The sequence below is a fragment of the Muntiacus reevesi genome, chromosome 1, assembly GCF_963930625.1.
Source record: "Muntiacus reevesi chromosome 1, mMunRee1.1, whole genome shotgun sequence".
NCBI lineage: Eukaryota > Metazoa > Chordata > Mammalia > Artiodactyla > Cervidae > Muntiacus > Muntiacus reevesi.
In genome coordinates this window covers 178,397,202-178,673,570 of record NC_089249.1, presented here as the reverse complement: position 1 = coordinate 178,673,570, position 276,369 = coordinate 178,397,202, and the positions used below count along the sequence as shown (strand labels likewise).

General features: G+C 58.0%; 11 protein-coding genes across 22 annotated transcripts; 4 read left to right on the top strand and 7 right to left on the bottom strand.

Annotated features, from left to right (window-relative positions):
- The first annotated feature begins 38,188 nt into the window (after positions 1 to 38,188).
- FAM240C (family with sequence similarity 240 member C) lies at positions 38,189 to 49,687 on the top strand. 3 transcript variants are annotated; one of them, XM_065931149.1, is made up of 4 exons: positions 38,189 to 38,235; positions 43,914 to 44,000; positions 47,275 to 47,423; positions 49,458 to 49,687. In XM_065931149.1, the coding sequence occupies exons 3-4, from the start codon at positions 47,278 to 47,280 to the stop codon at positions 49,585 to 49,587; spliced, it is 276 nt and encodes a 91-aa protein (XP_065787221.1). In that variant the 5' UTR covers positions 38,189 to 38,235; positions 43,914 to 44,000; positions 47,275 to 47,277; the 3' UTR covers positions 49,588 to 49,687. The 3 variants fall into 3 exon arrangements, with proteins under 3 accessions (XP_065787221.1, XP_065787234.1, XP_065787225.1); XM_065931162.1 differs by having other exon boundaries at positions 43,856 to 44,000; XM_065931153.1 differs by having other exon boundaries at positions 38,190 to 38,246; positions 43,802 to 44,000.
- A 21,104-nt stretch (positions 49,688 to 70,791) lies between these two features.
- RTP5 (receptor transporter protein 5 (putative)) lies at positions 70,792 to 74,099 on the bottom strand. Its single transcript, XM_065917352.1, has 2 exons — positions 73,948 to 74,099; positions 70,792 to 72,280 (listed from the first exon to the last, which is right to left on the bottom strand). Exons 1-2 carry the CDS (start codon positions 74,097 to 74,099, stop codon positions 70,792 to 70,794), a joined length of 1,641 nt encoding a protein of 546 aa, XP_065773424.1.
- Positions 74,100 to 81,584: 7,485 nt separating this feature from the next.
- PDCD1 (programmed cell death 1) lies at positions 81,585 to 90,514 on the top strand. The gene is made up of 5 exons (XM_065931138.1): positions 81,585 to 81,720; positions 88,020 to 88,379; positions 88,565 to 88,726; positions 89,317 to 89,351; positions 89,526 to 90,514. Exons 1-5 carry the CDS (start codon positions 81,645 to 81,647, stop codon positions 89,739 to 89,741), a joined length of 849 nt encoding a protein of 282 aa, XP_065787210.1. The 5' UTR covers positions 81,585 to 81,644; the 3' UTR covers positions 89,742 to 90,514.
- Positions 90,515 to 97,782: 7,268 nt separating this feature from the next.
- NEU4 (neuraminidase 4) lies at positions 97,783 to 101,155 on the bottom strand. Its single transcript, XM_065917290.1, has 4 exons — positions 100,955 to 101,155; positions 100,622 to 100,877; positions 98,806 to 99,722; positions 97,783 to 97,869 (listed from the first exon to the last, which is right to left on the bottom strand). The coding sequence occupies exons 1-4, from the start codon at positions 101,153 to 101,155 to the stop codon at positions 97,783 to 97,785; spliced, it is 1,461 nt and encodes a 486-aa protein (XP_065773362.1).
- A 6,242-nt stretch (positions 101,156 to 107,397) lies between these two features.
- On the bottom strand, positions 107,398 to 125,399 carry GAL3ST2 (galactose-3-O-sulfotransferase 2). Its single transcript, XM_065931177.1, has 4 exons — positions 125,310 to 125,399; positions 110,339 to 110,425; positions 108,963 to 109,227; positions 107,398 to 108,293 (listed from the first exon to the last, which is right to left on the bottom strand). The coding sequence occupies exons 1-4, from the start codon at positions 125,336 to 125,338 to the stop codon at positions 107,475 to 107,477; spliced, it is 1,200 nt and encodes a 399-aa protein (XP_065787249.1). The 5' UTR covers positions 125,339 to 125,399; the 3' UTR covers positions 107,398 to 107,474.
- Positions 125,400 to 132,161: 6,762 nt separating this feature from the next.
- D2HGDH (D-2-hydroxyglutarate dehydrogenase) lies at positions 132,162 to 159,536 on the bottom strand. Of its 2 annotated transcripts, none has more exons than XM_065917235.1 (10): positions 159,494 to 159,536; positions 157,618 to 157,988; positions 152,233 to 152,290; positions 150,847 to 150,986; positions 149,962 to 150,155; positions 148,421 to 148,589; positions 146,455 to 146,598; positions 145,295 to 145,437; positions 142,183 to 142,348; positions 132,162 to 133,292 (listed from the first exon to the last, which is right to left on the bottom strand). In XM_065917235.1, exons 2-10 carry the CDS (start codon positions 157,976 to 157,978, stop codon positions 133,033 to 133,035), a joined length of 1,635 nt encoding a protein of 544 aa, XP_065773307.1. In that variant the 5' UTR covers positions 157,979 to 157,988; positions 159,494 to 159,536; the 3' UTR covers positions 132,162 to 133,032. The 2 variants fall into 2 exon arrangements, with proteins under 2 accessions (XP_065773307.1, XP_065773309.1); XM_065917237.1 differs by lacking the exon at positions 159,494 to 159,536 and adding an exon at positions 158,968 to 159,487.
- A 2,072-nt stretch (positions 159,537 to 161,608) lies between these two features.
- Positions 161,609 to 179,016, bottom strand: ING5 (inhibitor of growth family member 5). Its single transcript, XM_065917234.1, has 8 exons — positions 178,923 to 179,016; positions 176,735 to 176,806; positions 171,474 to 171,640; positions 170,299 to 170,410; positions 170,041 to 170,134; positions 167,017 to 167,152; positions 166,824 to 166,885; positions 161,609 to 164,686 (listed from the first exon to the last, which is right to left on the bottom strand). Exons 1-8 carry the CDS (start codon positions 178,957 to 178,959, stop codon positions 164,644 to 164,646), a joined length of 723 nt encoding a protein of 240 aa, XP_065773306.1. The 5' UTR covers positions 178,960 to 179,016; the 3' UTR covers positions 161,609 to 164,643.
- A 7,208-nt stretch (positions 179,017 to 186,224) lies between these two features.
- On the top strand, positions 186,225 to 194,926 carry DTYMK (deoxythymidylate kinase). Of its 2 annotated transcripts, none has more exons than XM_065917233.1 (5): positions 186,225 to 186,385; positions 187,383 to 187,491; positions 190,870 to 190,960; positions 192,387 to 192,512; positions 194,666 to 194,926. In XM_065917233.1, exons 1-5 carry the CDS (start codon positions 186,256 to 186,258, stop codon positions 194,774 to 194,776), a joined length of 567 nt encoding a protein of 188 aa, XP_065773305.1. In that variant the 5' UTR covers positions 186,225 to 186,255; the 3' UTR covers positions 194,777 to 194,926. The 2 variants fall into 2 exon arrangements, with proteins under 2 accessions (XP_065773305.1, XP_065773304.1); XM_065917232.1 differs by having other exon boundaries at positions 192,315 to 192,512.
- A 125-nt stretch (positions 194,927 to 195,051) lies between these two features.
- ATG4B (autophagy related 4B cysteine peptidase) lies at positions 195,052 to 215,291 on the bottom strand. 4 transcript variants are annotated; one of them, XM_065917231.1, is made up of 13 exons: positions 215,151 to 215,291; positions 206,841 to 206,942; positions 206,640 to 206,711; positions 205,351 to 205,449; positions 204,875 to 204,976; positions 204,331 to 204,403; positions 203,728 to 203,807; positions 200,911 to 201,104; positions 200,519 to 200,597; positions 200,221 to 200,366; positions 199,230 to 199,286; positions 198,886 to 198,979; positions 195,052 to 198,222 (listed from the first exon to the last, which is right to left on the bottom strand). In XM_065917231.1, exons 4-13 carry the CDS (start codon positions 205,409 to 205,411, stop codon positions 198,149 to 198,151), a joined length of 960 nt encoding a protein of 319 aa, XP_065773303.1. In that variant the 5' UTR covers positions 205,412 to 205,449; positions 206,640 to 206,711; positions 206,841 to 206,942; positions 215,151 to 215,291; the 3' UTR covers positions 195,052 to 198,148. The 4 variants fall into 4 exon arrangements, with proteins under 4 accessions (XP_065773303.1, XP_065773300.1, XP_065773302.1 ...); XM_065917228.1 differs by lacking the exon at positions 215,151 to 215,291 and adding an exon at positions 214,614 to 214,929; XM_065917230.1 differs by lacking the exon at positions 215,151 to 215,291 and adding an exon at positions 214,601 to 214,635.
- On the top strand, positions 215,062 to 248,305 carry THAP4 (THAP domain containing 4). 5 transcript variants are annotated; one of them, XM_065917223.1, is made up of 6 exons: positions 215,062 to 215,371; positions 217,249 to 218,426; positions 234,602 to 234,761; positions 235,784 to 235,893; positions 236,515 to 236,618; positions 248,066 to 248,305. In XM_065917223.1, exons 1-6 carry the CDS (start codon positions 215,295 to 215,297, stop codon positions 248,183 to 248,185), a joined length of 1,749 nt encoding a protein of 582 aa, XP_065773295.1. In that variant the 5' UTR covers positions 215,062 to 215,294; the 3' UTR covers positions 248,186 to 248,305. The 5 variants fall into 5 exon arrangements, with proteins under 5 accessions (XP_065773295.1, XP_065773298.1, XP_065773296.1 ...); XM_065917226.1 differs by lacking the exon at positions 215,062 to 215,371 and adding an exon at positions 215,433 to 215,506; XM_065917224.1 differs by lacking the exon at positions 215,062 to 215,371 and adding an exon at positions 215,555 to 216,070.
- Positions 248,306 to 256,092: 7,787 nt separating this feature from the next.
- Positions 256,093 to 268,364, bottom strand: BOK (BCL2 family apoptosis regulator BOK). Its single transcript, XM_065917222.1, has 5 exons — positions 268,117 to 268,364; positions 267,337 to 267,588; positions 264,648 to 264,776; positions 257,548 to 257,711; positions 256,093 to 256,789 (listed from the first exon to the last, which is right to left on the bottom strand). The coding sequence occupies exons 2-5, from the start codon at positions 267,557 to 267,559 to the stop codon at positions 256,664 to 256,666; spliced, it is 642 nt and encodes a 213-aa protein (XP_065773294.1). The 5' UTR covers positions 267,560 to 267,588; positions 268,117 to 268,364; the 3' UTR covers positions 256,093 to 256,663.
- Between the last annotated feature and the right edge of the window lie 8,005 nt (positions 268,365 to 276,369).

Below are 276,369 nucleotides of genomic sequence, written 5' to 3'. Positions count from 1 at the left end.
GTTTTTTAAGTTTCAAGACTCATTTTCCACCAGGTTATCGTGTGCCTTCTGTTTTGCTCCAAGAGAGAATTCCTTTGTTTGTATGTGGTTGATTTTGCCAAATCCTGACTATGTTCTAGGTGGTCCAATCTAAGTGGAGGCTGGAGGATCCAGAAGTCAGGGGCTAGGGGGCCTGCCAGGAAGCATCCCGAAGGTGAACTCATCACAGAGAAGGCGTCTGCTCCAGACCACAGAGCCAGGCTGCGAGCCTGGGAGCAGGAGGTTGAGCCCTGGGGAGAGGGCTCTGCCCAGCTCAGGGGGTCTGCAGGTGCTATTCATCCCAACGCTGGAGGCCTGGGCACTGGAGGGGCCACCCCCAGGAGGGACTCCCCAGGGTGCCCAATCCTCGCCCGACACTGACCCCACCCCTCCCCCTCTGCATTCTGGTCCCTGCTATTAGGGTGGGTGGTCCCAGGCCCCGGAGCTGCATCCCACCTGCACACGTCCTCCCCAGGTGCCCAAGCTTCCCCACCTCGAGGTCAGGCCCCTCCTCTGCCCAGCACCATGGGCTCAGCTGGGAGGGCCACTGCGCATGGTCATCCCAGATGCTCAGGGCCACTCCTGACCTGTTCCTCAGTGAGGAGTGACCGATGGAGCCACTGCCCCTCCAGCTCTCTGCACCACCTGGTCACGGGCCGTCAGTCCCCCCACCACCACCACCGAGCCGAATCTCAGACACCTTTGGAGATACGGGGTGGCTCCTGACTCGCCCAAACAGAACGTGCCCCCAAGTTTAAAACCAAAGCGATGAGAACTAGCATCACTCAGCCCAGCCCTCCCTCCCAGGGAGCATCTTAGAATTATCCCTGCAAGGCTGGCCCCCCGCCCTCTGATCACTGAGGACCACCCTTTCTCGTGTCCTCTGCAGCCCCCAAACACGAGAACATTTCCTCCCCTCCCTCAGTGTGTCTCCCTGTGCCCCGGGGAGCCCCTCACCATGGCTGCTCTTCTCTGGGTGGGCTTACGGCCTGCCTCCCCTCCCCACCACCCCCAACAAAACAGGCCCAGCTGGTGGGGGTCTGGGGTTGAAGTGATAGCAAGTGACTCTGCTGCTGTCGTCCTTTGTCATATCTCATCTATCAAGTCAGTGATCACTCAGCTGCTATAATTTAACCCGCGTCCTTGTAAAGCGTTGCTCATCAGAAACAGGGTGAGTCAGGAAGCCTAGCCCTGAGTCACAGCCCACCTGTGACTGCAAGCCACCCCGCAGCACTCCAGGTACCAGAGACCAACAGCTCTGTGGGTCCAGACACAGATGCTGACCTTAAATGTAGAAGGAAAGGAACTCATGCTTTTAAGTGCCAAACAAGCATAAACTAAGCCAACTAACAGGGTGATTATCATTAAAATATTCATAATATGGGTACTTTAATATGAATCTAGAAGTTGCAGCTCCAGCAATTTAGACATGCTGGATACAATAAGCACATCAAGAAGTCTCTGAGAAAGAATTAGATAGGCACACCCTCTGCACATCCAACCACCTTCTTCTCTTTACCTACCCCCCACCCATCTGCCCACCTACCCACCCACCCAGTCAGCCCTCCATCTGCCCACCCACCCATCTGCTCACCTGCACATCTGCTTGCCCACCCACCCACCCACCCATCCCCTTACCTGGATTCCTACCCACCTGAAAGCACCAGGTGCATAAGAGTGATGACTCAAATGCAATAAAATGATAATATTTGGGGAATCTGGGTGGAGGTTTACTATTACTTCTACTATTTTGCAAACATTTTTTGTAACTGATTATTTTAAAGTCGAACAATTTTTAACAAGCCCTAGAAGCTCACAGCCTCAAGCAGAAGGAGGGCTCTGGCCCACGCCGCCCCCAGCCCCTGTCTGGATGCCACAGTCTGGACAGGGGGCAGTGGAGGGGGCGGTCCAGAAGAGTCACCGTGGCCACCGCAGCCAGCACACCAGTCATCACCAGAACTTCCGCCCAGAGTGCGGCCTGCAGCTACTCCGCCGCCCAGTGCCCAGGACTGCAGGGGACGGTCAGGGAGGGGCCATGTGGACCCCTAGTGCTGAGGCCTCTCCTCTCAGAGCAGCTGTCAGAGGGCCCCCTTCCAGCGGAGGTGCCCCCTTGGCCCCCAGTCCCCGAGCTCAGGGGGCTGCACCCTCCACCTCGGGCAGGCCTGGCTAGACCCCACCCGCTCCCTGCTTCTTGACCTTGGCCTTCGACCTTTCTGCTTCCCTGGTGCCTCTCTGCCTGTGTCACTGCTGGTCCTGAGCACCTCACATGCCCCTCCCCCCATCACACACATGTTTGCTGCATAAAACATTTTCTTGGAAAAATAATAACATGTCAACTTCCAATCCTCCCAGAAAAGACCCTGAGCTGAGGGCACAGTGCCTGGGCCGGGCAGGTTGTCCTAGAGAGATGCACAGACGGCCGCTGTGATGCTCCCGGGGCTCCAGGGGCCCTGCGCATGGCTCCCACAGACCATCCGTCCCTAGGACACGAGCACACCATCCCAGAGAGCTGGCCGCACGAGGCACAGAAAACAGAACAAGGGAGTCTTCCCACAGACGCGGGGCGGTGGGAGCCTGATCCGCCAACCACAAATGCAGGGCCTCCTCCTCCCGCGGGACTCTCGCTGCCCCTCCACTCCCGGAATGATCCGGCACCCCTGGAACAAGGATTCCCAAACAACAGCTCAATGTCAGGTCAACCACCTTGCTCATCGAGAATTTCAGAGTTGCCCGCAGCAAGGGAGCGGGAGCAGGGGGAGACGGGCGCCCTCTGCGGCATCTGAAGGGCAGAGTCGGCTTCCATGTGTTGCAATTTGATGTTTGAATCTCAGCTTTTCAAGACATGTTACCTGCACAGGACTGCAATCCACAGAATTCAATATGCAGTTTCACAAGGTTAAGCCTGGAGCCCCCCCCGTAACAGTTCTCTGATCTCTCTTAGAGAGTGTTTCTGCTAATTCGAGTCCTTTTGCAGTAACTATTGTTATTTCTCCCAGGGTTTGTTTTTCTTGTTGCCTGTGACTCCAAGAGCTTCATCTTTTCTATTAACTTCTGTGTCTCCCCAAAGCTTTATTTCTATACATCATTTCTTTTTCTGTTAAAAGCTAGCCATATTGTAAGTGATACATCTCATGCTCCGACGTGACCCAACCTCAGTGCTGTCTCAGGGCAGCTGCTCTGTCTCAGGGACACTTAGGGAGATCCAAGGGCCTCCTGGGGGGCCGGGCTGTGGTCCCTGAGGGTCTTCAGCCAGCATCTCGGACCCCCCAACGCCCCTGCCTCTCGCTGTCCCCCACCAGCCCGGCTCCTCAGCAGCCCCTGTGTTGATCTGACTGGAACCAATTCTCCTGGGAGGTGGTGAACCTACGGCCCTGGGACTCTGCAGGGAATACATGGGGCCCTTCTGGAGCTGAGAGACGTGTGTGTGTGTGTGTGTGTGTGTGTGTGTGTGTGTGTGTGTGTGTGCGTGTGTGTGTGTGCACATGTTCACTGCAGTAGGCAGGCACTTAAACAAAGGTTGGCCTCCCGCAGCTGTGAAAGCTGCCGAACCGGACAAGAGGAGGAGAAAAGGGGGCACCCTTTCAGAGAGCCCTGTGGACACACCTGGGGGGCTCTGCTCTGACAGAGCAGACGGTGGGCAGGCCCCCAGCAAGCACCGCCCACAGCAGCCAGTGGAGTCCCCAAACCGACAGTTAGACAGACAGCTACAGATCCTTAAATCCCGCTAAAGCAAGGCCGAGCCCTTGACTGCCTCTACTCCAATTAAGGCTTTTTCAGAAAAGTGTTTTCATTACCAGCAGTTTCTCCCCACACGCAGGGCTGTGGGGCTGCGGGTCCCTGCTTGGAACTTCAAGGGAGACTCGAAGCCCGGAGCTCAACTGTCTGCCTGTCCATCCAAGCTTCTGGAACAGCCTCAGCTTCAACCTGGTGACACCAAACCCCTCACGACCAGGAGGTGGAAAGTGCCGTCAGAGTGAATGTTCTAGAACCCCAGGGTCCAGTTGGCTGTTTCCCAGGTTTTCTGTCCTGAAATTCATTTGTTTCTATTATTTCAATAAAGCAGTTCACCATTGTCATAAATCCCCGAATCTAATATTGCAGAAATATTGTTCAATATAAAAGACAAAATCTAATACCCTCCATTACTATCTGGTCCATAGTTTCAAAGAAATCAGATACCTTATTGTAAAGTAATCTAAACCGGCATCTCAGTTATGACTTTGCTGGCATTGGGACTTAACCTAGGGAAATACCCAAAAACTGTAATAAAATGTGATTTTGCCCTGATTGAAAGTGAATAGAGTTTGAAATCTTACAACCAAAACACCATGCATGGCCTCACAGGCATTTAGGCTCGGTTCTTTACATGCCAGATCAGAGAGGGAAAATTATTAAATCAAAGAATAAATAATGCCCCTCAGATTTGCTGCAGGTTTAATTATATTGATCTGCATGATGCTTCCTGCTGAAACAACTTCAGGTTAATAAACCAACAATGAATGGGACTGGGCTGATCCTATGGGCAACGTCCCCCTTCTGGGGTGACCAGCAGGTGACTGCCCGCACCTCCCGCCTTGCATGGCGGTGTTTGGACACCAGCCCGTCTTTCCAGCCTCTGTGGCTCCAGGGCTGCTGTTCAACAATGCTTAAAAGGTTCCTGGCTGTGTCACAGATTTGCACAACAACTTCCTTCTGGAGCTTCTGTCATCTCTCTAAGAGTCTCCCCTCAGGAGCCAATCCGCTGGTCTCTTTCTGTTAAATCCCCGGGAGCTCTTTCCCCTCGGACGCTGTCACTGAGCCTGGACCTGCCTCGGGCTTCCCGCTCCGGCAGCAGCTCAAGTGAGTGCATCCAGCCACAGCCGTGGGGACGCTGCGCCAGGGAGGCACGGGCTGCAAGCTCAGAACACACGTGGCTTTTGTCTCCTCTGCACTCATGCCATGCCAGCCGCAAGTCAGCACGTGAGTTCTGTTTCAGCCATTTAATGAGTGTGCCGTGGTGTCACGGCTGGGGTTTTATGCCATTCTCCCTAGTGAGTAACACGTTAGCCCTTTTTGCTGTTTGCATGCTGTCTGGATGGTTTTCTGAAGGGCCTGTGTAAACACCTTATTTGCTGCGCATGTCTTTGAGAGATGTTTAGTTCTTCGTTGGATGAGATGCTTTGACACGTATATGTATATAGAGAGAAACAGATACAGACAAAGCCTCCTGTTCTGTGACCTGCATTTTCACTTTCTTCACTGTGTCTGTTGACGAGCAGATGTTCTTAATCGCAACATCGCACAAGCAGCAAGCCTGTTCCTCATGTTTATCGAGTGCGTGCTTCCTGCTTAAGATGCCTTCACCTCCCGAAAGAGGAAGACATTCTCCTTGTTTTCTCCTTAAATCTTGATTGCTTCGTCATCCACGTGTGGACCTACAGTACCCCTGGAATGTGAATCTGTTTTTACATAAAATGTGGAAAGGGTCAAAAATTCACTCTCCCCCACACTGAACCAATGAGCACACACATTTTATTTTTAAAAGCCCTTGCCCGCAGTGAGGAGCCATCTTGTCACGGGTCAGGGGCAGTTTCTGCGTGTCTGTTTGCTCCTCTGCTCACTTGTCTGCTTTTACACCAGCATCATGGGTGCGTGTGTGTGAGTCGCTCAGTCCTGTCCCGCTCTTTGCAACCCTGTGGACTGTAGCCCACCAGGCTCCTCTGTCCGTGGGATTCTCCAGGCAAGAATACTGGAGTGGGTTGCCATGCCCTCCTGCAGGGGATCTTCCCCATCCAGGGATCGAACCCATGCCTCCTGTGGCTCCTGCATGGCAGGCTGACTCTTTACTGCTGAGCCACCAGGAAAGCTCACATCAGCGTCACGCCGTCTCAATTGCTGTTGCTTTGCAGGACGTCCTCCAGCTTTGTTCTCACACGTGCTCTGGCTATTCCGGGCACTTTGCATTTCTGTGTTATATTACTTATTTATTATTTGAGAAACAAACCACCCAAAACTCATCAGTGTAAACACCCTCACTTATTATCTCTGAGCGTAAATCAGGAATCCAGGAGCAGCTTCCTTGAGTGAAGGTAACCTCAGCGCTTGGACCCACCTTCAGAAGTGACATTGTGTCCTCGCTGGAGAGGGTCCCTGGGCCAGCCCGCCTTGGCGAGTGTGGTGGGGATGGCTATGGGGGGAGTTGGGGTCCCTGGGTTGTCTCAGAGGCTGATGACCACACACATTGAGTTCAAAGTAAGCTTGTTGATTTCCAGAAAAGGAATCAGCTAGAATATTGACAAGAATCTCACTGAATTTATAGTCAATTTGAGGAAGATTGACATTTAAAAACCCGTGTGGCCTCTCACCCCACTCACCTTTCATTTCCTTCAGCTGAGATTGGCTCTCAGAGCTCATGACATCCACATACCACTGGGTACCGTTTGCATGACTGAAAGGGTTGTTATCTGATTCTGTTGTCTATTTGTTGCTGGTATTGAGATGTACAAGTGATTTTTTAATATTGATCTGTATCCATATTAATTTGGGGAGTTTTTAAATGTGTTCTTTTTTTCTCTATACACAATCACACTATGAATTTTATTTCTTCTTTTCAAATCCTCAGAAATGTTTTTCTCGCCTAGGGAGCTATTGAACAGACATGGTGGCAGCGTTATGAACTCACGAGTGCTGTTTCTGGCTGGACAGTTATCTACTCTGTTTATTGGACTGAGGAGGATCCCTTTGGTTCCTAGTGTTGGTTAAAAGATTCCACAAAGAATGGAGTTTGCATTTTATCAATACTTTTCCTGCATCCATTGAGATGGGGTTTTCTCTTTCATCTGATAAAGTGTTGAATTACATTGACTTTTTAGCTTTAAATCACCCTTATATTCCTGGAATAAACCCACTGCATCAAGGCATATTACCATTTGTATATAATTTGGCCAGTTTTTGTTTAGGATTTTTTTGTTTGCTATCGTGAGAGAGACATTTCCATAATTTCCTTATTTAAAGTCTTTGTCAGTTTTTGACATCAAGGGTAATGAGGTGCCTCAAGTTTCACCTCCCCATATAAGACTTGAAGCACAATTTTTCAAAAGCTCAACACTCAATTCTGGTTTCTCAGTATTTCTTAATATCTCCCATATGTTCCAAACAGCTGCTTTTCCAATAAGCAGCTTCCCATTTTTAAAAATGGTCACATGACATGCACTGCCTAAGAGAATTTAAAGAATGAACTTAAACCTAACAACAATACAAAAAGATCTTAATGACCCAGGTAACCATGACGGTGTGATCACTCACTTAGAGCCAGACATCTTGGAATGCAAACTCAAGTGGGCCTTAGGAAGCATCTCTATGAAGAAAGCTAGTGGAGGTGATGGAATTCCAGTTGAGTAATTTCAAACCCTAAAAGATGATGCTGTTAAAGTGCTGCCCTCAATATGCCACCAAATTTAGAAAACTCAGCAGTGGCGTAAGGACTGGAAAAGGTCAGTTTTCATTCCAATCCCAAAAAAGGCAGTGCCAAAGAATGTTCAGACTACCATATAACTGCACTCATCTCACTTGCTAGCAAAGCAATGCTCAAAATTCTCAAAGCTAGGCTTCAACAATACATGAACCAAGAACACCTAGATGTTCAAGCTGGATTTAGGAAATGCAGAGAAACCAGAGATCAAATTGCCAATATTCGTTGGGTCATAGAAAAAGCAAAAGCACTCCAGAAAAATATCTACTGCTGCTTCATCAACTACACTAAAGCCTTTGACTATGTGGATCACAACAAACTGTGGAAAATTCTTAGAGATGGAAACACCAGACCACCTTACTTGCTTCCTGAAAAACCTGTATGCAGGTCAAGAAGCAATAGTTAGAACTGGACATGGAAAAACAAACTGGTTCCAAATTGGAAAGGAGTACATCAAGGCTGTATATTGTCACCCTGCTTATTTAACGTATTTAACCAGAGTACATTATGTGAAATGCCGGGCTGGATGAAGCACAAGCTGAAATCAAGATTGTCAGGAGAAGTATCAATAACCTCAGATATGCAGGCTGACACCACCCTTATGGCAGAAAGTGAAGAGGAACTAAAGAGCCTCTTGATGAAAGTGAAAAAGTTGGCTTAAAACTCAACATTCAGAAAACTAAGATCATGGCATCTAGTCCCATCACTTCATGGCAAATAGACAGGGAAACAATGGAAACAGTGACAGACTTTATTTGGGGGACTTCAAAAATCACTGCAGATGGTGACTGCAGCCATGAAATTAAAAGACACTTGTTCCTTGAAAGAAAATCTGTGACAAACCTAAGCAGCATATTAAAAAGCAGAGACATTGTTTTGCTAACAAAGGTCCGTCTAATCAAAGCTATGATTTTCACAGTAGTTATGTATGGATGTGAGAGTTGGACTAGCAAGAAAGCTGAGCACCAAAGTATTGATGCTTTTGAACTGTGGTGTTGGAGAAGACTCTTGAGAGGCCCTTGGACAGCAAGGAGATCAAACCAGTCAATTCTAAAGGAAATCAGTCCTGAATATTCACTGGAGGGACTGATGCTGAAGCTGAAACTCCATGCAGGCAGACTCCGTGTAGGGAGACAAGCCCTCCACCCTGTGCAGCTGGTAACACCTCATGCGCAGTAAGTTGGGGACAGACAGTGACGCAGAGTCCCCACATTGCAGAGGGGCTCCCCAACCCATCCGTGGGTCCACCATGGGGGACACGAACAGACAGTCCAGGGGCAGGATGAATTGTCATGTGGTCTCCCCTCCCCTCCGGATGCTGACGGAGCCAGTCAGGCCAGTTTCCAACCACCAGGCCCCACACCTAAGAGACAGATCTTAGAATGATTTGGCCAAGCTAACAGAACAGCTGAGTGAACTAAACTAAATCCAGGACATCTCCACGGGCCGAGATGCTTACAGGATGGGTGTGGGGGTTTGTGGGAACATTGTCAAAATGTTACTGACATGGGCACCTGAGCATGAAGAAGGGCGGGTGTTGCACAAATATGAGAAAGCATGAATAAGACATATTTTATTACCCAGCTTCTTTTGGAACTAAACACTATTTGCCAAATATTCTCCCAGGAGGGGGAGAAATGAATCACTGTTTCCAAACTATTGGGCTATTTTTGAAGTACATTTGACTTACAGGACTGTATCAGTTTCAAGTGTACAAGATAGTGGTTTGACCCTTGTGGACATTATCAAAAGACTAATGCGATAAGTCGAGTTGCCGTCTGTCTTCACACGAGCTTGTTATGATGCTGGTGCCTGCACGAGACTTAGATACTTTACACCTGGAGGTCTGAGCCTCTGAACTGTCACCCATGTCACTCGTTGCCCCACCTTCTCCCCTCTGGCGACCACCTGTACATTCTCTGAATCTGTGACTGTTTCCATTTCTGCTTGTTTGCTGTGTTTCTTAGATTCCACATGTAAGTGAAATCATAGACTATTTGTCTTTCTCTGTTTAACACTTCACTTAGCGTAAAACGCTCCAGGTCCATCCACGTTGTCACAGATGGCAAGATTTATTCTTTTCGTGGGTTAGTAATATTCTACTGTATACATGTACCACAGCTTCCTTATCTGTTCATCTATCAGTGGGCACGTAGGTCACTTCCTTATCTTGACTGTTGTAAATAGTGTTACAATGAACGTAAGAGTGCATGTGTCTTTTCAAATTACTGCTTTTGTTTTCTTCAGAAAAACACCCAGAAGTGAAGCTGCTAGATCCTAAGGTTGTCCTAGTTTTAATATTTTGAGGGACCTCCATAATTTCTTTCATAGTGACTACATCAATTTACATTTCCATCAACACACACTATTTAACATTTAAATTTAGGATGTCTTTATTTTTACAACATAAAAGTGTTTCTTTCATGTAACCTACAGTGGAAATAGTTCTTGATATACCTTGTATCAGTCATGTCCAACTCTTTGGGACCCCAGGGACTAGACAGTCCATGGAATTCTCCAGGCCAGAATACTGGAGGGGGTAGCCTTTACCTTCTACAGGGGGCCTTCCCAACCCAGGGATCAAACCCAGGTCTCCCGCATTGCAGGTGGATTCTTTACCAGCTGAGCCACAGGAAAGCCCAAGAATACTGGAGTGGGTAACCATTCCCTTCTCCAGAGGATCTTCCCCACCCAGGGATCAACCCGGGGTCTCCTGCATTGCAGGTGGATTCTTTAGTAACTGATGGGAGGAACTGTGTCACCCGGTGAGTTGTGTGGGACGCGGGCAGAGGAAGGAGAGCCCCCCGGAGGACTGTGAGGGACGCGGGCGGAGGAAGGAGAGCCCCCCCGGAGGACTGTGAGGGACGCGGGCAGAGGAAGGAGAGCCCCCCGGAGGACTGTGAGGGACGCGGGCAGAGGAAGGAGAGCCCCACCGGAGGACCGTGAGGGACGCGGGCGGAGAAAGGAGGGTCCCCCCAGAGGACCGTGTGGGACGCGGGCAGAGGAAGGAGAGCCCCCCGGAGGACCGAGTGGGACGCGGGCAGAGGAAGGAGGGCCCCCCGGAGGACTGTGAGGGACGCGGGCAGAGGAAAGAGAGCCCCCCCGGAGGACTGTGAGGGACGCGGGCAGAGGAAGGAGAGCCCCCCGGAGGACTGTGAGGGACGCGGGCAGAGGAAGGAGAGCCCCCCCAGAGGACCGTGTGGGACGCGGGCAGAGGAAGGAGAGCCCCACCGGAGGACCGAGTGGGACGCGGGCAGAGAAAGGAGGGCCCCCCCAGAGGACCGTGTGGGACGCGGGCAGAGGAAGGAGAGCCCCCCCGGAGAACCGCCAGGGAAGAGCCTGTCAGTGCATCACCCCTCAGTGTGCTGGCTGGGGCACTGCCCTCAAATCTGGAGAGTGAGGGGCATTGGATCCACCCGTGTTCCTCACTCATCCTTTGCTTGAATGAGGCCTGGGTCCAGGGGTCGACACCCATGCCTCAGGGTCCCATGCAGGGAGCCAGGGTTACTATAAAAACCAGAAGGCACTGACATCAGCCTTCACCGTGTGCTTCAGAGGTTCCATGAACAAGAGCTGCGAATCCCAGAACAAGCCTTGTGCCATCCCCAAAGGAGAACCTCTTGGGCCCTCGAGGTGCATGCTACAGGCACTTTCAGGGGCACCAGGCCACACAGAGAAGTGATTGAAATGTTTGGCCATGCAGATGAATAAAGCATTAAACTGGAACAACTTCTGCCACTTAAACTTTTAAATCATTCATTGTTAGAAAGTTGGATGCAAAGCCATACTGTTAATAAAATAATGAGACTAAAAATATGTCATAACAAAATATATTATTCATAAAATATGTGACCATTTCAAATGCTCAGTACTTTAAATACCTGCCTCTTAATGTCCACTTTGCAGGGACTTGGCAGAGAATGAAAACCTAAGGTTCAGTCTGGGGAGTCTGGGAGAACCACAGTGAACAACAAAATAAAACTCAGATTTATGGATTGTTGCAGTGCCAGCATGCGATCTGGTAAAACCTGTATGTTTGTCTCCAGGCCTTCTGACTCAGCACAACGTTAATGAAGCTCCCGTTCAAAGTCTGAGTTAAGCATTAACGCAAGGCTGTCGTCCATGTCCTGGACAGCAGGCACCCTCGCTGGGCACACGGGACTGGGGGCGCCACGGGGAGAATCCCATGAGCTGCATGACCTCCTGCCTGTCAGGGCTCTGCTGGGGTCCTCACGGAGCTGAGGCCACTCACAGGCCAGAGCTGCCCGGGCCTTCCCTGGAAGACGTCATCCCAATGGTCCACACGTCTGGGGCAGAAATCCCCTACGATGGCTGAGGCACATCGCCTGGATGACCTCACAGGAGAGGCTGCCAGAGGCTGAAGGCTGAGGCCATCCTGCTGTGTCTGGCAGGAGTGAGAACAGGAGAGGAGGCTGGGAAACTCCTGGATCCATAATTCCGGAATATTCCAAATGGCTGACTTTCAGAGCCGATAAACATCAGGTTCTATAGTAAGGTCATAAAATACAGGAAATGAGTCCGGAGCTCCTGGCCATCAGGGTCTGCACAGGAGGGGATTGTCGCCAGGTTCACACCACATCTGGGACTCAGAGCATCTCCCACACTTAGCAGAGACTCTTGAACACCTGACTTTCTTCAGTAATCAGGTACCGACCTCCATGGTTCCAAAATGGTCACCCTCCCAACCTCGTGGACAAGGTTGCCCCAGGGCACAATGAGGTGGGGAGCAGCCCTGCCCTCTGGGACACCTGGTCAACCCCGGCCAAGGACATTCCCCTGGCAAAATCACATACAGATCTGTGTCCCAACGCTTCCCTCCCCAACTAGGTACCTGGCCCCTGGAAAGGGAAGGGGCATAAAGCAACTGCCAGTCAGTGTGGCATCGCCCACGGTGCCCAGTAGGATCCCAAGGACACAGCGAGGCATCAGGATTCCTGCTCTAACAGAAGCTCCGAGGTCAGAGGACTGGCCTTCAGAAGCCAGCTCCTGAAGTTTGTTCATCCTCGGATTTTTATCAGCATCTCACAACTCTCCTAAGATGGGCTTCAGGGATTAGAGTGTATAAAATGCACATGCAACCAGAGCAGAAGGAAGCAAGGGAGCTCACTGGACCTGGCCCCTTTTCCTCCCTGTCCGGGTAGACAGACGGGGTCACTGGTCCCGGCCTGTCTGTCTCTGTGAGAGGACTTGTGCACACACCCTTGGTCATGTGATATGGCTGTGCTCCCCCAGCCCCATGATTCCAATGTGTTTTCTGCCCCATCGATGAGATTTCCATCAGCCAATCAAATGTTGTCAGATGTCCCAAGAACAGATGCATTAACACATGTGCATGTGGCTTTGTCTCTTATACTCCATCACACAGGAGGAGCAAGGCCAGGTGGCCAATGGGCAAGGAGGGTGAGACACACATGATAAATTCATTGCAGGAGCGTGAGAATAAGTGCCTCTTGTGAACCAGAGTGTCCGGGCAGCTTGTCACATGGTGTTGCCTCCTGAGCATTGACTGATACACCTGCCTAATACCACCTGTAAACAATGGCTCAATCAGCTGACAGGCATCCATGGAACCCCAGATGCTCCCTCAGTCCTGTGAGAGCATCTGAGATGCTGGGGCATAACGTTCACTCTCAGAGCTTCCGTCCTAACCTGGGAGGACCTGGGCATGATGGACCCACCTGGAGAGGCACTAAGATTGAAGTCCATGGCCCAGATCATAAGGCCAGTAAAGGCTTAGCCAAGTATAAGAGAGGCTTCACACAGCATCCAAAGGCCATGTCAATAGGTAGGGCAGGTGGCTCTCAGCTGCCCTTATGGACGCTGGGTCCACCAGGCCAGTAACGGGCAGGAGGATGGGCCTCCACTCACCGCTCCCCTCTCCCCGTCAAGCCACCGAGGCCCCCAGACACTGGCTGCTCCCCCACTCTCATGAGCAGACGGCTTCCCATCATTCAGCCTGTCTCCCACTGGGCAGGGACCAGCCCAAGACAACTCAGAAATTTCTATATCCAGAATGTCTAAGGTGAGCGAGCAACAAGCAAGCTCTCCAAGAATCTCATTGCACCTTGGAGGTCAGGGTTCATTCTGTTTCCCCACCACCCAACCCAATGTTTGTTTAGCAGCAAACAGTTCCTGAGAAGGTCTTTGTCCTTGAAAACACAGCCATTGGTTGTTCCTTGTTCTCCAAAAATTGACTGACTTCACCTAAGATTTTTAGGCTAAAAATCCGGAGAGGAAGGGAATGAAATCTAGACACAGGAAGGCATACACTGCACAAAGTGGATCCATTTATTCAGTCAAGGATAATTACCAGTCACTGTTCTGTAAAAGGTGACACTGATAGGCTATTATTTTGCGAAATGGTTAGAAGATGGTGGACTAAGTTTTATATTCAATCACAGTGAAGCGAATTCTGTTTTCCGCTGACATCCATGGAAGTCAGAGTGGCTTCTGATAGAGACAGAGCCCACAGTGAACTTTACCCAGAAGACCAAAGCCCAGAATCTAAATCACGATCCTGAAGGGGCAACAGTTTAGCCAGTTCAGCCACTTGGCTGAGATCTTAGCACCAAGTAATAGACACAAGCTTAAAAAGCCTACGTCACCACCACAAATGTTAAGGGTCCAGCAGAACCAAGCTCCTGCCCACATCGCCCAAGCCTTCCACTTAGCCAAGAGGCCTGTGTCTTCCCCAGGTCCACACCCCTCCCCACCCCTGAAAAGTGGCTGCAGCCCCTCAGGGCCCAGGAATGGCCCCCCAAGGGAGGAAGGACCAGCCTCCAGGAGCCCGCAGTCCTGGCGGGAAGAAGCTGTCCTTTCCGGCTCGTTACCTGGTCCGTGAGGTCGAACCAGCAATCCGCAGGTAACCGGCGTGCTGTTCTTTGTTTTCTCCACAGATGCCCTCAGTGTTGTGCGCTTGTTTCACTGGATGTTGCCCTGTTTATGGGCTTCTGGTCGGCCGATAGGCCCACTCCACGTCCCAATCCCTGAACCTGTGGATGTGTCCCCTCTCACGGCCAAAGGACCCTGGGCAAGAGACTAAGACCAGAGACCCCAGGTTGGGACTGTGTCCCAGATGGTCCAGAGGGTCTGACCTAGGACACAGACCCCAGCAGACAAGGAGGCGTGTCTCCTCTGCAGAAAGGGGTCAGAGAGGCTGGATGGTGAGAAGGACTCTGCCCACCATCACTGGTTTGAAGGGACAGAGACTGGACAGCGAGGAAGCAACCTCAGCCCTGTGATGGCAAGGAGCTGAGCTGTGCCCATGCTGGGGGAGCCTCAGACAGAGGGGACTTGCCCCAGAACTCGGATGTGAGCCCACGCCTCCCTGTCACCCATGCAAGGCCCTGGCCAGAGGGCCCGGCCGCCCTTGACCTGTGACTCACAGGAAGAGCTCACAGATGTGGGCCTTGACTACTTCGTGCAGGGGACCTGTTACAGCAGCCTCCAAAAATTGTGCAGGGACATTGGCACGTTTGACTCAGAAAAGTGCTGCCCACGGCCACCCCTGCCCACGGGGTCAAAGAGCAGATGCCCCAGACAGCACATTGCCGCCACTCACTGGCCCTCCTGGTCCACTCCTGGAACCAAGGTAACAAACAGAAAATGAGGGAAACAGCCAGCTTTCCAAAAGAACAAGATAAGCCAGAGAGAGTGGACAGAAAGATCTTTAAAAAAAAAAATGAGGGCATAGTGGCACAAAAGTCTGAAACTTGAAATGAACATGTGTAAGAAAGAAAAAGAAAAGAAAGTGAAGTTACTCAGTCATGTCCAACTGTTTGCAACCCCATGGACTGTATGTAGCCTACCAGGCTCCTGCTCCATGGGATTCTCCAGGCAAGAATACTGGAGTGGGTTGCCATTTCCTTCTCCAGGAGATCTTCCAAACCCAGGGATTTAACATGGGTCTCCTGAATTGCAGGCAGATGCTTTACCCTTTGAGCCACCAGGGAAGCTTGTGTTAGGAATTCCCAAAAGGGGAGCCACGGGCCCCAAGACACCATCCAGTCTGCCTCCTTGAGCCACAGGCCTCCCGAGAACCTCCGAGTCTACCGCTTTTAGCCACATCCGGGTGACCTTCGGGGAGGACTGGGTAGGGTCTGGGATGAGGCCGGCTGGGGTCCCACACAGAGATCAGCGTGGAGCAGACAGCATGGTTCACCCGCCCGCCTAGGAGGGAGCAGACCGAGGGGAAGTGGGGTGCTGACTGTGGCCCTGGGCCCACGGTGAAGAGCCCCTTCCCTCCTGGTTTCTCCCTGTTGCTCCAGATGACCAACCGGCCCAGACCCCTCCTCCCCAAGGCCTCCCTGCCCGTCCTCCAGCGTCCACTCTCAGACGCACCCTGCCGCTCGCCCCCCTCCCCTGCCCCGGGCTCAGTGGGCACTCCCGTCTGAGCAGCGAAGGGCCCTGACTCGGCTTCTCCAGCCCCAGCCCGGCAGCCCCCAATCACACTGACCAAAGCACGGGCTGAAGCCCCCAGAGAGCAGCTCAGACGCAGGACAGGCCCCAACCTGGTGTGGGGGGCAAGTTGGGCACAGGATCATGTGAAGAAGGGTCGGGCGCCACACCCCGCATGTCCATACGGCCCAGAGACCCCCAGACACAGCTCAGCGGCTACAGCTGCTCGGGCCTGGAGGAGGCTGGAGCCGGGGCCACGGGAGGAGGGCCCACATCATGCCAGGTTGGCTTCCGACTTGAGCTTCGTGTGGCCGCTCGGGAAGCACTGGCCACACAGCTCTGGGCTGGACGCCACGAGGAGCTGGTGCTCGGGTCCAGGGCCGTGCAGATGACCACGGAGAGGCCACAGAGGGCTGGGGCACAGCCAGAAATGATGGGAAATCACCGTGAGATGGCCGGCTGCCCTCCAGGAAGGCGCTCAAAGCTAGGACCCAGAGCAGCAGGCCTCGCTCCATCCCCAGCCCCACTTTGTTTTGTTGCAGTGATAGCAGGGTCATCCTGATCACGTCTTTGCTTTGAGCTCATAAACTAGGTGTGGGCACCGCAGGATGACAAGGGTAATGAGTCAGCTCGGTCACGGGTGCTCGTAATTCAGCCCCAAGTCCCAGGCAGGCAGCGAGCTTGTGAGAGCTCCAAGTTCAGGGGCTGACTTACACCAGCTCCACCAGCCTCTCTCTGTCCTCTGCTTGTCACATCTGACATGGGAAATGCAAGTTTTAATGATTGAGAGACAATTTATTGGGGACTCTTAAAGAAAACAATTTAACAGCTTTATGGAAGACAGATTAAGGAACAGTTATGGTAGCATCAGACCAGCAGGAAGAGAAATTAGCAGCTCTTGCCGAGGACTCGGTGAAGGCGGACAGTGTCCATCACTGCCCCAAAGAGCATTTATGCTCCTTGAACTCTCTGATGCCATGAGGTGAGGCCTTTGAGCAGAGTTCATGTTCCTCCAGAAACAGAAACTTACCTTCATCTCGGAAACTCCTGGAAGTCTCTTCTCTTCCAAACCCTTCTGTCATCCTGGGTTCACCCTTCCATGTGCCAATGTTGAAACTTCACATGTTCCAAGTGGCACTAGTGGCAAAGAACCCACCTGCAAATGAAAGAGATGTGAGAGATGCAGGCTTGACCCCTGGGCTGGGAAGACCCCCTTGAGGAGGGCACGGCCTCCCCCTCCAGTGTTCATGCCTGGAGAATCCCATGGACAGAGGAGCCTGGTGGGCTGCCATCCACGGGGTCCCAAAGAGTCAGACACGACTGAGTGACTTAGCACACACATGTTTGTACCTGAAACATTCCTACCACGTGATGGAAACACCTCTTACATCCCTCAGGGGAAGATGAGATTTCTGTATATCTCATGTCCGCCCACAAATAATGAGTAATACCAGCCCAATGTCAACCAAAATAGGTTTCCAGAATCGTGATTCGTGACGCCTTCCTCTTTGATAAGAGTCTTCAGGATGTAGTCCCGTGTTTGTGCTAGGTTGGCGTGGCATGAGATGTTAACATGCTACCATGACGTGCTAAGTCCTGTCAACAGGAGGGTCTGACTGTTTAAGGGCCACGTCAGGGAGCAGGTGATCTGTCTCTGCCCCTGGCTGCAGGGGGACAAGACCAGCACAGGATAGGAAACCAGCCCGTGTCCGTCTGACGGGGGCCCGGGCCCTGCCACCAAGTTCACGTCGCCCAGAAAACCTTGGGGAACAACCGAGAAAAAGCCAGCACACCTGCTTCAGTGAGGGCACCCAGGCAGGAAGCAGACTCGGGACCATGGGGAAGAGCATGTTGGCCCCACACCACGCTGACAAGCTGATGCATCTGGTTCACGAGTCAAGGACATCCGTTGCTCACGCAGAGCAAGCAACCCCGCAGGCTTTCACTGGCCATTCAGCTTTGGCACTTTTACCTGTGATTCGGTTGTGAAACATCACCTCTCGGTTCCTGAAGAAGGGGCTGCAGCCGTCATCCCTATGGTGGACAGCTCTCCACGGGCTCTGGAGCCATCTGCCCTCTCCACGTGTCAACTGCCCAAAGCCGAGGCGCTGACTTATTTTTCTGTGTCAGTTATCTTCACACTCCAACTGTCTCTGTGGCCTTTGAGACAAGGGGGATTTATTCGACCTCATGCTAATGTTTTGTCTGTTTCTGTTTCTATGCAAGGAAACGTTTATCTGTCAAGAGCACATTCTTAGGACACTTGAACTGATAAGGAAACACATAATCCCAGCCTGCAGTGTTTGTGTTTGCACACCTGATTCCATCCAGGAGCTTGTATAAGAACAAAGGCATCAAAACAGAAAAAGAGACACAGATGTACAGAACAGACTTTTGGACTCTGTGGGAGAAGGTGAGGGTGGGATGTTTTGAGAGAACAGCATCGAAACATGTATATTATCTATGGTGAAACGATCACCAACCCAGGTTGAATGCATGAGACAAGTGCTCGGGCCTGGTGCACTGGGAAGACCCAGAGGGATCGGGTAGAGAGGGAGGTGGGAGAGGGGATCGGGATGGGGAACACATGTAAATCCATGGCTGATTCATGTCAATGTATGGCAAAAACCACTACAATATTGTAAAGTAATTAGCCTCCAACTAATAAAAATAAATGGAAAAAAAAAAAGAACAAAGGCATCATGATGCTACATAAGTAAAATACATTCTAAGGTGGTGAGCACTTTGAAAACACCACTAACTTCCATATTAAGAAGGTGAAACTGTTGCTTAATTTCACAGACTAAGCACTCTGTGAAATAAATTGCTGGCTTATTTTTTCTCATTATAAATTTTTAAAGGCATTCAAAAAGTGAATAGGAACTTCCACTTTTAGCTAAGATGCCTTAGTAAGAGTGAGGCTTAATTTCTCACTACAGACAATGATAAAACCAAAGAAACTATGTGGGGAGGTGCTCCCCAGCGCTGAGCGGCCCTAGGCACGGTGTGCAGCCCCTCGGGAAGGGGACATGCACAGAGCCCCCAAACCTCACAGCTCAGACACTTCCCCACAGAACCCGCGAGGAGGCAGAGATCGGGGCCCGCAGCAGACAGGCGTGGCCGGAGGTTCAGGGGAAGAAGCCAGATGTTTACAGCATAGAGAGAAAATGGCTGCCAATCTACCCATCGACAATAAGACGAGGACTTCCCTGGTGGTCCAGTGGTTAAGAATTCACCTGCCAGGGCGGGGACACAGGGCTTCATCCCTGGTCCTGAAAGATCCACAGAGCAGCAAAGCCCATCACCACAGCTACTGAGCCTGAGCTCTCGAGCCCGGGGCACAGCTACTGAAGCCCACATGCCTGAGAGCCGTGTTCTGAGACAAGGGAGGCCAGTGCAACAAGAAGCCCACCACGAATGCCGAGTGCAGCCAAAACAACATAAATGGTTTTTCATTTTTTTTTAAATCAGATGAAATATTAAATTCTCAGAGCAACAAAAAGAAAACAAAACCATCACCAGCATATTCTCATTACAAAAAAGAAAGTTGAAAGTCACTCTTCCAGCAAAAGGAAAAGCACACCAGATGGAAGTTTGGAACTCGTCCTAAAAAAAAATTGAGAATCGTGTAACTGTTAATCAGGGAAAGCTAATCCCTTGCTCACAGCTTAGTAAATGACAAAGTGGCACCTGAATTCAGTGCAAGAAGAGCAAGAGGTTTTGGAGAAATGACACTGAGAAGCCTGGCCGGCCATTGAAGCAAAATCAGACCAGGACCACCCTCAGACCTCACAGTAAAGCGGCCAGTGTGCCTGTGGCGTAAGTGTCCAGACAAAACCGTAAGGTCCCAGAAGAAAAGGCAAGGAGCCGGGGTTGCTCCTGGGAGGAGAAGGGCTCCTCCAACTGTGGTCAGACTCGGTGGGTGCTCCGGGGAAGGTGGAAGCATCCGACCACGTGAAACCGTAAGAGCCTGGATGACAAACCATGGGCTCCAGAGAGACTGAGGGGGACACACGGGGGAGACAAGCCACAGAGGCCACAAGAGAGCCTCTCCAGCCGGGCTGGGCCCCAGGCGGAAAGGGCGTGGGCAGGTCAGGATGGGGCACAGGGGACAGCAGCCTCCTGGGACACCCCCGCACATCCACCCTCAGTCCTGAAGATCAGGGGCTGCACGGGGACCCTGAGAATGTGGGTCTGCCTGCCTGGGGCCCCTCCTCTCTCCCACTCTGCACGCCTGCCTACGGCCAGGACCCAGAGGACCCAGCAGGCACAGCCCAGAGGCTGGGGGGCAGTTCTCAGCCGGGTCGTGGGCCACATGGGCCACTGGCCTGCCAAGGGCACAGCAGGCTTCTAGGGAGGGTTGGGTCCTCTGAGGACTCCTCAGGAACAGCCACCCCAGAGGGAGGTTCAGACTGACGATGTGGACACCTGGACACTTCATTTATCTTTGGATGTCATCACTGGAGAGTCGCCTGCACAGCTGGGGCATAAGGGTCCCAGCCCGAAGTTACCAGAAGCTCCCACCATGAAGGACCACATTTCCTGGGAGAGTCCGGGATCTTCCTGCTGCGGGATCATTTCACTCCAGGCTGGCCCGCCCACTCAGTGCATGTTACAGTGTGAGCCTTCTTGTATATGTCTCAGCTTATGGCAGCTTTTTAAAAAGCACCAACATTGCTACTGGACTGGTAATGAGAAATCTTCCCAACTTCCTGTGGATTTTTATGTGCTTCACAGTTTCCTGCAGCAAGAAATAAAAAAGAAAAAATATATATAAGCTTGGAAATTCCAGACTGCCTTTGATCTTGGTTTTTGTAATTCTTTTACTTTTTTGCTTCTGTTGCTTCACTTTGCTCATCCTAGACTATAGAGTGCTTTCATTCATGACTAATAAGATGGAAAAGCCAAGGACACATTCTGAGAACAGGAATATGTGTAAAAGGCAGCTTCAGTTGCTGTTCATCACAGTAATGGAAGCTCTCTTGAAAGCACTATCTCCAGCCATACAGAGACCCCTTTTCCTCACCGAGAGGCACCACCCTTGAGAGCTGGGCTTTGAACAGAGATGAACACGGCCTCGGCACTCATGGAGGCTCAGCTGCAAGTCCACCATGCCATGAACGGGACTGGTCCCAGGGCAGGGGCCGGCCTGGGCACTAACTGGCCAGAACTTCATAGAAATGCAGTGGTGAGACTAAATGGACACAAACTTGAGCAAACTTCAGGAGACAGTGAAGGACAGAGGAGCCTGGCCTGCATGCTGCTGTTCATGGGGTCACAAAGAGTCAGACGTGACTCACTGACTGAACAACAGAGCCGCATCCCAGGCTCAAGTCTACTGTGAGACACGTGGAGATTCGTATGCCTGCGTATTTCTTTTTACATGTGATATTGCTTTTGAATACCTTTTTTAGTTCTTTTTGATGAGGGCAGTGTATGAACACAAGTGCTTAATTTTAATGCAGTGCATTTGTCAATACTTTCCATAGTGGTTTGTACTCCCTAAAGTAAAAATACAAATCACCTTGGAAAATTAAAAAAAAAAAAGAAATGCGGGGGGGCGGGGGAGAAGCTGCAGCCTCCCCCAGAAGGAGGTATTTTCCACTCTAATCACATTTTCCACCTCATCTGTGCATTACTCCATGCTTCCACTGGCACTCGGAAGGGGGTATAATTTCCCCCCAAATTAGCACATTTGTCTGTTATCTTTGGCCAAACTGCTGAGGTGATTTTGTTTTTAAGAACTTTCCAATATCTGCTCTTTGAAGGGAGTTATCCATAGTAAGCATGTTAGATCAATCATCCGTTCTTATCACCCAGTACTTAACCAGGAAAGTCAGTCACTTATGACCAAAAAGGGCATGTAAATAATCATAATTGCTAGATGGAGAGATGGATGGATCCACAAATGGGATGATGGATGGATGGACAGAAGGAAGAATGGATGGATGGACAGATAGATGAAGGAAGGAAGGAAGGATGGATGGATAGACAGATGGATGGAAGGATGGACAGATAGATGGAAGGATAGATGGGTGGATGGATGGGTGGAGAGATGGATGGAAGGATGGACAGATAGATGGAAGGATAGATGGGTGGATGGATGGGTGGAGAGATGGATGGAAGGATGGACAGATGGAAGAATGGATGGATGGGTAGGTAGAAGGAAGGAAGGGAGAATGGACAGAAGGAAGAATAGATAGATGGATAGACAGATGGATGGATGGAAGGATGGATAGGTGGAAGGATGGATGGGTGGAAAGATAGATGGGTGGATGGATGGGTGGAGAGATGGAGCGATGGAGAGACGGATGGATGGAAGGATGGACAGAAGGAAGAGTGGATGGATGGATGGATGGATGGATTTACAGATAGGTGGAAGGATAGATGAGTAGAAGGATAGATGGGTGGAAGGATAGATGGGTGGAGAGATGGATGGATAGACAGATGGATGGAAGGACAGATGGAAGGATGGGTGGAAGATGGCAGCACCTATGGGAGGGGCCTGGGAGCAGCACCTAAGGGAGGGGAAGATTCTGAAGGTGGCCTTTGTGCTAACAACAAGCTACCATCATCTGAGGAAGGTAAATTAGGCCAATGACATGCAGGTCCTTCAGGACAGAGTAATTGCAGAAAACCTTCACGTCTGTCTGTGGCAGCACGAGAAACTTCCTACAGTGGTAGCTGAGTCTAGTTTCCATCGTGCCCTTCAGAGACACTGCAGTCCCCCAGGGCCCCCTCCTCACAGCAAGTTTGGGAGGATGGAGTCAAGATGGTGATACAGAAGGACGTGAGGTCACTGCCTCCGTGAAAGCACCAAAATCACAACTAACTGCTGAACAGCCTTTGACAAAAATCACTGAAACCTACCAGAAAAGATACCTCACAGCCAAAGACAAAGAAGCCACAAGAAGAAGGCAGGAAGTTTGCAATTAGGATGAAATTAACAAGTCCTGCCTTAGTTATTCCACCCCAAGTGCCTCCACTTGTGTGACTTTTTCAAACAACCAGCCTTCGTGCTCATTGATTTTTTTAACTTCTTTGTCTATTTCTGATTTTACCGTTTACTTGTTTTCTAAACATAATCAATATATTGGCTTTATTATTTTCTTCCTTCTACTCAGTTCAAGATAAATTTACTCGATTTTTCCAGCCTCTTCTCGTTGAGATGGCTTCATTGATTCTGATTTTTCTCTTTTCAGACATCATGTGGTACAGAAATTTTCTTCTAAAACTACTTTAACTTCATCCCATACTTGTTGAAATGCTGCATTTCATTTCTATTCACTTCACTTTGTTTTCTAATTTTCTTGTGATTTCTCCTTTGAACCAGTGGATTATTCAGAAAGTCAGACACCTCACGCAGATGTGACAATGACTGAGATTTTTTTCTTTCTTTTGAAACTGGAAGCATGGACCACAGCTGTTCAGACCATGCCACCCACAGGAGACCCATAGGCAGGATACTGGGAGGAGCTGAGTGGGGCTGCTGGCGGCCGTCAAAGCCCATGGGGGGCTTGTAATCAGAGTCTGAGGCTGTCAGAGTGCCTCCCTCCCAGGACGGCCACCCCACTCGTCCAGGGGCTGCAGTGGAGCACATGGAGGTGGAGTTAAACTGCCTGCATGACACCTGACACCACATCCCCTGGCCTCACCTGGGTGCTGCTGCCCCAGAAGGACCTGGCGGGACCGCCTGTGCTGTCACACACACACATGGACACACGGGAGAGGACCTGGAGGAACCGCCTGTGCTGTCACACACACACATGTACACATGATCGAGGACCTGGAGGGACCGCCTGTGCTGTCACACACACACATGGACACACGGGCGAGGACCTGGAGGGACCACCTGTGCTGTCACACACACACATGGACACATGATCGAGGACCTGGAGGAACCGCCTGTGCTGTCACACACACACATGGACACACAGGAAAGGACCTGGAGGGACCGCCTGTGTTGTCACACACACACATGTACACACAGGTGAGGACTGGGAGGGACTGCCTGTGCTGTCACACACACACATGTACACATGAGCAAGGACCTGGAGGGACCGCCTGTGCTGTCACACACACACATGTACACATAGGCGAGGACCTGGAAGGACTGCCTATATTGTCACACACACACATGTACACACAGGCAAGGACCTGGAGGGACACACACACATGTACACAGGCGAGGACCTGGAGGGACCCCCTGTGTTGTCACACACAGACATGTACACACAGGCGAGGACCTAGAAGGACTGCCTGTGCTATCACACACACATGTACACACTGGTGAGGACCTGGTGGGACCGCTTATGTTGTCATACCCACACATGTACACACAGGCGAAGACCGGGAAGGACCACATGTGTTGTCACACACAGACATGTACACACGGGGGTGGGTGTCGTATTGTGTCACATACACTGTTGTGTGTGATGAAACGTTTCACTCTCACGTGAGACTCGGGAACCATGATACTGGGTCTCACTCAAGTCATCATTTCCTGGTTCTAAACAAGTTGAAAACTTGCAGCCAAACTGTTCTCTCAACTGTGCTCTCACTCCCTCGGCTATAGGCCGCCTCCCTACACCATGAAAAGGAAGTCACCAGCCCTCCTGTGGGAGGAGGGATACAAGGGGCTTTCTCTGTGCACCTCCCCGTCCCTAGGTGCACATTCGGGGTCTGAACTGGTCTGGGGGCAGGACCACCAGACCCCGGCTGCAGGTGGCGGGAGCGAGGCCAAAGGACGTCCAGGGCATGCTCACATCATGTGCCTGCACACGCATGCAGCTCCCAGAGCCCGCACCAGCACCAGTCCACGCTGCCTTGGCCCTCCTTCTCCCGGCCCATGGGAGATGTGGGGCCCTGAGGGTCCAGATGGGCTCTCCTCTCCATAGGCTCCCAGGGGCCGGACCAGGTCAGCCCCTGGGGCTCGCCCCTCGGCAAGCAGCCGGAGCGCTGCACCCCAGGGCCCGGCCGTGCAGGGCCGTCAGCCTGTGGAGGCGTCTGTGGGGCGAGGGAAGCACCTAGGCACACTTGAGAGATTTTCCGTTGCTTTCCCTCATTTGGACTTTTGCTCTGAGTCTAGTCAGTAGCATAAACACATGCACGCTCACACACAGACACACACACACCCGCAGTTCAATCAAGACCCAGGGGGTCTAATCCACCAAGGCACCTGCCTCAGCCTTGTTCTGGTGCCCTGAAGGCAGACCCTGGAGGAGCCACTGGGCTGGGGACCCCTTGGGCTTCCCGATTGCCTCGACTTTACAGTCTGACACAATAACTGGAGACCAAGGGAACCTCCCACCTTCTAGACCGGGAATGTGGCAAGGGTGCTGAGAGTCCCTCCAGAGAGTGTCCCTCGGCCGCTGAGTCTGGTGTGGGGCTGTCTTTCTCATCCCGCTAGAGAGTCTGAAGCCACCTTGGGGCTGAGGACCACAGGCCTGGTTCTCATTTCGGGCCCAGAGCCCCTGATGGTACCAGCTCCTCTCCAAAGAAATATGCATCCAGTCTGGAAATCCAGACACTGCTTACTCAGTACTCAGCTGCACTGGAAGAAACAAGCTCATGTCCCTGAGGGGGGCCAAGTGGGAAGTCTGCAGATTCCGGGTGTGGGGGCTGGGCAGCAGGCACCACGCTCACGGGAGGCCCTGGAGGAGTTGCCTCTCCTTGGAGACAAGCTGAGAATCTCATTAACCAAAATAGCTTCCAGCATCACTAGAAAAATTACAGTGTTTCAGGGACAACAAGACAGTTCAAGTAGACATGTTACTCGTTCAGTTCACTGTGTTCTTTTGAGCAGAAAAGAAATAAAAACCTAAAATAAACAGCATTTTGTTAATGTCTGTGGCATTCCCTCTCTGCTCGCATATAATGGTTGTCAGCATAAATTCTAAAAATAACATGAATGCATTTTTTGAAGTACACATCTGTGGTTTCAGCACTCACTTGGGAACGTTTCCATGAGCCGTGTTTTCCTCAGAACGTCCCTCGGTGTGGGTGGCTGTCTGCAGCATGACTTCAAGATGAATTTCTCTGCCTCACTCTGAGCTTCCAAAAACATATTTGCTTCTGTCATTAAACCAGGCACTGGGTGAGAAAAAGCCAGCTAATCACAGCATCTCACACGGTGGCCAGGGCCCTACCCCGTGCCTGGGCACAGGCATGGGGCCGACCATCCCCTTGGCGGGGTGGAGGCTGAATGTCCCACAGCGGCCGGAACCATCCACCTGCTGGAGCCAGAGGCCGTGGGATGCGCCCTCCTCAAACACACCCTGGAGTCAGCAGCTCCCCAGACTGGGCAGCCTGTGCCACCCTGTCCCCCACCGCGGGCAAGTGTGGCCATCCTGAGTCACAGAGTGGCCTGCGCGTGACTCCAGACATTCCCGGATGAAGCCAGCTGGCCCAGCCAAGGCGCAGCCCTCACAGGGGACCTGTCAGAGCAGAGGCCACCCGGCCACCAGGCTGAGAGCCTAACGTGGCCGCTGCTGCCGAGGGGGCCACCGTACTCCCGACTGGGACTCCTGGTTACCGCTGCTGCCGGGGGCCTGCCATGCTCCCGAGTGTGATGCCTGGTCCACCGTCGATGGGGCCCACCTCCAGAGCCTGGGGTTTTCTGAGAGACCTCCACTTTGGATGCCAAAACCAGGGGACCCGGGGCCTCGCTCAGCTCAGGATCCAGGGAGGGTGGAGCTAGACAGGCTCTGAGAGCTCCCAGCACACTCCGCCCATGGCTGTGGGCATCCAGAAGGGTCAGGAGTCCCCCAGACCCTCTCCCTGGCCCCAGCAGTCTGACCCCTCCCATGGAGGCCACGGCGTCAGCCCAGGAGCAGCTGGGAGGTGACGACAGACTGCTCCCGCCCGCCCGCCCTGCTGAACTGCACGGGAAACATCAGACCAGGGTGCACGGGAGGCCGAGCAGGGCCAGCACTGACCTGGCATCTGGCCCAGACGACTGCAGGTCGTGGCCAGGCATCCAGAGCCAGGAGTTCAGTGACAGCCCACCCGGGGCCTGCAGGCAGCCACATCCCCAGGAGCCCACCGCGGGCCGGGACCCCGAGGGCAGCCACCTGGGGCCGGGCTGCAGCATGCGGACGCAGAGGCGGTGGGCACCATGGCCAGGGCCAGCCCCTTGCCTCCCGCCAGTGAGAACGAGGGGCCTGGGTCCCCACAGAGCGGAGCCTGCAGGCCCTGTTTCCTGCTCCCTCCCCCACTCGGGACCCCTGCAGTGGCAGTCTGAGCCCCAGCCTCTGAGGTTAACTGTATGTCTGGGGAGGTTCTGGGAGTCCTCTCCCGGTAGCCTGGCGTCCTATGGCCCCTCACCCAGGTCTGCGCCCTGAGGCCCATGGTGTCGGTGATCAGAGGCCCCCAGTGTGCACTGGTCAGGCCACTTCTGTAAGGAAGCATCTTCCTCACCCACGTGAGGTCAACCCGCACAGCCAGGATGTGGGGGGCGGGGGCGAGAGCCCCCTCCCGACCAGCCCTCAGCGGGAGATCTGACACTGCCCAAGAAATGGGAAGTGAGATCGGAGAACTGCTTCCCGGGAGAAGCGGGGCCCAGGCCGCAGGGTGAGGGGTCGGGGGGCCCAGGAACCCAAGGTGAGCTTCTGAAGGGAAACTTGGCTCCCAGAAAGCACCGCAGATGGCACACCTGCTACTTGTCAGGTTGAAAAGCAAGGCGGGCAGCCGGGCAAGGGCGATGGGGCGCCTCCTTCACACCTTGCAGACACGGGGTCTCTGCTGTCACCCCGGCATGGGGCCTCAGTGTGGGCAGCAGGTCAGAGCCAAGCCTGTGAGGCCAGCGACAAGAGGTCACCGCACACCATCTGTCTGTCCACCCGCAGTCACGGTACCCATGGCAGGGTGGCGTGGACGGGCACTGCATGGCACAAGATCGGCATCTTGGGAGCCAAGACCCGGCCTGCTGCCATCCCGGCAGAAATGGGGTGTGCCAGCCCACAGCCACCTCGTGGTCTGTGGCCAGATGGTAGGTGGGGACAGCTGGGCCCGGGTCCCTTCCCCAAGCCCACGAGAGCACCATGCTTTCCCCTCCTGCATGGCCAGGCTGGGAGCAGATCCCGGCGCCCAGTGGAGGAGCGCACGGCAGCCCACTCCAGTGCTCTTGCCTGAGAACCCCGTGGACAGAGGAGCCTGGCGGGCCACAGTCCAAAGGGTGGCAAAGAGTCCAACATGACTGAGCGACTAAACACACACACACACCAGACGCCCGTGGCCTCCAGGCAACCACGTCTTGGCCCCAGCAGTGCTCCCTGGAGGGGCGGGAGGTGGGGGAGGACTCACCCGGGACACCTGGGCTGCTCCCACCTGACCCTCCGCTCACGGGAAGGGCCCCTTTTCCAGTCCCCTCGCCCTCCTGCCGGGACTCGCCGGCTTCTGCTGGGAGTCAGGACCTGGACAGAAGCCCAGTGTGTTCACTTGTGTGTGCATGCATGCCAAGTCACTCAGTCGTGTCCAACTCTTGGCGACTCCATGGACTGCAGCACGCCAGGCTCCCCTGACCTTCACCATCTCCTGGAGTTTGCTCAAAAGCATGTCCATTGAGTCGGTGATGCCATCCAACCAGCTCATCCTCTGTCATCCCCTTCTCCTGCCTTCGATCTTTCCCAGCATCACTTATACTTTTGCTTAAACACAAACAAAAGCAAAAATATCCCAGCTTACCTCAGCCCCAGGGAAGCCAGTTTGCACATGAGGAGAACCTACATGGCCCCAAACCCAGGTCAGTACATTAGAATATTCCAGGGACTGGGTCTGAGATAAACCAACTCTCAGTTGAGAGCTGAGCAAACACGGGACGCACTGGGTCTGAATCACAGCCCGAGTCGGGGGTGTGGGGGTGCTGCCCTGCTCTTGCCTCACACTCACACAAAATCACACAGTCACACATCACAAATGCACACTCAATCTACAGAAAATAAAATCAATCCACCAAGCCATCAAGGAGGGTTCCACACAAACAAGACATCCTGTCTGTGTTTGTGTCATTCAAGGATTGTGCCCATTTCATCCAAGCTGTAGAATCTCCATTGATCATAACATTTCTTTACTATCTGTAGAGGCTAGAGTGATGTATCTCTCTGATACTCTCCTCTTTTCTCTGTTTAGTCTCAGCAGATGTTTATCAACTGCATTGATCTCAAAGAATCTGATTTTCATTAATTTTTCTATTGTTTTCTATTTTCTACTTCATTGATTTTCCCCTTTGGTCTTTGTTATTCCTTTTTTCTGCTTACTTTGTATTTAACCTGCTTTTCTTCTTCTAAGATGGAAGGCAAGGTCATTGATTTGAGAGTTTCCTTAGTTCCCAAACAAATGTTTAGTTCTGTAAATCCTCCTAAGTACTGCATTAGTGGCATTCCACAGAGTTTCATGTGTTGGTTTTCAATTTTGTTTAACTCAAAATACTTTCTAGTTTTCCTTATGATTTTTCCTTGGACCCAGATGTTGTTATAAATGTGTTATTGATCTCCAAGTAATTTGGGAATTTTTCCAATAAGTCTGTGTTATTGATTTGTAATTCAGTTTGTGATCATAGAATTTGTAATTTGTAGAATTTGTGATTTGTAATTCATAGAATTACATAGAATAGAATTTGTAATTCATCGTGGTCATAGAACATTGTGTGATTTGATCTTTTTTCTACTTATTTAGACTTGTTTTAATAATCAAGAAAGAATTTGCCTTTGTAAATGTCACATGTGCACTTGCAAATGATGAGCTTTCTGCTGTTGATAGGTGAGTATTCGGTGACTGTCAATGGTCTCTACTGTAGAGTCTGATGTCAACATAACAAGTCCAAGTTTTGTTTGATTAGTGTCAGCCCAGTGTATCTTTTCCCATGTTTTTCTTTTCACCCACTCGTGTCTTCATTCGTAGTTTCTCATAAGCTGGTGATTCTTTATCCAATGTGATCCTGGCCAGTGACAGGGAGAAACACGCTCAGGCCAGGCGAGTCTAAGGCCAGGCGAGCCTCAGGTGCGTGAGTCTCAGATGGTTGAGCCTCAGGCCAGGCGAGTCTCCGAGTTGTTTGCCCTCATCCTTCTGATGCTTCTTTCCTCACCTTCATGTGGCAGTCAACATTCCACTAGAGACTCCAGAGGAACCATCTGCAGGTGTCTGAGCATCTCTGCCCCCAAGGTGAGCATTAGTACCCCCTCCCCCAGGGCCTGCAATCTCTTGGGGGGAGGAGGGGAGCCGTGCCAACTGTAGGTCTCACCTCATTTGCTCTCCATCTCCCAGAGGCCACTGCCCTTCATTACTTGGTGTCCAGTATATAAAACCAGTATCATGTTTTTCCCTTATCTGTGGTTGTTTTCAGTGCGAGAGTGAACTGGTTGCTTTCACTCCATCTTGGAAGGAAGCACAAGGCCTCAAATGTCCTTCACTCTTTCCCTAAGTCAGGACGCAGCCAATGCAGGAGGCAATCTCGGGGGTCTTATTGCACTTGAAAGGCTCATGGGATGCACCAGCTAATTCAGGTGATCGGGACGGCCAGACCAGGCATCAGCTGGTGCTGACGACTGTGCTTGCCATGACTGGACACTGGCCGGTCAGCTCCCAGGGCCGCCTGTTTCTCCCCCTTGGGGAAAACAATGGCGAGTGTGAACCCTACTTACGCAAGAGAGTGGAGGGGGGCAGTGTCAGCCTCTGACTTTTTCATGTTCCTTTAAAGTAAAGCCAGGCACTGAGGCTCATCACCCAGTGCACCCCTAAGCAGGGACTGACCCCACTCCCTCCCAGGGGGACAGAGGGCAGACGGACCCCAGACCCAGCCTCCTGCTGGTCCTCTCCAGCCCCCATGAGGCAGCAGAGGGTCCAAGCCCCCTCAGATCAGAAGACACCCCAACAGCAAAGGACACACTGGTCTCCCCCGAGGAATGGGGCCAGCCCTTCTGGTCCAAAGGAAACAACCATCTTGAGCCCGGCCCCACGTTTGAACCTGTGCTCCTATAACTAACCTGTCGGCCCCTCCCCAGCACTCAAGGCCGCACCGACCTGAAACCAGTGCACGTCCATGGTCGGCTTGCTGGGCGCCCGAGGACGGGCACGAGCCGCCCAGTGATGAAAGAGAGGCGCTGACAGGTGGCAGCCTGTGGTGGCCAGGCTGCGAAGGACTTAGCGGTGAACAGGCTGTGTGCTCGTAAGAAGCAGAGGGGTCTGGGCCAGGGTGGGACCAGGAGGCCAGCTGGGCACCTGGCCCAGGAACATCGCACCCAGGGATGCCCCCCGCACAGGGCCGTGGGCCCTGCCTTTTCCAGATTGAAAGGATGATGTCCGATCGAAACAGGACACTGATTGCTAACTATGAGCCGAGAGCTCAGCAGAAGGGCCGACAGCCAGACCCACGTGGGTTCAGAACCAAAACCCAGCAGCCTCCCCGTCTCCCCGCCCCTTTAAATGAGGCAAACCATGTGTTTATTTACTCTACTATTCTAATCGTCAGGTGGGTGGAAGACGGCAACCAACATCTCCACAGTTTACCCCAAAGTCCACGATTCTCTCCTCTCAGCTGCTTGGTTTCAGCCTCGTTCCTGCCATGGCTGCACCAAGACCCCAGCTCTCCTTCCCTGGTGGTGTCTGCTGGGGCCTCTCCTGGGGCGTCTGGCCCCAAAACATCCTCATCCCCACAAGGCGAAGTCCATCTGAGGTACTCTACCAGAAACTAAAATAGCTGGAAGGCAAGAGGAGAGTGGAGGACACATCCTTGCAGGTTATAATGAGGGGCGGAAGACTGAAATCACCCAAATGTCCAACAAAGCCAAGTAAATTCTGAAGCAGGAACTCATCAAACACCATGTGGGTTTTAGCACGTCTAAGAGCTTGGAACAGCATGGGAGGACATGCTCTGTCACGTGGGGACAGAAAGGGGCAGAACGATTGATTTTTCCTCCTCAGCGAGACAGGATGAAGAAAAAAGACAGGGAAAAAGAGACCACAGCAGAAGGAGGAAACACAGGTCACCTGCCAAGGTCACACTTCACGGCGTCTTCCAAGACATTTATAGTATATCCCAGAGTGCGGGATTCTGTTCTAAAATTCCCACTTCTTAGGTAATTTTTAATCTCAGGAAAATACCACATATGCCTATTCGAGCAATTTTGCTACCAAAAGTTTATGATGAGAAGTGACTCACCCCTCCTCTATCTCTGAGGCCCACACCGAGAGGTGACTGCCCTCCACAAGGTCTGCAGGGTCGTCCTGGGCCAGGAAGGATGCAGCTGACTGCTTGCTTCTGAGAGCACAGCTAACGCCTGGAGGCTCACCCAGTGACGCCTGTGACGTGGGAAGCCGCCCCCCGCCCCCTACTCCTCCGAGTCAGCACTCACGAGCCTCCTTTTCTCTCATCAGGAGGGACATTCTGGAAGGGAGATGTGTGTGTTGTGTGTGTGAGACCTGGGGTGGGGAGCAGAGCTAAACACCGAGAACCACCCACGATCACCTGGTTGAATCTTCGATCTCTTTTTGGACAAAATCCAGATCGCTTAGAAATGCATGTGACAAGCTCTGAAAATCCACCTGTTCCAGTACCCATGTCACAAATCTGACAAAATTAAACCTTAAATCTGCTTCAGCCACCCCAGCAGGGCAGAGTCCTAGGGATCAGAGGCAAAAGCACTGTTGGAAATCACAGCAGAAAACCACTCCCAGAAACCAGATCAGTCTGGTCCCAACACAGCTCAGCCTCAAAGGAAACTCAAAGGACAAGAGACTGAGAAGGAGCAAATGGGGGGATTGAGCTGCTTGGGGCAACACCAGCTGCGGGCTCAGGGGTCCAGGTGGAGGAAGTGGGGAAGGAAGTTGGGAGGTGGCCCTGTCTGCAAGCCTGCAGGAAGTGGGGAGTGGTTGTTACACAGCAGTAGCTGACTGATGTGTGCCTGGTGAACACGTGGAGAAGAGCCACAGTGGAACTCCAGCAGGAGCTTTGCTGTCATCGACAAGTTCATCTGAGCGGACAGGGGCTGGACGTCCACCTGGACGAGTGCCCCACTTCCTACGTCCACCTGGATGAGTGCCCCACTTCCTGCTCAGCTTCCTGACCTTGGTGATTTGTCCCCCGCCGGGTGCCAAATGACTGGCACCCAGCACCTGGGCTGTCCTCCCAGCTGTCACCCCCGTTACTCATCAGGGATGTAAGCAGCATGCGCTCACTCCAGGATGGCCTGAGAAGGGGCCTTCTGGCCCAGAGAAGGCAGCATTCCCCATAAACACACCGGGTGAGAACTGCTAAGACAGGTGGGTCAGGAAGAAATCAGCGTTATGGGTCTTAGAGCAGTAAGCATGACAGCAGAGCCTCCTTGGAGCCGGCGTCTTCACCCTTCAGCCCAGGATCTGGGGCACCCCGCTCAGCTGACTGCCCCACGAGTAGAATGTATCCATTGGTAAAATGATCAAGTTATTAAAAACGGTAAATAGCACTGATGATAAGGAGAGAGATTGAATGATGACTTGTGTATCTGAAATCATAATATCCAGGCAGACACAATAAGACTTAAAGAAGCCAGACACACTGGTGACTAAATTCAACATCAGAATTTAGTTTCAGCAGAACATCATCCATGCCTTTAAATTAGGGCTGTTAGTCTGAAATGGGTTGATTTTGAGGGTCTGACCAGCACTGGTTTCCGTCGTTCAGCAGAAAGGAGGTGATGGGAGTGTCTGTTCCCATCTAGTTTGTCTGTACTCAGTGTTCAGTTCAGCTCAGTTCAGTCACTCAGTCATGTTTGACTTCCAATGAACACCCAGGACCGATCTCCTTTAGGATGGACTTGTGGGATCTCCTTGCTCTCCAAGGGACTCTCAAGAGCCTTGTCCAATAGCACAGTTCAAAAGCATCAATTCTTCAGCGCTCAGCTTTCTCTGAGCGGTCCAACTCTCACATCCATACATGACCACTGGAAAAACCATAGATTTGATTATATGGACCTTTGTTGGAAAGTAATGTCTCTGCTTTTCAATACGCTGTCTAGGTTTGTCATAACTTTTCTTCCAAGGAGGAAGCACCTTTTAATTTCATGGTTGCAGTCACCATCTGCAGTGATTTTGAAGCCCAAGAAAATAAAGTCTGTCACTGTTTCCATTGCTTCACCATCTATTTGCCATGAAGTGATGGGACCAGATGCCATGATCTTAGCTTTTTAGAATGTTGAGTTTTAAGCCAACTTTTTCACTCTTTCACTTTCATCAAGAGGCTCTTTAGTTCCTCTTCACTTTCTACCATAAGGATGGTGTCATCTTCATATCTGAGGTTATACATATTTCTCCCGGCAGTCTTGATTCCAGCTTGTGCTTCATCCAGTCTGGCATTTCACATGATGTACTCTGCATATAAGTTAAATAAGTAGGGGGACAATATACAGCCTTGATGTCCATGTCTTGGCTATTGTAAATAGTCCTGCAGTGAACATTGGGGTGCATGTATCTTTTTGAATTATGGTTTTGTCTGGGTATGTGCCCAGGAGTGGGTCATATGGCAGCCCTACTTTTAGTTTTTTGAGGAAGCTCCATACTGCTTCCATAGTGACCACACCAGTTTAGAAGCTCTGTTAGCTGAATGACTAAATGTTATCCTCTCTCCCTGATTTGTATTCAGTGGACCTGAAAACAGACACAGACACAGGCACAGGTGTGCACTTGAAAGGGGCCCCTCACCACAGGCTTTCAGACTAGAAGGGCTGTAGGACCAGAGGACGCTCACTCACCAAGGTTTGACGAGCCTCCTTACCACGTGGAACTGGTTTGGGCCTGAGGGTCTGCACTTCTGAGGCTCTGGGGGTGCTGCTGCTGGGGTCACAGTTTGATAGTGGGGACTGTAACTGACACCCCACCCCCGTATGAGCTTTCACAAAGGCCGGGTGCTCGTGGGCAAGGGGCTCTCGTGAGGAATCACGGGCTCCTGCATTTACCCGGGCAGAGGTGGGCAGGCGGGGCAGCCCACCCTGAGGGGCTGGAGTCAATCCAGGTCCCTTGCTTCTGTGGTAGAACCACCGGCATGGGCAGTAGGGGTCGGCCACCATCCAGCCCCCTGCCCCAGATGGCCTCTGTGATGAGGGAGCTCTCCCACTTCTCAAGCTCAGGGTCCTGCCAGCAAAATTGTCATAGTGCTTTAACCCAAGACCACGGTCTGAATGTCTGTGGCCCCCAGATTCCTGTGTTGGAACCCTTACCCCAAGGGCAACAGTGTCAGGAGGTGGGGCCTCCAGGAGGAGGTGGGCTCTTGGGTGGAGCCTCATTGGGATTGGGGCCCCATAGCAGAGACCCTCCCAGGGAGCTCCCTCCTCTCCCCCATGTGAGGAAACAACGGAAGTTGACGGTCCTCAACCAGGAGGTGGGCTGGCACCTCGATCTTTCACTATTACAGCTCCCAAGGACCAGGACCCTGAGTGGCACACGGGCAGCCTCTGCAAATGGCGAGGATCAACAGGCTCTTTATCGTGTTGCTACACTGAGTACTGGGCTCCAAAATCACTGCAGATGGTGACTGCAGCCATGAAATTAGAAGATACTTACTCCTTGAAAGAAAAGTTATGACCAACCTAGGCAGCATATTAAAAAGCAGAGACATTACTTTGCCAACAAAGGTCCATCTAGTCAAGGCTATGGTTTTCTCAGTAGTCATTTATGGATGTGAGAGTTAGACTATACAGAAACTTGAGTGCCAAAGATTGGATGCTTTTGAACTGTGGTGTTGGTGAAGACTCTTGAGAGTCCCTTGGACTGCAAGGAGATCCAATCAGTCCATCCTAAAGGAAATCAGCCCTGAGTATTCATTGGAAGGACTGATGTTGAAGCTGAAGCTCCAATACTTTGGCCACCTGATGTGAAGAACTGCCTCATTGGAAAAGACCTTGATGCTGGGAAAGTTTGAGGACAAGAGGAGAAGGGGATGACCGTGGATGAGCTTGTTGGATGGTATCACCGACCCAACGGACATGGGTTTGGGTGGACTCCGGGAGTTAGTGATGGACAGGAAGGCCTGGCGTCCTGCAGTTCATGGGGTTGCAAAGAGTTGGACACGACTGAGCAACTGAACTGAACTGAACTGATATGTGTGGAATCTAAAATATGACACAAATGAACTGATCTATGAAACAGAAAGGGAATGTTGGACATAAAGAATAGATTAGTGTTTGCCAATGGGTGGTGGTGGGGAGGGATGGTGTGGGAATTTGGAATTAGTAGATGCAATTATATATATAATAGAATGAATTAACAACAAGGTCCTACTGTATAGCACAGGGAATTATATTCAACATCCTGTGATTAAACCATAACGGAAAAGAATACAAAAAAAAATGTTTATATGTATAACTGAGTCACTGCCGTACAGCAGAAATTAATACAACATTGTAAATCAAGTATACTTCAATAAAGCACATTTTAAAAAATGAAACTTCACCTAAAAAAGAAAACTAATGCAGCTCCGAGTGGCTGGTGATAAACAAGGCCAGGTGTGCACCCCCCACTCCCCACCGCCCACTCCCCACCCCCACACCATCCCCCAATTAACCGGCTCCTGGGGAAACCATGCAGTTTAACTGCCTCGGAAAGGCAGTGGGCTCACCTGCTTTAACAGATGAAATGCAGATTCATGGTGAAGTGGTTCCTGGCTTCCTTCCTGTTCGCTGATGAGCCTTGTGAACTGGCAGGAAAGCACCTGCCTCCCCAGTTTGCCACTGGAAGTCACCCCAGTGACCCCCAGCCATGAGGACGTTTGCTGGACGTCACCAGCGTCCAGCGAGCTGAGTCGGGGGCAGGCCCTGTGCTGGGACCTGGAGCAGTGGTACCCCATGGTCTGGGCTCTGCCTGTGCTCGAATAGCAACCCCGGTGAGTGGAGACCCGGCCCCCTGCCTGGGGGCACTCAGCAGGTAAGCTCTGCCCCCAGCCCCTCTCCCGTCAGCCTGTGACCCAGGCCCTGTCTTTGCCTCCGGCTTGTAGGCCAGGCTGGGAGACTGAGGTCCCTGCCCTGGGGTCAGACCGTCGGGGTGCTTGCTCCAGCGTGGACACAGCTACTCAGGGAGGCTGGCTCAGGACACGGTAGTTGTAGTCCAGGCATCTCTGGAGAAGCCAGAACCAGGCGCTAGGCACCCACGGTGGACCCACAAACCCCGGGGTGCCCAGAGCCCGCCCGCCCTCTCGTAAGCGCGGGACGTGGCCAGCTTACAGAAAGGACTCCCGTCTGAACACAGTCCTGCCTCAAGTTTGATTCAGCCGGAGAGTTGGGGTTTCCCAACTTGCTTTGAGCAAGTGTCCATTTAGGTTCTCTGCCCTTTTTTTGTGGGTTGTTCGGTTTTTCGATGTTGCACTTGCCTGAGCTGCTTGTATGCTTTGGAGACTAATCCCTTTTCAGCCACATCATTTGCAAATCTTTTCTTCCATCCTACTGTTTTAAGTTTATGGTTTCCTTTGCTGTGCAGAAGCTTTTAAGTATAATTGGTCCCATTTATTTGTTTTTGTTTTTATTTTCATTACTCTAGAAGGTGGATCCAAAGAGAATGAAATCATGCCATTTGCAGCAACATCGATGGACTTAAAGATTATCATCTTAAATGAAGGAAGTCAAATAGAGAAAGACAAACATGGTATCACTTATATGTGGAATCTTTTAAAATGATACAAATGAATTTATTTACAAAACAGACTCACAGGCACAGAAAACAAACTTATAGTTATCAAAGGGGAAAGCTGGGGGGAGGGAGAATAAATTAGAAATTGTGGATTAGCAGATACACTCTGTTAGATGAAACCTACTGAGAGCACAGGGAACTCTACACAATGTTCTGTTATAACCCACATGGGAAAAAATAAGAAAGAAGAGATGTATGTATGCATATAACTGGATCACTTTGCTATACAGCAAAAACTATAAATATCATAACTATAAATCAACTATATTCCAATATAAAATAAAAGTGTTTAAAAAAAGAAAAATGCTACTTACGCTTGGCTGCTTTACTAAGAGCTAACCCTGTACCAATTGGAGACCTTCGCTCACACGTCTTAGGATAAAGGGGGTTTAATGACAGCTGTTTTCTTAAAACCTCAGCCTCCCAGGGGTCCCAGGAGCAGGCCACCGGAGGAGAAAGCAGTGCTAAGGCGATCCCGGCAGAAACCAGCGCGCGGGCACGGTCTCCGCTGCCCTCGGGGCCCATCGCGTCTCCAGGGGCCACCGGTCGGAAGGCAGCTCGTCTTTCCCAGAGCTGAGCTGGCGCCAGGCCCCAGGTCACCGAGCCGGTATAAAAGGGAGGGGCAGACTCAGCCCGGCGCTGGGGACACGGGAGGACGCCCGCCCGCAGGAGCAGCCCGAGCAGCCACGGAGGACCGCAGAGTAAGCCCCAGGTGATGCGGGTGAGCCCGCCGTGGGCCCGCGTGGGAGCCGGGCCGCTCGCGCGTCTTCTGGGGGTCTATTTACGTTTGCCCGCAGCCTTTCCCACTCAGAATTCCGGAGACCCCATCCGTGGCCTCTCTGTCCCTGCTTCCCACCCCAGGGTCAACTACAGTTGGTCTCTGTCCACCACCCGCTGCTTTCTGGTGACCTCTTTTGTCCGTCTGTCTGTCTGTCTGTCTGCTTGCATTCCTGCTCTGTGAGGACTTGGAAGGCTGCCCTGAAGAGCTGGGCTTCCTGGAGCGAGAGCTCTGAGACTCCGTGTCTCTGGGAAGCTCCACAGAAAGGAGCAGCCGAGCTCCCCTTAAAGTGCCAGGTTTCCCCGGGTCTGAATGAGCCCAGCGCCCACCCCGCTCCTCCTGGAGGAGAGGCCCACCGTGGAGTGGATGCCCCGCACACAGTCAGCAACCCCATCCCCTCCCATGCCGTCAGCCCAAGTTTTTGCCCATTTAATCACTGGCTTCTCTGACTCTGGAGGACTTGGCCTTTGGGGACAAACTGCTGCATCTCTAAGCCTCTCTGGTCTACAGAGCCCCCCACAAAGTGGTCACCCTCCCGCCCCTCGGATCCCACCCCATGGCCCTCACAGGCTGGCCTTGCCCCTGTCTCCAGAGCTGGAGGTCACAGCAGCAGCAACACCCTCATGATGTCACAAGAAGCACTTGGAAGATGCCCCTGGTCCCTGTCCTTGGCTGCCTGGGCCAGGTTCCGGAACCTTCCGGAGCCCCCAGCAGGGTGATGCATCTTGGACGCGGGCTGGGCAAAGGTTCACATATTAAACTTCAAGGGCGGAGGGCTGTCTCGGGAGGAGAAAAGGCCCCCTTGTTTGCTCCCTGAGCCCTGGGATGGCCAGGGTTCCCAGGGCAGCACAGGGCTCGGGCAGCTGCACGCCAGGCATGCCCGCATCCAGAGACCAAGGGCCTTCACAGTGGAAGGTGGCCTCCTCCTCCTACAGCCTCCTGGACCCCAGGCCGGCCTCCACGGGGAGCGGTTCCTCCACCAAGCCCACTCCCTCTGGACTCAGGTCAGCAGCCCAGTGACAGGAAAAGGCCAGGTGGATGAAGTGGCCCTGCGTCCAGGCAGGCTGGGCTCTGCTTCCCCCGGACGTGACCATGCGGGAGTCACTGCCGCAGAGGCCCAGGGCCACACTCGTGTGTTCCAGAGACAGAGGCCTAGGGCCACACGCGTGTGAGCAGCTGGGCTGCGACCAGGAGAGAGACTGAGGCCCCAGGTTGGCGGTGGGCAGGCTGGCCATGGCCCATGCTCTCCTCGGGGTCCTCACCATTGGCAGAGGGGATATTGACCCATTTCTTTCTGGAGGGGTCTTTTCTTTTTAGTATCAGGGTGATGCTGACCTCATCATATTATGAATTAAGAAGCATTCCTGCCTCTTTAAATTTTTGGACTAGTTTGAGACGGATAGGTGTCAGCTCTTCTTTAAATGTTTTGTAGAATTTATCTGTAAAGTCGTCTGGCCCTGGACTTTTGTTTGTCAGGAGTTCTTGTGGTTGGTTTGTTTGTTATCACTACTGATTCCATTTCATTACTGGTAATTAGCCTGATCTAATTCTTCCTGATTCAGTCTTGGGAGATTGTATGTTATTAATACTAGGAATTTACCCATTTCTTCTAGGCTATCCATTTTATTGGTGCATAGCTATTCATAGTAATCTCCTCTGATCACTTTTATCTCTATGGTGTCAGTTATAACTTCTCTTTTTTCATTTTTGATTTTATTTCTTTGAGTCTTCTCTCTTTTTCTTGATGAATCTGGATAAAGGTTTATCAATTTTGTTTATCTTTTCAAAAAACCAACTCATAGCTTCATTGCTTCTTTTTCTACTGTGTCTTTTGGGCAGTCTCTTTTCATTGACTTCCACTCTCTCTGATTGTTCCGATTTCTTTCCTTCTAATAATCCTGGGTTCTCTTTGCTCTTCTTTCTGTAGTTCTGTAGGCATGAGGCTAGGATGGCTGCTCGAGGCTGTCCTCGTTTCCTGAGGCAGACTTGTGTCACTGTAACCACACTGATTATGGATTGCTGTGCTTCCATTTTTATTTGTCTCCAGGTATTGTTTTTATTTCCTTTCTATTTCTTCTGTGATACATTGGTTGTTTTGGAGCATGTTGTTCAGACTTTATATGTTTGTTGGTTTTGCAGTATTTTTTAATTGATTTCTAGTCTCATAATGTTATAGTCTGAAAAGATGTTTGATATGATTTCAACCTTCTTAAAATTATTGAGATTTCTTTTATGGCTTGGAGAATGCTCCATGTGCACTTGAAAAGAATGTGTATTCTGCTGCTTTCAGATAAAAAATATGTGTATGCATGTGTAAATATATACCTAAGTTATGGTTTTTCCAGTGGTCGTGTATGGATGTGAGAGTTGAACTGTAAATAAAGCTGAGCCCTGAAGGATTGATGCTTTTGAACTGTGGTGTTGGAGAAGACTCTCACGAGTCCCCTGGACTGCAAGGAGAGCCAACCAGTCCATCCGAAAGGAAATCAGTCCTGAATAGTAATTGAAAGGATTGATGCTGAAGCTGAAGCTCCAATACTTTGGCTACCTGATGTGAAGAGCTGACTCATCAGAAAATACCCTGATGCAGGGAAAGACTAAAGGCAGGAGGAGAAGGGGATGACAGGGGATAAAATGGTTGGATGGCATCACCGACTCAATGGACATGAGTCTGAGCAAGCTCTGGGTGATACTGAAGGACAGGGAAGCCTGGCGTGCCACAGTCCATGGGGTCACAAAGAGTTGGACATGACTGGGCAACTGAACAACAACATGCATGCATGTATCTATTAAGTCTATCTGGTTTAATGGATAGTTTAAGGCCAGTGTTTTCTTATTGATTTTCTGTCTAGATGATCCATCCCTTTGATATGTTAGGTGTTCAAGTCTTCACTATTATTGTGTTACTATCAATCAATTTCTCCCTTTATGGTTAATATTTACTTTATGTATTTAGGTGCTTCTATGTTGGGTGCAAACATATCTACAATTGTTATAACTTCTTACTGGACTGACCACTTCAGCATGTAATACTCTTTTTTATATCTTGTTGCAATTTTTATTTTAAAGTCTATTTTGTCTGATATAAGTAGATTTCCTTTCATTTCCATCTGCATGGAATACCTTTTCCCATCCCCTCACCTTAAGTCTGTGAGTGTCTTTATAGCGGAAGTGAGCATCTGGTAGGCAGCATACATGGGTCTTATTTTTCCACCCATTCAGCCACTCTATGTCTGGAGCATTTAGTTCATTGACATTTAAAGTGATTATTGATAGGTATGTGCTTATTGCCATCTTGTTAATTGTTTTCCAATAGCTTTTGCAGTTCTTTTTACTTCTTCTTCTTTTGCTTCCTTCCCTTGTGACCTGATGGCTATTTAATGTCATGTTTGAATTCCTTTCTCTTTGTGTGTTTCTGTTACAGGCTTTTGATTTGTGGTTATCATGAGGTTCATATAAAACAACCTATAGAAATACATGATTATTTAATTTGATGACCTCAAGTTCAAATGCATTCTAACAACCCTACGTTATTACCCCCCACACACATGTTTAGTTTGCTGAAGTCACATATTACAGCTTCACCACTTATTATGGACGTAGATGATTTTAATGCTTTTGTCTTTAAACCTTCCTACTAGATTTATAACTTGCTGTTCTATTACTTTTACTCGATGTTTGCCTTTATCAGTGAGACTTTTCTCTCTCTCTCTCGTAGTTTTTATGGAGAAGTCCCTTTATCGTTTCTTGTAAGGCCAGTTTAGTGGTGCTGAACTCTTTTGGCTTTTGTTCGTCTGTAAAGATTTTCTCTCCCCTTCAAATCTGAACGATGGCCTTGCTGGTTAGAGTAGTCTTGGTTGTAGGCTCCCTTTCATCACTTAGGATATATAGCACCACTTCCTTCTGGCAAAGTTTCTGCTGAAAGGCCAGCTAATGGTCTTATGGGCAATTCCTTGTGGGTAACTAGCTGCTTTTCTCTTGCTGCTTTTAAGATTCTATCTTTATCTTTAGATTGGCCACTTTAATTATAATGTGTTGATGCCAACCTCTTTGGGTTGTCCTTGTTTAGGGCTCTCTGTGCTTCCTGGACCTGGCTGTCCTTTTCCTTTCCCAAGTCAGGAAAGTTTTCAGCAACTATTTCTTCAAAGAAGTTATCTGCTCCTTTTCCCCTCTTTTCTCATTCTGGGACCCCTAGATGTGAGGTTGTTATAGAAGTCTCTTAAACTAGCCTCATTTTTTACTCCTTTTTTCTTTTTTCTGTTCATCTCCAATGATTTCACCACTCCGTCTTCCAGATCATAGACCCCTTCCTCTGCATGATCTAATCTACTGTTGATTCCTTCTAGTGTTGGTGCTTTTTTTCAGCAACTGTTTTCTTCAGCTCTGTTTGTTTCCCCTTTACATTATCTCTCTGTTGAAATTCCCACTGTGTTTATACTTACTCTGAGCCCATGAGCATCTTTCTCAGTGTAACCATGAACTCCTTATGAGGTAGGTGGCTGATCCTCACTGTGTTTATCCTTAGTCTGAGCCCATGAACATCTTTCTCGGTGTAACCATGAACTCCTTATGAGGTAGGTGGCTGATCCTCACTGTGTTTATCCTTACTCTGAGCCCATGAGCATCTTTCTCGGTGTAACCATGAACTCCTTATGAGGTAGGTGGCTGATCCTCACTGTGTTTATCCTTACTCTGAGCCCATGAGCATCTTTCTCGGTGTAACCATGAACTCCTTATGAGGTAGGTGGCTGATCCTCACTGTGTTTAGTTCTTTTCCTGAGGTCCTCTGCGTCCTGCCTTCGCCTAACTCTGTGTGTTCGTTTCTCTGTGTTGGGATATTTGGTTACTCTTCCCAGTCTTGGATGAGTGGCCTTAGGTGAGAGATGTCCTTGGGGGCCCACGGCATGCCCCCTCCAGTTTCCAGAGCTCCATGCTGCAGGAGGGCCCCTCTGTGGGCCACGTGGACCCTTCTGTCATGGGGGGCTGACTGCGGCAGACCCCCTGAATGGCAGGGCAGGCCTCCTGAGCAGTGAGCTGTGTGACCCTGTGGGGCAGGACAGCGGCCAGCCCACTGGAAGCCAGGGCCAGCCCCCACGTGGCTGACTTCCAACCTGCAGGCACTCAGGGTGGATCAAGAGCAGCCGAGTGTGGGGCTGGGGGGAGCCCCCGGGCTGACGCTGGCCCCCTGGTGGCTGGGGCTGGACCCTGGTCTTGCTTGCAGGCAGGGCTAGGTCCCCATGCGCGTGGTGCCCAGCCAGTGGTGGGCGGGAGAGGACCGGTGCTCACAGCTCGTGCTGGCTAAGCCGCTGGCATCAGAGGCTAGGACGAGGGCTCCAACGCAGTGCCGGCCAGCGCCGGTGTCCACGTGGCAGAATAAGCCTCCCACGGGGGCTGCTGCCAGCACCTGTGCCCCAGGGCTCTTCGCGGGGCCCCCGCCTCCCCGGAGGCACCCCAGGATCAGCAGGGGCATCTGATCCCGGCTCCTGCAGACTGCCACCCCGCCCTGGGTCTCCCCAGCCTGGACAAGCAGTCTGTTCCCGCAGCCCTCCGGCTCTCCTGAAAGGAAGCCAGACATTCTGGGAGCTCGTCTTCCTGGTGCAGGAACCCCAAGCTGAGGAGCTCGACGTGGGGCTCGGACCAACCTGCTCCTTGGGGGAAGCCTCTGCGATTGTGAAGTCCATCCCGCTGGTGAGTGCAGGCCACAGGGTGCGGGTCTCCACATACTGTGTCCCCACCGCTGCTGCCTGTCTGGCTGTGGGTCCTCCGTTATGTCTTTAGTCCTGGGGGCCCCTTTCTGCTGGTCTTCTGGCTGTTCTCACTGATGTCGCTCTGAAGTGGTTGTCACTCTGAGTGTCTGTGGGAGGAGGTAAGTTCAGGGTCCTCCTTCTCCACCATCTGCCCCCCAACACGGCTAGTGTCAGAGCTGTTGCTGCCGCCTCCCACGGAGCTCACGCACTGCCTCACTTGTTCTGTGAGTACACACGCATGGCCTCCAGCATCCTGCAGGGACACGGGGGCCCCAGGGCCCTGCCAGGCGGTCAGGAGGGGTGGGGTCCTCACAGTGCAGACCTGACGGCGGAGCAGGGCTCATCCCTGGGGACTCAGAAGGGGCCGCCCCCAGGCCGAGGAGGATGGCCGCTTGGAGTCCATGAGTGAGGAGGGGTCTTCCCTGGGGCCCAGGGCATCCTGCACTGTCACAGTGGAGCCTGGTCCCGGCTGGGCTGCTCTTGCCCACCAAATCTAGCCTGTCCCCCACCACCTCCCCAGTGTGTCAGGATGGCCGCCCTCCCGGCCCTGCCGGCTCCACCCCCTGCCCTTCTCGCCTGCGAATGTCTCCCTGCTCCTCCATCACACCCCGGCAGGTGCAGGCTTGGGCTCGGCATGCTGGGGTTAGTCACACGACCTCACAAACCCTGATCCAGCAAGCCGGCAGCTCCAGAGACTTAAAGCTGTTTCTAACGGATCTACTGCCAGGCTGCGGCTTCTCCTTTAGTTTTCACAAGCCCCCTGTGCCCAAGCGTGGAGGGCTGGTCTCCCGAGTGCCCTTGGACCCCAAAGCAGGCAGCGGGTCGTTTCCCTCTCTTCTGGTTCCCATGCCAGCACCCCCGCTCCTGCCCTGCGCCCTGGCCCCCACATCACAGGGAACTCGGGCCCTACCTGCTTCCACAGGAAAATCTGCAGGCCTTGAGCTGGCCTCCCCTGGCTCCTGTTGTGCACCACGTGGGCCTGGGCTGGTCTTCCTCCAGGGCTCGTGGCCTTCAGATTCCCAGCTCCGGCTGCAGCTGCTCACAGCTGTGCCCACGGCCAGCCCTGTGTCCCAAGGGTCAGCCAGTGTCCAGGCCCCAGCGGTGGCTCCCCGGCGCTCACGCCCACATACCACATGCAGCGTGCAACACACACGGGAGCTCCTTTCACACCCCAGGCTGCCAGGGCGTGGTGCTGAAACCCGACCCTGTGCTCTGAGACCCCTGGGGGCTCAGGAGGCCCTTCTGCACAGGGGCTTCAGTGGTCTCCACGTCCGTGGCCTCGGTCCCACACGTGGCCCAGCCCTTGGCCTCGAGGCCCCGGACACTTACAAAGCTTGGCTCAGCCAGCCCCCCGCCCAGACGAAGAGGCATGACCTACCGGCCCAGAGGACCAGATGCCAGGCATCCTGTGCCCACAGCTTCTAACAAAGGTCCCAGATTGTGCATCTCACCATCTTCCTGCCAAACACAGCTTCAGGCTTTCTCTAAGCAAAGTCGCCTCTCCATCCCTTCAGACAAGAGCATCTGGCTTGTGGGTCTAAGCCCCGTGTGAGGGTTTCCTTCTGGCCTCTGAGAAACCCCGTGACAAATGGCAGCAGGCTCAGCGGGGTCAAGGTCCTGCTGGGGGGTGGATTCTCCCAGCCACGCTAACCACGGGCACCACACGACCCACACCACCGTCGCCAGCTTAGGACAAACACCTGTGCCTGAGGCTGAATTCTCAAAGTCGAGTCTGACCAGCTAAGGGGGTTGAAAGCCCAAATGTGGCCTAAGAGTTGAGCTGTAGAGGCAGGCCTCACTGGGCCCCTTCACAATGCGGTTAGAAGCCGTGTGGACGGAGTAGCAGAGAAGCCACCATTGTGGGGGGGGGGGGGGGCGCTTCATCCACTGCTGCCCCCGACCTGCTCTGCTGGGAGGGAGCTGGTTGGTCCTGCAGTTCCCACGGTCGGAGGTTTTAACAACAGCCAATTCCAGATGAAAAACCTTGCATTCTGTCCCCGGAATCTTACCTTGATCTCAGTTCCTAAATATGCCAGGGGTGCCTTTGGAATGACCTCGGCTGGTCTCAGGGGTCCACGGGGAGGTCTGGAATCCCCTATGAGGCTTCTCTTGGACCAGTGTCCACCTTGCATCCTGAAATGAGGGGTCTTAATACAAAACACGTGAGGCAGTAAGGCCACTAGATGAGGCTGTGACTGCATTGGACAGTCTGTCCCTCACGGTCCCCAGGGGAGGGTGGCAGGGTCAGAGGGAGCCGTGGTTTCTGTGGGAAGGCCCAGGGGAGGCAGGCGGAGGATGCGCAGGCCTGTGGGATTCCAGGGGTCCCGAGGCACAGGGCCGTCCCTGGCTGTCTGGCACCCCACCCTGGGTGCAGAGGGCAGCTGGATCTTGGCCCAGAGAGTGGGCTCCCCCACAGAGGGGGTGAGGGTCCTGGATTGCTTCGTGGATCTGCACCAGGAGGCCCAGACCCAGCACTAGGGCGTCAGAACAAGGCATGTGGGGGCGGGTGTGCAGGGCGGACACCAGGACCTCAAGTTCCCAGACGCTGGAGACGCGGTGAGCACAGTGACAGCTGGGAGGCACCACACGCTGGCAACAGAAGGTGACATTTGCCGTCCTGGAGGCGGGACTCGGGACACAGGTGTGGGCAGGGCGGCTTCCCTTGAGGCCTCGCCCGTTGGCAGGTCCCGGGTCCTCGCGGGGTGTCCCGCTGTGGCCTGTGTCCTGACCACCTCTCCTGTCAGGACACCGGTCCTACGGGTCAGGCCCCTGGTGACCTCATTTAGCCTCAGTCACTTCCGTCGCGGTCCGTCGTCCTGGGGCCGGACGCACAGCTCAGCCCAGAGCTCGGGGCTCAGGCAGGGCGGCCGCTGTGTGAGCACCACACACCCGCCAGCCAGCTCCGCCTGGGATCAGCCACACAAGAAGCAGAGAAGAGCCGCTGTCACTTAAGTTTCCAAACGCCCAAGGGCCCCAAATGGGATTTACCACCTGCTGCTACATCCCCTAATCCAGGAAACCGGTCCAGAAGGCGGCAAGGCCACTGGTCGTGAATGCGCTGTGAGCGGCTGACAGTCTGACCCCCCAGGAAGGTGCAAGGGGGCAAGGGAAACGTCTGGGGCGGAGCCGCCTTCTCATCAGTAAGGGGCTGCTTTCATGAGCTCTCAAGCCAGCAAAGCACAGCATGACAGGTCTGCACATTCTCCTTTATCCAGAACATGAGCAAAAGCTACACCATGAGGTACCATGGAAGGGTAACCTACGATGCCAACGTGCTAAAGATGTTTTGGGAGAAAAAAATCGAGCTTCACACGGAACTACTGCAGAAGGAGGACATGAGGATCCGCAGGAGCGCCCTGGACAGGTGAGCTCGGTGCCAGCAACCTGAGGGCAGAGAAACAGCTGTGCCGGGGCCACCAGCCTTCAGGATGCAGGTGTGCACAGATCCTGCCACCCGCTTCCTACGCCGGAGCAGTGTCAGCTGAGGGGTGCGCACGAGGCACTGAGCATCAGCCATGCTGGCTCAACGTCAGAAATACATCACCGAGGCCCCAGTGGGAGAGAGGACCACCCCCTCCCTCCATCTCCCCATCCCTCCGTCGCCTCATCCCTCCGTCACCTCATCCCTCCGTCGCCCCATCCCTCCATCCCCCCATCCCTCCGTTGCCTCATCCCTCCATCTCCCCATCTCTCCGTCACCTCATCCCTCCGTCGCCTCATCCCTCCGTCACCTCATCCCTCCGTCGCCCCATCCCTCCATCCCCCCATCCCTCCGTCGCCTCATCCCTCCATCTCCCCATCTCTCCGTCACCTCATCCCTCCGTCGCCTCATCCCTCCGTCACCTCATCCCTCCGTCGCCCCATCCCTCCATCCCCCCATCCCTCCGTCGCCTCATCCCTCCATCTCCCCATCTCTCCGTCACCTCATCCCTCCATCGCCTCATCCCTCCATCTCCCCATCTCTCCGTCACCTCATCCCTCCATCGCCTCAGCCCTCCATCACCCCATCCCTCCATTGCCCCCTCCTCCATCTCCCCATCCCTCCATCACCCCATCCCTCCATCGCCCCATCCCTCCATCCCCCCATCCCTTCATCCCCACTCTCCTGAGGGTCCTGTGAGAAGTTGCTCTGCAGGGTTCATCTGATTTCATCTGTTTTTCTGACAGCTGCTCCCACTGGGTGCAGGATCAATCAGCAAGTCCATCCTGCTCCTTGTCACACATGTGCTTGATTTACAGACTCAAAGCCGACTCCACTTTCTTTCTGAGTGGATGCCAGGGGCCTGTGGGTGCTGAGGGGTGTGTCCTAGGTGACCCTGAGCAGTGGATAGTTAAGAAGGAATGTTAGCACATAATTTGCACCAAGACAAAGACTCAGATGGCCAGAAACTTCCAAAGTGGCCCCAACCTTAGTCCCCAAATAGCACCAGCAGCTGCTGCCCTGGGAGCTGGGCTGGAAAGGCGGATTCTTGGCGACTGCAGAGGGCTCAGCCTTGGTGCTGACCTTGCCAGTGGCCAGAGGTCTGGTTGCCATGCTGCTCACCACCCCCCCCCCCCCACTTCATCCAGCGCTTCTGGCCACTCAGCATAGGTATGGGGCTGTGGCAACTCCTGTCCACACCGTGTGGCCCCCCAGAGCTGGTCACTGTGCTCACCTGGCCTCCTGGGGCGGAGGTCCTGGCATAGAACCTCATCTGAAGGGCTCCTGGCCCAGGATCCCCGCTGGGTCTCCGTGGCCTCCTCCCTGTCCTTCGGGTACCATCAGGCCCTGGACATGCGGGGCTGACAGCCTCACCTCTCCGAGGAGATGTGTTGGTGAAGGGGCCTCAGCCCGCCCCAGCCCCGCCCCTGGGCGGTGGCAGCTCCGCCCTCGCCCCCAGGCCGTCTGGGCTGTCCTGGCCTCTCCGCCAGCCTGGGGAGGCGCCCTCCTCCCTGGGCCCCGGCCGGGACAGCGCCTGTGTGGGCGCTTCCCACCAACTCGCCCTGCAGCCCCGGAGGTCGGTCCCGGCCAGGTTCCCATCCCACCCGCTCCCTCCAACCCAAACCCCGTGCGCACATGGGGCCCAAGCGCATGTCCAGTCTAGGGGGCCTGACCCCTGGGCCGGGCCTGTCTCCCCCCGCTCACCACTGGGTGTCGTGCCGTGGTCCCCACCACAGGCCCCTGTCCCGGGAAGCGAGCGCCCGAGGGCCCGCGTGGGGGTGCTGGGGCGGGCAGGCCGACCAGAGCGCTGCGTCCCGACCTCTGGTCCTGCAGTGACCGGCCTGTCCCCAGCCACCTTCCCCTCGGGGAGGAGCCCACGGGGCCCTTCCTGGCGGGCAGGCGGGGCTCTCGGAGACGGGCGGGCCGCGGGCAGCCCGGTGTGCCCGGTCCTCACTAAGCCCAAACGGCTGCCCCCAGGCTCCGCGACGAGTGGGCTCGGCAGCTGGAGAGGAGGAATCAGATGCTGCAGAGCTCCCGGGAGGCGCCCCCGCGGCCAGCCCAGCCCTGCACGCCCACCCTGGGCGCCGGCGACCACCCAGCGGCCTGAGAGCGGCAGCGCCCCGCTGCCCCGCGCCGCCCTTGCGGCAGCCCAGCCCCCGCGTGGTTTTGCGTCTCTGGCGCGACGTAAGCGCCCAATAAAATCTCAGATGAGTGGATGTTTTGTGCGCATTTTTCTTCATGTCTGTAAAATGTACACACACTAAAAGTGAACGTGATGCCAGTAACACGGCAAGTTAGAAACTGCGGGGCTGTGGGGACTTGGGCAAATTTAAACGCAGTTTAACTCACCTTTGGTCAGAACGTCTGCAAACGCTCAGCCTAAGCACAGCGCCTGATGCGAAGCTGTGTAAAGCCGTGTGCTCCCCAAATCCCTTTAAAGTCCTCACGCACCACCGCATCTTCTCAGGAAGCTACGCAGCCTCGGGCTCACTTGGGTTTGGAGGCACCAGGTCTCCGGAGGCTGCAGAGGCCGATAGGGCCGGGACTCAGCGTTTCAGTCTCACCCCTGCCCCGTCCCCCCAGCGGGGGCTGTGACCTCCCCGGGTCCCCAGGTGAGCGGGGCCTTGAGCCCGCAGCAGAGGCCGGGCTGAGACAGGAGGACCTGGAGCGAGCCGGATGCCCGCCAGGGGCTGTGCCCCCTCCACACGGCCCCCAGTGGGAACCACCACGGCGCCTCGCTGGCAGGGCGGGACTGCTGGATGGGGCTGGGCCCGGCGGTGTCGTCTCTGCAGATCGTGTAACGTGGAGGTGGATCGGACTCCACCTCGGGTCTTTAACCTTTGTGTTCCGGCGCCTTCGCTATGAGTTAGCAACGTTGGCTGTGGCTTGAAATACACAGGTCAGCACGTTCTCAAGGCTCAGACCTTTACAGGCGTAACACTTTCTCATTCATACAGAGATAAAGAGTTGCAGACCAGAGAATAGCATTTTCCCACTGGAGATTTACAGGAACATCGTGACCTGACCTACGTGGACAGCTGCGAGAACAAAGGATTCCCATAGCAAGAAGTTCACCACAAGCAGCCAAACCCCGTCCCCCTCTCAGTGTAAAAGGAGCCTGAATTCTACGTCGGCCGAGATGGCTCTCTGGGACGCTGGTCTGCCATTGTCTCCATCTGCTGGCTTTCTGAATAAAGTCACTATTCTGTGCCACAACTCATCTCCCCTTTTATTGGGCTGTTGTGCGGCAAGCAGCACAGGTCTGGACTCCGTAACAGTTGGGTTTGGGTTCTGTTTTGTTCTGACCCCCGATCCAGTTGGCAAGGAGGGCAAGGGGTTCTCAGAGCTTCTCCAGAGACTTAACCAAAGGAAAAAATGCTAATACAAATGGCCACGTGGCATCCAGGGCATTTCCAGAGGTGTCCACAGTAGACTGGACCACAAGCAAATATCCAGCAGAAAAGGTCCAGAGCCTGACACAAAGCTTGGGTCCTCGACTTGCCAAATGGCCCAGTGGAGAGGACCCAGCGAAGGTACAGTGCAACACCAACCTGCAAACACACGTTCTTGGGTCACCCTGCAAGCTGTCCATCAGAGCTCCTGACTCAGGACATTCCACTGATGAACACGCAGGGAATGTGGTGATTAATATCCCTAAAAATAGCTGGAGAATAGAAGTCCGTCACTAAGACTCGAAAAGCCCCAAGCTGCTGCAGGGTAATTTCATCTGATGATGCTGTCAACACGGATAAACAGAGATGTCTGTTTGGACCGTCTAGGGGACAGCGTGTTGGTGCGGAACCCCGTCCTCAGGACCCTCCACACTGCAGTCACCCGCTGACCTTCCTCCTCGTGACAGAAGCCAGGGTGGCGTGGAGACAGGGCTCTTCAACAGCCACAGCTTCTCTGTCACTGATCTTTGTCTGGGCAAAGCTGAGCTACGCCGGAGACCAGAGGGTGCTTCATGCAGAGCGGGACGGAGGAATGGGGTGGGGCCCCATCTGGGCGCTCAGGACCGAGCCCTCCTCACACCCTGCCCTTTTGCAATTTTCCCTGTGCGCAGAGCATATTTAGGGGCTGGATTTCAATTAGCTACTCTTTTTCTTCTGAAGGAGACTTTGAGACACAAGAGAAATGGGGCAGTGCCTGGAGGAGACACAGAGAGTGAGTCTCTTCCGTCCACAAGGCCTCGTCCTCCCCCAGGTCCTGGGGCGATGGAGGAAGGTCATGCGGCCCAAGGGCTCAGTGTCCCCTCGGGCTGCCTGGACCCCAGGGGCGGCCCAGAGTCAGGGCTCGTCTGCTGTCGTGTGGGCGCCGACGCCCGCTGCAGGGGGTCTGTGCGGCTCCTGCCGCCCTCAGGGAGCCGGGCGCCTGCCCTGGGCCGTCAGCTCTCCCGAAAGCGGCATCGCTGCTCGGCTTTGACTTATCTGAACACAACGGGATGGCACCCGCTAGCTAACTGAGCTTTGCTCTGCTAAACCACGGACGGGTTAGCCGGATTCAACGATGGTGAGCACAACCGCACAGTCTGAGTAGTCACTGCGGCCCCGAGTCCCCGGCTGCTGGTCCTCCAGAGCCGAGTCGGGTCGGGGAGTAAGGGACTGCCAGGCAGAGCCCCGGGGGCCGGGCCTCCCTCCGCCGGGCTGGTCCTTGTCCCTGGGTTTGGTCCTCATCCCTGGGCTCCTTGCCCGGCCTGCGGGGGACTCAGAGCATTCCCCGTTCTGGCAGGACCACAACCCTCAGCCCAGAAACCCCCTGACTCCACGGTCATGTTTCTACCACTCCCTCTCAGCAGAACACGAGAGGGTCTTGCTGCCACGTGAGTTACAAAGAAAACTCGTGCTTTTCAGAGCTGTGTGGGCCCGGGAATGCAGGAGAGGGTTTGAGGGGCTGTCGACCTGGGAAGCAAAGCACTCGCACGCAGCTGGCCTTTGACTTCGAGATCCCTGGGTGGCACCCTGGGATTCCTGGCTTCCTGGAGGAGGGTCCCCCGGATGGGGTGGTGATGCTGGGGCCTGGCAAACCAAGAGCAGGGCCAATTACAGGAGGAAGGCCTCCTAGAGGTGGCCGGCTGCATCCCGTGTCTCTTTCCTCAGCATTCATCTTTAACAATAAGAGCATTTCCCAGCCTAGTCAAAATTAAGTTACTATACTTAACAGTATAAAAACTCTTGAACACCAGCTAATGCCAAGTCCCTTTTTGACTGTCCCCGGTTCCTGGGACAGCAGGTTTGTGTGAATGAGACTCACATCAAACAGGTCCCCTCCCATGGCTCTCAGGAAAACCAGCGCCCTGGGGACTGTCCCCGTCCCGACCGCCCTCACTGGGCTGCTCACTTGTCACTTCCAGCAGCTGATACTGGGGACTCTCTAATCTGTCACCCCTTCCATGTTCATTAGACAGTTTCCCTTTTTCAAGTGGGTCTTCCTCACGACTGGAGTGATTTACTTAGACTGACTCTGGTGGAGCAGAAATCAGGGCAGTGTTTCATGGTCCCTTTGAAACCAATCATCAAAAGAAAGAGTCGGTTTAACTTCTGCACTGTATCCCTTCTCATGCTTTCTCTTGTTTGAGTATCACCACGGATTCATGGATTTAAATAAACTGGATGCAGTCAATCAACTCTGAGCATCACTCTTCCCAATGCTCAAGTTCTCACAGACCTGACCAGTGAGATCCTTTTCAGACTGGCTTCTTTTTGATGGAACTCCATTAATCTTTGAAATGTCCCTTGCTTTCTGGAACAGCAAAAGGTACTAAACTGGTATTCACCATAGCTGCCCCTGAACAGAAAATGAATAAACAAATCGTGGTACATCCAATAGTAAAATAATAGAAACAAACAGGAGCAAACGGTTCATACGTGTACCAATGCAGGTCAACCTCGAAAACAGCAGGTGTGGTGAAAGGAGGCAGGGATGTGACGAAGACGTGCCCATGGTGCAGGTGACATGGGTGACGTCCCAGAAGGGGCACAGCCCTTCCTGGCAGAAGTGGGACCCTGGTCCCCTCTGGGCAGGGAACCAGCGCCAAGAAGCCTGGGGGCAGGATGGGGCGGGGACGCCCTGGGTCTTGTTTGGGTGGAGGTTACATAGCACACAGTCCTCAGCTGGGCTCTGGGGGGCGCGCACTTTGCTGAACATGAATTTCATCCCGATAGAAAAGGCTTAGGACAGGGAGACGGCCCATCTGAGGGGAGGCACGTGCTGGGTCCTGGGGGAGGCAAGGGACTTCTCCCACCCAGGGTTCTGGGCTCCCAGGTCTCGAGTGTTGTCCACTGGGATCTGCTGTCCCTCTCCTCCTGGGGGACCCTGACCCACGCCTGGGACAGCTGAGTGGTCCGTGGGCCCCCCCACCCAGGCCAGAGGAGGGAGGTCGGCCTCTGACTGACGGGGCTCCATCCAGCCACCAGGGCAGCCGCCAACCCACGTGTTCGCCCCCGCCCCCCGCCAGCACTCCCTCTGGGACCCCAGCCCAGGGTGAGTCCTTGTGGGGCCCCCGCTCCTGGGAGGGAACGGGTCCCAGGGCCTTGGCAGCAGGCCCCAGGGGCAGACGGGGGGCCATCAGAGTGGGGTGCAGGGCGCTTGCCAGGGGGCCCGAGAAGGCAAGAGGTCAGCAGGACTGGGCAGGGAGACGTGGGGCCTCGGCCAGGCCCCTGGGGGCATCTGTGGACACAGCCGCGTGAGCAAGGGCCCAGGCCCCGCCCTTGTGCAGAGGACAGGCCCGCCCAGGACGAGAGTCTGAGAGGGACGGTGGGGGGCGGCCCCGCCCTGGCCCCACCCAGGGAGCAGTGCGTGAGAGGGCTGGCGGCGGCGCAGTGGTCCCCGCTGAGAGGCCACGTGAGCAGGGTGAATGTAAACCCGGTCTAGGACACCTCCCAGCGCTGTAAGCAGACTTTTCTCCTCCTGGGGAGACAGAGGCTTTGTGCAGAGTGCTCGGGGCCACGGAGCCGTCCCGTGGTCAGCGGGACGATGCCCCCTCGGTGTCCACGTCCCGATCCCAGAGCCTGTGAGCATGTGACCTTCATACCCAGCAGCTTCTCAGAGGGAGTTAAGTTAGGGGTTTTGAAATGGGGCATCATTCCGCAAGGACCAGCGTCAGCACACAGGTCCTCGTAGGAGGGGGCAGCTGACTGGCTCAGAGGGACGCCTGCACCCGTGTGCACCGCAGCATCATTCACAAAACAGCGAAGGGTCTGTAGACGCCTGGATGGGCAGAGAAGACGCGGTGTATATACATACACAACTCTTCAGCCATGAGCAGGAAATCCTGCCATTTGTGATGACAGGGCTGGACCTTGACAACATTAAACTGAAATAAGCCAGACAGAGGAGGAGATGGTTGGATGGCATCACTGACTCAATGGACATGAGTTTGAGCAAACTCCAGGACATGGTGAAGGACAGGGAGGCCTGCCGTCCATGTGGTCAAAAAGAGTCAGACACAACTGAGCGACTGAACAACTACAACTAAGCTAGACAGGGAAAGACGGAAGCCCTAGGACCTCACTGACGTGTGGAGTAGAGTGGGAAATGATACAGAGAGTCAGTGGTGTTACCAGCTGCTGGGAGGGGCGGGGGGAGCAGGGACATGTGGGTCAAGGACACAAATTCCGGCTCTAAGTTCAGAACCTCTGGGACTGATGCCCAGGCTGGGGACTCTAGTTACAGGATTGCACCGTGTGCTTGGAAGCTGCGGAGAGAGTGGGTCTTAAATGTCCCCCCCATACACACACACAAAAGGTACCTATATGAGGTGATGGAGATGGTAGCTAACCTTATCATGGAATCATTTCATGACATGTACATGCATCATATCACCACTGTACTTTTACACAACCTGTTACATTGATTATATCTCAATATAGCTGGGAAAAGGTGGGAAGTGAAAGGTCACAACTGTGAGCCGTGACCTGAGCCAGGACCGGCGACCTCCAGAGGAGACGGTTTGGATCTGGAGCCAGAGACAAGGCTTAATAACTCGGAGCTTTTGTGTAGCAGAGTTTTATTGAAGCATAAAAGAGACAGAGAAAGTTTTTGAGATATAGACATCAGAAGGGGACAGAAAGAGTGCCCCCTTGCTAGTTTTCAGCAAGGCATTTTATACCTGCTAGCAAGCTGCTAGTCAGATAAATCAAACACCTCAAGACTGAAACAGTTGCCCCGGGTCTCTCTGCCACAACATGCATTTTGAGATAGAATGGCACAAGGGGAGTCGTCTTCGGCCATAAAACAATTGACATGAATCTTGAAGAAAGGCAGATTTCCAACAAATACGTAGTTTCATTAACATAGTTTAAGAAAACATTTCCAGGAGTGTAAGATGCAGTGGTTTGCTGAGCCACTATCAACCCAAGGTTTGAGAAAAAGGTTAGTCTTAGGGAGAACAGATTTGAAGAAAGGCAGATTCCAAAGCAAATACATAGTTTCATTAACATAGCTTAGGCTCAAACGGTAAAGCATCTACCTGCAATGCAGGAGACCTGGGTTCGATCCCTGGGTCAGGAAGATCCCCTGGAGAAGGAAATGGCAACCCACTCCAGTATTCTTGCCTGGGAAATTCCACAGACAGAGGAACCTGGTGGGATACAGTCCGTGGGGTCACAGAGTCGGACACAACTGAGCAACTAACACACACACACATAAGAAAAATGCATCGGTTTACTGAGGCACGAGCAGCGCAAAGTTAAGTTCAAGCAGAATCAAGTGTGGTCATGGCAACACAGAATTAAAAGAAGCCTCCTTTAATTCTGTATAGAGAAGGGAAAGAAAAAAGTCTTCCACTTGCAGTTTATTTCCTCCTGCGGCTTGAGACCTCTGGCCTTCCTACCTGACTATTAACCCTCTCAGAGGCGGGAAGGTCAGAGTCAGAGAAGATGAGAGGTGGAAGCAGCAGAGGGACCACAGCAAGGGGTTCACAGCCCCTGGAATCTGGACACGGCCCTGAGGCACCTCAATTTCAGCTGGAGACCCACTCCAGAGCTGGAAGGAAGTTCATCTGAGCTGCTTAAAGTGTCTAAGTTTGTGACGATTGTTACAGAAACAGCTGTACCAACTAGTCATACCCTCTGTAGCCTCAGGTGGGGAAACTGGTTAGAACCCAGGGTGGAAATGGCCGGGAGAGAACTTCCTGAATGTGGCTGCCGAGGCCGCCAGGATCAGGGGAGGCCCAGGCGTGAAGCCGGGAGGGTGGGGGCGGGGTGGGTGTCGCCCCCCTGGACGGTCACCGCGGGCGGCTGAGCGGGGCCATGGGGCCGCCCACAGGTCCACATGCCTGCCAAGGACATGGGGGAGGCAACACCGGTCTGATTCAGTTCCTGGACATCCCTCCCCGGAGGCCGCAGGGCTGCAGGCGCATCAGTGGTGGCAAGGCCTGTGTCACACACACTTCCCCCTTCATGGGCAATCGATCAGAAGCATGTCTTAGAAAATCCCTGGGCTAAAAAAAAAAAAAGAAAGACAGAAAACCCCTGGGCTTCCCTGGTGGTTCAGCCGGTAAAGAATCCGCCTGCAATGCAGGACACCTGGGTCCCAACCCTGGGTTGGGAAGATTCCCTGGAGAAGGGAGAGGCTACCCACTCCAGTATTCTGGCCTGGAGAATTCCATGGACTAATCTATGGGATTGCAAAGTCAGACACGACGGAGCGACTTCCACATCACTTCATAAAATCCATAAACAACAGTGATTATTCTTATGCACAAACGGGAGAGGATGCAATGGGCCAGAGCCCCTCAGCAGGCAGGCACGCCTCCAGAACCCACCCCTCAGACTCAGCCTGGCCCCCTCCCGCAGCACGAGCCCAGGGACCCCTCTCCAGCTGCACAGACCCCTCCTCCCCTGCCCGAGGGCCTCCCCCTCCAGGAGATCCAAACGGAGGATGGGTGACAGGGAAGAGCACAGAAGCTGGAACTTGACCACGTGAGGCCTGAGGCTCCAAAAGCCAGGCGTGGGGGTGTCTGTGTAACGACACAGCCTACCTCCTGCTCACACACCCCAGAACAAGCCCTGCCCTCCCCGCCAGGATCCTCTCAGGTTACTTTTGACTAGGGTGGAGGGACCAGGGTGCTATGGGGGGGGGACTCGGGGGCCTCTAGCAAAGGAGCCCACTCGGGGCAGCACCATCGGTGGACGAGAAGGCAGAGCCCAGAGCGGCCAGGACAAGGGACTGCGGCCTGGGTCAGGACCCCCAGCCATTTCGGGATGAACAGGCCTTCACCATCCCCCTGGGAGAGGCTGACTCTGCTTCTCCGCCCACGTGGGTTCATCACCCTCAGAGGATCTAGTCGGCCAACGCCAGTGCGTGTGAGTCTAGCAGTGCAATTTGCCTCAGCCCTATCTCTGCACAAAGGACCCCCTGCACTAAGGCCCCAGCCCTACACAAAGGTCCCCCCGGCACTAAGGCCCTGGCCCTGCACAAAGGCCCCCCCCCCTGCTCTAAGGCCCCGGCCCTGCAGTAAGGCCTCCCTGCATTGATCGCCCCCTGCACTGAGCTCCGCCCTGCACTGAGGCCGCCCTGCACTGAGGCCGCCCTGCACTGAGACCCCTCTGCACTGAGCCCCCCCCCCGCACTGAGGCCCCCCCTGCACTGAGGCCCCCCTGCACTGATCCCCCCTGCACTGAGGCCCCCCCTGCACTGAGCCCCCCCTGCACTGAGGCCCCCCTGCACTGAGCCCCCGCCCCGCACTGAGGCCCCCCTGCACTGAGGCCCCCCCGCACTGAGGCCCCCCTGCACTGAGGCCCCCCTGCACTGAGGCCCCCCTGCACTGAGGGCCCCCCTGCACTGAGCCCCCCCTGCACTGAGGCCCCCCTGCACTGAGGCCCCCCCCGCACTGAGGCCCCCCCTGCACTGAGGCCCCCCCTGCACTGAGGCCCCCCTGCACTGAGGCTGCCCCCGCACTGAGGGTCCCCCCGCACTGAGGCCCCCCTGCACTGAGGCCCCCCGCACTGAGCTCCCCCCTGCACTGAGGCCCCCCTGCACTGAGGCCCCCCTGCACTGAGGCCCCCCTGCACTGAGGCCCCCCTGCACTGAGCCCCTCCCCCCGCACTGAGGTCCCCCCTGCACTGAGGCCCCCCTGTACTGAGGCCTCCCCTGCACTGATCCCTCCTGCACTGAGGACCCCCTGCACTGATCCCCCCTGCACTGAGGATCCCCTGCACTGAGGCCCCCCCTGCACTGAGGCCCCCCCTGCACTGAGGCCCCCCCTGCACTGAGCCCCCCCTGCACTGAGGCCCCCCTGCACTGAGCCCCCCCTGCACTGAGGCCCCCCCTGCACTGAGCCCCCCCTGCACTGAGGCCCCCCTGCACTGAGGCCCCCCTGCACTGAGGCCCCCTGCACTGAGGCCCCCCCTGCACTGAGGCCCCCCTGCACTGAGGCCCCCCTGCACTGAGCCCCCCCCGCACTGAGGCCCCCCCTGCACTGAGGCCCCCCCTGCACTGAGCCCCCCCTGCACTGAGGCCCCCCTGCACTGAGGCCCCCCCTGCACTGAGCCCCCCCTGCACTGAGGCCCCCCTGCACTGAGGCCCCCCTGCACTGAGGCCCCCTGCACTGAGGCCCCCCCTGCACTGAGCCCCCCCTGCACTGAGCCCCCCCTGCACTGAGGCCCCCCTGCACTGAGGCCCCCTGCACTGAGGCCCCCCTGCACTGAGGCCCCCTGCACTGAGACCCCTCTGCACTGAGCCCCCCCCCCGCACTGAGGCCCCCCCTGCACTGAGGCCCCCCTGCACTGATCCCCCCTGCACTGAGGCCCCCCCTGCACTGAGCCCCCCCTGCACTGAGGCCCCCCTGCACTGAGCCCCCGCCCCGCACTGAGGCCCCCCTGCACTGAGGCCCCCCCGCACTGAGGCCCCCCTGCACTGAGGCCCCCCTGCACTGAGGCCCCCCTGCACTGAGGGCCCCCCTGCACTGAGCCCCCCCTGCACTGAGGCCCCCCTGCACTGAGGCCCCCCCCGCACTGAGGCCCCCCCTGCACTGAGGCCCCCCCTGCACTGAGGCCCCCCTGCACTGAGGCTGCCCCCGCACTGAGGGTCCCCCCGCACTGAGGCCCCCCTGCACTGAGGCCCCCCGCACTGAGCTCCCCCCTGCACTGAGGCCCCCCTGCACTGAGGCCCCCCTGCACTGAGGCCCCCCTGCACTGAGCCCCTCCCCCCGCACTGAGGTCCCCCCTGCACTGAGGCCCCCCTGTACTGAGGCCTCCCCTGCACTGATCCCTCCTGCACTGAGGACCCCCTGCACTGATCCCCCCTGCACTGAGGATCCCCTGCACTGAGGCCCCCCCTGCACTGAGGCCCCCCCTGCACTGAGGCCCCCCCTGCACTGAGCCCCCCCTGCACTGAGGCCCCCCTGCACTGAGCCCCCCCTGCACTGAGGCCCCCCCTGCACTGAGCCCCCCCTGCACTGAGGCCCCCCTGCACTGAGGCCCCCCTGCACTGAGGCCCCCCTGCACTGAGGGCCCCCCTGCACTGAGCCCCCCCTGCACTGAGGCCCCCCTGCACTGAGGCCCCCCCCGCACTGAGGCCCCCCCTGCACTGAGGCCCCCCTGCACTGAGGCCCCCCCCGCACTGAGGGCCGCCCCGCACTGAGGCCCCCCGCACTGAGCTCCCCCCTGCACTGAGGCCCCCCTGCACTGAGCCCACCCCTGCACTGAGCCCCCCCTGCACTGAGGCCCCCCTGCACTGAGGCCCCCCTGCACTGAGCCCACCCCTGCACTGAGCCCCCCCTGCACTGAGGGCCCCCTGCACTATGACCGCAGCCCGGCTCCCCCGAGTGCCCCCACCTGCAGCCATGTCTTCTCCAGTCCCTCCTAGCCCTTGTGTGCAGGCTGGGCTTCTCACGGCTGCAGCTTTGAAAGACACTCGCAGAATGATGCCTAAAACAGCAGGGCATTGCTGGAGGGGCTGCCTGAGCCCGCCCAGGTCATCCTGAGGCCGCAGGCACTGGCAGAGGGTGCCCGCCAAGGGTGTCTCATGCCTCCCCGAGTTCTGTTAGCAGAGCCTCGTCCTCACGGGAGGGTCTTACACTTCTACACCTCCCAGGAGACGGTGGATGGAGGCAGCCTTGGACGGCCCCAGCAGAGTCAGACACAAGCGACGGTCACCACGGAAACAGCACAACATGTGAAATGAACATTTCACTGATGGGCTTAACTGCAGATAAAGGCAAGAGAGCCAGAAGGCAGAGAAATCATCCCACCATGGAACAGAAGGCAAAATAAAGGAAGAGCAACGCCTAACACCCCAGGTACCACTTGGAAAAAAATACTGAGGGTCTTGTCAAACAAGGCGTCTCGGAGGGGAAGGGGAGTGAGCACGCAGGCAGAGAAGACCCATGGCTCTGGAGAGGGGGAGTGCCATTCCGAGGCGGCCCCAGGGGCCCCCATCCTGCCCAACTCTGCTGTCTCCCTGCCCTCTCCCGGTGTGTCTCCAACAAATCCTGAGCCCCCAAACCCCCAAACCCCTTTCCAGCATCTGCTTCCGGGGAACCCGGCCTGGGAGCTGCCTTGTGGAGTTTATAGACGTGAGACTTGGAACCACACTGCCGTGAGCCTCTTAACTTTTGTGAGATGGCAACAGACAGAGGCTTAAGACATGTTGTGGATAGCTGCCAACAGAATCACCCTCCAAGATACAGCCAGAAGGCCAACAGGGATAAATGAGAAGGCGAGGGCCCAGTGCCCCCGGGGGCAGAGGCAGGCTGAGGGATGGCCTTCCTCTCTGCGTCTTTGCTGGCAGCTGTTTCAGAGGCCGCACAATAAAGACAATGAAACTGCTTCCAGTGGTTAAGCGGCGCTGTGTTTTGGTTGGATGAGACTGTCGTAGCCGCTTGTTTTGGGAAAGACACTCACTCAGAAGGACAATGCAGACAGTGGAGCAGTTTATCACAGCGGTGGGCCCAAGGCAGAGTCTCCTCTTAGCCAAGGACCCCACCAGTTTTTGTGAAAACCTTATATACCCTAAGTGTACGTGCTCAAACCCACCTCCCCAAATTCTCTGAAAGTAGTCTGAACAAAGGAAAAGAAAGATACAATCAAAGTTAACCCGTGATTCGTAGGCCTTAAGCCTAGGCAGTTAACAGTGGACAGTAATCAATGGGCCTGTGGTCATACCCCAATAAGCATAATAGAATGTATGAGTCTATCCAGACACACGGATAATTAAGCTCTTCTTTTAGGTTTGCGCCCTGGGCTCCTCCATGGGGGTAGGGGGTGGGGGGGCGGTCTGGCTTTCCCGCTGGTTTGTCCTTTCCACAGACGCGGGCACAGAGCTCACAGCCCAGAGTCGGGCCAAGACGGAGGCCTGCTTTCAAGGTGGAGTCTGTCCCGTCTGTTTCCTCCCTCAAGACTGCTTTCAAAAACTAAAGAAAAATTGCAGAAATGAAGAGCCTGGCACTGCCCTAACCCGGGAAGTTCTGCGGCCACTGGGCGTGATTCCCGCGGGGCTGGGGCCGGGAGCTGGGGTCCGAAGCCAGGAGCCGGAAGCCGGGCGGGGCGGGCGAGGCCTGCGGCCCCACTCGCTGCCCAGCCTCTGCGCCGACCCCGACCCCGTCAGGCGTGCCCGGGACGGCCGAGGGACCGGCGCCAGAGACCGCCGCCTCTCAGGGGTGGGTGACGTGGCGCCGGCGGGGGCGGCCCACGCCCCGACCCGGCCCAGGGAGTCAGTGAGGGGAGGGGCGTCGCCGAGTCCCGCCGGCGGCTCCGCAGGCCAAGGCCGCCCCCTGCCGGCCCGCGCTCCGGGGCGCGGGGCCCTCCCCGAGTCCACCCCACGGGGCAGCAGCTCCGTCTGCTCCGGACCCCCAGGGGCTCCGCCGCGGCTCTCCCCGGAGCCCGCCCTCCTTCGCCAAGCAGGGGCCTGCGGCCGGCAAGAGCGGGGCCGGGGTGCGGGGGCCCTGCAGGCGGCGCCCTGGAATTGGGGGGGACGAGGGGCGCCTCTGGAGACGGCGGCCAGAGCGCAGAGATCGCAGGGTCTCCCCGCCTGCCACCTGCCCCCCGCTCCAGCTGCAGCTCCTGCCCCGGGCCCCCAAGGCCCCTCCAGGGCAGAAGACCTCAGCTGTGGCCTCAGGCTGGGTTGGCAGTCTGCCCACCTGGACCCTGGGCTGGCGGGGTCGGGGCAGCGCCAGTGGACCCTCCACTGAGGTCACGGGAGGGTGCTCCAGCCCCCAGATGTGCGATGTGTGGCTTCCAGCCAGGCCCCAAACCCCCCGGAAACCCCCCACAGGAGACCTGAGGGCAGTCAGAGCCCCAGGAAAGCCAGGGCCCCACGTCCCGTTTGGAGGGAGCTCCCACCCCACACACCCGGCAAGGAGAGGGACCTGGCCCAGCAGAGGCCCCCGGGTCACGCCTGCCACGTGCACGGTCCCCCCAGGGCTCACACGTCCCTGAGTCCCGGGTACCCTCAGAAGGGTGGTGTGCTCCCCGGAGTGTCGCCCAGGGTGGGCACGGGAGGAGAAATGGAGGAGGCGCTGGGAGTACCGGGGCTGCGGCAGCACCAGCAGTCCCGGCTCCCACTTCCCTCCATGTGCTCCCCGCTCTCCTCCTCTCCTAGAGGAAGCATCTCAGGGGTCTCGCCCGTGGCTTACTTGGGCTTGAAGGACACACAGGCCCTCCTCCTCTGTCCCCTGCAGCCAGCTGGAGCTCCAGGCGGGGCTCATGCTGGGATGGGAGTGAAAAACCCCAGGAGACCAGGCAGGCAGACTTGGCTACCTGCCGAAGAGACGTGTCCTCTCAAGAGTGACTGGCAGGCTTCATCTTCTGTGCTTCACAGACGTTGCTGATTTTACAGAGTGATGGTTTGTGGGAACCCTGAACCCAGCAAGTCTGTCGGGGCCATTTTCCAACAGCGTCTGCTCACTTTGTGTCTATATGTCACATTTCGGTAATTCTTGCAATGCGTACCTGTTTCATCCTTGTTATGTTGGTCATGGTGGTCTGGGATCATGATCTTTGCTATCACTATTTTAATTGTTTACAATAGTAACATAATTCAGTTACAAACTGCATCCATATCAGAGGCAACTTTGGTCCACAGACGCTGCGCATGCCCTGACTCCACCAACCAGCCATTCCCCCATCTCTCCCGTTCCCTAGGCTTCCCTTTTCCCTGAGACTAAACAAATCTTAAAACCAGGCCAATCAACCAGCCTGAAAAACCTCCAAGTGCTTGAGTGAAAGGAAGAGTCACGATTCTCCACTTAAATTAGAGCTTAGAAACGGAGAGGCTCAGTGAGGAAGGCACGTGGAAAACCGAGAGGCGGTGAGAGTGAGGCGTCCTGCACCAGAGGAGTAGCCGGGTTGTGAGCACAGAAGCAACTGCAGTGCTGCCATGTGAGCAGACGAGGGACAGAAGGTGGAGCAGCCTCGGTGCCGATCTGGAGGAAGGTGCAGCGGTCTGGACCGGAGGTCAGACCAGCCGCAACACTCTCTCTTGCTGTTCAGTTGCCAGGTCTTTGCACCCTCACGGGTGGCAGCACCCTTGACCAAAGCCTAATCGAGAGAAGGCCCCTGCTCTCCCCAAGTCTGTGAGAGCTGAGGCAAGGAAACTGCAGGAGGGAAGTGTGAAGCAGCAGAAACTGGTTCACGAGGTGGAAGGAAAGAAGCGTCTCCATGACAGAGAAGGGAAAGGCAGCAAGCGCAGCCGTGGGGACTGCAGCGGGCTCTCTGGAAGCTCCAGCTGAGATCTCGGGAGGGCTGCACAAGAACGACAGATTTTTAATGTGGCTGAAACAGCCTTCCACTGGAGAAAGACGCCATCTAGGACTCTCACAGTGAGGAGAAGTCAAGCCCTGGCTTCACACTTCAAAGGACAGGTGGACTCTTGTTAGGGGCTAATACAGCTCGTGACGTGAAGTTGAAGCCAGTGCTATTTACCACTTGAAAATCCTAGGGAGCTCAAGAATTATGCTGAATCTACTCTGCCCATGTGCCACAGACAGAATAACAGGGATTTGAGAGGATGGACTCCAATTTTGGAAAAAGTTCTCCTGCAAGTCAGTGGTTACAAGGAGGATCGCTGCTACAGAGGAAGCATTGGTGAAAGGAGAAGTCAGGGAGGCAACGCTGACTGCCATCCAGTTCTAAAACCCCAGTCTTCAGCAAGCACCACCCTGACAGTTGGCAGCCAGCAGCATCAAGGCCAGACCCTCCACCCGCAGAGCAGGCTCAGATGCTGGTTAGCATTTTTTAGCAAAAAAGTGATTTTTAACTAAGGTATGTACACAGTGTTATTGCAGACATAATAGACTATACTATGGTGTACACATACTTTTTATTTGCACTAAGAAACCACAAAATTCATGTGACTCACTTTATCGCAGTGTCTGGAACTGAACCCCCAATATCTCCAAGGCTACACCCCAAATCCCATTTTGTTTTATCTAGAGGTAAGCATACTGCATGATAACCCAGAGAAGAGACTTGAGAAAAACAACAGATGCCCCAGCGGCACCCGGGAGCGGACGGCGGAAGCAGTTCTGAGCCCTTGTTGCTGAGAGTCGGGGTTGTTCGTGTTACTTTCAAAATGAAAAGGGACGAAGCAGCTCAAATCGCATGTACCGAACATGTGGTTCTTATGAGGGCCCCGGGAGCAAGCCCAGCCCCCAGAGACCGGAAAATGTTTGATTTCCTGGAAAAGGCCATCTGTCCCACCCAGTCCATTCAAGGTCACGTGGCAGGGGGACCCCACACTCACCAGCCCGGTTCTGACCAGAGCTGTCAGACTTTCTAGAAGGCAAGGCCAGGCTGCCTGGCTGATGAGAACATGTGGACTGTGAAACAGATGTGTTCCTAATTGTCGATGAAAATTAATCCATAGTTAACCCAAGAAAGAAAGAGGAAATGTCATTCTAGCCAAGCTCAGGATTCTAACCCCAGAGACAGACCTTCTGGAAGCTCTGAGGACGGTTCCCATGTTAGAAGTCAAAGCTCACGTACATACGTTTTTGAAACAGAGCTGCGCATCCTGTCACATGTTGGTGAGTTTACACACCTAGAGTGAGTCAGGGTCCTCGTGGCCCACCGGCCCAGGAAGGAAGGCTCTCCTGAGGCGGGCGAGCTGATGCAGCCACTCTGCACACACTAAAGGGGCGGGGGGCAGAACGCCTGCCCTCTAATCTTCCAGCGGCCGGGGGGCCCAGCCACCCACCAGGTACCTGCAGGCCAGGTCCTGGGACAGGCGATCTCGCAGATCACCCTCCCCGCACTCAGCTGTGGGAGGGTCACCCACACTCTCCACCCCACCCCGTCCTCCGGAGGTGCACAGATACTCCTGGTCACCAGCTAACCAGGGTCGGCCGGGTCGAGCCCCCTGTCTGCGTGTGGCCCCCCGAACCTGCCCACACCGCCTGAGGAGAGGAGGGCTTTGTGTCCCCCTTGCTGTGTCCTGTGGCCTCTCCCTAGATGGCAAGAAATCAGGGAACTGTTCACAGCTTGAGTCCCCCAACTTCGGATGAAGTAACAGTAATTACATTTAAAACGTGTCTGCCTTTAGTCCTCTCTGAGGTTTTCTAGACAAAAGCAGCTATTGATTGCTCCGCGATATTTGATTGGGCCCAAGCTGGTGGCTCACTCTGCACTGGGGCGGGTGCAGGCTGTCCTGGATTCGAGTCCCAGACTCCCCAGGGTTTTAACTGGGGTCCGCGGCCTGAGGCTGCCCTGACTTCGCACTAGAGAGCCTTCATGCCTCCGTACTGGGGGGCATAGTGCACTAGCTCTCCTCCTGTTCCTGAATCAATTATCAATGAATTATTAAGTAATTAAGTGAAACTTAATTATTCATGAGAGCTTACATCCTTGTTGAATGGTAAAAAATCCCCCTGCCAGGCAGGAGATGCAGGTCAGGAAGATCCCTTGGAGGAGGAAATGGCGACCCACTCCAGTATTCTTGCCAGGAGAACCAACCCCAAGAACAGAGGAGCCTGGCAGGCTGCAGTCCATAGGGTCACAAAAGAGTCAAATGTTACTAAACAACAACAACATTATTCATGAAAATTAATGCTGGTGATACTGACAATGGATGGAGTGTGTTGGGTTTTAAGGAACCTGCTAATTGAACAGTACAGTTAAGTAATAGCAGTGCCTTCTGGAATTCCAGCTGAGCTACTTCAAATCCTAAAAGTTGATACTGTTAAAGAGTTGCACTCAATATGCCAGCAAATTGGGGAAATTCAGCAGTGACCACAGGACTGGAAAAGGTCACTTTTCATCACATTCCCAAAGAAGGGCAATGCCAAACAATATTCAAACTACCGTACAATTGCACTCATTTCACATGCTAGTAAGGTTATGCTCAAAACCCTTCAATCTAGGCTTCAGCAGTATGTGAACTGAGAACTTCTAGATGTACAAACTGGGTTTAGAAAAGGCAGAGGAACCAGAAATCAAATTGCCAACATCTGTTGGATCATAGAGAAAGCAAGAGAGTTCCAGAAAAACATCTATTTCTGCTTCATTGACTACACTAAAGCCTTTGACTGTGTGCATCACAACAAACTGTGGAATATTCTTAAAGAGATGGGAATCCCAGACCACATTACTAGTCTCCTGAGAAATCTATAGAACTGGACTTGGAACAACAGACTGGTTCCAAATAGGGAAAAGAGTATGTTAAGTCTGTATATTTTCACCCTGCTAATTTAACTTATATGCAGAGTACATCATGCAAAATGCCAGGCTGGATGAATCACAAGTTGGAATCAAGATTGCCAGGAGAAATATCAATAACCTCAGATAAGCAGATGACACCACTCCAATGGAAGAAAGTGAAGAGGATTAAAGGAACTCACCTTGATGAGGTTGAAAGAAGAGAATGAAAAAGCTGGCTTAAAACTCAACATTCAAAAAACTAAGATCATGGCATCCGGTCCCATCACTTCATGGTAAATAGAAGGGGGGAAATGGTAACACTGACAGATTTTATTTTCTTGGGCTCCTAAATCACTACAAATGGTGACTGCAGCCATGAAATTGAAAGACCCTTGCTCCTTAGAAGAAAAGCTATGACCAATCCAGACAGCATATTAAAAAGCAGAGATATTACTTTGCCAAAAAAAGGTCTGTCTAGTCAAGTCCATGGTTTTTCCAGTAGTCATGTATGGATGTGAGTTAGACCATAAAGAAAGCTGAGCGCAAAGAATTAATGCTTTTGAACTGTGGTGTTGAAGACTCTTGAGAGCCCCTTGGACTGCAAGGAGATCTAACCAGTCCACCCTAAAGGAAATCAGTCCTGACTATGCATGGGAAGGATTCATGCTGAAGCTGAAACTCCAGTACTTTGGCCACCTGATGCAAAGAGTTGACTCATTTGAAAAGACCCTGGTGCTGGGAAAGATTGAAGGCAGGAGGAGAAGGGGACGACAGAGGATGAGATGGTTGGATGGCACCACCGACTCAGTGGACGTGAGTTTCAGTAAGCTCCGGGAGTTGGCGATGGACAGGGAGGCCTGGCGTGCTGCAGTCCGTGGGGTCGCAGAGTCAGACACGACTGAGTGACTGAAGTGCCTTCCCAGGGCTGCACTTCCCACCAGCGGCCACACGAGGGCGCCCAGAACCGCGCGGCGGCTGGGCTGTTGCTGCAGGAGGGGCCGGGCTGGCGCTGGGGGAGGGACCGGGCTTGAGAGGCGGCCGGGCTGCAGAGGCGCCCGTGACGGCTGCCGAGAGCCCGCGGACGCGGAGGAGCTCGACTCGGGCTGGGTCCCCGCCCTCCGTGATGCTGGGTCTCCCTACCCCCCACCCCACCCCTCCCCCCGCGCTGGAGGGCCCTGGGGTCCCCGCGCTCTCGGCTCCCGTCCTCCTGTGCGGTCACACCCGAGGGGACACCTCTCTTGGCCGGTTCCCAGGGCGAGGGGCGCTGAAGGCCCAGGGATTGTAAGGGGCCCACACCCCCCTCTCTGCATTCCCGGGGCGGCGGCCGCGGGAAGGGCAGAGCTGAGGTCCCGGTGCGACCGCAGGGCAGGGGACACACGGGTCACTGTGGGTCCAGCGGGCCCAGGACCGCGGCGACAGCGGGGGCCAGTGGTGTCGGGGGCGGGCAGGTCACTGCGGGCCGGGGAGCCTGGATGACCATTGGGAGACCCCGGAAGCCGGGCACTGGTGTGAGCCCCCTGCCCTGGAGGGAGTTGTCCAGAGGCAGTGGCCACAGACCCCCAGGACCAAGGGTGACTCGGCTCGAGCCCCTACAGTCAGGCACCTGGAGGGAAGCTCCTTCCATCTTCAGGGAGGGTGGCCAGCCCTGAAGTTGTCTGCTGCTGCCCTGTCCGGTCTGAGCCATCCAGGGACAGCTTTGCATCTCAGGAACAATTGCAATTTATCTAGAAGCTGGAAACCATGTGGTGACCAGCACTGCAGCCGGGGCTGCCCCCGGGGAGGTCACAGGTCTGAAGACAGGACACACCGCAGTGGGCAACACAGCCCCCGGCAAGCCTCCAGATGGGAGGGGGGTGTGCATCCTGTCCTAGGGGTGATCTCACCAGTGCAGACAGAACACCCAGGGTGGGAGGGTGGATCCTGCCCTGGGAGAGGGGTCTCATCCAGTGCAGACAGAACACCCAGGGTGGGAGGGTGGATCCTGCCCTGGGAGAGGGGTCTCACCAGTGCAGACAGAACACTCAGGGTGGGAGGGTGGATCCTGCCCTGGGAGAGGGGTCTCACCCAGTGTAGACAGAACACTCAGGGTGGGAGGGTGGATCCTGCCCTGGGAGAGGGGTCTCACCCAGTGTAGACAGAACACTCAGGGTGGGAGGGTGGATCCTGCCCTGGGAGAGGGGTCTCACCCAGTGTAGACAAAACACTCGGGGTGGGAGGGTGGATCCTGCCCTGAGAGAGGGGTCTCACCCAGTGTAGACAGAACACTCAGGGTGGGAGGGTGGATCCTGCCCTGGGAGAGGGGTCTCACCCAGTGTAGACAGAACACTCAGGGTGGGAGGGTGGATCCTGCCCTGAGAGAGGGGTCTCACCCAGTGTAGACAGAACACTCAGGGTGGGAGGGTGGATCCTGCCCTGGGAGAGGGGTCTCACCCAGTGCAGACAGAACACCCAGGGTGGGAGGGTGGATCCTGCCCTGGGAGAGGGGTCTCACCCAGTGTAGACAGAACACTGAGTGTGGGAGAGTGGATCCAGCCCTAAGCGTGAGGTCTCACCTGTCGTGTCCTGTCGCAGTGGTTAGTGTATCAGAGATGACGGGGGCCTGGCCGCAGTGTTCTGGCAGGCTCGGCTCAGCTGTGTGAGTGTCAAGCCTCAGGTTCGGTGCCTTGTGGCCATCCACGTGGCCTGGAGCCTTCCGCGCTCTGGTGCCATGTGGGGTCCCGTTGGGCAGGATACTGACATCAAAGCCCACCCCCTCCCCTCCATCCAGGCAGCCCCTCTGTGGGGAGCCCTCCCCTACCTTCCCCCTCACCTGAAGTCGCCCGAGGGCAGAATCTCCCAGACCCACCCTGGCCCATGTGGACAGGCGGCAGAGCCTGGCCGCCTACCCCTCCCCACGAGGCAGGCCTTCCCAAACCTCCCATCAGACCGGGGACCCAAGTCTCGGACCCCAAGGCCCTCCAGACATTCCGCAGCCCCCCAGGGCCCTGGGGCCAATCTGTGTGAGGGGAGGGTCAGGGTGACCCCGCCCAGCTGCCCGCAGTCATCCCCTGCTGCCTGGGACCCACATGGCCCAACGGCCCTGCCCCTTAGAACTGGATCCTGGGCAGTTAAGATGGGAATCCAGGGTGTAGACACAAGGAACCTCAAGCGGATGGCGCTTCTTGAAAAGCGCTGTGGATGAAAATGTTCCCGGGAACCATGAACAAAATGTGGTAAGGTGCTGAGTGGGCCCCTGCCCCTCACTCAGGGAAGGAACCTCCTCAGCTCCTGGGCCCTGGGGTGGGGGGTGCTCGTCAACCACACCTGGAGGGGCTTTCATCTTCCTGAGGAGGTGGTGGTGGTCTCCCCACCCGCAGCTTGTGCTGCACCAGCCCAAGCATCACGTCCAGAGACCCAGTGGCTCCGCAGGAAAGGGTCACCGTGGGACCCCCGGGGGTCGGTGCCCCGTGCCCCCCGCCCTCCCCTGCACACCCTCAGCTCAGCGGAAGGCCGTGAGGCTGCTGCCTCTTAGCTCTTATTTATTGGAGTGTAACACACATTCAGAGCGCCTGGGACACACACGATCAGCTCGGGGAGAGGTCACGGCGTGAGCGCCCACAACACCAGGACTCACCGCGGAGATGGAACACGGAAGCGAGGCGGGCGGGGCAGCCGGGGCCGGGGGTCGCTGCTCGCCAGGCGCCCGGGCAGCACCCCTGGAGGGGGTCCCCCAGGGGACTGACAGGAGGCGCCGCCCTTCATACCCACGGGGAGCGGTCGGGGCTGAACTTGCACAGGTACATTATCCAGAGGACGCAAACGGCCAGCGAGACCCAGATCCAGACCTCTTCGTAGGGGTCAAAGCAGAAGCCCTCAGCCCAGCAGAAGCCCTCGTCCCCGGGGGGCGGGAGGCGGAACCTGGCTGCCCGGGGCCCCGGTTGCTTCGGCTTCTTGGACGAGCCCCAGGGCACCAGGCCATCGCCTTGAGGGCCCCTGGCCTTGCTCCCGGAGCTCTTGCTTTGGATAACACTGAAGACAGAGAAGGGGACGGTGATGGAGCCCTCGCCCAGGGGCACCCAGCTGCCCACATCGGTCCCCGGGAGGCGCTCACGGCCGGCGGCAGGGGGGCCGCAGCTGCCAGCCACCTGCCCTCTGCCTTCAGGGCCACTGGCAGAGGAGGCCGCCGCCCGGCCCTCGTAGGCGAACATGAATGGGAAGGTGAGGGAGCCGTGGACCAGGTCGAACGGGTCGGCGTCTTCCAGGAGCACGTCAGTCAAGGAGGAGGGAAAGGTGACCGAGCCCTCCCCGTTGTCCATGAGGCCGACGATGTAGGTCATGGGCCGCAGGCTGCCTCCAACCGGGACAAGCCTGGTGCTGCTGGACGGGGCGCCCCAGTCGGCGTCCTCGTCCTCGTCCTCATCCCCGTCCTCGCCCTCGTCGGGTTCAGACACGCAGCCAAGCCCTTTGTAGATGAAGCCCGTGGTTGCCTTCGCGCCGCTGAGCAGGAGCCCCTTGCCGTGAAAGACCGGGGCTTTGATATTCACAGGGAAGCGTCTCCCCCTGGACGTGGCCTTGGAGCTGGCAGGCAGGTAGAGGGAGCCCCTGCCGATGATGTGCCGCCCGCCTGCGGGCTCACCTGCCAGCCCCCGGGCCCTGCGCCCGAGGGAGAAGGGGATGGTGATGACCTCCTCGGCCTGGCCGCAGAAGTCCCTGCCCTCGGCGATGGGGCTCCTGATGAAGTCGGCCACGTACAGGGGAACGGCGATGGCGTCGGGGGTGCAGCCCCCGGGGCGGTCGACTAGCAGCCCGCCGCCCAGCGTGCGCAGCTGCCTGCCGGCAGCGGGGGCAGCCTCGTCGCCACTGGAGTACAAGGTGAACCTGCCCTTGATGCTGCCGGCGCTCCTGCCCTCGGGCCCCCAGGCGGGGTCAGGCGGCTGCTGGAAAAAGCAGACCCCCAGGTCGCAGGCCTCACAGCGCTCGCCGAAGCAGACCTCGGGGCCCTGGTCGGAGCCGGGACCCTCCGCGTAGCACTTTTGCGCGATGAACCGCACCAGCTTGCCCAGGAAGAGCCGCACGTTCAGCAGGCTGACGCGGCACTCGGCCCCTCCGGGCGGGCACCGCCGGCACCGCTGGCCCCAGACGCGCATCTTGACCAGCCCGCGCCGGCCGGCCTCGTCCCACCACAGGTGGAAGAGCACGTGCACGTGGGCCGAGGCCCAGCCCCACTGGCAGCGGCCGCACTGGAGCCTGTGGAGGAGAGAGGCGGGTGGGCGAGGGCTCGGCCCGCCTGCCCCGCGCGCCCCCGCGGCCCCACAGCCTGTCCGTGCGCGCCCCCGAGGCCCCACAGCCTGCCCTGCGCGCCCCCGCGCCCCCACAGCCTGCCCTGCGCGCCCCCGCGCCCCTACAGCCTGCCCTGCGCGCCCCCGCGGCCCCGCCAGCCTGAGGCGCCCAAGCACAGGCCTTCCATCCTTTGGCCCCAACATGCCCCGGGTGGCCAGCATGCTGCCTGGGCCCTTCTGGGCTCAGCGCTACATCTGCTGCTGCTCTGTCCTGGCGACCCAGGGTCTCAGCGCCCCTTGGAGACACCACCAGGACCCCGTGGGAGTGAGAGCCGTCTGTGGTGCCCAGGGGGCAGGGCAGGGGGGCTGCAGAAAGGGGGAGCCTGTGCCCCAGGAGAGGGGCCATGGGGGGTGCAGGGAGAACTGGGTGTGGGGGGCGGCCGGGAGGCTGGGTGGCCTTGTGGCCCTGGGCCAGTGCACTCCCGGGACTGCGCGTCCAACCCTCACCCGCAAGGGTGCTGCTCCAGAGGCCAAGGCCCTATATCCCCCTCTCTCCAACTGAGTGACGCCCAGGCCAATCCACCAGAACGTCCCCTGATGGTGGGCTTCCCGCTCCCCACACCCCCACCTGCAGCCTCCGGCTACACATGCTGGGGAGCACCTGGACACGCATGGTGTCCTTGGGACGGAGCTTCCTCCTTTGTTAATTAAGCAGCGCGTCATGGCTGGACGTGGAGACATGGGTCTGCACTAGTGACTGTCCCACCAGCTGGCGCGTCTATGTCAACCAATGCTCAGGGTGCTCATGCAGCCCGTGTGCGACGGCTCCTCCAGGGGGACAGTTATGGGTGGAGAGAAGCCCCCGATACCGTCACTTGCTGACACCTGGGAAAGCCAGCCTCTCACCACACTCCTGACCCCCAGCGCTTCAGACGTTAGGGAGCAGGGGCATCTGTGTCAAAGGACAGCTGCCCGCGGGGGTCCACACGGCCCCTCTCCCTCTGGCCCCCTCCCAGCTGGCCCCTGGGAGACCCCGCGGCTGGTCTGGGCTGTGGCTGCTTGTCTGACGCTGGCTGTCCTCATGAGGGAGGGCACAGTCGCGTGGTGACCCACGGTCCCCGGGGCTCCCGACGTGGCCCCCGCTCAGCCACAGCCCCGGCCGGGACCGCCTCCTCCCTCTTGGGCTGAAGCCCTCCCGGTCCATCCGCTCAGGCCCTCTGCAGGGCAGGGCAGAGACCCACCCTGCTCCCGCTGTCAGCGCCGCCATGGAAACAAGGAGATGCTGCGGTGAACAAAGTCTGCCACAGGCGGAAGGCCATCCACCCCGTGCCAACCGCCCCTGGGCAGGGCCCCCGACTGGCCTGAAGGTGCCCAGCAGGCGGGGACTCAGCTGCCTGCACTGCAGGTAACGGACACACTGCTCCCCCAACACCCCCGCTGCCCGGAAGGGACAGGGAGCTCCTGGCCCGCCCACCCACCTGTTGGGTGCCAAGGCCAGGCAGACACACGCCCGCTCCTGCCTCTCTCAAGGGCCAGGCCACACCCGGCCCTGGCTGGTGGTGAGGTAACCTTGCCACCCCACCCCATTCCCCCAGCCCCTGCCTCCTGGGACCCCACAGGGGCCCACCGCCGCACCTCGAGAGCCCCCGAAGCCGGTACTGGAAACCACTGCTGTCCAGGTGCCCCGAGGCCAGGTTCTCCTGGGGGACCAGCTCCCAGGTGTCTTGGGGCTTCGTCTGGGCCATCAGCTGGGCCAAGGTCTTGGCCCACACGTCCGCCCCGTCCATGCTGTTGCTGAGTCCGCAGTGCGGTCTGAGGGCTGCGCTGGCTCAGACGCCAGGCGAGCACTCACCGCCTCCAGCACTAGCCAATCGCCGCCTTGACAACCACCCGGTCTCCATGGCAGCCGGGTTTGTCTCAGAGAAATGAGAAATGGGCCTCTTTTTCTGATCCCTTTGAGTATTTTTTATTACACAAGCAGTGGGTTTTCGTTTTAGGAAAAATTGGAAACAAGTAATAAAAAGGACGACACAGACGATGATAAAAGTCGCCCTGCGTCCCCGCTGCGGGGCTGAGGTCCGCACGCCTCTGGTGCCTGCAGGCAATCCCACCGAGCACCTCGCCTGCGGGCCTGCTCCTCTCACCCAGCGCACAGCAGTACCCGTGCTTCTGAATGTCTGACATCGCCCAGTCTGCAGCTGGGGTGCAGTCTGCCTACCCGGCCTCCATCCTTGAACCCAGTGCCAAGTCTGCCATCATGAGCAAAGCCGTGAGGAACTTTACTGGACATATATCACTCTAAATTTCCCATTACTTTTCTCCAAACTTTTTATTGGCTAGAAAGGCACTTTTATGTTAAAATACCTTAAACACAGTCAATGCACAGCTTCACAAATGCCTCTAAATTCTTAGCTCGGCACCAGAAGGAGCCAGGCCCCAATAAGTGTCCGCGTGCCCCCAGCCCCCAGAGCCCGCCCTTTCCTGCCGGGGCAGCCCATCAGGGACACCCGGGAGCCTCCTGGAAGAGGGGCCCGCGGCCCGTATCTGTGCCCCGTCCTGTGTGCAGACCTCACCACAGCAGGTCAGGGCTTGGTGACCGTGCGGCAGGTGGCCGGGCTCAAGGACGGAACCACCACTGGTCACGCAGGGTGGGGAGGGGCTTGCGCCCAGAAGCCAAGGGGGCAGCCTCATCTGCGGGCAAGCAGCTAAGTGTGAGAGTGAGATAGAGCAGGAGAGTATTGGGATGTGCCTGAGGGAAGGTTCCATAACATTGGACCAGGTAACCGGAGAAAGTCCTACGTTTCCCATTCCACTTTCACCTTCTCTGCTCACCAGTGCAGAGATGATGACATGATGGTTGGCACTCCTGCAGACAAGCTGACCTTGCAGACAGAAGCCACTGCTGCTCAGCAAGGAGAGAGCCTGGATCCTTGAGGGCAGTTGGAGTCCTGATACCACTTCAGGGTCACCTGCCCCCGGATTTCTTCTTTAAGACAGAAATAAACTTCTAGCAGTCACTGTTATCTTTGTTGTTGTTCAGTCACTAAGTCATGTAAAATTCTTTGTGACCCCATGGACTGCAGCATGCCAGGCTTCCCTGTCCTTCACGATCTCCCAGAGTTTGCTCAAACTCATGTCCATCAAGTTGGTGATGCCATCCAACCATCTCATCCTCTGCCGTCCCCTCCTGCCTTCAATCTTTCCCAACTTCAGAGGCTTTTCTAGTGAATTGGTTCTTTGTATCAGGTGACCAAAGTATTGGAGTTTCAGCTTCAGCATTAGTCCTTTCAATGAACACTCAAGACTGATTTCCTTTAGGAAGGACTGGTTGGATCTCCTTGCAGTTCAAGGGACTCCCAAGAGTCTTCTCCAACACCACAGTTTGAAAGCATCAATTATTCGGCGCTCAGGTTTCTTCATAGTCCAACTCTCACATCCATACATGACTACTGGAAAAACCAAAGCTTTGATTATACGGACGTTTGTCTGCAAAGTGATATGTCTGCTTTTTAATACGGGGTATAGGTTTGTCGTAGCTTTTTTTCCAAGGAGAAAATGTCTTTTAATTTCATGGCTGCAGTCACCGTCCACAGTGATTTTGGAGCCTAAGAAAATAAAATTTGTCACTGTTTCCACTTTTTCCCCATCTATTTGCCATGAAGTGATGGGAATGGATGCCATGATCTTAGTTTTTTGAATATTGAGTCTTAAGCCAGCTTCTTCCCTCTTCTTTCACTTTCATCAAGAGGCTCTTTAGTTCCTCTTTGCTCTCTGCCATTAGGGTGGTGTCATCTGTATATGTTACCTTAGGGAAGCTTTTCCCGGGAAATTTTTGGTTATCACCCAGCCCATCATTGCAATTCTAAGATCCTGAGTTTTGCTAGTGAGTCTGGGCTGTGCTGTGTACGAGCTGTCCCCCTCCCGGTAGCCCCTCCAGGCACAGTGGCCCCGGCTGTGCCTGCCCTGTGCTGGGTGTGGGCCCCCTCACGCTGCCAAGACTGGACCACCCCAGGCCACCAACAGGCCCCTCGTCTCCAGAGACCACCAGCTGTCTCTGACTCTGGGGGAGAGTCTAGCAATCATGACTCACCACCCCATCCTGAGAAATAACCTTTGGGTGGTGATGCGAGGAGCCAGTCAACTCTGACCTATCACTCAGGACCCCCTCAGCCTATCCCGGAGGTGCAGATGGCGGGGAGGTCAGCCTTCACATGCCTTTATCTGGCTGCCCGTTTATCTGCCCCCCAAACCCACAAGCCCAGCCCTCCACGAAAGATGCTTACGGGGTCCGCTAACAGATCCATCAGCCATAAACATCTCCTCCTCTTGGCAGAGAAACAAGGGGCGAGGCAGAACGCAGCACCACCCCACACGGGAGGCATGTTCTGGAGCCGGGGTCTGTGTGAGTCCCCCCGGAGGAGGGGTTGGAGAGGCCCTTCTGCTGAAGGACGGGCTCCCACAGCAGGCTCAGCGGCCACTCCCTCTGCCTCCTGCCCTCCACCTGCTGCCCTGGGACCAGCCTCCTCGAGGCACCGACGACTGCAGACCAGCTCAGATGGGGGGGTGGAGAGAAGCGTCAGCAAACCAGGTACCGTTTCCACACGATCACCCCCCAAGGAACACAGCGAGGGCCACCCTCCTGGTGGACGCGCTCTGGCCTCCTCCTCAGCGACACTCGCCCCCCAGCCAGGGCGCGGGGGTAGCCCCCACACAGGGGCCTCCGGTGGAGAGTGAGAACACAGACCTCCCACAGTCCAGGTGAGCCCCCATCTGCCCCGACCTGGACCTGACTGGCTCCCCGGAGCCTCCACCACGACCCTGGGCCAGACCACAGCCCGCTTTGGGCAGGTGTGGGAGTGGAGGAGGCAAGACAGCCCAGCAGGGAGGCGACAGGCCTGGCCGCCAGCTCAGGGTCGGGGGTTACAGGGTCCGCCCGAGGCCGCCAGCTGACACTTTGCTTCACCAACCTTGGGCGTGGGCAGCAGACGGGTTAGGATAGCCAGACCAAGAGAGCCGGGGGCAGAGCCTCTCTCAGTGCGTGCCAGGCTCCCCCTGCCCCCGGACCTCCGCAGAGGGGCGCACTCCCTGAATCCTGGGCCCTTCGGCCCACCCGAGGGCCCAAGCCCCAGCACGCGGTCAGGCTGCGTACCTGGGGGCCGCAGGCGGCGGACGGGGTCTGGGCCGGCAGCAGGCATGCAGCCCCATCCAGCTGAGCGTCCCAGCGGTGTTTCCCAATGGGCAAGTCTCAGCACTCAGCCCGGCTGCTGCCAAGCAAGGGGCTGGCACCTCCCCCAGATCCCACAGGAGCCAGGACACCAAGCAACACAGGAGAGGGACAGGGACCCAGGGCGGCGGCCGAGGCACCTCCGAGAGCACCTCAGCGCTCCGAGGCAAGGGCGGCCCGTCCAGGGGGTGGTGCCTCCTCGTCCGCCCCCGTTGGTCTGCCTCCAGAACCTGGCGGGCTGCCCCTCAGCCGCCTGGGCGACTGGCCAGTGAGAGAGGCCAGAGGTGCACGCACAGGCACACACACGCATGTGAGCACTGCACACACACACCCATAAACACACAACACACACATACCTGCACTCTGCACACGTACTAGCAAACACACCACACACACCTACACAGCCTGACCCACATACGAGCACAAGCCTACACACAAAACACTTTCTTGTGAACACCTGTACACACATAAACACACACACCACGCACATACCTGCCTGTGAGCACATGCATGCCCACACACATGCAAAAACATGAACACATACACATGAGCACACATTTTGGGAAATTTTAAATATTAATTTTCATTTAAACTCCTAACAGCATTCTGGCAAATTCAGAAATGAGGGGGACCCCACCACATTAGCAAATACCCCCGCTGTCTTTAGTCTTGTGTATAATAAATGATGAAAATATTTCATCTTCATTTTTTAATTTGATTCTTAAATTGGGCAGATAAATTCAGTATTCTTTTTTAACTTCTGGGAAATGCTTCAAAAACAGGCTAGAGCAGAAGGTTTTTATTTGCAAACACTATTAACCATTTCCTGTTCCAACCTCAGACTGGCTGTGAACTCACCACCCTCCCGGTTTGGGGCATCATTTCCCCCTCCAAGTGTGGGTCAGGGGTCACTGACATCACCATCCTCTGGCCCCTCAGAAGCAGTTTTCGGTGGCCCCCCTGCTTCCTGTGTTTCTCCCGTAATGGAAACATCCCTCCAGCTCCAGCGGCGTCTCAGGAGCTCAGGGAGCCCCTCTTCCCCACTTTCTCTCCATCCCTGTCCTCCCCTGGTGTCACCTCAGCCAGGCCAGGCACACCTTGGAAACCCTAGGTCCCCTCTTGTCAAGGCCGAAAGATGGAGCCCAGTGCCTGCCTCGCTGAGAACCCTGTGGGCCCTTTCGCTTCCTTCACTGCTGGCCCGTGGGCTCCTGCGGTCCGTCCAGCAGGAAGCAGCCAGCAGCCAGACAGACCTGCCAACACAGCACACACCCCACAGCACCAGGGACTGCGGGGACCAGGGCTGCTCACCAGGCCCTGCCCGCAAGCTCCTCCCTGACGGACCCCTGGCTGGATCCACCCAGGTGGGCCTCAGCAGAGAAGGGCCAAGCGTGCCCACCCGCCACGGGGCACAGTGAGGAGCCCAGCAGGGACGCATGGATGCGCGGACCCCTGTCCATGGGGTCCTGCCGCACGGGCTACCCCACTGTGTACTTTGTGGAGACAAACCAGATGCTAGAGGATGGACGCGTGGGTGCAGGGTGAAAGGGCAGAGAGCTGGGAGTGGCTCTGAGAGGCACGGGGGTCCCGTGATGACAGCCGGCGTCATCTCAGGGGGAGGGAGGCAGGCCGTCATGGGTACATGGTACAGCACCCAACACACACGCCGGCCCGGGAAGTAAACCAGGACCCTCCGCACCCCCTCGGGGGGCCGCAGCCATGGCCGTCCTGGTGGTACCAGCGGGCGGCTGTGTGAGATGCCGTCCCTGAGAAGGTCTGGCCCCTGTGCAGGACCAGCCCTGCTACTGTCACGCCTGGGGCACTCCTGCAGTGACCGCCTCCCCAGAGGCCCCACTGCACCCACTCCTGGGCATGTGAAAGGGTCACATGTGGGGTCAGGGATGGTCAGCCCCGCTGCGACCCTGACTGAAATGTCCCAAACCTGAAGGGGTGAGACCAGGACACAAGGACAGGCCGCCAGCAGGATGCAGGGAGAGGCAGGTGGAGCCTGACCACCCGCCTCCCACCGGCCGGAGAGCCCGACCCGTCCAGTGAAGCGTGGGGCGGGGGGCTCAGGCCGGACACTCTGTGCAGTGGGGACGGGGCGGGGGAGGCAGTGTGGGGACGGTGTGTGGGGATGGGGTGTGGAGGAGTGTGTGTGGGAGAGTGTGTGTGGGGATAGTCTGTGGGGATGGTGTGGGGATGGGGTGTGTTTGGACGGGGTGTGTGGGGGGACAACGTGTTGATAGGCAGCAGGAGCTGGCTTGTGGGGATGGCACCCAGAGGCCCTGGGATCCCTACTCTTCCCTCACTTGCCGGGGCCCCTCCCCAGGCTCTGGCCCAGTTGTCCTGCTGGTCTTGCCCTCCCCAGGCTCTGGTACCCCCTCCCTACCTCCAATGTCTGTTCCCCCTTCATCCTTCGGTCCCCTCCCACCCCGACCCTCCTGCAGTTCAAGAGCCCCCTTCAGCCTGCCAAGTCTGGGCCACCCGCCCAGCCCACCGCCCTGGGGCGTCAGTGAGAGTCGGGGGCAAGAGGTTGGGAGGGAGGGGCCACCAGGAGTGGGGAAGGAAGGGAAGTGGGGCAAGAGGGAGATAGAGGCACCGGCCGGGCTCTCACAGGTGGGGCAGAGGCGAGGGGTGGTGAGGAGGCCCCAGGGTCTGAGAGCAGCCCCCTCCCCACACCCCCACTGCAGCCTGGTCCTCAGGGGACAGAGTGCTCCCCACACAGCCCACTGCAGCCTGGTCTTCAGGGGACACAGTGCTCCCCACACAGCCCACTGCAGCCTGGTCCTCAGGGGACAGAGTGCTCCCCACACAGCCCACTGCAGCCTGGTCCTCAGGGGACAGAGTGCTCCCCACACAGCCCACTGCAGCCTGGTCCTCAGGGGACACAGTGCTCCCCACACAGCCCACTGCAGCCTGGTCCTCAGAGGACAGAGTGCTCCCCACACAGTCCACTGCAGCCTGGTCCTCAGGGGACACAGTGCCCCACACACACAGCCCCAGGCCCGCTGTGAGTGCCCACGTGCCTCCCGGGGCCGGGGTCAGCAGGGACCCCTCCCGTCCTCCACTCTGTCCCCGCGGCCTCCTCCGGGGCTGGCGCCTGGGAGTGGCCCTCTCTTCACCGCTGAGCCTCCTCCGCCCAGCACCTCGCTTCGCCGGAGATAGTGTCTTTGATGCTCTTTTTCCACTGTTTCAGTTTTCTTTAATGTTTTCCCTTCACAGCAAACCCCGGGTGTCAGAGCCGGGGCTGAGCGCCAGCTGTCAGGCAGTTTCTGTCTCTGTCATCTTAGCTGACGAGACCTACGCACCGCACCGCTAATATCAGCAGTTTCGTTTTTCCTGTTTTCCATTCATTAGAACAAAATGCTTAGAGCGAAATGCAGTGAATGACCCAGTGACTTAACAAACACCGGGGCTGGGCGGCCAGGCCAGGCTCCTGAAAACTCCAGGCCCACCCCCACCACTGGGGGCTCAGAAGGCTTCTGCCAGTGGAAAGAGGTGGAAGTGAGGCCGTCCCCCACCTGGGGCCTCCTGAGAGCCGGCCCCAGGAGCCCCCCGTCCACGCGAGGCCAGCGGGACCACCGAGGGGGTGGGGAGGGGCCCAGCGCCCTGGGTAGGACGGGAGGCACGGGTCGCAGGTGGGCCTGGAAGAAAGACCCCGGAGCCTCGCCGCCCACCGCCACTGGGGAGGCTGCCACAGCCATCGGGGAGGTCTGGCATGGCAGGGGCCCGCCCCCGCGCTCACTGCCCCCAGCAGAGTGGTTCGGCACAGGGACACTGGGAGCTGGGCCCAGAGAGGGCAGGGCTGGCCGGGGGAGGAAGGCAGAAGACCCTCCCCTGGCCCAGGGGGCTCCCGGCCTCAAGAAGGGGCAGCCACCCAGAAAGAGCCGAGAGCCTCCCCGGGCTGGGGGGCCGACCCACCTCCTCCGCCTCCTGCCCGCGTCTCCGCTCCTCTCCCCCTCTCAGCGTCTGTGCTGAGTGTGTCTCTCCCACCAGGAAGAGGGGGTGGGCTGGGGGCGGGGCCCTCCGACAGCCCGGGACAGCTTCCTCTCCTCTCCTGCGGCAGTGGAGGCTGTGAGCGGCATGCGGGCGGGCGGGCGCCCTGGGCATGGGGACCCCGCGGGCGCCGTGGCCGCTCCTCTGGGCCGTGCTACAGCTGGGCTGCTGGCCAGGATGGCTCCTAGGTAGGTGGGCCGGGGCTGGGTGGCGCGGGTCAGGGCCGGGCCTCCCCTTCGCAGTCTCCGGCCGGTGGGACCGGGCCCCTGAGGCCCAGCAAGGCCCCTGGCAGGGCGCTGTGTGGCCTCGGACCAGGGAAGGGCCCTCTCTGGGCTCCGACTGCTCACCTGCCGTCCTCGCCCGGGGTGGGCCCGTCCTCGCCCGGTTGGGCCCCATCCTTGCCGAGAGGTGAGCGCGTCCCCGCTGGGGAGCAGGCAGGAGGGCCCCGCTCTCACTGGGCGGCCTGAGGGACGGGGTGGGGGGCTTATGCCCCCCCTGTAGGCTGACAGCGCTGGACTGCCAGAGCCCCAGGCCCAAGGCCCACTTGTGTTCTCCTGCGGGAAAACAGACTGGCATCTCCGTGAGGGCACAGGCTGGACGGCCTGACGATGTTGCTCCAATTATGTCAGCAGGTCCGGGCTCCAGTAACGCCCATTCAGCCCCCACCGCCTCGTGGGCCTGGGCCATGCCCCTCTGGGTCTGTGAGAAGGCGCCCAGGGGCACGGGGCCAGGAGCGTCCGCAGGGCTTCCAGAAGGGGGCTGCCCCCAGCATGCTGTGGCCGTTCCCCGGGAGGCCCTGCAGGCCCACGGCCAGAGCCTCGTGGTCAGGGAGGCGCCCCTCCTGGCTCCCCTCGCCGTCAGCCGCAGTGCCAGGTCCTGCCAGAGGGGAACACCAGCGAAGCGGGCTCCCAGCCAGCCCTAGGGCCGGTCCTCTGGACCTCACTGGGCTCGGGGGGCCAGGGCCTTGGAAGGGCCACGGTGAGGGGCGCAGCCCTGACCCCCTGGCCGCTCGTCCTGGACTCCAGTGCCCAGAGCCCCTCAGGCGTCTGTGCCCGGCCCGGGCCTGGCCAGCAGCACAGGGCAGCCGGGCCTCCCTGCTATCCTTCCTCCCCGGCCCTGCTCAAGGTGGACAGAGCAAAACTCAAGGCTGTGGTCAGTGGCCCAGGAGCCTGTGGTGACAAGGCGCCCCGCGGGGAGCCCTGGGGGTCCAGGCGTGGCGCGGGGAGGGGTGGGGACGGGGTGCGTGTCGTCCGGGAAGAAGGGCCGAGGCTGGGGTGGGGATGACTTGTCGCCAGTGACCTGCTCCCCTCCAGGGTCCCCTCCCAAAGAAGGGAAGGATCAAAACATTAAAGGGGTCAGTGCCGGGGAGTTTGGAACACCTTCCTTGACCTCTCTGAGCAGAAATTTTCCCACCTGCAGTTTGGGGATAAAGTGCCTAATGTATAGTGTCATGAGAACTTCATCTTGTAAGAACTGTCTGGCACTGCCTATGACATACTTTTTCTAAGTCAGATTCTTTATCTTTTTCAACTTACAATCTTGAAAAGTATTTGAAAGATACAGAAAAGGTACAAAAACACAGCGGGGAACACCCTGCACCCAGAGTGGCCAACCGGCGACCCCGGCCCCGCGGCGTCCTGGGTCAGTGTGCTGGGCTGCCGCGGTGCCCCCCGCCCCAGGCTGGCCACATGGACCTCAGAAGCCTGTGGGCCGGCGGCTCTGGAGGCGGGAAGTCAGGGGGTCCTCGGCTCGCAGGGTCCCCTCCCCCCGAGGCCCCTCCCGGCCCCAGGCAGCGGCAGGGATGCTGGGTGTCCCTCGGCCTGTGGACACCCCAGCTCTGCTCCGTGTCCCGCGGCATGCTCCGTCTGCAGGCCTGTTCATGTCTCTTCCCCAGTAAGGACACCGTCACGGCGGGTTAGGGGCCACAGACCAACACCTCATCTCGACCGACCCTGCCAGAAAAGACCCCGTTTCCCATGAGGCCGCATTCTGGGGGGCTGCTGAATGCCTGGATCTGGGGCCGGCACAGCCCACAGCCCTCTCGGTCCACACAGCGGTCACAGAGTCCCCCAAGGCCCAGGGCGGTGGCCCTGCTGCAGGCCAGCTGTTCAGACGCCCTGCGTCCCGAGCCTGCCCTCTGCCTGGCCCCTTCCCTGATGAGCGGAGTCAAGGACCCCGCCTCCTTGGACCTCCACAGACTCCCTCTCTCTGCCTTTGTCGGGCCTGGCATTCTTCTTTTCTTTTTTTAATCAAATCTCTAATTTATTTTTGATATGGAAATCCTTAGAATTAGGAAGTTTTGAGATATAATTGGCATGCCTCATCATATTCGTTTCAGGTATACCATGTAATGACCTGACACTTGTATATATTCCAAAACGATCATCAGAGTGGGTCTGGCCAATATCATCACCGTATACAGGTACCAGCTTTTTCTTGTAAGGAGGATTTTCAAGATCTACTCTCCTAGCTACTTTCAAATATGCAGTACAGTATTATTAACCCTAGTCCCCAAGCTGCAGATCACATCCCAAGGACTTATTTATACCTGGAAGTTTCTGCATTTTGACTGCCTTCACCCATTCCCCCCACCTCAACCTCTGGCAATGGTTGTCCCGGTGGCTCAGTGGTAAAGGACCCGCCTACCAACGCAGGAGACGCTGGTCCCATCCCTGGGTGGGGAAGATCCTCTGGAGGAGGAAATGGCTACCCACTCCAGTATTTCGCCTGGGAAATCCCATGGACAGAGGAGCCTGGTGGGCTACAGTCCGTGGGGGAGTCAGACATGCCTGAAGTCACTGAGCATGAACCTCTGGCAAATGCAGGTCTGTTCTTTACACCCATGAGCTCGGTTTTTATCTTGCTTTGTTTTGGGGTTTTTTGTTTGTTTCTCTGTTTTTTTAGATTCCACATATAAGTAAAATCATACAGTATTTGTCTTTATCTGTGCGACTTACTTCACTAAGTATAATATTCTCCAAGTCCATCCATGTTGTCCCAAGGGACAGGATTTCATTCTTGTTTGTGGCTGAGCAGTATTCCACTGTAGAAATGCACCACATCTTCTTTCCCCTCCTCTGGCGATGGCACTTAGCTTGTTTCCATGTCTTGGCTGCTGTAAACGACGCTGCTATGAACACTGAGGTGTATGTATCTCCTAAATGAGTGTTTCAGTTTCCTTCAGATAAAAACCAAGTGAAATTGGTGGATCATGTGGCAGTTCTATTTTTAGTTTTTAAGGAGCCTTCACACCTCACACCAGTTTCCAGTCTTCTCCACATCCTCTTCACCACTTGCTATCTCTAGTCTTTTCGATGACGGCCGTTCCAGCAGGTGCGAGGGGCCAGCTCACTCTGGTTTCTGTGTGTATTCCCGATTCCCGATGATCAGTGACACTGAGCACCTTTCCATGTCCCTGTGGCCCACCTGCACGTCTTCTTGGGGAAAATGTCTCCTCAGGTCCTCTGCCCATTTTTTAATCAGATTGTTTGGGGGTTTGCTATTGCTTTAAGAATTTTTTATATGCTCTGGGTGTTAACCCCTTATCAGATGTGTGACTTGCAAGCATTTTCTCCCGTTCGCTAGGCTGCCTCTTCAGTTTTCGATGGTGTCCTTTGCTGAGCAGAAGCTCTTTGGTCGGATGCAGCCCCGCATGTCTATTTTGGGTTCTGCTGCAGGTTAGGGGTAGCTTTTGTTGTGCTGGCATTTCTGAAGGACCCAGGGAGGGCGTGGCTGTCATTCACTTGTAGGAGGTCACAGACATGCTAGCCCTTCCTGGGGCACCTTTGGGGGACCCCACGATGAGGTCACTCCCTCCGGGTCCACTGCCAAGGAGAGGAAGGTGCATCTTTCCCTTGGGATGAACTGGAGACCCGAGGCAGAGACCCCACAGCCATGAGCAGTGCTTTCAGCACCACTGGTGGGTGCTGCCCAAATCAAGTATCAGTGGGCAGCTGTGAAATGCACTCTGAGCCCACCTCGAGGCTCACAGCCCATCCCGCACCCCCAGGTTCCCTCCCCACTGACCCTGGTGGGGCTCAGCTTTCTCCTCAGCCCTCTTCTCAAAGAGAAAAGAAAGACTGGGGGCCCCTCATTGACATTTCATTGTTACAGAAATAGGCAACATTTAAATTTTCAATTCATAAACAATATAAGAGCAGGCTTCACAGGTGTTCCTACCGCAAGGATAAAGTGAGGCCCCCTGTTCTCGAGAGGAAGCTCGGTACCGCCTCACAGGCCAAGGCTGAACAGGGACGCGCGCATAGCAGGACCCAGGCCCCAGGCCCCCCGGCTGTCCGCCACCCAGGGCTCCTGCCCAGGCCTCCGTCTGCTCTGGGCCTTTTCTGGACTCCTGCTCGGAGCAGCCCATCTTTCTCCCTCTGGGGGCCGCCAGGTACCCCGTGAGGGTCCGCTCTGGGACCCCACATCCCGGTCCGGCCCCCGGGGCCCCTGACAGCCAAGGCCCTGGGAGGCGAGCAACCCCTCGGAGCTGGGTCCTGAGCACCCAGAGGGGACAGGCCGCCCCCCTCACTGCCCCACGGGCTCCACCCTTGACCGGGCCTCAGGCCCAGTGGCCTCCAGCCCCAGTCTCCAGCCACAGGGTGAGGCCCGGTGAGGGCGGGGTGGGCATCCCGGCGGAGGCAGGGCTGGGCTGGAGGACAGGCTGAGAGGCAGTGGGGGTCCACATGGTCCAGACAGAGCAGGGCCCTGTCAGCCACCAGCAGGGACCGGCCATCCCAGGGCCCGAGCAGGATGAGGGCAGCTGTATAGAGGAAAGCCGGGCAGCCCAGGGTCCAGCTCATCCAGTTCTGACTCCATGAGGCCCCATAAAGGGCAAACAGCTGGTCACCGATTCAGGCTGGGGGTGCCACTGAGGACCTGACCTGAAGGCAGCCAGGTCCCCCCAGACACACACGGCCTGCCAGCAAATGTCCACACAGGGGCTCAGAGCAGGGGGGCCTGCTGGGGGTGCACGCAGGAGCGGGCTCACTCAAGGCCTCAGCAGGTGGGACCAGAGGTGGTGTGGGTGTGGCGGGTGGGGGCACAGTCTGGGACCGCCACCCAGAACGGGGCTCCTGGGGTGTCTGTGTGGCCCCAGACTCAGGCTGGCGGCGGGTGTAAGTCGGGGGGCAGCAACCAAGGGCCACGTGCAGAGCAGGGATGAGCTGGGCCAGCGGAAAGAGGACCAGTGTTCTCAGCTCGGCACACCAGCACCACCACACAGCTTTGGCCGAATCTGTGCTCACTTGTACCTAAAGCAGCGGGGCGGGGTGGGGGGTCCTCCACAGAAACAAGGAGCCGCCCTCCACAGGGCCTGGGAGACCCCAGGCCTGGAGGGGCGGGGCGGTGCTGGGGCGGCTGTCCGCAGGCGGAGAGCTGGGTCCAGAACGGGCAGCGCAGGCCCGCCGCTCCCCGCCGTGGTTCTCAGGAGCTCCACATGCAATCAGGAGCCACCCTGCACCCTCCAGCCACAGGGCCGCTCCCTGAGAAGGGGGCACCACGTCAGCCTTGACCCCGAGGTGGGTGCGGTGGGCATCTCCCAGGAGGGGCGTCATCCCCCGCCCAGCCAGCGAGTGGGTGTGAGCCTGTGAGTGTGCACACCCACGCGTGTGCGTGGGAACGTGCATGTGTGCGTGTGTTGCCGAGCCAGTCCCTGAATGTGGTGAGGCATCCCCCAGTGGGCCCTGGCAGGAGGTGGCTGGTGTGGTTTGGGCGTGTCCCTCGGTGGGCCCTGGCAGGCCATGGCGGGCCTGTTTTGGGACGTGCGGGCAGAGCTCAGACCTATCCTCAGGTGAGCGACAGCCCCGCTGGCCTCTGAGCACCAGTCCCTGAGTTGTGGCAGAAGATACAGAGGGTCTCTCACTCACTGCCTGGTCAGCAGCGCCCGCCGTGGGGTAGCAGGGTTCCAACAATGAGCTTGTCCTGAGATGGAGCTTGCTCCCCTCCACGGGACGCCCCCAGAGGTTACCCACCCCTCCCCTGCTCAGAGCAGGGAGGACCCAGGGCACTGGAGCTGGGACCATGCGGGTCAGACCTGCAGGGACTGGCAACTGGGCTTCAGCAAGGGAGAGGCTGGGGGCCCTTACCACCCGGGGGAGCAGAAATGAGGGCCTGGAGGTCAGAGCCAGCCCCAGATCAGTACACTCAGAGGACAGGGTCCCACCATGGAGCTGTCTATGAGACGTAAGCGTCCTGTCCCCGGGGGCGAGCGTCCTGTCCCGGGGAAGAGCGTCCTGTCCCGGAGTTGAGCGCGCTGTCCCTGGGGAAGAGCATCCTGTCCCGGGGGTGAGCGCGCTGTCCCTGGGGAAGAGCATCCTGTCCCTGGGGCAAGCATCCCATCCCGGGGGCGTGCATTCTGTCCCTGGGGGCGAGCAGGGCGTGGGGGCAGAAGCACGCGGCAGAGCCTCCTCGTTCGCAGGGCTGAGGGAAGGTGAGGGGCCGGGGCCAGGGGCCGTCCCTGCCCACCTCACGCCCGCTTTCCCCACAGAGGCCTCCAGCAGGCCCTGGAGCGCCCTCACCTTCTCCCCCGCCCGGCTGGTGGTGCCCGAGGGGGCAAACGCCACCTTCACCTGCAGCTTCTCCAGTAAGCCGGAGCACTTCGTCCTCAACTGGTACCGCATGAGCCCCAGCAACCAGACAGACAAGCTGGCCGCCTTCCCCGAGGACCGCAGCCAGCCCGGCCGCGACCAGCGCTTCCGCGTCACGCCACTGCCCGGCGGGCAGCACTTCCTCATGAGCGTCGTGGCCGCCCAGCGCAACGACAGCGGCGTCTACTTCTGCGGGGCCATCTACCTGCCCCCCCGGACGCAGATCAACGAGAGCCACCGCGCGGAGCTCACAGTGACAGGTGTGGGCGCCGGAGACCTGAGCGCGGGGCAGGCCCCGGGGCTGGGGTGGGAGCCGCCACGGCAGGGTGGCCTCGGGGTTGCCAGGCTCCGTGCCCAGGGGCAGGCTTGGAGACCGCGTGTGCGGGCGTAGGACTTGGAGGAGCGGGGCCCTGGGTGCCCGGCTCTGACCCCTGTCCTCCTGCAGAGGGGGTCCTGGAGCCGCCCACGGAGCCCCCCAGCCCCCAGCCCAAGCCTGAAGGCCAGATGCAGAGCCTGGTCATCGGCGTCACTAGCGTCCTTCTGGGGGTCCTGCTGCTGCTGCTGCTGATCTGGGTCCTGGCTGCGGTCTTCCTCGGGGCTACTCGAGGTGATGAGTCCCCGAAGGCTCTGCCCCCTGCCCCCTCCCTCACCTCCTGCCCCGTTCCTGTCCCCTCTGTGTCCCCCCTCAGGGAGGGGCTGGACTGGGCCTCCAGGGTCGGGGGTCCCCTCGGAAGCCCCGGTGCTGCCCTCCCCTGGGCCTGCTCCCGCGGAGGCGGGGAGGGAAGGCAGCCCCCACCACGGCCATCACCCGGGCTGGACCTCAGCCAGGGCACTGAGTTCTTCTAACCGCTGGGCACCCGAGGCGACAGCCACAGTGACGCGCCCGCGTGGGTGTCGTCTCGTCACGGGACCTCACCTCCCTCCCTCGGATGTGTGTGGGGACGTGCGGGGACCACTGACGACGCGCCCACGGTGCGCCCCGCGGGGCTGGCGGAGGGCCTCTGGGCTGGGCCACGTGGGATGCCCGGGAGCCCGCTGGGCCCTGGGGCTCAGACAGCTCAGGTCCCAGAGGGGCCCTGAGGGTCTAGGGGGGAGGCCGGAGGACCCGGTGCCTTTCTTGGGGCCCAGGGACCCCCCGAAGCCCCAGCTCACTACTGCAGGGCCTTGGGGCTCCCTGACTCGGGTACTTCTCTGCAGGGGGCTGCGCCCGCAGGAGCCAAGACCAGCCTCCGGTGAGTGTCCTTCCTTTGCATCACGGTCAACTGGTCAACTGGGCGGAGCTGCACTCGGGGCGGGGCGGCCTCAGACTAGCCACACCCCTCACCCAACACCAGTGCCAGTCCCAGAAGGGGTGTGTGTGTGTCCGCCCTCGGAGACCGATGACCATTCCCCCCTCTCTCCCCTAGAAGGAGGGCTCCCCCTCTGTGCCGGCCGTCACAGTGGACTACGGGGAGCTGGACTTCCAGTGGCGGGAGAAGACCCCGGAGCCAGCGGCTCCCTGCGTCCCCGAGCAGACGGAGTACGCCACCATCATCTTCCCAAGCCGCAGGGCGTCTGCCGACAGCCCGCAGGAGCCCTGGCCTCTGAGGACCGAGGATGGACACTGCTCTTGGCCCCTCTGACCGGCTTCACTGGCTGGGCAGAGTCCTTCAGACCCTCCGCCCAGAGCCACGGCTGGCCGCCTTCCCTGGAGAAGCATGCGGTGGAGAGGAGAGCGACAGGCCACCGAGGGCTTGAGCCCGGCCCACCGGGGACCTCCCCGCACCTGCCTGCGCCCACCAGCCCTGCCTGGCTCCCCTTTCAATGCTTGCAGCGATCCGGGGACAGGAAGCATCACTGTCCCTAAGAGCAAGCGAGGGAGCCTCGCCCAGGACCCAGGCCCAGCCCTGGACTGAGCTGGCTGGAGCCCCACTTACACAGGCCCACTGCCTCCCAGGGGACCCTGGGGCCTGGAGACTGCCGTGGCGCAGGCTGGTAGACCCAGCACTTGGGTCGCTCAAGGGGCGCATGGGGATGTGCACAAGGTCAGGGTTCCCCAGGCCCTCTGGCTCCCCCAGGCCCGGAAAGAGCCAGGGCGGCAGTGGGCCCTCTGCCCGCACACACGCCAGGCCTTCGCACAGCCCAGGAAACAGGCAATGAAGGGAGTTGGCAGAGCTGCAGTCAGCCGCTGAAACCCTCCTGGGGGCGCAGGGTCTCCATGCATCCCCACGTCTCCTGAACGCCCATTCACGGTGCTACTCAGAGGGGTCTCAGCCAGGCTTCCCCCAGGGTGCTGGGGCAGGGCCCCTCCCCTGTGGCCAGGGTCAGCTCGGCCTGGGTGGGGGGCGTGTGTCCCATGCAGGGGTCCACACACCATGCCCTACTCTGTTACACTGTAATTAAAGAGTGAGAACACTCAGAAAAGGCCTGGAGTTTCCCTGCTCGCTGTTGGGGGAGGAGCGGGGAGGGGCTGGGCAGGGCTGCAGACTGGAGGGAAGGTGGAGGACACAGCGCCCCCCACCTCACTACCCAGGAAAACACCAGGCCTGGAGGGCCCGACCCCCACATTCACATTGCGGCCTGTGAGCTGAAAGCCCCCCCCAGGACCCCCCTCCAGCCTCCAGCGCCCTGCCCCCAGCCCCATGTCCTCAGCCTGCCCGCCCCCCCCCGCAGGCCCCCAGCTGAGCAGCTGGGCCTGAGTGTCCTGCTGCAGCCTCACAGGCCCCACGTGAAGCCAGCGGGCAGCTCCAGTCCATTTCTGTATGGCAGGGGATGCCCCTGACCAACAGGACGGACACCCCCAGCCCTGTGCCCAGAGCACAGAGGCCCCTCAAGCCCACACCCTGTGCCTGCCGCCCCCGGACTGCTCCGGGCGCCGGGGGAAGGAAACCCGGCCAGGACCCCAGCGGGAACACTGCCTGGGAAGCTTTGCCTGGAAAACCTGGCAGGTTCTGTGGGGAAACTGCTCCAGCAACAGGAGAACCTAGTCCGTGGCAGCTGTGACCTTAACATCCAGAAATACAGGGCTTTCATACACCCAGCAAGAACCACTCTGAAGAAAAAGTGATAGAGAATATTCCGTCGACGACAGCACCCGGGCGTAGCTTTCACGAGAAAAGCACAAAGCCGCAAGGGCAGCGCGGAGCACAGGCGTGGCACTGTCTGAGACGTCAGTTCCTCCAGATTTAACACGATCCCAGTAAAACCCACATTTCTGCAACTGTAAGGTTCACTTGGAAAAACAAACAGGCGAGTAACAGCCGAGAAATCCAGGAAAGGAAAGTGAAAGAAGAGCAGGGTTCTCAGATCTGAAACTCCGGGTCCTTAAAGCAGTGGCACCAGCACAGGAAAAGCCAGGAATAGGGCCCCCGGGGAACTGCGGGCTCTTCCAGGTGGCCTGGGAAGTTTTAAGGTGGACCGGTCTCTCTCGCCCTGGGCTTCCATCAGTCCCAGCCCCGTTGGACGCAGGAGGAAAGCATGCCAGAACTTCATAGGGAGGGAGGAGATGGCTTCCCAAGGTGCTAGAAAGAGAAGATGGGGAAATTCAAGTGTAAATTGGGGGAAACCCTGCAGCGTGGGAGAAACATCCTCACCAGCACACTGGGGACAGTATTTGAATATCACGCAGGAGGCTAATACTCCAGTTACAGGAGACAGCAAGGTCAAAGATACAGGGGAAAGTAGGGGAGCAAATGACATGCACACGCCAACCCTGTGTCGCATGTACACATGTGCACACAAGGAAAGGATGCTGATTTTCACTCAAAATAAGAAAAGTGCAGTTCACAAGCACACTTGTGAGCCAGCCAAGGCGGAGAGCGTGCTCACAGCCCAGGCGACTCTGCCGGGAAGAGGCCCTGGTGTCGCGGGTGGAGAAGGGCTGCTATTCAGCAGGTAGTGGAGTGTGCCCTGGGCGGGCGGGGGGGCTGGCAGGAACGGAAGCCCCAGGGGTTCACAGGCTGAGGGCAGACGGTGGGGCGGGAGGGGCCGCCAGGCCTGGACTCTGGGCGCTCTGGCTCTGGGCCACCGTGTGCAGGGGGGACCCAGCCCAGGGTACAGAGCAGGCTGGAGCCCGGTCAGGAGCCGTGGGGCCACCTGAGCGTCAGAGACGCCACAGTGAACACTGAACAACTCCCTGATTCACACTCTGGGCAGGATTAAAGACCACGCGTTCATACTGATACTAGAAAGATTTCAAAGACAAAAGAGCGGGCAGCGGGGGGCCGGAAGCGGCCCGGCCGCGGGCGGGCAGAGCCGGCGCCTGGCAGCCCAGCCCAGCTCAGCGAGACCGAGAGCGGCGCTCAGCGCTGCGCATCCGCCTTCCCGTAAGGCGGCCCCGCGCCCCACTCACTTTTTCCGTCCCCGCTCGCCCCGGCGCCCGGCACCGCGCCCACCCCCACCCACGCGGCCCAGCGGGCCTGTCCCTGCAGCGGCGTCTGCGAGGCTCCAGAGCTGCGGGGGGTGGGAGGGGCGGCGGGGCGGGCCTCGCGGGGCTCCGCAACCCCCGCTGGAGACCTCCCCGCGCGGCCAGCCGAGCCCACCCTGGAGCCCCTCTGCCCAGCAGGACACCCTCCCCCTCGCCCCCCGCTGGAGACCTCCCGGCAGGACACTCCCCCCGCCTCGCTACCTGGCCCTCCTGGCCCAGTCTGCCGGGCTGGGGGGGCGGGGGCAGCCAGCAGAGGAGCCCCAGGCCCTGGGGTCTGCTGGGTCTGCTGGGGGAGGGGGGGGCTGTGGCCGAGGGTCTCCAAGGGAACCCAGCCTTGGCCACTGAGGCGGGGCTGCCCTGGGGGCGGGACCTGGGACTTCAGCGTAGTGGGTGGGCAGTCTGGTGTGGTCGGAGGCCCCGGAGGTCTGCGGTCTGGTGTGGACAGAGGCCCCGACGGTCTGTGGTTCAGTGTGGACGGAGGCGTCTGCGGTCTGTGGTCCGGTGTGGATGGAGCGAGGCCCCTGCGGTCTGGGTGAGGTTCCTACGTGTTTGGAGGACCCTCCTGAAGGCAGACACAGCGGTGTGGGGGACCCTTCCTGCGGCCCTGTACCTCGACCCAGATGGGCTGCCCCATCACGGCCGGGGGGCCCGTGTTCGTGATCCCTGAGCCCCCCACTGTGGTCTGGGGCACCCTGCACCCACCGCAGGTCAAGGCCGCCTCTGATGTGTCACCCCCCAGCCCCACATCTCAGGCCGGGTGGTCTGAGCATCGGGAGGCACTCAGCCGCCCACTCCTCGGGCAGGAAGAGGCCCGGGTGGCACTCACCACACGTCAGGCACGTGGCCTCCAGCCTCTCAACCGCCCTGCAGACGCAAGCCCCTGGTGACCTGTCCGGTGGCCACCAACCTCCCCAGGTCCCTTAACTCAACCCAGCCAGGGTCCCAGCTCCCCTAGACTCAGCTCCCACTGGTCCTTCGGGCAAATCGTGGCTGACCTGAGGACGTGGTCTGGGTGTGGGAGGGGGTCCCGTTTGGGGTCCCTGCCTTAGGTACAGCTGGCCCACTGTCCCCCAACCCACTGTCCCCCAATCCACAATTGTCTTCTCTTTTTATGTTTTTATATCACTCTGAATTCCAAAAACAAACTATCACATTCTATTAATTAGTCATTTAAAACATTAATTTTTAAAATTCTGTCCACCCGCATTCACAGCAGCGTTGTTTGCAGTAGCCACAAGCTGGAAGCAACCCAGGTGTCCCGTCTGATGAAGGATAAACAGAGTGTGGCCCGTCCACACGACGGACTATCATTCAACCAAAACAGGAAGGAAGTTCTGAGACGTGCTAACTGTGGATGGACCTTGAGAACACAAGGCTCAGTGACATAGGCCAGACGGAAGGGGATGGACACCTGCAACCTGCTTACCTGCAGCGCTCAGAGCAGCCAAACCGTAAAGACCGAAAGCAGACTGGGAGTGCCAACAGGTGGGGACGAGGTGGGGGGAGTTGGTGTCCGGCGGGGGTGGGGGGGACGGTCTCGGTTTAGAAAGATGAAAAGTCTACGGCTCCAGCCAGAGACTGCTTCCCAGCCTTCCCCCTGGCGTGGTGGAGGGGGGCCTGCAGAGGAGACGGAAGGGGAGGCGCACACTCCCCTCCCCCATGGATCCATGCAGGGACAAGGGCAAGCACAAGGTCACGGTCACCTGGGAAGGGCAGGAGGGGCCACTGTGAACCCACCAAATGGGAATGAGGAAAAGAGTGTGCCAGACAACAGCCTTCTCATTTGTAGGAACAGCATGCGAACTACCACTCCTTATAAGAAAATAGTCTGCTATTATCTATTAAAATAAAAAACCATGGAGATTTTTGCTCAGTCACCCCCACAGTTGAGAAGCCATCCTGCAGAAATGAGAGTCTCTGTAAAGACAGACGTTCAAAGCGGCACACTGCAGCTGTGTCTGCAGCAGCAATAATAATCACAACAGAAGCCCTCTGCATGTCCCCAGCAGGAAACAGGCTGGCCCAGGGCACGGCCCTGCTCTTGCGCCTGTAGAGCCAGCACTGAGAACGCACGGCCAGGATGTGAGTCTGTGCTGCTGTCTGGGCTCCACAGGAAACGGGCGCAGGACGGAGGTCTGGGGGCGCGGGAAGCGGCCCCACGCCAGCACCAGGTGCAGGGACGGGCCCCATGCGCGGGCACACAGCCCAGCCCAGCCCAGCACCGCCGCACGAGGGCCGTCAGCTACTGGACCACAGACACGCAACCGCTCCAGTTGGCTGCAAAGGGATACACCTCCGTGATCTTCCAGTTTACCCCTCCTGTGTGAGTCTCAGGAGGGGAGCAGGCTGCCGTCATCTTAAGGGCAGAAAGGGGTGGGGAGAGACTCTGAGTTGACTGATTAAAACAAGCACTTCTGGCCATTGAAATTGTTTTAATCACACGCAGTGGAAAACATTCAAAAAAGAACCATGTGGGAACCACCAAATGGATGGCATGCTGGTTTCTACCCCAACCTGTGAGGTCATCACAAGTCGCTGAGCCCCAATTTCCACATCTGGAAAATGGAAATAATACCCACTTCAGAGGGGCTTTGATTTTATTAAATGGAGTGGAACATACAAAGCATGTAACACACGGGAAACCTTGCGATCTTTTCTCCTTTCATCTCTGTGCACAGACGGAAAGGAGCACAGCGCTGGAGTCCAGAGACAGAGGGAGAGAGAAGAGGAGAGAGACAGACAGAGACGGGGAGGGAGGGAGGAGACACTCAGAGAGAAGACAGACAGACAGGGTGTTATCGTTCTGCTGGGCCCGACTCTGCGACCCGCCAGGCTCCTCTGTCTGTGGCAAGAACACAGGAGTGGGTGGCCTTTCCCTTCTCCAGAGAAACTTCCCAAGCCAGCAATCAAACCTGGGTCTCCTGCATGGCAGGCGGATTCATTATCATCTGACCCACCAGGGAAGCCTGACCGAAGGGGCAGGAAGCAGTAACTTCTACCCAGTTAATCCCAGCGGAGACAGGACTAGTGAGCTGAAGAAAAGTCAAGAGAAACTAACCAGAATGAAGCACAGAGACAGAGAAGGATGGAAAACACACAGGAGAGAGTCAGACACATCCGCGAGCAGGGCAGCGTTCAGGCCCTTGGGCCCCAGAAGCGCAGCAACGGAGCCAGGCACCCAGCCAGCATCTGTCCGGGTTTCCTGCAGCCACTGGGACGAACCCACAATGGCACAGCTCTGGGTCCCACTGTGCAGAGACGGAGCGTCCTCCGCCCATCCTTCTTGAGGCCCCAGGAGGAAATCTGCTCGCAGTGTTTCCCAGGTCCTAGGGGCCACTGCAGCCCCCGGCTCCATGGCCAGCCTCCGTCTGCAAACCCAGCGCCACAGACCTGCTGCCCCTCCGACCTCCCGCCCTCCTTCTCAGAGCCCTTGGGGTAACAGCCGGCCCGCCCGTCAGCCCAGGGTAATCCCCATCCCAAGGCCCTTAGTCTCGGTCATGGGGGCCCTTTGTCACAAAGCCACAGGTTCTGGGCTGAGCACACTGACCGCTGAGGGAGCCTGGATCCTATCTGCCGGACCTTACGCCTATTTCAGGTTGGAGGTCCTGCCGGTCCAGTGAGACCAGAAAGGGAAACAGAAGGAAAAACACCGGGGGGAAAATGACAAAACAGACAGCCTGAACCAGAAGCCCAGCGAGGCCCGACCCACCTGGGGACCGCGCCGCAGCCATGACAGAGCCAGGGATGGCCCAGGGGCCGGTCCATCGAGTCCGGGGAGGAAGGAGGCAGCCGGCAGAGCACAGGGCCATCCCGGAGGGCCCGGGTCGGAGCAGCCTGGGGTGCAGGGCAGCAGGCAGGTAGCAGAGGGGCAGCTCCTGAGGACTGGGGGCCCCGGGGAACGGGGAGCGGGCACTCCCCCCGGGACAGTCTCCCGGCTCTGCGAGCAGGGCCGAGGACCGCACGACCCCCCGCAAGCCGACAGTGGGACCCAGGCCCAGAGAGTAGGGCGAGCTGGCCCAGATGAGCCACCCAAGAGCAGGGCCTTGAGCCTCAGGCCCCAGACAGACCAGGCTCAGGCAGCGGCAGGCCTCGGTGCAGAGGGAGCTTTGGGGGGGCCCAGCCGTCCTGAGCCCAAGAACTCTCCCCATGGCCTGTCTCCCTACCCAAGGGCGTCATGCCCTAATCCAGGCCCGCAGCAACAGCTTGGACGTCAGGGAGCCAGGACGGGGCCAGCCAAGGGAGCCGCAGCTCCAGGACAGCCAGTTCACAAGGGCCAGCTCTGCCCACTTGGGAGGCCTGTCACCCTGGCTGGGCTGAGTAGGTGGAGGGCTCACCCAGAAGCAGGAGCAGGAGGGTGGCCGTGTGCCTGCGGGGCCAGCTGGGACACTGGACCGGGACTCAGAGGCATGATGGTCAGGGCCCGTCCAGGGCACCCAGGCAGGACAGCAGCAGTTTCACACGAGCAGTGGGTGTCAGTCGCCCCAGTTCTGGAGCCAGAAGCCCCCCATCAGGTGGCCCAGAGCTATGCTCCCTCTCGAGGCTCCAGAGAGGGTCCCCCTGCCCCCCCCCCCCCCCCACTGCTGGTGGCTCCAGGCATCCGAGCACCTGTGCCAGGCTGCTGCAGTCCTGGCCTCATCCCCACAGGGCTCCCCGGACCGTCCTCTCCCCCCGTGAGGGTGCTTCCCCGACCGTCCTCTCCCCCTGTGAGGGTGCTCCCCCGACCGTCCTCTCCCCCTGTGAGGGTGCTCCCCCAACCGTCCTCTCCCCCCACCGTGAGGATGCTCGCTCCTGCCCACCGCCTCTCAGTCCTGATTTCAGTTGTGTCTGCACACACCCTCCTGCTGCCATACAAGTCACAAGCTGAGGTTCAGGGTGGCTCTGGGGGCATGAATCAGTGCAGAGGGGAGTGCAGGACACCAGCCACACGCACCTGTGTGCCTCCAGAGAGCCCCACCTGCCCTCTGTGCTGGTTTCTGGGGCTTAAACCTGAAAACAGAAAAGTGGCCTCAAGCCACTGCCCCAAAGCAGCAGGTAGAAGGGGTGTCCTTCCAGGGGCACTGAGGCTGCTCAGGGGTGGGGGTCACCGGGTGTAAATGCTCAGGGCTCCGAGGGGCCCCAGACCCCCATCCAACCACTGTCTGGAGCCCGGGGATGACCCCAGAAAGGGGGTGGCCCCTGCAGGGGGCTGACAGTGAAGGCAGCAATGGGGGCCCTTCTGGCTCCCAAGAGACTGGCTGTCCTGAGTTCCCTGGGGACCCCTAGGCCCTCCGCTGCTCCGAGGCCTCCTGGACACCCCCAGCGTTGGGAATAGAGTGCAAGACGGTCATGCTGGCCCAGAAGCCAGCCTAAGGAAGCAAAGGACGCCCCAGAGGTGCTCACTCCGCGCGACTGGCCACCAGGGAAACCGACCAGCCCACAAGGTCCCTGCAAGGCCCTCCTCACGGTCCAGGGCCCGAAACGGGGCCGACGGGGAGGGTAGTGAATGGCAAGCTAAATGAAGTCACGCTTTGCAAAAAGAATTTCTTCAAGAAAGAAATGCCAAAAAGATAGTCATAGTTGTGGGGGGAGCAAGGGAATCTGTGTGCATCAGTTTTTTGTTTTCCAAATTTTCTACGAGTGTATTTTATCTTTATAACCAGAAAGTAAAATATTGCAAAGAAGAGGAAACCGAAAGATGCTGGGCGGGGACCCAGCCAGGGCGGGCAGCTGCCCCGCCCCGCCCCGCCCCGCCCCGCCCCTCCAGGCAGCCGCCCCGCCCCGCCCCTCCAGGCAGCTGCCCCGCCCCGCCCCGCCCCGCCCCGCCCCTCCAGGCAGCTGGCGGGCCCGGGGGAGTTTGGCTAAGGCAGGCAGACCCCGCAATGGGATCGGGGGTGTCTAGAGCCCTGCGGACCCTCCCCAGGCTTCGAAGTAGAAAGAATTGAGGAGAGACGCCCCTGGACAGATACGCAGGATCCCTTTATTTCTCGTTCATAAGCCAGAACGTCGTGAGCCGGGCAAGATTAAAGAGGAAGACGGTACCGACAGCTGAGCCCCGTGTGCTCCACTAAGGGTCCCCGGTGCCCCCTCCCACCCCAGGCCCCCAGCCCGCGGTCAGCCTTGGGAAGAGGTCTGCGGGTCACCTGGGGACAGCCCCCTGCCCACGGGACCTCTGCCCCCGCCTCCCAGCGGCCGCCGCCCCGTCCTCCTCCCTGCCCCTCCTGGGCACCAGGGGCCCATCAGGAGGGCTGGCAGCGCCCGGCAGGCTTGTCTCCAGGGCCGGGCTGCCCCCCGCCCAGCCTCACGTTCTCCAGGACCTCCCTCAGGGAAAACATGCAGAAGGAGATCTCCTCGTAGGAGACCCTGGCCCCACTCTCGAACAGACAGGCAAAGGTGAAGATCCCCCCGGGGGCGGGCCCGATGGATGCCAGGTCCGAGTAGCCACTGGGGCCCTCGTGGATGACCCAGGGCTCCGTCCAGCTGTGGGGGTCCAGCGGGGACCGGTTCAGGCGGATGCCCATGTGCAGCCGAGCCCTGCGCCCCACGGGGTGGGAATACAGCAACCACGTGGGGCTCTGTGACAAAGCTGCAGGGGGTCCCAGGAGCGCAGAGGCCTGGGAGCCCCTGTTCTCACCAGATTCCCAGGGGCCAGGCTCCCCCGGGCCGTCGCCACAGCCCTCCGTAGCACCCAGCCCCCCGCCCCCGTGGGTGTCTCCGGTGCCCTCCTCTGGGGCATCCTGGGCCCCAGGACAGAGGTGTGGAAAGCGGAGGGGTTTGCTGGTGCCCACCGACCACCCCTCATCCTCCCGCCCGCTGGCAGGCGGGGCTGGGAAGCCCACGATGCTACCCTGGCAGCCCCGGGCGGTCTCGGCCAGGGCGGGCACCAGCTCCCCAGGCAGGAAGGAGGTGCCCTCGTCCACGCTGAGGGCCTGCACGCGGCTGCCCAGCGGGCTCCGAGCATTGCAGTAGAGAACGCCGCCGGCCTGCCCGCCATCCACTGCGGCCAGCTGGCACTCGCCTGAGCGCAGGCTGGGCACGAGGCCCCCGTGCTGCCAGGTGCGGCCGTGGTCATCGCTGTAGAAGGCGAAGGACTGGGGACGGGTCCTGCAGATCCGACCGAAGCACTCCCGCCGGACCACATGGTAGGTGTAGGCCGGCACCAGCAGGCGGCCAGAGCGCAGCTGGACGCCGTGGCCTGGCCCCACGGCAAACGTGGCCCAGTCTGCAGGAAGGAGGGGCCAGGGGTCACCCCAGGAGGGGACGGCTGTGGCCGCAGGCAGGCAGCACCACCACCCCGGGGGACGGGGAGGGTGGGGGCCAGGGCCTCTGATTAGGGGACTGCTCAGGAGGAAGCCCCCACCCTCCACTCCTCCGCCCCTCCCCCCCGGGCTGGACTACGAGCCTAGACAGCCCCAGGCTGGGCTCTCAGCGGGTCAGCAGGTGGCCAGTCCCTGAGCACAGATGTATGGCCACTGGTGGTGCCTGGTGACCCAGCGTGTCTAGGTGGAGGGGCAGCTGAGGGCTGAAAGGTCTGGGCAGCCCCTCCTAGCAATGGGATCGAGTCCTCTGGGGTGGGGTCCACACCAGCAGAGAGCTCCCACCTGCCAGAGTGTGAGTGACCCCTGAGTCAGCACCCACAAGCCAGGTACAGGGCGGCTCCAGAGGGCAATGGGTGGTCAGCCCTCAGGGAACCGACAGCAGGAACACAGGAAAGCTCTGGGGTCGAGCCAACCTACCCGGCTGCAACGCTGGCAAGGAGGGGCGGGGGCGGGGCTTAGGGCGGGGCTTAGGGCGGGGAGGCCAAGGAGAAAGGAGTAAGAGAGGGACCGTCCGGGGCTTCGGGCCAGCAGGTTCAGCGCCGGGACAGAGGCTCAGGAAAGTGGCCAGCCCTCGGGGCGCCGGGTTGAGGGTCCCAGGAGCCCGCAGGGCACGGGGCTGAGGGTCCCAGGCACAAGGGCCAGACGGCGGAGCAGGCGGTGTGGGCGGCACTGAGACTGGGAGCGGGGCGAGGCGGGTCCTCCAGCCCAACACCCCCCACCAGTCCCGGGTGCACACGCCGCCCTCTCCCGGCTCAGACACCCCGCCCCTCGCCCCTTCGGAGGCCCGGCCGCGCCCACCTACCCTGCTCGGCGCTGCCCACCGCCTCCGCCGTGAGGTCCCGCGCGCCGCCCCAACTGCGCCCCGCGTCCCGGCTGGTCACGCAGCAGAGGCGTGCGGCGTTCCTGCCCGCGGCGATCTGCGCGGACTCGGGGGTGCGGCCACGTACGGCGATGAAGAAGAGGAAGACCGTGGCCGTGCGCGCGTCGTGCACGGGGCAGGGGTTCATGGAGCGGTGCTCGTCCAGGGCCGCCGTCCCCAGCACGCGGGGGGCGCCCCACTGCGGAGTGGGGCCAAGCCTCAGTCCCACGTCCGTCCGTCCGCTCGGCCCCCGAACTCGCCCCCCAGCGCGCTCACCCGCACGGAGCCCCCGGTCAGCGTGCCGGTCCTCTGCACCAGACGGTGGGCGTGGGCGTCGTCGGGGCTGAGCCTCTGCTCCGCGAAAGCCAGCAGGGTGGGCCCGGGGGGCACGGGCAGCAGCGCGGGCACGCGGTAGGTCAGGCCCGTACGCTCGCGCTGGAAGAGGACGGTCCGCGGGGGGACGCGAGGGGTCCCCATGCTCTGCGGGCAGGGGCGAGGACCCAGGGTCAGTGGGTCAGCGGCGGGGGAGTCCTCCAGGCTCCCCGCTGGTCCCTCCAGATGGGTGAGGGTTTTCTGCGGGTGCTGGTGTCCCACCCACCTTCCCTGTGCCCACCCCAGAGACCGCCCCCTCACCTCCCCGCCCTCCAGTCTAGGACAGCCCCTCCCCGAGGACACTGCAGCTCAAATGTCTTCTTCTCCTCAGCATCACCCAGGGAGAGGGAGTTGGCTGGTGTCAGAGCCCCTGGACCCTGCCCACCCACGTGCTTGACTCCATCACAGCGCCAGCCCAGCAGGAGGCTGCTAAGGGGACAGTCAGGCCCCAGGGTTTTGGATAAGGAGGGGCTCAGCATCCCCAGATAGAGACCCCTCGACCACAGGAGCCGTGCAGACACCACATGCAGACGAGGCCACGGAGGGACACGAAGCTTGCTCACCTGCCCCACACGCTGGCCCGAGGCTTTTTGGAGGAAGACAGCCATGCTGCTGCTCTCAGACTGGGGTCCGCGGGGCCAGAGGACTCTGGAGAGTGGCCAAGAGAGGTAGGGGCTGCTTGCAGACCAAAGAGGGGGCCCCAGCTGGTCTCCTGCACATAAAGGTCCCACACTCCAGGCCCCAGCGGGGGAGGGGACCTGCCACCCCGCCCCCTTAGGCTCCTGAGCAAGGCTGGGGATGCTGGAGGCCCGGTAGAGATGCCCCTACCAATAGGCACCCCAAATAGCTCACACGTGTACCCGAAAGAGAACTAGGGGTGGTACAGGCTAGTGGGGGTAGTGAGAGGGAACCCAAAGAGGCCAGAGAGGTCACCACTCTGCGGCCCTGCCCTGCCCGCTCCAGGCAGAAAGGAGTCGAAGTGGGGTTGATGGTCTGCTCTCAGGGGCAGGGCTTTGAACTTGAAAAGCAGCGGCTCCCACACAGGGGTGGAGGAAGATCCATGACCGCCATGACGGGTCCCTAGAAGCGGGAGCACACTTAGGGGAGAAGCCAGGCTGGGAGTGCAGTGAAGAAAGGGGGGCCTCCCAGAGCCGAAACCCAGAGGGGAGGCGCAGGGGAGACTGCCCCCGACAGGAGGGAGCGCCTCTGGGTTCAGCCACCATGCAGAGGGGCCCCTTCCGCAAGGCTGTCTGACCACAGCGCAGGCCCCAGCGGCCCCTGCTCTGGGCCCCCAGCCCCACAAAGCCTGAATCCCTAAACCTTGGCTGGTCTCCCAGCCCTGCTCGCCCACAGGCCAGGCTCCTGCAGGGGTGACAGAGAGGCCTGGGCAGCCTTTGCGGGGGCTGCCCCCCTCCCAGGAGGGTGCACCTGAAGGAGGCTTGTGAGGGCGGGGCCTCGGATGGGCTTCCCTGGGCCACACAGGATCTGGCTACCTGCACAGAGCTGGCGGGCTCGGGCCGCACCCAGGGACAGGATGGAGTCCGCTCCCTTCCCCACAGCACAGAGGGGTCCCGGGGCTGCAACGTGAGCAGGGGGTCTGAGCAGTGGAGGCCTGAGGGCCAGACACGCAGCGGTGACCAGATCGGGTGCTGAGGCGAGGTAGTCCCGGCACAAAGAGGCCAGCGCATCCAAGGACACAGTCGGGATGGAGAGTGGGGCGACCAGGACGAACGCACACACTTCCATGCCTGAGGTCCCCCAGGCAGACATACACATCCAGCCGGGTCCACCTCTGCCCAGGACTGCCTACCCCTGGGAGGCTCACGGGCAGCCGGCCCCGCCCCCACTGAGCCCTGCAGACCCCGCCCCACTGAGCTCTGCAGACCCCACCCCCACTCAGCCCTGAAGACCCCGCCTCACTCCAGGCCCGCCCACCCTCCGCCTGGGGTCGGTGCCAGTGGAGGGGCTCCCTGCGTGCTGGAAGCCCCGGGCCACCACGCTCTGCATGCAAAGGGCGATTGTGCCGCAGCAGGAAGCAGGTGCCGGTGCCGCGTGCCCCGCAGGCTGCAGGGACACAAGGGGACATTCTCTCCCCTGGGGTCCCCGCGGAGCCGGTGCCAGCAGAAGCAGGCGGCGCGGGCCCCGCCCCCGCTGCGGGCCCAGGCAGCGGGAATGGAGGATCCAAAGGCCCGCTGGCCAGTGCGTCCCCTGCACAGAGCGGACGGTGCTGCAGGCCAGGGGACCCGGGCCAGGCCCTGGGTCCCTGCAGAGCGAGTCTGGGAGGGGGGTTGCGGTGGGCGGCTCAATCTAGGCAGAGGAGCCAGCCCTCCAGCTCACAGGCCCGCTGGGTTGGGCCAGTGCGGCAGGCTCCAGGCGTCTGGCACCACCAGGATGGCTGTGCCCCGGCGTTCAGGGGAGACAGCGCCCATCCTCCCTCCCCAGCGTGGACCTCCCCAGGGGCGATGCATCACAGAGGGGGAGACAAGGCCTGGGGAGGAGAAGGGACCTCCACAACAGTCTGGTCCCCTGGCCCTGGACCCCGGGGGCTGGGAGCCCCTGGGGGTCACTGTGTCCAGGCAGGGCCTGCCCTGCAGCCCCACAGCCAGTCCTGTCTGGGCCCCACCCTGGAGCTTGAGCCAGCCCAGCCCCCTGCCCACACCCTCTAGGCCGGCAACGGCACACTCACAGGAGAAGGTCACAGGCCCTTTGCACTCAAGACAGGCATACCTGGCTGTCCCCTCAGGATGGGTCTCCAGTCTAACCCAGGTGTCCGGGGCCCTGTCCAGGGCGAGGCCTCAATTACAGACACTCCTGCCTGCTGAAGCGTCACCTCCAGGCCTTGTGAGCAGCAATGCCCACTGGGCCCTGACTCCCAGTCGACAACCATCCCATCATCTAAACCTACCCTGGGGCCCTTCAGGAAATCGTCCCATGGAAGAGGGGACCCTGGTCCACAAGCCCATCGCCCCCACCCCGAAGAGGGGCAGGTCCCGAGCCCCAGGGTCAGGGTATGTGTGAGCGGAGAGGGACTCACCGGGCTGGCAGACCGGCTGCAGGGTGGTCGCAGGAGCGCCTGCCTCTCTGACCCGCTCCCGGGCAGAGACAGACCCCACTGTGTGGCCGGGAGCGGACGCTGGCTGCGGCCCAGGGCTGCGTCAGGGCCCAGGGCCGTCCCGCCAGCTGTGTGGCTTTGGCGCGGCAGAGAGCGGGCGGGGGGTGAAAGGGCCCACGGGAGGGGCCGCATCAGGATGAGGCCGCCCAGGGCCCCCCTCTGCTGACCGACCGGCCTCCCCCTGGGCGCTCATCCTCCAACAAGGCTGTGCAGGGCCACGGCTGACCTCCCTGGGGGGCTCAGTGTGGCGGCCCAGAGATGCCTCCCATGAAGAGGCGAGTGAGTGCTCTGTGGTCCTTCACACCCCCGCCCCGGCCCCCAGGGTGCCCCCACTGGGCTGCAGCCCCCGTCCTGCCCCGTGTCTGGGCTGCCTTCTCCTCACCATGGCCACGGCGGGTCACCAGAGCCGGGCCCCCGCGGCCTGAGGGGGTGGGGCGGCACTGTGGCGCCCCCTCTGCAGAGCGGGCTGAACCTGGCGCACATCACTCTGCCCGCCCCAGGGGCCCCGGGATGTCCCCAGCGGGCAGCCGGCGCCCACATAAAAGCCCAAGGGTCTGCAGTGAGCGGAAAGGGGAAGACAGGTGTTAAGGAAGCGTTAGCACGGCCTGGCGTCTCTAGAGCCCATCCGAACTGGAAGGGAGGGCCGAGCTCTGTCCCTGGCCCCCAGCCACCAGCCGCGGTTCACCAGTTCCCTGGGAGAACCCAGGCCCAGGGACAGGGCCTCCAAGCCCCTGCGTCGCCTGTTCAGCGGCACGGGACAGGGCGCCTGTGGGCCATGGAAGGAGGCCGCCCCCCCCCCCACATACACACACACACACACACACACACACACACGCATGCCCTGGTGCCTCTCTCAAGCATTTTAATGTTTTAGTTAGATGCCAGCTTTTTAAAACATGGAGATGTCTCATAAGAACCTGCTTCCCTTGAAAAACCAGCCTCTCTCCCCAGCTTCCCCTGCACACCCACCCCGGGTGGGCAGCCCCACCCACCAACCCCGCCTCCAACAACACACAGCCAGAGCCCCTCTGGAAAGGAGACCACAGAGTCCAGGCTGCCAGCTTTACTGGCGGCGTCAGACTGCACGTTAAACAGTCTTCTGGACAGACAAGCAGACAGACTGTTTCCAAAGTTGTCTGTTACAAACCACATGCACTTTACATTGTGATAAATACCCCCAATTTTCCCTCCAAAAAGACAGTGCTGGTTGACGCTCCTGCCAACCTCAAAGACAAAAGTAACTGTCACTGAATCTCCATGGCAGTTTCACGCTCTTGGTTACCGTGCAGCTGAGAATAGCCCACTTCCCCGGTGCCGGCTCTGTGGGCAGCAGTGACGGTCTGACACCGCCTCGCCGCAGACAGCCCGCTCGCTTGGTAGTAAGAGGCCTCCGTACTTCCTGCTTATCCTAGATTCACTCTCTTGTTCACATCAGCTGAGCAGGGATTGTGTTTTCTCTGGCGGTTGGCAGATATGCCTGAGGCTCAGGGCAGTGATGGGATTTGAGTCTTTATTTTTATTTTAGTTTATTTATTTTTGGCTGCACTGGGTCTTTTTTAATGTTTATTTTTATTGTGTATTTATGTTTGTGCTGGGTCTTCACTGCTGCACGAGCTACTCTCTAATTGCAGCGCAGGGGTTTTGCATGGCAGTGGCTCTGCTTGTTGCAGAGCACAGGCGCGGGGACCCACGAGCTTCAGTAGCCGCAGCTCACAAGGTCGGTGGTTGCAGCCCCCAGGCTCTGGAGCACAGGCTCAGCAGTTGTAGTGCCCGGGTTTAGTTGTCCCGTGGCATGTGGGATCCTCCTGGGTCAGGGATCAAACCTGTGTCTCCTGAATTGGCAGGTTTTACCACTGGACCACCGGGGGAGCTGGAGGCTTTCTTTAAATCAGGGTCATTTTTCCCATTTTTGTTTGGCTATCAGCTCTCACCCATGGCCCCTACACCCCTTCCCGGATTCCTGTCAGGTTGGCTCATCTGGGATCTGATTCCCTGTCTCCTCTCTCCCTTGCAATTTCCCTCTTTGCATTTTCCTCTGGGTGGAGGATGGAGGAACCTCCTGGGGGCAGGGGAGGGGAGGGGAAAGGAGGGGGGGGGGCGTCTCCTGCTGACCTGGATCTCTGGTCCATCCTGCATGGACTCTGTTCATTTTATTCTGTTTCTAAATATTGTCACTTATTCTCAAATTTGCTGCATTTCCCATGTTCTTACTGAAAATTTATTCTGCATAAGTCCCTCCATTAAATTGTGTCCAAGTTAGCTGCTGCCTGTTCTGGGGGTGAGAGTTCCCCTTCTCTTTGAAGTGCTGATTCTCTTGAAAAGTGTGGACATGTCTGGACCCAGGAGCACCTGAGCAGGTGCCAGGGTCCTCAGGGCTGAGGTCCCCACGTGGAAGGAAGGGGGCCCCAGAGCCAGACGGACAGGACAGGCTGAGCCTCTCAGCTGAGTGTGAAAGAGCAGCTCTGTTTCCTGGGTGCTCCAGGTAGCCCACTTTTCTCAGGCATAGGGCACACGGTTCTGGGTGTGTGCACCCCACTAACCACTGGGCCCCCAAGTAGCCAGGGATCACGTTCTGCCAAGCAGGCACCCTCACTCCCTCCACACAAACCACAAGAAAGGGGACCTGGAAGCCACCCTCCTCTGAGGTTTCATCCAGTGCTGTCTCCACGGCAACCAAGGGTACAGCAGTCCCCTCCCAGGTCTCCGGCAGGTCTCCTCCTCCACTCATCTTTTCGGGGGGGTTGTCGCAGCTCAGAGTTGCAGCACATGCTTCAACCTGTGCTCCGGCTAAAACATTTGCCTTGTAAGCAGTTCTAACATTTCTCAATCCAAAACCGTTCTTCAGTTGGAAATAGCCTCATACATCCAAAGAAGGAAAACCGAGCATTCCAGACCCAGGTCCCCAGGCCCGCCTCCAGAGTGTGGGGTGCTGACAGTGTCTCAGTGACCAGAGTCATGTCCCATGACCCATGGCTGGCAAAGTAGGGGGAGCCGCTCTGAGCTCCAGACTCCTTTCTTCTGATGGAAGATCTCTCACTTTCCCACCTGGTAAGACGTTTCTATCTGGTGAATCTGATGAGCAGGCTCACATCCTCAGTTCAGGTGCGATGGTGTCCTATATTTCGGGTCCTCAGCGGAGAGGTCGCTTCCGAGAGGATGGATCATGGGTGGTCTTCGTCCTGAGGACTGGTGGTCTGGCAGGGCCTGGGTACCCCAGGTGCCCCCAGGAGACCCCTCGGAGCCTGAGGCAGCGCCCAGGGCCTTCCAGGAACAACAGGAGAGGGCCCAGCCAGAGCCCACGGTGCCGTCCTTCTAGGCCCCCAGGAAGGCGATGTTCTTGGGGGGCTTGTCGGGGAACTGCAGGGTGTACAGGTGGGCCATGTACTGGAGCTCGGGCATGACCATCCGCTGACACGTCTGCAGCGTCTGGTTGTCCAGGCCCGGCTTGAGGTTGTAGCCCAGGATGTCCGCCCTGCCTGACTGGTAGGGGCGCAGTCGGACATCGGTGATCTGCGACTTGTTCTTGGGCTCGCTGTCCTGCAGACACAGGGCGGCCAGCTCGCGCCGCCGCTCACGCAGCCGCGCCACCTCGGAGCGCAGCCGCCGCGGACTCAGCTCTGCGCGCAGCCGGGCCCAGAAGGTGCGGTTGAAGTGCTGGTAGAGGCGCCAGTCCAGGGCGCACCAGTGCTTGGCGCGCTCCTGGCCTGCGGGTGACAAGCTGGTGACGCTGTGCCGGCTGCGCGCGTTGAGCCTGAAGGCCACCACGTCGTCCAGCCGCCAGCGCAGCAGGCGCCGGAGCAACACCATGGACTCATCGAAGTGCTCCGCGATGAGCAGCAGCTGGAAGCGCCTCTCCACGTCCAGCAGGCGCGCGCGCACGTAGTCCTCCTCGGGCGGCGCGTCGTTGTCGAAACCCAGGTCGAACCACATGCTGTTCCGGGCGTAGGCGTTGCTCAGGCCCAGGCTCTGGTTATAGTAGGTCCACGGCGAGGCCAAGAAGGCGTCCAGGCTGGTGACGTTCCTAAAGGCGGGGACGTGGCTCTTGTAGTAGACGAAGGAGGACTCCAGCTGGAAGACGGGGTTTCTGAGGATGGAAAAGTAGAAGGTGTCGTTGGGCATGACTTTCTGCACCTGTTGGGAGACAGAAGGGGAAGGGCTGGTGACCCTCTGGGCTCCTTCAGGGGTGGTCCCGGGGGCAGGTGGTGCCTCCTCCCTTGCCCCCACCCCGCAGCACACCTGAGCCTGCCCCCGGCCCCCCACCCCCCGCACCCAGTCCCCTGCATCCAGTCCAGGCCACCTGGCTCCTCTGCCTGCCACCCTTCACCAGCATCCAGAACGACCTGAAAGCCCCTGAGCCTGGCCACGCCCCGGCCCCCATTACCTTCCCCGTCACTCCTGCTAAGTCTTTGGGGAGGAGGTCAGAGAAGCCCCCGGGAGGAGATGCCCTCTAAGCTAAGACCCGAATGACCCAGAGAAGGAGCCGTGAATACGTGGAAAGGGCCTGCGGAGGGACGAGCTGGTGAGTCTGGACCCAGGAGGAGGGGATTAAGAGGGGAGAAGGCGGCAGACGCCGGTTCCCGCTGCTGACTCAGAGAGCAACGCCCCCGGGAGTCCCGGGACCCCACCCGGGAGCCACGCCCTCCAGGAGTCCCGCCCCCGGAGCACCGCCCCTGGAAGCTCTGCCCTCTGGGAAGCCCCGCCCTCCCAGGAGCCCCGCCCCGGAGCCCCGCCCTCCAGTAGCCCCGCCCCATGGAGCCCAGCCCCGGGAGACCCGCCCCGGAAAGCCCCGCCCCCGCGCACCTCTGGCGGGTTGAACCTCAGGTGGTTGCACATGATGTTGAAGCGCCGCCCGGGGCCGCCCTGCTCCGCGCCCTCCACGTAGCGCGCCAGGAAGAGCCAGGGGTAACCGAGGTGGAAGCGGCCGCCAGCAGGCAACGCCGCCGACAGGTTGTGCGTCTCGGCGAAGCGGAAAAGGATGTTGAGCACCGTGCTGCTGGCCGTCTTGTGCGTCTTAAGAAACATGACGTTGGTGACGGGGGGCCCGTCAACTTGGTCCCCGAGTTGGCTGGGGGAAGAGTGCAGCGCCGTGGGCCGGGGATCCTCGCGCTTGCCCGGCCGGAGAGATCCCAGCCCCGCGACCCCTGAACCTGGAGGCCCGCAAACCTGCTCCACCGTCCAGGCTTCCCCGACCCACACTCCCTGAGCTGGAAACACCCCAGCCCAGCCCCGCCACTGTGCCCCCTTACCTGAGACCCCGCCCTAGCTGTGCCCTTCCAGTGGTTGCACCACCTGCTCCCACATACTGCAGGCTGCTCTCCCAGGCCCTGCACCCCTCTGCTTCCCAGCCTCCTGCGTGGCTCTGAGGGCGCCCAGCATGGCTCTGCCCTGTGAGCCAGGCCATATGACCAGCGGTGCTTGGCTGGCCCCTCATGCTGAGCGGGCTGACTCACTGCCGGGCAAGACTGGACGCTGATGCCCACTCCCATGATCTCAGGGTGGCACCCACCCAGTTGTGGACACCAGCCTGGAGCTACAGGTGCCCACCCTGCCCCAACACAGGACCCCAAAACAGGGCTGGTGAGAGTGACCCAGGATGGTGGAGACAGGGTCCCGAGGCTAGTGCCAGGCCTGGGGGGTAGGCAAGGATACCCAGGAACTTTAGCACTTCCCCTCTCCTGTGGAGATCAGCCAGGCCCAGGGCTGGAGGGCCATCCCAGCAGCCAGGCTAAGGCACTGGGGCTGGGTAGCCATCGGGAGGACCCTGGGCTTCACAGAGGCCATACCACCAACCAGCAGGGGGGCAGGGGTCCTGACCCCCAGACCACTAGGGGGTTCTAACCACCCCAGCCCTGCCTCCTGGTTACCCTCCGCACACAGCAGCTCTGCCCAGGGCACCCCCAACCTGGCCCAGATTCAACCCTCCCATATCCCTCCCCGGAGTTCTGGGCAGCTTACTGCCCATGGGAGATACTAGGAGGCCCCCAGGCTGGGTGACCACAGGAAGAGCCCCTCCTCCATTGCAGAGGGGAGGCTGAGGCCTGGAAGGGAGGCGTGGCCTGCCACAGTCACAGGCAGGGCTGGGTGCCACTTGGAGTGGGGCATGCTGGGGTCCCATCCCAGTATTGCTCGGGGAGGGGGCAGTGCCCAGACTTCAGGCCACCCAGTGGAGGACTCACGGCATGAGCAGCCTGACGTCCACATGCATGACGCCGGCGAGCAGGAGCACAGCCAGGGCCAGGAGGAGGAGCACGGCCCAGAAGCACCTGTGGGCAGAGGACCCCTCAGCACTGAGTACAGGGCCCGGAAGGAGCCTCTGCTGCCTACTCCCTTCCCTACCCGCCCCCCCTCCCAAGCGCCCGTGTAATAACTTGTGTCCAGCACCTACTGTGCGCTGCCCGTGGGGGCCCTGGGGCGGGGGGGAAGCCCAGGATGGGCCTGAGTCATCAGACACCACCCCCACTTCGCTCCCTGCACTGTCCACTGCTCAGAAGCTGGGAGAAGCCAAGAGGGGGACCTACTCCCTGGGGGGGCGGGGGCGGTCAGAGGTGAAAACAGGTCTGGGGACCCTCAACCCTGAGCAGGGCACCCTGAGAGACAGGCCTGACTGAGACCCCTGAGTTCCAGCCTAGGGCCCGTGAGGGCAGGGGGGCCTGCCTGGGTGCAGGAGCTGAAGGTGGTGTGGGCAGGGGTCTTGGGCCAGAACTCACAGGGAGAGGCAGTGAGCAGATGAGGAGAGACAGGCAGGGACTCCCTGTCCCGCCATCCCCTGGTGGGATGAAGAAGCTGCAGTAGCTCAGCCGTGAGGGGCTCCTTGCGCCGCACCACCCGGAGGGCCACTTTGTACTGAGGGGGGGGAGGCCCAGCCAGTCTCAGCTCTGCTCACAATCTGCAGGCCGCCCCAGACTTACACCCCAGCCTGGGCTCGCCCTGAACCCCCACAGGGGTGTGCAGAGGCATCGCAGCCTCCAAGGTCCAGACTGGCTCCAACTCTGCCCTCCAAACCCAGCCTACCCCCAGGGACAGCGGCTCCTTCACCTGCTCTGGTCCGTTCCCCCCTCCTCCCCCCTCCCCCGCCACCTTCTGTCCTATCCACGCTACTCCCGAACCCTGGTGGCCTGGCTACCCGCTCCTGTGTCCCTGCCCCGTGGTTCATTCCCCCTCAGCAGTCCAAAAGACCCTTTTATTGAAAAATCCGAAGTGCTCAAAGTCTTCTGTGGTAGTTCAGACGGTAAAGAATCGGCCTGCAATGCAGGTTCGGTCCGTGGCTCAGGAAGATCCCATATAGAAGGGCATGGCAACCCACTCCAGTGTTCTTCCCTGGAGAATCCCATGGACAGAGGAGCCTGGCGGGCTACAGTCCATTGAGTCTCAAAGAGTTGGACACAACTGGGTGACTAACACTTTCATTTTCTTTCAACAAGCCCAAACCCTTGATGAAATCCCATAATTGGAGAGCCTCCTGTGCTAAACCCTTCAGGAGAGTGCAAGTCTTTCCAGCCGGTCCCCAGGCCCCAGCTCCACACCTACCCTCCAGCCATTCCACTTCCCCCTGTTCCTCAAACACCCAGCCCCAGGACCTCTGCACTCAGGAGGCTTCAGCAGCAGACTGTCTACCCAGTTTCTGCATGAGCCGCCCCCCACTTCTCTGGGCTGTGGGCAGGGGGTCTCCCAACCTTCCTGCAGCTCACCCTGCCCCTCATATCTCACTGCCACCTGAAGGTGTCACAATTGCATCTGTCCCTTTGTAGTCTGTACTGCCCACTGGGCTTCCCTGGTGGCTGAGACGGTCAAGAATCCTCCTGCATTGCAGGAGACTTGGGTTTGATCCCTGGGTTGAGAAGATCCCCTGCAGGTGATAGTCACTCCTTTGTCCATGGAATTCTCCAGGCAAGAATACTGGAGTGAGTTGCCATTTCCTCAGCTCACTCCAGTATTCTTGCCTGGAGGATACCCATGGACAGAGGTGCCTGGCGGACCACAGTCCATGGGGTCTCGGAGAGTTGGACAGGACTGAGCGACTAGGCACACAGCACAGCTCTGCCCACTGTCAGGCAAGCTCCTCGGTTTCTGGAAGGGCAGCTGGCACGTGTGCGGTGCTCGGCTCGTGCGTGCAGCCCAGCACACATCCCACCCGCCACCGCAGACCTCCTGGTTTGAGTTGGCTTGGGGTGCCGAGGGAGGGGAAACCACAGGGTGGGAACGAGATCGGAAGCAAATCTGTTGAGTGTGAAATGTCCTGAGACACCAAGAGGAGGTTCCCAGCAGTGCTGAAAAAGGAGTCTGGAGCTCAAGGAGTTGCCAGGGCCAGGACATGCATTCACACATCAGCATAAAAAGGCCTGGCGTGCTGCAGTCCACGGGGTCACAAAGAGTCAGACACAACCGGGTGACTGAACAACAACCCATGTGACTTGGAACCTCAGCTGCAGGAATCAGAAAACAATGGCAGACTCCCCTCACCACTCTAGAAGCTTGGGAGGGACGCTGCTGGCTCTGGCAGACTCAGCCCCATCACACTGAGAAAACTGATGTCTCTCTCCCCATGCTCGTAGCCTGATAGTCACAAGATGGCTGCCAAGTTCCAGCCATCACATAAACATTTGCATCAGCGAGAAAGTAGAAAGGACAGGACCAGTCATAATAAGGAACCAAAAGCCTTTTAGAAGCCTCTAACAAACCTCCTCCTCCACCTTGGGTCTAATGCGGTCACATGGTCCCCCCCAACTGCAAGGGAGTGCTGAGAAAGCTTCACTTAGTGTTTACGGCTTCTGTCCTGGGGGGCACAAGGAGAAGGTGGTGACTGTCAGCCTCAACCGTGTTTGTGTAAATCCGTGGAAATGGTGGACTGCAACCTGGGCCTAGCTAGGTTTGCCCATGGAGGTAGACACACCTCTGAAATACAAGTGAGCTTCTTGCCTGTGGCCTGGCCGTGGCCCTGGATCCAGGGGGCCCAGCCTGCAGCAAGAACAGCCCCCGAGTCAGGCCCCTGTTTAGTCCTGATGGTCGGGCTGCAGGCACTTCCTGGACGTCTGGACAGAATTCACAGCCAGGCGGCCCTGGCCCTGCCTGCCTCCTGTGGCCTCAGCAGGGTGTTGGCAAAGCCACCGTCTCCGGGACCTGGGTTGTTTCCGGGCGTTCGCCACGCCTGTGTACAGTGCAGGCACCGCTTGAATCCAGGCGCTTTGGCCCTGATCTTCCAGTGGGCAGGCCCCTGTGTGCTGCCAGGCAGGGGCCCACCGGGACCCCTCACTCAGCCAGAACACCACCCCCTACACATCACCCACTCCTTTCCTTCTTGCAGACAGGTGCAAGTCAGGAAGGCGGGGCTCTGTGGCCTCTGCTGAGACCCCTGCTCCCAGGACACCTGGCAGCCCAACCAGCCCGGCGCGGGAGGGATGCTGATGGCTCATCAGAGCATCCTGACCTCTCAGGGGTGGCAGGCCTGCATGTGCTCCCCTCAGCCTTGCTCTGAGCTCCCGGGAGGAGTCACCCAGCCAGACACCGTCTCCAGGACGGACCTACGCTGACCGCCTGCCCCCAGGCACCAGGAGGCTTCACGACTGCCTTTCCCAGGTTGGTTCCGAGGCTCATGGCCCTTCCCCCTGAGCGCCCTCCTCACCACCTGCCCCCTGCTGGTGTCAGGGCCGGCTCTGAGGCCTCCTCTCGGGCAGATCCAAGGGAAGGGTGAGTTCCAGGTGTTCCCGTGTCCGAAAGAGGAGAAGGTCCCTCCTGGGCCCGCGTCTCCACGCGGCCTGTGTCCCCAGGGCAGCTGGTTCCTCGGGCTCCAGCGATGTGGAGCGGCAGCGGCTGGGACCAGGAAGGCCTCTGGGGGTAGTGGAGGGCCCGGCGGGGCTGGAGGGGACGAGGGGCCGCTCCGTGCGGCTGTCAGGTTCCAGGTGAGAGGGGCTGATGACGCCCCTGCACGCGGAGGCTGGCACAGGGAGCAGAGCCGGGACGGAGCTCCCTGACTGCCTGGGGCCCCCGCACAGCGCTCTGCGGGGACAGGACAGGGGCACGCGGGGGAGGAGCCCGGGAGGAAAGGGCAGCTGGCGGGTGATGCCGGACAGCGGGCGGCCAGACCTCGGCCTCGCAGGAACCTCTCGACAACCCCCCAGACAGAGACTCAGAAGTGGGCTCACACTGGCTGCAGGGCCGCCCCGTGAGACCCCTCTGGCCCCCTGGCCCCAAGCGGGGCGCAGGTCCCCACCCCCCACTGTGCTCTGGGGCAAGGAGATGGCCAGACCCCGCACCCAACAGTCTCGAAGCTTCATGTCATCCCCCAAAGAGAGTTTTTAACTCAGAATTCAATTTTAACTCATCTTCCCATGGAAGCACATCATGCGGTCATAGCAGGACAATTCTAAACAGTGTCAGGGAGCAGGGGCCTGCCAGGTGCTAGGAAGGGAGGCGACCGACCCCAGGGCAGGGATGGCGCCTGATGCCGTCCGGGGCAGTGAGCAGCCGGCCACCCATGGACAGGCCGCCGCGCCGGACTCCCAGCTGGCTCCGTCCATCAGAGGAAACCGCTCAGAGCCATGAAGGCGGCGGGTCAGGCGGGTGCTCCCTCCCTCCCAGGGCGCACCGCCTTTCCGGACCTCAGAGCCCCTGCCCAGCACGGACGTGTCCAGGGACTCACCCCTCCGCCATCTCAGGTTCTGTGATCTGGACACACACATGGCGGGGAGTCCCACATGCTAGGACACGGTGAGGAAGCCCGGGGCTCGCGCAGTGCTCCCCGGGGCCGGCCCAGCTGGGGAATGAACAGGAGCCGTGGGCTGGCGGCCTCCCCACGGGACAGGGTAGGGAAACCTCCGGGGGCACGGGACCCAGGGCAAAGGCGAACGAGCTGAGAGATGTCCAGCGGGACAGGTCGGGGAGAACCAGGCAGGAGCCGGCAGCCCTGTCACAGGGGGCGGAGGTCCGGGGCTGCTCCGGGAGGGGGCGCTGGGTGGATCTGGGCCCAGCGTCGCCTTCCCGGGGAAGGGCCGGGTCCGTGCGCCCAGGGGCTGTTTTCTCTCTAGGCTCTTGACAGTGTTTGGTCATTTTCATCACCTCAGTCCTGTGCCCCTTGTGTTTATTTCAGTCTCCAGTTTTTATTGCCATTTAAATGGATTCACAATTCATTTCTTGGTCCTTATCACTAGAGTGGAAAAAGCTTTGATTAAAAAAAAAAAAATGTGCCTTGTATCCAGTCAGTTTCAGCCACTGCACATGCCTCTGGCAGCCGAACGCTAGCGGTCTGCTGTCTGGTGTGACGGGGCACTGCCCGGCTCGCCGTCTACACCTGCCTGCTGGCCTGCGACCAGCCACATCACCAAGACAACCCAGGTCTCGCTGGAAAGAAACGGGCTTAAAAAAAAGTAAAAGAAAAGAAACGGTCTTTAGGGACCACAGCCTGGGGGCTGGGGGTGCTCGCTGCTCCGGGACGCTGTCAGTTGCTGGGTCCTCTCAGTGGACACAGCTGGGAACTCCCCGAGTTCACACCCACACGGCCAGCTCTGACGCAATGGTGTGTGCGGTGGTGTTCACTCACTCGGTCGTGTCCAACTCTGCGACGCAATGCACTGCAGCGCGCCAGGCTTCCCTGTCCTTCACTGTCTCCCGGAGCTTGCTGAAGCACATATCCAACTGAGTTGGTGACGCCATCCAACCATCTCATCCTCTGTCATCCCCTTCTCCTCCTGCCCTCAATCTATCCCAGCATCAGGGTCTTTTCCAGTCAACAGACTCTTCTCATCAGGTGACCAAAGTATTAGAGTTTCACCTTCAGCATCAGTCCTTCCAGTGAATTTTCAGGACTGATCTCCTTTAGGATGGACTGGTTTTATCTCCTTGCAGTCCAAGGGACTCTGCAGCACCACAATTTGAAAGCATGAGTTCTTCTGTGCTCATCCTCCTTTATGGTCCAACTTTCACATCCGTACATGACTACTGGAAACACCATAGCTTTGACTAGACGGACCTTTGTTGGCAAAGTGATGTCTCTGCTTTTTAATATGGTGCCTAGGTTTGTCATAGATTTTCTTCCACAGAGCAAGCATCTTTTAATTTTATGGCACAGCCACTCTCCACAGGATTTTGGAGCCCAAGAAAATAAAGTCTGTCACTGTTTCCATTGTTTTCCCATTTATTTGCCATGAAGTGATAGGATCAGATGAGATGATCTTAGTTTTTTGAATATTGAGTTTTAAGCCAGCTTTTTCAGCCTCCTATTTCACCTTCATCAAGAGGCTCTTTAGTTCCTCTTCACTTTCTGCCATTAGAATGGTATCATTTGCATATCTGAGGTTATTGATATTTCTCCTAACAATCCTGATTCCAGCTTGTGCTTCATCCAGTTCAGCATTTTGCATGATGTACTATGCATATAAATTAAATAAACATGGTGACAATACACAGCCTTGACGTACTCCTTTCCCAATTTTGAACAGGTTTCTCAGGAGGCAGGTAAGGTGGTCTGGTATTCTCATCTCTTGAAGAATTTTCCAGTTTGTTGTGATCCACATAGTCAAAGGCTTTGGCATAGTCAATAAAGCAGAAGTAGAAGTTTTTCTGGAATTGTCTTGCTTTTTCTATGATCCATTGGAATTTGGCAATTTGATCTCTGGTGCCTCTGCCTTTTCTAAATACAACTTGAACATCTGGAAGTTCATGGGTCACGTATGGTTGAAGTCTGGCTTGGAGAATTTTGAGCATTACTTGCTAGTGTGTGAGATGAGTGCAATTGTGCGGCAATTTGAACATTCTTTGGCATTGCCCTCCTTTGGGATTGGAATGAAAACTGACCTTTTCCAGTCCTGTGGCCACTGCTGAGTTTTCCAAATTTGCTGGCCTATTGAGTACAGCAGTTTAACAGCATCATCGTTCAGGATTTGAAATAGCTCAGCTGGAATTCCATCACCTCCACAAGCTTTGTTAGCAGTGATACTTCCTAAGGCCCTCCTGACTTTGCATTGCAGATGTCTGGCTCTAGATGAGTGATCACAGCTTCTCAATGACCCTCTTGCTACTGCTTCCTGTCTCCTCTCTTGCACCAGAGCCTAGTCTCAGACACAAGCTGGGGGAATCTGAGGCCCTGCCATCACTTTCTGCTCTCCACACACACCCCCTTAAGGTCAAGCCATTGTGGCACATGCTTTGCCCTCCCTCCACCCCTTTTTTATATTTATTTATTTGGCTGCATCAGGTCTTAGCTGTGGACGTGGGATCTTATGTTGCAGAGCATGGGCTCCAGAGCACACAACTCAGCAGTTGGGTCGCACGAGTCACGGCATATGGGATCTCAGTTCCCCAACCAGGGATCCAACCCACGTCCCCTGCTTTGGAAGGTGGATTCTTTACACTGGACCATCAGGGGAGTCCCTTGCTCCACCACTTGCATCTGCTACCATACCTGGGTTTCCAGACATAATGTGAGCTTCTCCAACCCCCAGCTGCCTAATGCTCCCTCATGTCCTCCTGACGAAGGACTTGAGATCCACCTGAGAGGGGCTCCCAGGAACCAGCAGGCAGACAGGCTGAGCCTCCGTAAGCTCGGGACTACGCTGGACCAAGTGTAGTATGCTCACATGCAGGGCGGGGCTGCCGGGAAAGGATGCCCACGTCAGCCCGCAGTCACCACCCGTGGGCCCCAGGAGGGTGGCCGCAGAGGCAGCGGGGGACGGTGCGGCAGCCGAGGGGCCAGGCCCCAGGGTCTGCTCGCTGCACACCTTCCCCAAGCCCCAAAGGGGTGCACTTCTGGAAGGCCATGCTGTGGTCACGGGGTTCCCGCACCGCAGTCGAGTCGCGTCGGCAGAGCTCACAAGACCCTCCAGGGAGGGCAGCTTGTCACTAGAGCCTGAGCGGTTGGTTTCTTTTTTTAAATTGAAGGATAATTGCTTTACAGTGTTGGTTTCTGCCATACATCGACCATGAATCAGCCACAGGGATACACATGTCCACTCCCTCGTAAAACTCCCTGCCACTCCCTTCCCCATCTGCCCCTCCAGGTTGTCACGAGCACTGGCTTTATGCTCCCTGTGCCACACGGCAGTTTCCCACTGGCTATCTACTTTACACAGCGTTTTATCATCCCATATAGTTAGAGCTTAAGCCCAGCTGGATGAGGCCCTCCTGGGACATTAATGGGCCTGGCTTTTCCCCTCCGTCTGCCCCAGGCCTGACTTTGTTCTGACACATAAAACTCACTTCAGCAAACACTGGGTGTTTGCTGGCCCCTTCAGAGGAGCCTCACTGAGCACCTCTTGGAAATTTCTGCTATCACATTTACAATAAGGGCCTTTGGCCTTAAGGGAACAAGTTCTCCACAGTATTGCAGTGAAAAGGAGAAAAGAGTAATGAGTTTTTCTCTCCTTCCCTGAAAACAAAGAAACAGAGAATAATGAGCAGGCCTGATCACTCCTAGTTTTTACTTTAACTGTTCCTAATCTGTAGTCAACATTCAAAAAATGAAGATCATGACATCCAGTCCCATCACTTCATGGCAAATAGATGGGGAAACAATGGAAACAGTGACAGACTTCATTTTGAGGGGCTCCAAAATCACTGTGGATGGTGACTGCAGCCATGAAATTACAAGATGCTTGCTCCTTGGAAGGAAAGCTATGACCAACCTAGACAGCATATTAAAAAGCAGAGTCATTACTTTGCTGACAAAGGTCCATATAGTCAAAGCTATGGTTTTTCCAGTAGTCATGTATGGATGTGAGAGTTTGACCATAAGGAAAGCTGAGAGCTGAAGAATTGATGCTTTTGAACTGTGGTGTTGGAGAAAACTCTTGAGAGTCCCTTGGACTGCAAAGAGATCCAACCAGTCCATCCTAAAGAAAAACAACCCCAAATATTCATTGGAAGGATTTATGCTGAAGCTGAAATTACAAAACTTTGGCCACCTGATGAGAAGAGCTGACTCATTGGAAAAGACCCTGATGCTGGGAAAGATTGAAGGCAGGAGGAGAAGAGGACCACAGAAGATGAGATGGTTGGATGGCATCACTGACTCGACAGACATGAGTTCAAGTTAGCTCTGGGAGTTGGTGATGGACGGGGAAGCCTGGTGTGCTGCAGTCCTTGGGGCCGCAGAGTTGGACACAACTGAGCCTGAACAGCGATGACCTATAACTAAGTTCGCTTTTCGACCTTTGACTCTGCAAGAACGATTTCTGCACCTATTAACTCTATGTAACATATCCTATATCTGGTGCTCACCTTTACTGCACGCTCTCTCTCTCTCTCTCTGCAGACCACCTCTTGTAGTTTTTCTCATTTTTTGCACTCAGAAAGAAGGCCATAGTTCAATACACAACATAGTTCAAGACCCAACTACCCAACATCAACCTACGACTGCTTCCGAAACAATGCAGGAGGAAGAAGAATACCAGATCCTGATGTCCTCGTCCCTCATCACCACCCCAACTGTGAGCCCTCATCTATGGGATCCCCTGACTCCTCGTGGAAGAGGGCCCAGTCCTCAAGGCACGAGCCTGTTCTGTTCTGTCTCCCCGCACTGGTTGAGAATTAAAGCCACCTTTCTATTTCCTCCAAATTGTCTCTGTTTTTTTGTTGTTGTTGTTTGGCTTCAATGGGCAGAGAATCCAAGATTTTTGGTGGTAACAACAGCAGCCCAAGAACAATAATGTCTTCAGAGAAATCCCTCATTTCTAAGGAGAGGCTCTTCCTTTGCAGAAGACGGGCTGGTGCTCGGGAAGCCACTTCTGGGCCTGGCAGCGGGAGGGCTGCTCTGCCCCTCAGGGCCACAGGGTCCCGGGCACTTGCCGTCTGTCTTGGGGAATGGAATCCTGTACAGCCCAGCTGTTAGCCTTTGACACGCTCTGAAATGAGGCACTCTGCTCCAGGAAAACTGGTGGAACAGGTCTTTACATAGATATTTTCAGAACTGATTTTACGAGTCCAATTCTTGTGTGTCCTCATCTTAAGAAATCACTAAATCCCTTCATGGTGACATCAGCTCCTCATGACTAGCAGAAAACCTTTTGTAAGATAAGCCTTGATTTCATGAACTCCTCCTTCACCAAAGTCACACACATTGGCCCCACACACACACACACTTCCTCTTTGGAGCAGTCTCACAGAGCTGCCTGGGGTGCTGTCTCCCAGGCTGTGGTCCTCATTTGCCCCAAATAAAACTTAACTCACAACTCTCGCGTTGTCCATCTGTTTTAAGTGAACATTGGAAAACCGCCTCCCCAGTCTGCCTCACAGTCCCCTCCTCCTGCCCCAGGGAGTGCTCACAGACCCTCACCCTTAGGGCCAGCTCAGCGGCTGCACAACCTGGGGAAAGCGTGGGGTATATGAATTACATGTCAATAAAGCTGTTTTTAAAAGTCAAATAATAATAAATAGAAATATTTTTGAAGAGTTCAGGGCTATAAAAGTCACCTTTTTCAAAAGTCACCTTTTAAAAGTCAATAAATGTAGAATATTTAAATATACCTGAAAATTATAAACCATGTAACACCACTTCCTGTGCTGTTGATTAAAGAGGCTTCCTGTGAGGAAGGACCGTGAGGACCTGACCACTCAAACCAAGGGTTCTCGGTGAAGCCCCTTTCTCTCTGGTTTGGCCTGACTCACTCAATAGGAAGACTGCCAAGAGCCCCAAGCCTCCTGCACGTGGAGCCCAAGTGTGGGGGCTCCGGGCTACAGCCAGGTGGTGGGCTCTGCCCTGCTCAGGGACAGGGGTCTCCTGGGGTGGCCAGGCGGCCAGCACCCCTCAGGCTTTGCTATTAGGGTCATGGATCGTGGGCTCAGAAGTGGCACCAGCCGGCCCTGCAGCAGAGCGGCCGGAGCTGATGGGGCCGCCGGGCGGGGCACTGCTCCCGTTCCAGTGGGAGCTGGCGAGGGGGAGCTCAAGGCCCCTAGCCCCCAAGGCCCAGGTGAGCAGCTGGCTGACTGCTGAGTGCTCCAGGTGGGGCCGTTCAGGGAGAATTCTGAGCATCTGAAGTAAGAACCAATAAAAGATCTGAAATTATGGGTAATAAACAGTACGAGGACACCTCCTTGAATTGGACATCTCCAATTCAAGGAAGTTCTCCAGAAGGACAACATCTGCCCACCACTCTGTACTCAGCGAATTTTACCCAGAATCGAGAAACACGGCGCCCGACGAGATCCAGCGCCACAGGCAGAAGGCTCTCGGAGGCCCAGGGCCACACCTGGTCATCTGCCCCCTCCTCGGTGATCCCGTAGCCCGAGGGACGCAGGAATGAGCTGAAAAGGGCCAGCCTCCCCCCACCCACACACACACAGACACACAAGGTCAAAGCCTCCATCTGTCCTCCTGCTTTTCCAGAACAAAATCTCCCTTGGCTGATCCCAGGGCCCAATCCAGGGCTCCCGTGTAGGATCCAAAGTGGCCACATAAACACACCCACAGCGGTCACCAGCGGTGGTCTGTCCATCCATCATTCCTTCCACTTGTCCTTGCTGAGCCCCAAATGCCCTACTGGGTGTGGGGCCAAGCCAAGGAGGTAGGTGCAATGGCAGCATTTAATTATCAGGGGCCAAGGATAAGACTGAACTTATAAGACTTCAAGGGTAAGAGGAGGCAGGCTCCCTCCTCACAGATCAGCCCTTGGCTGGGAAGGCTTCATCCTCAGGAAACCAGACCCTGCCCCCCTGCCCCAGCTCGGCTGTTTGAGAAGAACAAGGAGGTGCTGGCCCCCGCTGCCCACCCCCACCCCCAGACACACCAGCAGGAGGTCTGGCACAGGGCTGGCCAAGGTCTCCTTGGGCCTGGGAACCCTGTGATCAGGATGGGTGAGGCCGTGGTCCAGTGAGTCCAGGGCAACAGCCATCTGTACAAAGTGAAATAAAGTCGCTCAGTCGTGTCCAACTCTTTGCAACCCCGTGGACTGTAGCTTATCAGGCTTCTCCATCCTTGGGATTTTCCAGGCAAGAGTACTGGAGTGGGTTGCCATTTCCTTCTCCAATCTGTACAAAGATCAAACCAAAAAGAAGAAGGGACGGTGCCCAGATGTCCAAACTCAACATCCCCCACATAGAGGGAAGGAGTGGGGGCACCCTCCACCCAGAGGATGCTGCTAACACAGAAAGGAAAGTCACCCTGCCGCTGCATGCAGGGTGCAACAGAGAAGAAACGTGGCCAAGACGCCCGTCCCCTCAGCCAGTCCCCACCTGTCACCGCCCACCGAGTCGGGAGTGAGGGGCCTTGCTTTGTCCAGAATCTGAGGCTGGCAGGAAGAACCTTGCAATTTCTGCTGCTTCTCCCTCAACACTGTCCTGAGACAGCACCCACCCAGGAAGCTGCCGTGCCACTGTCCAGGAGGGGACACCCAGATGCCGAGCCCCGGGAGTGAGAGGCGGCCAGGGCCTTCCAGCCCCGCGGCCGTCCAGCTGGGCACACCGGCTGGTGGGGCAGGGCGTCGCCAAGGGTGCCACTGAGCCAAAGAGATGGGTCAGCGCGGCCTGGCGCAGCCAGGCCTCTGGTGCTGCTTACGGGATTGCTGATGTGAGGAGAGCCCAGGGTGGCCCGCCTGACCCTGACAGGGCCCTCTGAGTCCTTCCCCCAAGGGGGCTGCTTCATGCTCTACAACCTGGGGGTGTTTCCTCACCTCGGGTGACACCACATTTGCCCTGAAGTCAGTTCAGTGGGTCACACCCTGAGAGCCGGAGGTTGCAGCCAGCACTCTTAGAGAATAGTGTGAAATAGAACCAAACAGAACAGAAAGAAAAGGATAGACGTAGAAGAGAATAGGTGTAGATACGGAATCTAGTAGATACAGAATCAATAAGTATAGAGTTGTTTAGGCGCTAAGCTGTGTCACTCTCTTTTCTACCCCGTGGACTGTGGTCCACCAGGCTCCTCTGTCCATGGGATTTCCCAGGCAACAACACTGGAGTGGGTTGCCATTTCCTCCTCCAGGGCATCTTCCCAATCCAGGGATCAAACCCAGGTTTCTTGACTCCCCTGCACTGGAGGCGGATTCTTTACCACTGCATCACCTGAAAAGCTCCAGATACAGACTGGCAAAGAATAAATGCAGACTAGAGCAGACTAGACAGTATCTGAGAGTGTGGGAGGGAGCGTGGCTGCGGGGAGACGTGTTTCAGACAGACACAGCACACGGAGATTCAAGTTTGTCCCAGACAGCGATGCTGCACGCTTTCTTCCCCCGGGTCGCCATGGAAACAGGTCCACTCTTCTGCCCAGTCACCATGGAAACAGTCCACTCTTCCTCATCATTCAGTTGCCATTCTGCCTCCATCACCTCATGCTCAGACCAAAGTGTCCCCTTGTCCACTGAAAAGCGGACTGCAAGCATTCTGGCCGGCCCCACTCTGGACTGTTTCTGGCCCCCATCCAGCCCACACGTGGCCGCCGCAGCTCTGCGGCAGCAGAACGTTGCCAGACGCCCTGCCCTGTCCCCTATCCGCCTGCACTACCACGTGTACTATTTACCCACCCTAAGAGCTGGCCTGAGGCCAGGAGAATCACGCAGCCCCCATGGGGTCACACAGCCCCACGGGGTCACAGCCTTCTATGGGGTCACACAGCCCCCACAGCCACTCCCTGGTCCCAGCACCCCAGAAGATTTTTGTCCCAAGAAGCTGATCTCAAAAAACCACAAACACAACATTCCAAGGACCTGAAGCCAAGGCGTGGAGTTGGGGGACCATTCCAAAGGCTCCCATACAGTCAGGGGGATTGATGTCCCAGCATCTCAGGCCAGGAGGCTCACCCAGACCCCTCACCCCGCCCAGCGGAAGAAGTCTGGTCTCCATTCCAGGCAGCCCATCTGGCCAAACAGCCCACCAGGCTCCCCCGATCCACACTTGTCCCCTCGTCCTTGCGGACCCCTGGGCTCCCCCAGCCCACACTTGTCCCCTCGCCCCCATGGACCCCTGGGTATCCCCGGCCCACACCCATCCCCCCCATCCCCGTGGACCCCTGGGCTCCCCCGGCCCACGCCCGTCCCCTCCATCCCCGTGGACCCCTGGGCTCCCCCGGCCCACGCCCGTCCCCTCCATCCTATGGACTCCTGGAAGCCTCCAGCCCACGCCCGTCCCCTCCATCCCCGTGGACCCCTGGGCTCCCCCGCCCACGCCCGTCCCCTCCATCCCCGTGGACCCCTGGGCTCCCCCTGCCCATGTTCATCCCCTCTGCCCCGTTGGACCCCCGGACTTCCCCGGCCCATACTCGTCCCCTCGTGCCCGTGGCATCCAGACATGCTGCAAGGCTGAGCCTGCTGGTGCCCTGTCCTGGGTGGCAGGCGGCCTCTCTGCCCACAGGCCCAGGGTGCTGACCAAGAAGATGGGCCCCAGGCATTCCCTCAAGTCAGAGAAAACCAACCCGAAGTTCTCGGCCTTCAGGACCACCAAGTGTGAACCTGCACACAGCCCTTCCCCCCCGAGGTCTGCACTGCACCTGCAAGCCTGGGATACCCACAGCAGCCGCCCAAGCCTTCTGTCCCAACAGCACCCATGGGACCCACCCTTCCATCAGGGCCAGGACAGCCCGTGGGACCCGGTCTGGACCCCAGATAGTGGAGCGACACCCACCAGTCAGCCCTCCAGGGAGGCCCCAGGAAGAGGTTGGTCACGTCCCCCTGCCCTCGGGAAGCGGTGGCTGTGGGCTGAGGAGAGGGGGGCCCCGGAGGCACAGCAGCCCCCCTCGAGCCAGGAGAGGACAGGGGTGCTTGCAGATGCCACGCCCCTCCCCTCCTGACCTCCGCAGCACGAACAGGCTCTAGGGCCCAGGGCCCGGCCAGCACCCTGAACTGCACAGGCGGCTGACTGGCCCTGAAGTGCCGGAGCTGGGTGGGGGACACAGCCAGCCCCCCAGAAGGTGACCACAGAACTGAGGCCGGCAGAGCCCGACCCCAGCAGCTGCCCACCCAGGCCTCCAGCCCAGACACCAAATCCCCGTCTCCTCTGCCCACATCCCCCTTATCCCAAACACCCACCAGGCCCAGGACAAGAGCTGGGACAAGGCCAGCCGGTCAGGAGAGGGGGCTCCCCACTGCCTGAAATGAAGCCCATGAGGGTGAACTCAGGGCGAATGCCCGGCCCAAGGCGATGCCCCAGGAGGACTTAGTCCATCAGGCGCTCAGGCCCCCAGGACTGAAGAAGGAATCTGGCCCCTGTGATGACACAGCCCCCGCTTACCTCTGCAAGCCCCCTAGGGAGGACGGCATGCTGGCAGGTGGTGATCCGGCCTGGCCCCTTGTCCCACTCGGGCGAGAGGCCGCAGGGCACCAGCAGGGTGTGACGCTGGGCACGGTGGGAACTCGAGACGTGCACCTGCCAGCCTGGGGTGGGGCTGCGCCCTGAACCCACTCCTGAGCCCGGGCCTTCCCGGGAGAGGCCGGCGCCTGGCACACGCCCCCGAGCCTGCGCCCGCTCACCCTGCCCCGCTGCACAGTAGGTCAGCCCGGGGGGCCTGCAGGGAACGGCGGGCGGCGACAAGGCCTCTGGGTGCAGGATCAGGGCAAGACGCAGATCCTGCCGAGGGTTGGTAGACGGCTCTGAGGACAAGGAAGAAAGCAGGAGCCAAAGTCAACAGCTTTTCTCTTTTTCCTCCTCCTTTTCAAAAGCTTCACCCAGGAAGAAAACTTAGCTGTTATTTACACCTTGGGCTGGAAAAGAACTTTCAAAGGAGGACATTCAGGTAGAAAATTTTAAATTTAGCAGATTCTACTCAATGTAAGTACACTTCTTTCTTTTGGAAATAAATAAATACAATTCAAAGACAACAACCGAGAGAAATATTTGCAGCATTTTAACCAAATGTCAGGTCCATAGTGAAGTGAGGTTGCTCAGTCGAGTCTGACTCTTTGCGGCCCCATGAACTGTAGCCTACCAGGCTCCTCCATCCATGGGATTTTCCAGGCAAGAGTACTGGAGTGGGTTGCCATTTCCTTCTCCAGTTAGGTCCATAAGGAAAGACAAAATTCCCCATGGCACCGTGAAGCACCCCAGCCCCAGCCAGCCGGGGTCTTTGGCCATGTGGGTGCCGGGGGGCCACAGTGGCCGGGCACTTTGGGCTGCCTGTCCACAGGCCCTTCCCCAGCCTGGTCTGACCCGTCGGGGAGGGTAGGCAGATGTGCGCCCAGAGGCCTTTCTGCCAAGCTGGTGGAGAGGCCTCAGGGGCACACTCACCTTCTCTCCAATGGCACCTCGGACACAGCAGAGCTTGGGGGGCGGGGGCGGAGTTCAGAGAGCCCGCACCCGAGAAAGGGTGGGGAGAAGGCCGGGGCTCTGGCTCCCGACCCCATAGGGGTTCTGGGAGGGCCTTACTTGGGGGAGCTGGAGCCCCACACTGCGTACCTCGTCTCTGTGGGGGAGAGTGGGGATGAAAAGAGATAAAGATGGAAGCGCTGTGCTCCCAGCCCTGACCTCACCGGTGAGCCCCACCTGCAGCACCCCAACACCAGACAAAGCACCAGAAGGCTCCAGGGCGCGGCTGCCAGGACTCACGGGGCCAAGTATGGGCTCGTCTCACCTGACAGACCACTGCCCCGCACACCCCGCTCCCAGTGGAGCCACACAGCCCAGCCCAAGGTCAGGAGGCAGGGCATCGTCCGCCTGCAGCCGCCCTCTGTCCCCGGGGCCCTGGGGCAGTCCCCTCCTGGCACAGGAGGCCCCGGTTTGCTGGAGCAACTGGTCCTCCCCATGGTGCGGGTCTGAGGGGCTCCTTGACTTTCTCAGGGCCCTCGCTGGGCCAGGAGGCAGCTGTCTGCCCGGCTCCTCCGGGTCAGGGCTGGGCAGGTAAACGGCCATCACCAGCTCCGGCTTCGGAGGCCCATTCCTTCCGCAGCAAGGCGGCACGTGGCTCCAGGGGAATGAGAATCCTCCCTGAGCACCCCAGGGTGGGAGCCCCACCTCTGGCCAGCGGTGGGGAACGCTGAGGGCCACATGTGAGGAGGTCTCGGGGCAGACCCCTCACTTCCTACCCACCGAGGTCTCAGGCCTCGCTGTTGCTACAAAAGTTTGCTCTCCTCTAAACGTTCCCCAGACACTCGGTGATGGACCTGGGGGACGGGCTGCTGAGCAGAGACCCCGAGGGTCCCCTGGGGCCCCACCTGCGGGGACACAGATGGTCCTGGGGTGTTGGCTCCAGGTGAGGGCGGCCAGGAGCCAGGCAGAGTCAACGGCTGCACCCCCAGTTCAGGGCAAGGCTGCTGGAGCCTGGAGCCGCAGCAGTCAGCATCTGCAGTCAAAGGCAGGGGCCCGCAGCAGGTCCTGCCGGTGCAGCCAGCAGCAGAGAGCAGGAGTGGACCACGGGCCCGGCCAAAATCAGGGCGTCTCAGGGCTCAGCCCTCAGGAGCCGTGGGGAGGGCAAGGCCCTCAGGGCTGGAGCGGGAGGGGCCTCCAGGAGGGTAGATGCCCACGAGTAGCCTGGACAGGGAGCCAGACGGGGCAGGGAGCGGACACAGCCACGCACAAGCCTGACCCGGCCGCTGTGGGGGGAGGGCTGGGGGCTGGGGGCTCGGGGAACAGCTCTGGGCGGCTGGGGGCTGGATGCTGACCTTGGGGGGCTGGAGGCTGGGGAACTGGGGTCCAGAGGGCTGCGTGCTAGCCTTGCAGGGCAATGGGGACTTGGGCCTCCTTTCTCCGGAGCAAACAGATCCCCACAGCGACAGGTGGGGAGTGGCCTGTCTGCACCAGAAAGACCCTCCATCAACCCAGCCCGCCGACTCACGGCTTCTGCGAACTCTCCCAGGTGCCCTCACTGAGTGCCCCACCCCCATCACAGCCCCTCAGGGTCGGGCTCTCGGGGGTCCCGGGGGACGGCTAGGAGCCCCGCATCCCCCTTCCCCGTCTCCTGTCATCAGGAGCCCTGTGCACCCCCGCCTGTGACTGGGGCTCTTGGTCTCCTGAGATGGCCCTGTTCCGACCTCGGGGACAGGACAGGACGGGGGTCCCTGGGCAGCACAGCCCTGGGCTGCCCTGCGGACTTGGGAGCTCTGGTTAGGGGGCCGCGGGGCCCCCACGGAGGCAGGCATCACTGCATGCCATCTGCCCCATGCCCGTGACCCTGTGGGTGGAACCCGAGGCCGCCCTGCAGACAGGCCCCAGCACCCACTCTGCGGGGCTTGGATGGGGGACAGCCGTGCCGCCCTGGGTCCCCACGGCCTGGCCTTGCCAGCGTCAGAGGCCTTGGCCCGGCGGCCACAGCCCTTGTCACCCGGAGCATCCAACATCCCCGAAGGCCCAGATGCCCCCTCTGTCCTGCTCACCTCCTCCTGCGTCCGGAGGCCACGGTGCTACTGGCGGGGGCATTGCTCCCTCACATGCCCAGCAGCCTCCGCATTCCTCGCCTGAAGGCTCTGGCCGGCCCCACCTTTCAGGGGAACGCTCTCTCCCCACCCAACCCCTCTCCTGCCCCTACACCCACGGATGGGGGGGGGTACATCGCTCTCCAGCTGGGGTCCCAGCACCCAGATCCAAGCAGGAGGAGCGGGACAAGGTGGGCGGCACAGGGGCCATCACTGCGGCCCCAGCTCAGATCTGGGCTGGGGGACACGGGGGGTGGGGGGCTGCCTGGGCTCAGGAGTGATGGCGGGAGCCCCTGTGAGGCCAGGGTCTGGGGGCTCCCGCTCACCCCGACAGGGCCCGGGAGTCGATGGGACTCCAAGAAGATTCCAGCAAAGCGTGGGAGCAGGTGCGGGGGCGTGGCCAGCAGAGCTGCGCCTCCTCCCCTGGGCTACGCCCGTCCAGAGACTTCGGATGCACCCCCCTCGCCAGCCCAGGGCTGGCGGGCCCTCAGGACTCGGGCTGGTGAACCCCGGGAGTGGGTCGCACGCAAGGCGGCCCCCACCCCTGCCCCGCCCTCCGGCTCTGAGCCCGGGGGCCGCAGAGGACTGGGAGCCGCCAGCCGACCACCCTTCGACCACCCGACCTGCTCCCTCACTGCCCCGACGCCCGGGCTGTGGATCCTGCTGCTGCTCACTCTACCCAGAAACAAAGGGGCCGTAGTCTGACCATGGCGGCCGCCCCACAGGAAGCCCGGACCACCTCGCGGGAAAGGAGAGGGGAAGAGGCCCTGGGTAGACAGGCCCACCAGGGATGCCCGGCAGCCGCTTTCTCACACACCCCTGCACCAGGATGGCTCTGGAAGCCTGCCAGGACGGACCCGTCCCCGCAGGGCGGCGGGGAGGAGCAGGAGTCACCAAAGGCCGTCCCAAGTGCGTTCACCAGGGTGACAGTCCCGGAAGGGGCCGCCGCCCGGGGAACAGGGGGAGACAGCCTGTTCTCTCGGCCCCCAGGGTCTGAGGGGCCTGGACCCTAGGACAGCAGGCCTTGGGCAAGGCAGCAGTGGGGCTGGTGGGGCCCCCGCCCCTGGTCCTGGCAGAGGTCAGAGAAGAGACAGGGAGCAGGCCAGGGTCAGCATTCCGTGAGAGTGAGGTCAGGAGTCAGGGTCACCTGCACCTTTCTGGGGTCAGCGTCCTGATGGACATGCTCGGGTGGCCCACATGCAGGGCCACACGGCCACCAGTCTCCCCCAAGCCTCGGCTCTGGAATGCAAGTCCAGCTTACAGGATGGGGACTCTGCTCTCCTGCAGGCCTGGGCAGGGTGCCTCCTGCCCAGGTGCACCCCATCCCGGGGGCTGAGCAGTGGGAGACGTCCTTGCACCCCCAGGCTCTCTAGTGGCTCCCGCCCCTGCCTGCGGCTTCCTCCCACCCGGGGGCTGCCCACAGCCCCTTCCTCACCACCCCCGGGCCCTCCAGCAGGACCTCCTCTTACATAACCTCTTCTCAGGTTGCAGTTTAGAGGCTTTAAGGTGAAAATCAACTTTCTCTAATCCAAAGACAATATACTCTCAGCCCCTCCCAGGCACCTTCGGGGACTATTCTGGGAAATCACAGATGTGTGTGTGTGGGGGGGTCTCTCCTGCTCCCCGCCCCAGACACAGAAGTTGTCAGGTCTGGAAGGCGGGCCTCTGGCAGTCCAGCCTGCTTGGCACCCTCCCTCTTGTTTCACTGACTCCAAGCGCTGTCCACTGAGACACCCCAAAGCAGAGAGGAGTCACGGGGGGGGGGGCTCAGAGGACGGCAGCCCCCACCCCAGCGGCTGAGTCCTAGAACAAGACTTCCACCTTCATCAACCCCCACCCTCAGGGTTACCCCCCCACCCTCGGGTCAACCCCCCACTCTCAGGGTCACTCCCACCCTCGGGGTCGCCCCCCCACTGTCGGGGTCACACCCCACCCTCGGGATCACACCCCCGCTGGGGCCGCCCCCCAACTTCATCATGCCCCCCACCCTCAGGGTCACCCCAGTAGGAAACGCCTAATGAGCCTGCCTCCCAGGACCCAGCCTCTGCCACCTCCTCCGCTGGGGGATCCGTCGCCCGGCCCCCTCGCCCCAACCCTGAAACAGGTGGGAAACGCCAGCCTGCACCCTGGCCTCCAGGGTCTGAGGCGGAGCTGCAGGGGCTGCCCACTGGAGGCCAAGAACAGAGACCAGCCACAAGGCGCTCGGGGAGCCCCGCGGGGCCTCGTGCCGAGCCCGGGATGGTGGGAAGGGGCCGGAGCCCGCCGCCAGGGCCAGCGAGGCAGAAGGGCTCCAGAGTCCCGGGTAGGCCCAGAGCCCCCAGTCCAGGCGGGTCCCGGGACCAGGTAGGGAAACAGCAACCCGTGGGGAGGGAACCACACTTCAAAGCCTGGCAGACAGCAGGAGGGGCCAGTGGTGGACAGACTAGAGGGCCCCCAGCCCAGGAAGGCTTTCACAGGTGACCTGACAGCCCCTCCTGGGCCAGCATGGGGGCTGGACACAGGCCCCTGGCCTGTGCCCTGAAATACTGCTGAGCCACGACCCTCCCCCCCAAGGGGAACACCCATCTCCCCCAGGGTGCACCCCTTCCACAGTCAGGGGGTCCTGGCCAAGCAGGGGGCCTCCAGCCAGCCGTGGCACTGGGGGCCGGGCTCGTGGCCCCTTCGAGGCGGGCTGAAGCCCAGGCCTGTCTCAGCCATCCAGTCCAGTGGAGCCACTGGACCCCTGAGTCAGCCTGTGTCCGGCTCGTCCAGGTTCGATCCGAGTGCACCTGCTCCTGCCAGAAAAACCAGGCAAAGCCTCCAGAAGTATAGACAATGACCTCTCCTCCCCACCGGACCCTACTTCCAGGCCCTCTGCAAAGTGAGTACCCGCCACGGTCTCCACGCAGGAGGGTTCTGTTGGAACCAGCGTCCAAGGGTCCGTGACCTTTCTCGGAAGCAGCGATCTGTCCCCTCCTCTCCCCAAGGGCCTCAAGGGCCACACTTGCCTTCTCCTCAACAGGCGCAGGGCCAGCAACCAGCTGCTGACTGACCCCAGCTGCACACAGCACTCCACGCATCGCCTGGTGGCACCGCCCACCGCCATGTGTGCCCATGTGCCGTGTGCACGCTCGTGTGCCGTGTGCGTGCCCGTGTATTCTCTGTGTGTGTATACAGGTCAACACTGCAGGGTGAGCCCCAGTGGCAAACTGCAGGGCCAGTGGTTGCCGCTTCACTTTTTGACATTTGGGCAGACCAGCTTTGTCCTACAAGGAAGCAGGGGTTTCCCCTGCCATTTCCCCTGCCATTTGCTCCCTCCCACCCCAGAGTCACTAAACCACCTTCTCAAAGCCCCACTGTTACTATAGCAGAAAATGCCTCCAATTGTTAAGCCTTCTAGTAATTCATGCATTACTTTAAATCTCCAAAATAAACTTGGTGAGTTCTAACACTTCTTACGGGAGTTCTCTCTGCACCACAAAGGCCCCCACTGCACATTGCAAACAGGACCTGACCACCTCTGGCAACTTTAGGAAGCCAGGAGAGGCCACACCTCAGGGGCCTGATGAGGCGGGCCTCCCAGTCACACAGTGGGGGACGGGGGACATGGCGTGGGGGCAGGAGCTGGGGCAGGGATGCCCCCACACACACAGGTGGTCAGGCCCCAGGGCACTGACATTCCGGCGCTCAAGAACACAGTACACGGGCCCTTCACCCAGCTTGTGAGGCCACTTTCCTAGGAGCAAAAGGGAGGAGAGGATCCTGGTTAGTCACTTTTATTGGAAGCTCACGGCACCAAAGAAGGCAAGTCCAGCCTCTCAGACCGTCTCCAAGCCCCAGCAGCTGCTCCAGGGGACCAAGGTCAACGGGGGAGCACCTGCTCGGGGTGACAGGATGCCTGTGGCTGGCAGGGCTTCTCACCCAGCACTACTGACGCTTGTGGTCAGAGCAGAACCGGAAAGACATCTCCATGGACGCGTCACAGCAAGTGGGAGAAACGGGTGACTGGCTTCTGAACCGCCGGGCCTTCCAGCAAACAGGGACATGACCCACCCAGGGCAGGGCACACCCGTCCCTCTGGCTCAAAGGGGACCGGCTGTTGTCCAGAAAGTGCCCAGTGTCTCAGCTCTGCTGGTCAGAGCGCGAATGGACCCGCCTCAGTGCCCCGTTACCCACGTGGAGCTCATTCCCTCTGCCTGGGGCCCCTCAGAGGCTTGCGCTGAGTGGGGGGCCAGTGGTAGGACCGCCCTCTCAGGGATGTACCCCACAAGGCGGGATCCCACAGGCCACAGGCAAGCAGGGGTGACCTGGTCGACTCTGAGCGGGCAGAACTGTGCGCCCACCCAGCCTGTCCAGGACCTGCGGAGGCATGGAGTGTCTGTCCAGCAGGCAGGCAATAGTGGACAGGAGGCCCTCTGCACTCGGCCCACCCAACAGAACAGCGGGGCTCCAGAAGATTCCTGCCGAGAGAGCCATGTGTCCTGGGCTTCACGGGGCCAGCTTCGGGCCCCTGGACCAAGCAGCCAGTCGTCCAGCCTGATGCTGGCTCTGTGGGTTGGAGGCTCTGCAGGCCCACCCCACGGGCAATGCCAAGACCGGATGGAGCCCCCCAGTCTGGCTGCAAGGGGCCATCAGGCGTGGGTGGGCAGTGTCTTGTAGGGGTTCAGGATGCCCTTGGGGTCCAGGAGGGCCTTGAGCTGCCTCATGAGCTGCAGAGCCTCGGGGGGCTTGCTGTAGCCGAGGACGTCCTTCTTCTTGAAGCCCAGGCCGTGCTCGGCGCTGACGCTGCCCCGCTGGCCCGCCGTCCACTCGTACACGTAGGGCTCCAGGGTGCCCAGCAGGGACGCGCTGAAGGTCTCGGCCGTCACGTTGAGGTGCAGGTTGCCGTCCCCTGGAGGAGCAGGGATGCGCAGGTCAGCGGGGCCTCCTCGGCCCCTTGAGGCCCTCTCCTCCCCGAGGCCCCTTCCTTCCCCAGGCCCCCCACTTCCAAGAGCCCCCAGCCCCGCCCCGCCCCCCTCACGCCACTGGCAACTACCTGGGAGTAGTCACCGCCCTCCTCTGGGGGCCGCGGGGCCCCTAGCCGCACACACGTGTCTCTCCGAGTTCTCCCCAGCCCCCACCCCTCCCTGAGGGCCCCCACCTGAGATGGACACACATCCGCCCAACCTGCACGAGCCCGGCAGGACCACCGAGACCGCCGCAGACCCGGGTCTCCCAGCACCCAGGAGGCCACTAACCAGGTGACCTGCAGCCTCTAACCCAGTGACCTTGGACCTCTGATCCTGTGACCTGGGGCTTCTTATGCCCCCTCCTCCATGCACGTCTGTCAAATGTAGGGAGCAAGCCAGGGTCCCCTCTCCCACCAAACGTGGTTCCCACAACACACTCAGGGTGAAGGCTCTGCAAACAAGGGAAGCAGTGCGGAGAGAGGAGCTGGGCTCTGTTAGTACTCACAGCACATCCACACAGCAGGCCCCCGTGTGGGCCTGCAGGGTCCACACAGCCCCGGGGCCCACCCCGCCCCCACGCCAAATTCCCTCCAACTCAGCCTCCAACAATTCCCACAGATAAAAGCCTAAGACACACACACACCCCACACAAAGCCTAAGACAAAAGTCACAAACACAAAGAAACCATGATGGCCTAGACCCACAAAGACCTGCGATCCAGTGATTTCCAAAAACAGAAAATAAATGCTTCATGTGTTTAAAGAAATAAGAGAGAGAAAATATAAAACATGGACCAGAAAGCTTTTAAATATCCAGGCCAATCTAGAAATGAAAAAGATGGTCACTGAAATGTCAACGAGCAGAGAGAGACGTAGCAGGATGGAAAACCGACAAGCACGCAGAGAACTGGGACCACGGCCGGCAGAGACGGGACCCATCCTGAGCCCTCGGGGGACACTCCGGGGGCGGGGATGGGGAGACAGTATCCGCAGCGACAACTGGGCAGCAGGGTCTGAAGGCAAAGCCCACGGACTCCAGCTGACAGACACTGACCCACCTAAAGAGAGCTGAGAGAAGCCCAGGAACCCCGAGGACAAGGACTTCCTTCCGTGGAGCGCCACTGGCCCACAGCCACCTGCCAGCAGCAGTCAGCGGTGCCTCCACTGCAGAGAACCAGACTGTCAGACCAGGGTCTCAAAGTTCCCTGGGGAGAAACCGTTCAAGAGCAGAATGCGCACATTTTCAGGCTAACAAAATCCACGACGTGATGTCACCTGCCTTCCCAGCCCAGAGGAAACTAAAGGCAGGGCTGTGGATGGACCAGCAGTGTGGGTGAGTCTGGTCAATCACGAGCCCTCACGGCAGTAACAACAGCACTGCCGCTAGGGCCAGGAAACATCACAGAACTGGAACACACTCCACACACAGTATGCGACCAGGAGCGGATGCTAACACCCAAGGGGCAGGGCCCCAAGGCCCCTGCTCCGAGGACCGGTCACGCTCTCAGGGAAACAGGGGTGTCCAGAGGGTGGGGGACAGAGAGCTGACCATAAGGAACTGGCCCAGAGGACTGTGGGGAGTGGTTAGCCCAGCAGGTGGACACCCAGAAACGAGCTGACGCTGCAGCTCTAGTCCAAAGGCCCCTTCTGTGGGGACGTCTGTGTCCGTGGTCCAGGCCTTCAGTGATCAGGCAAGATCCTCCCACATGAGGAGGGTGACCTGCTTTATTCAAGCTCTGTGGCTTTAAATGCTAATTTCATCTTAAAACTATCTTCACAGCAATATTCAGATTGACGTCCGACCAAGCATCTGGGCACACGGCCCAGCCAAGCTGACACACAGGCCAGCACACTGCCTGGGAAGAGGGTCACAATACTGATTAATCGCCAGCTCTTTTAAGGTAGGGCCACCCTGAAAACTTTGCAGGAAGAAATATCAACAACCTCAGACATGCAGATGACACCATTCTGATGGCAGAAGGTGAAGAGGAATTTAAGAGTCTCTTGATGAGGGTCAAAGAGGGGAGTGAAAAAGCTGGCTTAAAACTTAGTAAGATCATGGCATCTGGTCCCATCACTTCATGGTCATTAGAAGGGGAAAAAGTAGAAACAGTAACAGATTTTATTTTCTTGGGCTCCAAAATCACTGCGGATGGTGACTGCAGCCATAAAATTAAAAGATGCTTGCTCCTTGGAAGAAAAGTTATGACAAATATAGACAGCGTATTAGAGATCAGAGATCACTTTGCTGACAAAAGTCCCAATAGTCAAAGCTATGGTTTTTCCAATAGTCGTGTACAGATGTGAGAGCTGGGCCATAAAGAAGGCTGAGTAATCGTCAGGAAGCATTTAACAAGAGGCTTCCTGAGTGCTGTTTTGGATCTGTCAGGAACCCTCTGGCCCTTATTGATTCCTGAATATTCAGGAATTAAGAGGAGAGGCACACCTTTCCCGCAGCTGAGGAATCCAGGCATTTCTCATTACGGTGATGTACCCTCTTCCTTTTTATGAGCCATATGGTAAAGGTGATTGTTTGCAACTCTTTCTTTGATAGGGAACATCTTATGTTTTGTAAGTCTGGAATTTTAATCTTTATCTTTGCTGAGAATAACTACAGTATATATGCCCACGCCATATTGATTAAAACACCTTTTCTCCATCAGAGCTTGGGTCCCCGTCTTTCTTTCTTTCTATTCTTTCTCTCTCTCTCTCTTTCTGGCTAATTCCTTGGAGCGCGGAGGCCCGCTGAGCTCACTTTCTTGCCCGGGCTTCTACGACCCTCTCGAGAAGGCGCACTGTGCCCTCACCCACTCGACAGGGCGCCTGGTGCCTACGTGCAGCAGCGCGAGCCCTAAGAACAGGGCTCTATTGGCTTTCCGCGTAAACCAGGGGACATCAGCCTCTTTCTCTTTCTTACTCTCCGGGCCACCAGGTTCCAGTCCATTAAAGGATCAATAAATGACGAAAAACTGGTGCTTTCAAACTGTGGTGTTGGAGAAGACTCCTGAGAGTCCCTTGGACTGCAAGGAGATCAAACCAGTCAATCCTAAAGGAAATCAGTCCTGAATATTCATGGAAAGGACTGATGCTAAAGCTGAAACTCCAATACTTTGGCCACCTAATGAGAAGAGCTGACTCATTGGAAAAGGCCCTGATGGTGGGAAAGATTGAAGGCAAAAGGAGAACGGTGCAGCAGAGGATGGGATGGTTAGACAGCATCACCAACTCAAAGGGCATGAATTTGAGCAAACTCCAGAAGATAGCGGAGGACACAGGAGTCTGGCGTGCTGCAGTCCAGGGGGTCACAAAGAGTTGAACACAACTAAGCAATTGAACACCACCACCACCCGGATAAAGATACAATTCTAGGGCTACTGCTGAAAGAGCAGATAGGCATAATTTCTTGTTGGTAAATGGAAACAAACTCTATGAGAAAAAACACCAACCAAAAGAAGGTAATTCAGTTCAGTTCCATTCGGTCACTCAGTTGTGTCTGACTCTGCGACCCCATGGACTGCAGCACACCAGGCCTCCCTGTCCATCACCAACTCCTGGAGCTTACTCAAACTCATGTCCATCGAGTCAGTGATACCATCCAACCATCTCATTCTTCTCCTCCCACCTTCAATCTTTCCCAGCATCAGGGTCTTTTCCAATGAGTCAGTTCTTCTCATCAGGTGGCCAAAGTATTGGAGCTTCAGCCTCAACATCAGTCCTTCCAATGAACACCCAGGACTAATCTCCTTTAGGATGGACTGGATGGATCTCCTAGCAGTCCAAGGGACTCTTAAGAGTCTTCTCCAACACCACAGTTCAAAAGCATCAATTTTTCAGTGCTCAGCTTCCTTTGTAGTCCAACTCTCATTTCCATACATGACCACTGGAAAAACCATAGCCTTGACTAGACGGACCTTTGCTGGCAAAGAAGGTTGTGAGGCTGCACCATGACAGGCAGCCTAGATTAGGAGTAGGCCTGGTTTTCCAGGGTAACATGATTATCAGGCCACCTGGAGCCAGCCAATCAACATGCGCCTAGCAAGAAAAAGGGAACCTATCAGGGGAAAGCAGAAAAGCCCACGAACGCCCAAGTTTGAAAAAAAGCCCGCGAAGGTTTGGGCCAATAAGATTACTTTGCAAACATGTAACCAATCCGCTTAAGCCAGCTACCAACGGCTTATGCAAACCTTATAAATTGGGTAACAGGTTGAGCTCAGCACTCTCTGACCCCTGTACCACTGCGTTGGACGCGCAGTAGGAGCCCTGACTCGAGTCAGCAATGAACGTCCCTTTTTTGCGAGTTACATTGCCTTGGAAGCCTTCTCTCTTCCCGCTCAGAGATTCAGACATCGGGCATAACATTGGTAATAAACCAAACTAAAAAAAATAGAAGAAATGAGGGAGAAATAGAAGGCCCAAAGTCAGACCAATCCAGGTCACCGAGTGACTACAGTCTCTGTAAATGAAGGGCAGCAAAACATGTCACATCAAACCAGGCCACGTTGGCATAAGGATTATTCTGAGCTGAAGGCAACTGAGAAGAAAGAGACACAGAGTAGCCCCCTGCCCTCCATGCACCCGGAAGCAGGATGAGAGTGTGTAAAGGTGTCCCCAGGTCCCGGAAGGGCAGGGTCACCACCCGGGAGAGCTCCTACATGAGGCTCATGTCCACCAGGTTCCTGTGTATTTATAAACCTTCCCACAATTTGCCCCTGAACGTCCGTCCTCTTCCTTCATCCACACTGTGTCCACACTGTTCTTTGCTAAAATGCCCTACAAGTCGAGCTACCTGAAACCGAGCAGGACCCCGCGGGGTCTCTCTGTTCAGCCTCCGTGACCTTCGCTGAGCTCCAAAGGGCAGACTGGAACAGGGGCTCATCAGGGAGGGGAGGGGTGCGGAGACAGGCAGGAGGTGCCAAGAAGAACAGAGCGGCCTCGGGCGGGTCCTGGCCGAGAAGGGCGCCACCTTTAATAGAACGACTGCTGGGATAATCAGAGCCAGACGGGCCCAAGATGGCGATGAGTCAACCTCCACTAGACCCTGGGCCTCAGTACATGTCATCGTAACAGGTCAGCACGCCAGGGCCAAGGCCGACCCACAGAGACCAAGAAGTCGGCCATGATCCAATTTCTGGAAACCTGCGCCTCGCCCCTAAAGCAGCTGGAACAATCCTCCCACTCATTAGCTTATGAAATTACTCGCCTAATAAACACTGGCCACCCCATATACGGGGTACTCTCACCTTCTGAGATGGTGAGTGTGTCTCTCTCTAAATAAACCCGCTTCTTACCGACTATTTTATCTCTCACTGAATCGTTTCTCCAAGACATCAAGAACCTGAGCATCATTAAGTCCTGAGACCAGGTGTGCAATCTCAGTTAAAAGACCATGGGTGGACTCCCCCGGTGGTCCAGCGGTTAAGACTGCCTGCCCACGCGGGGGACGTGGGTCTGATCCCGGGTCCTAGAAGATTCCGCATGTTGCAGGACAACTCAGCACCGCCACTCCTGCGCCTGTACGCTCCAGAGGCGCCCTGAGAGTTGTGCTCTGCAGTAAGAGAAGCCCCTGCAGTGAGGAGCCCACTGTCCACCCCTGGAGAAAGTCCACACGGCGATGAAAACCAAGCACGGCCAACAGCAAGTCGACAGCTTTCAACCGTCACACGCATGTTGCATGCTTAGCTGCTCAGTCGTGGCCGACTCTGCGGCTCCGTGGACGATGTTTAGCTCGCTCCTCTGTCCCCGGGATTCTCCAGGCGAGAACAGTGGAGTGGGTGGCCAGGCCATCCTCCAGGGGGATCTTCCCGACCCAGGGATGGAACCTGTGGCTCCTGCTCTGCAGGTGGATTCTTTACCACTGAGCCACTGGGGAAACCCGGAAGTCACATAGCACATGTGAAAAAAATTAAAAAAAAAAAAACAAGAAAGAAAAGGCCATGGATTTTGGCTGCATTCGAGTCCCTGCCCCCACCACATGGGTTCAAGTCCCAATCTGAGGTGCATGGTTTCAGCTGCACCTCAAGGGACGCACATGACAGTATCTTTGAGCTTTACAGAACTAAGCGCCCCCATACGTGCAAGATGTCAGGTTGTTCATCCCACAGAGGATCCCAGTTTGCTAATCTGGAGAAGCTCAGGAGACAGGTGAGGCCATGCTAAAGGAATGCAGGCCTGCTCACACCCTGATCCTTATCATCCAGCAGGCTAGGGGAGTGCAGGCCCTGCTCACACCCTGATCCCTAGCATCAGGATCACCCTGCACGATCCCCATTAACTCCGCACCAGACCCTCCCGGCTTGGGACACAGGCTGGCGGCAGGAGCCCACTGTGTCCCCCTGCCTGGCAAAGCGATAAATCCACTTTGTGTTACTTCACCCCAAACCATGCCTCTGAGATTCCACCTGGCACCGGTGCACAGGGGCCGAGCTCTCAGCCTCAAACTGACAGCCCAGATCTCCACCTGCAGAAGCAGCGGCACCAGGAGAAGGGAGCCTGCCCTCTGTGGGGCCGGGGGGCTCACTCAGCCGCTGAGAGCCAAGTGGGCCCCAGCAACCGGCGGCGCAGAGGGCGGGCTGGGTCCAGGGGCCTGCTCTCCGCCCCGGCAAACGGCCGGGGAGGCTGGCGGCGCCCCGGGCGGGGGCCACACTTCCACCAGCGGCGCGTCCCACCCAGTCCTCTGCCCCCACAGGGCCAACAACAAGCCCATGGTCTTCAAGTGGACGGAAAACTCCCGCATGTTTGCAAGTTAAAACACACAGTTCTGCCCACCTCACGCGTCAAAGAAGCAATGACGAGGGAAATCAGAAAGCATTCAGAGCCGAAAGATGATGAGAGCGCCCTCAGATGGCAGGGGAGCACCCCGCCAGTGGCAGAGACGGGACAGAGAGAGGCACCCGGGCATCCCCGACCCACTCCTCTGAAGAGGGGTGGCATGGAGTGCCCAGGGGAGGGGATGCCCGGAGTGCACTGAAATACCAGGCGTGCAGGGCCAGTGCCTCGGCCAGAGAACACAAGGACCTGGAGCCAGGTCTGGCCCCGCTGACTTCTGCAGGCGCTCCTAGATGCTGCCAAGTCTGAGGAGGCAAGAACCAGGTACTTCTTAAAACCAGCAAACACCACCCGTGTGCTTACATGGAGGGAAATTGAAGTACACTGAAGAGCAGAAAGGCTGAAAGTCAGAGAGCTACGTGTTTAGGTATAAAGTCAGAAGAGCAGTGGTGACGCCTGAAGATGCAGAATAAGGAGCAAGGAAAGCAGGAAACAGAAAACCCGCAACGGAAAAGACCAGCAAGGCCCAGCGCTGACTCTGGAGAGACTGAGATCGACAGCACCCGAGCAGAAGAGAAAGCGGTGCGGACGGGGCGGCCCTCTGCTCCAGTCACAAGGGCCCAGCCGTCAGCCCCCGAGCCCACAGTCCTGTGCGGAAACCCAGACGCACCCCGGCCTGAGACGGGTGAGGGCCACGCAGAATGCGTGATTACCATGAGCCCTGACCCCGCGCCTCCCCCCGCGGGCCCAGACCCTGTGCTTCCCCCTGCGCCTCCCCGCGCGAGCCCAGACTCCCGCGCCTCCCCCCGCGGGCCCAGACCCTGCGCCTCCCGGCGCAGAGAGCACTGAGGTCACTGCCGTGGGATGCCTGGCTTTTGTGAGGAGCACTGATCCTTTGTTGTTTGACTGCACGGGTTTTTCTGTCCCCAGTGGAAAGCCCCTACGTGTCCTGGCTCCTCCCCTGCCTCCGTGAGCAGGCCCTCTGCACCATCGGAGAGCCGGCTCCCCACCTAGAGCTCTCATAAGGTCCCAAAGAAAACAACTCACAACCTTCGGGTTGTACAGAGATAAGAAACAATCCAAATACGGAGTTAAACAGTCCCCTTCCGCAAGTGCTGGACACGGCACAAAGAATAAGAACCATGCGACGCCAGAACACTCAGAATCTTAGAAGAGACAGACAAAAGGCCAGAAAAAAATGAACAAAGTCAATTCTGAAGAAAAGGAACGCTGGCAGAGTCCTGTAGTCATTAAAGAAACTGCCCCCCCCCCCAGTCACCCACAAAAACCTTTGGGCCCAAGTGCCTTCACCTGCAAGTTGTACTCAGCATTCACGGAGGAGGAATTCCAACCTGCCAGATGCTTCCCGAGACGACCCCCAGGTCGCTTTATGACTGACCAACCTCCAGCCTGGACAGACAGGGAACCTGACGGTGTAGGGCTGAGGAGGTCCTCCGCGGGGTCAGTCAGTGGGCTCAGACAAGACACAGAAAGGGTCCGGTCCACGCTGGGCTGACCTAGAGACACAGACCCACTCGCCCCAGGTCCAGAGAGACGAGCCCTGCCGGGGGTCAACAGGAAACCGGAGCCCGGAACCCGGGCAGACGCAGAGAGAGCATTCGGAAAATTCAGCAATCAGGCTCAATTTCCAGAGTGGAATTCCTCCACCTGAAACATTCAGGGCCCCCACACAATCCTGGGAGGCGGAACTGGGCCCACCTTACGGAAAGGAGAGCGGAGGCCCCAGGCAGACGCCGCCCCACACCCGGGAAGAGACGGGGCTTTGAGACACCCGGTCCCGAAGGCTCCTGAGAATCAAGGGGGATGAAATCACTTCTTCCTGTGAATCAATAACTTATAAGCGTAACTCTCTGCACACAATAATGACTGGAACTGGTTTTAAGACCCTTTCATCTGGAGGGAAGGCAGGGTCAGAGCTAATCCTCAAACACGAGACCCCCGTGATCAGGCCAGCCCCGCGCCCCAGCCAAGCCCCGACCCCACGCTCCCAGGGCGGGCCTTCTCGGGATGCCCCAGGCATGCCCCCTGCCCCACGGGCTGCGCTCACCCAGGTGGCCATAGCCCACCACGCGCTTGGCGCTCGGGCCGAGTCGGGCACGCAGGTCGCCCACAAGGTCGTACAGCCTGTCCAGGGGCAGCGAGAGGTCGTACTTGTACACGTAGCCGTCGTGGCTCAGGGCCTCGGTGATCCTCTCCCTGAGTGCCCACAGCATCTGGAGGGGGAATGGGCACCATCACCCCAAGCAGGCAGGGCTGCGGGGTGACTCCGGGGTCGGCAGGGAACCCCCAGGTGACAGAACCGTCCCGCGGCTTCCGTCCGAGAATCCACACTGGACGGGCACCCTGGACGCAGCTGGGCAGCCCCTGGCGGCAGACACCCAGGGCCCCTCAGGGACAAGCAGCACTCACCCTGGCCGGGCACGGGGGGGTGAGGCGGGCAGAGGGGCACCCCCGGCCCGGGACACAGGTGGGGACCTCACCACGGCCCCACACCCTTCCCAGGGCCCCACGACACCCTGTCCCGTCACAGACAGACGGGAGGGTGTCCCCAAGCCTGTCCCGTCTCATCCCCCCCATCCTCCACGTCCCCCCACCACGTCGCGGGAAACTCGAGACGAGGCAGTTTTCCAGGTAAGGGAAAACATCATTTCTTTCGTTTCTTTTTTAACAAGCCCACGGTGCAGTAATCACCCCTGAGTGAGGAACAGCTCCTCAGCAGCTCGGATACTCAGCGGGCGTCCGCGTTTCCCCAGTGGCTCAGCACCATGGGTCGTGCCCTTCCCGCGGCTGGGCGCCCTGACCACCATCCTGGCCTGATGCTCCCCCGCGCCCGGGGCCCGCCACATCCCTGCACGGGCGGCCTGAGCCCAGCAGCCCTGCCCGCCCCGCGCGGCCTCCTCAAGCCCTCACGTCCCGGCACGCCCACAGAGCTGCAGGCCCCTTGTCCGCCTGCCCCGCCCGCTGCTCCAAACCCACTGTCTCTAGAACATTCCACCTGCAACGCCTCTGTGCCCTGCACAGCTGACGCTGCTCCCCCAGCCCACCCAGGCTCAGACGCCCCCAACCCCACCCCGTGTCACTGCCAGGCCCCGGACGCCGGCGCTTGAGGACAGGGCACCGAGGCAGGCAGCGCGGCCCCAAGCGGGGAACACGGCAGCAGCCTGGAGCTCAGCGCATCCAGACGGAGCCAGAGCCGCTGGAGCTGGGCCCCCGTCAGGAGGCGCGGACTTGCGCCCGGCTCCTGTGCCCGAAGGGGCAGGGCCCAGCTCTCAGGCCCGAGGCCCAGTGGTTCCTCTTTCCCAGGCAACAGAGGGCGTTTAGGGGGAAACAAGGGACACATGGGAGGCAAGCCCCAGCACTGGGCCCTGGTGGGGAAAGGACGCACCGCGCCCAGGACTCAGGCCCCAGGACTCAGCCCCCATCCCCCCAGGACTCAGCCCCCATCCCCCCAGGACACAGCCCCCATGCCCCCCCAGGACACAGCCCCCATTCCCCACCCAAGAAACAGCCCCCATCTACCCCCAGGACACAGCCCCCATCCCCCCAGGACACAGCCCCCATCCCCCCAGGACACAGCCCCCATCCCCCCAGGACTCAGACCCCATCCCCCCAGGACACAGCCCCCATGCCCCCCCAGGACACAGCCCCCATCCCCCCAGGACACAGCCCCCATGCCCCCTCAGGACTCAGCCCCCATCCCCCCCCAGGACACAGCCCCCATCCCCCCAGGACACAGCCCCCATCCCCCCAGGACACAGCCCCCATGCCCCCTCAGGACTCAGCCCCCATCCCCCCCCAGGACACAGCCCCCATCCCCCCAGGACACAGCCCCCATGCCCCCTCAGGACTCAGCCCCCATCCCCCCCCAGGACACAGCCCCCATCCCCCCAGGACACAGCCCCCATCCCCCCAGGACACAGCCCCCATCCCCCGAGGACACAGCCCCCATCCCCCCCCAGGACACAGCCCACAGGACACAGCCCCCATCCCCGCCCAGGACTCAGCCCCCAACCCCCCCCAGGACTCAGCCCCCATCCCCCCAGGACACAGACCCCATTCCCCCAGGACTCAGCCCCCATCCCCCCAGGACACAGACCCCATCCCCCCAGGACTCAGCCCCCATCCCCCCAGGACACAGCCCCCATGCCCCCCCAGGACTCAGCCCCCATTCCCCACCCAAGAAACAGCCCCCATCTACCCCCAGGACACAGCCCCCATCCCCCCAGGACACAGACCCCATCCCCCCAGGACTCAGGCCCCATGCCCCCCCAGGACTCAGCCCCCATCGCCCCAGGACACAGACCCCATTCTCCACCCCCAGGACACAGCCCTCATCCCCCCAGGACACAGCCCCCATCCCCCCAGGACACAGCCCCCATTCCCCCCCCCCAGGACACAGCCCCCATCCCCCCAGGACTCAGCCCCCATCCCCCCCCAGGACTCAGCCCCCATCCCCCCAGGACTCAGCCCCCATCCCCCCAGGACACAGCCCCCATTCCCCCCCCAGGACACAGCCCCCATCCCCCCAGGACTCAGCCCCCATCCCCCCAGGACCCAGCCCCCATTCGCCCAGGACACAGCCCCCATCCCCCCAGGACACAGCCCCCATTCCCCCAGGACACAGCCCCCATGCCCCCCCAGGACACAGCCCCCATTCCCCCAGGACACAGCCCCCATGCCCCCCCAGGACACAGCCCCCATCCCCCCAGGACACAGCCCCCATGCCCCCCCAGGACACATCCCCTGGACTCAGCCCAGCAAGCCCAGCCTCATAGGAAGGATCGGACAGAGCGGCTGACAGGAAGGTGGAGGGTCACCAGGACGGGGATCAGGACTGAAATCACGGGTCAGGAGGTGAGGGTCATCCAGAAGCCCAGAGCGGAAGGCCAGGTGGGAACAGGAGGGGTGGCCGGGCCCTCTGCCCCAGCCCCTGAATGGGAGCCGTGGCCTCCCAGCGCCCACGCCTGCATGGTGACAGCCCCCGGCCAGGCCCACCCTCCTCACCCTCTGGTGAAGCCCCTCCCCCGGAGCCCCCACGCCCTGCCCAGCCACCCCCCAGTCCACAGACCCTGACACCAAGCGCATCCCAGCCGGGCGGCCGGTAGGCGGGTCCCCAGCCGCAGCCCCTCTCACTTCAGCGCGTGGGGGGCATCGCCCACCTTGATCCTCCTCTCGTCGCTGCCCAGGGTCCCGTCGGTCACCAGCCCCGAATCCAGCACCTGCTCCAGGAAGCGGCCCAGCTTCTCAGCGTCGTGCCCCGGCCCGGAGCCCGCGGTCTCGACGAGGACGTAGAAGGGACTTTCTGGAAGGGCAGGGGCAGGGAGAGCAGGGAGCGGCGGTCAGGGGAAGGCTGGGGCGGGACCGCCAGCGCCTCCCGACGCGCCGGGGTCACCCACAGAGCAGCCACCGGCTACTGAGGCTCAAAAACAGGTCTTCCACTGTAAGACAGACAGTGCCCACGGAGACACGGCAGAGCCGGACGGCTGGGGCCGGGACCGTGCCGTGGAGGGCAGGGCTCCTCTCATCAAACTGCAGGGTGAGCGGAGGCGTGGTGCCTGCTGAGGTCGATGACTCCCCGGGGGCGCTCTGTGCATCCAGGGGCCCTCCACACCCCCAGGGGCCCTCAACACCTCCAGGGGCCCTCCACCCCATGAGAGACTCCCCACTCACACCAGGGACCTTCCCACCCCCACCCCAAGGGACCCTCCACTTCTGCAGGCCCTCACACACAGAGAAGATGCCACGTGAGGACCCTCACCAGAACCCAGCCCCCGTGGAGCCCTGGTCCTGGACTGGCAGCCTCCAGGATGGGGGAAATCGGTGCCCTATGCTGAGGGCTGCGGTTCTGGAAGGGCGGTCTGGGGTGAGACCAGGACCACCTCCTCTGGTCAGTTTCAGGAGTGAGAGCGCCAGGATCCGCAGCTGTGCGGGTTTACACAGATGCACACAGTGCATGGACTCAAGAACCAGGCATGACGAGCTCGTCAGCTAAATCAGAACGAGCTGGCTGAGCTCCGGGGGCCAGCATGTTGTGGGGGGATACTTCTCTCAGCTGAGGAGCCGGCGGAGGGTCCTGACTGTGTCTGGCTGTTCCAGAGACCCTGCAGCTCCAGCACAACTGCCAGCATCTGACCCAGCTCTGCAGGGGAAGGGATCTCAGGGAGAACCCTGCCCTCAACAGCGACGGGGCTGCCAGAACCGCTGCGCTCCCTGCTGCCTCCACTCTGCGGACAGGCTGGAGGCCTGGCACCTTCCATCAGCCCACACGCCAAATGGCGCAAAAGGTGTGGCGGGCGCTGCCTGCCAGCGGGGACGGTACCTTGCACGGGGCAGGAGAGACCGAGGTGGAGCCTGACCAGCTTCATGCACTCAGCGTCCATGAACTCAAACGCAGACAGGATCTCGCCCAGCATCGCCCTGCAGGTGCGGAAGGTCTGCAGAACCTCAGCAAAGCCTGGACAGCCTGCAACGGGCATGGTGAGAGGACAAGCGGACTGGCACGCAGACACGGAGCCTTGTCACAGGCCATCCAAGCCACCCTTCAAGCAGCAAAACCAACCCGCCCTGTCAATGGCCACTTGGAAGTCCGCAAACACACGGCCAGAAACTGGTCCGTTGGGAAGTAACTTGGCTGTGTCTCTATGACACCCCAGGCCCCACAAACCACTCAGGGCACATGTCCTGGCCCCCAGCTCTCCACAGCGCCACAGCACCCGGGGCTGACCGCCAGGCGCCCAAGGCAGGGCGCGGACGTCAATGTGTGGGCAGACAGGGCAGGCGCAGAAGAGCCCGGTGGGCACGGGGGTGTGCTCGGCCCTTCCAGGCAGGGGTTGGGAGGCACTAGGAGTCCCGGGGAGGGCAGGGAGGAGGGTCGGGGCCGGGACCCACTCTGTGGGGCCAAGGAGCAGCTGGGGCCGGCCTGTGAAGCCCAGCAAAGGGAGCTGAGCGAACTGGAGACAGATCAGAGGAAAGCTTCCGGAACGCAACACAGAGAGGGGCTGGAGGAAAACCCACGCGGCTAAGACACATGGAGACCGACAGCCCGGACGGTCCTCTCGTGAGTCTCATCACCGTGCTGGGAGGAGGGGGGGCCGGGGTGGCTGCTGAGAATGGGGTGGAGGGAAGCTTCTGGAAGTGGGGGGTTTAGGAAGTTCCAGAAAAAAAGAAATGCACTCTCACAGGAGACACACCGGGACCCATAAACAACCAAAGGAAAAGGCGAAATATTTAGGTCGGCCAAAGAAAGGGAGACAGCCCCTCAGGGTAGCCACACCGCCACCGCCGACCACGGAGCCGTGAGGAGCGCAGCTCCCACAGGATGGGAGACACCAGATGCCGGGGCCGCCTTCCAGGAAAGGGGAGGAGGGAGACGTTCCAGACAGACTCGACAGGAACTTGACACAGACCCCACAGCCACGGGCGTCCGTGATGGGAGCAACCAGGATGTGTTCACAGCGCGGTGCCGGGAAAGCCCGCCTCAGGAGCGCAGGAAGGGTGAATGTGAGATTACAGTGATGACCAGCGCGCCGGACGGAATCAGGACAAGACCGCGGGTGGGGAAGCCGCGGGCCACAGCCTGGCGTGGGTGGACGGGGGCAGGGGAGGAGAGGCACAGCGAGCATCCCCAGGCCAGGGGAGCCGAGGAGCTGCACGGCTGGAGGGGCCCCGACGCGCTCACAGAAACGGTGGTCCAGGAGCGCAGGTGGGGGGCGAGCCACTGGCCCCACCAGGTGGACTAACAGCCCCGAGATGAACAGACGCGGCCCTGGACCTGGCACCAAACGCTGCTTCCCTGCGAATCTTACGGTGTGAGTGAGTGAGTGACAGGGAGTGAAAGGCGCTCAGTCGTGTCCGACTCTGTGTGACCCCAGGGACCACAGCCCACCAGGCTCCTCTGTCCATGCGATGCTCCAGGCAAGAAGACTGGAGTGGGTTGCCATTTCCTTCTCCAGAGGACCGTCCCAACCCAGGGATCAAACCCAGCTCTCCTGATTTATCTTCTTTTAGTTTTGCTTCCTTTTGGTCTTTACCCTACAGCATAAACTGTTATTTAAGAATAACAAACACCAGCTGGATGAGATGCGCAAAGCCCTGGTCCTTTTACAGAATAAAGCGCGCCCTGCGCAGACCCTACTGTGCACACCAAGGCCAAGTCCCGGCCTGTGGGGAGAGGGAGAAGCGGGAGGAGCGGGAAGGGCGGCCCGCGCAGCTGCAGGCAGCCCCCCACCCCTCCGGCACAGGCAGTGCCGCCCAAGAACCCCTGGAGGCTGACGGAGGGTGCCTACCCAGGAAGGCCACGTTCACAGCGCTGGGCTTGGGCGGACACAAGACAGACACGGCCGTGATGACCCCCAGGGTGCCCTCCGACCCAATGAAGAGCTGCTTCAGGTCGTAGCCCGTGTTGTCCTTCCTCAGAGACGTGAGGCAGTTCAGGACGGTGCCGTCGGCCAGCACCTAGAGATGGTGTCAGCACTGGCCCCACGCCACCCTGGGGAGGCCAACCCACCCCGTGCACCCTGAGAGAGAGCCTCGGGGTGGAGGAGGGGGGGCAGGGGAGCACCCAGGGGCGGAGAGGGGGGAACACCAGGGGCGGAACAGGCAGCACCTCCAGTGGAGTGGGGGGAGCACCCAGGACGGAGTGGGGAGCACCCAGGACAGAGGGAGTAACACCTTGGACGAAGCAGGGAACCTGAGGCAGAGCAGGGAAGCACCTGGATGGAGCGGGGAGCACCTTGGGTTGAGTGGCAAGCTCCCAGGACAGAGCAGGAAGCATCTCAGGTGGAGCGGGGAGCACCCTGGGTTGAGTGGGGAGCACCCAGGATGGAGCAGGGAGCACTCAGGGAGCAGGGAGCACCTTGGTGGAGCAGGGAGCACCTAGGTGGAGCAGGGAGCACCTTGGGTTGAGTGGGGAGCACCCGGGATGGAGCAGGGAGCACCTGGGTGGAGCAGGGAGCACCTTGGGTTGAGTGGGAAGCACCCGAGATGGAGCAGGGAGCACGTGGGTGGAGCAGGGAGCACCTTGGGTTGAGTGGGGAGCACCCAGGATGGAGCAGGGAGCACCTGGGTGGAGCAGGGAGCACCTGGGGTGCAGGAAGGCAGGGAAAGGCAGTGCACCAGCACCCCCAGCCCTGCACTCCTCATCCACAGGCACATCAATCACACACTCTAATCCTATCTGACTCTCGTTGTGTGAATTCAGTCAAAAGCTTAGTGAAACAACTTGCGAAAGCGAGCAAGTGACTGACAAAACAACAACCTGCAGCCAGAGAACAAAGCTACGGGAACCTTGTGATTTATTAGACGGAAGCAGCCCCCTCCTTGGGTAAACATAGGGTCCGGGCTTTAGAAAACCCCTGGGAGCCATGACAGTGGCCTGACCGGGCTCCTCCGGTCACGAGCCCCTGGAAAGTCGGCGGGCGGAATGCCACCAGTCCAGAAACCTGCTCAGGGCAACAGCTGCCACAGCAGCCCTTCAAGGGGGCAGGAGGTGCGTCATCGCCTTGTGGGAAGCCAGAGAGCGGGGTGCTGCATCTAACCCCCACAGCCCAGGTGGGGCCTAGTGGAGACTAGGCCACACCCCGAGGTGGCCTCCCTACCCACCTGCAGCCCGAGAGGGCAGCACCAGGCCTGGACCTGCACACCCAGGGTGCCATGCATGGGAGCAAGGGTACACCTGACCTCTGAGCCAGGGGGTCTCATCAGAGACCTCACATGCTGACCCCTGGGAAAGGCCGGCCCCCTGGGACCAACCCAGGAACCGGAGCAGGTCCGGCCAGGTCGCTAGAAGCAGGGCCAGCGCCCAGCGGCAACAGTGTCCCCAGCTCACCACTTCCAGGCCCAGGACTGTCCCCCGCAGGGAGCCATATCGCAGAAACCGCAGGCCGCCCGCGTTGGTGGCCACATTCCCCCCGATGTGGCAGCTTCCCTTCGCCCCGAGGTCCAGAGGCATGACGAAGCCCCGCTCCTCCACGTACTGGCTCAGCGCCTCCAAAACACACCCCGCCTGGCAGACCAAGACCCCTGCCAAGCAAGCAGAGCCCCCGCGGGGGCCCTCAGGCTCAGCTTGGGGAGCCGAGCAGGTCAAAAATCCCAGGAGGGGCGTCTGCCCACCCAGGATCCAGGGTGAGGAGGAAAACAGGTGTGCCCTGTCCCTCCCCCAGGAGATACCTTTATGAGAAAAGAGGAAAGGCCAGTGAGGCCACGTGGGGGGAACACGGCTCACACACACAGGTTCACGCAAGGGAGCAGTGAAAAGGGGTTCCTACAAGGCTGGGGCCCTCAAGTGTGGGTGGGATTCTGCCCCAGGGGACACGTGACAAGTCTGGAGATAATCTGGGTTGGAGATGGTGCTGGCATCGAGTGTGGAGGCTGGGATGCTGCCCAGCTCTCCAGTGTCCAGGTGCCCTGGCCAGAGAGCATGATTGGCCCAGGGGTCCTGCCCAAGAGGCACCGACACAGTTGTGGGACCTGGAGCTTCGAAACCATGGAGCCCCGCACCTGCCCCGCAGGCCTCAGGAAGGGTTGGCGTGGCCAGGAGGGGCCGCAGCACAGCTCAAGTCCAGGGTGTAAGTTGCCCCGAGGACCAAGGGGCCTGGGCTCCTGGCTCAGGCAGAGGGGCGGCTGCTCGTCCCTCAACCCCGGACCCGGGCCCCCCCCCTGCCCGGCCCAGCCCCGCAGCCGAGAGGGAAGTCCCGGGAGCGGCCAGCCTTACCTGACACGTCGTGGAAGCTGAGGACCTGGTTCATGAGGGCAGTGGACACGATGATCTCGTCGAAGACTGGCGTGCTGCCGCCCACCATGCCCGTGTTGCCCCCCTGTGGGTTCACAGCCAGGTTCCGCTCGTGACAGTACCTGGGACACGCCGAGGACCAGGGTCAGGGACCTCTCCCACTCCTCTAGCACCCCGGGGGGGATGCCATCAGGGCTGTGAGACCCCAGCCTCTCCCGCCACCAAGCCTCCTGCCGTAGACTCGAGAGGGTGCCTCCTCCATCCCCACACACGACAGGAGTCTGAGGGGCAAGTGACCCCGGCAAACCGCAGAGGGAGCAGGCGGCCATGGTCTTCCCAGGTCATGGACGAGGCCCGGGCCGCCCCGAGGCGTAGACAGAGTGCCCACTGCCGCCCTCCCTGCTCACCTCAGACAACTGCGGCCCCGGGCACTCGGGGGCCCTGCCACTCTCACCCCACATCTCTGCTCCCCTTCATCCTGCGCTGCCCACCCTTCCCCTGCCCATTGCCCTTCAGAGGCAGGTCAGTCACCAGCAGCACCTCGTCCCCAGCCAGCCTCCTACCGAGCAAAGACCTGAAGGGACCGGGCCCTGATGGGTCAGGATCTGGGCACTGGGGCACCCCCAAGAGGGGCAAGCTGCCCACCTGCGTCACGTGAGCCACCCAGCAGGCGTCCAGCCTCCAGCCCAAGCTCAGACGGAGCAGGGCCAGGTGTCCCTGCACACACCTCCAGGGGGCGGTGGGGACAGAGCACTCACGGGCGCTCACCTTCCACGCATCGACAGTGGCGTGGAATAGGAATCAGACCACCGGCACTGCCACGTGGAAGGGAAAAGACCGTGACATGAAAGATACAATGTGATGATGCTTAGCAACCCACACACCTGCAGGAAAGCGCTGAGCTGACAAACCAAAATGTCATCAGTGGTTGTCTTTGGAGAGGAAAACTTTGGTTGCTTTTGCAATTTTTTTTTTCTTTATGGCTTTGTGTTTTCCAATTTTTCTATAGTAAACACGAGCGTGTAGGGATAGAAAGCATCAAAGCAGGCATTTTTTCAAGAAAAGGCCTGTGCCCGCCCCTGCCCTGGGCGACAAGGCCGCCCGGCGCCCCCTGGAGGCCGCGGGTCCGCTCAGCCCGCTCGGCCCCGCCCTCCCCTGCTCGGCCCCGCCTTCCCGTCGCCCCGCCCTCCCCTGCTCGGCCCCGCCTTCCCGTCGCCCCGCCCTCCCCTGCTCGGCCCCGCCCTCCCCTGCTTGGCCCAGCCCTCCCCTGCTCGGCCAGCCCTCCAGTCCCCGCCTGCGTGGCCACGGGCTCTGCGTGCTCTCGGCCCCGCGCTGGTGACGAGGGAGTGGGACGGGCAGGGCGCCTACCTGAGGATGTGTGCCACCTCCTGGGTCGTCCGGGGCCTCAGCAGCACCTTGCTGGAGCCTGCGGGATAGAAGCCACGGTCACTCAGGTGGGGCGTCCCGCCTCCCGGGGAAGCACGCCCGCCAGCCTCCAGGCCTAGAGCCCGAATCGCTGAGGAGAAGGAGGGCCCACTCGGCAGCCCGTGGGCCCGGGGACCTTAGCGGCAGGGGCCTGGAGTCTTCTCCACTGCAAGTGACTGGGTTTCCCAGGGAAGTAACCTGTGTTGTGTGGGGACACCTGAGGCCACATGAACACCCGGCACCCATGAGCTTCAGTGTCTGCGGATCATCTTCACCCGAGTCTGTTCTCAGTGAGATGCTTCCTAATGCACCCATTCACCCGCACTCATGAGCCGACCTTCTGCTCCAGGAAGGGGCCTTCTCCACCTCGTGCATTTATAATCTTGGCTATCGATCCACAGCGGTGCAGGCTGTGGACTCTCATTTCTTGGTTATCACAAGTTACTTGATGCCCAGTCGTGACCTCATCTGTTGGCAGTCCTGACCACTGCCTCCAAGACAGTGAAGTTTCTCTCTATGCTCTCAGTTTTGCAGAAAGTGCTTTAAGCAGCTAAGAGGCTGCAGGAGGACAAGAGGCTGTCTTGCACATCTTCCTGCTGCGTCACTGACTTTTACGATGCTCTGAGATCAGGTTGTAGTTTCTACCTTATTTTCTTATTATGAAAGCCATTTCTCATTTGTTTTTCATCAAATGAACCGTGTCTGCCCAGGCGTTTGGCTGTCAGGCCTCCAGGTCCTTCAGGGCAGCAGAGTCCAGGGACCCTGTTCACCCGCGAGGTTCCAGTCGGTTTCATTCTCTCATTGCGTTTCCCAATAATATCTAAGTGCCCACCGTGTGCCCAGACACAGAGAGTAAAAACAAAGTTCTCCTGCCCCATGGAGTTACCTTTCTAATGGGGAAAAGAATAAGAAAATGGTCCAATGTATTAATAAGGGGAGGCTACAAAGAGAGCAATGCCCAGAGCAGAGGTCATCGGAGGCAACCCCGGGGAAGCTCCCAGGATGGGAGGGAAGGAGCATCCAGCCTGGAGAGGCTGGCAAGGGAACAGGAAGAAGGGTCAGCCGCACAGGGTTGGGGTGCCCCACCCCCTACTCCCTCCCCACTCCCCACTGCAGCCTCCCACCTTCTCTGAGCACCCTGCTGTGCCTGCAGCGGGCCACCCTGACCCAGCCCTCCCCACCCTGCCTGCCAGCTGCCAGCAGCACGCCCAGGGCTCCAACGGCCTAACTCCAGTGGGCCCTCCATGGGCCCTTCCGGACCGTCCTCTCAGTCGGCCGTCTGCCCACTGTCCCTGAGCAGCTGCCCCCACCGCTGCGGAGCCTTCCTGCCCCTGCTCTGCTTCCCCTGAAGCCCTCTCTCTCACTCAAGGAGACTCTGGGCTTGAGGAACCGGAGGCACCCTCCTCACCCCACGGCCTCATCTAGGCACGCACAAACCCAGCAGTGTTCCCGGCTCTTGGTCCCCCAGTCAAGATTGTGTCCAGAGATCTTGGGGTCAGCACACACTACTCGGGGTCAGCACACACCACTCGGGGTCAGCACACACAGTGCCTCGGGGTCAGCGCACAGCGCCTTGGGGTCAGCACACACCGCCTCAGGGTCAGCACACACCACTCGGGGTCAGCACACAGCACCTCGGGGTCAGCACACACCACTCGGGGTCAGCACACAGTGCCTCAGGGTCAGCGCACACCACTCGGGGTCAACACACACAGCCTCGGGGTCAGCACACACCACTCGGGGTCAGCACACAGCGCCTCGGGGTCAGCACGCACTGCCTCGGGGTCAGCACACACCACCTGGGGTCAGCACACAGTGCCTCGGGGTCAGCGCACACAGCCTCGGGGTCAGCACACACAGCCTCGGGGTCAGCGCACACCACTCGGGGTCAGCACACACAGTGCCTCGGGGTCAGCGCACACCACTCGGGGTCAGCACACACAGTGCCTTGGGGTCAGCGCACACCACTCGGGGTCAGCACACACAGCCTCGGGGTCAGCGCACACCACTCGGGGTCAGCACACACAGTGCCTCGGGGTCAGCGCACACCACTTGGGGTCAGCACACAGTGCCTCGGGGTCAGCGCACACCACTCAGGGTCAACACACACAGCCTCGGGGTCAGCACACAGCGCCTCGGGGTCAGCACGCACTGCCTCAGGGTCAGCACACACCACTTGGGATCAGCACACAGTGCCTCGGGGTCAGCACACACCACTCGGGGTCAGCACACAGCACCTCGGGGTCAGCACACACCACTCGGGGTCAGCACACAGTGCCTCAGGGTCAGCGCACACCACTCGGGGTCAACACACACAGCCTCGGGGTCAGCACACACCACTCGGGGTCAGCACACAGCGCCTCGGGGTCAGCACGCACTGCCTCGGGGTCAGCACACACCACCTGGGGTCAGCACACAGTGCCTCGGGGTCAGCGCACACAGCCTCGGGGTCAGCACACACAGCCTCGGGGTCAGCGCACACCACTCGGGGTCAGCACACACAGTGCCTCGGGGTCAGCGCACACCACTCGGGGTCAGCACACACAGTGCCTTGGGGTCAGCGCACACCACTCGGGGTCAGCACACACAGCCTCGGGGTCAGCGCACACCACTCGGGGTCAGCACACACAGTGCCTCGGGGTCAGCGCACACCACTTGGGGTCAGCACACAGTGCCTCGGGGTCAGCGCACACCACTCAGGGTCAACACACACAGCCTCGGGGTCAGCACACAGCGCCTCGGGGTCAGCACGCACTGCCTCAGGGTCAGCACACACCACTTGGGATCAGCACACAGTGCCTCGGGGTCAGCACACACCACTCGGGGTCAGCACACAGCACCTTGGGGTCAGCACGCACCGCCTCGGGGTCAGCACTCACCACTCGGGGTCAGCACACAGCGCCTCGGGGTCAGCACACACCACTCGGGGTCAGTGTACACCACCTCAGGGTCAGCGCACACCACCTCAGGGTCAGCGCACACCACCTGGGGTCACCACACACCACTTGGGGTCAACACACACCACCTCGGGGTCAGCACACACCACTTGGGGTCAGCACACACCGCCTCAGGGTCAGCGCACACCACTCGGGGTCAGCACACACAGCCTCGGGGCTGCTTCCACAGGACCGTGCAGAGCTGACACCTCCTGCCCCACCCTTGGCAGGAGCCTGCTGGTCAGGCCGCAGAGACTTTCTGCTCCAGGACTCAGAGCTGCCTCCTCGAGCCCAGTGGCCCGCAGAACAAGCTGTGCCCAGCATCCACGTTGCCCACGGACTGTGGGCCCCCCACGTTCCTCAGGGACGTCCCTCCTGTCTCGGTCTCTGAGACACCACACTGCCCTGCGCTCGGAAGGGGGCTCTGTGTGGGGCGGGGCTGGACGCCTTCCATCGAGGGTGCCCGGTAGATAAGCCCAGGCGAAGGACGTCCACCGCCTCCAGCCTCCCCACGGGCAGGGCCATCCCGTTATCTGCGCCTATGCCCCAATTCCACTTGCTCTTGACGCTGCACTCTGGTCTGGAGCCTCACTCAGCTTTCCTGCCACCAGCAAGGCCCCCGCCGTGTCTGAGCCAAGAGCCCAGCACACCCTCCACGGCTCACCCTCAGTCTGGACTGCACTGACTCCAGGCCCAGCCTAAGGACCTGGACACCCAGCGTGTCCTAGCATTTCAAGCTTAAATATGCCATCGTGTTGTCTTCCACATCTTCTTAATATGCAGCAAGAACGTCATGTTGGTTTTTGTAACTAAGTAGGTCATGTTATCTCTGAAATCACTTCAGGATACAACACAAAAGTGAAAGTGTTAGTCACTCAATCGTGTCCGACTCTTTGTGACCCCATGGACTGTGGCCCGCCAGGCTCCTCTGTCCGTGGGATTTTCTAGGCAAGAATACTGGAGTAGGTTGCCATTCCATTCTCCAGGGGATCTTCTTGACCCAGGGGTCGAACCTGGGTTTCCTGCACTGCAGGCGGATTCTTTACCATCTGAGCACCAGGGAAGACAACACAGGGCCTTAGGAAACCTGCTACCAAGAAGGCGAGCTGGGTCCAGAAGGAGAATCTCCAAGCTGGTGCAGGGGGTGTGGTTGGAGGAGAGGGAGGCTGGGGCGGTCAGGCCATCTGGCAGGGCCCGCATCTTGCCCAAGCAAGCTGCAGAGGGGACAACAGGCCCCCCAAAAGACATGTAGACACCCCACCCCACAGAACCCACGAACGTGACCTTCCTTGGAGAAAGGGTCCTTACAGATGTAATTAAGTTAAGGATCTAAACTTGAGATCATCCTGATGAGGGTGGTACCCCAATCCAAGGACAGGTGACCTCATAAGAGAACAGAGAGGGAAACACAAGGAGAGGCCGTGTGAGGAGGGACGAGGACTGGACGATGTTGTCACAGCCAAGGTCACCTGGAGCCCCAGGAGCTGGAAGAGGCAGGAGATACTCTCCACTAGAGGGAGCCCTACCCACATCTGAGAACAGAGAGGAGACACTCCAGTAGTTTGAGCCCAGTTTGCAGTTCCTTGTTATATATTAGCCCAGGCATTAGCTGTAGCCATGAAATTAAACGACGTTTGCTCCTTGGAAGCAAAGCTATGACCACCCTAGACAGCATATTAAAAAGCAAACATTACTTTGCTAACAAAGGTCTACTGAAAGCTATGGTTTTTCCAGTAGGCATGTAGAGATGTGAGAGTTGGACTATAAAGAAAGCTAAGCGCCGAAGAATTGATGCTTTTGAACTGTGGTGTTGGAGAAGACTCTTGAGAGTCCCTTGGGCTGCAAGGAGATCCAACCAGTCCATCCTAAAGGAAATCAGTCCCGAATATCCACTGGAAGGACTGACACTGAAGCTGAAACTCCATTACTTTGGCCACCTCATGTGAAGAACTGACTCATTTCCCTGATGCTGGGAAAGATTGAAGGCGGGAGGAGAAGGGGACGACAGAGGAGAGATGGTTGGATGGCATCACCGACTCAATGGACATGAGTCTGAGTAAACTCCGGGAGTTAGTGATGGAGGCCTGGCGTGCTGCAGTTCATGGGGTCGCAAAGAGCTGGTCACGACTGAGCGACTGAACTGAACTGAACTGAACTGAACTGAAGCGTTCTGAGGAAGTGAGCAGTAGTTAACCACACACCCACCTCAGAGCAGCTGGGGGTGGGGGGGTCAGCTGTTTGATCTTAATTTGCAGATGCCCTGCATATGAAAAGTGTCTGTGACACCACCCACAGCTCCTGCACCCAGTGCTCATCACTGGCCGCCTGGAGTTCAGGCTGTTCCTCCACTCTGCCCACGCCAAGCATGAAGTGTGAACAGACCCTCACTCACCTCGGACTGTCCTCAGCCAGTCCACGTTGGGAGCCTCGAGCTCCTCCGGGTCTGTGATGACCCTGCCAGGGACGATGTGCTCCAGGGCAGCCAGATCGTCCTCAGACACCACGGAGAAGGGAAGCCGCCGCACAGGGTAGCGCTCCGGGGTCAGCGTCACCTCAGGAGCACGGGAGGAGGCCGAGGAGCTGCCTTGTCGAACCAGTGGGCCGGTGCCCCAGACTCCTCGCAGGCCGCCCGGCCCAGGGATCCTTGACGGCCCTGCCCACATCCTCTGTCGCACGGAGGCTCCCTGGACGCAGGCTGCCCGCCAGCAGAAGAGCCACCACACAGGCCGCCTGGGCACCAGATGGGGCATCATCACTGCTGCCCTACAAAGTAAGTGATCGGACTTATGACTCTGGAAAAGCACGGAGCTAATACAAGGGAAGCACCTGCAGCGCGGGGAGACAGCTCAGCAGGGCCCAGAAGCACACAGTGGCTTCCATGGCTGCGGTGGCAGAGTGAGATGTGGACCACCCAGAAGCGGCGGGCTGGGCGGGGACAAGGGACACGAGGCCTTCAGCTGAGGCAGCACGGCCCCCGGCAGGAGTCACCCCCTGACAAGTCACCAGACGCACACCCCTGGCTGAGGCCACCCCCACCCCCACCCGTGTTAGCTTTAACATCTGCAACAACCTCGCCTCCCTTTCAGCCCCTCTTCCTTCACAAGGAACAAGCAGTTAAGGTGCTATAAGGAACAGATGCCATTTCTCTGGTGGCTCAGCTAGTAAAGAACCTGCCTGCCAATGCAGGAAATGCAAAAGACACGGGTTCAATCCCTGGGTCAAGAAGATCCTTTGGGAAAGGAAATGGCAACCCGCTCCAGTATTCTTGTCTGGAGAATCCCATGGGCAGAGGAGCCTGGTAAACTAGTTTATGGACTGGGTTCGCAGAGTTGGACACGACTGAGCGCGCACATTACACATGCATGTGGTGGTTTAATCTTTAAGTCTTGTCCGACTCTGCGACCCCATGGACTGTGGCCAGCCAGGCTCCCCTGTCCCTGGGATTGCCCAGGCAAGAATACTTGAGAGGGTTGCCGTTTCCTTCTCCCTGGAATCTTCCTGACCCAGGGAGTGAACCAGTGTCTCCTGCATTTGTATTTTACCACGGAGCCACCAGGGAACGAGTGGTTAAAAAAATAAATCTTATGTTTGTGGATATGCTACAAGTTCACAAAAAGCGGGGGGCAGAGGGAAGCTCCTCTGGGCCCCCGCCCTGGGGGCCCGGGAGCGCGCACACTCGTCAGGCAGCCCCCGGGGAGGGGAGCGGGGTGGCGCGCCGGTGTTCTGGTTGCTTCCAGCTCACCTGGCGCTCAGACACCTGGGCGGCACGAGGGACAGCGCCCTCGCGCAGGGTCACACCTCCGAGTGACCTTGAGGACACGATCGGAGCCCCTGGGTGCCTGGAGGCAGCAGGCACCGCACCAGAGGGGGTGAAGCTTAAAGGAGGCGCGGACGCCGACCCCACCCCCACGGTTCAGGGCTGCGCAGGGCAGGTGAGCGGCGAGCTCGGGGCCGGACTCCCGCCGGGGGCCGGGCGCCTGGGGTCACGCCCGTCAGGGGGCCACCGGGGGCCACCGGGGACCAGGAGCGGTCGCCCCAGCCAGGGGCTGACGACCAAGCGCCGGCGCCCCGGGCACGCAGTCACCCAGGCTCGTCCGGAGGGCCCCGGGCGCGCGCCCTGCGCGATCGCGTGACCGGATCAGCCCGGGCGGTGGGATCCGAGGGCCCGCGGGCGCCCGCCGCCCCGCGACCGCGCGCTTCCGCCGCCCCCGGCCCGCGGCCCTCAGCCCTTCCGCCGAGACCCCGAGCGGCCGCGCGCACGCACTCACGTCCACGTCCCCGCCGCAAGCTTCGCGCCGCCGCCGAGTGGGCGGGGCGGAGGGACTGCGCCTGCGCCGGAGGCCTCGGGGACCCCGCCCAGTCCTGTTGCTGGCTCCGCCCGCTCACGGCCCCGCCGTCTGCCTCGGACCCCGCCCATCCCGGGCCCCGCCCCTTTGGCCGTGATGCCCGGCTTCATCCAGCTTCCCCCGCGAGGTCAGCGGGCCTTGAGCCGCGTTGGCACCGTCTAGCGTGGTCCCTGCACACGCTCCCACCCTTTCCACGAAGACTGGCCCAAGTGTACATCCCGCCCGACCCCAGAGCGTAACTCCGCCCTCCTAAGGCATCCCCAGAGGACCGTGGCTCACCCTCTCAGTTTCGGGGAACGCTGGCACCCAGAGCCCCGGTCCCCTGGCCCCAGCTCTGGCAGAAGGGGAGACATTCCTGCGGGTCAGGAATGCACTGCAGGCAGAGCCCGAGGGCGCCCCGAAGCTTCTGCCCAAGCATCTTCTTGAACAGAACCCCAGTGACTCAAGTGAGGGGCCTAGATCTGGGCTGGGTGGCGATCCCGCTTCAGGAAGGCCCAGACCACCCCCGGAGGACGCAGAGTCTGCCTCTCAGGACTGCCGCCTCCTCCAACCCCTCCAGTTTGTGCCCGACCGGTGCCAGGCTGCCACCCACGGCTCCAGGGTATCTGCTCTGTGGGCCTGTTGGGCTCTGCCAGCCGGGGCACCAGGCTGGGGGGGCTCCCGGCCTGACAGGTGTTTCCCACCCCAGCCACCCAGGGGCCAGCTCCCAGCCACCTCCCCCTCTCCCGGGGGTGCCAACAGAGGTCTCCACAGACATCTGAGCCCCAGCTCCATGGGGCTGTCCTTCCCAGCGCTCCTGGGGCCGAGCTACCCCAGGTGGCCAAGCAGCCAGCCTCAGTGCGGCCAACAAGAGTGACGTTCTGTGGCACGCTAAGATGATGACCTGGCCAAGGGCACGACAGACAGACAGCGTGTGTACGTGGCCCAAGGCCGGGATGGGAAGGCACGCTGCAGGTTCTGCCAAGTAGAATAGAGATCCTGGTGGTCCCTGCAGATTGGCAGAGAGCACAAGCTAGGACTGGATCAACAACCAGCCACTGCCAAGAGTGTGTGTTCTCCTCTGGTAAGGATGCCTTATCAGGAACAACAGCTGCAGCGGGGGTCTCACCACCTCTCTAGTAGACCTTCTTCCCTAAGACCTGCCCGCCTCTTCAGTGAGTCAGTGGAGGCACACTAGAATGCACCCTGCCTTTTTGAATTATGCCCTAGCAGGAAAAGAACACTCCAGAGACTTCCCCCAGTCCCTCCTACCATGACAGCCCTTGCTCCACAGGTCGTGGCCATCCTGCCAGTGGTCAAGTCCACCTATTTCAATGACACAGACACTGCAGAGGTAACCAGAGAGAGGCCTGGGCACCCATCCAGACAAATGTCACCTTATCACCCAATCACCACAGGCCTCACTCTGCCCACAGACCAGTGGCATCCTGGGCCCCTGGGAACCTGTAGCAATGCACCTGAGCTCCCCACCCCCGCAGCAAAGAGCCTGGCCTCCTCCTCCTCCCGGCAGGCACCCCTGGGCATGTGGAGGACAGTGCGGGCAGAGGCAGGTCACAGGCCCTCCTCCAGAGCCACAGCCTCCCTTCCAGCAAGGATGCAAGTCTGGGAACTGGGCTTCATCTGAAAGTGGGTGCCCGGCCATGCTTTCACCGTGGTGACGGAGCTGGCTTTCAATGGACCCTGTTAGCACTCGTCAAGGAAATGTCCTGAGAGGTTTAGTTGCCACAGGGCCTTGGCGCCAAGCAGGTCTAGAAGGCAAAGCTTCTGTTCCAGAGGAGGCACCTTATGCCCCTAGGAAGCAACCCCTAGTGCCCTCACTAAGAACACGTCTTTCTCGTGAGCTTGGGACCAACTTCTGATGCCATGAAACAGCTAAGGCCCAAGGTGAGGCCCAGGATCCCGCCCGGGCCCCTGACGGGACTCACCCACTCTGCCCACTGCACGTCCCGTTCAAGAGTCCATACGGCATCTGGTCCCAGCTCTCGACAGGACACTGTCTTATTTCCAGAAATGATGCATCCTCAAATGTTTGTTCCAAAAAATACTTTATTCGTTAAACAATATATCCATCATCTATAACATGATCCAAAAATACAGATATACATCTTTACATTAATTAATAAAAAGATTTACAATATTTCTTTCTTTTACAAAGAGAACATCAATAATAATTCCTTGAAAACACAATGTAACATTCAGGTTAAAGCTGCATCATCTTTTTGGATGAGATGTGGTAAGATGAACACCACAAATACATACTAGCAGGGAGGAAACTTCAGAGAACTCTCTCCTGAATAAGAACGCTTTTCTTAGACTTCCCGTTTTAAAATTCCTCTCAGCACAGGTAATGAAAACCACCACCACACTGTTCACAAAACGCTGAGGAAAGCCTGAAACCCCACATGTCCCAGCCCTGGGACACACAGGGCACACCCTGGCTGTGACCACACGGGAAGCTGCTCTTTGGACAGTGTTATTGCTCGAAGCAGTCCTCACCGAGGGCTGCCAGTGACGGGTCAGGAGGCAGGGCTGACATGCGGCTGGCCAGCGTCCCGCGCACCCCCGCAACTGCCCGGGGGCCACGTCCAGGCATCTGCCACCTCAGGGCAGACGGGAGGCTGCCTGGCTCAGGTAGCCCTGCCAGCACCAGGATCGCGTCTGCCTGCTCAGGGGCCCAGCCCGCGGCGGGGATGGTCACACAGGCCTCACATGCCAGCCGTGAGCCCCTTGAGCTCTGCCACAGAGGCGGGAGCCCGGCTTAACACCTGCTCCCACCAGTGCAGCGCGTGCTCTCCAGCAGGAAAACAAAAGGATGTTTCAACCACTGCTCACAGATAAGAGCAGCACTGGAAACGGACGACGCTGCTTCTCTGCACAAGAAGCCTCTTCCCTCACAAGCAGACCCCGAGGAGGACCCTGGGGGCCCGCAGCCTCGCTGGCTCAGGAGTGCTGCGGCAGTGGCCAGCCTGCCCCTGTTGCCAGCCCCCGAGATCAGCGAGCGTCCCGACGGGGGCAAGGGGCGAGCAGTGTGGGCTCCCGCCAACCCCGCGGGCCGGGATGCTCCTGACCACACAGCCTCCCCAGCGTCTTCCGCCTGGCGGGCAGCGGCATGGTCAGGAGGCATTACGCCGGGGCCCAAAAACGTTCTGGGGACTCTCTCTGTTCTGCTCGTGTTTTCCATTTTCTCCAAAGCTACATGCGTGTTATTTCGGTGATGTTACTGTAACCAGTAAAAGTAAACATTAGCTGGAAACATTAGCACAGAAACTTTCCCAAAAAGGTCCGCAGATGGCATGTTACACGCTGACAAGCAGGGTGACACCATCCAACTTTAAACGAAAGCTTCTGACAGGGAAGTCAGTCACCTTCCTGAGGAACGGCCGGGGCGGTGGGCACCCCGCTGAGGCTTAGGACCGCCGTCCACCTGCGTCCACAAATCCCCCTCCCGTGGGAACAGTGATGTGAATGGGTTGAAGATGAAATGAGCTTCTGAAGAATCACCACAAACATACTGTACTTACCTATCTTATCCACAAAAACTGGTAAAGGACTGAAAAAAAAAACCTTTTCCACAATTTACTCCCCATAATCTTTAAACATCCGTGCTAACTAAAACCTAAGTTACTAAACACCAACTCCCCCGGGTTTCCCGCCAAGGCAGAGGCTGCGGGTGTCAGCGGGCCCCTTCCTCAGGAGCGCTGCGTGGCCGGGACGAGCCCGGGGCCGAGGGGCAGCAGCAGCCACACCCCGCGCCCGCCCGAGGGAGCCCCGGGGGCCACGCGCTGCACAGACCGCCCGCAGTCTTCGCGGAGCAAGTCCTGGCCGCCAGCTCCCTCTGGTGAGGACAGGGTCAGACGCAAGGTGCTCGGATGCAGACCCAGGGCGGGCCCCCGTCGCCTGTAGGACAGTAGGGGCCCCGTGGGCGGCAGCCCCACAGGACGCAGTCTCTGCTCTCGGGAGCGCACAGGACAGGTGGCCATCAGGGGAAAGCAGATGGGTCCCTGTCGACGGCCCTCCTCACAGACAGGACACGGTCCGTCCACACCGGGAAGCTGGGCCTCCAGTCTGTGTTGCGGACTCCGCACCTGAGGCAGAGCCGCTGAGCCCGCTGCCTTCCAAACGCGCCTGGACGGCCTCCGGGGAGAGTCTGCCTGCAGAAGCCACGCGGGGGGGTCCACGCCTGGACCACCCCCACCATGACCACCAAGGCGGGTCCAAGGCCGCGTGCTGATCGCGAAGGAAAGACACGCGGGTTTCCTGGCTTCACGCAAAACTGCTCCTGTGGCACGAGAAGCTCACAAATCACATCACATAATTGTCACCCCTCAGTCTGAGCGGCTGACCTGCTGTGCAAGTCAACAGGTCTCAGGTCAGCTCCCGGCAGCCTGGGCTCACTTCATGTTCACACAGACCACTGTCTTCATGCTACCACAATAACTCATCTTCACAGTACAGTCAGAATTCCCGGAGAAACGGACCACCGGCCCTTCCGCTGGGCTGTCTTATGCGTACCGGTCACGGCACCGACAGCCCGTTTGCTAATGGAGAGTCGTTTACTCCGGAAAGAAAACCCCTCATGGAGGGAACAGGCAGTCCGAAGGCAAAGGCAGTGCACAGTGAGGCGGAGCCCCCGCCCGGGGAGGGCTGGCCCTTCTGGGCATGTCTCAGGCTCCATAGGCCCCCGCTCGGGCACCAGGGCCTCGGCAGGCCGCACCAGGAAGCCAGCTGGATGCCGGGGCTCACGGCTCCAGATGCAACGCGATGGCAGTGCACCAGCCACGCACCCCACGGAGTCCTGGGGCCACCAGAGGTGACCGCCATGCTCAGGGCCAGGGGTCTGTACGAAAGTCACAAGAATGGAGTCACTGTGGCAGGTCCCCTAAGATTGCTCATCTGTGCAACAGGGCTCAGGTGGCTTCTCGTCTGTTCAAGGAAACATCCAGAATGACAACTGGCCATTGAGCTATTAAATATCGTCGGAAACAAGATAGTTTTAAAATGAATGTAAAATATTGCAACATGAATGAGGGAATATATTAACTTGCTCTTCTGGTCCAGTGTCCGCCCCAGCCTTACTTCTTCTTCCTCCTCTCCTGAACACACCGCGGACAGAACCTGCAACGAGAAAAGGCGCCCTCAGGGGCCCCCGAACGCAGGAGGCCAGGCCCCACCTCCTGGTCTCCCGGGACAGCGGGATGCTGCTGCCACGGCGCCAGCACAGAGACCCGGACACAGACGGCGCAGCCCTGCCACAGGGGACGGTCTGCCCGACGTCCGTGCCGAGGCTGGGGAGACCCGAGTCAGCGAGCCCTGCCACAGGGGACGGTCTGCCCGACGTCCGTGCTGAGGCCGGGGAGACCCGAGTCAGCGAGCCCTGCCGCCGGGGACGGTCTGCCCGACGTCCGTGCTGAGGCCGGGGAGACCCGAGTCAGCGAGCCCCGCCGCGGGGGAAGGTCCGCCCGACGTCCGTGCCGAGGCAGGGGAGACACGAGTCAGCGAGCCCTGCCGCCGGGGACGGTCTGCCCGACGTCCGTGCTGAGGCCGGGGAGACCCGAGTCAGCGAGCCCTGCCGCCGGGGACGGTCTGCCCGACGTCCGTGCTGAGGCCGGGGAGACCCGAGTCAGCGAGCCCCGCCGCGGGGGAAGGTCCGCCCGACGTCCGTGCCGAGGCAGGGGAGACACGAGTCAGCGAGCCCTGCCGCCGGGGACGGTCTGCCCGACGTCCGTGCTGAGGCCGGGGAGACCCGAGTCAGCGAGCGCAGCGGCATGCACACACAGCACTCCTGTCGCCCAAGCTGGTCAGTGCTCCCTGTGCGAGGACAGGGTCCCTGGGACCACACGGGGGGCGAGCACCTGAGGGAGCACGCTGGAGGTGCCGGGCAGCCTGCGCAGGCAGGCGCAGACCCCCGCCCTGCACCAGGGGTTTCAGCGGCCCCATGACCCTGGGCACGCAGCTTCCCAAGGCCCCTCCTGAGGAACGGCTGGTGCGCTACGACGTGGCCACCCAACCCCTGGCTCCCAGCACCTGGTCCAGGGCCTGAGTGCAGCCCGCCGGGCCCCAGGGTGGGGGGCCAGGAACCTCGCTGCACCGAGGGTCACGGGCTCAGGATGCAGAGCAGGTGGGAAGCAGCCTACACTCTACAGCTCCGAAAGGAGGCAGGGAGGCCGGGGGTCAGGCAGCGGTGAGTGGGCCCCGCCCCGCCTCGCCCCGCCCTGCATCTGTGCAGCCTGCCCTGCTCCCAGCACGTGGTGGGCGCACCCTCCCCTACACAGAAGGGAACAATCTTCTAGCACCTACCAGAAAAGTCCCGCAAACAACTCAAACCCACCAAGTCCAAAATCAAACCCAAGTTGCCTTCCCTGCCTCCCAGCCCCAGGGCCAGCCCACACGTCCCTTCTTCCAGGGGGCTCAGCCCAGGGCCCCACCCTAACCCACACTGAGCCTGCTCCGGGCCACCAGGTTCCACTGACTGCCTGAAAGGGCCCGGCCAGGTGGAGAGCACACGTGGCTCCGGGACATGCCTGTGCCCCCCGCCCAGCCGTCCACTGCAGGCAGGCGACGCGGACGGTCCCTCAGGCTGCTCACGTCCCCTGTGTCCACACCCGGTGCCACCAGAGGGAACCAGGTGTGCGTGGGAGCACGGACGGCAGTGTCCCCAGGCCTTCGCTCGGCACAGTCACCAGGACCAGGCTCTCACGCACAGCAAAGCTGCGGGCACACCCGAACACGGCCGGGAGCAGAGAGCACAGCCACCCACACTTCCTCCAGGATGGAGGCGCCCAGCCCAAGCCTGGCCCCCAGCTTCCATCTGAGCTTCCCCGAGGACAGTCCTTCATGCCTTGTCTAGACCCACAGTCACCTCTGCCTCCCTCGAGAGCCAGAGTGGCTGCTGTCAGGGGGAGGCCACCCTTGCACAAGGCAGGGGTCGGGGTGCCGGCTCTTTACAGTCGAAAGTCACACATAACTTACAGCCAGCCGTCCCCACCCACGGCTCCTCACACCCGGGTTCCGCATCCGTGGGTTCAGCCGACCAGGGAGCCCGAGGTACTTCAGTGTTTACCACTGAGAAACAGCCACGTGTTAGGTGGTTCAAACCCACCTGACTCGAGGTCGCTGTCACGCAGGGGTGATGACAGTCACTACCCTGGGTGAGGCGGGCAGCTGTCCGTCTGCAGCTCAGTCCCGAGCACCAGGACTGCCGCAGCAGGCAGGCCCCCGCCCAGCCCACGAGCAAGGCCGGCGCCATACTGACCATTTTCCTTTGGGCTTTGTGGTCAGGTCCACACAGGCAAAGTGAAACCACTCGATGGGGCACTGCAAGCAGAGGGAGGAGACCATTAGTGCCGCCCGCCCGCCCACCTGCCCCATGGCCCACACTCACGTCAGAGGAGGCGGTCAGTGCCGACCACCCACCCAGCCCAGCCCGCCCTGCAGCCCACACTCACGTCCGGGTTGTCGCAGCCGATCATCTCCCCGTAGGACACCTGGTGGCACAGGCAGTATGTGGGCTCGTTCGGGTCCACGGGCATGTCCAGCACGTCAGAGGGGTGCACGGACAGGATGGTGTCGGTGAACTCGGACCTGTGGCGATAACAGGCAGGGGAGTTGGGGTCAAGCTGCCCCTGATGGCGCCAGGCAAGGACGCAGCACAAAGGCACAGGCCGACGCAGGGCAGGCAGTCACCACGTGTCCAGACAGTCCCCCACCCGAGCGGACCTGCCCCAGCCCCTCCCCGACCCAGAGCAGACGGCACCACCAGCAGTGGGCGCCCGGCGACACCTGAGAGCACCCCCGAGCCTGCCCGGACGCCCAGTGTCTGAGCAGCCCGCCCCGCAGCTCCGCCCTCCACCCGACTCCACCGGCACCTTCAGCCCAGAACCGCAGGCGTCCCTGGCCCCCAGCCTCCCCCGGGCTCCGACTCTCAGGAACCAAGCACCACAGCCGCCCCCTGTGCGTGGGGCCACTTCACCTGCCTGCCCCGGGAAGCAGCCCAGCCAGCCCAGGGCCACCCGCAGCACGCCCAGGCCCCCACAGCACCCAGACCACCCCCGATACCACTGCCCATGGCACCACAGCCGCAGGGAGGGAGTGGCTCAGGGGGAATCAATTCGCGTGGGTTTCAGTCTTCTAAAAAAAATCCCATGAGCTCAGGTGAGTGAAAACAGTACCTTCCCACCAGTACAGAAGGAAAACCCTCCCTCCCGTACCCCCCAGGTAAAAACTACAGGCATGTTCAGATATTCATCTGCTAAAGGAACAGCGCGTCACACAAGAAACGCAGCAAAGGAAAAAGTAAGAGGCAGTGGCCAACCGAGCTACGTGAACACACCAACAGGGTGAACGGAAGGGATCCGGGTCCCCGAGGGATTGACTGCTCGCCCCTTCCTCAAGCAGCTGCCGAGACGCACCCCGCACCCAGGTCAGCTGCACCCCGGTCCCCTGACACGGTGGCCCGCACCCGGGGGCCGCTCCGAGGCCCTCCTCCATGAGGACTCTGTCTCTGTCTCTGAGGAAGGCCTTCCTTCTTGTGAACATCACGGAGACGTAACTCCGACCCAGCGCTTTCAAACTGCCTCAAGCACGGCCTCGGGCAGGCCTGCCGGCCAGGGGGCTCTCTCCCTGCCCGCGGGGTCACGTGCTCGGTCAGGCGGCCGCGGGGAGGACACAGTTCACGCAGGCCGCCTGCCCAGCCTCCTCACTGACGGCCCCGGCTCACCAGCTATGATACAGACAGTGGCCGAGGAAACGCTGCAGCCCCTCAGAGGGGGCTGGGACCGCAGGGGTCACCCAGGCTCTGTGTGGTCAGGCACATGCACCCCAGGGAGGCATCCTTGCACTTGGAAGCCGGGGCCTCTTCCCTTCAAGGGGACTTGTGGACGAAGAGACACAAGAGGATGCCTGCCCGACCCCAGGTCCTGAGCGGGAAGGAGCAGGAAGCCCTGCCGCCACGGGAGAAAGTAAGCCCGTACACCGCTGCATCATGGGTACAGATACAGGAGGGCTGTGGAGGGCCGGGGCTGCTGCCCACGGGACCGCTCCAACACTGCGCGACCCACACACAGCCATACCCACAGTCCATCTACCGAACCCCGCCACACAGAGGCTGCAGGGCCCAGCCCCTGGACTCCAACCAGCCAGCCTCTCCCAGGCCCCTGCGACCGACCAGGGGAGCAGCAGCAGGGGAGCTTTGCCCGCAGGCGGCAGATGGGCGCTCTGGCTTCCCCGCCTCACCACCTTCCCACCAGCCCCACGCGGCTCCATCCACCTGCACCACACAAGGCCGAGCGCTCTGGGAAGAGCAGGTGCTACCCTCTCCACGACCTCCGTGCGCCCACAAGGTCAGAGAAGGAGAAAACCGTGTGACCTAACGGAGCAAGAAAGCAGGAGTGGTCACCAGGAGGGCTTTTCTGCTGGGTCAGTGGTAAAGAAGCTGCCTGGCAATGCAGCAGACACAGGTTTGATCCCTGGTCAGCAAGTTCTTGCCTGGGAAATCCCATGGACAGAAGAGCCTGGCGGGCAGAGTCCATGGGGTTGCAGAGAGTCAGACACGACTTAGGGACTAAACCACCACCACCAACCAGGAGGAGCGTGTGCATAGACCAGCAGAAGCACAGAAGACCAGGTGTTTAGATGAACAAAGAAGAGCTTTAAATACATGTTATGAAGGAAGCATAACTAAGACATTCATGCATGGAGACTTTCCAAAACAAAACTAAAATCTGTAAAAAAAAAAAAAAAGTCAAATAGATGTTCCATAACAAAAATCACAATATATGAAATTAACCACTGACCCTCGAACAACATGGGTTTCAACTCTGTGATTTCACCTACACGTAGAATTTTTTCAGTAAATACTGCTACACTGTTATGTGACCCTTGGATGTGGAACCTCGGATTCACAGGGCTATCAAGTCAGCACACCTGCACAGGTGAGGCAGGAGCCACGGCACACCTGCACAGGTGAGGGGGAGGAGCCTCAGCACACCTGACAGGTGAGGAAGGAGCCACAGCACACGTGCACGGGGGGGGGAGGGGCCACTACACAGGTGAGGGGGAGGGGCCTCAGCACGCCTGACAGGTGAGGGGGGCCACGGCACATCTGAGAGGTGAGGGAGGAGCCACGGCACACCTGACAGGTGAGGAAGGAGCCACAGCACACGTGCACAGGTGGGGGGAGGGGCCACTGCACAGGTGAGGGGGAGGGGCCTCAGCACACCTGACAGGTGAGGGGGCACTGTACAGGTGAGGGGGAGGAGCCTTCACACACCTGACAGGTGAGGGGGGAGGAGCCTCAGCACACCTGCACAGGTGAGGGGGAGGAGCCTCAGCACACCTGCACAGGTGGGGGGGCGGGGCCACGGCACACCTGACAGCTGAGCAAGTCTGCAGCCTCAGCAGTGACTGGTGTTGCCCTCCTGAGCAAACACCAATGTTGTTCTCTGGGGAAAAAGATAAAAAGCACCTCTCACCCTCCTTTATGCTTCTTCTTCTTTGGGGTGTCATCTTCTGAGGTCCTCCTGCCGCGACCCCTGGAGCCCCTCTTTTCTTTCTGACCTCGACCTTCTGAAACAAGACAGACCCCAACTTTGTTCACACAATTCCTGAGGCATGACAAGGTTTACCCAAATATGGTATTTACCGTAATATTCCTAATACACTTATCAGACAAAACCCTTCAAAACTCCATGGTTAACAGCAAGAAAATGAAGAAAAATTAATAGACTTGCTTTTCAGCCCCCGTCCTCCAGAGCCCTCAAAGTCGCTGCCCTCCAGCTTGTCCTTCAGGTCCGCCTCAAAGCGAGCCAGGTCTGCATCCAGCCTCCGGATGTGCTTGTCCACCTGCACGGAAGGACGCTCTCACAATCCGTGTGGTTCTCGGGGCAAAACGCCCTGGGAATCACAGATGCTCCCAGCGTCAGCCAGAAAGTGCTGTCTGGCCCTTAACTGAGTCCTGAATCAGCAAAGCTCTGCTAGAACAAGGCCCACTACTTCCTAGTTCATGCACAGGTCTTCTTTCCCCACATGTGACCGATCACCAGAATAAAGCCGACTGGGGAGAAAACTCGAAGGGATGAGAAGCGGCTGTGAGCCATGAGTCAGGGCTGAGGACGCTAGGTACCGAACCGCAGCGCAGACCGCGAAGCGCGCACAGGCCCTTAAGGAGAGTGACTTAACCTGTAGGCTCCGGGTGAAGCGGGAGGAAGGACAAGGAGGTGGCAACATCGCCCGTGACCACACAGGACAACACGGGAGGGCACGCTCCTACTGAGCAGCCGCAGGGACATCACGAGAAACGCGCCTGCCGGCAGTCACAACCTCCCAACAGCCCCTGTGGCAGCGTCCCGGGCGGGAGCCACACAACCCCGTCTGGGAGTGAACCAGAGCCCTCAGCTTCGTTACACATCAGAGAGAAAACAGGACTGTCTCAAGGATGCTGATCACACCTAGCTCTCGGGAAGACAGGCTGCTTACTCAAAGGACTTAGTGCTTTAGATCAAAATCCCAAACATAAGCATGAAACTCTGCTTCGAGAGGCTTCTTTCTCAAACATAACCGAAGGCAGGTTCTAAGAAACCACTGTTGTCTTCCTGGGGGAGGTGAGGATGGGGCACCTCACGACACAACCCCATGTGTGCCACTTCATGAGCCTCAAGTGAGGCTGACCTGAGAGGGAGGTGGACAGAACAGGCTCACCTAAAGCCGATAAAAACAAGCATCAAAATATACACATATATGCATGTAACAGAACAAGCTGAAAGGGCACAGAACACTGGACCACACCAACACTCCCAGGAGGAGGAGCCCCCACTGCGCGCCTCTCCTAGCCGCATCGCTCTGTCCCAGCCTGACCTGCCGTTTCTGAGCAGCCTTCCCCGCACGTGGGGGAGCAGCCCCCACTCACCATCTCGTAGGTCTGCATGGCCAGCTGCACCTTGTCGTCACTGTACTCCTTGCACTTGTTGTAGGCGCTCTGGATCTTCTGCAGGTGCTCCACGCGCTGGTCTGAGGAAAGCGTCTTCACGGTGGAGATGTACTCCGCGGCCAGGATGTCAATCTCAGCTTTCTTATCTGAGAGAGAAATGGCTGAAGAGCTACTTCCCGTGTGTGATCCAGGACAAGCTCACCAGACCGGCAACCAATAATGCCTGACGATGCCAAGTTCCAGCAAAGAAGTGGTTGGCTCAAACTGGACACCCATGGTGGCAGGGGCAACAGCCTTCCCAGACACTGTGGATCAGGGCCACAAGCAGACACCCCAAGCAGGGCAGTGTGCCCAGCACAACCCAGTGTATGACACTGCCAGCAAGGGCTCACTGTGCCGCCCTGGGCTCTCAAGAGTCCCTGTCTGAATAAATGATGTGCTCACCTCACCTATGACCGGCATGCTACTCTTAGGGACATACCCTCAAGATTCAGAGGCCAGGACACACAGGGGAAAACATTCGTAACTACAGGTAACAGGAAACAACTCAAACGTCCAATCTAGGATAAAATAGATAAATAAGCTGCGGTCCATTCACAGAACAGAATGCTACCCAGCAGTAAAAAGACAGAACACTGGTCAATCCCACTGGCCAAGAAAAGCACGGTGCAAAGGAGAACACACACGTGTGACAGTTCCATCATCGCTACGGGCGGGAACAGAGGCAGCTGCCAGCGCTTCACTTCAGAAAGACGAAAAGACTGTCCTTGCAGGTGATCACACAGGATGCACTCCTCGGGGGAAGGGTGCCTGCTCAGCAGTCTCACAGGCCCTGGGCACTAGGGACTGTACTTCTCCATCTGGGGAAAGGGTCTCTAGGTGCTATTTGCTAAGCAATGTATAAATGTTTAAACCACTTCAGTATTCTTGCCGTGAGAACCCCATGAACAGTATGAAAAGGCAAAAAGATAGGACACTGAAAGAGGAACTCCCCAGGTCGGTAGGTGCCCGATATGCTATTGGAGATCAGTGGAGAAATAACTCTAGAAAGAAAGAAGAGACGGAGCCAAAGCAAAAATAACACCCAGTTGTGGATGTGACTGGTAATGGAAGCAAGGTCTGATGCTGTAAAGAGCAATATTGCATAGGAACCTGGAATGTTAGATCCATGAATCAAGGCAAATTGGAAGTGGTCAAACAGGAGATGGCAAGAGTGAACATCAACATTCTAGGAATCAGTGAACTAAGATGGACTGGAATGGGTGAATTTAACTCAGATGACCATTATATCTACTACTGTGAGCAAGAATCTCTTAGAAGAAATGGAGTAGCCATCATGGTCAACAAAAGAGTCCAAAATGCAGTACTTAGATGCAATCTCAAAAACAACAGAATGACCTCTGTTCGTTTCCAAGGCAAACCATTCAATATCAGAGTAATCCCAGTCTGTGCCCCAACCACTAATGCTGAAAAAGCTGGAGCTGAATGATTCTATGAAGACCTACAATACCTTCTAGAACTAACACCCCAAAAAGATGTCCTTTTCATTATAGGGGACTGGAATGCAAAAGTAGGAGGTAAACAATCACCTGGAGTAACAGGCAAATTTGGCCCTGGAGTACAGAATGAAGCAGGGCAAAGGCTCATAGAGTTTTGCCAAGAGAACACACTGCACTGGTCATAGCAAACATTCTCTTCCAACAACACAAGACAAGACTACACATGAACATCACCAGATGGTCAACAGCGAAATCAGACTGATTATATTCTTTGCAGCCAAAGATGGAGAAGTTCTATACAGTCAGCAAAAACAAGACCGGGAGCTGACTGTGGCTCAGATCATGAACTCCTTATTGCCAAATTCAGACTTAAATTAAAGAAAATAGGGAAAACCACTAGACCATTCAGGTATGACCTAAATCAAATCCCTTACAATTATACAGTGGAAGTGAGAAATAGATTCAAGGGATTAGATCTGATAGAGTGCCTGATGAACTATGGACGGAGGTTCATGACAGTGTAAAAGAGACAGAGATCAAGACCATCCACAAGAAAAAGAAATGCAAAAAAGCAAAATGGCTGTCTGAGGAGGCCTTACAAATAGCTGTGAAAAGAAGAGAAGTGAAAAACAAAGGAGAAAAGGAAAGATATACCCACTCTAATGCAGAGTTCCAAAGAATAGCAAGGAGAGATAAGAAAGCCTTCCTCAGTGATCAATGCAAAGAAACAGAGGAAAACAAGAGAATGGGAAAGATTAGAGATCTCTTCAAGAAAATGAGAAATACCAAGGGAACATTTCATGCAAAGATGGGCTCAATAAAGGACAGAAATGGTATGGACCTAACAGAAGCAGAAGATATTAAGAACAAGTGGCAAAAATACACAGAAGAACTGTACAAAAAAGATCTTCATGACCCAGATAATCACGATGGTGTGATCACTCACCTAGAGCCAGACATCCTGGAATGTGAAGTCAAGTGGGCCTTAGAAAGCATCACTACAAACAAAGCTAGTGGAGATGATGGAATTCCACTGAGCTATTTCAAATCCTGAAAGATGATGCTGTGAAAGTGCTGTACTCAATACGCCAGCAAATTTGGAAAACTCAGCAGTGGCCATGGGACTGGAAAAGGTCAGTTTTCATTCCAATCCCAAAAAAGGCAATGCCAAAGAATGCTCAAACTACCGCACAATTGCACTCATCTCACATGCTAGTAAAGTAATGCTCAAAATTCTCCAAGCCAGGCTTCAGCAATACGTGACCCATGAACTTCCAGATGTTCAAGTTGGATTTAGAAAAGGCAGAGGAACAAGAGATCAACTTGCCAACATCTGCCAGATCATTGAAAAAGCAAGAGAGTTCCAGAAAAACATCTATTTCTGCTTTACTGACTATGTCAAAGCCTTTGAGTGTGTGGATCACAACAAACTGTGGAAAATTCTAAAAAAGATGGGAATACCAGATCACCTGACCTGCCTCTTGAGAAACCTGTATGCAGGTCAGGAAGCAACAGTTAGAACTGGACATGGAACAACAGACTAGTTCCAAATAGGAAAAAGAGTATGTCAAGGCTGTATATTATCACCCTGCTTATTTAACTTACATGCAAAGTACATCATGAGAAACACTGGGCTGGATGAATCGCAAGCTGGATCAAGACTGCCAGGAGAAATATAAATAACCTCTTATATGCAGATGAAACCACCCTTATGGCAGAAAGTAAAGAAAAACTAAAGAGCCTCTTGATAAAAAGTGAAAGAGGAGAGTGAAAATGTTGGTTTAAAGCTCAACATTCAGAAAACTAAGATCATGGCACCTGGTCCCATCACTTCATGGCAAATAGATGGGGAAACAGTGGAATAAGTGGCAGACTTTATTTTTGGGGGCTCCAAAATCACTGTGGATGGTGACTGCAGCCATGAAATTAAAAGACACTTACTCCTTGGAAGGAAAGTTATGACTAACCTAGATAGCATATTAAAAAGCAGAGACATTACTTTGCCAACAAATGTCCGTCTAGTCAAGGCTATGGTTTTTCCAGTGGTCATGTATGGATGTGAGAGTTGGAGTATAAAGAAAGCTGAGCGCCAAAGAATTGATGCTTTTGAACCAGGGTGTTGGAGAAGGCTCTTAAGAGACCCTTGGACTGCAAGGAGATCCAACCAGTCCATCCTAAAGGAGATCAATCCTGGGTGTTCATTGGAAGGACTGATGTTGAAGCTGAAATTCCAATACTGTGGCCACCTGATGCAAGGAGCTGATTCATCTGAAAAGACCCTGATGCTGGGAAAGATTGAGGGCAGGAGGAGAAGGGGAGGACAGAGGATGAGATGGTTGGATGGCATCACCGACTCAATGGGCATGAGTTTGGGAGACTCCAAGAGTTGGTGATGGACAGGGAGGCCTGGCATGTTGCAGTTCATGGGGTCGCAAGGAGTCGGACACGACTGAGTGACTGAACTGAACCGAATGCTTATTTATGAACATATGTGCTGTATCTCACAATAAAAGAAGTCTCTGCATTCATTAGTCAGAAAGTCATACCTCAGTCAAAAAGCACAGCTATTTCAATCTCACAAAATATATGCCCAACACGATGTGTGAAAAAAGTGTCCACACCCAAGCACATCATCGTCAAATGTAAAACCTCACAGATAAAGAGAAAAGCTTAAAAGTTTCTAAATAGGAAAGTGAAAATAACGATCACATTTTCAAAGGATCAGGAATCCAAATGACACTGATCTTAGTAGCAACGCAGAAGCTGGGAGACAATGCAGCAACACTTGTCATATTCTGGGGGAAATGCCTGTCAATCTGGAATTCTATACCCAGCCAACTATTCACTGCTGCATTTTCAAACATGCAACATTGTAATAAATTTACCCTCCTCTCTTTACTTTTCCCAGAAACTCCCAGAGAAGAGGCTCCCCTGAAACAAAGGGGCAAATCAAGATGCGGCATGCTTAACAAGCTAGCAGACAGGGCTCCACAGGAAGAGTAGCAAAGGGAGAGGAAGGCCTGGGGCAAGGTGTGCGCAGCAGACCAGCAGCTGAGCTCCAGGGGTCTCCCTGGAGAGCACAGACAGGACCGGCTGTAATCTGGCGCAGCGCACAAGGAAAACAAGGGAAACGAAACCAACCAGAAAAGCAGTGAAGAACTCCAAGGAAAAGGCAGTCCAAACAGGGCGCGTGAGCATAGCACGTGGTCAACTACCAACACAGTGGCCCCGACAGACACGGCATCAGTACAGTGTGAATTCTAGTCCACCACGCCCAGGAGATGGCGGGAAGGAGCCGCATGCACATGAGCTGGCTGGGCACAACCAGAGACGTGAACCTTCACTTTCTGTAATAACTGAACAGCTAAAGTCTAAAACCAAAAGGAAATAAAGTAAGAAATGCAGCAAAAATGAGCTGCTTAGAAATAAAGAGTTAAATACCAAAAGATCCAAAAGCACTGTGTAAACTATATACACAGAGTGTGAAAAGAGAAAATCTTTTAAAGGAAAGAGAAGGTAACAAACACTTTAATTGCAAGGAGGGGATGAGGGTTATAAAGATGAAACGCAGGAGCACCAGAGACTGAGGTTGACTGCACAGACCCAGCACTCTCTCTAAGACACCACCCCACGCCTGCAGCCCCTCTGCCCCAGGTCCTGGGAAGCTCAGCACCACCCCCAGGGTCCTGCCTTAGGGAGCGGCTCTCCCCATCCTGGCTGCACTGAAAGGCCGGCACCCACCTTCCGTCCTCTGGTCCAGCTCTCGCATCAGCTGGAAGTTCCTCTGAAGCTCACAGGGAAGGTTCTCGATACCTGAAACACAGAAACGTGCTTCTCAACAGCAGGACAAAAACTCACCTTCCAAGCTTCACACTTCAGGGCTACAAGAGATAAGCCCACTCCAGCTTCCATTTGTTACGGTTCGGAAACAAGAACTGGGGTATCTTTTTCCAGGGACGTGCTCCAAACACTGAACAAACACACCCTGGTACGAGCTGACGTGCTTGAGCACTTGTCAGAAACTCAAGAAATTAGAGTCAAGCAGAGGACAGAGGGCGCCCATGCGACCCTCCTACCCCAGACCCCAGGCCTCTCCTCCCTTGCAGACACCCTGTCACAGCGAACAAGCCCAAACCCCAGGGTCCTTCTCCAACTTTACTCTGAACTTGTAAAGCTCAGGGGCATCGGGAAGTGCCAGCCGGGGCTGTGTGGGGGAACGTGATGCAGAGATGCTGCTACCCAACACAGGGGCACTGGCCACACAGGGCTCCTGAGCACCTGAAATGGGGCCAGTACCACAGACGGACTGAGTTTCCCATTTTACGAGAGTTTATTTAAAATCAAACAGACCAGGCGGGACAGCACAGTGAGGATCCTGCACCACACAGCTCTGCTGTCCCCACTGCCAGGCTCCTGGTCCGGGCCGAGCCCGCCCCCTGCCTGCAGCCAGGACCGACCCCTCTCAGACAAAGTTGCTGCTTAAGCCCCAGGGCTCCCCAGCTCAGCAGAGGGCGAGCAGACCCCTCACAGCCTCTCGGTGGGATCCCCCCCGGGGTTCCTACAGCAGCACTGCCCCTGCACTCTCAGACGTGCAAGGCTCCTTCATGACCTTTAAACTCCCGTGAACGTTTAAAAACTCCATCTGCCCCATCTGATCGCGTGTCCAGGAAAATTCCTGGTGCACAGCAGGTGCTTAGGGAGTTAGCAGGGGCTTCCGTCCATCCCCAAGCTTTCACATGGGTGCTCCGCAAAGGCCAGGAATCATATTCCTCGGACTCTCCTCGTGGGGCCCACCAGGAAGGCACCAGGAAAGAGTAGGGCAAGCCACAGTGCCCGCCTCAGGCGCCTGGGTGCTCTCCCACCCAGGACCTGTGCTCAGGCTGGGCCAGGACTGGGTGATTCCCTGTGGATCCCCACAGTCTTCCCCAGAGCAGAGGTTCAATCCCTACTCTCAACAACCTCATGTGGGGGTCTGGGGGACTGTGAATATCCCCAGTACAGCACAATGCTCTAGAGCCATGGGGCCCAACCCCCACCAGCCCCACCCTCCCCAGGACTCCAGCGCGGATTGCGGCTCTCCAGCACGCAACCTTAACAAGCTATGTGGCTTCTGCAGGCAACATCACCTGTTCTGTGAAATGTGGAGGAAAAAAGCCACTCGCTCAGGAGTCATCCAGAGAGGACAACATGTGCATCGTCGGGACATCGGCCCACGACGATGACCCCTACCTTGAACACCCTAACCCAGGCCAGTGAGTAGCGCCCCCAGCCCCTGGGCCCGGACCGGTACCCTAAGTGACCCTCTGCGCCTGCATGCCTTGCAGATGCACGAACTGAGGCCTGGAAGTGAGGCACGAGCTCGGTCACAGCACAAGCAGGCACAGAGCCCAGAACCCCGAGGCCCTGGGCCCCCCAAGCCCGACCAAGAGTTCCAGGCGGTTGGGACTCAACCATCTTGGTGGCCCAGACCCGCTCCCAGGGCGGGAAGGGTGGGGCGGGGCCTGGAGGGGCGGGGCCTGGCCAGAGGGGGCGGGCCCGACAGGGACGGCGCCCAGCCGATAAGAGGCAGGGCCCCGCCCAGGAGGCCCGGTTCAAGGGCGGGGAGGGCGGGCCCTGCAGCTAAGGTGGGCGTGGTCGCCTGGAGGGCGGGGCCGGGCCGCACTGGCCCCGCCCCGCGGCGCGGGCCCCGCCCCGCCGTGACGCACCTGGAATTGGCGCGGCGGTGCCGGCGGGGCCCCGCGCCGCCCGCCCCGCGCCCCTCCCTCACCGCCCCGCCCGCCCCGCGCGCCCCCGCCACCCCCGCCGCCGCCAGGCCGCCCCGCCGCCCCCGCGTGCCCCGTGGCCCGTGCGCGGAGCTCGGCGCTCGGGGAAGCGCGGCGGGGGCGGCGGGGCGCGGGCGGCGGGCCGGGGCGGCGCGCGGGGCGCTTACTGTCCAGGTAGTGCTCCAAGTACATGGCGGTCGCCATCTTCGTCCGCGGCCGCGCTCCGGGTCTGCGCGGGCGGCGGCGCCGCGAGGGCCGGGGGCGGGGCCGGCTAGTCACTATTAATGAGCTGCGCGCGCTGATTGGGCGCCGGCCGGGCGGGGCCCCCGCCTCGGCTTCCGGCCGGGCCGCGCGCCGCCTCGCGCTGGGCCTGGGCGGGTTGGGCGGCCACGGCGGGCGGGATGGGGGCTCGGCCGGGGGACCCGAGAGCGGGCCCAGCGCCTGGAGGGGCGACTTCCGGGGCCCGCTGGCTCAGAGTCTGCGATTCCCGGAGCCGCCGGGCGGGGGCCGGCGTTCAGTCGCCGAAGAGGCGGGCTTGAAGGCGTGCCGCCTCATGAGAGCCTTGCTCTAAACCCAAGGCGGACACGTAAAAGGGGAAATGCGTTCACTGTTTTGCCAACTTTACCTGCATTATACAAACTCAGGTTGTACGGAGATGTACAGCTTCCCCACTCCCGGAGGTGCGGGCCTGCGACCGTCTTGCTCACCCTTCGATCCAAGTGATACCAGTGTCTGTGCAACCATCCCCGCTCCATTTAATGCTTGGTGTGAAAATTCACACGCACGTTCCCGTGCACTGTTGCACACCACACCTATTTTATTGTTTCGAGTAGATACGTGTTCTTATTAATAGAGTTTATTTTTACAGCAGTTTTTGGCTCTGAAAAATTGACAAAATACAAGAGTTCTTATACACCCCTTCCACGCATACACACAGTTTTCCTTATGAACATTTTCCATGGCTGGGGCACATATATTACAATTGATGAAACAGTATTGGTACATTATTATTAAGGCTTCCCTGCTGGCTCTGGTAAAGAACCCGCCTGCCAATGCAGAAGACTCCGCTTCGATCCCTGGGTCAAGAAGATCCCCTGGAGAAGGAAATGGGAATCCACTCCAGTATTCTTGCCATGAGATGTCCCATGGACAGAGGAGCCTGGCGGGCTACACTCCATAGGGTCACAAAGGATTCGGACGCAACTTAGCTACTAAACAACAACAACAAGAAGTCTATGGTTTACATTAGGATTCATTCTGTGTTGTACATTTATGTTACAGTATCAAATGTAATAGTTGCTCTGCCCTAAAAATCAGCTGCTTCTCCCTTCTCCCAACTGGGGAACCCCAGGCAAATGCTAATCCTCTCGCTGTCTCTAGTTCTGCCTTTCTCAGAATGTCATATGGTTGAAATCATAGAATGTGTAGCCCTTTCAGATTAGCTTCTTTCACCTAGTAATATGCATTTTAAGTTTCCTCCAGTCCTTTTCATGGCCGGACAGCTGCTGCTTTTAAAAAAAAAAAAAATCTTCATTTGACTGCCTCAAGTGCTGCAGTACACAGAATCTTCGTTGCATCACGTGGGATCTTTCCCTGCGGTGCACAGACTCCAGTTGTGTCTCTCAGGCTCAGTAGTTGCAGGAGGCAGACTGTTGCTCCACAGCAGGTGGGATCTTACTTCCCTGACCAGGGATTGAACCCAGAACCCTTGTATTGCAAGGCAGATTATCAACCATTGGACCAAAAGGGAAATTGTGCACATCTCTTCTTAACACTAAAGAATATTTCATTGTACCACAGTTTATTCTTCACCTATTGGTTGTGTCCAGGTTCTGTCAATTAGGAATAAAACTGCGATAATCATATATATTCAGGTTTTTGTGTGCACACACTTCAATTCCTTTGGGTAAATACCAAGAACTATAATTGCTGGATCAGAGTATAATGTTTAGCCTTGTAAGAAACTGCCAAACGGTCTTCCAGAATGAGCTGTACCATTTTGTATTTCTACCAGCAATGAGTGAGAGCTCCTGTGGCTGCATATCTTTGCCAGCATTTTGTGTTATTAGTGTTTTGGTTTTGGGCCATACAAAAAGATGTGTAGCGGTATCTCCTTTTATTTCCAATTCTGGAAAGCCTGGCGTGCTGCAGTCCATGGGGTCACAAAGAGTTGCACACGATTTAGCAACTGAACAATGACATGCAGTGTTAGGAACCTTTTCACGTGCATATTGCTGCCTGTATGTCTCTTTGGTGAGGCGTCTGTTCAGATTTTCTGCCCAGTTTTAAAATTGAGCTGTTAGGTTTCTTAACTGGTGAGTCATGCTATCCACTTTTCTACCATTTACATTTTTAACTTAATATTTACATATTTAACTTATATTTACAATATTTAACTTAATATTAACTGGTGAGTAATACTATCCACTTTTCTACCATTTACATTTTTAACTTAATATTTACATATTTAACTTATATTTACAATATTTAACTTAATATTTACATTTTAACTTAATATTAACTTAATAAATTTAATTTAATATTTTAACTTAAAATTACATTTTAACTTAATATTGTTCGCAAATTCTGGCCAGTTCAGTTCAGTTCAATCGCTCAGTCATGTCTGCCTCTTTGCAACCCCGTGAACCACAGCATGCCAGGCCTCCCTGTCTATCACCAACTACCGGAGTTCACCCAAACTCATGTCCATTGAGTCGGCAATACCATCCAACCATCTCATGTTTTACTCAGTTTTATGTCATCCTGGTTACTAGATGTATTTCACTGGGTTACTGTACCATACTTTAACAGGCTGCTTATAGAGGAACAATATTCTGATGGGTTTCCAGTTTCTCATTACCATAAATGTTCTGGTGAACATTTGTTCATATAGTTGTATATATTTGTCTGTTCTAGTTATCTACTGCTACATAATATACTTGTAAACTTAGTCGTTTAAAAGAAACATTTTATTGGAACTCAAAACTTCTATGAGGCAGGCATCCCAGCAAGGCTGAGTTGGGTTATTGCTTTGTTCTGTGCAATATGATAGAGATCTCCAGCGTGACTGGAAGGTAGCATTCAACTGGTACCTGCACCAGAGCACCTAGAGTGTGGCCTCTCCAGCCCAGAGCTTCTAGAGAGTTCTGAGAGGCCCTGGTGGAAGCTGCCAGACTGTGACCTCACCTGGGTCATCCCAAGACAACACCTCACCACATTCTGTTGGTTAAGTGAGCCCCTGGGGCCAACCCAGACTCCAGGGGAGGGGAAAGTAGACCCCCACTTCTCAGTGGGAGGAGTAGCACTGCTGTGGCCGTATTGATCAGCATATTGTCTTCTTAGTTCCTTTAGGATTAATGCTCAGAAAGTGTGTTGCTGACTCAGAGGGCATGTTGTAAGTGCTGGTATTTCTACATGCACTGGCCGAGGGGACAGTTAAACTGACACTCAACTGAGTATGTTTCTACTTCAGTTAACCCTAGATTTCATCAGGCTTTATTATCTTTGCTTAACATGATAGGGGAAAAAAAAGAACCTCAGTGCTCGTGTCCCTTTGATTTTAAGCGCGGCTAAGCAGATTTTCACAATTTGTTGGCTATTTGTAGTTTTTCTCTCGCGGTATGTTCTTTACCATCATCTATGGAGAAATAAAGGGTAGTGGCCTTCACATATCAAAGACACAAGCAGTCTATTTTCTTTCATTCACATAAGAAGACTTTATGAATTCTCTTACAAAGACCATTTTGCTGTTTAGTCGCTAAGTCATGTCCGACCCCTTTGCGATCCCATGGACTGTAGCCCACCAGGCTCCTCTGCCCATGAGATTTCCCAGGCAAGGATACTGGAGTGGGCCACCACTTCTTTCTCCAGGGGATCCTCCCGACCCAGGAATTGAATCCACATCTTCTGCACTGGTGGAAGATTCTTTACCACTAAGCCACCAGGGAAACCCAAAGACCGTTTTAGAAACTGCAAAGATGAGAGATGATTCTCTCACTATTGTAGACTGAAGGAAAAAACTGCACAACCTAAACGTTAAGAATTAAGTTTTATCTGGAGGACTTTCTGAGAGACTGCTTCAAGGAGGTAAGGAAGGAATCAGGATATATGAGAGTTTTTGAGCAAAAACCACATAGTCAAAACATCGAAAGAGTACTATTGATTAACCAGACGTCTCAAGTGAGTCGATTTAACGCTTTTATGTGTATGGGAAGATGCAAATGTAGGCTCCCTGGACTCACTCCTTTGGTGTGCGCCTTAATTCTCTGCGGCCAGGATCCCGCTTCTCAGGGGCAGCTGCAGCCACTGCTGGCTTGACAGCTGCCACATCCTTTGTTGACTGATACGGCAGGCAGCATTTTTCATCCCTGCTTTTTATTTCTGTATGCTCTGGATAAATCTTTGATAACAGATTTCACCCATGGGACTACTGACATTCGGCCCAGTAGGCCTGTTCTGGGGGGGCTCTCCTGTGCTTGTCGGGGGCAAGCAGCACCCTGGGCCTCTCGCACTGGCTGCTGTCAGACCCGCACCCCAAGTCATGAGGGTCAGAATGTCCCCCACCTGAGAGCCCGTGCCTGAGGGTAAGGCTAAGCTACTCTAACAGAGAAACCCACCCAACTCAGTAGCACAGAAAAGACGGAACTTTACTTCTTCTGGAACAGTCCAGGCGGCAGGCAGCCATGTTCCACAGGGTCACTCAGGGCACCCGGACTCCTCCCACTGTGGCATCTGCCCTCAAAGGGCCTTGCCATTGTCTTCCCAGTCAAGGCTAGAAACGCGAAGACAGGGCTGGGGGCAGAGGCAGAGGCGCTGGGGGCAGAGGCAGAGGCGCAGTCTGCCGTGTGAAGGAGACACAGCACGGCGCCTGCGGTTCCCGGGCAGGGACTTAGCCACCGAGCCATGTCTGCTTGCGGGCAGGGCTGGGAGGTGGCGTCCCATGGGGCAGTGGTGCGCCCAGCGCATCTCCTTCTGCAAGTACGTGAGTGCTGCAGCCTGAATGGCCCCCCTCAGAATTCACAGGCTGAATCCCTGAACCCGCAGTGTGACTGTGTTTGAGCAATAATGGAGAGAGAAACCAGACCTCTCTGCAGTTGTGCAGCAGGAAGGCCATGTGGGGACCCAGTGAGAAAGTGGTCATCTGCGTGCAACCCAGAGGGAGACATCAGCCCTCCTGGCACCTCGAACTTGGCCCCCCAGAACTGTGAGGAAAATGTGCTGTTTTTTGTGGCATTTTGTTCTTGCAACCCAGCTGAGACAGGGAGAGGTTTTGATGGACAGCAGTGAAGACTGACTGATTCCTGGGATGGAAGGTGCATCACTAAGCAACAGGTATGGTCAGGGCTATAAGGCCTCTACTTAATGGAAAGTCTCAAACTCACAAAAGCAGAGAGAACCTAACAGACTCCATGTGCCCATGGGCCAGTTTCAGCAATTACCAACTTCCGTTCACCTGCCTCCATGCAGACGCAGGCCTGGCACCTCAGCTGGGATCTCCTGCACAAAGCAGATGCACTTGTGCCCACCTGTCAGGCCTCCCTGGTGGACCTGCACTGCTCAGGGCCGACTGTGCTGAAAAACAGCCTCGAGACTTGTCAGCGCAGCAGAGAACAGAGGAACTGGACATACAGATGCCCAGGCTCTCCTACTCGTGTGTCAGGGATGCGAGGTCAGGACCAGATGCATGGAGGTACTGCAGTCACCCTGTGGCTGAAGGACAAGCTAAGAGAACTGGTGAGTTGCTGACCCAGCATCCGAGATCACTAGCAGCAGAAACAGTTCTTGGCTGCCTAACTCTGGACTCTGTTATGTGAGATAACTAGCTATCCGGATGATTTAAGCCAGTGAGGCTGGCATTCTGGCTGTTGGTGTTCAGTCGCTGAGTGCTGCTTCCTTTAGCTAAGTAAGAAATTTCACTCTACGTTTGCTAGTTCAGTATTTCCTGCTATTAAAAGGGCATCCACGGCTCCCCAGCATGCAGGGACAGGCCAGCCAGGCTGCCCCCATTTCCATGGGTGACCAGGAAGGCTGAGCTGTCACAAGCTGAGGTACCGCTCATGTTCCTGCCTGTCAGCTTGGTGATGTGATAGAAGGCTGTCCAACCTCAGGAGGGTCCCTACTGTAAGTCTTTCATCCTTTTGAAGACAAGGAAATGAAAGTTTCAGAACAAAACAAGTTAATCAAAGGCAATACTGTGCTATTAGTGTATCAGTGACCTCTTGTAGATTGTACTGCAGTAACAAAATACCCCAAAGTCGCGGTGGACTCAGCTCACAGTTGTTTATTTCTGGCTGGTGCTCCCTGTCAGCGGCACTGGTGTAGCTTGTCTGTGTTCATTCCAGGATCCAGGGTGAAAAAGCAGCCCTAATTGTGCACGTGTGGTTCTCAGACTGGGGACTGGAAGTTGGGGGGTGGGGGGGTTACCTGCACAACAGTTTTCTTCCTGAAAGTGAGCTCCGGTTACTCTACAAGCTCAGCATCAAGGAAGGAAGCCTTGGAAGTAACAATCTACCACCCTTCCAGGATCCACAACCTAATCAAGTAAGGGCCCATCAGGAAAACGGAAAGCTACCACAGGTGTTCTTGGGTCACAGCGAAATCAGGGGCTTGCACAAGTGAGGTGGGGGCGGAGAGCCAGGCCAACTGTTGCCACGACCTCAGCCCCAACATGAGGTGGACCGTCTGGAGCTCGCGGGGTCCGCGGCCACCCCAGCCCCCGAGAGCTCTCGGCCGCCTCTCGTCTGGGGAGCTTGCGCTTCTCGAGGACTCCCTGGAGAGCAGCCCTCAAGTCCACGGCCACATTTCTGGCCGTCTCCGGAGTTGTCCGCGGCCAATTCGAGCGTTCCAGAGTAAGTTCTGGGAAATGCGGCTCCCAGCAGGTAACGGGCCTGACGCTGCTGTCCGCACCAAACTCCTAGGCTGAGGTCGGTCCCCCTCATGAGAATGCCTGGGGACGAGCCGTCGAAGGCGACGAAGCCCTTAAGGCAGGACCGCTAGACGGGAAGGCAGTGTTCGCGTCCAAAGGACGACAGCCGTCAACCTGACGGAGCGCTTCCGGGCGCCGAGCCGCTCGCCCTCAAGATTCCCGCCGTCGAGGAGTGGGCAACGGGAAGGCCCCAAGGCTGCAGCCGCGCTTTCGCAGGAAGAGCAGACACCCCCGCCAACGACAGCGGCCCGCGCAGAATACTGCGCGCCGACATTCTCGCCCGGAAGAGGCGGTGCGACAAAGGCACTCCCAGGCCAGTCGCGCCGCTTCCGCCGTACTAGTCCCAGCCAATCCGGGCACGCCGGCCCGTGTTAGCCAATCCCGGCGCGCGCCGCGCACGCCGGTCCACGTGAGCCAATTCCGGCGCGCGCCGCGGACGCCGGCCCATGTAAACCAATCCCCGTGCGCGCCGCGGACGCCGGCCCGCATGAGCCAATCCCCGTGCGCGCCGCGGACGACCACGGCCAATGGGCGGTCCGGGCGGTCCGGAGCGGTGGTGGCGGGAAGACGCGGCGATGGCGGGCCGGCGTGGCGCGCTCATCGTGTTGGAGGGCGTGGACCGCGCGGGGAAAAGCACCCAGAGCCGCAAGCTGGTGGACGCGCTGTGCGCCGAGGGCCACCGCGCCGAGCTGCTGCGCTTCCCTGGTGGGCGCGGCGGCCGGGCGAGCGCGGGGTTCCAGCGGGCCGGGGATGGGGGGCGACCCGGGGACTCTCCGGGCCCTGAGGGTGGGAAGCGAAGGCCTCTTGGGCCGGGCCCGCCCTCGTAGGTCCGCGGGTCGGGGCTCAGGGCCCGGGCCCTTGTGGCCCGTGAGCTTCAGCCGGACACGTCTGTGGTAATTAACGCGCGGCTGACGTGCGGTCAGTCAGGTCCTGTGTTTGGTGAGTCTCAATATGTGTACAGACCAGAAGGCGTCTTCACAGCCAGACTAATGACAGTCACCCCCAGAAGTTTTCTGGTGCTGCTTTGTAACCCAAGTCTCCGATTTGTTTTGGGGTTCCTCCGCCCGCCCACCCTTGAGTGTTTACGTTTTGACTGGTTTTGTGTCATACTTTTAACGTAAAACATTGGTCTTGAAAACGCTTGTAAGAATATCATCAATACTTAGGTATTCAAGAGAAGTTCAGGGTTTACAAACCAACGGTGACAGCAGTGGAGGGAAAATGCTTCCTTGAATATTTATTGTTCTATAAGCCAGACAGTCTACAAATCTTATACAGTTGACCCTTGAATGACACAGGTATGAACCACTCGGGTCCACACACACACCTTTTTTCAATAAACACACAGTACTACACAGTCCTGGGTTGGTGGACTTCAGGAACGGAGAACCTCGGATACTATGGGCCAGCTGCAGCACTTAAAAATCCTTTTGGTGTCAAGGCAGGTCCTGGACCCAGTCTCCCTTGGTTGGCACTGCCTCTGATTGCTGCTTCCTATATGAGTTCCCGCCTCCTAAAGCTTTGTTTATCCCAGTGTCTACACACTGCTGCCCTTCCTCAGGTAAAGGTGTAAGCTTGTCCAAAGTTGTTGTAAAATAAAGTACAAAGTTAGACTTGGGTCAGGGCCAGAAGTTCTGCACAAACTCTTAATGTCCATGGCGAGCCTGATCTCATTTTCTGTGTTTTTTCTCTCTTGTTTTAGAAAGATCAACTGAAATTGGCAAGCTGCTCAGCTCCTACTTGGAAAAGAAAAGTGAGGTGGAGGATCACTCGGTGCACCTGCTCTTCTCTGCGAACCGCTGGGAACACGTGTAAACACCTTGGCCCTGCCACCCTCCCTGCTCTGTACTTCCCCTGTGACTCAGTGTGGCTCTTGTTTCTGAGTGGCTGAGAGTCACGCTGGAGGCTGTACCTTTACACGTTCTTTTATTCACAGATCCCCAAAGCTCTAGTTAATACCCCCCACCCCACTCCTTTTGTGACGTTAGGTCGTTTCAAGTGCACAGAAAAGCTGATGCAGACATACAGAGCGTCCCTAGCTCGTCCGCCCACACCCGGAGTCTCTCTTAGTTGTGTCTTGAATGAACCAGTGTGACACGTCACTCAGGGAGGCTGACAGTTGATGTTGGGGTTTGCCCTCTTCCGCCCCCTCTTGTACATCACCTTGGTGGGATCCCTCTTTACCCAGCACAGTTGTTGACAGCCGGTGGGGCACTCTCCCAGGTGCTTCTGTTCTCATCTGCACACGTGTGTGTCAGTAACACGTGTGTCCCGGGAGGTGTTCTGACACGAATAAAAGGGGTCCTTGTGGACAGATCACCTCACGGCGTGCTTCCTAACTGCCTCGCGATCTGCGTTTCGCTCTCCTCTCAGTTCCTGCGGCCTGCTGTCCAGAAAGGCTGCTCCACCATGGATGGAACGATACCTGCTGGTGGGTGCGCGAGTGGCTGTGCCTGGCACCCTCCCACAAGCAGGCTGGCACTGCTCCCTCTGGCCTTGGCTGAGCCAGGGTCTTGTCTGGAAAGGCCTACCCCCTCCACATGTTAGATGAAAAGGAGACCACATTTATTTGTTTGTTCTTAATTTATTTTTTGGTTGCACTCAGGCTTGTGGGATCTTAGTTCCCCAGCCGGGGATTGAACCTGTGCCCTCTAGGTGGAAGTGCAGAGTCTTAACCATCTCGCTTCATTGGCATCACCAGGGAAGTCCCAGTGAGGCCATACTTATAATCTTTAGCACATCTAAGGTTCTTCGACCTGGGTGTTCTGATTTTGGTTTTTGTGGGTTAGTAGAAAACAACGTCAGGTCAGTTTAGATTGAGAGACAGGACTGCTCCCCTCAGCCCTGGCCTTGTCCAGGCGTCCGGCCTGTGCGCCGCAGTCTGTTCTGCCACAATTCCCCTTCAGGTCACCCCGGCCACTCCCATCAGATCAATTTTTCTGACCCACGGAAGTCCTTGGCTGACAGGTTGGATTCTGGGCCACTGTCTGGCACCGTCGTTAGCCAGCTGCGTGACCTCAGTCTCTCCTGGCGTCTCAGCCAGAGCTTCCTGGGCAGTGCCGTGGGCAGAGCGCCCCTTGCCTGCAGTGCTGTGTTCTGCTAATGCCTCCACTTCCTCCCCGTCTGTCAGAACCTGCTGGTCCTCCAGGGCCGTCCAAGGATTTATTACTAGCAGTGAGCGTTCTCTCGCTTTCCGTAGCAGTTCAGCAGCACCTTCCCAAGCCTCGCTTTTAACAACATGCTGTCACATTTGTCTTACCCTTGCTCTCTTTTTAAAGATCTCGGGCTGTTAGTGAAATGCTGGGTTTGTGTTTCCTCCCGAGTGGATCTGGGCTTGCACTTTGGCCACGCTACCACAGAAGTGACGTGGGTCCTCTCGAGGCCAGGAGTCCCCATGCAAGCCCACTGAGGCATCACTGGTGGTCTCCCCTGACTTCTCAGTGAGAGGACTGCTGGCTCCGCTCTTCCACTAAGTGGCTTCTTCCTGTCAAGAATACTGTGTAAAAACTCTTGTCAAGCTGACCGCTGGGTTAGCAGTGGCACTACTGGTAAAGAACCCTTCTGCCGCTGCAGGAGAAATAAGAGACTCAGGTTCGATCCCTGGGTCAGGAGGATCCCCTGGAGGAGGAAACAGCAATCCACTGCAGTATTCTTGCCTGGAGAATCCCATGGACAGCGCAGCCTGGAAGGCTGCAGGCCCTGGGGTCACAGAGTCGGACACGGCTGAGTGGCGTAGCACACAGTAGCCCTGTCTGAGGTGGTTACTGTTTCTCTGATGTCTTCATTCCTCCTACATGGACCAGCTAGGTTCTGTGTAAAGACCTTTCCTGCTCTGCTGTCTGTCCGTCCACCATCAGCGTGGACTCAGTGGGGCATCCACCTCTGCTGTTCGTTGTTTGCTTGTCAGGTTGTCCCAGACAGGGCCTGCAGGACCCCTTGAGGCTGGCCTCTCCGCCCCTCTGACGGGTCTGGCTTCCCGCGCCTTCTGCGGTAGCTGAGACCGGTTGCTGTCCTCTTGGTGAGAGAGGTGTTTAGCAGCCGACCTCTGCTCTGGGGTGCACGCTCACGTTGCGCACGTCTGCCTGATACCGACTCTCCCGTCCGGCGCCTTGGGCTCTGCTGGGCTCTGCTCACTTGCTGCGTCCTGCCTGCCATGGGGTGGTTTCAGAACCGCCACCTTCATCTGCGTTCAGCCTGGTCGAGCTCGAGGTGGCTGCAGTTCAGTGGTTAGAGCAGGACACAGGGTCTGTGTGCACATGTCTCAGACGTGCTTTTCCCTCTTGATGTGTTTTCCTTTGGGATCCGGGTAAGTTCATTTAACTTTGTGTATAATTTGGGGTTTTTTTCTCCCTGTTGTTGACCTCAGTTTTTGAATACATGAGACATGAAATGGTTCTAAGAGTCAGAGTCATAGAAAGCTCGCTGCCGTCCACTGTGGGTGAGCAGCCCCCTTGGTTTCTGAGGTCGGCGGGTGCCTGTTGTCTCGGTTCACCTTCCGCCCAGCACGGAGGTCCCACCTGTGCGCTCTGCTTGGCCTGGTCAGCGACACGTCGGGGGCGTCCTGTGCTTGGCCGTGGGCTCCCTGCCTGCGGGCTCCAGAGGTTGTGAGTGTCAGCAGTGTGCACTCAGGAGCGATGCTGCGGTGAGGGGCCCTCTCCCTGTTCGAGGCCTCCCCAGCCCATCTCTGGCGCCGGGCATCAGCGGGCCGTGCTGCTGGCGATGGTGCAGCCTTTGTACCCGTCTTCCTGAAACCCCAGGCCCCCTGTGGAGAACGTCCTCGGCCCCTGCTGTCCACGGCCGGGCTCCCAGGAGGGGACACAAGCATCTGTCGTCCCCTCCAGGCCGCGCCCACCCTTGCCTCCCCTTGTTCCAGCTTCTCCCTTCCCGGCAGGGCCTGGCCCCTATGCCTGACGGCCAAGCTGCCCCTGCGCCTCTGCCAGCAGCGGCTGTGTTCATGCCCCTGGTGGACTTGCCTTTCTGTGCCTGGCGTTGCTGGGCTGCCCACGTGGCATCTTGGGGAGAAGACCCAGACCTTTGGGGTGTGAAAGCCCGGCCACACGTGGCCGTCTGGGTGCGGCCCTGCACCCACTTGGTGTCTGAGCTGCACTGTGTCTTCAGGACGCTTTGAGCCTGAGACTCGGGAGCCGTGACGCTGGGACCGGGGCTCACAGGCTTTCCCTCTCTTGTAGGCCGTTAATGAAGGAGAAGTTGAGCCAGGGCGTCACCCTGGTTGTGGACAGATACGCCTTCTCCGGGGTCGCCTTCACCAGCGCCAAGGAGGTGAGTGCCACTCAGCCCGGTGTGTAGTTTGCTCCCCTTTTGGGCTCTCTGACCCCCTGTTCTCCTGGTCACTCGGACAGGACGAGCAGCCTCTTCTGTAGCTGCGGGTTGTCCACACAGATACAACTGCAGTTTTAACTCAGCCGACACATTTCACATCAGTCACGCAGGGGGTCAGTGAGCAGACCCATTTCATCCGGCGTCTTGTTTTCAGGAGAGACGGTGAGAGTATCTGGGGTGCTGTTCTCCCGAACCCCCACTCCAGGGAGCTGCTGTGTCACAGGTGCAACGGCCTGTGTGACCGCACGGCGCTTTGTCCTGCCTCTTATTTAGGATGTTCAGACATACCCCAGCAGAGAAAGGGCACCCCCAACTCCAGCACCCGCCTCAGCGCGCTCATCTCTGTGACCCGCCAGGCATGGCGTCCACCCCCGTGAGCTCCTCGGTGCACATCCCCAGGAGAGCTTTACACACCCTCGTTCCAAGCCCGGCGAGTGGGCAGCCATCCCTGAAAGTCCCCAGTCAGTGCCCAGATGCTGTCTGTTCACCTTAGGTTTTTACAGTTAGATTGAACCAGGGTTTGGCTAATTAAGGTCCATTCTTGAAATGTCCCTTGACGTTCCATATGTGGGTTTCTACTTCTCTTTCCTTCTATTTAAACATTTAAGTTTATGTTTGCAAGGCTCCTGTCGAGGCATGGTGTCTTACAACGGTCTCTGATTATGGTTAATTCACAAAAGGTTGCAGAATGCTGACCCTTTAATTCTGCCTGTTTTCCGGCACAAGCAGCTGGACCCTCCTTTAGGAGAGCCCTCTCGAGGTTCTTGCCCCTCGGCTCCGTTTGTGAACGTCTCATGGGCTCGGGAAGGGTGGACAGGTGCCCTCTGCCTGTGCTCGGGGCTCTGAGCCCACAGTTAGCTTCTAACCCTCAGGCTTTAGTGTGGCCGCGGGTCACGCACTGCCTGGGTTTTCCTCCAGAATGGAAACACTGCTCCTAGAATTGTGAGGGTGAATGAGAGGGGATGTGCCACAGAGGGCATGCGGGGCACTGGCGAGGGTCTCCAGGGCTGTGGGTCTCCCCCTCCTCGGGACGGGGGGCCATCCTGGCCTGGCTGCTGCAGCCCCGTGGACTGGCTGCCGTTTGGCTGGAGGGTGTGGGGTCCTGGGCCCGGGGCGTCCTGTGGACGGAATACAGTCTCAAGAGAGAAACCACATGAGGCCTAAAGGACACCCGCTGTCGTGTGAGAATTCTCCCCACACGTCCCATCTCCCTCTCCCCCATCTTGGTGAATCTGGAACCAGAAATGAGACCACGTTACGCTGGTTCCCTCTCAGGGTGGTTCTTTGTCCCCAGAATTTCTCCCTGGACTGGTGTAAGCAGCCGGACGTGGGCCTCCCCAAGCCCGACCTGGTCGTCTTCCTGCAGCTGCAGCTCGCGGAGGCGGCGGTGCGGGGCGAGTTTGGCCGCGAGCGCTACGAGAGTGGCCCCTTCCAGCAGCGCGCCCTGCAGCGCTTCCAGCAGCTCCTGGCAGACCCAAGTCTGCCCTGGAAGGTGAGTGCCAGCTGGGCCCTGGGGCTGGCGTGGGAGGAGCCGCTGCCAAGCCAGGGGAGTCGGGGCTGCAGTGCCGCAGCTTGCGCGTACCTGGGGCCAACGAGGGGCCTCCCATGCCCTGAGCACGGTTCCAGCCCTGGGCCGCCCATTGCCCCAGCCGCCACCTCCTGCATGGTCCCCACGGCCTCAGGGCACTTCCAGTCCAGGCCGGCTCCAACCTCCCTGCAGGTGGCATCCGTGGACGTGACGGGCCGCACGCCTGCCAGTTGGGCTCATGCATCTCCCTGCCCTTGGTCCGTGCCTCCCGACTGCCCTGCTGAGTGGTATGGCCAGGGCTCCCTGTGCAGGTTTAAAGCACACACCTGACCGTGCCGTGTGTCTCAGGGTGCTCAGGGCTGGAGGGAAGGGCGTGCTTTTCCCCAGGCAGAGGCTGCAGTGTGGGGCCTCAACTGCCCTGCCCTCTGCTGGCTGGTTCTATCAGCTACTGAATGCCAGAGTTCTCTCTTTTTCTGGTTTCCTTCATTTCCTTTTTTTTTTTTTTTCAATTTGTTCTCACCAATTTTTAATTTTTTACCACGCCCTGTGGCATGAGGGGTCTTAGTTCCCCAACCAGGGGTGGAACTCAGCCCCTTGCAGTAGAAGGCAGAGCCTTAACCACCGGACCACCAAGGAAGTCCCTCTCTGGTTTTCTTTTTAAGTAGTTCTACGTGGTGTAGATTATCCGTGATTCATACTGCGTTTCAGCGTGTGCTGGGAACAAAACAGGAAACCACAGCATCGGGAGCAGGGAAGGGAGGGACCGTGGGCTGCCTTTCTGCCAAGCTGTCTTCTCAGCTGGGTTCCCAGAGCTCTAGGAGCTTCGCTGATGTTCCTCATTAGGGCAGGTCCCCTCATAGGAGTCTTGGCTCCTGTTGATCTGAAAGTTTACTTTAGTTTTTTTGACATCTTTAAAGCAGTAACAGACTTAGAGAAAAGTTTTAAGTCTAACAAGGAACTCTTCCGGGGACCGTTTGACAATAAGTTTCAGTACCTGACGCCGTCCTGTGTGGACCTGGGTCGTTCACACGGGTCCTCTCCCGCGGCCCGGATGCCAGGTCCCCCCGCTGAGGTTTGTAAGCACGGACGTGGTGCCCGGCTCGTGGCTGCTCTCCTGCCTCTGAGCGTCTCAGCCTCGGTGTTTCTGAAGGCCCCGCAGGTTCCTCGTGGCTGAGCCTTAGCTTGACTTCGTGCGTGGAGTCAGCTTGTCGCCTCTGCTGGGTGGTTGCTGCCGTGTCATGGGGCATCTGCCTTCAGCATGTCCGTTCCAGCCGTGCTCGCCTGCACCTCAGTCAGGTGGTTCACGGTGACGTCCCTCTGCGTTCCTCTGAGGAGGGGCTTTGAGACCACGTGAAACCCCAGCGCCCACAGACTGGTGTGCAGGGCTCACTCAGCAGCAACCTGCCTTCCTCACTGTCCGAGGCCCACGCTGCCCGGGTCTGCCTCTGGGAGGCCCCTTCACGCTGGCCCCTTTCTGGTCCCGTGTGTCCTGGTCTCGGCTCATCCTGGGCCTCCCTGGCCCGGTGTCTGCAGTGGCCCCGGTTCCGTTCTGTGGAGAGGCCTGCGGGGCACATGCATGCGTTCACGCGGGAGCGGCTGGGACCGCTGCCTCTGAGGCCCACGTGGGGGTTGCAGTTGTCTGAGGGCCTCTGTTCCTGAGGCTTGTCCAGAGTTTGCTGCCCGCCCCGCGGCTGCCGAGAGGCTCTTGATGCGCCCAGGGCTGAGCCTTGGCAAAGGAGGGGCCCCGGGCATGCCCGCCCTGTGTGCCCAGTACGTGGCCCTCTCTTAGGTGGAGAGCAGTTCCTTGTGGGCTGGCTCCCTTGTGACCAAGGGTCCCGTGCCGTTCACCTGGGCGGCAGGGTCTCAGCAGCGGGGCTGCAGGTGGGGAGCAGCGGACGCAGAGCTGCCTGGGGCTCCGGGCAGTGCAGGCGCAGCCATGGAGGGGGCTCGTGCTGCCCTCACCACATCCGCTGCTGGCACCAGGCCACGGGGCTGCCACAGAGCGCGGAGCGGCTCGGTCCCCCGGCGAGGCTGGGGGGTGAGGAGCCGAAGCCGTGCCCCCTGGACTAGCCCATGCACTGCCAACGTTAACGCCTTGTGTCCCCTACCCCGCACAGATGGTCAACGCCTCCAGAAGCATCGAGGACGTCCACCGGGAGATCCGCGCGCTGTCTGAGGACGCCATCCGGGCCGCCGCGTACAGGCCCCTGGGGCAGCTGTGGACGTAGGAGGCCAGCCACCTGTGCCCCAGAGACGCTCGTAAATCACTGTGCTTCCCTCACTGAGGTCCGACAGCTGCGTCCAGCGGTCCCACTGGGGTCGCTGAGACTCTAAGCATGTCCTCAGACGTCATCAATAAAGACAAGATGGCGATGGTGGTGGCGGCTGGGGGCCCGGTGTGGTGCAGCGTCCTTGCCTGGAGCCCCTGTGTTGTCGGCCTGGCCCGGCTGCGTCTGGGCTGAGTGCCAGCCTTGCGCCCTGGCCTGCAGGGCCCAGCCCAGCCGTGTGCGGCAGCATGTGTCTCCTCTGAACGCATCTGGCACCTGCTGGTCATTCTGTTGAGATGGGAGACGCGGCTGTATAATCCTCTGCATCCCGTCCCACGGTTATTCTAGGACAAGCTCTGTGGCGGGCAGGGTCCCTGTCTACAGGGCGCTGTGGGGCTCAGCGCCTCCCGGGTGTGGGCAGGAGGCTGGGTCCCAAGCAGAAGGAGACCACGTGAGAGGTCCAGGGGCCAGAGCTGGGGGAGAGCCCCTGGCCCCCTGCACAGCGGTGCTGCCCGTCCACGGGGTTGGGCAGGGAGGGGTAGCCCAGCCCTTGGAGGACAGAGGGGCCAGCGTCCCTGCACCTGCATGGCTGTGTGGCTGCTTCACAGAGGGCCCCGCTGCAGGCGTCGGGCCAGCCTCGGGTGCCCGCTGGCCTGAAAGGCCTGTGTGGGCATCCACCCAGCCAGCAGCACACACTTGAGATCAGGGCAGCAACAGTTACGAGGCATGCATGGAGCTGGACCGCTGCATTCAAGAGTGCTGAGGTCGTCCACGGGGATGGTGGGCAACCCCCACGGCCTACCTTCTGACCTTTCACACGACCAAGGCCACATGCTGGGGGACGAAAACGCAGCATGGGCAGCGGTCCTGAGTGCTGGTCATCAGGGAGGCCGCGGGCCGGGGCGGGAGGCCCCTGACGGGGAACCCTCTGGCCCAGGTTAGGACGGGGCCTCATGGTCCCTCGAGGCAGAAGGGTCTGGTCAGGGGAGACGAATCTGGCTGTGGGGGGTGTATGCATGTGGCGTGCTGGGCCGGGGTGTGGGATCTGAAGAAGGGAATTAGCCAGGGCCCCAGGGAAGCCCTTTTGACCTCTGACCTCCAGAGTCCCTAGAGGCACCTCAGCCAGAGTGTGGAGGCCCCAGAAGCCAAGTGGGCTGTTTCTAGAAGCCAGGCTTCAGGCTCCGGCCGCGGCACTTCCTGTCTGGCTCTGGCCCCCTCAAGCCCACAGCAGCGGGCAGATGGGCGGAAGCAGGGAGTGGAAGGGCTCAGCGTAGCTCCAGCACTCCCAGCAGGACCTCCCAGGCGTGGCAAGTGGCCTTGTTCAGTCCTTGGGGGTGACCAGAGGCACCAAAGGGACGCTGCTCAGGGAGCCGCCAGGCGCCCGGCAGCGCGGCCACGTCACACCCGTGAGGAAGCGGCAGTCCGACCCCCCGCGCATCTCGCTTTAAACACAAGCCACACAAGGTGGGAGGTGCTCAGTTGCTGCCGTCGTGTCTGACTCTGCAGCCTCACGGCGTGCAGCCCGCCAGGCTCCTCCGTCCGTGGGATTCTCCAGGCAAGAATACTGGGTGGGTTGCCATTTCCTCCTCCAGGGGATCTTCCGGACCCAGGGCTCAGACCTGCCTTTCCTGCATTGCAGGTGGATCCTTTACCGCTGAGCCACTGGGTGGTCTTTCCAGTAGTCATGTACAGATGTGAGGGCAGGACCATAAAAGCCGAGAGCTGAAGAACTGATGCTTTCAAATTGTGGTGTTGGAGAAGACTCGAGAGATCCAACCAGTCCATCCTAAAGGAGATCAGTCCTGGGTGTTCATTGGAAGGACTGATGCTGAAGCTGAAACTCCAATACTTTAGCCACTAATGCAAAGAGCTAACACTGGAACAAAGACCCTGATGCTGGGAAAGACTGAAGGCAGGAGGAGAAGGGGGGCACTGAGAATGAGATGGTTGGATGGCATCACTGACTTGATGGACGTGAATTGGAAGAAACTAGGAGATGGTGCAGGGCAGGGAAGCCTGGCGTGCTGCAGTCCACGGGGTCACGGTCGGACACAACTGAGCGATTGGACAGAACCCAAAGAAGCAGCACACGTCGCAGAGCGGGTCTGTGCAGGGGGCGCCGTGTGCCTGGGCCTGGGAGCCATGAGCTTGTCATGCGTGTCCACCAGGTCCTTCCTGAGGGTTCTTTCAAACAGAAAATACCACCCTTGTTCTTCTCACCATGACAGCTCCAGGAAAATCACGACACGAATTCTGTTTGTATTGAAACTGTTGTTATTTGCAGTAAAGAACCGCGAACTATAGGACTAAGAGTGAACACTCCTCAGTAAGCCTTTCCCAACACACAAGACAGTCCCCTCTGGTCGGTGGTCTGCCCTGGTGCCCCTGCTGCCGGCAGGAGCAGAGAAGACCCCATGCGCCAGTGGCAGGGGAAACGGAGACCCCCAGCTCTGCCTGAGGGACGGAGCAGGGGGAAGGAGACAAAAAGGGCGATGAAATAACTTAGGTCGACAACACCCAGGGTGCAGGGTGCCCGCTGCCCCCTGGGTGGGGGGTGGGTGGGGCTCCTGGGAGGGGGGCCACCCCCACCCAAGCTCCCAGCCAGTCTGCGCTTCCTGGTGGGACAAAGGCCGTTGGTGGGGCCCGAACGCAGGCTGAGAGGTGGCAGGTGGCCCCAGGTCAGCGTGAGCAGGTCTAGGTGTGCTCCTGCCATAAGGAGCGGCACGCCCGCCTCACGCCACGTGGAAGGCTTGACCCTCGGGCCCCAAACCATCTGAAGCCATGCTGGCCAAGAGGGAGGCCCTGAGGAGGGGTGAGGCAGGGGGCTGCTCTGGGGGCGTCGAGCTGCCCAAGTCCCCTACCCTGGGGGAAGCGGGCAAGACAAGCAAGCAGCAGCGCGGGGCTCGCAGCCGCCCCGGGGCTCTGGGCAGGCGGCACTGCCGTCTGGCACCGCGCACAGCAACATCTTTGGACCTGACTGCCCGCCCCCACCCACGCCTCTCCTCCCAACGCGGGACACCCCGCCGAGGTCCTTGGCCCCTTCTCCCAAGGCGCCCTGCGGACTGCGTCTTCAGAGCCTGTCTCGGGACACGCCCAGCGGCAGCCATGTCCGTCACGGAGCTTCAGACAAGGCCTTAATTTCAAGGTGAGCGGCCAGGCCAGGAGGGCGCAGGGCGCCGGGCGGGGCTGGCAGTGCGGCAGGAGCGCGCGCCCAGAGCCTCGTCAGGTGGAGGCGGCTGGGCTGGGGCGCTGGGCGGCAGGCAGCGGGTGGATGAGACGTGGCGGCCAAGCGCCCTTGGAGGGCCAGTGAGACCGTCCCCACCTGCAGAACTCTCAGAGGGACAGGATCTCAAAGTCTTCATCTTCTGAGTCAAAGAATCTTTCCAGTCGCTCCGCATCAGAAGAATCTAGAAAAAAAGAGACAAAACCTCGGCAGACGCAGGCGTGGGTCTCTTAGTCTGGGGGGTGGGGTTGAGGGTCAAGTGCCCGAGGGGACACAGGCTTCACCCCGCATCCCACCTGCGTGCCCTGCAAGGAGCATGTCCTGCCGGGCGCCCGACTGTCAGGGCGGCCTGGATGCGGACGGGGGTGGGGTATCTGGGACTACCCAGCTGGGGCACCCTGCTCCTGGCGGCGTCTGAACAGGCAGCAGAGCCCAGCCCTGAGATTCAGGGACACAGGGCCCCACAGAAGGGTGCTCAGCAGCACCAGCCAGGCCTAGCAGGCATCTGTGCCCAGTGGCGCGGGCACCCTGGCCCCACCGCAGGTACCCTCTCCACGAGCCCCACTCACACTGGGAAGGTGCCCCCAGAACCACAGGGCCACGGGGACCAAGCCTCAGTGGCTGCTTTGCTGCAGAAGGCCTAACATGTCCCAGCTCCCAGGAGCCCGGGGCAGCACGAAGCAGGCTCGCGTGGTGCGCCCCCCGGGGCCCCTCACAAAGCCCCAGGGAGCTGCACACGGGGCTCAGGCCAACGTGAAAGGCCACAGGTCAGCAGAACAGGCCCTGGGGAGGCCAGGGCATCACGCAGACTGCACCCCGGCCTGAGACCCTGGGCGTCTGGACTCACCTAAGGACAAGTTGAGGACGTCAGGACAGGCCAGGTGGGAAGGCTGCTGCTCCACCAGCTCAAACATGGGCAGGGCGCCTCCCAGCAGGGACAGCTGTCAGCAGACCGCGCGTCAGGCCACGGCAGAGGCAGGACACACCGGGCCGGGCAGCCTTCCCGGGCGACCCCAGGACTACTGGGAATCCCAGAGGGTCTGCGACCACAGCAAGGATGGCCGGGCGTTCCCAGGCAGGCGAAGCAAGCGCAGCCCGGTGCAGGGCAGGCCCGCTGAGCGTGGGGCTTGGACCCCAGACCCCTAGCCAGCCTCCACCCCGCCATCCCACGAGACGGGAGCCACCACCAACCTTTCTCACTTGCTGACACCAGTCGTTAAAGTCGTCCTCAGTCTTACAAAAGAACCCCTGCAACCAACACCCGCCGTAAGTGGGGTTGCCCGGCCCTCACATGCACCCTGGACATGCCGGGCCGCCTCGCTGTCTGGCCGTGGTGCCCAGGCCCACCTCCGCCCAGACGTACCGAGAAGGGCCTGGTCATGACGACGCCCGGGCACAGCGGGAGCTGGCTCCCACCACGCCCTTGGCCTGGCCCTCCTGAGGGGGCGCGGGGACCCCGGCTCGGAGTCCCTGCTCGGAGAGCGCCAGGGTCATGAGGGGACTGGGAGCGCTCAGCCCGCCCAGAGAGATGGGAGCAGGAGCCGAGGAGAGGCGCCTGGGCACCACGCGGGCCGGGGTGAGGACAGAAGAGACGGAGGCCTGTGTCCCAGGAGCTGCCCCGGCCCCGAGGGTCGGCCACCCGCCAGCATCCCTCCCGCCAGCCTCAGACCTTGCCTCGTTCTGAGCTCACAGGCGGGCTCCTGCGAGACCACCACCGACGCCCTCCCAGGGGCCACGGGCCTCTGGGAGTAACCCAGACCCACAGGCAGTGCGTTTGGGGTCGCCCCTTCTCAGGACCAAATGCCTCGTGTCCACGGCTCCGGTGACCCGTAGGTTCTTTTGATTTCCAGCGGTCCCTGGCCTCCCGTAAATGTATTCTGAGCCGAACCAACCCTTCCCGTCTTGCTGTCAGAAGAGCATGAGCGAGGAGGTGCATTCTTAGGGGACACCCGGCAGACACAGCAGCTCAGAAAGGACAGCACAGCGCACAAAGCTTGCAGGGCGGGAAGCCGGGGGGAGGGGGCCGCGGCAGGGGCCGGGGCCGGGGCCGCTCCTTGCCCTTCTGGGTTCCGAACTGTGCTACCCTCACGGTAAGCGCACGACTCTAAAATTACGGGAGTGGGGGCCCTCCCTCCGAGAGCAGCAGCAGGACAGCGGTGACTCCGGGACGCCGGGGACGCACCACGGCGATGGACGGGTCGAGCTCCGCGATGCTCATCCTGCCGGGCGGGTGCTGGCAATGGAAGCTCTCATCCGGGACCGGGCAGCGGTCAGCGGTCGCGACGGCCGGCTGCGTGGTGTGGGGGTCCAGGTAGATGAGCTCATCCCCTGGATGCGGGGTGGGCGGGTCAGTGCGGGCTGGGCGGCCCCATCTCAGTCCCCAAAGCCACGTTGGACTGGCGGAGGCGGCTTTGTGTCCGGGGTTGGGGGACACCCTGAAGACCACCCGCTTCCTTCAACCGCAGCAGACCCCCACTCACCAATGTAGCCAATGAAGTAGTGGGCACTGTTGGGCTTCCCCCCGATCACGCCCAGGGACTGGGGCATCCGGAAGCAGTGCTACGGGGAGACGGGGGTGTGAGCAGGGGCTCCTCCCCACCCCCCGCCCCCGGGGGCTGCCAGCACACCCTCACAGAGCAGGGCTCCTCCCCGCCCCGCCCCCACCCCCAGGGGCTGCCAGTACACCCTCACAGAGCAGGGCTCCCGACCCTGAGGTGGCAGGCCCTTCGGGGGAGCCCCAGGCGGGGAGAGGGGGATGGCGGGGCACCTCGCAGGTGCACACGGGGTCGGCCCAGCCATGGGCTGGGCGGGCAGCTGTGGGGAGGAGCCAGCACGACCTGGGAGCAGAGGGGAGGGGCCGGCACAGACCCACCTTGAGCGTGCCCGCATAGGCTGCGTTGACGTCCGCCAGCCCCAGGCGCAGCGGGATGAGCAGCACCAAGGGCCTCCAGGGCACCACGCGCCCGCCGTCCTCGGCCCCCGCCGGGAAGCCGTTGCAGTGCCGCTCAGAGTCTGCGGGGAAGGCCTCGGCCCCGGCACAGGGAAGGCCGCTCCTGCACAACCTCCCTGCAAGAGGCAGACGCGTTCTCAGGGGCTGAACAGGAGGAGCCGAGTCTCCCGCAGAGACAGCTGTGAACAGGCAAGCGTATCAAGCACAGCTCAGACTTGGGAATTGAGCCCCAGACAAACCTGCCCCAACAGGGGAGACACAGTGCAGCTTTCCTGCCTGTATCCAACTTCAAGCTTTCATTGTCAATCACAGCATGCAGCTTTTGAACTGTGGTGTTGGAGAAGACCCTTGAGAGTCCCTTGGACTGCAAGGGGATCCAACCAGTCCATCCTAAAGATCAGTCCTGGGTGTTCACTGGAAGGACTGATGCAGAAGCTGAAACTCCAGTCCTTTGGCCACCTCATGCGAAGAGTTGACTCATTGGAAAAGACCCTGATGCTGGGAGGGATTAGGGGCAGGAGAAGGGGATGACAGAGGATGAGATGGCTGGATGGCATCACCGACTTGATGGACATGAGTTTGAGCAAACTCCGGGATTTGGTGATGGACAGGGAGGCCTGGCGTGCTGCAATTTATGGGGAAGCAAAGAGTGGGACAGACTGAGCGACTGAACTGAACTGACAGCATACACACAGAGTGAGGCAAGAGAACACTTGTGTGCCCCTGGGAAGCAATGGTAAACAAGCCCCATGGAGCCACCAGCCCGAGGCCCCCTCAGCAAGGACAGCATCAAGTGGAAACGGTTCTGCTTTTTCTTCTGTCTAAACACACCCTCCAATCCCTCAGGGAGCAGGTTTACTCCCGAGTTCAGTGCAGGAGACCCTCCAGCAGCCACAAGCACCCCAGGCCCCCAGCCGTGGTTCCTGGACACCCTTCCCCACTAACGGGACGAGAGAGAGAATGCCAGGAAAGAGGGGTTGCGACAACCCTCACGCCTGAACACTGGCAAGGAGCCAGCCGAGTCTGGGACAGTGAGTCACGACCCTCAGGGGAAACACCTTGAATTTTAAAAAAAGAAAAGATCCATGAATCTACTTACTCAAAGAGCACCGACAGACACCCAAGGTAGGTATGTGTGCAGTGGAGGGTCAGAGCTCACTCGGTGACTCCTCAGAGCCCATCAAACACCCTGAGTCCATTGCTAATCGGAAGGGGCCAGGGGTGCGTCCTGAGTGGGTGCCCCCAAACCCTCGGACTTTCCCGAGTGAGGAGCACCGTGGAGCCGTCCCCATTTGTTACTGGGGGCTCTGGAGAGCCCTGAGGGAGGGGCTGGATGCAGGCACCCCTCCACGCCGCCCCAGGGAGGGGAGAGCTGGAGTTAAGTTGCCAGCGGGTGGTGACCCGGTCCCTTGGGCCTGTCAGTGCCACCCCCACAGACGCTGAAAGGACTTCGAGCGTCTCTCCCATCGGCTGCCTCTGAGTCCTGCCCCTGGGTACCCCGTGCTCTCGTGAGTGAGGTGCTCCTCAGTCTCCCAGCCGCTCCAGCAAGGTCACAGCGCCAAGGGCAGGGCCATGGAGCCTCCAACCAGTCTGTCGGAAGCATGGGCGACCACCTGGACTTGCCCTGGGGTCTTCAGTGGCGGGGGGAAGGGAGTGTGTCAGGTGGTCCTGCGGGTGTGATGCCCCCCGCAGGCTTGCAGACGGGCTCAGAACTGAGCTGAACTGCAGCACGCCCAGCGGGTGCCACAGAACTGCTGGGCTGGGGAAACCCAAGCACAGGGGTCGGCGTCCACCTCTCCCCTAATTTCCAGACACAGATTTCTGGCCTTCTCCTCACCCCGGATGCAGTTGCTGGTGATGTGCACATTGTTGCAAACAACCAGCTCTAGAAGGTAGTGGTTCCACATACCTCCTTTTAAATCATTAATCTCTGCATTTCTCTTTATTGATGCCATTCTTCTGAAGTTCCTTCCATCACTTTTATTGGTCCTTTCCTAGGCTCTTGAGCAATACTTCATTCCCTGTCACTTTTACTACGTCATCACCAGTATTAAAGGTATATGGTTTTCCCTGAGTTTAGTACACGTCAGCTTCTGACATGTAATCTTTAAGCTTGACTTTCTGACCCAGAAGCTGAGACAGAATGCTTGACATTTCCAGGTAATTCAGATCCTGTCCTTCCCCTGCCTGCTCCGCCTCAGTTTACAGAACTGCCCTGTGGGCATATCCGGCCTGCTGCACTGTCTCTCAACTTCACCTGAGTTCCGCTCTGCTGACTAAGAGATTCTTCCGTGACAAGGACACCTTCCTGCTGGCCCGGGATCCGCCCATGCCTGGCGTGACACAGGAGCGGCTTGCGCCCCCCAGGCGGCCTGCCCCATGCCGCACCCTGTGAGTGGGAGGGGGTCTCGGCGACACCAGGCCCCCACCTATGGGTTCCAGCCCGGTTCACACTGTCAGCGTGTCTGAACTCTCTGCTTTTCCGTCAGTGACAACGATTAGACTACGTCTTTGCCTCCAGACCTCGTGAATCTGGGTCCTCCTCCGAACTCTAAACCTCTGGCAGCGTCTGGGGGCCAGGAAGACGCGGTGGCATTCCTCGTGGGGCATTGGAGAGCAAACAGGCCCAGTGCACGGGCACCGATGATTCCACCCGAGACCAGAAGCAGGGCCCCCAGCGCCCTCCCGCCCTGCCTGGTTGGCGCTGTCGGGCCCTCAGCCCGGAGCCTGCTCACTTACTGATGTCCGCCATCACCACCGTGTTGTCCATCGCCACATGCACAGCCAGGGCGCTCCAGGTGTCAAAGACAGCCAGCTTCCTACCGGGAAGGGGGGACAGCCCAATGAGCCTGCTGGCTCCAGACGCATGGCTGCTGCCCGCCGCTGCTGCCCAGGGGAGGTCCTGCGAGGAGCCCTTCAGGGATCTACTCCCAATCAGGCCAGCACACGGGCAAGAGTCAGAAGCCAAGGCCAGGTCTCGCCCAGCCTGAGGCAGCCCGGCCACCCCTAGTCACCCCAGCCCTCGCCCCCCAACACGCTGAGCTGACAGCACAGAGGGAGGCACTGTGCTGGGTGGGCGCCTGTGGCCGAGAAATTACTGTCTGAGAGGAAGGGGCTCTATCTGAACTGAGGGCTCTGCAGGGGCTCCCAGGGCCCAGGGGGCACATTGGGATGAAGGAATCCGTCCTCACTAAAAACAGATTCTGAGTCCTGAGACCACTCGGCACAGTGACCTCTAAGGAGCCTCCTAAGGGTCCTACAAAGGACCCCGAGAGAGTACAAGGCCCCTCGTTCCCGTCAGCAGCAGAGACCCAGGTGAGGCTGAGCACCGCAGGCACATACTTGAGGACTTGGGCGACGGTGTTGGGCCCATACCACTGGCCGATGGACTTGCCCTCGCCGACGCCCATTTGTGCTGCAAGAGACAGAGCTGGTTGGCGAGCCTCACCCCCGGCGTCCAGGAGGAGACCCCGCCTGGCGTGGCCCCGGACAGTGGCTGGGAGGCCTGCCTCACAGGAGCTCCTGACTGGCGCCAGGACGCGGCCACCGCCGCCCGCAGGGACCCCGTCTCTTCAAGGTGCACCCCCTCAGGCCCCGCCCCAGCCCCACTGGGGGAGCGGACTGAGGCGGCGCAGCACGCAGATCCGTGAGCACAGAGCTCCGCCCGCCTCCCCCCGGGTGGAAACAGGACACGACGAGCTGACTGAGACAGCGAGGCGCCTGCACAGGCAGTGCCGCCATGGTGGGGCACCAAGGAGGAGCCTGCGAGGCCCTCAAGCTGCTGTCCACCAACGCCAGGCTGACAGCACGTCGGCTCGGGCAGATCCCCGCCTCTCACCACAGGGGCGCCCGTGATGCCCACACCCAACGAGCCGCAACCCCCCACCTATCTGGTGGATGGAGTAGCAGCTGTCCTTCCTGTCCAGGAACGCCTGCAGGACACTGGAGTAGCTGTCTGGCTGCCTCTTCCGCTGCGTCCACCTCCAGTCTACGGGAGACAAACACCCAAGTTCAGTTTCACCAAATACAAGCGAGAAGCCATCATCGTTATAAAGCACTCAAAACATACATGGCGCCCAAACTTCCTGAGAAACTCCCCAAGTGGAAGAACCGAGTTCCTCAGGACTTCATATACACACATGCTGACACATCAGAGCAGATCCACACAGAAATGAAAAATGGTTTGGTGGTTTAAAAATCACTTCTGAAACACAAACGCTTATGAGCGTCTTCGGAGCCACTTTTTTAATCAATGAAAACTTCGAGGCTGTTACAAAGAAATCTCGAAACCCCAAGAGTGTGACTATGATGTCGCCCCCCCCCCGTCGCCCCGAGAACGCAGCTGACCCCACGGAGACTCACCACGGCCCAGGTGCCGACACACCAGGGCTTGGGCGAAGATCATCTGTCCACACCTCAGCATGCAGCCCCAGCCCGTGTCCGAGGTGGGGCCAGTGCCCCCTGCCGTGGAAGGCGAGAGAGGCGCGCGCCGTCAGACCCAGGTCCGGCCCTGCGCGGCTCACTCTGCGCTGATGACCCGCTCACGCCAAGGGAAATGACTTCACGATCCCCTCGTTAGGGCCGATGTGTGAACAAGTCACAGAGAAACAGAACGTCTGGACACACGTGAAGAGACCTCAGCCTCACAAGTAATGCAGAGAGTGGGTGCGGTGTCCCCAGGTGTGCGACAGGCCCCGAGGTGGAGGCGGTGGGGCTCGCAGGTGCACGGCGGACACAGCCCACCCCAGACGGCGGGCACAGAGCGGGCAGAGCGCCTGCAGGCGCAGCCTCGGCAGCACACGGGTCACCCCACCCGGCACAGCAGTCTTGTTGGACAGACAGAAGCACAGACCACGGACAGCAGCACAGACCACGGTGGGGAGAGCCGCTGAGCTCCGCCCTGACGGCTGCAGGCTGCCACCAGCCACCCTGCCCGGGGGTTCAGACAGCAGACCTACGGACAGTGTCACCCGCCCAGCGGCTTCAGCCCCATCTGGGGCCCAGCAGGAGCGAGAGAGCGCCTGAGGTGTCTGACAAGCCCGCCACGGGATGCGGCCCTGGGGCAGGCAGGTGCCCCCGGCTCCCAAGCTCCGCAGACAGACGGCAGCCCCCTGAGGAGGGTCTGATGGAGACCGGCCGCCTCCTGGTCCCAGCCTCGAGCCTCGGCTCTCCAACAGGGGGCGGCCATGCTCACCGCCAGGGCCACAGTGAGGAGCCCTGGCTCGAGAGAACCTTGCTCTTCAGGGCCCAGAACCAAGAGCAGGACCCACAGGGACAGCTCAGGGGTGCGAGCAGGGCTTCCCAGCTCCAACCCGGGCCCAGCGTGTAGGCACAGGGCCTCCAGGAGCAGAGGCGGCCTCAGCACTGAGAGGGGCCGTGCACTTCCTGCTGCATTCCGCTCTGCACTGTCAACGCCGGGTGTGGCTCATCGCCCTGGCCCCAGGCCCCAGTGAGCAAGTGTGGCTCACTGTCAGAAGCATCACCGGCGCAACAGGACCAGGGGCACTGGGCTGCGATCACACGCGCTCTGCAACCAGCAGGCGCAGACCTCGCCACGTCCGTAGCTGGGGCTGCCCGAGGGTGGTGCCAGGGACAAGCCCCTGAAATGCTGAGATCCGCTTGAACCACAGGCTGTAGCAGGCAGTACTTACCAATGGCCGGGAAGTTCTTTCTGTACGTAAACCAGAGTCTCGACGTCACATCGGCCAAGATCGCGTCCTTTTCTAGAGGGCGAGAGGAGGAGCACGCACATACAGCAGTAAGCGTCCAGGGCCTGTGTCTCGGGAAGTCACAGACAACTCACCAGCACGCCGCTCTCTGCAGGAGAGCAGGGCAGCTCGGCGGGGCTGTACCTGTGAGGACGCTGTACTTCTTCCCCAGGATCCAGACAGGCTCTGAGGTCTCAGGGAAATCCTCAAACTCAGCGAATCGGAGCGTGTCGTAGGTCAGAGTAGCTATGGAAACCAAAGACACACTCTGATGGCTATTCCCTGATTTTATAAACGAGATCAGAAATCACGCACAGCGTCTCCACACAGAGAGCGCACGTGGAGTTCGGGGGGCCTCGGCGCCGAGCGACGGCCCTGCCCCCGCCTCCTCGGCCTCTAGGGTTCCAGGCAGAGCCAGCGCCCAGCGGACTGCAGGGGGAAAGGGAAGCAGGCCCAGGCCCACACAGCAGAGGGGCCGCCTGTAGTGCCTGAGATGCGGGTTTGATCCCTGGGCCAGGACGATCCCCTGGAGACGGGAATGGCTACCCACTCCAGTGTTCCTGCCTGGAGAATCCACGGACAGAGGCGCCTGGCGGCTACAGTCCTCAAAGTCACAAAGAATGGGACATGACTGAGTGACTAACACTTGAAGCCCCTAACTGTTTCAGACTGGGACCTAAACAACAAACGCAGATGGGCCCAGACCTCCATCTCTGCACGCGAGGCCAGTCTGGACGGCACGCAAGGCGGGGCAGCAGTCCGGCAGGGCACGGCGGGCCAGGGTGCCACTCCGGAAACCAGCGCGAACCCCGGGGCCCGGGCGCCAAGCGGCCTGGAGCCTGGGGTGCACCCCCACTTCCTGCGGAGCTGCACGTACGCCCTGTCCACCTGTGGGCCACCCACCACGTGGCTTCAGAGATGCCCAGAGCCCGGTGGACACCCTCCCTCTGCCCTGGGTTCCTGACGCGGCAGCTCAGCCGCGCCCATGGGGAGCCCCAGGCACCCCGCTCCCGGCTGCCGCCTCACCAGCTCCAACAGCACCCCCATCACCTCCACCCGCAACTCCACTCAGCTCTCCAGAAAATCAAAGACATGAGATGAGCTTCTCCCACACCTGGCTTTATTTTTCAGTAACAGCCCTACTTTTTGGTAAACAAAAACAATTTACTAAAACAAAACCAAAAAATCCAAAGGCCACAAAACATAAAGCATCAGCTGCAGCCTCGTGCCTCCTTGCAGAAGCCGTCTGTGCCGACTCACAGATGGGCCAGGCCCTGCCTGCATTTCTTTGTCCAGAGTCCTGGCGCCTCACAGCGTCCAGCCCGCACCCCCAGCCCCAGGAAAGGTGGGCGGAGGGGCACGGGTCCCTGTGGGGCCCTCACGGCTGGGGGTGCCTCTGGGTGGGGAAAGCTCCTCGCCCGTCACTAGAACATGTGACAGGGTGCCCTGCCGCACAGCTGGGATGCCGCCCTGAACCTTCCCGAGGGGGGCTCACGAGAGGCCCGCAGATAAAGGGCTCCAAGGTCAGCGTGCATCACCAACGTGGAGGACAAAGGCACGCGGCCTGCCTGCCCCAAGTGTCTCCACTGCTGCTCAGCCAACCTGCGGTCCCAGGGCGCGGAGAGCGTGCGCAACACCACACACCGGCAGCAAGAGAGGCCCTGTGCTCAGCACGCGCCAGGAACGCTCCAGCCGCCGGGAGCCAGCTCTGCCTCCTGCCCATCGCCCGAAACCCCACGGGCTCAGGGGGACCCTGCGCTTCCGAGTCGAGGCCACCTGCTCTGAGGGCCTACCTCGTCCGTGCATCCCCCGTGTCTGACAGGCTGGTTTGCAATCAGGGATTAATAAGTCAACCTCCAAGTTTCTCTCCAGCCCTTTCCACATAGGGTTCTCTGTTTGTGCCTGTGATTATAAAAACCGAGTGGGAATGAGCTACAGTTCTGTCTTCTCAAAGAGAGAACACATCTGTGTCTCTGCCCGTGGGAGCCGTCTCCACATCTTCAGAGGGCACGGCCTTCTCAGACCTCGAGGTTTACACACCTGTGGACTCGGGCCCGCCAGGATGACGCCAAGGGTGCAGCGCCAACAGAACCTGTCTGACCTCAGCCAACAGCGCTGCAGAGCAGTGACACTCACCCTGCAGGACTGCAGCCCAGAACCCAAGGTGGACCTGCCTACTAAGCCCTGAAGCGCTCCGGGGACAAAGGGACACACACACATCAGAGGGCCCAGGGACGCTCCGGAGACATCCAGCCTCCAGTGAGATGAGCAAGAAAAGGAGACACGGCTGCTCTGAACGCCAGTGACAGCAGCCGCCCGCAGTGGGCGGGTTCTCACCCAAGAAGGCACACTCGAGGAAGCAGGCACGGCTCCCAGGGTAAAGCGCCGACTTTATAGGCAACACAGCCAACTTCAGAGGGAAGGGGAAACAGGTGTCCTCCCTGTTAACACATCACCGAGTCCCCCGCTGTGACTAACAACATTACAGGCTTGGCAGCCTCACAGTCTTCACCGCCCAAGGCTCCTGAAGGGACCACGTGGGCAGGAAGCTGACAGGGGTCCCGCGCCCACACCTCCCGCTCCTCCTGGGGGCGGGACCCTTCCAGGCACAGGTCATGGCTCCTCTCAAATCGGCCAAGGACGCCCCAGGCCCGGCTCCCCTCTCTGCGCCCTGTGGAGCGCCTGGGGGTCTGCAGCCCACACCCTCCTCCTCTATGCCAGTTAACTCACTGGCAAAGCAGGAGCCAGAGAGAGAAATGGATCAGCACGTGCAGCAAGGCCCTGACCCTCCCTGGGGGGCGCGGGGAGGGCAGCACACCCATCTCCACAGTCTGAGCTGCAACACCCCCCCAGGGACAACGTCCTCCAGAATCAGCCCGGTCACCCAAGTGACCTGACCAGCCCTGGCCCCGAGAACGGGCCTGCCCACCGGCGCCAGCACAGGTCCACGGACCTGTCGCTACGGCCAGAGCCAAGGGCTTCTCAGCCTGGGGGGGCACACGAGCCGCCAGCCCCACCAGCACCCCTGACCTGAGGCCCGGCCTCTGCAGTGAAGGAAGGACAGACCCCTCCGAATTCCACTCACTTCTGCTGTTCGACTTTCTATTGAGATCTGATGCTGGAAACCCCGAGAACCCACCTGCTGGCTGACACACGACTCACAATTCTGAGCCTCCGTTTCTTCACCCAGGAAGTAGGGCGAGCGGCCAGCTCTGCCCACGGGATGAGAACGCAGGCTGGCACCAGGGACACGGGACCCCAGCCCGGCTCTCAGCACCCTCTGGCCCCCTCCCTGTGAGCTCAGGCCATAAGGCGTGTCCGAGGAAACTCAATTCTCCCTCTGCCGAACCAAACGCCACTGTTGTTCGTTTTCAGTATTAAGTTAGCCAAAACATGTTTTCATGCTTCCGTGGGACAGAAAACACTGCTGAACACAAGGTCAGGAAAGACTTCAATAGAAACTCTGACACCTTCCCATTTTCAAAGGAATGTTCACAATCGCTAAGTCTCACACAGACCAAACCACAAGAGGAGTCCACCCTCAGAAGTTCCTGCACTGACTCGCCCTCAGACTGACCAGCTCCACCGGCTCAGGACCAGCAGTCTTCACAGCCGACCCAGAGGAGGCCTCGTCTCACAACACAGACCCGCGAGGGGAACCTCGGGATCCTCATCTATGGAGCTCACACGCCTCCTGAGTTAAAAGGAGCCCGACTTCCCAAAGAATGCCAGTCTCCAGATGCTCGGTACTGACTCCAATTTGAAGTAAGAGGACACAGTAGAAGCAAGACATGCACCGTCCACTTTGAGAACGAAGGCTTTTAGAAACACTTTTTTCCACCCAGTCATCTCTTCCTCCCAAGGGTGCCCCTGATCACACCAGGAAGAGAAAGCAGAAAGTCCACTAAGAGAATGGCAATGCTATTTTAAAAATGTTTCCATTTAACGTTATTAACATGATTGAAAAGTAGCAAAAAAAACCGCGCTCCATACACATGGCCAGATGGCTCAGTCTCAGTCACACGGCAGCTCGGCCGGGCAAGAGCACAGAGACATGGAAGCAACCTAGATGCCCATCAGCAGATGAATGGATAAGGAAGCTGTGGTACATATACACCATGGAATATTACTCAGCCGTTAAAAAGAATTCATTTGAATCAGTTCTAATGAGATGGATGAAACTGGAGCCCATTATACAGAGTGAAGTAAGTCAGAAAGATAAAGAACATTACAGTATACTAACACATATATACGGAATTTAGATAGATGGTGGCGATAACCCTATATGCAAAACAGAAAAAGAGACACAGAAATACAGAACAGACTTTTGAACTCTGGGGGAGAACGTGAGGGTGGGATGTTTTGAAAGAACAGCATGTATATTATCTATGGTGAAACGGACCACCAGCCCAGGTGGGATACATGAGTCAGGTGCTCGGGCCTGGTGCACTGGGAGGACCCTGAGGAGTCGGGTGGGGAGGGAGGTGGGAGGGGGGATCGGGATGGGGAATACATGTAACTATATGGCTGATTCATGTCAATGTATGACAAAACCCACTGAAATGTTGTAAAGTGATTGGCCTCCAACTAATAAAATAATATTAAAAAAAAAAAAAAAGAGCACAGAGACAGGCACTGTTAGCACTGCTTAGAGCTGAGCATGATGTGCCACACTGCAAAGACACTTTCCCAAAGCATGTACATTTCTGAGAGATTATATTTTGCAAATACGTGTTATACTTTGTAAATACATGTCACGTATACTTTTAGAATAAAACCAAAAGAAGGGTCTTCCCTTCTTTTCTTCCATACGAAAATGCTTATGTTTAAAACAACAAGTTTGCAAGTTGTTATTTTTTTTTCAAATCCCAGATAGTTTATATGAAAATACTGGCATTGGAAGGACTGATGCTGAAGCTCCAATATTTTGGCCACCTGATGCTAAGAGCTGACTCATTAGAAAAGACCCTGATGTTGGGAAAGATTGAAGGAGAGGGGATGACAGAAGATGAGATGGTCGGATGGCATCACTGACTCAATGGGCATGAGTTTGAGCAAGCTCCGGGAGGTGCTGATGGACAGGGAAGCCTGGCTTGATGCAGTCCATGGAGTCACAGAGAGTGGGACACGAATGAACGACTGAACAGCAGTTCTCAAAGAAAACAGGAAGGAAGAGAAGAGGATCAGTGGAAGGGAAGTAAAGCTGGAACTTCAGGGGCACCAGGACACTGCCAGGCCACTTTAGTGAACTCACCGGCCGGCCCCCAGTGAGCCTGACTGCCCTCCTCATCCCCTACATGTTACACCAACATGCGGATTCCCATTATACACAAACCCTGCAGCCCGGGAACACCCACAGGACAGGACCATGTGCATCACCAGCAACTCAAGTTACACTTCTTCCATCACCAACCACCTGTCAGACACAGGCAAAGCCCAAAGATGAAGCACAAGACACCAACTCTGTCCTCAAGGAGCCAACAGCATGCCAAGCTCAGTGCCAACCACAGCGCATTCTGAGGACAGGCCTGGGGTCTGCCTGCCGCCTGCCGCCCGCAGCCCGCAGCTTGGCAGCAGCCCTGGGCCTCCAGCCCTGCCTCGCCTCCCACTCAGGCCCGTAGAGACCTCGCCCAGAGCAGCCCCACACACATCTACCTCCAGCCCAGGCCTCCGCCCTCGGCTCCAGGCCTGCAGACCCGAGGCTCCCTGGACAATACACAGACGTCTAGCAGGTGCCTTAGTCTCACCCTGTCCAAGACCCTCCTCCTGACATCTCCCGGGCAAGCAGAGCTCCCCAAGTCTCCCCGCCTGCATTTCCCAGCTCAAGCCACAGACCGTGGCATTTCAAACGCCGCTCAACGCACAGCTGGCCCTCACACTTCCCACCGCCACAGCCCTCCTGCCCCAACCTGCAGAGGCACTGATTTCAACCCCTCTCCCCACGAGGACCGAACCCTCCAGGTTGGCACCTGGCTCACCGCAGCGGCCTCCTAACGGGCCTTCTGCTCCTCTGCAGCAGAGCAGCCAGTGCGAGTCACGTTACTCCTCCTTGAAAAGCCCCCAAAGCAGCACTGTCCCACTCACAAGCCCGCCCCACGAGCCAACAAGGCCCACGACCAGACCTTGTCGCTACCCCGCCTTCAGTTCGCTCACCTCCACCCACTGCACCCTGGCCACTGGTCACTCCCGGAGCAGACCACATGTCCTTCCCCCTCTGCTGTTTTTGAGTCCCGGTCAAAACTGGCTGCCTCTGGGGTGAGATCTTTCCAGGCCATCTTGGTGATTCCAACTCCCTCCTGCTTGGCCCACAGCACTCTCCCACAAGTCACACCGTGGGTGTCACGTCTAACATGTCAGTCAGGACATGCTTTTTATCTATTTCGTTCACTTCTCTAGTCCCAAGATCTAGAACAATGCCGGAAACAAACCCACACTCAGTAATAAACACAGCTATTGAACGGATGACTGTAAAAACCACGAGAACTGCATAACGTTTGGCCAGGAAGGCAAAACCTGTAAGAACTCCGGGAATCAGGGCAGGCTGGACATTAATGTTCCCAAAGGACGCACAGCATCAGGTCAGAAAGAAAACTGATCCACAACACCCTAGAGACACAGACGTCAGCAGAGGCCCTCACATGCAAACATCTCTGCTTTGAAGCAGGGATCAGGGTCCCATGAAGGTTCCATCATGTGGCTGCTCTTAACTTGAACATGACAGTTTCCATGTTCAAGGTAAGATAACCACCATAAAACCGTGCTTTCTACCCTGAGTCTGTCAAGGGATGGTCTTAGTAAGCAAATAATTCTATTCCTTCTCCCACCCAGGGGCGTAGTCCTTTTTGCTTTAAACAGCTTCACAACACATCTGGTTAACATCACGTTTTGGGAATCATGGCTACCATCTCCTTCTACTAACACATTGAACTGACAAGATGCCACAAATCACTGAAATATTGGCCATAAAGGTCTATGTCACAGCTTCCAAACTGAGAGTCCAGTAAATGTCTATTGCAGCTGCTGTCCAGGAAGAGAGAAATGAAGCAAAAACAAAGTCATCCAGGATGACAGGGGGAATTAAGCCAGAGGAGAGTCTGTACCGTTGTGAGAGTTCTTAACACAGATCACTTCCTACAGATTTTATAAAAGGAATAACCCTGCTGTGGGATGGAAAAAGAAGGCCTTTCGAGGTGTAAGAATGCTTTCAAGGATACTGGACAAAGATCCCCAATAGCGTGCCAGCAAAAATTAAAGAAGTGTCCCCTCCGCAGCAGAAACACAATGAAAACAGACGAAAACAGCACACACACACACACAGATACACACATATGTACGGATGCGCGCACACCCTCCCAACCCAGTCCCCGCACACTCTGCATTGCTGTTAAGCTCCCAAAAAGTTGAAACACGATGAGGCGGAGTCAGTCTGTCCTTTCAATCACGGGGAACGCTGGGATCATTTATTGGTTACTGAATTTGAAGAAGTAAAAATGCGTGCGTTGTGAGTACTGAAGTATGTCGTTCGCCTGCAGCCTACCTACGTACTTTGTGAGAGTTGAAGTTTCCCCTTCTTAACTCCGGGCGGGGGGGACAAAAGCTTCCCGCCGCCGCGTCAGAGACCGGCTCCGCCTGCCCGCAGCACCTCCCGGCGCCCCCGCCCGCGCCCCGCGCCGTCCCTGCTCGTCCCGGCCGCCCTCGGGCCCCTGAGAGCGGCCGCCGGGGCGCCAGACACGCCGACCCTGACTGGGCTGTCAGACCCTAACCGGCCGCCCGCGGACGCCGCCCGCGCCCCGCGCCGCCTCAGGGCCGCGCCCCGCCCCGTGCCCGCGCCGCGCCGGCGAGGCCCCAGCCTAGGCGCCGGCGCGCAGCAGCTCGGCTAGGGCCTCCCCGGCGGCCCCACTCACCGCCGGCCCTCACCTGCGTCCATCTTCGCTTCAGGACCGCCGACTGAGCGCGGCGTCGCTCCGACGGCTCCGCAGCGCGACGCGACGGGCCGCCGCCCGGGCCAATCCGGGTCGCGCGGCGCGGGTGCGGGCGGGGCCGGAAGTACGGGGTCGGAAATGCACGGCCGCGGCGCCACCGCCATCTTGGCGTACGGCGCCCCCGGCGTGGGGGCCCGGGCCCGGGCTCTCGGCCTCCTGGCGGCCTGCATCGCGCCCCCGGGGATTCCCGCGGCGACCCGCCGCGGCTGCAGAGGCCGGCGCTAGAGAGCCGCAGGGCGCTGGGGCGGGCGGTGGGCCGGCAGCGCTCACGCGCCCGCTGGGGCGGCCATCTTGCCGTACGGACGCGGCCCGGGCGCCATGTCGCCGGCGGGCGCTACAGGCTCGGGGCGCCCCCGCCCACCCCCGGCCCCGCGCGTCTCGGGCGGCGCCCCTCCTGGCGCCGGGGCCCTCGGGCGCGCCGAGAGCCGGGCCGGGCGGCCGGGCAGCGGGCGGCCGGGCGCCGCCATCTTGCCGTACGGCGGGGGCCGCGGGGCCGGCTCCCACGTCCCGCAGCCGTGTCGCCGCGCGCCCTCCCCTCGGGGCGGTCCCGCTCGGGGCTCGGCGCGGCGAGACGAGGGCCGGAGCCTGGCGGCTGCGCGGCGGCCCGAGGCCCGAGATGGTGATCTGCTGCGCGGCCGCGAACTGCTCCAACCGGCAGGGCAAGGGGGAGAAGCGCGCCGTCTCTTTCCACAGGTAAGCGGGCTCCGCCCGCCGCCGCCGGCCCGCCGGCCACGCCCCCGCCCGGCCCGGCCCGACCCGGCCCCGCGGGGCGAGCGAGGCGACGCGGCCCGGCCGGACGCTGGGGCGCTCAGGGCGCCGGCCCCGCGAGTGAGTCAGCGCGGCGCTGTGTGACCTTGTCCCGCCGGCGTCTCTGGGCCGGGCGCTTCGGGTCACCGCGGTCCCCGGAGCCCGCGACCCTCGGCCGCTCGTAGGCCGCCGGGCCCCCGGAGCCGCCGGAGTTCGGGCTGCCGCCGCCAGGCTTCAGAGACAGGGCGCGCGGGGGACGCGCTTCCTCGGCGGGGCCGTCCTCTCGCGCCCGCGGTCACTTTGCTGCCGTTTCCGTCGCGGGGAGCCCGCCTGGACCTCTGGATCGGGACGTGGCCGAGCAAACGCACCCCGCGCCCCGGGGACTGACGCGCGCCCGGACGCTGTGTCCTGGGGGCCCTCTGGACGGCCCCGGGTCCCGGGGGACTCCCGGCGGCGTCCCGCGTGCTGCCGGCCCGGCCCGCCCCCGCCGGGGCGCTGCTGCGAGTTGTGGCGCCGCGGAGGGTAGCCCGGGACGGGGAGGGGGTCGGCCTTCTCTCTGGCCTGGCCCGCTCCGGGAAGGCGCTGGGACTCAGCCCATTTCAGCGGAGTGGTTTTCTGCGACCTCCCCGCCTGCGGTATCAGAACGTGAGCAGAAGAAACTACCTGAACAGCCTCCCGCCGCAGACTTTTTGCTATTTCAGGGGGATGTTTAAGTTTCCAATACCTGCACGAAGGCTCTTTAGAGTCTCACTTGGAAGTCGAAGTTGGTTAGCGCTAAGCCTCAAATCGTCACAATCTGTTAAGATAGTACTAGGTTACTGCAGATGTCAGCTCCCTGCTTTCTCAAGTTCCCTCCAGAGCCAGTAGTTTTCTCACCTGGGGACTGGGGGTGCGGCAAGAGTCTTAGGGTAATGGGCTCCCAAAGCAGTGAGGAAATTTAGAAGGTCGGAGTTGCTGGAACTTGCTGAGGAGTTGGTATTCCAGCTGCCCACCCCCCCACTCGCCGCGGGTCCTGGTCCCGCAGCGCTCAGGTGGGTTAGATGGCCTCAGGTGCGGGCAACAGCCGTCCAGAGTGGCCACACCACCCCCACACTTGCATGTGCAGTTTCACTAGAGTTTTCTAAATAAAGATCTGACCTGAATGGAGAAAAAAATATTTATTAAGTATCTTATTCAATATCTTCCAGGGGCTGGTTGCTTTTTAAAGGGAGTGGTCTTACTCCTGGTGTGTTGGGAGCCCAGGGCCTCCTCTTAGAGCTGTCTCACCCCCTCAGCTCCTTGAGCCACAGCTGGGACACCTTGGGATGGGGTGCTCTCCTGGCCTCATGCCCCCATCTCTGTTGGCTGACACCGGACCTGACTTCTAAGTGGGGGTGGGAGTGCCCATGGGTAGCCATCCTTCCTTGTCTTAGCTAGTCCAGAGTCCTGCATCCCAGCTCACCGGGAGGGTTGGCCAGCTGTGAACTTCTAGGAACTACTTCCTGGAGCGTTTCCTGCTGTCGCGATGCCATCCGGCTCTGTCTCTGTGAACACTCTGTGTCCCTGCAGGTTATTTACTGCAGCCTAGGAGGAGGTATTCACCTTCACCTCTGATTTGCCCCATGGACTCTAGCTCCTTAAGGATAGGCAGAGCATGTCTCACCTTTCTGTTCCACTAATAAGTTGCAAGTACAAGGTGTTCCTTAGATCTTTACTAAGTTTGTAAATGGGAAAGTCAATACAGGCCTAGGTATTGTAGAAAGTGTTATTCTCATGTTATAGTTAATAGTATTAGGAGGAGGCCTTTTAATTATCTTTTTTGTAATTTGTTGTTTGTCCTGCAGATTCCCCCTAAAGGACTCAAAGCGTCTGATGCAGTGGTTGAAGGCTGTTCAGAGGGATAACTGGACCCCCACTAAGTATTCTTTCCTCTGCAGCGAGCACTTCACCAAAGACAGCTTCTCCAAGAGACTGGAGGACCAGCACCGCCTGCTCAAGCCCACGGCCGTGCCGTCCATCTTCCACCTGGCGGAGAAGAAAAGGGGGGCTGGAGGCCATGGCCGCCCCCGGAGAAGGGACACCGGGAAGGCCTCGGCAGGTCTAAGGGCACAGACAAGTGACCCCGCCGATGGGAAGGCAGCTGCAGGGTCACCTTCATCCTCAAGTGCAAACCCAATGGCCAAGGTGGAGCCCCGCAAGCTGAAGCGGGCCCCGCCACAGGGCAGAAGCGCGGCCAGGGCCTCCCGGGAGGCCGCTGGTCAGGAGCGGGTGCGGCAGCCTCCGGACGGACACACAGAGGATGGTCCGGCCTCCGCGGCCACCTCCAGCAGCCAGGGAGAAGCCAGCACAAGGGCTGTGGATGCTGGCGACGAGGGCGCCACCCCCGCCGACAGGTGGGACAGGAGTGGCGTTTCTGCGGACGACTTCACGCCCCCGGGCTCCGGGGCCTGCAAGTTCATCGGCTCGCTTCACTCCTATAGCTTCTCCTCCAAGCATGCCCGAGAGAGGCCTGCCATCCCCCGGGAGCCCGTGGAGCGGAAGCGGCCGAGGAGAGACGCCGAGCCCGGCTGCAGCGGGAGCAGCCCTGGGCCCGAGAAGGGGCCAGCGCAGAGCCCTCTACGCGCCTGCCCCTCGGCGAGCTCCTCGCTCACCGCCACGCCGCAGAAGCCAGCCCAGGGCGCCTCGGCACCTCCCACCGACGTGACCCCGAAGCCGGCGGCCGAGGCCGTCCAGAGTGAGCACAGCGACGCCAGCCCCATGTCCATCAACGAGGTCATCCTGTCGGCGTCAGGCGCCTGCAAGCTCATCGACTCGCTGCACTCCTACTGCTTCTCCTCCCGCCAGAGCAAGAGCCAGGTGTGCTGCCTGCGGGAGCAGGTGGAGAAGAAGAACGGCGAGCTGCGGACCCTGCGCCAGAGGGTCAGCCGCTCGGACAGCCAGGTGCGCGAGCTGCGCGAGAAGCTGGACCAGCTGCGGAGGCTGAGCCTCCCTCACCTGAGCAGCCTGCTGCCCCCTGGCCGCGGTCAGTACCCAAGCCCCGCGCCGCGGGCATCACAGAGGGCTTCTCTGGGGCCCAGGGGCCCCCGTGGTCTGTCTCCCGGCCCGTCCAGAGGGACAGGAGCTGGGGTGGCAGCTGTAGCTGAGGGCTTTAGCCAGTGCAGAAGGAGGCGTGGGAGACCCAGGCCCAGCTGGAGGGGCCTGGCAAGGGAGGCCCTTCCCTCGCACACTGCAGGCCAAGTCCTGGGGAATTAGGTCTGAGTTAAGACAGAAACTGTGAACCGCCAGAGAGATGAGAAGAGACTAAATCAGAGGGAAGTCCTTTTCGGTTGTGTTGTGACAAATACTCTGACGTTAGATAGTTGTGAACGTTGATGCTAACCTTAAGATTGTGAACTGAAGTAGAGTACATTCTCTTAGGAACACTACAGAAACTTGTAGTCTGCGAAGACGCCCCTTTCCCATCTGGCTTCCCAGGTGGCTAGACTAGTTTTTGTGCTTTTATTTACGTATCTTTGTATCTATACAGATAGGTTGGATATATATTTTATATGTTACCACTTATGTTTCTGCTTTCCCTCCTAATGTGCTGTTTGTTTCTTGAAAAATTTGTTGCAAGGGTACTGTCTCGCCGATTAAGTGTAGGAAGGTGGAAACCATTTTCATCCCACGTTGTGCATTTAGTCTGAATCCGTGCTTGTCTTCTGGGTTGTACTTAACTGCAGGTTAGGAAAGGCTGCAGTGTGACACAGGCTCTTCAGGGTTTCCTGGACCCCACCCAGGGCTACAACCAAAATCCAGCAAAACCCAAACCCACCCTGATATACTGGCCACAGTTACACACTGCATTCTCTCCTGGTGTTTTAAAGCGGCTTTGTAGTTTCTCGTAACTAGTAACTACTTTCTGGTACTTTTTCTGTTCTTCTTGGTCTAATGGCCCTAAGTTTATCACTGTAGCAGTTCTTTCCAAGCCACTTGCACTGATCAAGTCTCCCTTGTTTTTTCTTCTTCATTCATCCTCATTTCTTTTTGCTCTCCCACTTTCATGGCTTTTCTGCTTCTGGAGGGCAATGCTGACTCCTTTGAGACAGTGGGTGTTTCCCAATCCTGCAGGTGAGGCTGGCCCCTTCTGTCGCTTTGGCTCTGTGCTGCACACCCACCTCCCGCTGCTTTCTGGGCTGTTGATTTCTAAAGCATTTGTAATTTTAGCCTTGATTCCCTGTTTGACCTGCGTTATTTAGGAGGGTGCCATGGTTTTTCAAGTGCATAGCCTGGGGGAAGGGAGCTGATTTTTGTTTTATTGTTCGGGTACAGTGCTTTGGCAACCTTAGAGAATCTTCTGAGGTTTCACGGAGGCCCAGTACAGTCTGCGTGTGATCGCCTCACAGAGCCTCCCGCTTAGGGAGAAGAACTTGTACTCTCCCCAGACTGGTTACATTGTTCTTGTCAGCACTGGATCTAGCTTTATTTCATTGGTCAGCTGATCTGTTTCCTAACTTATTGTATCCACCGCTCTGGGTTTCTGAGAAGGGAGGTAGGTCTCTCACTTGTTGCTTCTTGAAAGCCTTTCCAGTTTCACGTGTATGTTATTAGACACGTGAGTGTGCCTGCATGTTATCAAACAGAAAAGCCATTTTGTCCCATTTAAAGTTTTACTTCTTTATCTCCTTATTTTCAAACTTTTTCTATGCCTTTATTTTGTAGCTATATTTTAACTCAACCTGAGAGCCATTTTATATAGTAACTTAATACGCTTACAACTGGGATGATTGGTAAATTGAAATTTGGGCCTGCTTCTTCATCCTGTAATTTGTTAGGCTTTCTCGTTTCCTCTTCTGCTCCGGTGGGTGACTGCCAGCGTTCGTCCTGCCTTTCTGTAAACGCTTGAGTGAATTGGCCCCCAGCCACCCTCCCTCACAGGTGCCAGTCTCATCTGACCTGAGAGCCGCATCCGCGCGTCCACATCACACCCGTGCTCGACGCATGTGCGCCTCGTGCCGGTTACTTTACTCATCACTATACATCGTTAGCAATTTTGCCCTCTTTGGGGGAAACAGTTAATGATCTGAGGGGAGCCCCCGTGACAGTGACATTTTGAGAGGAGTCAAGTTTGAGACGCCACTCAGGTCTGGAGCCAGAGAGCCAGCACCCAGCTGCTTAAAGTGGCCAACGTGTGTCTGCGCCGTCAGGTAGAAGGTGTTGCAGAGAGGGGGTGCCCGGCTGGGTGCAGCAGCTCCAGCCAGAGTGGAGGAAAGATGGCTGCCTCGGCCACGTGGGGTCACTGGTGACCAGTCTTTTTGGAGTGGTGTGGACAGAGCTGGGTGGGGACCTGGTGAAGGGACCAGGCTCTAAGAGGGTTAGCCGTGAGGGGCCTGGGGAAAGTGGGCAGCGGCCGGGAGGGAGCGTGGCTCCACAGGGAAGTTTTGAGGAAGAACCTTGAGGACTGAGAGGAACAGGCCGGGCCCTGGGGGGTAGGGGGGCACAGGGAGAGGAGCCCAGGGAGGGGAGCAGGCGCCCCAAGTCCCCGCCTGTGAGCTCCCCCTGCTGTCCTCCAGACCGGCTGCGCTCTCGACTGTTCATCAGTGCAGGGGTCTTTGGTCCTTTTGCAGGGATTCTGTGTTGAAGGGACCGCACATGTGTTTATTCAGTCTCATCTTCAGCCAGGCCCCCTTTCCTGGACAGAACACCCACGACAGCAGCCGGGCCACTGGGGCTGCAGATTCTGGGTCTGGGAAGCTTGCCCCCCAGAAGCTGCTGTTGAGTGGCCTTCCCACTTAACGGGCACGCTCTCACAGAGCCCAGGCTCGCTCCAGGTGTCTGGCTGCATCGGGCACGTTGCAGGCATCTCTGTGAACCAGGGAGGATGAACGTTTTCCCACGTTCATCCCGTGTCTGCCCTGCCCTGACCATGCTGTTCCTACCTTGCTCGCTGACCTGTGAACATCCCCACAGACACGGATGTCCACTGTCGAGTGTGAGTCAGCTGTGCCCTCAGGGCTATAGCTGAGTTTTCTTCCTGTTCTTTTATTCCTTATGCATACAATTCTTGAATTAATTTGGAGTTTTAAAAGCTTTTATTGTGGAAATCTTGAACATGGACAAATGAAACAGAAAAGTATAATAACCCCGCTGAACCAACTTCCCACCCCAGCTTCTACATTTATCAGTATTCATCTGTATTTCTACCTACTCTCTACCTTCCATTGATTATTTTCTAATGAGTGAAAGTCGCTCAGTTCTGTCCGATGGACACATGGGATCTTTGTGATCCCATGGAGTACATAGTCCATGGAATTCTCCAGCCAGAATACTCGACTGGGTAGCCTTTCCCTTCTCCAGGAGATCTTCCCAACCCAGGGATCGAACCCAGGTCTCCCGCATTGCAGGCGGATTCTTTACCAGCTGAGCCACCAGGGAAGCCCTATTTTCTAATAGTTTGGGTTTTCCTTTTAAGGAAAGTTTTAGATTTACAGAAAAATTAACAGATAGCACAGGAATTCTACCCTCCCCGCTATTTCCCTACTGCTTACATCTCACATTTCCACTTGTGCTAGAGGTTCACTCTATTACTAGTTACAAGCCCATTCTGATATGTTGTTATTAACTAAGTCCCATAGGTTACATTTAGGTTCACTGTGTTATATTTGAGGTTTTTAGGTTTTTTTTTTACCAACTGACAAACTTATTAACAAAAAAGAATATCTTTCAGAGATACAAATCTCAAGAGAATCTTACTTAAGACCAACTCTGTAGAATTAAACAAAATATTGGATGGTAGAAATTTTGGAATTTCAGACCATTGAAGGTGAATCTGTGCTCCACAAAAAAAAAACACAGTGGGGGAAGAGACAGAAAGGAATCTTTTAAATGAATACAAATGCAGGAGCACCCAGCCTTGCCCTGGTGGAGGCCTGGTGGAGGGCGGCCACTGTAGGCCTCCCGTCCGGGATGCAAGCACAGCCCGGGGATGCTTGGGCAGGTCGGCCCATGGGACGGCTTATGCTTGGAGTTTGACGAGTACATTAGAGCACATGTCCTCAGAGCAGCAGCGTAGAGTCGTGTCCCTGCCCTGAAACTCTGTCTACCTGTTCATGCCATCCCTCCCAACCCCTGTAGCCACTGATCTTAGGACTGTCTGTAGTTTTGCCTCTTCAGGAAAGTCCCAAGCCTGCGAGGTGCAGATGCTGTGAACCAGAGCATGTAGCCTCTTTGGGTTGCCTTATTTCACTCAGCAGGATTGTATTGAGAGTTCCTCTGTGTCTTTTTATGGCCTGATAGCTGTTTCTTTTTGTCATTGTTGTGCCTTGTTTTATATTGAGTTAAAATACAACAAAAGTTTACCATAACAGTCAGTCAACCTTCAGTGCAGTGGCGTGAAATCCATGCACGCCACGGCACAGCTGCACACGGCCGTCCTGTAACTCACGGGAGTCTGAGAGTCTGCCCCTGTTGGTGGCGCCCCTTCTCCCCTCGCCCAGAGTCAGCAGCCACCGCCTGCTTCTCTGTGCCTCTGACTCGTGTACGTGAAATCACACAGTATTCGTCCATCTGTGATTGGCCTGATGTCCGCAGAGGGCATCCATGTGGTAACATATTGCAGAATTTCCTTGCTTTGAAGGCTGAGTCCACTGTATGGACGGACCACATTTTGTTTATCCACTCATCTTACAATGGACATTTGGGTTATATTGATTGATTTTAGACTGCTGAACGAGGCTTGCATACTGCAATAAACCCAAGTGATCATGGTGTGTGTGTATATATATATATATATATATTTACATTGTTAGATGCTCTTTGCTCATGTTGAGTTTTGTATCTTTGTTGATGAGAGAGATCTGTAGTTTTACTTTCTTCTAATAGCTTTGTCTGATTCTGATAATAGAGTGATTCTGGCTTCATAGAATGATTTAGAAAGTATTCCCTCTGCTTCTTCCATCCAGGAGAGATTATCAAGAATAGGTAAAATTTTCCTTAAATGTTTGATAGAATTCATATATTCTAGAAGCCCATCTAGGACTGATGCTTTCTGTTCTGAGGGTTATTGATTCAGTTTCTCTGATATAACAGATATGGGCCTATTCAGATTATTTCTCCTTGTATACATTTTGGTAGTATTGTCTTTCAAGAAATTGATCCATTTTACCTAAATTATCAAATTTGTAGGCATAAAGTTGTTCATAGTATCCTTTAAACAGTTTAATGTCTGTGGGATTGTAGTGGATGTTCCTGTTTTATTTATGACATTGGTAATTTGTGTCTTCTCTCTTTGCCTTCCTTTGTTAACTAAGCTAGAGTGTTAATAGTTTTACTGATCTTCTCGAAAAAGCCAACCTTTTGTTGATTTTATTTTCCTGTTTTCAGTTTCATTGGTTTCTGCTCTTAATTTTTTTTTCCTTTTCTTCTGCTTGCTTTCAACTTAAGTACTTTTCCTTTTCTATTTTCCTAAGGTGAAAACTTAGATTATTTAATTGCAGTTGTTTCTCTTCTAATATATGCATTCAGATTTTATTGACTTTCTTTATTTTCCTGTTTTCAATTTCATTGGTTTCTATTCTAATTTTTTCCCCCTTTTGTTCTGCTTACTTTCAGCTTAATTGCTTTCTTTTCTCTACTTTCAATTTCCATTATTTCTTCTTTTCTAATATGTGCATTCAGCACTATACATTTCTTTCTAAGCGTTGCTTTTACTGCATCCCACAAATTTTGACAGGTTGTAGTTTTTGTAGTTTCATTTCCATTTAGTTTAAGTGTTCTTTTATTTTCCTTGAGACTTCCTCCTTGTTGACCCACTTTATACTTAGAAGTGTCTTGTTTAATCTCCAAGTATCTGGTGGTATTTCAGCTTTCTTGCTGTTTCTGATTTCTAGTTTAGTTCCACTGTGGTCTGAGAGCATCCTCTGTATGAGTTGTGTTCTGTACACGTGTCAGGTATGTTCTGCGCCCCAGAACGTGGCCTGTCGTAGTGAATGTATTTTGTGAGCCTGAGCTTGGGCATGATGTTTGTTCTACCTATGTTGACTGAAGTAGTAGTTAGTCAGCGTTCTTTTGAGAAATAGAATCAGTAGGATGTGTGTGAGTATACCGCAATTTATTACAGGAATTGGGTCCCACATTTATGGATGGCAAGCTGGAGAACCAGGAAAGCTGGTGGAGGGATTCAGTCCTTGCTCCAAGGCCTGGGGGGGGTGGGGAGCTCCTGGTCCGCCTGGAGGCCCCAGTTCAAGCAGAGCGAGTCTGCCCTCCTCCACGGTTTTGTTCTGCTGAGGCCCTTGGTGCCCATGCGCATGCGAGGGCCCGCAGTCTCACTCAGTGCTGCGGCTCAGACGCTGAGCTCCCCTGGGGGCCCCTCACAGACACCCCCTGAAGTAACGTCCCGCCAGCTGGTTCAGCGTCCTCGTAGCCCAGTCAGGCTGACGCCTGAAATCAGCAGGCACAGTGGTCCGTGATCGGAGAGCTCACATGTGCCTGCTGGCTGCCTGCCGGATCTGCCCGTTTCGCAGTATGTTGAGGTCTCCCACTGTAACCGTGGATTTGTGCGTTTCTCCTTGCAGTTCTGTTCATCTTTGTCTCATGTTTTGATCTTGTGTTGTTAGGTATGTAAGCCTTAAGGATTATTACATCTTCTTGGAGAATTGAGCCCTAGTTTATTATGTAATAATGCTGTCCGTTATCCCCGGTGATTTTTCTTGTGCTAATGTCTGCTTTCCAGCCGTCTTTAATTCCTGCTAGCATGGTGTATCTTTCTGTGTCCCTTTACTTGTAGCCTGTCTCTGTATATGAGGTGGGTCTCACAGACAGCATCCAGTGGGCCTCCGTGCGGTCTCTCACCGGCCCCATCTTTTGGTGGGTGGCCTTGGGCCACTCACGCGTGAGCTGGCCATTGCTTTCCCTGGATCCATGTCCCTTATGTGTGTGACTGCTTGCCACTGGCTGCTTTTGTTTTGTTCCTGCTTTTCAGCCGCCTTTGGTTTCACGTGAGCATTTAACTTGATTTCACTTTCTCTCCTTTCTTAACGTATCAGTTATACTTCTTTTTTTAAGGGCTTCCCTGGTGGCTCAGATGGTCACGAGTCTGCCTGGAGTGCGGGAGACCCGGTTCGATCCCTGGGTCGGGAAGATCGCCTGGAGAAGGAAATGGCAACCCACTCCAGTACTCTTGACTGGAAAATCCATGGACACAGGAGCCTGGTTAGGCTACAGCCCGTGGGGTCGCAGAGTCGGACACGACTGAGCGAGCTCTCTCTCTCTCTCTGCTTCTTTCCAGCAGTCCTCCACTAGTCCCCGCTGTCCGCTCACAGCTCATCTGTGTCCACCTTCAGACGGCTGTACTGCTGCATGGTCGCGCAGGCGCCTTTAGCAGCGGGCCCCGGTTCCTCCCTCACATCCCTCGTGAACCTGCTGTCATCTGTTTCATTTAATGCTGTGCTCACAAAAATTTGAACAAACTTTGTCTACTTTGTCGGTTAAGAGAAAGAAGCATTTTAGTGTCACCTTCATTTTTTCCTTCTCCAGTGCTCTTTTTTTAATTTAGATTCAGATTTTCTGACCTGTATCATTTTCCTTCTCTCTGCAGAACGTTTAACATCTCATGCAGGTCATGTCTGCTGGCAGTAAATTTGCTCAGTTTTTGTTTGAAAAGTCTTTATTTCTTCTTTACTCTTGAGGGGTCGTTTCACTGAATGGAGGACTCCACACTTTTCCTGCTTGCCTGTTTTCTGAGGAGAAGTCCGTTGTAGCTCTCTGGTTTTTGCTCTGGAGATCAGGTTTCCCCCTCTGGCCTCTTTCAGCACTCCCCTTGTCTCTGGTTCTCTGCAGCTGAGTGTGATTTGACAAGGTGTAGATATTATGGTATTTGCTGTGTTCCGTGTTCCCTGAGTTTCCTGGATCTGCAGTTTGGGGTTTATTGTTGACTTTGAAAAATTCTCAGCTGTTTTTCAGTCACATATTCCTTTCTGTCCTTCTCCCTTCTCCTGTGTTCTCATCATGTGTATGTATCACTTTTTATTGTCACACATCTGCTTGCTACCCTGTTCTCTTTTTTCCCTCTTTCCTTTCTGCTTTTCAGTAGGGGAAGTTCTTACGGACAGATACTCGGAGTCCCTCTTTCCTCAGCCCTGCCATCAGTATTTTTCACTCTTTGTCCACATTTCCTCTCTTCTTACATTAGGTGTCTGCTTCTCCCACTAGAATCCTTAGCGTGTTAATCACAGTTACGTCAGATCCGAATCTGAGAATTCCAGAATCTCTGCTGTGTCTCTTCAGACTGTCCTCTGTTCCTTTCACCCTGCCTGTGGTTTTTATAGGAAGGCGGACATGGCGTCCTCATGAAACGTGAAGTGGGCCGGTGCTTGGCTTGGAAGTGTGGTGGCAGCCTGACCAGGGCTGGTCCCGGGTCTCCCCTGCAGCTGCGCACGGCAGTGCTTCAGGCTCCTCTCTTGTCCTTGTGTGTTGCCTCCTCCTTGACTCTGGGTTTCTCTGAAGACTCTTTATAGAGTCTGTACCTTGGGGCATTTTCCCTGTAATCCTATTGCTATGCTTGAGCCCTGAGGAGTGGTCTGGGGGAGGGGGAGCGTTTTACAGTCTGATTAACTTTCAGCCTTTTAGTGCCTTGTGTTTCCCGGGCTGTGACCTTGACAAGTATTTCTTCCCCTCCTTTCCCCTCCTTGGTGAGACCAGAAGGCCAGGGGCCGGGGTGGGGAGGGGCTCCCCACCTCCTGAGAGGTGAAGTCTTCTCACCACGGCACAGGCCTTTGTTTTGGAGAACGCTCAGGGCTTGCGACTCAGGTGGTTTCTTTTCCTTTCTTTTCTTTTCTTTCTCTGGTGAGAACCTGGTGGTCCCTGGAGATGAACCCCAGGACACTGTGGGGCCCCTGGGACCGCAGCCCCGGGAGGTGCTCAGTCTCACCCGCGTGCGCTCAGCCTGGCGTCCCGTGCAGGCTGCCTCCGGGGCTCCCACCGGCCCGCTGTCCTGAAGAGCTTCTCCTCCAGGCGAGTGGACGTCAGTGGTCCCATCCACAGGTTTCTCCAGGTCTGGGGGAGACATCTGACCAGGTTTCTCTGATGCATCCAGGGAAAGTCACTGATTGTCAGTGTGTTTCTTGCAGAGACAGGAGCTGTGACTTCTAAACTCTTTGTTCGAGTGGAAGGTGGGGCCCCTCCTCTGTGTAATTTGGTTGTTGCTGACGGGCAGGAAGACTGCTGGTTTTACTAAAACCACCTTGACAGATTGTCTTATGAGTTCTAATAGCTTCTCAGTTGAGACTTGGATTAACTAGATAACCAATGGTAGCGTTTATCTGCAAGTAGTAATAATTTGGCCCCTTATTATTATGTCTTCTGTGTTTTATGGAAAACATGCTCTATTTTCTGACATATCCTGTGTTCCCGGGTGTGCCTGGGGGCCTTTCCATCCCCTGGGTGATGAAGCGAGGGCCTCGCCCTTATTCTAAAGCAGCGGCTTCCCCTGGGTGCCTGTCCAGCGGGAGCCGGCCGGACCACAGTGCTGCATGGGGCTGTCCGCCTGGCACAGCCCGTGCTGGCCGGGCCGCCGAGGCTCTCCACGCGCCTTTGCCCCGCGGAGGACACTGGCGTCTCGCAAGGCGATAAGGGGCGGGCGGCACCTCACAGGCAGCTGTCCCTGGGTCCGTCCCAGTGGGTGGGTCTGCTTGTTTCGCGCCATGGGGGCCGTGGGCCCCTGTGCTGACACGTGTGTCGGGAGACACAGAAGGCAGCGGGCAGGCGTTTCCAGAGGCATTGCCAGAAACCGCTCTCCTGCCCGCCGGCCGCGCGAGCCCGCCTTGCTGCACTGGTTCGTCCCCACTGGCCAGTGGCACCGGTCAGACGAGCGGGCCCACTCCGCAGTCTGCCCAGGCGCTCGGACCCTCTGGCCTGGCTGACTCTCATGGATCGCCTCAGCCTCCGCAGCTCCTCCCAGCTCTAAGGTTTGCTCTTCTCCTGTCGTCTCCCTTTGTTCCACTTTGCCCTGAGGGGCCCCCGTGTTGTGGAACTACAGTTCCCAGAATGCATCTTGCAGGCTCGGCAGTCACTTCCTGCGGGCTGTGAGCAGCCAGGTGCAGACATTTCCCGTGTGTTGGCAGGAAACAACCTTGAAGAACCTTGGCGCTGTCTGGAGTGTAGAAAACTTAGGGATGGGTAAGCCTGCTTTCACTGCCCTAGGTCCAAAAATGAAAATTTAAATTTTTTGGAGAAAATTTAAATTTTTGATTTTGCATATTGGTAGAGATCTTAATAAAAGAAAAGTGAAATCAGGGAAACAATGCATAGAAAAGCCTGTCTGATTTACTTGAAGAGGTTGAAAATGGCAAGTAGCCAGATCCCCATTTATCATACTTTTCCTTTGTTTGACTTTTAAATTTGTCTTATTTTCGTTTCTCTAGTGAAGTGTAATTTACATAGAGTAGCATACACAGATCTTCAGGGTGTCATTGGATGGCGCTGGCATACGTGTGGGCTCTTGTCACATGGCATTTGGATTTTTAGAGGCCTCAGGTTGGTCTTTCTGCTCTGCAACACTTGAGTGAAAACACGGAACGGGACCGTGGCCAAGGGCCGACGGCAGTTCCCGCGGGGGCAGGGCGGGCAAGGAGCCCGCGGGACCTGCCCACCCCCGGTGTTGTTCTTGCCCACATTAAATTCATTGCAGCTAAGAGCATGTGATGGCAGGCCGAGAGGACTGGATCTGAAGTGTCTCTCAGACCAGGGCTGGACATAGGAGCCTGTGGCAGTAAGCGTGCGCTCAGACGGCACCAGGAGTCTCCTGACTGCTCACAGCGCACTTCTCCCTTTCCGCTCCCACTGCATACAGCTCCCGGCTCAGCCCCGTCTCCTCGCGCTCCGCCCAGAAGGCACGTACCTCCGTTTCCACTGTGCTCAGGGCGGCGCTCTGCTCTGCAGTCAGTTTCTGGGCGGGGGTCCTGCGGCCTCGTGTGCGCTCCTGCCTGCCGGCCCATGCACGGCACACACGGCTGAGTCTCTTGAAGGCGGGGCTCCTGCCCTCAGCAGGCCCCCAGTCCACTCTTCCCGAAGTGCCCCCACCCTCCGTCCAGGGTCCAGTGAGTGGCCGAGCGCGCCCTCCGGTGCTTCTGGCCTGTCCTGGGGGCTGTGTCCACCGTGGCTCTGCGGCCGCACCGTCCCAGGATAGCGTGACCCCTGGGGCTCACCGCCACCTCCATAACCTGTGCCGGTCTGCAGCCTCGCTTCCCGTGCTCTGGTTTAGGCGACTTCGGGCTCCTGGCCTCCGCCCCCAGTCCCCTTGGCCACCTCCCTGTCCCCCACCCCCGGAGCCAGTCAGTCCCTCCTCTCGCCCCGGCTGTGGTTTGCACTCCCAGCTTCTTCCCTGCCTGAGCCCCACCAAGCCCTGCGCCAGGTGGGTGGCCAACCTTTGTGTAGACCCAGCCCAGGGCTGTGGTCACGGAGCAGGGGGCGGGGGAGCAGGACCGGTGTTAGTGGACCTCCAGACACCCCATCACCGTGTCCCACAACGCTGCGGGTGTAGACAACATAGTCCAGGCCAGCCCCAGGCCCCCAGCCCAAGTCTCCCGGGACCACCTGGGCCCTCCCTTGTGGACCAGCCGCCCCCATGTCTGCCCTCCCCGTTCGGGAGCAGCTGGGGTCCTGTCCCTTTAGAGCAGGAGCCCCCAGCCTCTTGGATCCAGTGCCTGGGGAGTAAGGTGGAGCTGACGTAATAACAGCAGAGAGAAAGTACCCAATACACGGGATGCACCAAGCCATCCTGAAGCCGCCCCACCTCCCCCGACCCCCCATCTGTGGGAGACCTGTTTTCAGGGGACGCGCCGTGGGCCCCTCTCCACCTGGCTGCTCCCGGCTTGCCTCTGTCCCAGGACAGTCCCCGCACTCTGTTGGAGTCGCTTATGAAAACATCTTCTCTTGCCTCTGAGCAGAGGAGGCTACAGTGGGGACCCCTCGGGGGCATCTTTGATCCGCCTTTGCTTCACCTCCTCCGCCGTCCAGGTGCTGGGGTTCCAGTGAGTCCCTGGGCCCCTGGGACGGCGGAGAATCTAAGCAGGCAGACTTCAGCGGCTCCACAGCCCTGCGCCTCCGTGGACCTGCCTCAGCCGTATTCTTCCCCGCGCCCCAGCAGGTCTCGTGGCTGGTTCCTGCTGCGCTTGGCAGGCTGGTGGGCTCACTTTGCGAGGGGCTGCCAGCCTGTCCTGCTTTGGGCGGGCAGCGTCTGCATCCAGAGCAGCTCCCGGTGCACCTTGACACCCAACCCTGCTCGCTTGGAAACCCGGCCGCGGCAGCTGCAGTTTCCCTCGTCGCCGTGGAAGCCGTTGGTTCAGGACACGGGCTCTGTGATGCCAGCCGCCGCAGGCTCTGGCTGGAAGAGGGAGGGGTGAGAGGCAAAGGAGCCCCCCCACCGTGTCAGGGCCAAGGCTGGGGTGAGGGGGTGCAACGCACCACATTGTGCTCTTGTTTCAATTTGAGCATGTCTTTAGGAGTCAGGGTGTGTTACCCCCAAGTCAGCGTTTTCTGTCTCCTTAAAACACCAGCTCTGCCTGCGGGGTGGCGGTCCCCGCCGGGACCTGGGGCGGCCCTGTCCTGCTGTGACGCGGGCAGAGGGCCGGGAGCGGTGTCTGCTCTCTCTGAGGCTCGTCTGCGTCACGGACGTCTCACTGCAAACAGTTTTACCGCAGCGGTTACGGGAGTGAAACAGAGCAGTGTGCGGGCGAGCCAGCACCCCGTGCTCTTGTGCCTTCAGCGCCCCTGCCGGATGCATGTGCCTGTTCTGAATGGTTCCAACGAGTGGAGGCGTGGAACCTGTACCTTTCTGTGTCTAGTATCTCTCTCATAACTTGTTTTAAAAAACATCCATACCGTTTTAATTTTTAGTCTCGTTGCGTTGTGATTGGACAGGGAAGAGAACTCTTTAGTTTTTGGAAGTTAGAAGAGCTCTCTAACCAGTTTAAAGTCAGTCTTCATGGGTCTTTCAGAGGAACTTGAAGGAGTATTCTCTTGTTTCAAACTACAAGTTCAATGTATGTCCACCAGAGTTACCTCATTAATTATATTCTATATATAGTTATTTCTATTTCATCATTTGAATTTTGTCTGCTTGGACATGGAGAGAACAGGTATAGAGATTTCCTTTAGTTTCTGTGACCCTCTGAGCGTCTTCAGCCGTTTCTGCTTTATAAACGCTGCTGCCGCATCTGGGGCCTGAGTGTCCACAGACACCTCCCCGGTGACCGTGCCCTCGCCTGCTGCAGGGCCGCCCCTCGTCTGCGGGAGTGCGCGGGGCTTGGCCTGCCTTCTGCCTGATGTCGGGTCCTGACGCCTGACCCCAGCTGCCTGCCTCGGCCCCACCTTCTGACACCTTTCCAGATTACTTCAGCTGCATCTCTTGTTTACAGCCGGCATTTGGGTCTTGCTTTGAGAGTCCACCTAAGCAGCTCGCTCTCCTGACACGTGGCCCCAGGTGTGTGTGGTGTTCTGTGTTACCATCTTATGGTGCACCTGCTCGTCTGCTTTTCAAGTGAGTCTTCCCTGCGTGATCTGTCTTCGATCGGGCACACTGGAGGCCGGGGCACACTCGGGGACCGGCGGGCCCGCCGCGCTCCCTGGCAGACGCTCGTCCCGCGCGTGCCGAGCCTGGCGCTCACGCCCGTCTCCTGGGATGCGCGTGGGGCTTCCTGCAGCTGCTCTGCCGGCACCGCACAGCACCTTTCAGTGAAGACTGGCGGTGACCTCTCAGCAGTGTTCACGGGACTCGTCCCCTGAGTGTTGAGTGCTCCTTTCCAGTGCTATCAACGGGAACATGGTGTGAGTTCCCACCTAATTTTAAATTTAACTCAATACTGTATGAAACATTGTTTGGACATGTAGCCACCAGTACTTCAAAATGCTGGGGTGGGTGAAGTTCTGTATTTTTGGGTGAGGTCTTGAAATCCCGCGTGGGGTCCTGTGCTGGGAGTGCATCTTGGGAGCAGCTGCGTTTCACGGGCTCGGTGTCCAGGGAGGCAGACTGTGGGGAGCTGCCCTGTGTGGCCTGCGACTCGCAGGTCTGCCTGCTCCGCCCTGGCCGTCAGGCATGCCCTGCAGACGGGTCATGTGCCACGTGGGTCTGACCCTCCACTCCCAGGCATGTTTTCCAGGCCGTCCTTGTGGAGCCTCTTGTCGGCGCTTCCCTTCTCTCTCAGGCCGAGTCACGCTGTGTCTGCATGTTCTGTTGGCCTCCTGACATGGGAGGGCATTCGGGGTGTTCGGGCGAGCGGTGTCTTCAGGCCTCGGGGGCTGTGTTTCCGTCTGTCTGGTGCAGGTTCTAGGGCAGGAGGGCTGCTGGCCTTGGTTTCCTGCCCTTCCAGCCGCCTCCGATGCTCCCGCGGGGCCGTCCTCCTCCAGCTGCTTCCTGCAGCGGGGGGCCTCAGCCCTTCCGCCAGGCCTCAGGGCTCTGCTCAGACGGGAGGCCAGGGCCTTTCCGGGGGCGCGAACGCTCTTCCAGCCGGCCAGCCTTTCCCAGCCACACCGGCTGCCTCTTCCTGCCCGCCCAGCCTGCCCAGCCAGTACCTCGTGTTGCACCTTCTGTCCCTGAGAACGCCACCCCGTGTGCTCACTCCCAGCACGTGTGCGCGTCTCCCATCAGCTTGCTGCTGGGTTCCCGTCCGTGGACGAGCGTCAGACGCGTCGCGGAGGAGTGAACGGAGCAATCAGCAGCAGGGTCTGCCGGCCCAAGACTGCCAAGTCCAAAGCTCCTGGTCTTCCTTCCACTGGAGGTTGTTCCTGAAGTCCCGATCTCGGTTTTTCTTGCTGTCTAAATGTGAGAGTGTTGTCAGTCGGCTCCAGAGTCACCGTCCTCAGCCCTGACTTTCCACAGGCGATTTGGAAAGGGAGTCCTGGGAGAGACAGCCAGGCCGGAGGAGGAAGGAGTGTATGCCCCCACCGCCCGGCCGCCCGTTGTTGCCTCGGGGATCTCAGAAGTCGGAGGTGCACACTCCGTCCTCCACCCGCCGGTCCTCAAGCACGGCCCCCCTGTGCTCCGTCCCTAGCATTCTCAGTCGAGGGAGTCGCTTCTCCATCTCCAGAGCCCGTTGAGCTTCCCCCGGGTCATTCTCCCAGACTGCATTCCACCTGCAGGCGCAGGCCGTGTGATCTCAGGAGCCAAGGTGCTTCCAGAAGCATGAGCATCCCCGTGGTGTGTACGCTTGAGAAGCTGGTTCCTTTGTGCTGGTGTTTGGGGCTTGTCGACAGAAGTGGCCATTCAGCAGCATAGCCTCAGGACTTGCCTGGGGTCAAGTGGCCAAGACTCCATGCTCCCACTGCTGTGGCCCAGGTTCGACCCCTGATAGGGGCTAGGATCCAGCAGAAAAGAAGCGTGGCCCCTGCACGGGCTCGGTGACGCCCGCCTCGCCTCCCCTCCCCTCTCAGCATTGTGTGTGCTGTCTGCCTGGAGATGCTCGGTCTGAGGCGTGGCCTGGAGTGGGAAGCCGGGGGCTGGGAGTCAGGCCTCCTGTCCCCCTTGCCCGGTGGGTCATGTGGGCCCAGCCCCGCCTTCCCGTGGTCTCAGGGGGTCCCGCGGGCCGGTTTCTGGAAAGCCGCTCAGCAGCACCTGCACGCTGACTGCGGGGCCAGGGGCGTGGGGCCTGGGCGCCTGGCAGACTGGTCTGCGCACCCACCCTCGTCTGCAGTCCCGGTGCCCACCTGTCCCCTGCCCGCGAGGCCTGCCATCGCCCTCGCCCACAATGGCAGGGCCCTTTGGCGCCCGCGGGTAGCAGTCTCCGCCCAGTGCTGCCGCCGTGGGCCCCGCGTGGTGGGCAAGGGTGCGCCCTCCTTGCCCAGAGCCCCCTGTCACGCTGCCCATGGTTTCCCCTGCCTTCATCCGCAGCACCGGGCTGCCGTGTGGGGGCACCCTGACCAGCCCAGGGGCTGGTGACGCTGCCTTTTCAACCTCCTCTGAGGCCCTAGGCCCCTGGCCTGCCCCCACCACCAGGCCGTCCTCTGTGTCCCAGGAGCTGCGGGCTCCAGAGCTGGCCCAGCAGGACGGGGCCCGCCGATGGCGCGGCCTTGTTCCCCCTGCCGAGAGAGGAGATTGAGGCTCATGCAAGGTCAGGCCCTGCAGGTCAATCTGTGATGACCCGGACCTGCCAGGTACATGGTGTGCAGTCCACGCTAAGCTGTCCGCGAGAGCTGGCAGCAGCCGCTCACGCCCCTCTCTGTCCGCAGAGCCCCCCAGGATGAGCCCCGTGGTAGAGCCGCTGTCCTGGATGCTGGGCACCTGGCTGTCAGAGCCGCCGGGAGCCGGGACCTTCCCGACGCTGCAGCCCTTCCGGTACCTGGAGGAGGCGCACATCTCGCACGTGGGCCAGCCCATGCTCAACTTCTCGTGAGTGCCCGCCACGCCCCACCCCGCAGGATGAGTGCCCGCCCCGGGCCTGGCCGGAGACACTGAGCAGCCTCAGCTTGTAATGCAGACGGGAGGCATCCACGGTGCCCTGTGGAAGTCAGCCACCCCAGGATTTCTAGAGATTGGGCCTGGCTTTCCTGTGGTCCTGTGCTGAGCCAGCCAGGGTCACAGAGAGGCGGGGGAGTCACGGGTCTCAGACCGGGCTTCTGCCACTCAGAGCGGGGCGCCTGGGTGGGGAGCACAGGGTGGGGGTAGCTGAGGCTGCACTATCTCATGCCTTTCCATTTTTTTCTCGACTGCAAGGGTGAGGGGGAAGAATAGCCTGCATATGAACCAAAAGGTGGAAATGCTGGGTTGTGTAAAACAGAGCCACGAGTCACAGCCCTTTAGAGGAGTTTACGTTAGCATTCATTAATCTCCTCTTAACGCTGGTCGTTCGCTGACCGCCGTTAAAGCGAAGAGAAGAGAGTGGGAACAGGTGTTGTGGTCAGCGCAGTACTGCCTGTGTAGGCAGTGGATGTATTTCTCGGGAGGGGCTGTGTGAGCCGGGCCCCCGCCTGTCACATGCTGTCAGCGCTGGGTTCCCGCCCGGCGCTGCGCCCCCGCCGTGGGCCTGCAGGGGAGGCGGGGTGACGAGTCACGGACTGCTCGCTTGTGTCTCACACAGGAACCGGGGCGCCCCTGAGCAGGATGCCAGCTCAGCGGCGGGAAGGCAGTGCCGGAGGGATGGGCTTGACGGTGTTGGTGGGGGGCCTAGACCGAGGAGTGTGGGAGGTGCTGACGGCCTGGGGGGCACGCCCTGCATGACGGAGAGCAGGGTCCCGGGCAGGCCCCGCAGCGGCAGAGGAGGCGAGCGGACGGGGCGGCCATCCCCGTGCTCCCCGGGTCTCCGCTGTGTCCTTCACGTGTCCACCCCGTGTGGTGCTTCACGGTCACTGGGTGAAGAGGGTGGTCCACGGCGTCTGTGCGTGCTCTGCCCCACCTGTCGATTCCTGGCCCAGGTTCAACGCCTTCCACCCGGACACGCACAAGCCCATGCACAGGGAGTGCGGCTTCATCCGCCTGGAGCCCGACACCAACAAGGTGGCCTTCGTCAGCGCCCAGAACACAGGTACATGCCTCCCCGGGCCGCCTGCACGCGTGCCCTGCCGGGGCCCCGTGGGCACCTTCCCGGGGCGGGGGCCGGGGCTGCGGGAGCACCTCTGCGGGAACGGGCTGGTTCCTGTCTCAGCGCTCCCACTCACGTCTGTGTAAGCCCCATGTTTCCCATGCGGGTGGGCCTCCGGGGGGACCTCAACCGGGAGTGAAAGTTCTGTCTGGAAGTTGGCTTTGCCCCCCAGAGGAGTTCATTCTAAAGTAGTTCACCAGGTCCATGAGTTCATACCCTGCCTGCGTCACCCGTACTTGGCTCACTGGCTCAAGTGAGCGCTCGCTTCCTGAAGCTGGTGGACCAGCAGGGCCAGCCACGCTGCCTCAGGTGTTAGCAACCTGGAAAGTGGGGGGGCAGTCAGAGGGGTCCCTTCCTCTGGCCGCACGTCCCCTCTGTCAGATCTCCTGGGAGAGGGAGAGCAGGGTCACCCCAGAGGTCACCGACCTCGGCCGTGAGAGGAGCGCTGTCTTCCCTCCTGATGCCTGGGGGTCCTGCAAGGGGCTGTGGCTTCCTCAGTGCCTGTGGTGTTCAGATGAGGTGAGCCCTGGGCCGCTGAGGCGGGGCTGACGTGTTCCCTTGCAGGCATCGTGGAGGTGGAGGAAGGCGAGGTGAACGGGCAGGAGCTGTGCATTGCGTCCCACTCTATCGCCAGGATCTCCTTTGCCAAGGAGCCCCATGTGGAGCAGGTGAGCCACTGGGCCCATGGGTCCGACTGGAGCTGGCCTCCCCCAGCCCCAGGGCTGGGCCGTCCCGGGCTCCCCTCCCCGGGGCTGGGCCGTCCCGGGCTCCCCTCTCCTGGGGCTGGGCCGTCCCGGGCTCCCCTCTCCCGGGGCTGGACCTTCCCGGGCTTCCCACCCCCCCCTCCCGAGGGCTGGGCCGTCCCCGGGCTCCCCTCCCCGAGGCCTGGGCCGTCCCCGGGCACCCCTCCCCGAGGGCTGGGCCGTCCCTGGGCTCCCCTCTCCCGGGGCTGGGCCATCCCCCCCGGGCACCCCTCCCCGAGGGCTGGGCCGTCCCCTGGGCTCCCCTCCCCGAGGGCTGGGCCGTCCCCGGGCTCCCCTCTCCCGGGCCTGGGCCGTCCCGGGTTCCCCTCCCCGAGGCCTGGGCCTTCCCGGGCTCCCCTCCCCGAGGCCTGGGCCATCCCGGGCTCCCCTCTCCCGGGCCTGGGCCGTCCCGGGCTCCCCTCCCCGAGGCCTGGGCCGTCCCGGGCTCCCCTCCCCGAGGCCTGGGCCATCCCGGGCTCCCCTCTCCCGGGGCTGGGCCTTCCCGGGCTTCCCACCCCCCCTCCCCAAGGGCTGGGCTGTCCAGGGCTCCCCTCTCCCGGGGCTGGGCCGTCCCGGGCTCCCCTCTCCTGGGGCTGGGCCGTCCCGGGTTCCCCTCCCCGAGGCCTGGGCCTTCCCGGGCTCCCCTCCACGAGGCCTGGGCCATCCCGGGCTCCCCTCTCCCGGGCCTGGGCCGTCCCGGGCTCCCCTCTCCCGAGGCCTGGGCCGTCCGTCCGGGCTCCCCTCTCCTCACACTCACACGCGCTGCAATGTGATCCCCGCCCCTGCTGTGTGTGGTCAGGTGTCTTGAACAGTTCCGTCCCCACCAGCGTTGCTGGGGACCTGGTCTCCTGCTCCTCAGCCAGCACAACGTGTTTTCGGAATTTCTGGACTTTTTAATTGGATAAATGAAAGGTGGCATCCCGTTCCTCTTGTGAACTCTAGCTAACGAATGAGGGGGCGTTCTCGCGCTCGTGTTCCGCTCTGATACTCAGTGTTCAGAGTCGCGCCTGTCTCTGCGCGGCCCGTCTCGTGTTGGTCCGTGGTGGGTTTTTATGCCCCGTGGACGCTCTGTCCTTCACTCTGTGGGTCTCGCGTCAGCCTGAGGTCTGGTGTGCTCTGCCCACAGGCTGCACGCCTGCCTCTCTGCAGTGGCCCCTCAGGGTCTTTCCCTCACGCTCCCTGAGTTTGGGGTCTTGGTGAGGAACGTGTTTTCTGCTCCAAGATGATGACATTTCCTTTCGTTTCCTGGTGCTTTTATAGCTTTCGTTTGCGCCTGTGGACTGCTCGCCTTTTTCAGACCTGTGGTCACGTGGTGGGCGCCAGAGACCCCCCAGGTGGCCGAGCACGGCAGCACGGGGATGCCAGCAGGGGGTGTGGACCTTGTTGCGTGTGTTGCAGTGGATCCTGCAGCGCCCATCACGGAGGCCTCCACGGCCCGGGGTGAATCCTGAGTGCCCTGTAGCTGGTCCCCACGGGCGCTGCCGCACAGAGGCCGCTGCCCCCGCTCAGGCCGGGCCGCCGCAGAGGCTGTGCTGCCGGCTGCCGAGTGGCCTTCCGTTCCCTCGTGTGTTAGTTACATGTCCTGGTGACTGAGTGTGGCTCATTCACTCCACCGGCTCATCTGCCACTTGAATTTTTTGTTTCCTGACGTGAGCATTCAGATCCTTTTCCTTTTTCTCCAGTGGGTTGTCTGCCTTATCTTCGAGCAGTAAGAGTTTGCTATATGTTCTAGACGCAAGTCTTTCATCAGGTAGGTGCGTTAAGACTGTGTTCTCAACTTGAGGCTCGTCGTTTCCTTTCTTTAACAAAATGTATTACTCTTGATGAAGTCTTGTTCCCGGGCATTCCTCTCACAGGCAGTGCTTCTTGTGGCACCTTAACATTTTTGCCTAACACAGGCACAGACTCGCACCAGCATTTTCCTCAAGAATTTTTACAGTGTTCCCTTTTACATTAAGGTTTTGATTTGGGAATTTATGTTTTTGTATTGCAAGAGGTAGGGGTCAAGATGCTTTCATTTTTTTTTCCAGTTGTCCCAGCACCGTTATTTAAAAAGGTCAGCCTTATCTCATTACAGCATGTAGGCAGCTTTACTGAGGAGCCTCGCCGTGTGTGTGGACCTCGGCCTGGACGCTCTGCTGCCACGCTGGTGTGCAGTTATCTGCAAGCCCTGCTCGCCAGTTCTCTGGGGTGTGTGCCTGGAGGTGGAGTTGTCGGGCGTGTGGCTGATCCTGTTTGTGACACCTTAAGGCCCCGCTGTACACTTTCCCACTCTGCCTGCACCATTTTACATTCCCATCCACACCGCACAGGGGTTCCAATTTCTCTACATCCTCGTCGACATTCGCTGTTTCCTGGTGTCACCCTTCCTCGTGGATGCGACGTGGCATCTCGTGGAGTTTTGGTTTTTATCTGCCTGATGATCCTGATTAATTTTCATCAATGACAGTTTGTTTTTTCTTCATTGGCTATAAATTGGCACCCAGGAAATCAATGCCAAATCCAAGGCCATTAAACCTGTCCTGTGGTTTCATCTAAGAGTTTTACAGATGTAGCTTTTCAAGACTGTGATTTATTTTGAGGGTGTTTGCTGTGTTACTGCCACGTAAGGGTATGGTTTCATTCTTCTGCATGGGGACATCCAGTTTTTCAGCACCGTTTGTTGGAAAGACTGTCCTTTTCCCATGGTATGGTCTTGGCAACCCGATTGAAACCCATTTGACAGTGTGTGCAAGGGTTTATTTCTGGGCTCTCGAGACTGTTCCACAGGTCTCTGTGTCTGTCTGTGCGCCAGCGTCTCACTGTTCTGATTCCTCTCACTCGGTGGGTAAGTTCTGAAATCAGAACGTGTGTCCTCCAGCTTTGCTCTTCTTTTTCAGAATCATTTTTGTCTGTTGAGAGTCACTTGAATTTACATATGAATTTTAGGATAGGTTTTTCTATTTCTCCAAAACCAATCATTTGCATTTTGATTTGAATTTTCTTGACTCTGTAGGTCTCTTTGGTTAGTATTTTTTTTTTTTTAGTATTTATTATTATATCGTCTTCCAATTCATGAATATAGAATGTGTTAACAATTATTTGTGTCATCTTTAATTTCGTTCTGGAATATTATGTACACATGTCTTTCACCTCCTTGTTTAATCCCTGAATCTTCTTTAATGCTATTGGAGACAGAATTGTTTTCTTAATTTCCTTTTTGGGCTGTTCACTGTTAACCTACAGAAGTGCAGCTGATTTTTGTGTTGACCATATCCTGTTATTTGCTGGATTCACTCACGAGCTAATAGTTCTGTGTGTGGAAGCCTTAGGATGTCATGTGTGAACCCTCTGCATAAATAGCTCTGCTTCTTCCATTTCAGCGTGTTTCTTGCTCGTTGCTCTGGCTGGACTCCAGAGCTGTGTGGCAGCGTAGAGAAGGCGGGCCTGGGCATCCGTGCCTTGCTCCTGGTCTCCAGAAAAAGCGTTCAGCCTCTACAGGGAGCACAGTGTTCCCTGTGGACCTCTCATGTGCAGCCTCTCATCATGAAGGTATTCAATTTTGTCAGAAACTTTTTCTGCATCAGTTAAGATGATCATGTGGTTTTGCTCCTTCGCTCTATTTGTGTGACATATCATACTGATTGATTTTCATATTTGGACGCATCCTTGCTTGCATTCCAGGAATAAGTCACACTTGGTCATGGGGTATAATCCTTTTAATACTCTGCTGCATTTGACTTGCTTATTTTGTCGAGGATTTTTGTCTCAGTGTGTGTAAGGGTTGGTTTGTAGTTGGTTTGTTGTCTGTGTCTGGCTTTGATATTAGGGCAGTTCTGGCCTCATAGAATGAATTAGGATCTTGGGTGTCGCTTGCAGCGTGCGGGGTCCGCTTCCCTGACCAGGGACTGAGCCCAGGCCCCTGCACTGGGAGCGCGGGGGCCTTAGCCGCTGGCCTCCCGGCACGCCCTGGTGTCAGTCCTCGACATGTTTAGGTGGCTAACATTGCACCGTGAGGTCGTCAGACCCAGGGCTCTGCTTTGGTATCAGATTTGTGTTACTGCTCAGTCTGCGTATAGGTTACAGGTCTGTTACGACTTTTCTGTTTCTTCATGATTCAGTCCTGGTAGGTTTTGTGTTTTTAGGGGTTTGTGCGTTTCATTTAGGGTGTCCGGTTTGTCCTTACTGCTCTTTTATAACCCTAGTCTCTATAAACGTGGTAGCAGTGTTCCCACTGTACTCTCTGAGTTTAGCAGTTTGAGTCTTTCATCTGTTTTTCTTTGTCCATTGAGCTCAAGGTGTGTCCACATCACTGACCTTTGTGAAGAGCCAGCTTTTGCTCAGTTACTTTTCTGTTCTCCACTTTACTTACCTCTGCTCCTATCTATATTATTTCCTTCCTCCTGTTAGCTGTGGGTCTTCGTTTCTTCTTATTTTTCTAGTCCCATAAGTTGTAAAGTGAGATTACTGACTGGAGATTTTTCTTCGTTTTAAAAATGTAAGCATTTTGCGTATAAATTTCCCGTTTGGCACTGCTTTTGCTGCATCCTGTAAGTATTGATATGTTGTGGTTTTCTCTTCAATCATCTAAAGTATGTTCTGATTTCCCTTCTTTGATTTCTTCTTTGACCCACTGGTTCTTTTGAGTGTTACTTAATTTACACAGAGTTGTTATTTTTCTAGTTTCCCTCTTATTGATTTCTGATTTTATCCCATTGTAATTGGAAAAGATACTTTGTGTGATGTCTGTCATTTTAAATGTATCGAGGCTTTATTTTTGGCTAAACATGTGGTGTGTCCTGGAGCTTCCCTGCTGGCTCAGATGGTAAGGAGTCCGCCTGCAATGCAGGACACCCAGGTTCAGTCTCTGGGTCGGGAAGATCCCCTGAAGAAGGGCATGGCTACCCTCTCCAGCATTCTTGCCTGGAGAATCCCATGGACGGAGGAACCTGGCGGGCTACACTCCACGGGGTCGCAGAGTCGGACACGATGGAGCGCCCGAGTTCCGCTTCTCACGGTGTGTCCTGGAGAAGCGCCCACGTGCACACGGGGGCTGCGTGTCCTGTCGGCCGGGGCGCTGCGCCCCCTCTGGCGGCTCTGCCCATGCTTCAGAGTGGTGCTGCCACCCCTGCCTCTGTCTCCCTTTAGTTCCGTCACTTTGCGCTCCTCATACCTTCCTGCTGCTTGAGCCTTTCATTAACACGGACTATCCTTCTTTGTCTCTTGTAACCTGTCTTGTCTGTTTTGTCTGATACTAGTATAGCCGCTCTTGCTGTCTCTTCATGACTGTTTGTGTGAAATGTTTTTTCCCATCATTTCACTTTAAGCCTCTTTGTGTCTTTGGATCTAATGCTGGTCTCTTGTAGACTACATGCTTTTATCCATTCTTCCAGTCTCTGTCTTTCGATTGGAGAGTTTAACCATTTACATTTAAAATAATTACTGATAACGGAGGGACTTACTTCTGTCATTGTGCCGTTTTTTTCTAATATGCTTTACGGCCTTTTTGTCCTTCATTTCCTGCATACTGCCTTTTGTGTCCGGTTGATTTTCTATTTTGAAATGTTTCGATTCCCTTCCCTTTTCCTTTTGTGTGTATTTTGTGGATGTTTTCTCTGTGGTTACAGTGGGATCGCGTGTGACACGCCGTAACTGATCTGAAGTCGCTGCGGTGGCTGAGCTTCTGTACCTTGCCACGTTTCCCTCTACGGACAGCTCCGTCTCTCCAGGCTGCGTCTGCTGTCCTTGCATTTCACCTGCAGGACCGCGTGCGGCGTTTCTCGCAGGGCCGTCTGCTGGGGGAGAGGCCCCTCAGCTCGTGATCTGAGGACGTCCTGATTCCCGCCTCCCTTTGAAGGATAGTTGTACTGAACACAGGGTTCTCGCGTGACAGCGTCCTCTTTCAGGGCTTTGCCTGTATCAGCTCACTGCCTTCTGGCCTCCAGGGTTTCTGACGAGAGTCTGCCAACAGTGTGAGTGAGGATGCCCTTTCTCTAACAAGTCGCTTTTCTCTTGCTTCTTTCGAGATTCTCTGGTTTGGGCTTTAAAATTTATTATAATGTGTGTCCATATGTGTCACAGTTCCTCCCTGGTAGGGCTCACTGAGCTCTCTGCAAGTTTCTGTTTATAGGCCCAGCTTGGAGAGGTTGCAGTTGAGCCCCGACTGCCTCAGGAAAGTCAATGTCGTGGTAAAGCAAGGCACACAGAATTTCTGCTTTCCCAGTGCGCATAGTTATTCTATTAAGTGTGCGACAGTATTATGTCTGAATGTATACGTATACCTTACTGCTAAAAATGACACCATCTGAGCCTTCAGCAAGTCATAGCTGTGACATCAGAGATCACTGGTCACAGATAGCAGCAAGTATAATAGTGATGAAGAAGTTTGAGATGTGAGAAATGCCAGAAGGGAAAGCGTAAACCAAAGTGAGCGAACGTGTTTGGGAAGACAGCACGGCATGCGGTCACCACAGGCCTTCAGTTTGTGAGACGTGCAGCACCTCCAAGGCGGATGGATCAGTCCACCGCGTGCTTCCTCGGCCTGCCTTCTCTCTGCTCCTCCAGAGCCGCCCCGTCCCGTCTTCACGTCTGCGGCGCGTATGCCTGCTCGACTGCCTCCAGGCCCCTTGGTGAACTTTTCATGTTATCGCACTCTCCAGCCTCAAAACTTCTTCTTGGTTTCGTTTTCTGTCTCTTTATCAGTGTTTTAATTTTGTTCATATGCTACTTTCTTGAGCTTCTCCACGTCTTCGTTTAGTTCTTGGAGCATCTTTGAGATTCTGGCGTGTGTTTGTCGAGCAGTTTCTGTGGTTATTTCCCCGTCAAATGGGCCGCACCTCCCTGTTTCTTCATGTGCCCCGCGATTGTGTTGTTTCTGAACACTGGGCGTGTGGGGCTGCTTGTGTGGTGACTCTGGAGACGAGAGCCCCTCTCCCGGGGTCTTGCTGGGTGCGTTGCGGGTCCCGTCGGTTCTCTGGGCCTCTCGTAAGCGTCGGCGTCTGTGCTGACGAGGCGCCCACAGGGTGAGACTCAGGTCTGCCTGGGTCTCTCCCGAGCCTCCCACCATGTGTGGTCGCTTCCTGATTTCCCGTCGGTGCCATTACTTCTGAGCGTCCCGGCCTGCTAATCCTCTGGAAGTCACTTCAGTGGAGGCCTGACTATCTGCCGTCGAAGCCCAGGCCTGCACGCCTGTGCCGTGTCTCACCAGGCGCGGGCCCCCGCTGCCATTTCTTCAGGGGTCTCCTGCACGCCTGTGCCGTGTCTCACCAGGCGCGGGCCCCCGCTGCCGTTTCTTCAGGGGTCTCCTGCACGCCTGTGCCGTGTCTCACTAGGTGTGGGCCCCCGCTGCCGTTTCTTCAGGGGTCTCCTGCTGCGCTGTGACTGTTCCCTTTGCAGCTCCAGGGGCACAGCGCGCGTCTCAGCGTTGTGCCGCGTCTCTTCCCGTTTCCCCTCCGTCACTCCTTCTTCTCTCTGCAGCCTGCTGTTTCTCTCACCTCTCTGTTTCTGGGCCTTCTTCTCAGCACTCCCCTCCAGGGCTCTCCTGTCCTGTCTGCCTTGGGGCAGGGGGCGGTTACAATCGTGAGCTGTCTCCATGAGCTGTAAAACAGATTGCTGCTCACCCAGCCTGCCTAAGGGCACACCTTCACCAGGTCGGGAGCCCACCTGAGGCCAAGATGCGGAGACGCCTCTGCGTCCACAGGCAAGCGGATGACAAGCTGCGGGTTGTGTCACCCACACGGCATAGATCACTGTGACGCAGCCGTGGAAAAGAAGGACGTTCTCCTGTTTGCAGCAAGACACATAAACCTTGAGGGTATCGTATTAAGTGACATGTCAAGACAGGTGCTGCATGATTTCATTTATATGTGAAATTAAAAAAAGGAAACTCGCAGAAACAGACAAGAAGGTGGGAGAAGTGGCCGGTGTGGCTCAGTCGATGTGAGCGTCCAGGTGGGAGGTGAACTGGCACTGGGCGTGCCGTGGACAGCACAGCGCGGCAGGTAACGGCTGCGTTGCGTGCATGAAGCTTGCTAGGAGAGTGGGCCGTAAACAGTCTCACTGCACCCAGGGAAGATGTATTAGCCACCTGTGTTGTGGTACACACTGAGCTGTACACACGTGTGTCAGGAGATCACCTTTAAACTTGCACCTGTACGGTGTCACACGTCAGTTCAGCTCAGTAAAGCAGGGGCAGAACCAGGGGAGGAGCAGCTCTCGGGGCTCCCCAGTGAGAGGAACGCTGGAGGCTGGCAGGAGTCCTCCGGCAGCCGTTCCCCGTGTGTATCGGGCTGTATGATGCACATGGCTCCGCCTCTCAATGAGGCCTCACCCCTCGTGTGGGGTGGCTTCCTGGTTTACTTTAGGACCTCGAATAAAGTCAGATATACCCCACTCTCTCCCGGCCTGTCCTTCTCCACATTTTTCCCTACTGGACAAGACACTGGTGTCATTCAGTCACGAAGTCATATCCAGCTCCTTGCAACCCCATGCACTGCAGCAGGGCAGGCTTCCCTATCGTGCACTGTCTCCCAGAGCGTGCTCAAACTCATGTCCACTGAGTCAGTGAGGCCATCCCAACATCTCATCCTCTGCCGCCCCCTTCTCCTCCTGCCCTCAGTCTTTCCCAGCATCAAGGTCTTTTCCAGTGAGTCGGCTCTTCCCATCAGGTGGCCAAAGTATTGGAGTTTCAGCTTCAACATCAGTCCTTCCAATGAACACCCAAGACTGATCTCCTTTAGGATGGACTGGTTGGATCTCCTTGCAGTCCAAGGGACTCTCAAGAGTCTTCTCCAACACCACAGTTCAAAAGCATCAATTCTTTGACTCTCAGCCTTCTTTACGGTCCAACTCTCACATCTGTACACAACCACTGGAAAAACCATAGCTTTGACTAGATGGACCTTTGTTGGCAAAGCTTTTTAATACGCTGTCTATGTTTGTCATAGCCTTTCTTCCAAGGAGTAAGTATCTTTTAATTTTGTGGTTGCAGTCACCATCCACAGTGACTTTGGAGCCCAAGAAAATGAAGTCTGTCACTGTTTCTACTTTTTCTGCATCTATTTCCCATGAAGTGATAGGACTGGATGCCATGATCTTAGTTTTTTGAATGTCAAGTTTAAGCCAGCTTTTTTACTCTCCTCTTTCACCCTCATCAAGAGGCTCTTTAGTTCCTCTTCACTTTCTGCAATTAGGATGGTATTATCTGCATATCTGAGGTTGTTATTTCTCCTGGCATTCTTGACTCCAGCTTGTGACTCATTCAGCCCAGCATTTCGCATGATGTTAAATAAGCAGGATGACAGTATACAGTCTTGTCATACCCCTTTTTGAACCAGTCCATTGTTTCATGTCTGGTTCTGACTATTCTTCTTGACCTGCCTTACAAATAGCTGAGAAAAGAAGAGAAGTTAAAGGCAAAGGAGAAAGGGAAAGATACACCCATCTGAACATAGAGTTTCAAAGGATAGCAAGGAGTGATAAGAAAGCCTTAAGTGAACAATGCAAAGAAATAAAGGAAAACAATAGAATTTGAAAGACCAGAGATCTCTTCAAGAAGATTAGTGATACCAAGGGAACATTTCATGCAAAGATGGCACAATAAAGGACAGAAATGATAAGGACCTAACAGAAGCAGAACAGATTAAGAAGAGGTGGCAAGAATACACAGAAGAACTGTACAAAAAAGATCTTAATGACCCAGATAACCACAACGGTGTGATCACTCACGTGGAGCCAGACATCCTGGAACGCAAAGTCAAGTGAGCCTTAGGAAGCATCACTATGAACAAAGCTAGTTGAGGTGATGGAATTCCATCTGAGCTATTTTAAATCCTAAAAGATGATGCTGTGAAAGTGCTCATTACGCCAGCAAATTTGGAAAACTCAGCAGTGGCCACAGGACTGGAAAAGGTCAATTTTCATTCCAATCCCTAAGAAGGGCAATGCCAAAGAATGCTCAAACTACTGTACAATTGTGCTCATTTCACATGCTAGCAAAGTAATGCTCAAGTAATGCTCAAAATCCTTGAAGCTAGGCTTCAACAATACGTGAACCAAGAACTTCCAGAAGTACAAGCTGGATTTAGAAGAGATAGAGGAACCAGAGATCAGATTGCCAACATCTGTTGGATCAAAGAGAAAGCAAAGGAATTCCAGAAAAGTATCTACTTCTGCTTCATTGACTATGCTAAAGCCTTTGTGTGGACAAGACATAACAGGAAGAAGAGAAGCCCACTCTGAGAACTCGTTAAACGTGGAGGAGTTCCAGCGTCACACTGGCCTTCGCAGTCATGTCTCAGGGTCTGTGCTATGGAGGCCGCACTCGCTTGGCTGACAGGAGCATGCGCATCCGCGTCGCGGTGACTCTTCCTGTGCCTCTAGGGCTCCTGGGCCTCCTGACCCGCTGTCTGCCAGCGGAGTTGAGCTCCCAGCTGGGCAGGCTTCTCTCCAGAAGGAGGCCCCCATGGCTCTGAGCACCCCAGAGCCCGCAGCTGGCAGATCTCTGCTTCCCGAGGTTGGGCCAGGAAGGGCAGCCCCTGCTCACCAGAGAGGGAGCTCCTTTGAAACTGGACCCGCCCGTGTGTTTCTGGGTAACTCTGACTGGGGTGCAGCCCTGCGGGGGTCCCAACCCGTGCTGCACAGCCCCAGGGCTCAGGGGCCCCCCTGCTCCCCGGGCAGCCTCCGCGCATGGCTTCTCCCTGAGACCGTGGCCTTTCAGCCCAGCTGGTTCTCTGAGGCCCTTAAATGGACTCTCTGAAATCTGGCTTTGCTCTTTCCTCTGCGGAGGGCTGGTGAGTGAAAAGCGGTTGTCTGGCCTGGTCAGCACACCTGTTGTGACGCTCGGGGGCCCACAGCCCCCCTTGGGGCACCCGGTAACAACAGCCGGAGGTGCTCTCCCTCTGTTAAAGGTCTTTCCGCCTCCTGCATCGGCAGGCAGGTCCTTCACCACCAGCGCCACCTGGGAAGCCCGCTGTTAACAGAGCTTGGTGGCAGGTGGGTTCCTTTCCGGGGCTTGGTTGCCTTGGGTCTGTGTTCTTGGAGATCTGGCACTGGTGGAGCGGGGTCCCACCCCCAGCTTCCGTGCCAGTTGTGGAGAGAAAGCAGGAGGAGTAGAAAGGACACCCTGGGGTCAGCCTGTGGCCAGACAGCAGGACGGTGCTCCTGCTCGCCTCCCGCCTCCCGGGGCAGCTGGGGGGCGGGAGAGGGTGCAGGCCGGGGGTCAGGACGCCCGTCGGGGCTGCCAGCCAAGGGTGTGTTGCCCCCCGGCTCGCGGGCCCCTGACCGCTGAGGTGAGTGTTGCGGCCGCTGCAGGAGTGCGTGGCCTGTGCTGGCCCTGCAGCCCTTGTGGAATCGTTGGACGATAAAAACCAAAGTGTTTGTTTTCTTCTGCTCAGATTACCCGAAAATTCAGGCTGAATTCCGAAGGCAAACTTGAACAGACAGTCTCCATGGCAACCACTACGCAGCCCATGACTCAACATCTGCACGTCACGTACAAGAAGGTGACCCCGTGACCCCAGGTGGCGCTGCCTGCATGGGGACAGCACACCACAGGTCGGGCACCCTGGGCTCAAGGTTGTGGCCACGTCTCTTGTAATGGCATAGAGAAACCAAATAAAAGGCCTTTATTTTTATGGGTGAGCATTTTCAGTATTGTCACTTGCGTAAACTACATTCCTTTCATCTGCTGGTGATTGTTTGTTTTCAGAGTCTTTTCCCTAAAACCTTTAAAAGGGGTGACATCATATCATTTCTTCCTGCAGTTTTGATAAGATGCTTCCCTCGTAGCTCAGTCAGTAAACAATCCGCCTGCGATGCAGGAGACCTGGGTTCAATTCCTGGGTCTGAAAGATCCCCTGGAAACAGAAATGGCAACTCACTCCAATATTCTTGCCTGGAAAATCCCATGGATGGAGGAACTGGTGGGCTACAGTCCATGGGATCACAAGAGTCAGACATAACTTAGCAGCTAAACCACCACCAAAATACTTAGGAGTCTTCAGTAGTCAGTAGTAAGCTGAAGACATAGATTATTTTTAAGAGCCGAGCGCATAAGGACCCCATTTCCTAATGGACAGAGGGTGTGCCCATGGCACGAGGGTGGCTGTGAGTCTAAGCATCGTTAGGTGAGTGTGACCTGAGTCTCAGTAATACACACCTTCATTTGTTCCTTTGCTTACAGTGGGATTTTCCACACACACACTGACCCTCAGCCCTCGCCCGCGTCCGCCAGCGCGGGCCCCACACCCGTGGTTCATGTGCTCTCCCTTCTCGTGGCTGAAGCGTCTCACAGCGAATTCCACACAGTGCCATTTGTCTCAAACGCTTCAGCCTGTGTGCAGAAGCATTTCTTCTCAGTGACACAGTCTCTGTCATGCCCTCCTCCCTGTTTCGCCCCCTTGGAGGAGACGGGGGCACAGCTGGTTTCACCAGGAACGTAAGTAGACACAGGGTGAGGGCGGCTGTGCTCAAGACCAGGGTCTGTGCTGCCGCCACAGCACAGTCACACAGCTGGGCACACAGGCATCGCGGGGGGCTGGGGGTGCGAGGAGGAGGACCCCGGCCAGCCTGGGGGCGTGGCGGCCGCGCTGGACTGCCCCGGGAGAAGAGGTCTACAGGGGCACGAGGCGTGGTTTGTCCCGAGGCAGCATCCGTCCAGCTGTGCACCCCTGCAGCCAAACACGCCGCGCGCCCCTGACAGGCGACGGCGTGGGGCAAACAGGACGGACCGTGCCCCTCCACGAGGCGAAACAGGAGAGGAGGGTGATGGGGCCCGAGCGAGTCCAAGAAGTTGGGGCTCCAGGGGGACACCTGTGGCCCAGGCCTGTCCTCCAGGCTCTGCACTGGTCCTGCCCCACAGCTGGGCCAGAGCAGCTCCCCCTCCCTTCACGGAGTCCTGCCCTCCCCGAGCCCTCCCCATCTGGGGTCCCCCTGGTGGGGCTCTGCCGAGGTCGTGAACCTGAGGCTCCAGGCGGCCCCATCCTTCAGGGTCCAGGGAAGGTAGCAAGGCCGTCCGTGGGGTCGCAGAGTCGGACAGAACTTAGCAACACAACAGCAACCAGCAAGGCCCCAGGGCTAGTGTGTCCCGCACGCTGGCAGAGACGGTGCCTTGTGGGCACCAGACACCCCCTCGGGGGGCAGCCAGCTCTGCCGTCCACAGGACTGTGGGGGGCAGGCACAGGTGCACGGACACCCCACCGCACAATCTCTGACACGCCTTGGGAATCATTTCTCCATAGTCTGGACGTCGGGCCCTGACTTCGGGTTAGGTGGCTGCCTGTCAGCCTGCCGTTTGGGGGACTTGCTTGTTGCTGACAAGTACTGACCTCCTCATCAAGTTGGGCCACACTGTGATCTGTCTGAACGAGCTTTCTTACTACTCAAGGTCAGTAGGCTGAGGGTTTTCCAAATTTCAGGTCTGGTTCTTCCTGGCTGACAGCTCTGCCTTCACACCTTGGGCTCTAAGTGTCCGAGGGAAACAAGGCACTTGCACTTTGCTTGGAGACTCCCAGCCGGACACCCGGGTCACTGTCCACGAGACAGACGTTCCCGTTCCCATCAGATCTCATCAGACTGGCCTTTACACCTGTCCAAGTCAGTGAACGGAAGCCTTGCTAAGCTGGAGCTGGGAGGGAATTCTCTAGTGGTGCAAAGGTTAGGACTGTGCTGTCACTGCCCAGGGCCTGGGGCCAATCACTGGGCAGGAAACTAAAATCACACAAGTTGCACAGCATGGCCAAACACTGTGTCAATTTTAAAAAATGTTGAGTGGGCAGGCCCCAAGGGGGCGCTCCCAGCCAGCCCCACTGGACGTCACCACGGCGAGGGGACCACCTGGCCTCCAGCCAGAAGCAGGAGGAAGAGTTTCTCCCCGCCCGGCAACAGCCCAGCCAACGAGAAGCCTCCACGCTCAGGCCCGCTTGCCCCAGTGGACTCCTCACAGCAGCCCCTCTGACCTCTGTCTCCTGTAGAAGAGCTTCCTCTCCTCTTCCCGGGGCTTGCCTGTGGTTCACCACAGCTTCTGACCTGACACGCAATGCTTTGCTGCTCCTGAATAAACCCACTTCGTTGGTAAAAAGTTGGCTGTTGTATTGTTTCAGGTCAGCATATCCATTTTCCTCCCCACTTTCTGCTCAGGCCCCTCGGGTATTCTCTAAGAAGGCTGAGGCTTCCTGCACAGCTCTCCTCTCTTCCCAGGTCCCCAGTATCGCCCCAACCGTCCATTCACAGCACTGGATGCTTTCTAGCATCCATCTTCAACTCTTCCCACCACTGAGTTCCAAAGCCACTTCCACATATACGTCTCGGTAACAACTTTCTGACTTGGTCCCGTCAGACTGCTTTAACAGGAATACCACAGACTGACTGGCTTTTAAGCAATAGGAATTTACTTGTCAGCATCCTAGAGGCTGCAGATCATGGTGCTGGTGACCGACTGACGGAGTTTTCTCCTGGACGGCTGCCCACTGGACCTCACGTGCGGGAGTGCTGGGCTGGCTCTCTGGGGTCAACCAGGCAGGTACTTGTCCCAGTCACAAGGTGACTTTAGGACCTGGTTCCCCCAAGGTCACACCTTCTCCTTCCACGACGTTGAGGTTAGGATTTCAGCATATGAATTTGGGGGAAGACAGACATTCAGACCGCAGCTCCAAGGTCAGACCAAGCTCAGCCTGGAGGCTGAGGCCAGAGCCATCTCTGTTGCTGGATTGATGCTAAGAGGGCCTGGGAGCACCCAAGAAGCCCACTCCCTCCCTCCTGCACTGCAGGCTCCTCCCTCCTTTACCCCAGGTTCCTCCCTTCTCACAGCTGGGTGCGGGAGAGGTGGGCAGCCCCAGAGCAGAGCAGGGAAGGTGGGGCATAAAACAGACAGAAGTGGATAACCCACACAGTCCTCTGGTGGTCTTTTTCTCTGCACCCAACCCATGCCGCTGACGGGCTGGGAAAGCAGAGGGCACTCCCAGCCCCCTCCTTGTTCCTCTGCCCTGTTTCCTGCAGCCTGGAGGCTGGATCACCTTTCCCAAGGGCTGCGCGCAGTTTACCCATGCAGACAGAGTCCGCCCGCCTCACAGGGTTGATGCTACCGCACAGACGGAGGCAGCCTGCCCGCTTCATTCTGTTTCTCTCACCCCACCCGCTTGGACCAGCCCCTCAGCAGAGCTGCCCAAGGGCCATCTCCTAACCCTGTCCTCACGTCTGCATTCAGTGGCAGAATTCTCTTAGAAAATCTTCCCTCCATCCATTTAGGCTCAGGTTGGGTTCCTCTGAAACAGTTCACGCTGGAGCCAGCGGAAAGGCTCGTGTCTTCCCTCTGGTGTGCAGTGTTAAAGCAAGTGTGCAGGGACACCGGGGCTGGCCCAGGACCAGCCTCCTCACACCACGCCTCCCTCCACCCGTCCTGCTTCTGCTACAAACCCAACACTCCTGGTATGTGTGATGCGATCTAGGCAAGCCCAGTCTTCCTGTGGCAGACGGAGGTGCCCACGTGACCCTAGCTAGCCGGACAGAGACCCTGCTGGCCGTTGTGCCCACTTCCTGCCCCAGCACCTGCCTCTTCTCCAGCGGGGGTGGGAGTGAGAGGCTCGAGCAGCACAGGCTCCCTTTACAGTGTTCCCGGGTATTTCCACTGAGCCATTTGCCATCACGCGGCCCTTCACTCCCTAGTGCTTCAGCATGGGATACGTGTATTTTTTAAGAAAGGAAAATAAAATTGTGCACTCACGCTGATATTTCCAATTCTGATTCTTAGATTATAAAATTTCTTACTTAAATTCTTTCATTTCACCTCTTTTAAGAAAAAAATCTTGTCATTATTTGCTTTCTCCTAGAGGATACACAGGACTTCCTGATGGCTCGGTGGTAAAGAATCCACCTGCCAATGCGAGAGACGCAGGAGACCCAGGTTAATGCCTGAGTGGGGAAGATCCCCCACAGAAAGAGATGGCAACCAGCCCCAGTATTTTTGCTTGAAAAATTCTATGGACAAGAGCCTGGCAGGCTAGACTCCATGATGTTGCAAAGAGTTAGACAAGACTGGGTGAGTAGCACTAAGGACGAGAGCCTGGGGGTGTGGTGCGCGGGGCCACAGAGTCGGACACGACTGAGCGACGAAACCACCACGGACACACACGATTAACTCGGGATAGTCATACTGTCGATAAGATTACTAATTGAAGTCAGTTTTCTGCTACTGTTTTTACAGCTTTCACACTGAGTATATAATGTTAAAAAATATTATAGTTGGAATAACTAATTTCTCCGGGTGCTTATGTCACCAACTCAGTGTACAAACTCATTTCTTTATTTCTACAATTGACTGTTTCTCTTAAGTTAGCTTTGCTAATGCAAATTACTCACGTGACCCTGTTGTCAATAGTGTAAAACGGACTTCCCAGGTGGCCAAGGGGCTGGGACCCTGCGCTCCCAGGATGGAGGGCCTGGGTTCCGTCCCTGGTCAGGGAACTAGACTTCACATGCTGCAACTGAGAATCTGAATGTTGCAACTAAAGACTCCACGTGCCACCAGGAAGATCGAAGCCTGGCCACAGCGAGGACCCAGCGCAGCCAGATAAAGAAATTAAAGAAACCCTGTAAAACCAGGTTCGTTTTGCTTCACGTGGGTGCGGAGCCCCCACCTGGCAGCCCTGCCACGGTCTGTCAGCAGACGCCCTGATGCTGGGACTCTGGGCTGTTTCCAGTCTTTTGCTAATCAAATATTGTCACAATGAATAACTATGTACATGTCATTTTGGGCTCCTGCCAGTGTATCTTTAGGACAGATTTCTCAAAGCAAGATTACCAGTCCGAGGGCGAATGCATGCGGGACCCGCCCAGGTGTTGCCTTCCCCACGGGCACTGTGCCGTTTTGCCTCCCACAGCAAGTGTGATGTGTCCTGCCCCCGGCAAGTCTGCGTCCAAGTCTGGACGCAGCCAGCCTGGTAGGTGAGGACTGGGGTCCCGGGATCCTGGGGCAGTTTGGGTCTGCATTTCAACTTTGTCTTTCCTCCTTGACTTCTGAGGCTGAGTAAGTTCTTTTGAATTATAAATAGTCTTCCTGATTTTCAGCTACAGCCTTTCATGGAGGTGAAATGCACGGTTACAACATGAAGTTCACTGCTGCACGGCGTCCACATGTGTGCGGCTGAGCAGCACTCTGTACATTCGCGTGCGTGCAGCCACCGCCTCAGTCTCCTTCCAGGACAACCTGTCACCCCAGGAAGAAGCCCCATGCCCCTAGCCACTCCCCCGCCCACCCCACACACCACCCTCTGCTTCCTGCCTCAGGCTGCAGCGACTTTTGAAAACACTAAATGTTATAAACACCTTTTCCCATCAAGTATATTGATATGTATGTTATAAACATATATATAAATGTCATAAACATTTTTCCTCATCGATTATATTGATATATATGTTATAAACATATACATAAATGTCATAAACACTTTTCCTCATCAAGTATATTGGTATATGTTATAAGCATATATATAAATGTCATAAACACTTTTCCCCATCAAGTATATTGTCTTTTCTCATTCCTGGGTTTTATGATTTATTATTATTTTTCGAACTCTCATGTGTTGTTTCATGGCTGCCCTTCATCTCCTCGTTGCAGAGGCTCCCTGCTCTGCTGTGAGCGGGGACTGCTCTTGCTGCAGAGCCCGCGCTCAGGAGCTGCCCCACCGCGGCGTGTGGGACCCTCCTGGACAGGGTATCGGACCCCTGTCCCGTGCACCGGCAGGCAGATTCTCACCCGCTGCACCACTAGGGACATCCGCTTGTTCTCGGATTTAAAATCACGTTTAGGAAGGTTTTGCCCACTCCCCAGTTACAAAGAAATTCACACATTGCTCCTAGCACTTGCTTCACTTTTCACACTTGGCTCTCGGACCCATTTGTGACTCGTCTCACGTCTGGTGTGACGCCAGGGTTCGATGTGGTCTTTCTCCGTGCGCTGACTGCTCGTCATGTTTGCTGACGACCTCGTCTCCTTCACCTCGTCATGGACCCGGTTCTCCAGGCTCCAGGGTCTGTCTCTGTGGGCCCTGTGCCCCGTGCCTGCGCGTCTGCACGTGGCTGGGGCCTGGTGGTCTGAGGGGAGACCCAGAGGCAGGGAGGTCCAGACATTCCTCGTTTCTCTTCTTGGAAAGGTTTTCTTGGCTGTTTTTGCCCACCCCTCCTCATGTGAACTTTATAATTAGCTTGTTTAGATCCAGAGGGGGAAACATACTCTAGGACTTTCTTAAGAGGCAGATGCTTTCCTCAGTCGTGTCCCACTCTTTTGTGACCACATGAACTATGTATCCTGCCAGGCTCCCCTGTCCGTGGATTCTCCAGGCAAGAACACTGGAGTGGGTGGCCATGCCCTCCTCCAGGGGGTCTTCCTGACCCAGGGATCCAACCCGCGTCTCCCACACTGCAGGCGGAGTCCTTACCATCTGAGTGACCAAGCAGTTTCATAACAATTATGTTAAAGTTATAAACTCACTTACTTGTACAGAAATGGCTTTACGAGACTGTTTTCTTCTAGAACGAGGGGTTTTCTCCATCTGACCAAGTCTAAGGTGTCCTTGAGGAAGCTTCAGAGTTTGCCTCACACGGGGTTCACATTTCTTCTCCATCCTTCCCTCACAAAGTCACCTTCTGGATGCTGGAAAGGGTGCGTCCCCCCTGTATCTCCTGCCCAACGCGCCCCCCACACCGTCTCCCCACAGCGTTCTGAAACCTGCTGCTTTTCTGCCTCTGTGTCTGTGGCACCAGCTCCTGGTGCTGGAAATGCCCCAGGGGGCTGATCCCAGTGACGGGAAGCAGGGCGCTGAGGGACCCTTCCTCTCCCCCCACCCCCAGACTTCCCGCCTCGGGCGCCCCTAGGATGCCCCTCCCTGCGGATGGAGCAGGCACAGCTGGGAGGTGGTGCTGGCCCCCTGCCCGCTCCCCAGGAAGGAAGCTGAGGAGAGTGGTCCTGGGGGCCTGGGGCTGGGAGATGTGCCCCGAGGGAGGCGCGGGTCCACCGCGTGTGCACAGAAGCTGGCGTCTGGGCTCTTCCCGCAGGGGGCATGGCCAGGCGGCCAACGTGGCCATCCGGTGCCCCCTGCCTTGTACAGAAAGGGAACCGGGGCAGAGAGGCCACGTCCAGCCGTGTGCCTGCAGCCAGGGGCCGCCCCCGTCACGGCCGGGGTCACTGCAGTGGGAGGTCGGGGGGAGGCGTGGGCGGGGAGTGGGGCTGAGCCCCATGAAGGGCAGGGCCGCGCGCACACGAGTGCCAGTGTGCGCACATGCGTGTGCCCGTGAGCCCAGCGAGGCACAGGGCGGTGTGAGGCGGCCTCCCTGAGGGGCCCCGGGGCGGCTCTGCCCGCTGATCCATCACAGCCAGGCCGCCGCCGCCCGTCGCAGGAGGAGGGCGCAGGCAGGCAGATGGGCACCCTCCACGGCCACCGCACTTTATTGGGGTCAGACACACAGCATCGTCCTCATCCACAGGCTCGCGCGCCCGCAGCTCCCTGCCACACGGGGACCCCGACACACGCGTGCGGCACACATCTGACCCCCAGAAGTGGATCAGGAGGCACCTCAGCAGCCTCACACTCGGCATGCAGGGTCAGCCAGCCCCACGGCGCCTCCAGCTTCGACCAAGCCAGAGGCGCCTCCAGGCTGAACGTCCACGGCCCCTCCCTGAGGACCGAGGCCAGCTCCGGTCCTGACACGGTCCCGACACGGACGTGGCTTCCACTTCCTGCTTCAGGGCCAGGACACGGCGTGGCCTTCTGGCCCAGGAAGAAAGGGGTGGGCAGGGCTTCTGGGGGGAGCTGGGCGCAAGGGTTGGCACTGAAGCCCAGTCAGGCCCGGGGGAGACCCTCATGCCTCTGTCCAGAGGGCCTGGGTTCTGCAGGAGGGGCTCAGGACAGGGACTCCACCATCCACTCGGGGGCGGCTCCGAAGGTCTTCCTGGCTGGGTAGGGCGGAGGGCCCCCTGGGCCCCTGCCCAAGCCAGCATCTCATCTCTCCGGCAACAGCATGAAGAAGGCAGCCTTCAGGAAGCGACCAAAGCTGCAGAGCGCGGCCACCAGCCAGTGGGAGCGGAGGCCCGGGTCGGTGCTGACCACGCACTTGAGCACGTCCGTCTGAGGGGAGAGGGCACAGTCAGAGCGCGGAGCGGGGGACGCAGGCCCGCCCCACCCGAGGCGGCCGTGCCGCTTGAGGGGGTGCCCGCGGTCCAGCTGGACGAAGGCCCAAGGTCGGACGTGAAGAGGCAGGACGCTCCCGAGCAGGACACTCCCCCTGTCCCCCTGCAGACGCCGTGGGGGATGACCCCAGAACAGGAGCCCAGCGGGCAGCCACTCCTGACTTCCCTGTTTCTCTAGAGTCCTGCTAAGGAGCGCAGCCCCGGAGCCTGACCTCCGGCCGCCCTGTCAGTCAGCGTCCTGGCTGCCCCGGCGCCCAGCCCCGCCGGGCCCGAGGACAGGACGGGCAGCGGACAGAGCTGCCCGTGTCCTGCCTGCCGTGAGTCAGACAGTCAGACGCTCCCTGCCCCTGCCTCCCCCGCCTCCACCGTGGCTCCCCGCGGCCGGTGGGCTGCACACAGCTCTGCCACCACCCACTCTACAAAGAAGGCACCACTCCCAGCAGCCCCGAGACGGGCCAGCACTGGGCAGGTGATGGGGGATCCAGAGGCAGAGTGGGGACGTGGCTCTGACCCCGCCGTGGGCGGGCAGCAGGCTCAGCTCTGGGGGGTGGGCAGGCCCTGGGAGTGCCGGGGACAGGTCAGCCTTGGGGCAGGGCTGCAGCTCCAGCCGCAACCCCCTCCCCTCCAGCCCGTCACTCCCGCCACGGGTGACCAGGCGCTCAACCGGCCCCTGCCCGGCCCCTCGCGCGCCCTCACCCATCCGCCACGCCTCCGCAGCCAGGGTGCCAGCGTCTTCCGCACAAACTCCCCGAGACAGTCGACGAGGGCGTGCACCAGGGCGGGCTGGGCCTGCCGCACACAGTCCACGGCCAGCCCCGCGGCCACTGAATACAGGGACACGACTTTGCCCCACGTGATGCCTGCAGGGACAGAGAGGGATGCGGGTCACCAAAGGCCACCAAGACCCCGCTTAAGGCCAGGCCGCAGGGTCACATGAAAGGGCTGAGCCTCCCAGAGCCACGCGCCCGCCACCCCGCAAGTGACTGCGGTCAGCACCAAGGGCTAGCCTTGACCACCAGCTCCCAGTCAGACAGGGAGCTCGACCACATGGTTGATGTGCAAGTCCCGGCCACCACTGCTCAGGTCAGCTCTGCCAGCCCCACGGGCCATTCTTGGATGTCCTAAGCTTCTGCTGCACACCTGGGCCAGAGCCTGGGAGGACCCAGCCCACCTCTGCTGGAGAAAGCGACGGCGCAGAAAAGCAGTTCGGCAACGAGGGACCTGAGCGGGCCACGGGGGCTCGGGGACTCGGCACTGGGAGCACTGAACAGCAAGCAGCTCCAAGCTGCACCTGCTCCAGCCTGGCTGCCCCTGAACAGAGCAGGGCGCTCTCTGCAGAAGCAAGCGGAGGCCCAGGAGGAAGAACCATCCTCAGGCCCCAAGCTGCTGAGGGCAGATGGAGCCTCCCTGGGAGGACAGATGCGTGACAACCTGGGGACGAACACCTGTCGGTCACAAAAAGCTCCTTAACACATAAGAGATTCTGTACATTGATGAAAAAAAAAGAACGGATCCCCTGGAGACAGGAATGGCTACCCACTCCAGTATTCTTGTCTGAGAAATCCAAACAGAGGAGGCTGGCAGTCTATAGTCTATGGGGTCCCAAAGAGTCAGACACGACTGAGCAACTAACATTTTCACTTCCAACACTTTCTAAAGAAACAGGAGCACAAATTATGAATAGCTAATTCACAAAATAAAAAATACTTCTAATACACTAAACATAATCAATAAAGCAGAAGTAGATATTTTTCTGAAACTCTCTTTGCTTTTTTAATGATCCAATAGATTTTGCCAATTTGATCTCTGGTTCCTCTGCCTTTTCTAAAACCAGCTTGAACATTTGGAAGTTCACGGTTCACATATTGCTAAAGCCTGGCTTGGAGAATTTTGAGCATTACTTTGCTAGTGTGTGAGATGAGTGTAATTATTTGGTAGTTTGAACATTCTTTGGCATTGCCTTTCTTTGGGATTGGAATGAAAACTGACCTTTTCCAGTCCTGTGGCCACTGAGAAATCTGTATGCAGGTCAAGAAGCAACAGTTAGAACTGTACATGGAACAACAGACAGGTTCCAAATCGGGAAAGGAGTATGTCAAGGCTGTGTATTACCAGCCTGCTTACTTAATTTATATGCAGAGTACATCATGTGAAATGCCGGGCTGGATGAAGAACAAGGTGGAATCAAGATTGCCAGGAGAAATGTCAACAACCCCAGATATGGAGATGACACCCCCCTTATGGCAGAAAGCAAAGAACTGAAGAGCCTCTTGATGAAAGTGAAAGAGGAGAGTGAAAAATTTGGCTTAAAACTCAGCATTCAGAAAACTAAGGTCACGGCATCTGGTCCCATCACTTCATGGCAAATAGATGCAGAAACAATGGAAACATTGAGAAACTTTTATTTTCTTGGGCTCCGAAATCACTGAAGATGGTAACTGCAGCCATGAAATTAAAAGTCACTTGCTCCTTGGAAGAAAAGCTATGACCAACCTAGACAGCATATTAAAAACCAGAGATGTTACTTTGCCAACAAAGGTCCATCTGGTCAAAGTTATGGTTTTTCCAGTGGTCATGTATGGATGTGAGAGTTGGACTATAAAAAAAGCTGAGCGCCAAAGAACTGATGCTTTTGAACTGTGGTGTTGGAGAAGACTCTTGAGAGTCCCTTGGACTGCAAGGAGAGCCAGAGAGTCCATCCTAAAGGAGATCAGTCCTGAAAATTCATTGGAAGGACTGATGCTGAAGCTGAAGGCTCCAATAGTTTGGTTAGCTGATGCAAAGAGCTGACTGATTGGAAAAGACCCTGATGCTGGGAAAGACTGAAGGCAGAAAGGGACAAGAGAGGATGAGATGGCTGGATGGCATCACCAGCTTAATGGACATGAGTTTGAGCAAGCTCTGGGCGTTGGTGATGGACAAGGAGGCCTGGCGTGCTGTAGTCCATGGGGTTGCACAGAGTTGGACATGACTGAGTGACTGAACTGAACTGAATACACTAGACATGTGAGAAATGCTTACCCTCACTGATAGTCAAAGAAGCATAATTTAAAACACGATGTAAAGAATAGTCTATCAGGTTGAAAATTCAAAGTGGCAGGTAACCCTGCAGCCTGGCACCTGTGACGGGAAAGACATAGGCGGGCAGTGGCATCACCTGTGAGAGGAGAGCCCCGGGGGCCGGGCCCTGGTCTGGCAGGAACAGCACAGGTGGGGAAAGCAGGCCCCGGACCCGTGTTCCCAGGGACAGTCAGTCACAGGAGCACAAGTCAACGCAAAGGAACGCTTGAGCAGTCACCAAAAGGCGGAGATGACAAGACAGCAAGAGACGGTGAGTGGAAGAGCAAGAGGTGGGCCGCCTGCACAACAGAAGGTCATCTGGCCTCCAGAGGCAGGAGGTCCGACGGGGCCGGGACCACGCCTGCCGAAACAACACGTCTGTGAAGGACGCAGACTCAAATGTCAGTCCATTCCCAGGCAGAGCCGTAGAGACGGGAGGCAGAGCGGCGGGCCCCAGGGCTGGCAGTGATAGCTTAGCGGGCCTACGCGGTGGCGGTGCGACACTGTAGCTGGACCAATGCCGCCGAATCTCACACTCTCGACGCTTAACCGGGGCTTCCCTCGGGGTTCAGTGACCGAGACGCCGAGCTCCCAGTGCAGGGCCCAGGTGTGATCCCTGGTCGGGGAGCTCGATCACACACATCCCGTGGTGAGGTCAGACAACGAATAAAACGGTTATCAGATATCACGTGAATTTCCCCTCAATTAAACGAACATGTAAAAACCCCATAAAGCAGGCCGTGCCGCGCCCCAGGCCTGCCTGTTGCTGTGACTCTCACCCCCTGCAAAGTAGATCCACATCTGAAGCCCCTCAGGCCGGCCCCTGGCCCCCAGGGCCCCCTTCCTGCCGCTGGCCTTGGGCCCATGACCCCAGCCTCAGCGCTGCCCGCGGGGGCTCCCCACCCTCAGAGCTCTTCTCACGGGCCCCCGTTCAAGGGGCACCCAGGCCGCAGGGGCGCCACGTCCTGGGGACAGCGCCATCAGCACATGCTCCCCGTTCACCAGCTGCTCACGGCACACCAGCCCTGGTGGGACCCCCAGACTCGGCACCCCAGGTGGGCATGTGGGCTCCATGCGACCGCCACATTTTACCTGGAGAGAAAAGCTCTGGTCTGGGAGCTGCCAGCAGGCTGGTCTCCCGCGTGGGTCTTGGCTATGTCATATTTTCTCTGAGCTCTTAATGTTATTTTTTATGAAGACACTGTCTCACTACCGGGCTTGTGGTGGTAAAGAACCCACCTGCCATGTTGGAGACCCAGGTTTGATCCCTGGGTCGGGAAGATCCCCTGGAGGCGGGCATGGCAACCCACTCCAGTATTCTTGCCTGAAGAACCCCATGGACAGAAGAGCCTGGCGGGCTGTAGTCCATCGACTCGCAAAGAGTCGGACCCAACCGGGCAACTAGGCAGACAGCAGTCTCACTATCATAAACTCACCCTTTTGAAGTGTCAGATCCAAAAACTTTAAAAAGAAGACCCAGATGGGATTTCCCTGGTGCTCCAATGGTCAAGACTGCACTTCCAGTGCAAAAATAATTTTTTTAAAAAATAAAATGTGAGATCCAGTGTTCTTAGCGTGTTGACAATGTTCCACAACCACCACCACCGCTGAATTCCAGGCATTTTTACTCCAAATTCCTGTCCCCATGAGCATGGTGTCCCTGTCACCCCAGCTCCTGGCAATCTCTCCTCTACTCGTCTCTGCAGATGACCTGTTCTGGACATTTCACATGAATCAAATCACACAGTAGGCCCCATTTCGTGTCTGACTCCAGTCATGGAGCAAAACGTTTTTCAGGCTCCTTGAGTCGTCCTGTGCATCACACCGCATTCCTTGTTACCGCCGAGCCAGGCTCCATCGCGTGGACGGACCGCCCATCAGGAGACGAACCTGAGCTGAGGGTACGTCCGCTGCGTGGCTGTGAGGCTCTGAAGGCCCATGGACAAGCCCCGTGTGTACACATGGCTTCCCTTCTCGGGGCGAACCCCAGGGTGTGGAAGTGCGGGGTCAGGTGGGGATGCCGTCAGTCACCCCACTGAAGAAGCTGACAGGCGGTCCACCGTGGCATCCAGCTCCTGGAGGCCTCCCGCATGCTGGGTTCCGAAGGCCTGCCTCCACCCCGCAGGGGGAGCGAGGTGGAGTCTGTGGCTGGATGTGCATTTCCCTGGTGGCTGACGGAGGTCAGAGCATCTCAGAAGAGACAACGATAAAGATCCTTTGCTCATGTTTCAGTGAGGCTGCCTTTTTAGCAGAGATTTCCGAGAGTTCTTTATCTCATGTATGTTTTGATCTTTCCATGGTAAAATACTTTCTTCTTCTAATGAGAAGTAAAAAATGAAAATACTTGCCAACTTCATGTTCTCCCACGGAAGGGAACCGAGAAGACCCTTCAGCCAAGATGCAGTGGGAGCGTCATCCCCACCGCAGCGTGTGGGGGGCTCAGGTGCGTGGAGGGTGCGGCCACGTAGGGGGCACCCCAAGCCCTACCCTGCAGTCCTCGAGCTGCCCACCTCACCGGCCACAGAGGAGAGGGGCTGGCCCAGGAGGGTGAAGGGGACGCGGGGCCAGCCCGGGGGTCAGCGGGGCTGGCCCCGCTGCAGGGGAGAGGCCGCACGGGTTCTGGGATCCAGAGAGGTTGAGAAACTGCCTGCAGCGCACACATTGATGAGGGGGATGAGGGGGCGGGCGGGCGTGGGGGCTGCCGCAAGGAGGGGGCGGAGCCCGGCCCGGGGCGGGGGTTGGGGCGCCGGGCGCGTGGCGGAGGGTGGCAGGGGAGCTTGAGTCCGGGGGGCACAGCCCCTGCGGTTTCAGACTGAGCTCCACAAGCCACCGTGCCCGCGCGCCCTGCGCTCCGTCCCCAGGGCACATCCCCCTCCTGGAACCCACAGCCCTTCTGGGCTCGTCTCTGGTCACCGGACCTGAACGGGCTGGGCAGGCAGGGCTGGCCGCTGCGGCCTGCCCCCCACCCTCCCACCACCGCCCTGGGCCCCAGCCCCCTCCCGCCCGGCCGCATTCCCAGAGATGACCCTTCCTTTTAAAGCCAGCTCTCGGCTCATAAACCAGCTGCCCGCTGACAGCTCAGAGGCAGACACAGGCGGCCACCCACACTACGGCGTCAGGCCGGGCGGGCCTGGTGAGGGCGCCCAGTGCAGCAGGCAGCCCCGGGTGCCCGCAGCGCACCTTCCTGCCTGGCCCCTCCCGCTGCCTTCTGCACCAGGCCAGCCTGGATGCCCCCGGGCCCCGTCCGGGTGAAGGCTGTCAGGCCCCCCAGGGCACCCCGGTCTCTCCCCACACCCCGGGGTCCTGCCGGTGGTGAGCGCTGCAGGGAGACCCGCGCTGACCCTGTGGAGGCTGGCCCACAGCTGGGGGTCCCGTGTCGGCCACCTTCAAGGCCGGCCTGCCCTCCAGGGTCAGGAGGCCTCCTCAGAGGGGGACAGGGGAAGGCAACCCACCGAGGGTGGGGTCACCAGACAGGGCCTCTGACGGGCCTGCAGCCCCATCTGGCCCCCCGTCTTCAGTGGGTGAGCGGAGGGTTCCCCTCAGGGCGGGACTGTGTTCCGGGCGCCCCTGCCCCGAAGCCCGTCGGTGCTAAGCGCACCTCGGCTGAGCAGAGGCAGGGTGAGCGCTGGGTCACACCGCCGGTCAGCCAAGGGCTCGAGGCCTCCCGGCTGCCTGGGGCCCTCCTCTGCAGGACGTTGTGCCCCCAAAGCCCCAGGGGAAGGGGGCCCTCCCCACTCTCAATGCTGCCTGGCCACTCACACGCGTCCTCTGGCCGGGATGCAGCCCCGAGCACTCAGCTGTGGGCCCGCATGGACCCCTCCCCGAGGCCGGGACCACCATCGGCCAGGAGCTGGGGGGCAGCAGGGTCGGCCACGGAGAAGGTGCTCCCCTGGGCGGGGCTCTGCTCCTGGACGCCAGGCAACACCTGGCCGTGCCCGGTGAGGGCGCCCAGCGCAGCAGGCAGCCCCGGGTGCCCGCAGCGCACCTTCCTGCCTGGGTGCAGGCACGTGGGACCCGGGACCGAGGCACGTGCACTGAGCAGGGCATCGGGTCACAGGTGGGCCACACGGAGCCCACGGGCTTCCCGGGAGGGGATGTGGGGATGGGGGGGGGGGGCCTGGGGACGAGCCCAGGGGTCTCCCGTGAGCCTGGAGGCAGGTGTGCGGACAGGAGCAGGAGCTGCTCTCAGGTGAGGGCATGGGAAGGAGGTGACAGGGACAGATGTCGCCCGCCACCGGGGCCCAGAGGGAAGCTCTGGGAAACCCACGGGGGCTGTGGGCGAGCCAGCTGACCCAGATGAGGCACCCCTTTCCAGAGAGCCTTTTGGCCAGGCACCCCCACTCCAGAGCGCCCCTCCCACGGCGGGGGCCGACTGGCAAGGCACCTCTGCCCAGAAGACTCTGGTGCAGCGACCCCGTGACTTTTCAGGTTCCAGGAGCCTGGCAGCGCCCACTCTGGCTGCTAGGCAGTGGGCACCGCGCTGCGAGAAGCCCAGGCCCCATGTCAGCCAACAGCAGTGCCAGCTGGAGGCCTGATAGATGCCGCCAGCCAGGACTTCCGGCCAGGGTAGCCCCAGAACCCCACAAGGGGCCCGAGCCAGCAGCCTCATGGCCCATCGCCCTCAGACCCAGCGAGGTTCCCTGACAAGCCCACCTGTGCTGCAGCCCCAGCCCCAACGACCCCCAGGCCCCAGGCCCCCAGCACCATGGGTCTGCAGCCTGGACACGAAGCCTCACCTGCAGAGAAGATCTGGGTCGCCACAGCCAGGAAGGCGTCGGTCACCACGGTCTCCGACTGCAGCGAGAGGTTCAGCTGGCGGGCCACGTTGCGGTAGACGCTGGGCCGTATCAGCTCCAGCTCGTCCGCTGCGTGGGCACAGGGGCAGGTCAGAGCGGTCCCATGGGCCGGGGGCCGCAGCAGGGCCCTGACCCCAGCCCGATCCCTGACCCCCGACCTGTCCCATGTCCACCTACTTGATACCTCCCCCAGGGTCCCCAGACATCCTGACAAGGCCAGGAAGGTGCTGTGGGCACCCCAGACCTGGCTGTGGCCTGCCCTCTGACAAGTCAGCCACGCCCACGCCCCAGGGCAGAGCCGGCTGGGCCGGTGGGGCGGGAATCCCGGGCATGCCTGCTGGGTGACTCACGGCACACAGCGAGCTGCTGCGCTGCCCGGGCAGGCAGCCAACCCCAACGCGGGCAGGGCGGGGGCCAGCGACCCCACACAGGTGGGCAGCTCATGGCTGCCTCAGCGGGGGCAGGGCGGGGGCAGCCTCACCAGGCCCAGCGTCATTCAGGAAACCAGAGACCAAGCCACTGCCCGGAGGCGGCAGGCCTGGGCTCCTGGTGCCCGGCGGTGAAGGAACGCCCTCGCCAGGCCCCATCTGCGCCGGGTCTCCAGGGACGCGCCGGAACCCCTCATGGCCCGCGCACTGGGTGTCCCCCAGCCCAGCCGCTTCTCCAGCCAAAGCAAACAGGGAAATGCTTCCCACTGGAGGTCCGGGTGATAAGGGCGCCGCGTCGGCCCTGGGGCTAGCTGCACTCCGTCCAATTCAGGAAGATCTGAAGCCAGAGCGGGACTGAGACAGGCTGGTGGAGCCACGGGCAGTGGCATGGAAACACCCAGGGCAGGCCTGGCCGGACATTCCCACGCACAGGCCTGGGGGGCGACGGGCCCCCAGAGAACAGCTGCGGGGGCATGCCCCCGCCTCTTCCTCTTTGCTGCTGCTCCCGGAGCTGGGCGTCTGTGCCGTGGAGGGGCTGGGGGTGCTGGGGGCAGGGGACGGCTCCAGGCCGTGGCAAGGGGCGGGGAGCTCACATGGAGCAGCTCACAAGGGCCGCAGAAGGGGATGAGAAGACTGGGGGTCCAAGCTGCCTCTCTCCAGGGCCCCCTCAGCCATCTGGCAGACGCTGAGCCCAGGGACGGGCCGTGAAAGCAGCTGGAGGGGGGGGGGCCTGAGGCCTGGCCCCAGGGAGGGCCAGCGTGGCCCACTTGGCTGGACTCTGCTCCCCCAGGCCAGGCCGGAAGCATCCCAGGCTCCCTGGATCCAAGGTCACAGTTTGGAAGGGACAGTGATTAGCGGAGCCTGCAGCGGGGCTTTCCAGACAAGTTCAAACAACAGGGACCCTGGCCCCGAGGCCCTGCTCCAGGCAAGGCTGTGGAGCTGGGAGCGAGCAGGCCCGCAGGGCAGGGCAGGACAGAGGAAGGACTTCCTCCCGGCCACGCCAGGGGCCTCTCAGCAGCCCAAGATACCGAATTCTCCAGGGCCCTCTGGAACGTTCACCCCAGGCTTGTCCCTACAGCCCAGCTGGAAGAAACGGCTTGGGCCCTGGCCTCAGGGGGGTACAGGCACTCTGGACCTTTGGCTGAAACCTCAAACCCCACATGCTCCCCCCCAAGACCCAGGCAGGACACCACCCTCCTGCCGCCCTCAGCAGTGCCCCCACGCCAAGGCCCCTGGGCAGACCAGGGCTACACAGCCCTGCCCCCAGGGTCCACAGAACACAAGGGCCAGCAGACACGAGTGTCAGCCTGAGAAGAAGCGGGCATCCCCTGCCACGGGGTGCTCCCTCCAACCCAGGGTCCTGGGCGACTCTCTCAACCCACTCTGGAGAGCCACCCAGTCAGGGTCAGGGTGCCATCTGAGCCCCCACACCCCCCTGGGTGCACACTCCCCACGTGGAACGTCACGCCAGGCGGTGTAGAACTGGGCAACCTCAGTCTCCATGGCGAGATGGCTGACGGAGTCAGCTGAGAGGGTCCCTCCCTCTCTGCGGTCCTTGGAGAAGATGGAAAGAGTTAAGCCCGATAACCCCAGAATCAAGTACTGCTCTCCATGTCTACACAGCAGGCCACGCAGTTGGGGTTTGCGGCTGCCCAGCCTCACACGGTTTCTGCTCTCCTGGGCACTAATTTCCACAGGAGCCGGAGGAGGCTTCCAAACCCAGAGAAAAGAGCAGCCCACGCAGGACTGCAGCCAGTAACTGTGAGGACCTGTTTTCCAAAACAAACATCAGGACACGTGGTCCGACAAAGGATTTTTGTGCCCAGCTGAGTACAAGGGTCACTCTGGAAATTTAGCCACGAAAATATCATTCCTCCAGGAGTTTTCTATTCTTTATGACCAGGATGTGTGCAATCTGGGCTCAGCAGGCAGACTGGGGCGGTCTGGCGGGTGCACTAGCCAGCCGAAGGGTGAGCTAGGAGAGGTGGTTGCTGGAAGAAACCCCTGCCCGCCTTGCGCGATAGATCCCTCAGGGCACCGGGGCCAGCCCCCTCCCTGCCCCGGAGGAGAGACAGAGGCCCGGCCACCCGCTGGGCGGCCAGTGCAAGGACAGCTGTACCCGAGGCGCTGCGCGTCCGCCGGACTAGCTGGAAGGGGCAGCCTAGGGACCCCGCCGGACGGCCGGCTGAGGCCGCACTCACCCAGGCGCAGCAGCACGGCGCACACCTCCGCCAGGCGGCCGCCGGGGACCGGCGCGGCGCGCTCCGGCGCGCTCCAGGAAAGGCCAGCGCGCAGCAGCCGCGCGTGCACGAACTCACGGCCGAGCGCCTTGGCCTGGGCCACCAGCTCCTTGTCGGTGGGCGAGCGGTCAAAGGCGTCCATGATCTCGGCGGCGAAGACCGAGGAGCGCCGCAGCACCTCCATGGCGGGGACGCGGGCGGGAGGCGCCGCACCTGCGGGCAGACGGCGCTCAGACGGGCCCGCCTTGTCGCGCCGGCCGGGCTGCGAAGGGGAAGGCCGGCCGCGCGGAGGGCGGGCAGCGGGGCGCGGGGAAGGGGCGCGGCGCGCGCCGGGGCTCGTGGCCGAGCGCCGGGCCGGGGCGCACAGGGAGGCCGGGCGGGGCTGGGCTCCGGGGCAGGGCTCCGGCCGGCTGCGGGTGAGCGCTGCGGTTGGTGCTCCAGATCTTTAAAAGCGCGGAGTCACATTCTTTCAGATGCCAAACTCAACCACAAGGATCCTCGCGGCCGCCGAGGATAGGAGGGACAGCAGCGAAATGGCGATTTGCTCCGGGGCCGCCGCACCCGCGCGCGAAGACTAGTGCGCGGGCGACGGAGGCGCGGGCACGGCCCGACCTGAGCCTTGCCGGCGGCCGCCGGGACCCCGGCCCGGCCCCGCGTCCTGGGCCGCCCGCCTCCGCGCCTCGCGATCCTCGGTGCCAGTCCCCGGCCTCGCTGCCCCCATGGCTCCGCCCGCCTGCTCACCTCTCCTGCCGCATGTCTCGGGCGCGGGGGCCGGGGACGGCTGCTGGCTTCAGGACCTGCGGGCCGCCGCCCCCGCCGCTCGGGATCCTTCCATTCAAACCCGCGAGGCCGCGCGCCCCGCCCCGGTGCCCGCCCAGTCTACGCCGAACCGGCTGGAGCGCGGAGTGCGCGGGCCCTCGGGCCCTCCCGGGGCTCTGGCGGCGTCGTCGGGGAGCTCGGGGAGCTCGGGCAGCGATGCGCGACTCTCCGCCGGCGAGAGGCGAGGCTTGGGGCTTTGCCTTCTAAGGGAAAGGCAACCCCGGGGCGGAGCCGAGGCCGGAGCTTCCCCGCCGCCTCCTCGCTTAAGGAGGACCGAGCTAGTTCCCAGGGCGCGCTCTGGGAGGGCCTGGGGGCGGGAGCTGTCCCCGCCTGGCCCGGTGAACAGGACCTACTGCGGGCCCCATCCGCGTGGGCTCACACCCGGCTTCGTTAGCTTATTGATTCCTAGAGGTTCTTTATATATTCTGGGTGCTGTGTCCCTGGTCTTACACATGGCTGGACATTGTATCGATAGATGGATATTTGTGTGTGCTTTGTATTGAAGTTATTGCCATTATCTTCTGCCATCTTTGCTGTTGTGTATGTTGAACAGTTTTCTCCATGACGTCCAATGTATCATTTTTCTCACCTTCAGTGATTTTTCATTAGGACATTCTCCCCTGTTTTATAAGCTTATTTGTTTTAGCATTCACATTTATTTCTGTGATGGATTGCAGGTCAATTCTTGTGAATATTATGGCAGGGGTCAGAGCTCATCTTTTCCATATGGATGTCCAGTGGACCATCATTGTTTATTGCAAAGACCATCCTCTCCCCACTGAACTGGAGAACAGTCCCATTATAAACCAAGTGACTGTATGTGTGAGGGTCTGTTCTGGGTGCTTTTCTGTCCCACTGTTCTATTTCTCTCTTTTTGGCATGTGGGTTCTTAGTTCCCAGGTCAGGGATCGAACCCACGCTGTGAAAGAGTGGTTCTAACCAGTGGACAGCCAGGGACATCCCTGTTTCTCTATCTTAAGTCAGCATCCCACAGTTCAAACAACAGGACGCACCCACTTGCCTAAATTCACACCCAGTAACTGTGAACGCATGTTCTTTCCATGTGTGCATAGGATGCTAAACAAAATAGATCATGTCCTGGGCCATGAAGCCTCAACAAATTTCAAAGGACTGAAATTATACAAGTGTGTCCTCTCCGAAATAAATTAAAACTCAAAAGCAGGAAAACTACCAGAAAGCCTCCAAGGACTTGGAATTGAATGTCACACTTCTAAATCATCAATGAACCAAATAGTAAATCACAGGAGAAGTTGTAGAATAATTTGAAATGGACAGTAGTGAAAATATGGCACATTAAATGCTGTGAAAGGCAGATAAAGCAGTCCTTTGAGGAAAATTTATAGCTTTAGAGAAAAGCTTGAAAATTAATGCTCTAAGCTGCAACTCAAGAAGCTAGAAAAAGAACAACAAATTAAACCCAAAAGTGAGAGGAAATAAAAATAAAAGCAGAAAATGGTAGGGAAAAAAGCAAAGCTCAGGGAAAATCAACCAAGTCAAAAGTTGGTGCTTTGAAAAGGATGCAATGGATAAACCCCTGGAAATAATGGATAAAAAAAAAAGTAAACACAAATTCCAATGTCAGGAATGAAAAAGAGGACATAACCACAGATATAACAAACATTAAAAAGGTAAGCGACTTCCCCGCTGGTTAAAACTCTGTGGTCCCAAAGCGAGGTGCCTCAGTTCAATCACTGGTCAAGAAACTAGATCCCACATGCTGCAGCTAAGAGTTCCGATGCCGCCACCAAGAGCCGGCACAGCCAAATCATCTTTCAAAGGTAGTGAGAGGACAGTGTGAGCAACTTTATGAAATTCATTTGAAATGTAAATAATTTACCAAAACTGACACTAGAAGCAATAGAAAATTCTGGATAGTCCTATAACAATTAAATAAATTTAATTCAAAATTTAAAACTTGCACAAAGAAACTTCTAGGCTCAAATGGTTTCATTGAGGAATTTCTCTAAACAGTTGAAATACCACTGACCTTGCACAAACCTGTATAAAGAATAGAAAATGAGGGAACCTTTCCCATCTCATTTTGTGAGGCCATTTATAGCATTGATACTGACACCACTAGGAAGGTATTGAACTTCTGTCTGCCTTGGCTTCCCCGTCTGTAGAATAGAGAAAATAATAATACCTACATTTTGTGGACAGAATCAGTTAGTCCATGCATGAAAGAACTTGTCATATAGTAATGGCTCAGGAAATCGGCCCTGAATACTCACTGGAGGGACTGGTGTTGAAACTGAAGCTCCAGTACTTTGGCCACCTGATGAGAAGAGCTGACTCATTGGTAAAGACCCTGATGCTGGGAACGACTGAAGGCAGGAGGAGAAGGGGACGACAGGGGGTGAGATGGCTGGATGGCATCACCGACTCAATGGACGTGAGTGTGAGCAAGCTCCAGGAGACAGGGGGGAAGACGGGGAGGCCTGGTGTGCTACGGTCCATGGGGTCAGAGTCGGACGCAACTGAGCGACTGAACAGTAGCAGCTCAGTAATTGTGAGCTGTTTTTTCAGAAAAACTCTAAAATGTGAGTATGCATTTTAACCTACTCTTTAATACAGAGCCTGGAGCAGGCAGAGTCTGCCTTTGGCATTTCTGAAGAGCCCTAAGATTTGGGTGGAGGAGGAAATGGCAACCCACTCCAGTATTCCTGCCTGGAAAATTCCATGGACAGAGGAACCTGGTGGGCCGCAGTTCATGGGGTTGCAAAGAGTCAGACACGACTCAGTGACTTGGGATGACCTGTATTTTATAGATGAAAATACGGAAGCTCAGAGCAGGAAGGGGACCTGCCGAGGCAGCAGCTCGGGACTGAGCGTGGCCGGACCGTGACCCCCAGGCCGGTGGACTGGACCTTTGGCCGGGAGGAGCCAGGGCCTCCCTCAGCACGTGGCCTCGGGCAGCTTCCTGCCCTAGCGCAGCCCGTTTCCTCCCGCCCAGAAGTGGGATCCTGAGGAGGGACGCGGGCCCTGACCCTGCAGCCGTGGGCTCGCCTGTGCGGCACGGCCCCTTCAGGACACGAGCCGCCTGCCCGGGGATGGGGGAGCCCGACCCTGAGCTTGTTCACACATCCTTGAGCCCTGAGACGCTTAAAGAATCACAGAAGCGGGAGGCGTCAACCCCCCTGGGCCCTGACAAGGTCACCCCCACCCTGCTGCCCTGGCAGATCCAGCCCGGGAGGCCGCTGAGAGCCTTGAGGGGACACCAGGGTTGTGGGGTCAGAGTGGGCTGGCGCTCAGGGGTCTCCTCGCGGGCCTCTGCGGCCCCCACCCGCCCCAGGGACTGAAAGCTGGGAGCTGCAGCCTGACTCCCATGCAGTTCCTGGTGTGGGGGGGGCCCGCCGGTGCCGCTGGGGGCCAGAACCCCCACTGTCCCCTCTGCGGAGCTATGTGGGCGTGGGGCGGGCCCTGCTCCTGAGGACGCTGCCTGGTGGGCGTCAGTCCCGCTCTCCCAGGGATCTGACGGTCCGGTAGTGATGCGGTTGCCCCTTGGGCCAGAGCACAGGCAGCCCCTCCAGGCTTTGGGCTCGGGGGCGGGGGTGCCTGGGGGCGTCAGCACCACTGGCTCAGAACCGTCCAGGGCCAGCCCCTCCCCGTCGGTTTTCCGCCCAAAGCTCGTTCTTTACGGGGATTTAGAGCCCAGGCCAGAGGGTTTTGTATAAACTTGGATGAGAGTGAGATAAACAACCTGGGAGCCCGCAGCATACGGGGCAGAATGGCCAAGGGAGCGGTCCACGTGCCCGGCTTTCAGCGCCCCCCACCATGTGCAGGGCGGCGGGCGGGGTGGGCTCCAGGGCGGCGTGGCCTCCTGCCCCGGGCCCCCTGGACCAGCCACGCCGTGCCTGCCCCCTTTGGCAGCACCCTGGGGTAGTTGTTACAAGCGGTAAGGTGAAGTCCTGTTGTCTGCAGTGTGGATGGGCGTGTGGCGGGCACCCTGTTCTCTGATGCGCTTGCAGGCCCCCAGCAGCCGGTGGGGCCGAGCACCTTCCCTTCCATCCATCTGAGCCTCAGGACTCCTCCCTGTAGGGGGTTTCTCCAGCCTGACCTCTTTCTCTTACTGGCTGGGCCCTGTTCTTTATTTTCTGGGTGTTAATCTCTTGCCTGCAAATGCCCCCACCCCCACCCCGCCTCCAGGGCTCCTAAGCCAGCCACCCAGCTTTGTTCCTGGCCTTCTGCTGTGCTTTTTAAAAATCCATTTTTGTGACTGTTAAAAAGACGCTTGTTTCTTTTTCCTCCCCAAATCAGGCTGGCAGTTGGTCTTGCGTTTCCTGCTGGAGACGCCTGTGCTTTTCCAGGACTTAACGCCCCAAACTGAAGCCCGTCTGTGGGTCCCAGACCTACCCCGGCTCCAGGCCCTCACCCTTCCTATTACTTTATTGTGTGGATTTATACCTGGCACAGAAATTTCAACTCGCAGGCATTTTTGTGTGCAGTTGTTGTGCATTTTAACCAAAATGATGCATGTCCATAATTGAAAGACTCCAGCGGTTTGGGGGGTGGTTTCCATGAACAGCAAGTGTCTGCAGACCACCTCCCAGGTGAGCAGTTTGCCAGTCACGGCTCATCCAGGCATCTCCTCTGAGTGACTCTGCTTTCACAGCATCATTCTTCAGCGGGGCGCCTACGGGGCAGGGTGTGGGGTGGGTAAGGAGTTAGCGCCCCCAGCCACACTCCTACTTCCTGGCCCCTGCCTTTCTTTTTTAAGAATCTTTTATTGAGGGAGTTCCCTGGTGGTGCAGTGGCTAAGACTCCATGCTCCCAGTGCAGGGGCTCTGGGTTCAGTCCCTGGGAGCTAGATTCCACATGCCACAGCTAAGACCCAGTGCAGTCAAATACATAAATTAAATATTTTTTTAAAATGTATCGGCGTGTAGTTCTCTTCTGCACCGTCTCCCATCCCGGTTCAGCCCAGCACACCGCACTGCTCCCTGGGCTTTGCGGGAGGTCCATGTTTCTCGGCTCGGCACACGCTAGTTTGACCTGCTGATCCCAAACTCCCACTCCACCCTCCCCCACCCTCTGGGCAACGGCAGTTTGCTCTCTGTCGACTTCGTGGGGAAGATCCTTTCTGTCATATTTTGGATTCCACGTATAAGTGATAGCATAAGGTATTTGTCTTTCTTTGCCTTACTTCATTTAGCATGTTGCTGCAAGTGGCGTTGTTTTACTCTTTTTGAATGGCTGAGTAATATTCCATTATATGTATGTGTACACACACAAACCACCTCTTATTTATCCACTTATCTGTCGATGCACATTTAAGTTGTTTCTTTGTCTTGGCTATTGTAAATACTGCTGCTATGAGCACCGGGACGCATGTTTCTTTTTGAATTATAGTTTTGTTCAGATATATGCCAGGCTTTCCTGGTGGTTCAGACTGTAAAGAATCTGCCTACAGTGCAGGAGACCCAGGTTCGATCCCTGGGTCGGGAAGATCCTCTGAAGAAGAGAATGGCAACCCACTCCAGCATTCTTGCCTGGAGGATTCCATGAACAGAGGAACCTGGCAGTCTGTAGTCGCTGGGGTCACAAAGAGTTGGACCCGATGGAGTGACTAACAAACAACAGCAAGAAAACATGCCCGGGAGTGGAAAGGCTTGGTCATATGCAAACCCTAGTTGTAGTTTTTTTGAGGAAGTGTGCTCCATAGTGGATGTATCAGTTTATATTCCCACCAGTAGTGTCAGAGGGTTCCCTTTTCTCCACACCGTCTCCAGCTTTTACTGTTTATAGACTTATTATTGATGACCATTCTGACCAGCGTGAGGGGGTAGCTCATTGTAGTTTTGATTTGCATTTCCTTAATCATTAGCAATGTTGAGCGTCTTTTCATGGGCATCCTATTGGCCACCTGTGTGCCTTCTTTGGAGAAATTCTGGTCAGGTCTTCTGCCTGTTTTTCAGTTGGGCTGTTTGTCTTTCTGTCATTGAGCCCTTTGAGCTATTTGTTACTCTGTTAATGAGCCTTTGTTGGGCACTCGCTTTGCACCCACTTTCTCCCAGTCTGTAGGTAGTCCCTCTGCTTTGTTCAGGGTTCCCTTTTCTGGTGCAGAAGCTTGTCCGGTTGATTCCTTCCCCTTGTTTGTTTCCCACTTGTTTACTTTCACTTTTATCTCTGTTGCCTTGGACTGCATTGGGCGGCTGAACTCAGTCGTAGATTTATGTCAGATCATGTTTTGCCTGTGATCTCCTCTAGGAGTTTCATGGTGTCTTATCTTATATTTAAGCCTTTAACCCATTTTGAGTTTATTTTTGTGTATGGTGGGAGGGAGTCACTGGTTTGCAAGCAACTGTCCAGCTTTTGCAGCACCACTTGCTGGGGAAGGCCTTTTTCCTCTTGTATATTCTTGCCTATCTGAGAGGGACTGCTTGTCTGTATGCATGTGGGTTTATTTCTGGTGGGTCTCTCTTTCTAAAATTTCCGGGTTCTTCATTCCAGTAGGCTGCTGGAGGATTCTGCGCTCTGTAATTGATTTGGAGTCATGCTCACAGTTCTAATTTTCTAGGGGCCTTCCACGCACCCCATAGTCCCCACAGGCACCTCCGAGCATCCAGGCTTCCCTGGACTCAGGTGTCCCCCTAGATGGCAGCACCCAGCTTCGTGGGCCCTCACCCCACAGCCCCCTCACCCCACCAGACTCCCTCAGGACCACAGTGTTGTGGGCTGCTGTTACCCCATCGTACTTTTCCCCTAAGATTTGTTTGTGTGTGAATTTCTTGGCTGTGGTGGGTCTTCGCTGATGCTCAGGCTTTCTCTCTCTGTGGGGAGGGGAGGGGAGGGGACGGCTGCTCTTGCTTGTCCTGAGGAGGCTTCTCATTGCAGCGGCTTCTCCGGTGGAGCACGGGACTTCTGGGCCTAGAGCACAGGCTGTGGGTCCTCCTGGAGCAGCGATCAGACAGGTGACCCTGCCCCGCAAGGCAGATGATTAACCACTGGACCACCAGGGAAGCCCCTCATCCTGTCCGATGAAAGACAGGCCAGCACGGAGCAAACCTGTGCAATGGGGCCCTTCACTCACCCAGACTGAAGGTGTCACCTGGACCTCAAGGAGATCCAACCAGTCCGTTCTAAAGGAGATCAGTCCTGAATGTTCATTGGAAGGACTGATGCTGAAGCTGAAGCTCCAATACTTTGGCCACCTGATGCGAAGAGCTGACTCATTTGAAAAGACCCTGATGCTGGGAAAGACTGGGGGCAGGAGGAGAAGGGGACGACAGAGGATGAGATAGCTGGATGGCATCACCGACTCAATGGACGTGAGTTTGAGCAAACTCTGGAAGTTGGTGATGGGACAGGGAGGTCTGGCGTGCTGCAGTCCATGGGGTCGCAGAGAGTCGGACACGACTGAGGGACTGAACTGAACTGAAGGTGACAGCCCCCACAGTGGAAGAATGGAGTTTGCCCACCCACCCCACGTCCCCCATCCTCCCAGGGTGACTATGTCCCCGTCAGCCTTGGCTGCAGCAGAGTCTGTACTGTTCACTGCTGAACTAATTAGACGCGCTTCCTGCCCGGGGGTATAGTCGTCGCCTCCCCCGGCCCCCGCCGCGTCCATGTGCCAGGCACTGATAGCCACGCGTGTCACGGCCCTGCAAAAATGCATCAGCCGCTTCTCCAGGTGGTCGGGCAGCGTCGCCTCCTGAAGGCCTCCTGCGCACCTTCCCACCAGTCCCCGCAGTTCCACAGGTCAGGAGAGTGCCTTCGCCCTGGCCCGGACCTTTCCCCTGGCTTCTGACAGCTCCTCCTACTCCTTGATTGCTGCCTCAGCAGAGGACCCTGGGCTCCATTTGAGGGATACCATGTCGGTCTCCGGGGACTATGATTTCAGGGGCTTGTTCATGGCTGGCGTCCCAGGTGTCCTGCTTTGTCCCCGTTTCTCCAACTCCTCTACGTGATTTGGTTCCTCCCTTCGGGGGTTGGGGTGGCATCCTTGGCTGCCCTTCCACGAGAACAAGAGGGTGCAGCAGCTCCCCGTGGGGTCTGAGCAGAGCCTGGAGACCGGCGGCCTCTTTCTTGGGGTCCCTGAAAGGGGGTCCTCTTCCTGGGCAGCTTGAAAGCTTATGGTTAGAGTGGAATCCGGAGCGTCCTCCGCTGGCTTCACACTCCAAGTGTACCCGCCAGCCTGATTTTTGTGCCCTCCCC

What these genes read in the sequence shown, in the direction of transcription:
- ING5 (XM_065917234.1), bottom strand. Translation starts at nt 178,959, where the DNA reads ATGGCGACCGCCATGTACTTGGAGCACTACCTGGACA. An exon ending in CTTGGAGCACTACCTGGACA is followed by an intron (nt 176,807 to 178,922) that starts GTAAGCGCCCCG and finishes TCTGTGTTTCAG; the next exon opens with GTATCGAGAACCTTCCCTGT. An exon ending in AAGAAGAAGCATAAAGGAGG is followed by an intron (nt 167,153 to 170,040) that starts GTGAGAGGTGCT and finishes TTATCGCCACAG; the next exon opens with GTCCGAGTTCACCGACACCA.
- GAL3ST2 (XM_065931177.1), bottom strand. Translation starts at nt 125,338, where the DNA reads ATGCCGTCCTCCCTAGGGGGCTTGCAGAG. An exon ending in TCCCTAGGGGGCTTGCAGAG is followed by an intron (nt 110,426 to 125,309) that starts GTAAGCGGGGGC and finishes CTCTGCCCACAG; the next exon opens with GTGCTTCTGGGCCGTGCTCC. An exon ending in GACGTCAGGCTGCTCATGCC is followed by an intron (nt 109,228 to 110,338) that starts GTGAGTCCTCCA and finishes CTCTTCCCCCAG; the next exon opens with CCAACTCGGGGACCAAGTTG.
- NEU4 (XM_065917290.1), bottom strand. Translation starts at nt 101,155, where the DNA reads ATGGGGACCCCTCGCGTCCCCCCGCGGACCGTCCTCTTCCAGCGCGAG. An exon ending in TGACCGGGGGCTCCGTGCGG is followed by an intron (nt 100,878 to 100,954) that starts GTGAGCGCGCTG and finishes CCCACTCCGCAG; the next exon opens with TGGGGCGCCCCCCGCGTGCT. An exon ending in TGAGGGAGGTCCTGGAGAAC is followed by an intron (nt 97,870 to 98,805) that starts GTGAGGCTGGGC and finishes TTGCTTCCTTAG; the next exon opens with GCTGGCTTCTGGGCCAGCAT.
- ATG4B (XM_065917228.1), bottom strand. Translation starts at nt 214,848, where the DNA reads ATGCAGGCCGCCAGGAGGCCGAGAGCCCGGGCCCGGGCCCCCACGCCG. An exon ending in GAAGTACAGCGTCCTCACAG is followed by an intron (nt 206,712 to 206,840) that starts GTACAGCCCCGC and finishes CTCGCCCTCTAG; the next exon opens with AAAAGGACGCGATCTTGGCC. An exon ending in GTGTCGGCACCTGGGCCGTG is followed by an intron (nt 204,977 to 205,350) that starts GTGAGTCTCCGT and finishes TGTCTCCCGTAG; the next exon opens with ACTGGAGGTGGACGCAGCGG.
- DTYMK (XM_065917232.1), top strand. Translation starts at nt 186,256, where the DNA reads ATGGCGGGCCGGCGTGGCGCGCTCATCGTGTTGGAGGGCGTGGACCGC. An exon ending in CCTTCACCAGCGCCAAGGAG is followed by an intron (nt 190,961 to 192,314) that starts GTGAGTGCCACT and finishes CTTTGTCCCCAG; the next exon opens with AATTTCTCCCTGGACTGGTG. An exon ending in ACCCAAGTCTGCCCTGGAAG is followed by an intron (nt 192,513 to 194,665) that starts GTGAGTGCCAGC and finishes TACCCCGCACAG; the next exon opens with ATGGTCAACGCCTCCAGAAG.
- BOK (XM_065917222.1), bottom strand. Translation starts at nt 267,559, where the DNA reads ATGGAGGTGCTGCGGCGCTCCTCGGTCTTCGCCGCCGAGATCATGGAC. An exon ending in CGCCGTGCTGCTGCGCCTGG is followed by an intron (nt 264,777 to 267,336) that starts GTGAGTGCGGCC and finishes GTGCCCACGCAG; the next exon opens with CGGACGAGCTGGAGCTGATA. An exon ending in TGCGGAGGCGTGGCGGATGG is followed by an intron (nt 256,790 to 257,547) that starts GTGAGGGCGCGC and finishes CTCTCCCCTCAG; the next exon opens with ACGGACGTGCTCAAGTGCGT.
- D2HGDH (XM_065917235.1), bottom strand. Translation starts at nt 157,978, where the DNA reads ATGATGCCCCATCTGGTGCCCAGGCGGCCTGTGTGGTGGCTCTTCTGC. An exon ending in CAGCTTCCACGACGTGTCAG is followed by an intron (nt 150,156 to 150,846) that starts GTAAGGCTGGCC and finishes CTTGCTTGGCAG; the next exon opens with GGGTCTTGGTCTGCCAGGCG. An exon ending in GCGACGAGAGGAGGATCAAG is followed by an intron (nt 142,349 to 145,294) that starts GTGGGCGATGCC and finishes TTCCCCCTCCAG; the next exon opens with ATGCTGTGGGCACTCAGGGA.
- FAM240C (XM_065931149.1), top strand. Translation starts at nt 47,278, where the DNA reads ATGAGCAAAAGCTACACCATGAGGTACCATGGAAGGGTAACCTACGAT. An exon ending in CGCAGGAGCGCCCTGGACAG is followed by an intron (nt 47,424 to 49,457) that starts GTGAGCTCGGTG and finishes GGCTGCCCCCAG; the next exon opens with GCTCCGCGACGAGTGGGCTC.
- PDCD1 (XM_065931138.1), top strand. Translation starts at nt 81,645, where the DNA reads ATGGGGACCCCGCGGGCGCCGTGGCCGCTCCTCTGGGCCGTGCTACAG. An exon ending in CGCGGAGCTCACAGTGACAG is followed by an intron (nt 88,380 to 88,564) that starts GTGTGGGCGCCG and finishes GTCCTCCTGCAG; the next exon opens with AGGGGGTCCTGGAGCCGCCC. An exon ending in GGAGCCAAGACCAGCCTCCG is followed by an intron (nt 89,352 to 89,525) that starts GTGAGTGTCCTT and finishes TCTCTCCCCTAG; the next exon opens with AAGGAGGGCTCCCCCTCTGT.
- RTP5 (XM_065917352.1), bottom strand. Translation starts at nt 74,099, where the DNA reads ATGGACGGGGCGGACGTGTGGGCCAAGACCTTGGCCCAGCTGATGGCC. An exon ending in CGGCTTCGGGGGCTCTCGAG is followed by an intron (nt 72,281 to 73,947) that starts GTGCGGCGGTGG and finishes TCTCCTCCACAG; the next exon opens with GCTCCAGTGCGGCCGCTGCC.
- THAP4 (XM_065917223.1), top strand. Translation starts at nt 215,295, where the DNA reads ATGGTGATCTGCTGCGCGGCCGCGAACTGCTCCAACCGGCAGGGCAAG. An exon ending in CGCGCCGTCTCTTTCCACAG is followed by an intron (nt 215,372 to 217,248) that starts GTAAGCGGGCTC and finishes TTTGTCCTGCAG; the next exon opens with ATTCCCCCTAAAGGACTCAA. An exon ending in CCTGCTGCCCCCTGGCCGCG is followed by an intron (nt 218,427 to 234,601) that starts GTCAGTACCCAA and finishes CTCTGTCCGCAG; the next exon opens with AGCCCCCCAGGATGAGCCCC.